The sequence below is a fragment of the Gopherus evgoodei genome, chromosome 21, assembly GCF_007399415.2.
Source record: "Gopherus evgoodei ecotype Sinaloan lineage chromosome 21, rGopEvg1_v1.p, whole genome shotgun sequence".
NCBI classification, from domain to species: Eukaryota; Metazoa; Chordata; order Testudines; family Testudinidae; genus Gopherus; species Gopherus evgoodei.
Genome location: NC_044342.1, coordinates 622,727 through 903,060, shown reverse-complemented (window position 1 = coordinate 903,060; position 280,334 = coordinate 622,727). Strand labels below are relative to the sequence as shown.

At 52.6% G+C, this 280,334-nt stretch overlaps 11 protein-coding genes, 1 long non-coding RNA gene and 1 pseudogene across 22 annotated transcripts in view; 7 read left to right on the top strand and 6 right to left on the bottom strand.

The window, feature by feature from the left end:
- LOC115638290 (duodenase-1-like) overlaps positions 1–6,814 on the top strand; it is a 7,401-nt gene extending 587 nt beyond the window's left edge. The window contains exons 2-5 of the mRNA XM_030539881.1: positions 656–800; positions 2,532–2,667; positions 3,066–3,320; positions 5,581–6,814. Of these exons, the coding sequence (XP_030395741.1) occupies positions 656–800; positions 2,532–2,667; positions 3,066–3,320; positions 5,581–5,727 (683 nt within the window). The 3' untranslated portion in view covers positions 5,728–6,814. The remainder of the gene's footprint in view (positions 1–655; positions 801–2,531; positions 2,668–3,065; positions 3,321–5,580) is intronic.
- Positions 6,815–40,154: 33,340 nt separating this feature from the next.
- Positions 40,155–43,193, bottom strand: LOC115638288 (annotated as a pseudogene).
- A 7,277-nt stretch (positions 43,194–50,470) lies between these two features.
- Positions 50,471–55,184, bottom strand: LOC115638287 (H-2 class II histocompatibility antigen, E-S beta chain-like). Its single transcript, XM_030539879.1, has 6 exons — positions 54,791–55,184; positions 54,370–54,645; positions 53,655–53,924; positions 53,274–53,561; positions 52,729–52,833; positions 50,471–52,154 (listed from the first exon to the last, which is right to left on the bottom strand). Exons 1-6 carry the CDS (start codon positions 54,858–54,860, stop codon positions 52,027–52,029), a joined length of 1,137 nt encoding a protein of 378 aa, XP_030395739.1. The 5' UTR covers positions 54,861–55,184; the 3' UTR covers positions 50,471–52,026.
- A 16,457-nt stretch (positions 55,185–71,641) lies between these two features.
- LOC115638286 (H-2 class II histocompatibility antigen, E-S beta chain-like) lies at positions 71,642–81,365 on the bottom strand. Of its 2 annotated transcripts, none has more exons than XM_030539878.1 (6): positions 81,279–81,365; positions 75,318–75,593; positions 74,719–74,988; positions 74,338–74,625; positions 73,804–73,908; positions 71,642–73,450 (listed from the first exon to the last, which is right to left on the bottom strand). In XM_030539878.1, the coding sequence occupies exons 1-6, from the start codon at positions 81,346–81,348 to the stop codon at positions 73,323–73,325; spliced, it is 1,137 nt and encodes a 378-aa protein (XP_030395738.1). In that variant the 5' UTR covers positions 81,349–81,365; the 3' UTR covers positions 71,642–73,322. The 2 variants fall into 2 exon arrangements, with proteins under 2 accessions (XP_030395738.1, XP_030395737.1); XM_030539877.1 differs by lacking the exon at positions 81,279–81,365 and adding an exon at positions 75,819–76,158.
- A 3,346-nt stretch (positions 81,366–84,711) lies between these two features.
- On the top strand, positions 84,712–164,291 carry LOC115637948. 3 transcript variants are annotated; one of them, XR_003997375.1, is made up of 4 exons: positions 158,733–158,883; positions 159,135–159,197; positions 159,724–160,827; positions 162,588–164,291. XR_003997375.1 is itself a non-coding variant. In XM_030539549.1 (3 exons), the coding sequence occupies exons 1-3, from the start codon at positions 84,801–84,803 to the stop codon at positions 160,771–160,773; spliced, it is 1,077 nt and encodes a 358-aa protein (XP_030395409.1). In that variant the 5' UTR covers positions 84,712–84,800; the 3' UTR covers positions 160,774–161,003. The 3 variants fall into 3 exon arrangements, 2 of the variants coding, with proteins under 2 accessions (XP_030395409.1, XP_030395408.1); XM_030539549.1 differs by lacking the exons at positions 158,733–158,883; positions 159,135–159,197; positions 162,588–164,291 and adding exons at positions 84,712–84,817; positions 118,306–118,315 and having other exon boundaries at positions 159,724–161,003; XM_030539548.1 differs by lacking the exon at positions 162,588–164,291 and having other exon boundaries at positions 158,734–158,883; positions 159,724–161,003.
- On the top strand, positions 127,515–129,257 carry LOC115637949. Its single transcript, XM_030539550.1, has 2 exons — positions 127,515–127,685; positions 128,144–129,257. Exon 2 carries the CDS (start codon positions 128,158–128,160, stop codon positions 129,187–129,189), a length of 1,032 nt encoding a protein of 343 aa, XP_030395410.1. The 5' UTR covers positions 127,515–127,685; positions 128,144–128,157; the 3' UTR covers positions 129,190–129,257.
- A 4,727-nt stretch (positions 164,292–169,018) lies between the features above and the next one.
- Positions 169,019–171,345, top strand: LOC115637951. Its single transcript, XM_030539552.1, has 2 exons — positions 169,019–169,773; positions 170,232–171,345. The coding sequence occupies exons 1-2, from the start codon at positions 169,561–169,563 to the stop codon at positions 170,802–170,804; spliced, it is 786 nt and encodes a 261-aa protein (XP_030395412.1). The 5' UTR covers positions 169,019–169,560; the 3' UTR covers positions 170,805–171,345.
- Positions 171,346–173,971: 2,626 nt separating this feature from the next.
- On the bottom strand, positions 173,972–189,227 carry KHNYN (KH and NYN domain containing). Of its 4 annotated transcripts, none has more exons than XM_030539538.1 (9): positions 189,160–189,227; positions 187,123–187,167; positions 186,152–186,397; positions 179,304–180,889; positions 178,163–178,293; positions 177,793–177,889; positions 177,068–177,175; positions 176,626–176,727; positions 173,972–176,360 (listed from the first exon to the last, which is right to left on the bottom strand). In XM_030539538.1, exons 1-9 carry the CDS (start codon positions 189,160–189,162, stop codon positions 176,036–176,038), a joined length of 2,643 nt encoding a protein of 880 aa, XP_030395398.1. In that variant the 5' UTR covers positions 189,163–189,227; the 3' UTR covers positions 173,972–176,035. The 4 variants fall into 4 exon arrangements, with proteins under 4 accessions (XP_030395398.1, XP_030395397.1, XP_030395400.1 ...); XM_030539537.1 differs by having other exon boundaries at positions 187,123–187,170; positions 189,160–189,223; XM_030539540.1 differs by having other exon boundaries at positions 186,152–186,401; positions 189,160–189,200.
- Positions 189,228–193,338: 4,111 nt separating this feature from the next.
- Positions 193,339–196,316, bottom strand: LOC115637950. Its single transcript, XM_030539551.1, has 2 exons — positions 196,196–196,316; positions 193,339–196,054 (listed from the first exon to the last, which is right to left on the bottom strand). The coding sequence occupies exon 2, from the start codon at positions 196,039–196,041 to the stop codon at positions 195,013–195,015; it is 1,029 nt and encodes a 342-aa protein (XP_030395411.1). The 5' UTR covers positions 196,042–196,054; positions 196,196–196,316; the 3' UTR covers positions 193,339–195,012.
- Positions 196,317–199,474: 3,158 nt separating this feature from the next.
- LOC115637945 (ubiquitin carboxyl-terminal hydrolase CYLD-like) lies at positions 199,475–215,203 on the bottom strand. 4 transcript variants are annotated; one of them, XM_030539542.1, is made up of 17 exons: positions 214,789–215,203; positions 211,675–211,732; positions 210,718–211,120; positions 209,904–210,233; positions 209,689–209,794; positions 208,909–209,228; positions 208,507–208,675; positions 208,172–208,313; positions 207,729–207,851; positions 207,164–207,255; positions 206,897–206,960; positions 206,315–206,456; positions 206,096–206,204; positions 205,313–205,431; positions 204,937–205,153; positions 203,753–203,838; positions 199,475–200,243 (listed from the first exon to the last, which is right to left on the bottom strand). In XM_030539542.1, the coding sequence occupies exons 2-17, from the start codon at positions 211,686–211,688 to the stop codon at positions 200,070–200,072; spliced, it is 2,610 nt and encodes an 869-aa protein (XP_030395402.1). In that variant the 5' UTR covers positions 211,689–211,732; positions 214,789–215,203; the 3' UTR covers positions 199,475–200,069. The 4 variants fall into 4 exon arrangements, with proteins under 4 accessions (XP_030395402.1, XP_030395401.1, XP_030395403.1 ...); XM_030539541.1 differs by having other exon boundaries at positions 210,688–211,120; positions 214,789–215,202; XM_030539543.1 differs by lacking the exon at positions 199,475–200,243 and having other exon boundaries at positions 200,990–203,838; positions 210,688–211,120; positions 214,789–215,200.
- Positions 215,204–215,808: 605 nt separating this feature from the next.
- NFATC4 (nuclear factor of activated T cells 4) lies at positions 215,809–229,977 on the top strand. Its single transcript, XM_030539545.1, has 10 exons — positions 215,809–216,095; positions 220,640–221,570; positions 222,563–222,725; positions 224,300–224,499; positions 225,654–225,826; positions 226,127–226,267; positions 226,545–226,600; positions 227,336–227,462; positions 227,765–228,310; positions 229,077–229,977. The coding sequence occupies exons 1-10, from the start codon at positions 215,999–216,001 to the stop codon at positions 229,142–229,144; spliced, it is 2,502 nt and encodes an 833-aa protein (XP_030395405.1). The 5' UTR covers positions 215,809–215,998; the 3' UTR covers positions 229,145–229,977.
- A 1,847-nt stretch (positions 229,978–231,824) lies between these two features.
- Positions 231,825–243,041, top strand: RIPK3 (receptor interacting serine/threonine kinase 3). 2 transcript variants are annotated; one of them, XM_030539547.1, is made up of 12 exons: positions 231,826–232,079; positions 232,766–233,096; positions 234,094–234,254; positions 234,467–234,516; positions 236,484–236,654; positions 238,209–238,291; positions 238,758–238,923; positions 239,725–239,816; positions 240,347–240,431; positions 241,069–241,160; positions 241,548–241,575; positions 242,659–242,856. In XM_030539547.1, exons 1-12 carry the CDS (start codon positions 231,934–231,936, stop codon positions 242,769–242,771), a joined length of 1,518 nt encoding a protein of 505 aa, XP_030395407.1. In that variant the 5' UTR covers positions 231,826–231,933; the 3' UTR covers positions 242,772–242,856. The 2 variants fall into 2 exon arrangements, with proteins under 2 accessions (XP_030395406.1, XP_030395407.1); XM_030539546.1 differs by lacking the exon at positions 241,069–241,160 and having other exon boundaries at positions 231,825–232,079; positions 242,659–243,041.
- A 23,223-nt stretch (positions 243,042–266,264) lies between these two features.
- On the top strand, positions 266,265–274,621 carry LOC115637952. The gene is made up of 4 exons (XR_003997378.1): positions 266,265–266,443; positions 266,726–266,732; positions 267,291–267,423; positions 274,611–274,621. It is a non-coding gene; the product is annotated as an uncharacterized LOC115637952 (long non-coding RNA).
- Positions 274,622–280,334: the final 5,713 nt, after the last annotated feature.

Here is a 280,334-nt window from a genome sequence, read left to right as displayed (position 1 = left end):
AAATAGAAACTCAAAATGTTTCGTTTCCCATTGATCATAATAAAACTTTTCTACTTTTTCCTGGAAAAAAAAATCATTTCTTTGTAGCCAAAACAATCCACGAAATTCCACCTGAATTCACAGGTACTTTGGATGCCTGAAAATTGCTTTTTTTAAAGCAAATTTGCCAATTCCTTATAATTTTTTTCCTGGCTTTAGTGGTGAGAATGAGGAGATTGGGGCTGTGGGCAGTGAACCCACACCAAGGGCAGGGGGATAGAATTAGCCATGGGCTCAGGCAGGTGTCAGGAGATGAGACAATGAGTTTGAGGGGTGACAGGGAATTCCTGACCTAGTTCTCTGAGAGGGGAGATGGCTAGGGAGTGGCCCCACAGCCAGAACATGGATGGGCATGTATGGGATGAAGAATGGATGGAAGGATGGATGGGTCCACATGGAAATAGGTGGATGTGCAGCGGGTACGTGTATGTATGGGATAGACCAGGCTGGTTGGGGAAAGGGGGTGAATTAGGGGCAGGCTGGGCTGGGTGGGGGGCCTAAGAGGCTGAGATCCAGGCCAGCAGGTGGCTGAGCTAAGGCATGAGGATCTGGGTTGCACTGGGCTTTTAGTCCCACATTCCAGCTCCCTTTTGAACCCCTCCCTGTCTCTCTCTAGCTCGGGTCATTGGGGGCCAGGAAGCCCCACTTGGCTCCAGACCCTACATGGCCTATGTGCAAATCGGGTCAACGGGAAGCTGCGGAGGGTTCCTGATCCGAGAGGACGTGGTGGTGACAGCGGCTCATTGTAACTGCAACCTGGGGTAAGAAATGCGCCATCCCCCACCCCTGAGCCAGCCGGTCACCCACCAAGGGGCTGGATCAGGGCTAGTGCCTCTGGAGGAGAAAGGCCCCGTGTCCAATTTTATACCCCCTGATCCAGCCAGTCTCCGTCTCTGGGATGGGATTGGAGCTGGCAATATGTTGCCCCAAACACTAGAAGCATTGAGGGGATGTGTAAATTACGAATTTAGGTTTTAAAGCCCAAACCTACCAAACTAGACCTGCCCCAGAGGGTGAACAGCCCAGCTGATGATTTTAGTCAGTTCAATAAGGAAAACCCTTGTCACTGAGTGACTTCACTCAGTTGAACCCAGCCTCTTCTCAAGTCTTTTCCCTTGGCCATCGCTTCTCAAACCCAGACCCCTGGCTGTTCTTAGCCAATCAAGAAATCCCCTGATTGCCTTTGGGGATCTGAGCCCTACTGAACAGAGCAACCCTGTAGGCAATTAACATAGATCAGCACTGGGGCTCAGCTGTTGTACCAGAAACTGATCCAATCCCGAGAATTTCCTACGACATTCACTTGTGATCTTCAGCCTTCAATTCTTTTGTGTCTGCAGCATGTTTCTTAGTGTCAAAAGGGGAACATCTAGACAGAGATTAAAGAAAGACAAAGAGATTCAATCTCTGCCATGAAGTCTCACCAGTTTTTCTCATGTCCCGCTAACCCTGGAGGAGGGAAAGTGCTGTCCAGAGGGGCTGGGCCAAGCGTCCTGATTCCCTTCTGGACTTCAACATTTTCTCTGATGGACTCAGCAGCCACTTATGTCCCACATTGTGATTTCTGTCCCCAGGGTCATTTCACGGGCAGATCTGGGCTTCCTGCTACTGCTGTCAATACCCAGTAGATGGCACTAGTGCATAAATAACTCTTTGAGCCTTTTCTTATTTGCATGTTTCATTCATTCCAGCCACCTTATTTCTGTGTCAGCCCAGCCAATCCACCTGGGATTTCCCCGCTTTAAACAATTTATTTTAATATATCAAAGTTGCACCCAGGTTAGGGCCTTACACCTTCCCATGGGTATTTTCCTTCTTCTGCCATATGCACTTCAATGATTCATAGATTTCAAGATCTTTGTGATCATCTCCAACGACCTCCTGTATAACACAGACCAGAGAATATCTCCCAAATAATTCCTTTTGATCTACAGCAGATCTTTTAAAAAATCCAGTTGTGAATAAAAATTGCCAGTGATGGAGAATCCACAATGAACTTTGGTAAGTGGTTCCAACATTAGTTACAGTTCCTGCTAAATCTCAGACCACAAAACAATAATTGAGAAAGAAACCAAACAGAATCCTGTATGGTCCCTCTGAATTTGAAACCAATTGATCTTGAGTTTCTCAGTATAAGATGGGTTTTCCAATCTTTTGATCATTCCTGTGGCTCTTCTCTGACCCCTCTCCAATTTATCAACATCTTTCTTGAACCACGGAGACAAGTACTAGACAATGGGTCACCCTGCATAGGAGAACAGCCCATTGCTCAGTCTTTTGGGTCTCTTTAGCCAATCAGAATGGAGAAGAAGGAAGTCCATCCACATGTAGATGCGTAAGATGGTCTCTGTGTTACTCAATCACACAAATATAGGTAGAAATCTGCACAGACCAGGATCTGGGCTGATGTCCCTTCCAGAGGATCTGTGATGGCCCCACCCCACTATCCAATAGGCACTAATGCCCCCATATTTTCCCCTTGGTTTTTCCAGAAACATCTTTGTCTACCTGGGAGTCCAAGACTTCACGAAGCCGGGACAGAACTGGCAACGGATCCGGGCCCGTCGCTGGATCCAGCACCCTGACTTCAACAATGAGAACTATGACAATGACATCATGCTGCTGAAGGTACTGCCCCCATCCTATCACCTGCCCCCAGTGACCTCACACTGCTACAGGCACCGCCCCCGTCCCATCACCTGCCCCCAGTGACCTCATACTGCTGGAGGTACCACCCCCATTCCATCACCCCACCCCCAGTGACCTCACACTGCTGCAGGTACAGCCCCATCCCATCACCCCACCCCCAGTGACCCCACACTGCTGCAGCTACTGCTCCCATTCCATCTCCCAGCCCCAATGACCTCACAGTGCTGCTGGTACCTCCCCCATCCCATCACCCCGCCCCCAGTGACCCCACACTCACTTCCTGGACTCACATCCATGCTTTGGCCAGGTGGTACTGCTCCTTGCCACTTCCCATACCTGTGCTGATCCAGGTGCATTCTCTCTCCTTCCCATGGCAGCTGTGGCACAGCGCGGAGCTGACCGAGTGGGTGGGGCTTGTCTCATTGCCGGAGGCTGATCAGCACATCGGCCCAGGATCTGAGTGCAGTGTGGCCGGGTGGGGTCGGACCGGAGTGAACACCACCACCGACACGCTGCAGGAGGCAGAGCAGGAGGTGGTGTCAGACAGCCTGTGCAGAGAGCAGTACCAGCATTACAACCCCACCACCATGCTGTGTGCTGGCAGCCCCCTCACCAACCAATCAGCCTTCCAGGTAAATATCTCCCTGCCCAGAGCCACTGGGGGTACAACAAGCTGCTCCAGGGGAAGAAGCCAATGGAAACCACCATGGCTGTGCCCCTCCCATGCTCCATTGCCCCAAGACGGGAGCCCATTGTGCATCATGGGAGATGCAGCCCAGCTGGGGAGCCCAGCACATAGCATGACTGCAGAGAGGTATCTCCAGTGTTACTGCCCTTGTACAAAGTGCTGGTGGAAATGGGCTGAAATTTTACATGGACTCATGCACATAGTGACAAGAAACAATAATTTCTTCTCTTATCCAGGGGCTCATCAGGTGGAAGTGACAGACGGGGAGGGAGAAATGGGTGTGTCAGCCAGAAAAAAGGCCCATGCGGTCCTGGGATGAAACAGCCAAAGTGTCTCCAGTAGAGAGGGAGGGTTTAATGCCAGCAAAGAAGGTTCTGGGCATTACTCAGCTGGAATCCGGTGCAGAGTTCTGGGCAGACCTGTCTCAGAAAGAGGAATTTCAGCTGGAGCAGGTGTTAAGAATGCCTGGTGGGACAATCAGGGGAATGGAAAGCTGGTCTGATGAGAAAGGAATAAAATACGTGGGCTAGCTTGGCATAGAACACAGGCTGAGCGGGATCTGATTGCTCTATAAATACATCAGGAGGGGGCAGGGGGACACCAGAGAGGGAGACGAGCTGTTGAAACTAAAGGACAAATCAAATGGGAATAAAAGGGGCAGGGATCAATGAGACTGGAGATGAGAGGAAGGTTTCTAACCATCAGAGGGAGGAGGTTCTGGAACAACATCCAACAGGAGCATTGTTGGGGGGACAGCCTAACAAGGATACAGACAGAGCTTGATAAGTTTATGGATGGGATAATATGACAGGGTTGCCTGTAATAGCAGAAATTGGACTTTATGACCCAGTAGGGCCCTTCCAGTCCTGTGTTCCCATAAAAGAATGAGACAACTAAAATACAACTCCCATGATTGCTCATAGTTAGGCCTTGAGTTTTTAGCAAAATGTTCCAGGAAAAGTGTTGATGGAAAAAGGGGAACCCTCCCCTCTTCCCTATCACATGTTCTGACCATCTCTACTCTTCACCTTTACTGGAAGGTCTACTGGTGAACTTAACCCTGAGGCTACCCAACAGCCAGGACCCTGGGTGAAATCCTGACCCCATACACATGGATGGGAGCTTTGCTGTTGATGTTCATAGGGCCAGGTTGGCACTGGAGCTGAGGGAGAATCAGTATTCCCATCTAACAGGAAATGGCAACATTTCAATCTTTGTTTTCTAAGAAGAGTTGAGATTTCAATATTTCTGGCAGAATGGAAATTCCAAAAGCAGATTTCACTCAGAAATGTTGAAATGTTTCATTGCAACATTTTCAATCAAAATAAACACGATGAGATATGAACAGATTGAAACATTTCCTTCCATGTGAACAAACTGGAGAGAGTCCAGAGGAGAGAAACAAGAACAAAAAAATATGATCAGAGATTTAGAAAACCTTACGTAGAAGGGAAGGCTAAAAGAATTGGGCATGTTTAGGCACAGAAGATGAGGCTGAAGAGGCTGCAGTTCCTTATCAGGTCTCTATTTTCCCTTATGTAGCCCCTGCCTAGACTACATCTCCCACAATGCACTTTGCCATGTGATTCCCATGATGCCCCAAAGAGCTCAGTCAGAAGCAATTTCAAGTTGCATTATGGGAGATGTACTGCTCCAGGGATCCAAGTCCTTAGGAGAGAATGAAGACCTGAAGGACAACTCCCATAAACCAATGCATGGTTAGGAGAAAGTAGGGTGACCAGATGTCCCAATTTTATAAACACATTCATGCTTTTTGGGTCTTGTTCTTATATAGGGTCCTATTACCCCCACCTCCTGTCCTGATTTTTCACATTTGCTGTCTGGTCACCCTAGGAGAAAGCAGTTTAACATCTTATTGAACTGATTCCAAATTAAATGTTTCAGAAAATTTTTTAAAAAGTAAAATATTCAGATGGAACTGACCCAAAATGAAATAGTTCCTTTCAATTTTCCTAAAGCAAAAATTGAAAATTGATTGTTTTCTGTGGAAAATGTCGTTTGTAGAAACTGCCTTTTCCACAGATTTCTCTCTCTGCTGACCCATTTCCAGGCTGGTTCTGTTTGGCAGGAAGGGCTGGGCCTTCGGCTGCAGAGAAAACCTATCCCACATGCAATCTGAGATCTCCTGAGGACAGGCTGAGCTGGGTAATGTCAGTCACTGATGTTATTCTCCTTATTGGCAGGGCGATTCCGGCGGGCCCCTGGTGTGCAACGGGGTGGTCCAGGGCATCGTCTCCAATGGAAATCCAGATGGGCGACCCCCCAGCATATACACGAGAATCTCCAAATTCATCCCCTGGATCACTGAAACTCTGCAGAAACTGAGTTAAAGGAAACGCTCCCCTGCAAAGAGCCAATGTTGCCATACAGGGATCCATGCCTGTGTGGAACCCCAAGGTGCTTTATATCAGAGTATTTCTTTCTAGTGTTAGAGAAATACTTCGAGTGGCTCAGTCCTGAAATCCTTCTGTGGCTAGAAATACCCCATCGATGTTTGAAATTTCGCTATATTGTCTCCCCAAGTGTCTAGTCAATGTTTGGGATCCTACGCGGGTTCCGGTTGGGAGCAGAGATTGACAATGGAGTCTGGTATTTCCTGTGATGCGATCTAGTTTATTTACAAGAAACATCCAAAGTCCTGGTTCCCTGAGCATGTTGGAATCAAACAGCAGCAGACAGCTCCTCTGTTCACCGTGCAGAGCCTGCATCTCCAGCCAAGACTCTGTGCCCAAAATGGTTCTTCTCTTAGCTTTTTATCAGGGCCACATTCATGTGCTCCCAAGTTGTGTCTGCCTGGCTTTTTACTTTGCCCTGTCCCCGGATCTCTCTGTTTATGTTGTGTCTGCCTGAGCCATATGCCCCATTACCCCCAGAACAATATTCCGTGACAACCTTTCCTCCTGAGTTATTAGAATTCCCACGTGTTCACAAGGTTTTACATCAGCTAAGGGGATTCTGGAGCAAGGGTAGAATTTTCTCTGCTGAATTCTATAGGACTTCTACAAATGCTGATCATTTGTATACCTAATCCATTCCTCACGGGTTTTCCACCATCAAAATTCCTAGCTGCAGCGTGTCTCTGGCTGACTTAAAAACTTTCTTTCCCCCAACCAGAGAGCAGGAACGGGGCCATGTGGCTTTGGTGGCCAACCTATGACCACAGAGCATGGCTAGTCGAATTAAACAGCCCATGACAATAGCACATTGAAATGGTTGTGTGAAAAACATTGAAATTTCAATGATTTTGTTTCACATATTTTGAGCCGGACCCAAATTTGTTTGTTTTCAGTATTTTCTTTTCTTTTTTCCTCTCCCCACCCTACAAGTATTTAATTATTTATTATTTATTATTGTGATACTGACTGGAGGTTGGAAAAACCCAAAGGAAGGGAACCCAGAAAACGTCACTGAGATACATTGGGGCAAAATAAAAAATTGTCTATTTCCAAATATTTGGAAAATATTAAAAATAGACGCTTGTTTGAAAAACAAATGGCACTTGAAGGAACAAAAACCATTTTTCTAAATAAAAAATGTTTTCTCTGAACAATTTGCGCTGCCTTTTCCATCGCTGGCCTGTAGACTGGACGTTGCGTGTGTGGATGATACAGTGTTGGGGGAGAATAATGGGGCGGTGAGCAGGATGTAGGTGCTGGGTTGAGCCATAAACAAAATTGGTGCTAAATAAAAACATCAAGGCCCAGATTCTCAGAGGTGTTTGGGTGCCTAACTCCCATTGAAATCACCGTGAGCCTGAATAACTTTGGGGATCTGGGCTCCTAGCTCTTCTTCCTGGGGGGGGAGGGATAGCTCAGTAGTCCAAGCATTAGCCTGCTAAGCCCAGGGTTGTGAGTTCCATCCTTGAGGGGGCCATTTGGGGAACTGGGGTAAAAAACTGGGGATTGGTCCTGCTTTGAGCAGGGGGTTGGACTAGATGACCTTCTGAGTCCCTTCTAACCCTACTCTTCTATGAGATCTCAAAGCCCTTTACAAAGGGTGGTCAGGATCATTAACCCCGGATGGGTAAACTGAGACACAGAAAGGGGCTGGGACTTAGAGTCCTAAAACATTAGGATTGGAAGGGACCTCAAGAGGTCATCTAGTCCAACCCCCTGCTCAAAGCAGGACCAATCCCCAGTTCCCCAAATGGCCCCCTCAAGGATGGAACTCACAACCCTGGGCTTAGCAGGCAAATGCACAAACCACTGAGCTATCCCTCCCCATCCCCTCACAGAGCAGCACACCCAGGAACAGAACACAAGTGTCCCTGGGTGCAGGTCTTTGCTCTGGCTACTTGGCCACACAGCTTCCCAGCTCCCACAGCCCTTCAACCACACTGCTTGTTAATTTCAATTCCCATCCTGTGTTCTCTGGAGTCAGTACAGATCTGACACAAACTTCTCCAGCACTAAATTCCCACCTCACCCATGTCGCCTGGTGCGACGCTAGGTCCACCACAGCAGGGAAGGTCTCAGGTTACAGAGTGTGAGGATGTAACATCTGCAGGGCTGGAATTATTCCCACCCCCAAATCCAGTGGCTGTGGAGCAAATACAGACAGTATTGATCTGTGTGTCTCCATACTCTCCTCATAGAATCATAGAATATCAGGGTCGGAAAAGACCTCAGGAGGTCATCTAGTCCAACTCTCTGCTCAAAGAAGGATCAACACCAACTAAATCATCCCAGGAGGGCTTTGTCTAGCCAGACCTTAAAAACCTCTAAGGATGGAGATTGGCTGTGTCATGTGGACCATCTCCCCAGATAACCCATTCCAGTGCTTCACCACCCTCCTAGTGAAATAGTGTTTCCTAATATCCAACCTAGACCTACCCCTGCAACTTGAGACCATTGCTTCTTGTCCCTCCATCTGGCTCTTTCTGTCTGGTAATGGGCAGTGCTGGCCAGGGCTCCCCAGGACCGGGTGATGCCGTGGTGCTGATCCCTGTCTGGCTAAAGGCCAGATGTGTCTGAGCCAGAGGCACAAGAGAGATTCCCAGAGCTGCCCTCAGACACCCTGGGTCCCTCCACCCTAACCCGTTGCAATAAGAGAGCCACGTTCCTTCAATAGATTCATCCATTCCAAGGCCAGAAGGGACCACGATGCTTATCCTGTCTGACCCCTGTGTAGCCCCCGCCCTGGGATGGTCCTGAGCTAATCCCAGCTAGAACTAGAGCAGAGCTGTTAGAGAAACCTCTCAGCTTGAGTTACACATCCCCAGGGATGGAGAATCCAGCCCAGCCCTTGGCAGCAGCATCTCTGAGCCTGACACTGGCCCAGCCACTGAAGGGATTTGAATGGCCAATTCCCAGGCAAGGTCATTTCGATCCCCTGGGCTGGGTTCTCCCGCACTATATGGGGATTGGGGAGAGAAGATTGTCTGATGGTCCCCGCTGGCCGTCAACTCTCCATCTCTACCAACAGCTCAGCATTGACATGACAGAAACCTTCCCACCTTCACGGTGTTTCCATTTCTGTATTCAGGGCAATTTGCCCCAGGCCCCAGGTCTTGCAGGGGCCCCCACAAGCAGGAGCATTGCTGGGGGGGATTAAGGTGGGCCGCCACTCCCCCACTCAGCACATTCCCCCAAAGTGGCACCTTAGTCAGAATTTGTAAGAAGGTAGAAAGGTCTGGGATACTTCTCCCCTCCCCTTCCTCCCCTGATTTAGCCGCTCCCATTGGGCCTTCAGCAGCCAGACCCCCCCCCCGTCTCAGCACGCTGTGGGGGAGGGGCTGTGTGCTGGCACGTGTTTAACTTTGGCTCCAGAGGCAACCAGCAGCTGGAGGTGCCTGGTGGTAAGGGGAGTCCCGGGGGGCAATCAGGGAGCAGGAGGAGGGTTGGATGGTTTGGGGGTGGGGACTTTATAGGGGTGTGGAGAGGGGCTGGGGCAGTCAGGGAGCAAGGGGGGGTAGATGGGAGGAAGTCTGGGCCTCTGTCCAACAGCAAAACACAAGCATATAAAAGCAGCCTTCAGTGGGAAGTACTATCAGCTGGCCCGGGCAGCCTGCAGGGCCCCCAGCCTGCTTGCCTGAGCTGTATTATTAATGCATTTTATTTGGAAGATGCAGCCTGAGTGATTTAAAGGCCTCAAACGCTGCTGAAAGAGCTGGGAAAGTTGCAAGCTTTCCCTGCTGGGCTTTTCATCTGGGTCATGTTGGCCAAATAGGGCCCGTTTCCCCCTGGAGCTTACCTAATTACACCAAGGAGGCACGGAGAACAAGAAGACGGGTACCACACCTTTATTTTCGTTCAGCTGAGCGGGTGTTTCTTCCCGACTAATGCCAGAGAAGAACACACCTTACATGGGCGACCTGAGCCCCTTTTATAATCAGCAACAAACAACTTAGTTTACGTCACTTTACTGACCTATAGATAACAGGTTACACAGAATACATGGATTATTTTGGGGAGGGGGATACAGGACACATCTGTTGCGGATACATTTATCATTTTGAAGGGAAGATAAGGTACATGTTTTGACCCCTGGCATCAAATATCTTTTGAGGATACATGAGAAAGCAGCTGCATACACTTTTGTGCCAAGCGGGCCAATTAGTAAATAGCTAACATGGTTAAATGTAAGATTAAATACATGCCCCGTCCTTGATTCCCTGGTCCCGTCCATTATTCAAATCCCTAGGCTCATCCTCTAGCTAGGCCCATCCTTTAGCTATAAGCAGAAAGAGCAAGAGCAAGACACAGGCCTTTTGATTCTTAGCAGGCCTTTTGATTCTTAGCAGGCCTTTTCTATCAAGTTTCCCCCCTTAAAAACATTTCAAGAGTTTATAAGCTTTGCACCTCAGTTCCTTCGGGCTTATACAGTATTATCATTTGCTCATAAGTAATTTGACCAGCCAGTTTGCGGACCGCTGCAATTAAGCACGGGGTGAAGCAAGCAATTGTTAGTAGGATGGTAATAAAGAGTATAAAAAGGAGGAAACCTTTCTGTAACCATCCCCACTGTGGTAGCCAGGAGGTAAACCAATCTGTGTCCCAACCGCCCCAGGTCTGTACTGGGACATGGGCTATTTTCCTCATTTCCTTAGTTAACTGCTTTACTGCTTGGCCATTATCATCTATTTGTAAGCAGCAGTTAGACTCATTTAGTTTTGCACAAAGTCCCCCTTCCTCCGCTAGCAAATAGTCAAGAGCTATGTGGTGCTGGAGAATTGCGTGTTTCATTTGAGTTGATTGATCGGCCAAGAGATCTAGTGCTGCAGCTGTTTGATTAGTTATTATTTCCAAGATGGCCTGCAGCCTAATAATTCGATTGAGATTGTAAATTGGTTCCCGGGCTCCGGTTACAAGCTCACTGGGATTCCAGGTGGCTGGTTCATAATGTTTGATAATTCTTTCAGGGGGCCATTCTTGAGCTCCCCAATTTTGGGAACTTCCAGCGGTTAAAGTGGAGTCTAAAGACCGCTTTTCCCTAACTAAGTCATCATAAACTTTAACTCCCAATTTATTTCCTTGGGCTTGAGGCAATAGAAAGAATAGGGGTCTAATATATCCTACGTAACATACTCCTAATAATGGCCTTTTAGGGCCCAGATTCCATTGGCAAAGGGGCCATCCCAGGTTTCAGGAGAATCGGCGGGGCCTGGCTCTTCATAATATAAAGCATTGCCTGACTCTATGGGTCCCCCCAAGAAGTTGTCGACATTTGGGTTACAGTAGTCACATTTCCATGCTCCAGCCCCTGCCTTCCATACACAGTTACAACCAAATTTTGGATTATTGGTACTAGCCCAAAATTGTCGAAAGTGGGTAACTCGGGTTCCATTAAGATGTTGCCACGCCCACTGATACCACCGTACCACATGGTGTTTGTCGGTGGTATTGTCTCGCTGGCAGCTTAGGAAGAGGGCATCAAAGTACCCATCTAGTCCTACTGCTTTACAGCCATCGCCCCTGTGATTCCAGTAGGAACATTTTACCCAGCTATTGTTAGTTAGCTTTACATGGGTAAGGTTCCACCGTCCTTGGTACTTAAAACAATCATACGGGCGACAGTGGGGATCCCAGCAATCAAAACCCAGAGATAAGGTCCACTCACACTTGCTTTCTCCCATATATTTTCCCTCACGTCTTGTTCGATTAAGGCAAAAGACACCTACTCCAGCAGAATAGAGTCGCCAAGGGCCATTGTTTTCAGTCCACCTTCCCGTTCCCTTATGTACTATGCTTAAGCTACTTAGCCACCACTTAGGCTGTACCGGCTGAGCTACCCAGGGCCATTCATCTAATTCTCCTGGACCGCCACATACCCAGCAATTAGTAAGGTTAAAAGAATTTGCTATTATTTCCCCTAGTTGCAAAAACTTATTTTCCCAACCATATGAATAGCTGAACATACAGACCAGAAATACAATGGAGAGTTTCATTGCTTCTGTCTTTTAAACAGTCCTTTTAGTCCTTCCAATCCTTGGTATTCCCAGGTAGAATCTTCGCCTGTGTCACTCCGGGCTTCCGGAGCCGGAGGGGACAGAGGGCTGTTGTCCTCTTCAGTTAGGCTGTCCTCTGGATCAGAGCTCAGGAACCGCTTTACTCGGGAATGATGCGTCCACTTGTCGCTTCCGAGGATCTTAACAGCGGCCTGGCTGATGAGTGATACAGTATGCGGACCGTCCCACCGCGGTGTGAGTGGATCACGCTTCCACTTTTTAACGAGGACCTGATCACCGATCTGGAAGGAATGCACCGGTTGCTCCAAGGGAAGGGTCTGGAAAGGTGCTGCGTATCGATGTAACTGTAACAAAACAGATTGCAGTGCAGAAACCTGTTTCCATAAAGAGTCATTCCCCACTTCCCAGTTTATATTCTTTTGGTACCCCGGGATGAGTACTTGGGGAGGGAACCCAAAGACCAGCTCGAAGGGTGAAAGTTTCAGACCCTTACGTGGGACCCTCCGAATGCGAGTAAGGGCGAGTGGTAGGGCGTCAGGCCATTTTAATCCGGATTCTATACATAGTTTTGTGAGAGTGTCCTTAAGAGTCCTATTCATTCTTTCCACTTGGCCCGAGCTCTGTGGTCTCCAGGGCGTATGCAATTTCCATTGGATCCCAAGGGCTCGTGACACCTGCTGAACCACCTGGGAGATAAAATGACTTCCCCGGTCCGATTCAATCACCTCCGGGAGGTGAAAGCGGGGAAGTATTTCATGTAGCAAGGCTTTGGTAACAGCTCGTGCCTGACAATGTCGTGTAGGGTAACACTCCACCCATCCAGTAAATTGATCAACAAAGACAAGCAGGTACTTATAACCCCTACAAGGGGGGACTTCAGCAAAGTCCACTTGCCATCTTTGAAAAGGATAGGCAGCCCAAGGCCGACCTCCCATTGGGGCAGGCGGACCGCACCCCTTTTGGTTCGTTCGCTGACAAACGGAACAGTTATTTACAATTCTTTGGGCTTCCATATGTGCACCTAATCCCCGTATAGATCGGGTGATTAAATCGACCATAGCACCTGATCCCAAATGTCCCTCCTTATGTAGGGATCGGAGAATCTCCTGAAGTACTGGTCTAGGCACAAAAATCTCCCCCCCCGGCAACTTCCACCACCCAGTGGGAGTTGGCTGGGCCCCTGCAGCTTGGGCATGGGACGCTTCCTCTGCTGTATAGTGGGGAGCAGGGGTTTTGGCTTCTGTATCTTGGACCCAGAGAAGCCATATAGCTCCTTCTTGTGCGGCTTCTTTTGCGGCTTGATCAGCCAATCGATTATATTTTCGCTGTTCAGTATCGGGGGCCCTCCCATGTGCACGCACGTGTATTACTGCAACCCGGAGGGGAAGCATCAGGGCCTCAAGTAGTGACTTAATAAGGGCCCCATGGGCTATTCTTTGGCCTGAGGCCGTAATGAAACCCCTTTCTTTCCATAGGGTTCCGTGGGCATGCACCACCATGTATGCATAACGACTGTCAGTATACACATTAATAGTTTTTCCAGTTCCCTTTCGGAGAGCCTCAATAAGAGCCACCAGTTCCGCCGCCTGGGCAGATAGGTTGGGGCTCAGATTAAATTTGTACACTTCTCCTTCTTTAACTATGATAGCTGCTCCTGTAAACCGCTTCCCTTCTTCTACATAACTGGATCCATCTACATACATCTTAATATCGGGGTTGGGCCAGGGTAAATCTGAAAGATCAGGGCGGGGTTTAGTTTCTTGTTGTAAAACTTCAACACAGTCATGGGTGGGGCTAGCCCCATAAGGGACTTGGGGATCTGGCAGTAAGGTAGCTGGATTGAGGGAACTAACTGTTTTAAAGGTTAGGTTCGGGGCCAACAAAAGTCCCACCTCATATCTAGTATGCCTGCTGGGGTTTAAATGCTTTTCCCCGGCTCCTGTTCCCAGTACCTGGGGTATCCCATGGGGTACCACAACCTCAGTATCCCCACCCAAGGTCAGTTTCTCAGCTTCTTGTACAAGGAGAGCGGTTGCAGCCACGGCCCGTAAACAGGCCGGCCAGCCTTTGGCGACTGGGTCCAACACTTTAGAGTAATAACCCACAGGTCGCCAGGCTGGTCCCGATCTTTGGCACAGAACCCCGGATGCCACCCCCCTCCTTTCGTGGACGTATAGAGTGAACGGCTTCCGGGGATCCGGGAGAGCCAAGGCGGGAGGCTGAACCAGGGCTTTTTTAAGCTCTTGAAATGCTTTTTTTTTTTCCTTGGTCCATTCCCAGTTTAGCAGACCCTCCTTAGTGAGGGACTCGTATAGTGGTTTAGCCTTTCCTCCGTAGTCGGGGATCCAAAGCCGGCAAAAACCGGTCAGCCCCAAGAAAGCCCTTAGTTCTCTGGGATTTCGGGGTTGAGGGCTTTCGAGTATTGCTTGGATCCTATCTCTGCCTAAGCTACGATGTCCCTGACGAAGATGATATCCGAGAAAAGTAACCTGTTGTTTAACCAATTGGGCTTTTTCCCTGGAAACCTTGTACCCCTGGGCTCCAAGAAAGTTGAGGAGTTCTATCGTGTGTTCCTTACAAGCTGTCTCTGTTTCAGTACTTAGGAGTAAATCATCACAGTACTGAACTATGTTACACGAGGGATGTTCAGCTAGGAACGGGGCCAGGTCTCTTTTTAGCTGGCTGCCGAAAATCTCGGGGGCACAAGTCAGTCCCTGGGGAACAACAGTCCAGAGGTACTGAGCCTTATAATGGGTATCTGGATCTTCCCATTCAAAGGCAAACAGTTTCTGAGATTCTTGATCAAGGGGTATGGAAAAGAAAGCGTCTTTTAAATCAATCACGGAGAACCACCAGTGGCTTTTGGGGACCTGGCTTAAGATAGTATGGGGGTTTGGGACAACTGGATAGGGGGCTTCTATTAACTTATTAACTTGCCTCAGGTCTTGGACTAATCGATATTGCCCATTAGGCTTAGGCACTCCCATTATTGGAGTATTATATGGGGATGTGCCCTCCCTTAACCAACCGCACTGCAAGAACTTTTGAATCAGAGGTTTGAGTCCGATCCGAGTGGTTAATTTAAGGGGGTATTGTCGAATTCGGACTGGACGACTTCCCTCCTTAAGGGAGATGTGCACTGGTACAGCGTTTCGAGCCCGAGCAAAACCTCCCTCCTCAGCCCAGACCTCAAGGTTAACCCCCGACAGCTGGTTTCCCTCACTCTCTGGCTGTGCCGGAGAAGGATTTTTAACACTTAAAAGGGCCATTTGATAGTTAGAAATTTGTTGTTTAGGGAGCCTAACTTCCATGGTCCCATTATTATTGAACGAGATTTCTGCCTGCAGTTTAGTAAGCAGATCTCGTCCTAGCAGTGCAATGGGACAGGAGGGGCTACAAACGAATTGGTGGGATATATGACAGTCTCCTACTTTTACTAGGAGGGGAAGAGATTTTTCCAATTTTATATTTTGTCCTTCTATCCCCTGGACTACAGCACACCCTTGAGCCCTCCCCCGGGGAGCCTCTGCAAGGGGAAGCAAGCTAAGGGTGGCCCCTGTGTCAATCAGGGCTTCAATTGGGCGGCCCCCTACCTCAATTATTACCGTGGGATCCAGGCCAGCTGGCTGTGCCGCCAGGAGGGGCCGCTGGGTCTCTCGGCCTCCCTATACAAACGACTCTTCGTGCGCCTCGTTATAAAAAACGGGCGCAGGTGGGACCCTATTCCTGCTTCCCTCCTTCCTGCTATGTCGCTGGGGGCATTCATTTTTCCAATGCCCCTCTTCCTTACAGATAGCACACTGATTCCGTCCCAAACGGGAGCCTTTTCCCTTTGCCTGTAATCCTGTTCGTCCCTTTGTGTTGTCCCCCCCTTTCCCACTCTCTCCCTTCAGGGCCATTGCCAGTAGGCGGGCCCCTTTCTTCCGTTCCTCATCGTCTCTGCGATCATAAACCTTTAGCGCAATCTCTAAGAGCTCCTCTATATTTTTACCCAATGCCCCGTCTAATTTCTGCAGTTTTTTCCGAATGTCCTCATAGGATTGCCCAATGAAGAGGGGGATGAGCACTCACTTCCCATTAGCATCCTCTGGGTCGAGGTCTGTGTATCTTTTACAGGTATTACACAGGCGCTCGTAGAAAGCGGCTGGGTTCTCATTCTTTTCCTGTCGAATATTATACAGCTTGGCCCAGTTTGGGGTCTTTCTAATACAGCGTTTCATTCCTTGTACTATAGCTAAGGCATATTTGTGATGGAGATCTCGACCCTCTTGAACTGTATGTGACCAATTGGGCGCAGCCTCAGGGAGCAGTGTGGGTATGTTAGCTGCGTCCTCTCCCCCTGCAACTAATCCCTCCTTGGCCTTTAAAAGGACTAGGCGCCTTTCCTCTGCAGTTAGCAAGGTATTGAGAGCGACTTTCATGTCGCCCCAAGTAGGGTTATGGGCCGAGACCAGGGTCTCAAAAACTGCTGTTAGCGGGGCGGGGTCTTCCGAGAATGAGGGGTTCTGGTGCTTCCAATTATATAGGTCACTTGTGGTGAAGGGAACATATATCATAGTGAGCTCACCATTAGGGCCCACAGTTTCCCTTAAGGGCAGTTCACGCGCTGGGGCTGCTTCGGTTACAGTCTTGTGTACCTCGGGGCTCCTGGCAAGAGCAAATTTTGTGTCTCCTGGGGTGCCTACTAATTTCCATCCCTCCCCATCAACCTTAGTCCAACTACTCATACTCCTCAGACGGTTGGCTATCGGGGAGCCCTTGGAATCCGTAGACGGGGTACCGATTTTCTGACCGCTACTGTCCTCCCCACTACTGTCTCCTGTATCGTTTTCTGAGGTCGCTGGAGTGAGGGGGGGCGGACTACTTTCTGGGGCTGTCGATACAGGGGGAGGGGGTTGTGCCGGAAAGGCCGGGAGGCCAGGATACACTGGAGGAGGGGGCATAGGATCAGGGGCAGTAGGAATCACAGCTGGTGGACAGGGCTTTTTCAAGGGGGGACGATCCTGGCGCTGACCGGGGGGGCGAGCCATTAAGGCTCTAATGGCTTGGGCTGTACACTCTCGCAACCAGGGGGGGGGATTAGCTGTAAGATCCTGCCAGATATCTATATAGGGGTACTGGTCCCAGTGTCCATCCCTAGTTACAATGTTATGCACAGCTTGCACAGTTTTTAACTTCAGCGTTCCCCCCGCGGGCCACTCCACCCCGAATGTTGGCCATTCTATGGTACAGAATTTTATCAAATCATCCTTACATAAGGGCATTCCATAATCAGCCTGACGTCTAAACGCCTTCCAATTATTTAACATACATTCCAAGGGTGTTCCAGCGTAAGTGCTTTGTCCGGACCCCATTATGCTTGTGTGTAATTAAACCTGGTCACGGGTTCGACCGACCCCCCTTGCGATTGAGATATCCTGGTCACGGGGTTTCCCCTTGCAGGAGTCTCAGGGCGGCTAGAGTCGGTTTAAGTCCTAGACCTGGTTATCACAGTTGTGGCTTCCAATATAACATTAATATGAAGAAAAGCAATACTCCCCCCAGAAACAGAAACAAGCCCTGGGGCTGTTCTATGTCCCAGTAGTTATCCAATACAGCCCAGGGGCTTGTGAAATTAGTGGTATTATTCATTAACTATTGCCTGGCTTATTTAGCATAACCTTTAAACACCCACAATATCCTTCCACACTAGGATCACCTATGAGGTCCAATCACACTGCGGGGGCGTTACATCCTTTAAACCCAAGAGGTAAAACGCACTTACCACCCGGAGTGGCCGCGTCCGGCTGTTGGACCTTCCCCTTTCTTCTGGCACCGTCTCGCCTCCGTGTCGTCTAGGAGTTCTCTTTAGAGAGGACGCAGCCGTCCCGACCGATTGGGACGACCCGAGGCTCGAGCAAACCAGTGGCTCGAGGTGGCCACTCCTCGGAGTCGCCCTCGGTCGCCGGTCAGCGCCCTCTACAGGGAGAGAAGTCCCGGCGGAGTCGCCAGTTGTTGGCCAAATAGGGCCCGTTTCCCCCTGGAGCTTACCTAATTACACCAAGGAGGCACGGAGAACAAGAAGACGGGTACCACACCTTTATTTTCGTTCAGCTGAGCGGGTGTTTCTTCCCGACTAATGCCAGAGAAGAACACACCTTACATGGGCGACCTGAGCCCCTTTTATAATCAGCAACAAACAACTTAGTTTACGTCACTTTACTGACCTATAGATAACAGGTTACACAGAATACATGGATTATTTTGGGGAGGGGGATACAGGACACATCTGTTGCGGATACATTTATCATTTTGAAGGGAAGATAAGGTACATGTTTTGACCCCTGGCATCAAATATCTTTTGAGGATACATGAGAAAGCAGCTGCATACACTTTTGTGCCAAGCGGGCCAATTAGTAAATAGCTAACATGGTTAAATGTAAGATTAAATACATGCCCCGTCCTTGATTCCCTGGTCCCGTCCATTATTCAAATCCCTAGGCTCATCCTCTAGCTAGGCCCATCCTTTAGCTATAAGCAGAAAGAGCAAGAGCAAGACACAGGCCTTTTGATTCTTAGCAGGCCTTTTGATTCTTAGCAGGCCTTTTGATTCTTAGCAGGCCTTTTCTATCAGTCATACAATGCAAACCTGCTTGAGGCACCGCACAAGAGAGATGTATTGAGGAAGTCCCTGCCTCTCACAGCTTAAGCTCTTCTAAGCTTGCAGCCATGGCACAAAAGAATTTGGGAGCAGTTAACAATTCTGTGTGGTTAAGAGATTTTCATTTCCTGGGCCCTGCTACCCAATGCCACAGGGCCCCACAGGGGAGACTGAGTGAGTAGCCCGGCTTGTCCTCTGCAATCCCTTCCCTGCTTCTTTCCCTTGTGTTTGCAAGGGTCTCATTAACATGCTGCATCCGAATGCTCCTCCCCCAGGCCTTCCCTCCAGAGACGCAGCCTCCTGGCTTCTTCTCCTTCCTCACTTTCTTCTTCTCTCCATCTCTGTGGTTTTTCTCCATGCCCCGTCCCTTGTCTGTACTCCCTCTCCACCCCATGCACTGGATTAAGCACATCTCCGCCTCTCTTCTTTATGGGCTCTGTGCTGGGATGGCAGAGGCAGAGCTATTGTTGGGTTCTCTGCTGGGTCTGTTTGGATCAGACTCTAAAAATCAAGTGCTTCCTTTGATAACAGTATCCCTCTGCCTGCTCGCAAAGGCGTCTGGCTAAATACTAAATCCAGGTGCTAAGGCAGAAGCAGCCGCTCATGTACCCTCAATGGCAGGAGGTGTGCGTGGTCCCCTCGCCCCCCTCCACACACACACACTTTGGATTATGGGGTGTGTCTTGGTGTATACTGGGGGTCCTGCAGGGGGCGGGGAGTGGTTGGATAAGTGTGGGAGTCCTGGCAGTCCTTCTGGGGCCAGGGCTGTGGATAAGAGTCGGGGCAGTCAGGGGACAGGTAGGAGGTAGGGTCCTAGGGGAGCAGTTAGGGACAGGAGTCCCAGGAGGGGGCAGTCAGGTGACAAGGAGCAGAGGGGTGTTGGGGATTCTGAGGGGGGCAGGAAGTGGGAGGGAGTGGATGTAATTAGTAATTTGATATGTTGGGTGGTGCCTTTTTTTATGTATTCACTCCCCCTGATGTTAGAACTTGGCAACGCCACTGCCCACAGGACTACAGTATTCTATAGTATTACAACTTTTTTTTACAGATGGGGCCCTCGAAATTGCTTTGCCCCAGGCCCCCTAAATCCCCTGGGTGGCCCTGCTGTGGGGTTCTCCCACCGCTTGGGAGATCTCTAACCACTGACGGTTACACTGCAGGTTATTGCACTGCCACACCCCACTGACCCCAGCTGGGATCTGGCCCCATTGACCCCAGTGGAACTATGTCCCATTGACCCCAGCTGGGATCTGGCCCCATTGACCCGAGTGGAGCTATATCCCATTGACCCCACCTGGGGATCTGGCCTCATTAACCCCAGTGGAGCTATGTCCCATTGACCCCACCTGGGGATCTGGCCCCATTGACACTAATGGAGTCATGGCTGATTGATAATACATGGGGATCTGCCCTATTGACTCCAGTGTAGCTGCAGCCCATTGACCCCAGCTTGGTGATGGGGCAGGGAATGGGACATACCCTTTCCCCTCTACAGGACACTGGCTCCCATCTGGCCACAGGGAAGAGAACTGGCTGACTCAGCAGGTTGTATTTTCCCAGCCTCAGCACTGTACATGTGAGAGGACCTGCTGTCACCAACACCCTGAAGTGCAACATCTGGTCTCTGTCCTCAGACCCTCCCCCGTCTCTCTCATGGTGCAAGGAGACCTGAAAAGGATCAAAGGGCCAGGTTCCCATCTGCAACTATGATGAGTTCAGGTTAACCACAGTCCCCACTATAATTATAGGTGGGGAGAGACTCTAGTGTCTCTGCTGTTAGCAGTGAACTCACATCCCCCAGCTCAGCACCAGATGTGCATGGAGACAAAGGCTGCAGGGCCCCAGCTGGGCACGGTGGGGCATGGCCCAGCCTCAGCTGTGCCCGGCTCCAGGCACTGAGCATCCCAGAAGATGCCCAGATGTGCAGACTCAGCAGGGCCTGACCCTCCCCACAGCCTATGTGGGGAGGTGTCCAGAGAGCCAGAGAGCAGATAGTTTGACGTTGAGGTTTCCTGTCCCCACCTCCCCCAGCTGTGTCTATAAACCCCCCAGGGCTGCATGTGAAGCACCTTCTCCTTCCCTGCTCTGGTGCAGATGCTGCTGCTGCTACTCCTGCTTCCCATGGCCATTCTCCTGCCCCCCAGGACTTGGGCTGCTGAGTGATGGGGGGCATAGGGAGCAGAGCCTGCACATGGCTCAGTGGAAGGGCCTGAGGCTGCTTCCCCAATACTGCAATCCTGGGGGCTCTGAAAGTAGGCAGCTTCTCCTCACCATCTCCCCTGCCACCGTGTGGGGTGCCCCATGGCCAAGCCATCTGCGGGCCAGTGGGATGTGCCTGGTGCCTTCTCTGGCAACTTCTCTGGTCTTTTTGCTGCTTCTGTCAGACACTCACAACTCCACTGGTCAATGCCCCCAGCCCCTGTGTTTGCTAGGTCGGTCCTCAGGGAAACCGCTTGGGTGAAACGGTTCAGCTTCTACGTCTCTGACGTGCCTGTGACTATGTCCACATGACACAGCCTGTATCAGCCCAGCGCCCTAGAGCTGATGCAGCGTACTCTGACAAGCAGGGTTTTTCTGCTGGTGTAGGAACACCACCTCCCCAAACGATGTTAGCTACATCGACAGAGACCCTCTTCCATCAACAGAGCTACCTCGACACTAGGGGGTTCCCAGCATAGCTTCGCTGGGTAAGGATATGGGGTTTTCCCACTCCTGGCCTACATAGCTAAGTTTTAAGTTTAGCCCAGGCCTGTGTGATTGGTGGTGATTCTAGTGATTCAGCTTCCTTGTTACCTAAACAAGCTTATAATGGCTTCTGTACACTGATCCTGAGAACAGGACAACTGTTAGACCCACCCACTTTTAAGGAAGTTAACGGCCCATGACTGAATCCATTGTATTGGCCTCCCTGCAGCACCTGCATCCCCTTGTATTTCACAGCAACATCACTGTGTGTTGGGGGCCCACAGCGTTCAAATAGATGAACTGGGGAGGCAGGACATTGGGAATCACCCACCCAGAATACAATGATGAGACAGATGAAAATGACATCATGCTGCTGCAGGTACCATCCCCATATGATCCCCCTATCCCCAATGACCTCACATTGCTCCAGGTACTGCCCCATCCCATCACCCCGCCCCCAGTGACCTCACACTGCTTCAGGTACCAGGTCTTTGCATCTTCCTGCTCCCAGGGATGTCAGATCACTACAGGTACAATCTCATCATCTCACCCCCAGTGACCTCACACTGCTGCAGGCACTGCCCCCATCCCATCACCCCACCCCCAGTGACCTCACATTGCTCTAGGTACTGCCCCATCCCATCACCCCGCCTCCAGTGACCTCACACTGCTGCAGGCACCACCCCATCCCATCACCCCACCCCCAGTGATCTCACTCTGCTCCAGGTACTGCCCCCATCCCATCACCCCACCACCAGTGACCTCACACTGCTGCAAGTACCACTCCCATTCCATCACCCCGCCCTCAGTGACCTCACACTGCTGTACATACTGCCCCATTCCATCTCCCCCCCATGTCCCAGTGAGCACATGACATCACAGTGTTGCACACTTGTCATGGGGATGCCCCATCTGTTCCCATCTGGCCCCATCCCCCTAGGACAGGATTCATCCTCCAAGAGAAGATGGATTTCCCTTCTCTCTCTCCTCCATCACAGCTGAGGCACAAGCCCAATCTGACCAAGACTGTGGGCACCATCCCCCTGCCCCAGTGAAGGTGAGGGAGGGGGCTGTGTATAGCGTGGCCAGCTGGGGCCTGATTAGCACAGAGGCAAGTGCCTGGCCTGCCCCAACCCTGCAGGAGGTGGAACTGAAGGTCATGAGCAGGGGCATGGGTCTGTCTCAGCATTATCCACACTATGCCCCGTCCAGAACGTTGTGCATGGGGGACCCCCAGGAGAGGAAGGCATCATTCCAGGTGAGTGTGGGACAGGGGCACGTGGTACCCAGGGCAAGGAGCTGCTAGAACTGGAAACTGATAGGGCTGGGCAGAATGGAGAGAGCCAGGATCGATGCTGAGCCAGGCAGATCCTGTCAACCAGGAACCATAACTGACTAGATCCCAGGACTCAAGGATGGAGGGTAGACATTAGGGACCAAAACTGGCCAGATCCTAGGAATCAGGAATAGAGGCTAGAACTAGCAGTCTTTTAAATGAGGAATGGATCCTAATAATTTGGGACAGGAACTGGCAAGTGACAGAAATCAGCTGGATGTTCAACATGTTCTAGAAATCAGGGACAAAAATCAGCCACATTCTGGAAATCTGGGATAGATCTTAATATTGAGGGACATATTCTAGAAATCAGGGCTGGGAATCAACTGGATCCTAGAAGACAGAGAGGAGAATTCCTGAATCAAGAACCCAGGAGTGGTTCAGAGAAACCAGCAGGAGATCCTAGAAATAAAGAGCAGGAGTCAGCCAGACATTGGAAATCAGGCAAGAATCAGGGACAGGAACTGAGCAGGTTAAAGAATTGGGGATGGATGCTAGAAATCAGACATGGGAACTGGCCAGATCCTAGAAATCAGGGACAGGGGCCAGCTGGATCCCTGGACCATGGAGTGTGAGCCCTGGGAGTGGGGGACATCCTGGGAATAACTTGACTGTGAGTCCCCAGGAAGCGGGGTACAGAGGTGGATTTCAAGACCATGACTAGATAATACAGCCCACCCTTTGCTTGGACATCGGTAACCCCACACCTGGTGTTTGCTTCTCAGGGCGACTCTGGGGGCCCCCTATCTGTGAGGGGAAGGCCCAGGGCATTGTCTCCTATGGCAAACCTAGTGAGTCAGCACCCCACGCGTTCACCAAGGTCTCCAAATGCATCCTGTGGATCAAGAAAACTGTGCAAGCTGCAGCCTTAGAAGGGAGAGTCCATCTCCTCCAGCATGAGTGGAGAGATAGCTGGGTGTCGCAGAGGCATGGTTGGCTTGCTGGTGTTGCGGATGGATGGAGAGATGGATGGATGGATGGATGGATAGCCAATGATTTTAGTTGATTGTTCATTTATTGTGTGATGTTATGGTCAACTAGCATGTGATGTCATATATAATCTCTGTATGGTAAATAGAGTTACGTTGTAGTGTTATAGAAGAATAAGACTGAGCAGTAGTTAGAAGGGATAATTAGGTACTAGGTATCTAAGTAAGGAGGGCTTAAATGCAAGACCTACTGGTTGAGGCCTGTAACATTTTAGCTTAGTCATACTATGCCATAGGCTGAAGACAGGGGTTCTCAAACTGGGGGTCAGGACCCTCAGGGCGTCGCAACATTATTACATGGGGGGGTCACGAGCTGTCAGCCTCCACCCCAAACCTTGCTTTGCCTCCAGCATTTATAATGGTGTTAAATATATAAAAAAGTGTTTTTAATTTATAAGGTGGGTCGCACTCAGAGACTTGCTATGTGAAAGGGGTCACCAGTACAAAAGTTTGAGAACCACTGGCTTAAGAAATGCTTGGCATAAATAAGTGAACAAAGAATGACCCTATGCCACAAGATAATGGGAAAAGATGTACCCATGGGTGACAGATGATGGATAGATACTGCAGAACATTGGACAGGTGGACATGGCAAATGAGAAGACATATGCATGTTGCAGAAGGATGGATGGAGGGATGGATATTGCAAAAGGATGGCTGAATTGATCATGAATAGATGTTGAAGAAGATTGGATGGGTGGATGTGGCAGATAAAAAGACAGACAGCTGGATATTGAGAGGAAAGGTGGACAGAGAGCTACTGATGTTCCAAAGAAATGAACAGACAACCAGTCAAGCCTGCTGTGAGATTTCCCTGCAATGAGAACTTACTCTTATTATTTTCCAAGTCTGCAGTCTCTGCCCTAGCCTAACAGATTCCATTCTATATTTCTTTCCCACTATCTTTTTAAAATCATATAGACATCCTTTGCTGACATCCCAGTGCATCCATATCCCATCAAACTCTGTAAGGATTTGCATGCAGCAGATATGGGGATTCCCTCGCTCATAGCTTTCTGCCATGTTAGATCGCGATTCCTACAGAGGGCAGCTCACCGACTTACCAGATCACCGGTCGGGGTCACCAGTGTTGTCAGCTGTTGGCTGCATGTGTGTTCACAGTGTGTGCTGCACCAGCTCTGGCCAGGTAGCCAGTACAGCAGATTTCTATCGAACTGTCCCAGAAGACCACAGACTGGGTTCAGTGGCGAAGACGCTCAGACAGATTTATTGCCGACAAAGCACGGTATTAGTGCCGTATATATGCTACAGGTACACGCATACATGTGTGCCCGAGACTATGGACTCGACTCCGTGAGGGACTTCCTGCTCCCCACTCAGCCGAACAAGAACACGCCTTCTGTGACCCCTCTTTTATACACTGATTCAAACAAGCTATGTATTGCCCCTGCGATGTGGTTAGTTACCCCCCTTTACCTTGTACTTGCTGGTTTGCTCAAAACATTTCATTCCATCACCCTGTCATCTTGATCTCATTTTTAGGAGGGGTCGGTGTGTCCCTGTATCATCTTCAGGGAGTGTGTTTAACTTATATTGGGGGTGTTTACCTTGTATTAGGATGTTCTGGCACTTTCCTTCTGAAATGTGTTTATGTCCATACACCCCTTCTATCCGTCCTTCCCTCCCTCTCCATCCACACTCTTCTATCAATCCATCCTGCCATCTGTTCCTCACTCTCTCCCTGTGCATTTGCAAGTCTCCATCCCTGCTTCCCTCCCCATCCATCCATTGAACCCCTGGCAGTGATCCCCATTGCTCTAACCATAAAGAGCCTCAGATAAGGGAAGAATGACAGAGAATGTTGATGCATTATTGCCATCTACTGGCTAGTGATGGAAGCAGCAGAGAGAGTAAAACGAGAAATCTTTGAGTCTTGGTAAGCGTCCAACAGAAAATAAGAGGATTGCCATCCTCCAATGAACTCAAAAACAGCATCAGAATGGTGAACTCCAGAGTTTTGCTGAAGCCACCAGTGAAGCTAGAAAACTGAGAAGTTCTACCAGACACGTGGACATGCCACATGTCCTGCTCTCTCCTGTCTGAATCTTACCAGGCTGAGAAGAAGTGATGAAACCTCCTTTCAGAGATTGCATCTCTAGGTGTTTCTTTAATTACAGGGTCTGAAAGTTCCCCTGTTGCATCTGCACTTTCTAACTTGACCGCAAGAAAGCACATCTTGGATTTTAACCAAGCAATGCCATTTGCATGTTTCTGCTTCATCCATCGAATTCAATGGCCTAAGAGAACCTCTTACAAGAACTTTAAGCAACTGCTTTTGATAGTTAAACTGATCCCTTTCATTAACTAGGAGACCATGCAGGCAGAAGCCCAGCAGCAGAGTGGGAGCTATCCAGTTTATTGCGCTGGGTGCAGCATGTATGATTACCTGCCCAGTGGGCGGGTGGCATATGTGTACAGTCGGTGCAAGGAGCTCCTGGTCCTCGGAGACCATGTACGGACATTGGAGGCCAGGGTGGCAGAACTGGAGGAGCTAAGGGAGGCAGAGAGGTATGTTGATGAGGCTTTCCGGGACACTGTAGAATTGTCCCACCTCTGGTCAGACAGTCCCTGTGCTGTTGAGGAGAATGAAAGGCCCAGGGAAGCAGAGCAGACAACGGGAGCAGAGGGAAACCTTCCCATAGTTGGAATCCTCCTTCCAGATGGTGTTGAGGTTGCCTCTCGCACTGAGGTTACCTCTCCAGGGGAGGGAACTCCAGTCACTAGGAAAAGGCAGGTGTTAGTAATGAGAGATTCGATCATTAGAAACATAGATAGCTGGGTTTGTGATGACCTGGAGAACCATATGGTGACTTGCCTGCCTGGTGCAAAGGTTGCGGATCTCGAGGCATCTGGATAGACTTATGTGTAGTGTTGGAGAGGAACCGGTGGTCGTGGTACATGTAGGTACCAATGACATAGGGAAGGGTAGGAGAGATGTCCTGGAGGCCAAATTTAGGCTGCTAGGAAAGAGACTGAAATCCAGTACCTCTATGGTGGCATTCTCAGAAATGTTCCCAGTTCCATGCGCAGGGCCAGGTAGGCAGGCAGAGCTTCAGAGTCTCAATGTGTGGATGAGACGATGGTCTAGAGAGGAGGGGTTTAGATTCATTAGGAATTGGGGAAACATTTGGGATAGGGAGAGCCTATGCAGGAAGGATGGGCTCCACCTAAACCAAAGTGGAACCAGACTGCTGGCTCTTAACATTAAAAAGGTTGCAGAACAGTTTTTAAACTAGACGATGGGGGAAAGCCAATGGCTGCAGAGGAGCACATGGATCGGACAGAGACTTCTCTAAGAGGAGAGTCTATTGATAGAGATTCTCTGAGTTATAGTCAGCAGCAGAGGATGGAAGAGGATAATGTAAGGGCCAGATCAGATGAGAAACATTCACATAAAGAATCAGACACATCAGAAAAGGGCAGACAAATAAACAGTGACAAATTTTTAAAGTGCTTGTACACAAATGCTAGAAGTCTAAAGATGGGTGAACTAGAGTGCTTCGTGATAAAGGAGGATAATGATATTATAGGCATCACAGAAACCTGGTGGACTGAGAGCAATCAATGGGCCACAATCATTCCAGAGTACAAAATATATCAGAAGGACAGAACAGGTCGTGCAGGAGGGGTGGGGGGAGTGGCACTAGATTTGAAAGAAAATGTAGCATCAAATGAAGTAAAAATCTTAAGTGAATCCACGTGTTCCATAGAATCTCTATGGATAGTAATTTCATGCTCTAATAAGAATATAACATTAGGGATCTATTATTGACCACCTGACCAGGACAGTGATAGTGATGATGAAATGCTAAGAGAAATTAGAGAGGCTATCAAAATTAAGAACCCAATAATAGTGAGGGATTTCAATTATCCCCACATTGACTGGAAACATGTCATCTCAAGACGAAATGCAGAGACAAAATTTCTCGATACTTTAAATGACTGCTTCTTGGAGCAGCTGATACAGGAATCCACAAGGTGAGAGGCAACTCTAGATTTAGTCCTGAGTGGAGCGCAGGAGCTAGTCCAAGAGGTAATAATAACAGGACTACTTGGAAATAGTGAACAAAGTATAATAATTTTTAACATCCCTGTGGTGGGAAGAACATCCCAATGGCCCAACACTGTGGCATTTAATTTCAAAAAGGGGAACTACGCAAAAATGAGAGGGTTAGTTAAACAGAAATTAAAAGGTACAGTGACTAAAGTGAAATCCCTGTAAGTTGCATGGGTGCTTTTTAAAGACACTATAATAGAGGCCCAACTTCAATGTATACCCCAAATTAAGAAACATAGTAAAAAAAACTAAAGAAGAGCCACTGTGGCTTAACAACCGTATAAAAGAAGCAGTGAGAGATAAAAAGACTTCCTATAAAAAGTGGAAGTCAAATCCTAGTGAGGTAAATAGAAAGGAGCATAAACACTGCCAAATTAAGTGTAAAAATGTAATAAGAAAAGCCAAAGAGGAGTTTGAAGAACGGCTAGCCAAAAACTCCAAAGGTAAATAACAAAACGTTTTTTAAGTACATCAGAAGCAGGAAGCCTGCTAAACAACCAGCGAGGCCCCTTGATGATCGAGATACAAAAGGAGCGCTTAAAGACGATAAAGTCATTGCGGAGAAACTAAATGGATTTTTTGCTTCAGTCTTCATGGCTGAGGATGTTAGGGAGATTCCCAAACCTGAGCTGGCTTTTGTAGGTGACAAATCTGAGGAACTGTCACAGACTGAAGTGTCACTAGAGGCGGTTTTGGAATTAATTAATAAACTTAACATTAATAAGTCACCGGGACCGGATGGCATTCACCCAAGAGTTCTGACAGAACTCAAATGTGAAGTTGCGGAACAATTAACTAGGGTTCGTAACCTGTCCTTTAAATCAGCCTCTGTACCCAATGCCTGGAAGATAGCTAATGTAACACCAATATTTAGAAAGGACTCTAGAGGTGATCCTGGCAATTACAGACCGGTAAGTCTAATGTCAGTGCCGGGCAAATAAGTTGAAACAATAGTAGAGAATAAAATTGTCAGACACATAGAAGAACATAAATTGTTGGGCAAAAGTCAACATGATTTCTGTAAAGGGAAGTCGTGTCTTACTAATTTCTTAGAGTTCTTTGAAGGAGTCAACAAACGTGGACAAGGGCGATCCGGTGGACATAGTGTACTTAGATTTGCAGAAAGCCTTTGACAAGTTCCCTCGCCAAAGGCTCTTACGTAAATTAAGTTGTCATGGGATAAAAGGGAAAGTCCTTTCATGGACTGAGAACTGGTTAAAAGACAAGGAACAAAAGGTAGGGATTAATGGCAAATTCTCAGAATGGAGAGGGGCAACTAGTGGTGTTCCCCAAGGGTCAATCCTAGGACCAATCCTATTCAACTTATTCATAAATGATCTGCAGAAAAGGGTAAACAGTGAGGTGGCAAAGTTTGCAGATGACACTAAACTGCTAAAGATAGTTAAGACCAAAGCAGACTGTGAAGAACTTTAAAAAGATCTCACAAAACTAAGTGATTGGGCAACAAAATGGCAAATGAAATTTAATATGGATAAATGTAAAGAAATGCACATTGGAAAAAATAACCCCAACTATATATACAATATGATGGGGGCTAATTTAACTACAACTAATCAGGAAAAGTATCTTGGAATCATCATCGATAGTTCCTGAAGATGTCCACACAATGTGCAGTGGCAGTCAAAAAAGCAAACAGGATGTTAGGAATCATTAAAAAGGGGACAGAGAATAAGAAGGAGAATATATTATTGCTCTTATATAAATCAATGGGACACCCATATCTTGAATACTGCATACAGACGTGGTCTCCTCATCTCAAAAAAGATATACTGGCAATAGAAAAGGTTCAGAGAAGGGCAACTAAAATGATTAGGGGTTTGGAACAAATCCCGTATGAGGAGAGATTAAAGAGGCTAGGACTTTTCATCTTGGAAAAGAGGAGACTAAGGGGGAATATGATAGAGGTATATAAAATCATGAGTGATGTGGAGCAAGTGGATAAGGAAAAGTTATTTACTTATTCCCATAATACAAGAACTAGGAGTCACCAAACAAAATTAATGGGCAGCAGGTTTAAAACAAATAAAAGGAAGTTCTTCTTCACACAGTGCACAGTCAACTTGTGGAACTCCTTGCCTGAGGAGGTTGAGAAGGCTAGGACTATAACAGCATTTAAAAGAGAACTGGATTAATTCATGGTGGTTAAGTCCATTAATGACTATTAGCCAGGATGGGTAAGGAATGGTGTCCCTAGCCTCTGTTTGTCAGAGGGTGGAGATGGATGGTAGGAGAGAGATCACTCGATCATTGCCTGTTAGGTTCACTCCCTCTGGGGCACCTGGCATTGGCCACTGTCGGTAGACAGATACTGATCTAGAGTGGACCTTTGGTCTAACCCAGTACGGCCGTTCTTATGTTCTTATGTAAGAGGTTACTAGAGAACTAATTAGGTTCAGCTGGCTCCAACTGCTTGAGACCTTTTTTAACCCTCCTCTGCGTGGAACAAGGGAGAGCGAGAGAATGAAAGAAGCAGGAAGCTGCCAGTAGGTTGGGTGCAGCAAGACACCAAAACCTCCCAGGAAGGAAGGCAACACTCCTTCCTCAGAAGGGAAGGAAATCTAACACAAGAGACTGACTGAGGAAAGGAATAGCTGGACCCGGTGCTACCTGGAAGGATTTGCCATGCCCAAGCCTGTGTCTCCAAGGCTAAAAAGGACTGAGCCTGCTGAGGAGAAGAAGGTAGTTTGCCAAACGTGGTGTCAGGGGTGGGATGTGATGAGGTGAGTGAGTGAAGCTCTGTGGCAAGCCATCTCAGGGCAGGGTAAATCACACACACACACACACACACACACACACACACACACACACACACACACACACACACACACACAAATGGAGGATGTAGCAAACACTGAGGCCCAGCAAGAGGCTACCAGGGTGCAGAGACTGCCCAGCAACAGTCAGTATGCGTCCAACAGGAGACAAACCAATTACTGATGAACCAGGCAGCCCAAGATCAAGCCACCCTGAATGAAGTAATGAACCAGTTGAAAGCCCTGACGCACTGGCCCCAGGGAACCTGGCCACTGCAGGCAAGCAACTATTTACAGAAAATGACAACAGACAACAATATAGTGGCATATCTCCTCACGTTCGAGAGGACGGCACTGCGGGAAGCCTGGCTCCATTTCTGTGTGGGGAGGCCCAGAAGGCCTATTTTGACAGGACCACAGAAACAGCTATGGTTTACCCCCACATGAAGGCAGAAATACTGGTGAGGTCAGGCATGACACCTGCCATAAGGGCCCAGCACTTCCACGAGTGGAAATACCAGGACAAGAACAAAGCACTGAGGTCCCAGCTATTTGACTTAATCCAGCTCGCCCAGAAATGGCTCCACCCCGAGACCCATGAGCCAGAGAAGGTAGTGGAAATCCTAGAGCTGGACAAGTACATGAGGGAATTGCCATTGGACATACGAGGGTGGGTCTGCCAAAATGATCCCTCCTCCTATGATGAACTAGCTGCCCTCATAGAGAGACACTTAGCAGCCCAAGAACTTTCTTGGGCCACCGGGGAAGGAAGGCACCAGAATCAGAGACAAGTCTCTGCGCTGAGGTCCCAGTTTGCTCTAGCCCCAGACCGGACTATGGAGGGGAGGAAAGAGGTGGAAGAGCAGCTGGCGGTCCTGGAGAGACTTGAGGACTGGGGGAGAAAGACTCGGGGGAGAAAGCCCAGCAGCCTGAAAAATAGGGGGCTGCCCGTGAATTGGGGCATATCGCTGCTCAATTCCAAATCTAGAAGAGCCCATGCAATGTGAACTGGGAGATATAGGGGGACCATGTCATCTAATAAGTCTAGTCGGGGTTGCGATGGTTCCTCATAGATACACTAGGCCTGTTAAGATGAACGGTATAGAGACCACAGCGTTAGTAGACTCGGGAACTGCGATCGCTTTGGTCTCGGGGAAGCTGGTCAGGCTGGACTAACTATCCTGGGCCAAGCACTCAGGAATATCCTGTGTGCATGGGGATGTCAACTATTATCCAACCATCCCTGTAAAAACAGACGTTCTCGGAAACCTCACTAAGGTGACTGTGGGAGTAGTTCCGAATCTCCCCTATCCAGTCCTTGTCAGATGAGACTTCCTGGGATTTGATAGCCTACTCCTCAGGGATGAGGTAGAAGAAAATAAAGACCCTGGGACCCAGGGGATGGCCCAGATAGTTAACGCCCTCCTATCCTCCCCCTCCCCCCGGCCTTCTGTAAATTTGGTCAGGATTTGTTCTCCCTGCTGGGGAAGCTTAAGAAGACTCAGAGAGAATGGATGGAGGATAAAAGGAGGAGGACAAGGAGCCTGATCCAGTACCAGAAGTCTACGCTTGTAGGGGAAAGAGGTGGCTCAATGGACAGCAGGACTGGGCCAGCGAACAACAACCCTATTGTTGGACCTGGTTCCCCGGGGACTTTCCCCGAGAGGGAGACGGAGGTAGACACCCCTGAGTTTGGACAAATGGGGACCGCACTTGGGAATTTTGGTCAGGATCAGGCCAATGTTCCAATATACAACAATATTCGTAAAGAAGTAATCAAGGCAATGGGGTCCCCATGGAGGGGAGAGTTAAGGGCCCAGGGCCATATTATGTGATTAAGAAAGATCTGCTATACAGAGTAGTCTGGGTTCAAGAGCAGGTTGTAGAACAACTCTTGGTCCCACAGAAGCATCGGAGGGGCGTGATGGATCTGGCCCACAGCCATCTGTTCGGGGGCCATCTAGGGGTAGAGAAGACCCTTGATCAGATTCTACAGAGGTTTTTTTGGCCTGGCATTTATGCGGTGGTCTGGCGATATTGTACACCCTGTTCAGAATGCCAGATACATGGGCCCTGACTACACTTAAGGGCCCCTTTGGTACCTCTGCCAATTATTGGGATCCCATTTGAGTGAATAGCTATGGACCTAGTAGGGCCATTGGAGAAATCAGCCCAGGGCCATCAGTACATTCTGGTAGTACTAGATTATGCCACCCGATACCCCAAGGCCGTACCCCTATGGAACACCATGTCCAAGACCATAGCCAAAGAATTAGTCCAGATTTTTTCCAGAGTACGGATACCTAAAGAGATCCTGACAGATGAAGGGACCCTCTTTGTGTCTAAGCTGATGAAGGACCTATATACAATGCTCCACATATGGACCCTCAGGACATCGGTCTACCATCCGCGGACTTATGGCTTTGTCGAATGCTTTAATAGGACATTGAAGAACATGTTACGTAAAGTGGTTAGTTGCGATGGAAAAGACTGGGACGCCCTGCTGCCTTACATGCTGTTTGCCATATGGGAGGTTCCTCAGGCTTCCACTGCATTCTCCCTCTTTGAGCTGTTATTTGGTTGCCGCCCCAGGGCATACTGGACCTGGCCAAAGAAGGCTGGGAAGAACAGGCAAACACAGGGAGAAACGTCGTTGAACATGAGTTGCAGATGAAAGACAGGATAGCCTGAGTCACCCCTCTTGTGCGCAAACACATGGAGAAGGCAAAGAGGGTGCAACAGACATACTACAATCACCAAGCAATGACCCGGAAGTTCCAGATGGGAGACCGGGTAATGGTGCTCATACCCATAGAGGAGAGCAAGCTCCTGGCCAGGTGGCAGAGGCCACACGAGATAATGGAAGCTACAGGAGAAGTCGACTATAAGGTATGACAGCCGTGTTGCCGGAAACTGGAGCAGAGCTATCATATAAATCTGCTGAAACCATGGCAGGATAGAGAAGCTCCTGTGGTAGCACTAGGGGCACCATCCCCCATAAGCAACCAGCCCGACCAGGTGGGAATATCCCTGGAGTTAACTCTGGAACAATGATTGGAAGTGATCAGACTGATCAAATGTAACCAGGATGTGTTCTCAGAAAAGCGAGGCAGGACTACTGAGGTTCACCATCACATCCTCACAGAGCCTGGAGTGAAGGTGAATGTCAAGTCATACCGGATCCCGAAGGACAAAAGAGAAGAGATCAGGACAGAGATCAGGAAAATGCTAACCTTAGGAGTCATCAAAGAATCTCATAGCCAATGGTCAAGTCCCATGGTTTTAGTGCCTAAGCCAGACAGCAGTATGAGTGTGCAATGACTTCCGCAAACAGAATGAGGTGTCCCAGTTTGACGCATAACCTATACCCCGGATAGATGAGCTAATTGACAGACTGGGAAAAGCACAGTTTATGTCTGCCCTTCACCTGACCAAGGGCTATTGGGAGATCCCTCTGGCCAAGACCGACAAAGAGAGGACGGCTTTTGCAACTCCAGAAGGTCTGTATCAGTACACCGTCCTCCCCTTTGGATTGCATGGGGCCCCCGCTACATTCCAATGGCTCATGGACAAACTGTTGCAACCACAAGGCAAGTATGCAGCTGCCTATCTCGATGATGTCATTAAACATAGCCCAGACTGGGAGACGTAGTAATACTCGCCTGACTCTGAAGTGGGGGGCAAAGCCAAGAAGGAAGAAAGGACATGATAAAAGGGAGAGACATTTGCCAGGCTCTCTCTCTTCCACTTACATTTACAGACACCACCACCACCAAGCGGCTGAAACGCTGATCAAAGGAGAGTGCCTGTATGAAGAGCAGTCAGCCTGTGGTGAGGAGCATCTAAGTTTGTAAGGACACTGGAAGTGTTAAGATCAGCTTAGAATGCTTTTTGCTTTTATTTCATTTGACCAAATCTGACTTGTTATGCTTTGACTTATAATCACTTAAAATCTACCTTTATAGTTAATAAATCTGTTTGTTTATTCTACCTGAAGCAGTGTGTTTGGTTTGAAGCATGTCAGAGACTCCCCTTGGGATAACAAGCCTGGTACATATCAATTTCTTTGTTAAATAGATGAAATCATATGAGCTTGCAGCGTCCAGTGGGCATAACTGGACACTGCAAGATAGAGGTTCCTAGGGTTGTGTCTGGGACCGGAGATATTCACTAGTGTCATTCAGTTGCACAATCCAAGGAGGAGCTTACATGCCAGAGGCTGTGTGTGAACAGCCCAGGAGTGAGGGTTCTCACAGCAGAGGTAACGCTGGTTCCCAGAGTCAAGGATTGGAGTGACCTAGCAGATCACTGGTCCAGATAACACCAGAGGGGAACGTCACCCCTCTTTCTCTCTCGGTAAAGCCTTCTGGCCCTGACTTGTGTGATCAGTTATCGTTTTCTAAACCTGACTTTTTAAATCAAATTTAAGTTAGATTTAATAGTATAACTGCTTTGTTTGTATGGCTTCCCCTTTACTTGGCAATAAATAACATTCATGGTTAAACTGGTTCTTTCTCCTCCCCTCCTTTCCCCCTCATGGGAGTTTTTGGCTTCCCCATTCGCTCTGCAGCAATGCTCCTCATACCTAAGCTAAAGATCCCTGCAGCACCCCAAAATCCTGTGGGATTTGCTCATCATTTGGGCTATTAGTAGAACGATTGTAACGTGAAAGGGGGGATAGGGATGTGCTGAACCTGGGGCATATGAGGGTGACAGCTTGGAGGTGCTGCTCGACCCAACCTACTGAGTCCAGGGACTTATAACAGCTCAGCTTGGAAGCACTGATTAAGCCAGTCCTCTCAGACATGATGTTAATGTGTTTATGTGTGTGTGTTCATCTGATTCTGGGGCTGGAAGAACCCAGCCCTGGGGGACCTAGGTCTTGCAGGAAAACTCCATTGGGAGGGAACTTGCAGCAGGGAGAAGTCAAGCTCCATATGAGAACACAAGTGACAGCAGCAGAACGTTGATAGAATTACAGAACACCCTCCCCTGCCCCCCAGAAGAGTAACCCTAATAAATGAAACCAAGAATCCTGTAGCACCTTATAGACCTGTATTCACGTATGCGTCTGACAAAGTGGATATTCAACCATGAAAGCTTATGCTCCAATACATCTATTAGTCTATAAGGTGCCACAGGACTCTGTCACTTTTTAAAGATCCAGACTAACACAGCTACCCCTCTGATATCTAATAAATGAGCATACCCCAAAGTAACAGGCAAATCTGGTAACAGAGTCAGAGTTGTTGTGCAGGGTCTTGATACACTTGCAGCCTCTGGACAGGTGCCCTTGGTGAAGGTCAGGCCCCCAGAGAAGAAGTTGAGCACCTCCAGTGGATGGAGTAGAAGGAGATCAGTTTGGGGTATCTCTTATCCTGGTTACAGTGGAATTAAACCCCCTCCTCTCGTCTACCTCGATCGGGGTTAGGAATAGCTGGATCCTGAGTCAGTAGAATCCCTTGCAGCATTCGGGGCAGGGGGGAGTCACAGCTGACTTTGTCTGTTCTCAAAGCCATGATGCAGCAGACTATGTCCCAGTCTTCGAAGAGGATGCTCAGTGTCCCACCACGCTTCACCTTCTGGTCCCCACATGGCACCTGAAAGGCAACTCATAGATCTTGGCTCTCTCATCTGTGCTCAGGCCCTTCATCACCTCTGTAAGAGCAGGAAACCTGGGGCATAGCCACCGAAAGAAGGAACTGTGACACAGGTAGCTGATATTTGACACCCCGGTGAATGACGGACACTGATGTATCATCTTTTATTATATCTTTAATTTTTGTTAATTCTTTTTCTTTCCAAATTATTTTAACTGCGGTGTTGGCCTCGATATTAAGGTATGGATTATCCCATAGTGGTGCAAGGAGAGAATTAGTAAAATATGATGCTGTAATCATCTTAACACACTTCAGGTTGCCCCTTGTAGATGCAAGTTTGGATTTTTTTCCTTAAGGGTGAGGGTAGCATCTTAAGATATATGAAATAAGAGAGGGAACCAAATGGCATAGCTAAGCTTTTTTCACTCTCAAACCAAGTTGGTGTGTACACAGAGCTACTGGAGGAAAGTGAACTTACAGTAGGATCCATTTGGCATGCCAGATAATATAGACACAATTCTGACAGCCCCATACCTCCAGTTTCCCAGGATTTTTTAAATGTCTTCTGTGACAAGCAAGGTTCTTTTTTACCCTATATAAATGGGATGATAAGCCTCTTTATTTGAGCAAAAGCAATGGGGAGACCCTGAAAGGTCTGATGATATAAGACACTCTTGCCCAGATATTCATTATGACTGTTTCTGTACTCTCCAGTAAGGATAGTGGGGGGAGATGGCACCTCTGTACAGCCTTGGAAATTTCTTTGAATATATAGTCTGTACTTATAGAAACAATTTTGGGAAGATTAGGAGAAATTTTAAGGCCTCAGTAACATTTACTTGCATATTTGCAATGGAAAATGCTGAAACTGAGAAGGATAGATCTTTTGGATATATTCATAACATTTACTTTATTCCAGTTAAGGCAAAAATCAGAAATATTTCCAAAAGAGATCATCAGCTATGGTCAATAGTGATCAGATTTATGAAGGAGGCATTCTTCAATAGTACAAAAACGTCATTTAGCATATAAATTGATTTTGTGTTCTTTCCTGTTTATACAAACACCTTCAATGGCTGAGTGCTGATGTATGTAGCTTGTCAGTGAGTTCAAGCGTGAGATTAAAAAGGAGGAGTGAGAGGGGACAGCCTTGTCTTGGTGCTCTTTTTAGCAGAAAAGTGGGAGAAATAATTCCCGTTAGTTGAAGTGAAGCGCGGGAAGAGTTGTATAAGACATTGACCCAGTTCAGGAATAAGGAAAATGCTGAAAGTCTGTATTTTTTAAGGACTGTCATTAGATAAGGCCACTCAACCCTATCAAATGCTTTCTCTGCATCTAGAGATAAGTCTATGGAGGGTACATCTGACATCTGAGTTTGGTGGATCAAGTGAGTGATTTTTCTCATATTATCAGCAGCCCTATCTTCCTTTAATGAAACCAAGCTCATCAGTGTTTATAATTCATGGGATAATGGTGTTCAGTTGTGTCACTAATATTTTGGCAATTATTTGGCAATATGTGTTCAATAGAAATATGGAGTGGAAGGCATCACAGTTGAAATCATCTTTGTTCCTTGTCAAGATTCTTTCCCTACTCTGAACTTTAGGGTACAGATGTGAAGACCTGCATGGACACTTCTAAGCTTAATTACTAGCTTAGATCTGGTATCGCTGCCACCACCCCCAAGGACCCCCTTTTTCCCTGGGTAGTCTTGAGGGACTTCACCAATTCCCTGGTGAACACAGATCCAAACCCCTTGGATCTTAAAATGCGGATAAATTAACCATCTCCCCTCCTTTCCCCCCACCAGTCCCTGGTGAGTCCAGATCCAATCCCTTTGGATCTAAAAAACAAGGAAAAATCAATCAGGTATTAAGAAAAAAGGCTTTTAATTAAAGAAAAGAAAGGTAAAAGAAAACCCTCTGGGAGAGATTAGCATACTAGCTACTCTCACAGACAACAGATTCAAAACACAGAGGATGTTCCCCTGGGCACAAATTTAGTTACACACACAAAAAAAACCTCAAATACCCAATTTGATTCTACCTCAATTTGCATAAGACAGGCTACAAAGAAATGAACATAAACCTATTTATTCCTTTCTAAAACTTCCTACTCTGGTCAGAGACTGGTTCCTTGATCTTTTTCACTCCGGCTGAAAGTGAAACTCTCGAACAAAGGAAAAACTTCCCTCGTTCCTTTTGAAACGTCTTGTTCCCCCATTGGTTCCTCTGGTCAGGTGTTAGCTAGGCTAGGTGAACATTTTAACCCTTTACAGGTAAAAGAAGCATTAACCCTTAACCATCTATTTATGACATTCCTCTTTAATACTCAAGTAATTAATTAAAGCAGTTATCATGTCATGAGACATGGTTCCTTTTTGGAATGTTTCAGTGAAGACCTTTCTACTGGTAAGTAGCAAACTGGCAGACACAAAAATAGAGGAGCCACATGCCGGGGTGTGGGGCCAGGGGGAACACCTGTAATTCAGAGCATAGCCCAGCAATAAGGTAAGGGGGGGACCTGCTGCAACACAGACCCAGGGTCTCGGGCATGCCCCCAAAGCTGCAAACGTAGCTGAAAACAGCTCAGCAGGCTACTTCTCTCCAGCACCCAGACACATAGTTCCCTATGTGATCCAAACCCCATCTAAATCCGTTTTACTCTGTATAAAGCTTCAGTTGTTTGCCCTCTATATCACTGATAGAGAGATACGCACAGCTGTTTGCTCCCCCAGGTATCAATCATTTACTCTGGGTTTATTAATAATCTAAAGTGATTTTATTAAGTATAAAAAGTAGGATTTATGTTTCAAGTAATAACAGAACAAAATGAGTCACCAAGGAAAATAAAGGAAAAATGCACAAGTCTAAGCCCAATACATTACGAAACTGATTGCAGGTAAATCTCACCCTCAGAGATGTTCCAATAAGCTTCTTTCACAGACTAGATGCCTTCCTAGTCTGGGTGCAATCCTTTCCCCTCCTACAGTCCTTGTTAGTTCCAGCAGACATCTCAGGTTGTAAGCAGGGGTTTTCTATTGACTGGTAGCCCCCTTTCTCCTGTTCCACCCTCTTTTATAACTTTGGCACAAGTGGGGAATCTTTTGTCTGTGCTTGGTCCCAGGGCCAGCTTTAGGAAGTGCGGGGCCCAATTCGAACAGTTGAGACTGGGCCCCAGTGGGGATGACTTAAAACACACACACACACACACACACACACACATATGTAAAACACGTGGGGCTTGTACTCACCAGGTGGTACTCCGAGACTTCGGCAGTGGGTCCTTCACTCGCTCCAGGTCTTCAGCGGCACTGAAGGACCCGCCGCTGAACTGCTGCCAAAGACCCAGAGCAAGCGAAGGACCCACTGCCAAAGTGCTGCTGAAGACCCAGAGCGCCGCCAGGTGAGTAAAAATTAAAAAGGTGCCTCTAGCCAGGGAAGGGATTCTCTTAGGGAAGTGCGCGGGGCCCTCTTAGGCGCGGGGCCCGATTCGGGGGAATTGGTGGAATAGGCCTAAAGCCGGCCCTGCTTGGTCCCCACCACCGCCTCATCAATGGAAAAGTACGAAGACTAAGCTGAATTCCAGTATCATGTGACATGGTCATATGTCACTGTAAGACACAGAGGAGAGGGATAGCTCAGTGGCTTGAGCATTGGCCTGCTAAACCCGGCTTTGGGAGTTCAATCCTTGAAGGGGCCATTTAGGGATGTGGGGCAAAAATCTGTCTGGGGATTGGCTTCCCTTTGAGCAGGGGATTGGACTAGATGACCTCCTGAGGTCCCTTCCAACTATGATTCTAAAACTCCATTCTTCCTGGCTTAGCCCACACATACACAAAAGGCTTAAAGATAAATAAACTATTTACAACCAATTGTCTTAGTCAAGGGGACCCATCAAGATCCTAACGCCTCATTGACAGTCCTCACTGGTGTGACTACAACAGTGATACAAGTTTATATCTTATTCTCCTAACTCCACATATAGAAATAATACATGCAAACAAATAAGATGAACACATTTAGTAGATTACAAGCTTCGTAAGGACACAATACAAGGTACCATTTGCATCAAGCATATTCCATTTACATCATATTCACATTCAGAAGCATATTTCCATAAAACATATGGAGTGCAACATCACACTTCCCACTCTGTACTTCAGGGATTTTGGCCTTATTCGATACTCTCCACCTCCTGCACCTCCCCTTTGCCAGGGATAGGCCATGTGGCTCCAGTCTGGCTTGGTACTTGGCTGGGAGACCAAGTGCTGCAGAGTAGGTGTTCAGCAGGGGGCGCCCTCCCCCACCAGTCAGTGCTGACCCCATTATCCCAATGTGGCTCTAGGGAATGCTGTGCTGCAGGGCACAAGCTGTGCTGCAGGGAAGTGGGGGCATCACTCACCTGGCCTCCTCCTCAGGTACCAGCCCAGGGCCCCAATTCCCAGCAGCGCAAGGATGCAGACAGAAACAATCACCAGAATACCAGGTTGGCCTGTGGCCTGGGAATCTGGAAATGTCCCGAGACAAACTGAGCCATGGTGCCCCAAAGCCCTTTTGCCTCTCACTTCCCCTGGGTCCTGCCCCTGCACCTGCCTCATATCTCTGGACTAGTGCCTCCATCCCCTGGTTGAACTGGCCCTCCCAGCCACCCATCCCCATGTGTCTGCCCTGCATCTAGACAGCCCTTTCTGTGCTTCCCCTCCCAGTCTGTGAGCCCCCCTCTCTCATTTCCCGTCCCTTCTGTGACCCACTAGAACCCTTCTCTGCATCACCTCTTTATTTGCCAGCTGCCCAAAACCCCCTGTGCTTTACCCTCACCTCTGAACGCCCCATTGTGCTCCTCTGCCTGCCCCTCCCCTTTCAACCCCCCAAAACACGTCTCTACCTACCCCTAGTACCTCTCTCTGCCTACCCATATCCTGGTACCCCATAAAAGGGTTCCTCTGCACTTCCCAACTCCCTTTTCCACCCGTCCCTTGTTTCCATCTCCTCCCTCAGTAGGAGTGGCCCCATTTCTAGTTTCTCCCTACTGCTCCACTTGTTCTGGCCCCCACCCCCAGTACTCACCCCAGGTCACCCTCAGAGGCGCATCCCCCAGGCTGCTGTGTCTCACCACACACACATGCTCTGCAGGGCTGACCCCCTCCTGTCCCAGCTCGATGGAAACCTGGATCTGGAAAGTGGGGTCCCCATTTGGTCAGATCCCGCTGGTCAGCTGCTCCCCCAGGGCCACCTGGCCCCCCTGCTCCCAGATCACCTCGATGTCACGGGGATAGAACCCAGTCATATGGCAGATGAGGCGCTGCTGCTGGTCTTGGGTCTCTGGAACGAAAGCCACGTGCACTGAGGGTTGGGCTGGGAGGAGGGCGAGGAAGCAATATTAGTCACAAGAAATGGGGTAGCAGGGGACTGCAGGTCAAGACCGAGGGGCACTGGCAGAGCTGTCATCTGTCTTCTGAGTGGTGAATGGCACAGACATCTCCATCCAGAATCTGCATTGCTGCAGTGGAAGGTGGTTCAGCACAGCAGAAGTCTCCCCCTCGCGGTTCCAGCGCTCTGCCGCTTACCAGGCTGCTGGGTGCACTGAGAACCAGCGATTCTGATCAGTCTGATGCTGCAGCATGTCCTCCCCATTGAGGGAATATCTGGTGACAGCTCGGACAGCACCAGTGGCATCGTCCAGCTCACAGGTCTTTAGGACTTGCATGTAGTAGGGCTCTGGGGGAAGAATGGCTTTGTGAGCGACTGAGCATGAAGCTGCCACCAGGGGACAGCATGAGGGTGAAATTTTCCCATGCACAGAACTCAGGATTCCTGACTCCCAGCACTACCCACCCTGCAATCCACCAGGCCCCACTCCTCTCCCAGAGCTGAGAAAACAACTGAGAAGTCCTGGATCCCAGCCTCCCTCCCTGACTCTAACCACTATGTATCAGGAAAGTCGCTCCCCTCTCGTGTCCCCTCCCTCAGCTCCCTCCTACCTCCTTTGAGTTGCCCAACTATTCCCAGTTCTGAGGGATGGGAACTCACCCGCCTTTGGGGAGCTGGTGTTCAGATCCCGCACCAGGCCCTGGTACTCCACCCAGGAGTCCCAGGCCAGGCACCCAGCCGTGTGTGCATTCCAGAACTGCTGGCTTTCCTGGTTCCCTGGGCTGTACCCATTGCGGGGAACTCGCCTGCGTGTGTTGCTGTCATAGACTGAGAGCACCAGGTCATTCACCCTCATCACTTGCAGTCGCTTGGGCAGACCAGAGGCCGCCTGCGGGGAGATGAGCTGGAGATAGGAGATATGGTGAACTCCTATAGGAAAGAGAGAGTCTGGGATGGGAACGGGACCTAGGCATGTAAGACACCAGCCCAAGGGGACCCTGCAGCACCCAGCCCTGGGGGAAAATGACTGGGATAGGAAATGGGACTGAGGTTGGACTTGCAGAATGCTGATGTTTTGTTTAACTTGTTTATGTCAAACAACATGCCAGATGTACCCATGAATCCATTGCTCGAGTTGTGCTGTCTGTCATATTTGATAGTGTTCTTCCTGTTCACAGGAATGAATGATCGGGGGGATAGCTCAGTGGTTTGAGCATTGGCTTGCTAAACCCAGAGCTGTGAGCTCAATCCCTGAAGGGACCACTTAGGGATGTGGGGCAAAAATCTGGGGATTGGTCCTGCTTTGAGCAGGGGGTTGGACTAGATACCTCCTGAGGTCTCTTCCAACCCTAATATTCTATGATTCTATGAACAGGTGTCACTTACCAGCCAGGGTGATGGAGCAGAGAGACATGAGCCAGAAGGAGACCAAGGCAGGTTTGGGCCAAGGAGCCATCACCCTGGAGGAAGTAGGATTCCAGCTGTACAGGGTGGTGTCTGGGGCCAGGATCCAGAGAACGAGAGAGGGCATGGCTGTCCGTCCCTATGCTGAGCTGTCTGCTGTTCTGACAGGAAACACAAGAGAGGAAATCCAGACCCACAGGCAGAGCAAACTTCAAGAGAAACAAATCAACCGTCACTTCTTGCTGCGTCACAGGAAGCCTCACTCTCCAATAAGACCATAAAGCTTGAATAACTCCTCCTGTTTGTTCCTAGTTGTCTCTATTATAACATGTTTACTTTATGGGGAGGTTTTCTGTGAGCACAGCAGCAGAGTGGTCAGGTGAGCTAACCCACAGCAGTTGAAATGGGTAGGGAGTATCCAGAGACAAAAGACTTGTGGGTGGTGTGGCTAAGTGTAGAAGGCTGGAATGTCATGCTATTCAGGCTGCTGGAGCTGTGCCAGCTGCTCAGTTCTTCTATCCCGGAATCTCCAGTGGTATCAACAAGGGAACGTCCCTCATTCAAATAGAAAATTGCCTGTCCCAAACTCAATCAGTAGGGGGTGCTGTTTCTCCTATATTTCAACAGCAGAGGATCAGTACACATGGGTGAATCTTTCCACACTGCTTCAGACCCTGGCCCTTCAGTGCTGGGCAGGGAAAGTAGACTGGATCATGCTCAAGCCCCTGAGTGCAGCCCCATCTGTTTTCCCTATGCAAGTGGATGGAACTGAGTGCCCTGGGGCTGCGTTGAAGGGCCGGGGTCAGGAAGGGGCTCTGTCTGGCCGGGGCATCAGTAGTTCCAGAGTGTAGTCTCCCTGCTCACAGAGTCTCTGCCCATGTCCCCAGCAGAGAAGCATAACTGCTGGTTGGTGGCTGCTGCAGCTGCAGCCTGGAGGAGCGAGACGGATAGGGAGCCTGGTCCTGGCAGCCAAGACCACCATCTGTGCTACAAAAACCAGCAAGAAACACCCCTGGTGGATGCAGGTGAGTCCTTCTTGGTATTATTATTAATAATGATAATGATATCGGGAGGAGGGGTGGTGCAGGGGTACTAAGAAAACCGTCCCTTATGTTTTAAAAACAATGTTGGCAACCCTAATAGCTCATAAAAAAAGACGATAGGCACAGTATGGTGACAAAGGCATGCTGCCAGGTGCATTGCCTTTGAGGCACAGTCCTAGCACCCTGGCTCCATGGTGACAGGTAAACTAACACACGAGCACCCGGTGCCAAGGAGCGGTTCAGTCAGCAGTGGGAGTCTCTGTTGTCCCTTGGCCACACATAGGCAAAGTGCCCCAATATTTATTGACTGAGACAAACAATTTACATACCACCTGATGTGTTTCATGATATCTGCTTGTTACCTTCCCTTGTTCCCGATATCTTTGACAAAATATCCCTATACATTGTTCCATCAAACCATCTTATCTTTTACTAGATTGGAGTGTATCTGTTCTAGCCTTCTGAAATGTATTTACATAAATATCTAGCATATTATTATTTTGCCATTTATATTATATTACTCTGGTTCACAGACTTTGGTTCAGGCCTCAGGCCCTGCACCAGGCCCCATGCTTCAAACTTTTTCTCTCTCTACTATATTTGGATGTGGAGGATGTGGATGAGCGGCACAGGTATAGGGAGAAAGGTTGTGGCTGTGGATGAGGTGTGGGTTGCAAATGAGAACTGGTGGCTGGCAAGCCTTCCATTTGTTGTTTGTGTAAAATCTGTATTTTACTAGCTGATGTCGAGGCAAATGAATGTGGTGCTCTCAAAGACATGCAGCATGGAGTTTTGAAGCTGACCACTGTGGGATAAGAAACCGGTGGATTCTGGCCATTTCCTGGATCACAATGTGACATTGTACTCCATATTTTTATAAAAATATATTTATAAGGGTGAATATAACTGGAATATGCTATATGCAAAAGATTTCTTGTAAGGTATAGTTACAAAGCTTATAATCTACTGAGTGTGATCATCCTATTTGTATGAATGTATCTTTCGTGTATCTGAAACTAGAAATATGACATATAACTCTGAGGTCCCATTGTAATTATGCAAAGTGTGGGCTATTAATGGTGGTTTGGAATCTTGATGGTTCCCATTATCCAGGACAATTGGTTGTAAATGGCTCTGTTTAGCTGTAAGACTTCTTGTATACATGTGTGCCAGCGAGTGGGTAATGAAGTCTCCCAGGACATGTGATCATGTCACCTGAACTGGAATCCAGCTTTAACCTGGTGCTTTTCCATTGAGAAGGAGGAGTGGGAACCCACAGAGAGACAAGGGATTCCTGCCTTCTTCCAAAGCCATTAAAGGGGGTGGAACAGAACAAAGAAGCCATGTGGAATCCCTTACTTTTCATCTAAGGTGCCTGCTTGAACTGACAAGGTCTGTATCATGGGAAAGGATTGGGCCCAAATTAGGAAGGCGTCTAGTATGTGAAAGAAGCTAATTGGAACATCTCTGAGAGTGAGATTTACCTGTATTCAGTTTCTTAATGTATTAGGCTTAGACTTGCACGTTTTGTTTTATTTTGCTTGGTAACTTACTTTGTTCTGTCTGTTATTATTGGAACCACCTAAATCCTACTTTTTATACTTAATAAAATCACTTTTGTTTACTAATTAACCCAGAGTAAGTGATTAATACCTGGGGGAGCAAACAGCTGTGCATATCTCCCTGGAGACAGCAGCACTTCTTAAGCTGTTCTCAGTGAAGTCTGCAGTTTTGGGGGCATGGTTCAGACTCTGGGACTGTGTTGCAGCAGGCTTGCGTTTCCGGCTCAACAAGGCAGGGTTCTGGAGGCCCAAACTAGCAGAGAAAAGGAGCTCAGATGTAGTCTCAGCACATCAGGTAACACTCCCAAGGGGGTCTCTGTGACTGAACCCATCACACACAAGGTACCATAAGCTTGCAGGAGAGGAAGGAGTGGGCCATGAGAAGGGGATTCCTGATGACAGGCTGATCTGCGTGGAGAGAGGTGGCCTGTGCTGGCGTCACATTTCACCCACCCTGTGGCATCTAAGTGATTAGGTTGTGATCTATATATTAAAGAAGAGAGGGAACCAAATGCCATAGCTAAGCTTTTTCAATCTTAAACCTGGCCAGTGTATACACGGTGCTAGTGGAGGGAAGCCATATTACAACTGGGTGTATTAGGAATGCTGGATAATATAGATACAAATCTGGCAATTCCATATTTCCAGTTGCCCAGTGTTTTTTAAAGGTCTTGTGTGACAAGCGAAGCTGCCTTTTCTCTCATGCAATTGCATGAGAAGCCTATTTGTTTGAGCAAAGAATAAGGGAGTGACCTTGAAAGGCAATAGGCATGAGATACATCATTCTTGGACAAATATTCATTCTGACTGTGTTATCTGGGGTTCTTTCAACCCAAAGCTCTTGGTAACTTTTACTCGGTGCAAGGTGGTGTCAGGAAATAAATCAGGGGAGACACGGCCATCCGACCGATAGATGTCTGGCACAAATAGGACAACACAAGAGTGCTTCCACTTAAAGCTAAACTTTGTCTCAAGCACTTACACACGTCCGCAACGGGTTAGTAAAATGCGTCCAACCCTCAATAATTACCGAAGCTGAGTGTGGCTATAGAGTGGCACAGCGGCAGCCCATCTGCCTGTGCAGAACACAGGATGCATCCAGAGGAAGAGACCAGTCCAATCACCTCAAACATTTTCCCCTTATTTATACATTGAATAATATAATGACATGTCACTTAAAGAAACCTTGTTAAGCAAGCAGTTTCAACAGTCAAGCAAGAGGTTCCTTCGGATTATTGATTAACCAGGTGTGGGTTTTTTCAGAGTTTGCAGCCTTAAAGCCCTAAAAGACATTCCTGGGGGCACATCCTGCTCTTCTAAAATGCATGTATCAGCAACTTCAACACAATTCTTATCAGGAAGGAGGCAGGGTCAAGCTGCCCTTTCTGGGGCACCCAAATTCCCCTCCACTCTTGCCTTGGTCAAGCTGAGGCTGCTGCATGGCCACTTTATGGCCTGCTCAGCTGGCCGCTTTTAGCAATAAGCAGTAGTGGTTTTAGGCACTTTACTGGTTTGCCAAAATCTCTCCATACAACTACTTCTATTATTCCCAAAAGGATAAAGGGAGACAATACCACCTCTCTACATCTCTGTAAATTTCTTTTAATATATAGGACAAATTTTAACACATCAGCAAAATATTTCCTTGCATACTTGTAATGGAAAATGCTGAAATTAAGAAGGATCTGGTCTTTGGGATATATCCATAGCTTTTGATTTGTTCTAGTTAATACAAAAATGAGAGATCTTTCCAAAAATATCAACTACATTCAATAATGGTAGAATTGATGAAGATGGATTCTTCAACAGTACAAAAACATTACTGGCATATACACTGATTTTCTATTCTTTCCTATTTATAGTCACACAGCTGAGTGCTGATGTATGTACATTGCCAGTGGTTCAAGAGTGAGATTAAAACAGAGGAGTGAGAGGGGAAAGCCCAGTCATGTCCCTCTTTTTAGGTGAAATGTGGAGAAATAATTGTGTTGATAGTGATGGGCAAAGAGAGTTTTATAATACTGTGACCCAGGTCATGAATATTGGTCCAAATCTGAATTTTTTAGTACAGCCATTCGATAAGGCCACTCAACCCTATCAAATGCTTTCCCCATATCGAGAGATAAGGTTATGAAGGGTACATGGGAGATCTGAATTTGCTGGATCAGGTGAGCAATTTTTCTATATCATCATCAGCCACACTTCTTTTAATAAAACCAACCTGATCTGTTAATAATCGGTGGTATGATGATATTCAGTCATGTCACTAAATATTTTGCAATTATTTCGCTATCTGTATTCAACAGGGATATGGGGCACAGATGCAACCATCTTTGTTCATCTGTAAGATTCAAGTAATTAAAGCAGTCCTCATGTCAAAAGTAAGGAGTAAGAGGAAAGTGGAATTGCACAAACAGAAATGTTAATAGCATGATGCCTTAAGGTATGTCTCTAAGTGATCAGACAATACAATCACTTTGATATGGATATATGGAAAAACTATAAGCCCAAAACCAACAGTTACACTTCATGTGAAAATGAATATGGTTTAACCCTTCTGCCAGTTGGAGTCAGCAGCAACAAGGGCCAGGTTCAATATCTAGGAGTTCATTTTCAATAGTACAACACAAAACCTGCTTGAACCCTCACTGAGTACCAGTTATGCACCCTCCACTGGGTGTCTATAGAGGCAATACTTTACCTGTTGCAAGAACAGAGTCTAATTGTAGAAAATACACTTTTAAATAAAAGGTGGAAGATAACTTGGCATTAACTTGGGGGAATGCTGCAAGCAGGAGTTGTCAGCATAAAATCATGAGCAAAACACACACCCTAGAGTATACTGGAGAGTGTCCTTTTGCCTCAAATTCTTAAGTCCAGCAACCAAAAGTTCCTTTAACATGCCTCTCTCTTCTTCCTCCAGTGCATCTCACCCACAATTGTTGTTCTTGATCAGTGAAGACCCAGACTTCAGAGGTGCATCTGCAGAGCCTTCCTCCTACCCTGGCGGCGGGGGGGCACCTTGCTTCCTCAGCTGTCTCTCCAATATTAGCCATTCTGCTGGCTGCTCACTGCTCTACTCTGCCGGCTCCTCTGCCATCCACTTACCTCTGTGCTCCACCGGCCAGCCCGCTGGTCACTCACCACTGCACTCTGCTCGGCCGGCCACCCTACCAGCCACTCACCATTTCCCCAGCTGCCCTGATGGTCCTTTGTGACCCTGACAGCTGCCCTGATGGCTACTCACCACTCTGCTCTGCACCCTTTGGGATCTGTTGATGTTCCACCATGTAACAGAGCTCTCAGTTGTTTCAGCTGTTAGTGGGGAAGTCTCATGGCTAGTGCAGGCTGGGCAGTCTCTTGCATCAAAGACACTGTCCCAAGGCAGGTTTAATGCTTAGGCCTGGTTATCAGTGATTTCAGCCCTATTGGTCTGCAACAAGGCTCTCCATTGAGTCTCAATCAGCTCTGTTATTACAAAGTGGAAACAGGAAGGGTCAAATGATGTCTAGGACCCTTAGGGAGGGCCCACACCATGAAGTACAAGTATTTGTCCCCATCCTCTTTCAACTCCACTGGGCTTTGGCACCCATGCCCCCTGCCTAGCAAATGTAGTTCAGTTGAGATTTCGTCCTTAGTCAGGGTGTGATGGCGTCCCCTGGGTGCACCCTGCATTGTGGGATTGCTGAGCCCTCCAAATCCAACAACCTGGGCTGTCTCTCACACTGTGATGCTGATGTAAAGGTACAATCCTCTGGTAGCTACTTCACTTACACAGCCACTTACGGGACACACCCAACTAAGGACACACCCAACTAAGTTATATGAACGATCTCCCAGCCACTCATGAAACAATAATAGAGAGCTTTCAGCCAGTTTCTCCCAGCTCACCAGTCTTGCACCGCAGAACTGTCCCGTCTTGCACTGGTCAGACATCTGGTCAGGGTAAGTTCATTACCTAGTTCACCACTTCATCAAAGGAAGTGGACCTGCACCAGTCTTTGTAACCTTCCCCTGCAGCGTGGGGCATGGGTCACTTGCTGGTGGATTCTCTGCAGCTTGAGGTCTTCAAACTACAATTTGAGGACTTCAGTAACTCAGGCATAGGTTAGGGGTTTGTTATAGAAGTGGATGGGTAGGGTTCTGTGGCCTGCTTTGTGCAGGTGGTCGGACTAGATGATCACATTGGTCCCTTCTGACCCTAGAATTTATGAATCTATGAATCTATAAGAACAAAAGTCAAAGACACTGTGTGTTACACCTGCCCACGAGGAGATGGGTGAAAAGAGAGAAGAGATGGAACTAAAGTGTCACAGGGTATGGTGGGAGTGTGATATGTGAGTGTATACTGGAAGGCTGCCTGGCCAAGGTTAAGCAACCAGTTAGGAGGGGCAAGGGGAATGGGAGTCAGGCATAAGAACACTAAAAGCCAAAGCCTGGCCTTGGCCAGAGCACAACCTCACTCCTTACCCCTCCCATGGGATACAAAAGAGATGGGATGAAGACCCTAGACCCTCAAACCTCGAAATGGAACATGACCATAAGTTGTAAGGGGTACCTCTAGGGGCGTGCACTGTGAGTATATTTGGGCCTGCTATGGAGGAGGAGATGGGAATGGGAAATGAGAATGGGGACAGGCGAATGGGGACACAGGCCAGGCTCTGTGGCATCAGAGCTGGGAACAGAACACTGGGAAAACAGACTCTCCTGGCGTGTAGAGCTGTAGATCTGCTTGCTTGGAACTATCTCCAATAAACATCCCATGGCCCACACTTTGGATTTCTGTCATCTGCTTTCTGTCTGCATGACAAGAAGCAGAGGAGGGGGTGAAGGGAAAACCTTCTAACATTATGAAAGGCAACAAATTAAAAATTATTAATAAAGAGTTTTTAACTATATATACCATCCCCTATCCACCCAGTTACCTCCTTTAGTGACAATCCCCTTATAGATTTTGATGTACAAGCCTAGATTATTCCGGATCCCACTTCCAACTCACCAGGGTGTAACTTCATTATTTTCTTCCCATATGAATTTATATGACCATGCCTCCACCCCCCTTGCTCCTTCCTGGCCGGGTCACCAGGGCACCTTGGGAGGAAAATTCTAACCACAGGATAACCCCCATTTACTTGCCAGATAATTGGAGACTCCCCAGAAATAACACAGACACATACAGTATATCCAATATAGTAATTATATTAAACAGGAGATAGAACATAACATAATATAACAGGATAAAACACTAGTTTCAGGACCACCAGTGCCCACACTGATAATACCCTTGAATTTTCCCAGTCATGTGACCTGATACAGCAAATGTAAAATTAGTGTCCCGTTGCTCCGTATACTTTGTAGGGGCCCTTGATGACCTGTGACCGTGGTATCTTCTGTGCCGCAGTTAGCAAATTGGCTGACTAGGTTTAGTAGAGCCCAAAAAACTCACACCTGTATAAGATGATAAGTCCCTCCATTGTTTAATAGGCAGCAGGTAATAAAATCCTCAAACCCTGACCCTCTGGCTTCAGGGCAACAGTTCAGGAAGTAAGGAGTCTCCTAAACAAATTCCCTGACCAGCTAACTAAAACATGGCGCACTCACAATGCTGAAAATGATCCTCAGGTTCAGAGATGATGATGATCCTCAGGGGGCTGATGATCACTACTGGAAGGTGTCCCCTTTGTGCAGGAGTCAGGCTGCTTCTGATCCCAGGATTTCCTCTGGCCTCAAAGGGGTGCAAAGCTCAAGGTGCAGGTTACAAAACTATACTAAAAATCCAAACTTTAGTGTCCTACCTTAGCGCTCAGACAGACTCACAGCTGGTGGGAGCCCTGGACTAGCAGCCAGAGCAGAGCTTGCCATGTGGTGACAGATCTCACCTAGGTAACTGGTGCTAACTCAGTCTGGCTGGGGGAAGTTTTACCAGCAAAGCTCTACTAACTGGGAGTAACTTGAAGAGTGAAAGCACCAAGCTGAGGAATCTCGACCCAGGTCTCCAGAAGCCAGTTCTCAGAGGAAACCCTACATGCAGGCCTTGAACCAGCCCACTCCCCACACACCCAGACTCTCCAAAATGGCTTCCCTGACCCCCTCCCCAAGCTCCCGGGGAAGGCATCTCACTCCCTATTGGTCAGGCTTGTTCTTCTTCCCGCTCTTTCACTTCTCAACCATTTGACTCTGCCCCCTCCTCTGAGAAGGCTGCCTGCTACCCTCCTGCAAGTCAACAGTAGCCCATCATCCTAAACTGTGTCTCTCCTCTCTCCCTCTTAGCTGTCCAGCAGACTCAGTCTTGCCTCAGCTTCCCTTCCTCCCAGGGACAGCGTACTTATCCCTAAGTTACATGCACACAGAGCCTCAGGGACCTAGGTAAGTTCGTTGGAGGTTTATATATATGACATGAATCTAATAAAAAAACTTTCTGAAAGTGAAACTTGTACTGATGAGTCATGTATCTAAATGTGCCACAAATTCACAAACGGAGAATGACTGAGAGGCCGCCTGGCTGAGGACAAAGAATGGAAACTAGGGGTGGTTTTAGGGGGCCTGGCATCTATGGGGCACAGGGATGATTGGGGAGTGGGGAACAGCACAGGACAGAGGTTCAGCAGAGGTACATCCCATCCCACTCTGTAACCTCAGGGATATTGGCCTTATCCGTGACCCCCCAGCAGCTCCTCTTTGCCAGAGATGGTCCATGTGGCTCAGCTGATAGCCCTGGCACAGCCAGCTTCACATCTGGTCACTCGGTGGCATCCAGGAGAGAAAATGTCGTGGAAAAGGCACCTCCTGCTGTCTTAGCGGTGGCTGGAGCAGAGTCGATGGTCCATGGCTGTGTCTGCGCCTGGTGATACGGCCCCTTATTGCCCCCTGCAGGGGAAGCCCAACCAGGAATTTACTCATCTGGAGACCTTGCCACCTGAGGCTCGCTCCTGCCCCCTAGAGTGAGGGTGCATGTGGATAGGGGTATGATCTGGTATACAACCCCCATGCTGGGATGGAAGGGGTTAAAAGACTATACTGGGCCCAGCTAGCCCCACCCCTCCAACCCTGCAAGCATGTTCCAATTGGAGACGGCGTTGAAAAGGGAGCAGCCCAGCTCAGAAGGGGAAGGTTGCGAGGAGCAGACCTACCCTGCAGCCTCCTGCAAAGGAGTCAGAAATGCCTCCCAGGAGGTGTGGATGCTATTCACTAGACCACCCAGCCCAACCATGGACAGGGGGCAATGGGGATTACATTGGTGGGGGGCTTCCCACAGCCATGACCCTTATCTCCAGCCAGGCCTCAGCACAGAGCCCTGGGATCACAAGGAAAGCAGGGCCAGGCTGGCTTGGTACTTGACTGGGAGACCAAGTGCTGCAGGGTAAGAGCTCAGTCCTAGGGGGCGCTCTGCTGCAGAGGGTGGGGAGGGGGGCTCAGGAGCGGTACTGGGGGCATCACTCACCTTTCCTCCTGCTCAGGTACCAGCCCAGGGCCCCGGCGCCCAGCACAGTGAGGGTGCAGCCAGCAATGATCAATGGGACATGAGCTTGGCCCATGGTCTGGGAATCTGGAAATGCCCCAAGACACACTGAGCCATGGGCCCCCAAAATCTCTTCCACCTTTCCCCTCCCCTAGGGCCTGCCCACCCACTCCATGCCCAAGAATCCTAAGCTAGCAATGTTCCTTCCCCAGCCAGTCTGCCCAGCTCAGCCACCCATCCCCCATATGGCTGTCCTGCAGCTAGAAATCCCATTCACTGCCTCCCCTGCCTCTCTGTGAGCGCCCCCCCTTACTCCCTCTCTGGTTTTCCCTCCCCTCTGAGTCCCTCAAAACATGTCTCCAACTCCCATAAGACCTCTCTCTGTCTAACCATCCCCTGGCGCCCCACAAAACTCCAGCTCTGCATTACCTACCTCCCTCATCACCCACACTCCTCCACCATGCCCTCCTCTCAATAGAAGGCACCCCATTCCAAGCCTCTTCCCACTCTTCCCCCCCAGTACTCACCCCAGGTCATCCTCAGGGGATCACCCCCCAGGCTGATGTGTCTCACCACACACACATGCTCAGTAGGGCCGACCCCTTTCTGCCCCAGCTCAATGGACACCTGGATCTGGAAGGTGGGGTCTCCATTTGGCTGGATCCCACTGGTCAGCTGCTCCCCCTGGACCAACTGGCCTCCCCGCTCCCAGGCCACCTCGATGTCACGGGGATAGAACCCTGTCACATGGCAGATGAGGCGGCACGGCTGGTCCTGAGTTCCTGGGACAAGGGCCACATGCACTATGGGCTGGGCTGAGGGCAGGAGAAAAAAGTGTTATTAATCACAAGGAATAGGATTGCAGGGGCTGCAGGTCAGGAATTCAGGATCATCGGCAGAGATGTCACCTGTTTTCTGAGCAGTGAATGGCACAGAGCTTTCAATCCAGAGCCTGCATCGCTGGGGTGTGAACAGTTTCATCACACCAAAAGTCTCCCCTTCGCTGTTCCAGCGCTCTGCCACTCGCCAGGCCGCTGGATGCATCGAGAACCAGCGATTCTGGTCGGCTTGGTACAGCAGCACGTCGTCCCCATTGAGGGAATATCTGGTGACAGCTCGGACAGCACCAGTGGCATCATCCAGCTCACAGGTCTTCAGGACCTGCATGTAGTAGGGCTCTGGGGGCAGAATTGTAGTAGTAGGATTTTATTAATATAATTTAGAATAAAGGATAAAGAATAATAATGTAGCATGTATTAAATGTAGTGGTGTATGATTTGAACATATCCTGCCAGGCACCCTTTTTGAATAACAGAAAGGAATGACCTAATGGGCCGTTGGTAGAGATACATCAGCCAGAATCTGTGTCTGAACTGACCACCAGAGCACTCCCCTCCCAGGACTGGAACAGAATCCAGAAGTCCCGGCTCCCAGCTTGCCCTGCTCTAATTACTCCTCTGGGAGAGCTGGGTTAGAACCCCAGAGTCCTAGTACCCCTTCAACCACTATGTATCAGGGAATCACTCCCCTCTGGTGTCCTCTCCCAGCTCCCTTCCAACTCCTTTGAGCCGCCCAACCATCCCCTTCCTGGGTCAAGTGGAATGCTGAGACTCAAGGACTCACCTGTTTTTGGGGAGCTGGCGTTCACTTCACGCACCAGGGCCTGGTACTCGGTCTCCACCCAGGAGTCCCAGACTGGGCACCGAGCACTGCGCACGGTCCAGAGCTGGTGACTGTTCTTGTCCCCTGGGGTGTAGCCGTTGCGGGGAGCCATCCTACCAGTGTTGCTGTCATAGGCTGAGAGCACCAGGCCATTCATTCTCTCCACACTCAGCCGCCTGGGCAGCCCAGGGGCCCCCTCTGGGGAGATGAGCTGGAGATAGGAGAGGCGGTGAACCCCTGTAGTAAGGAGAGCAACTGCAATGGGAATGGGATCCAGATATGTGGGACACAATCCCAAGGGACCCCTGCAGCGCCCAGCCCTGGGGAAGAGAGACTGAGATGGGGAATGGATCCCAGGTGTAGGCAGAAGAGGGTCACTTACCAGCCAACGCAATGGAGCAGAGACACATGAGCCAGAAGGGCACTATGATAGGTTTGGCCTGAGGTGCCATCACCCTGATGGGGACAGAACGGAGCTCTGCAGGTTAAGCCTGGGGCCAGGACCCAGAGAACTGCAGAGGGCACAGACGCTTCTTCCTGTGCTGAGCTCTCTGCTGCTCTGACAGGAAACACAAGAGGGGAAACTCAGACCCACAAGCTGAGCAAAATTCAGCAGAGACAAATCAGCCATTTCTTCCCCGCATTGTTCGCTGTGTCACAGGAAGCCTCGCTCCCCAGCAGGACTGTGAAGATTACACAACTCCTGTCGCTTGTTCCGTTTGTCTCAATTATAACGTCTGTTTACTTTATGGGGAAGTTTTCTGTGAGCACAGCAGAAGAGTCGTCAGGTGACCCAACCCACAGCTGTTGAAATCAGTAGGGACTATCCAGAGACAAGACTTGTGGGTGGTGCTGTTAAGTGTAGAAGGCAGGAATGTCACGCTGTTCAGGCTGCTGGAGCTGTGCCAGCTGCTCAGTTCTTCTATCCTGGAAGCTCCAGTGGTATTAACAGTGCCAACAGTCCCGTATTACAAGGGACGTCCCTTATTCAAATAGAAAATTGTCTGTCCCATACTCTATCAGTACAGGATGCCTTTTATCCTATATTTCAATGGCAGAGAGCCACTACATATGGGTGCATCTTTCCGCTCCCCTCCGGACCCTGGCCCTTCAGTGCTGTGCCAGAAAAGCAGATGGGGCCATGCTCAAGCCCGAGTGCAGCCCCATCTGCTTTCTGTGCACAAGTTCTGTATGGCAGGGTGAGTGGACGGGGCTGTGCATCCTGGAGCTGCACTGAAGGGCCAGGGTCAGGAAAGGGATCTGTCTGACAGGGGGGTCAGTCTTCCCAGGGTGCAGCTTCCCCACTCCCAGAGTCTGTGCCCTAGGGGCCATCCCAGGGACCGCAGGGACGTGCCCACCACTTCTAGGAGCGGTGGGGAGCCAGGACAGGTAATCCTGTTCCCCAGCATGCTGGAGGCATGCCTGGGAGGAAAAGGGGTGAGTTTCCCCAGCAGTGGAATGTAATTTCTGGTTGATGGCTGCTGCAGCTTCAGCCTGGGGGAACAAGATGGGCAGGGAGCCTGGTCCTGGCAGCCAAGACCACCTTCAGTCCTGCAAAAACCAGCAAGAAACACTCCTGGCAAATGTAAATGAGTACGGCTTAGTATTAACAATGATAATGATATTGGGAGGAGGGGTGGGATGGGGGTGCTAACAGAACAGTTCCTTATTTTTGAAATACAATGCTGTCACTCCTATCACAAGCAGATAAGGCAGCCTGCTAATTCAGCAGACCTCAATGTTGCTCGTAAAGAAAGACCACAGGCATGGTTCGGTGACAAAGACACTCGGCCTTCAAGGCACAGTCCGGGTGCCCTGGCTCTGTGGTGACAGGTACGTTAACACATGGGTGCCCAGTGGCAAGGAGGGGCTCAGTCAGTGGCAGGAGTCTCTGCTGTCCCCTAGGCCACACAAAGAGGTAAGTTGAGGTACCCCAACATTTACAGCATGAGACAAGCAACTTACGTACCATCTTACGTGTTACATGACATCTGCTTGTTACCTCCCCATATTCTTGATATCTTTGACAAAACATCGCTATTCCTTGTTCCATCAAACTATCTTATCTTGTACTAGGTTGTGGTGTATTTGTATGAGCCTTTTAAAGTGTATTTACATAAATAGCTAGTAAATCAGTGGTTCTCAGACTTTAGCAACCCAAGAACCCCTATTTTGATTTTAAAAAATCTGGGGACTCCCAACCCCCCCTGCTCAGCCCTTGCCCCACCCACTTCCCTGAGGCCATGCCCCTGCCCTTGCCCCACCCCTTCTATGAGGTCCTACCCCCCACTCACTCCATCCCCCCTCAATCCATTGCTCATTCTCCCCCACCCTCACTCACTTTCACCAGGCTGGGGCTAGGGGTTGGGGTGCAGGAGGGGGTGCAGGATTCAGGCTCTGGGAGGGAGTTTGGGTGCAGGAGGGGGTGAGGGTTGCGGGCTCTGAGAGGCAGTTTGGGTGCAGGAGGGGGTGAGGGGTGCAGGCTCTGGGCTGGGGCAGTGGGCTGGGGTGCAGGAGGAGGTGCAGGGTGTGGGCTCTGGGCTGGGATTTGGGGTGCAGGAGGGAGTGAGGGGGATGGCATGTACATCAGGCAGCCCCCGAAAGCAACCAGCACATCCCTCTGGCAGCAACTCCTAAGCAGGGAGGCCGGAGATCTCTGCTCGCTGCCCGTCCCTGCCCGCAGGCACCGCCCCTACAGCTCCCTTTGGCCACAGTGGATAAGCTGTGGAATCAGCACTTAGGGTGGGGGCTGCGCACTGAGACCCCCTGGCCTTCCCGTCCCAGTGGCTGCAGGGTCATGATAGTCACTTCTCGGAATGGTGGGGAGCCAGGGCAGGTAAGCCTTTTCCCCAACATGCTGGAGGCATGCCTTAGAGGGAGGGGGATGAGTTTCTCAGCTGGACCTCTAGACCCCTTGGAGTCCCCATGGGGTCACCCAGGGGTCCACAGACCCCAGTTTGAGAAACACTGTAGTATATTATTTTGCCAAGGCCAGGCCTACTCTGGTTCACAGCCTTTGGTTCAGGCTTCAGGTCCTGCACCAGGCCCCATGCTCCAGGCTCTTTCTCTCTTCTACAGTTAGGTGTGGAGGGTGGGAAGGGGGGGGCACAGGTATAGGGAGAGGAGTTGTGGCTGTGGAAGAGGTGTGGGTGGAATATGAGGACAGGTGGTTGGCAAGCCTTGCTTTGGTCGTTTGTAAAAAATCTGTATTTTACTAGCTGATGTAGAGGCAGAGGAATGTGGTGCTTTCAAAGACATGCAGCATGGAGATTTGATGCTGACAGGAAAGGAAGGAGTGAGCCATGAGAAGGGGATCCTGATGACAGGCTGATCTGCGTGGAGAGAGGTGGCCTGCACCATCTAGCGGTTAGGTTACGATCTATATATGTAAGCAGAGTCAGGCTGAGCTCTACCCTGACATCTGGTGGTGAATTATGGGAAGTGTGGAAAGAATGTCAGGAAGTCAGATATTTGCATGGGCACACCAGCAAGGCAGCCTGGGATGGTTATTTTGACAGATCTGGGATCCCCAATTTCTTTGTATTGGGGCAGGATAAATAAAGTGTTGCCACCTGATTATGTGAATGAGGAACTACGAGACTGCTTTATGACAGAGATGTCTCAATATAACTTAAATGACACTTGCTAGACAAGGGACATGGGTTCCAAACCCCAGTGAATTGAGAGAGAGAGGTTGGGGACTGGCTTGTCTGCCTGGGCTGCCTTTGAGGGCTTGGAACACCAATTGCACAGTCTTCTCTCTCCACTGTTAAAGAGTAGAGCTAATTTTGATTCTGTTAGGAGTCCACCTAGAGATTGCTGAGCTGAATTCATGTTGGGCCAATGGTGCACCAGGGTTCCCCTACTAAGAGCTGAGCTGAGATAACTGAGTGCTGTGTTAACTAGTGGGGGAGCCTGAAGACCTATTGTTAAGCAACTGGCAGAGCGGAGCAGTTTGCAGTGTGTTGGAGCAGCCCATGGAACAGTGAGCGGAGTGAAGCTGTTTGCAGGGCACAGCTGGTGTGGTGGAGCTGGTCGTGGTGAAGGCTGCAGCAGAACTCCACGGAGAGGTGGAGCATTTGGCCCTGGCCCACGTAAGGTGCCCCTTAACACCCTGTGTGCACTCCCCCACACCCATTTCCACCCAGGCTGGGCAGGGTAAAACTCTGCAGATAAACTCTTGAATTCTGGGGTGGCAATGACCAGAGACTTTTGGGTTGTTGGACTTTGGGGTGATTGGACTTAAGACCCTAAGGGGGAAAGGACATTGCCAAACGTACTTGGAGGTGGGGTTTTGTTTATGGTTTGTGTTATAATCCTGTTTGTGTGTTTCTCCAGTGGGATGCCGCATTGTTTCCTTCCTTTATTAAAGGATTTTGCTACACTCAGACTCCGTGCTTGCGAGAGAAGTATTTGCCTCCTAGAGGTGCCCAGGGGGGTGTGGCATGTAAGTGTCCCAGGTCACTGGGTGGGGGATCGAGTTGGTTATGCATTGTGTTATTGAAACGGAACCCCTGGATACTGAACCCGGCCCTTGTTGCTGCCAACACAGAGGGGCAGAAGAGTTACATATATAAAAGAAGAGAGGGAAACAAATGCCATAGCCAAGCTTTTTTCAACCTCAAACCTGGCCAGTGTGTCTATGGAGGGGAATCATATTACAATAAGGTTGTCAGGGTTCCCCCCCCCCACTTTGAACTCTAGGGTACAGATGTGGGGACCCACATGAAAGATATCTTAAACTTATTTCTACCAGCTTAGGTTAAAAACTCCCCAAGGCACAAATTCTCCCTCGTACCTTGGATTAGGTAATGCTGCCACCACCAAGTGATTAGACAAAACTCAGGGAAAGGACCACTTGGAGTTCCTACTCCTCCCTAATATCACCCCAAGCCCTACACTCCCTTTTCTGGGGAGGCCTGAGAATAAACAAGATGACCACAGACCAAACTTGGGGTTTTTTTAAGACACTAAAAAAACCAATCAGATTCTTCAAGAAGCAGAACTTTATTAGAAAAAAAAAAGGTAAAAGAAGCACCTCTGTAAGATTAGAATGGAAGATAATCTCACAAGGCAATCAGATTCAAAACCCAGAGGATTTACCTCTGGGCAAAACTTTAAAGGTACAAAAAGAAAACCAGGAATACACCTCCCGCTCAGCACAGAGAAAATCACAAGCCAAAATAAAAGTAAGCTAACACATTCCTTTGCTTGTACTTACTAATTCTACTGGAGTTGGATTGCTTGCTTTCTTGATCTGTATCCAGCAAGCGCACCGAACAGACAGACAACCCCCACCCTCTGATTTGAAAGTATCTTGTCCCCTTATTGGTCCTTTGGGTCAGGTGCCAGTCAGGTACTTGAGCTTCTTAACCCTTTATAGGTAAGAGGATTTTGTGCCTCTGACCAGGAGGGACTTTATAGTACTGTATACAGAAAGGTTGTTACCCTTCCCTTTATAATTATGACAATGATGCACTAGGAATGCTAGATAATAGACACAAATCTGGCCACCCCATACCTCCAGTTGCCCAGTAATTTTAAACAGTCTTCTTTGATAAGAGAGGCTGTCTTATATCAATTCCATCAGAAGCCCATTTTTTTGTGCAAAGGACAGACCTTCAAGGCAATAGGCTGAGATAAATTATTCTTGGACAGATATTCATGTTGACTGTTTCTATTATCCCAGGTAAGTAGAAAAGGAGGAGATACCACCTCTCTATATCTTTGGAAATGTCTTTTAATATATAGGACAACTTTTAACACATCAGCAAGTTATTTCCTTGAATACTTGCAATAGAAAATGCTGAAACTAAGAAGGATCTGGTCTTTTGGATATATCCATAGCTTTTGATTTGTTCTAGTTAATACAAAAATGAGAGATCTTTCCAAAAATATCAACTACATTCAATACTGATAGGATTGATGAGGATGGATTCTTCAATAGTACAAAAATGTTATTGGCATATACACTGATTTTGTATTCTTTCCTCTTTATAGTCATACCTTCAGTGGCTGAGAGCTGATGTATATACAATGCCAGTGGTTCAAGAGTGAGATTAAAATGGAGGAGTGAGAGGGGACAGCCTTGTCTTGTCCCTCTTTCTAGTTGACATGTGGGAGAAATAATTGTGTTGATAGTGATGTGCAGGGAGAGTTGTATAATACTGTAACCCAATTCAGGAATATTAGTCCTAATCTGAATTTTTTAGGACAGCCATTCAATAAGGCCACTCAACCCTATCAAATGCTTTTGCCATATCTAGAGATAAGGTTATGAAGGGTACATGTGACATCTGAGTTTGCTGGATCAAGTGAGCAATTTTTCTAGTCTCATCAGCTGCCAATTTTTTTTTAATGAAACCAGCCTGATCTTAGTCGTGTCACTAAAAGTTTTGCAATTATTTTGCTATCTGTATTCAATAGAGATATGGGGCGGAGGTTGCCACAGTTGCAACCATCTTTGTTCATCTGTAAGATTAAAGTAATTAAAGCAGTCCTCATGTCACAAGACATGGTTCATTTTTGGAAAGTTTCAGTGAAGACCTTCCTTTTAGTAAGGAGTATGAGCAAAGTGGGATTGCACAAATAGAAATGTTAATAACATGAAGCCTTAAGGTGTGTCTCTAAGTGATCAGGAAATCAGTTTGACAGAGGTTTATGGAAAAACTATAAGCACAAAACAGTTACACTTCATGTGAAAATGAATATGGTGTAACCCTTCTGCTAGTTGGAGTCAGCAGAGACAGGGCCAGGTTCAATGCCAAAGGTTTCCTTTTCAACAATACAACACAAAACCAGCTTGAACGCCCACCAAGTAACCTGGGACTATTACACACCAGCCATTCAGTGCCTATAGAGGTAATACTTCCCCTCCTGCAAGAACAGAGTCTGTTTGTAGAAAATAAACTTTTAAATAAAAGGTGGAAGATAACTTGGCATTAACTTGGGGGAATGCCGCAAGCAGGAGTTGTAAGCGTAAAACCATGAGCAAAACACCCACTCTAGAGTACGTTGGGCAGTGTCCTTTTGCCTCAGGTTCTTAAGTGCAGCAACCAAATGTTCTTTTAATGTGCCTCTCCCTTATTCCTCCAGTGCACCCCACTCACAGTTGTTGTCCTTGGTTAGTGAAGTCCCAAAGTTCACAGGTGCCTCTGTAGAGTTCACCTCCTACCCTGGTGGGGGGGCACCTTGATTGCTCCGCTGTCCAGGAAATCACTCCAGTATTAGCCATCCTGCCAGATGCTCACTGCTTAGCCCCACCGGTTGCCCTACCGGTCACTTGCCACTGCACTCCACTCTGTCAACCACCCTGCCAGCCACTCACCACTCCACCAGCTGCCGTGCTGGTCCCTTGCCACCCTGACAGCTACTCACCGCTTTGTTCTGCTTTGCACCCTCTGGATGTATTGATGTCCCACCATGTAACAGAGCTCTCCGTGATTTCAGGTGTTAGTGGGGGAGTCTCATGGCTAGAGCAGGCTGGGCAGTCTCTTGCATCAGAGACACTGCCCCAAAGCCAGTCTAATGCTTAGGCCTGGTTATCAGTGATTTCAGCTCTATTGGTCTGCAACAAGACTCTCCATTGAGTCTCAATCAGCTCTGTCAAGGGTCAAATGATGTCTAGGACCCTTAGGGACGGCCCACACCACCAGATACAAATACTGGCAGGCCCTGCACTTACACAGCCATCCACGGGCAGGGACACATCCACCTGAGTTACATGAATGCTCTCCCAGCCACTCATGAACCATTGTACAAGGGTTTGCTGGAGCTCAACCCCCTCCATGGCGGTGGGGAACCACACCAGCTCCCTACACACAGTTGATGTTTGAGGGAATTAGTCTTCGTCAGCAGCCCTTGCGGCACTGGAATAAACACCATCAGCCCAGGCCTTGGGTCAGGACGGGGCAACAATGAGTCAGGGCTCAGACCCTCAGGCAGGGCTGGGCAGTGACAGTACAATTCGTAGGAAGCCCAAGCCCTAGGTCAGGACAGGGTAGTACAGAGTCAGGGGCTCAGGCCTTCAGCCAGGGCTGAGCAACAACAGTAGGCCCAAGCCAACAAGGATATGGAGTGTCCCTGTTTTAGTCCTCAGGCAGGCAAGAGTCCCTCCATGTTTGAACTCTAATCGACCTAAAAGGCCAGTAGATAAGAAGGGCCAGGTGTAGCATCCGTTATCAGTTGCAGAACTAATGAGGCCTGCATGCTTCTGGCTAAGGGAGTAAGATAACGGTTCACAAGAAGAAAGGATAAGATCGTAATTCAAAGGAATGGGCCTAAAGAGCTAGACTTGTAGTTGCCAACTCTAATTAACTGTTTAGTGTAACTGCTTGATGTACTGCTTGATGTAACTACAAAGGGGGGGGGAGGAAAGGGAGGGAAGGAAGAAGGAAAGAACTTAGCTGGAATAAGGTATAAAAAAGGTAAACTGCTTGTATTAGGAGTGCTGGATCTGAAACGAGCCAAGTCTCCCAGCACCGCTTTGAGATCTCAAATAAACTTTGCTTGCTTCTCCACCCTGGTGTGTTTATTGGCACTAAGCACTCAGGGCATGTACCACTGTTGCTTGCCTCGGGCAGCCTCTGTGCCTGCAACAGGGGGGACGCAGGCCCTCCCACTCCACTGCGTCCCAGCCCGGGGCCCTAGCAGCGGTAGAGGACCCGCTGCTGAGTCAGTGGGGATCCTGGCCGCAACACACTGACCTGGGCTCTGGCAGTGCTGCAGCCAGACTAAAGACAGCTGCCCCTGAGCTACTTCCAGACTCCCCCTCGGGTAACACCCGGGTCGGGGTGGTGTTCTCTGGTGGGTCCAACACCATGGGTTCTTCGGGGCAGTGGGCGAGCAGCGGGCCCAGCAACTCCTCCGGGGGCAGTCCTGGCCTGCAGCTTGGGCCGTGGGGGTTTCCCAGTCGTGGGCTAGACTGGAGGCATCTGGTCTCTCCGGCAGCTGGGGCCTTACTGAGCTCTGATGTCCAGCCTTTATACTTCCAGGTCACCACCTGACCCTCTGAGGGGCTCAGAGCTCCCCAGCTCCGCCACTCCTGCCTCCAGATGAGCCCTACCCCCTCCATGGCGGCGGGGAGCCACACCGCCTCACTACAACCATTAATAGAGAGGATTCAGCCAGTTTCCCCCAGCTCACCGGTCTCACACCCCAGAACTGTACCCTCAGACACAAGCCTGACATAAGCCTGGCCAGGCTAAGCTCATTACTTAGTTCACCACTTCATCCTGGGAAGTGGACATGCACCAGCCTTTGTAACCTGAGCTGAGATTTTCCCCAAGCACTTCAACCAAAACACACTGTTTTAGGTAAAATATAAAACAGATTAATTAACCACAGAAAGACAGACTTTAACCATTATAAGTCACAAGCATAGCGACCACAGTTGGTTACCTAAGAAACAAAATTTAAAGTGCAACCTAATGCCAATTTAAAGAGACTAAGCAAGATTTGACCCAAGCACTCTAACAGATGGTACAAGCAGGTTACATTCCCTCAATACACAGGCTAGGACAACCTTCCAGCCTGGGACCAAGCTTCCCCAGTTCAAAGTCTTTGTCTTCCAGAGGTGCTTCCAGGTGCTAAGATGGGGGTGGCGGGAGAGAGAGGCCAAATGATGATGGCAAATGTCTTTTCTGTGGCTTGGGTTAGTCCATCCCCATGGCATGCATGTATCATAAACAGAAAGTTGTAGTCATAATTTGGGCAAAGCAGCTCTGTCGTGCTGAACACCTAGGCGGGGTAGGTGTGTTCATGCAAACAAGGTTGGCTCCTGAAATCCTCTTCCACAGCTCGCCACTAGATGGCAGGGGATAGCTTATCCAGACCCTTCATCGGCTAACATGATTTTATGGCACACAAAGGATAAAGGTTGCTGTATGGAAGGAAGATGCATTGACATGAAACATGGAGTGTTTATTGCAATGGACAAAACAAGTGTCAATAAGACATGCTATTTAATTAAAACCCAAAGAGGCTCCAACAAGGAGCCACAATAGCTTGTTTTTTCTTTTTCACATGGCTGTGTGCTTTGGATGCAAAAACCAACCCGGCTTCAAGACAGATCAGTGAATATAAGAAATGGAGCTTCACCATTAACACTCTTATCTAAAAGTTCTGTTTAACTATGGTGACAAGTGAATGTCATTAGCAAGTAAAAACCTATATGGCAGTGATATGAAAATGGAAAAAGAATAATTGTAGCAAAACTAAGTAATTGTATAAAAGATTGAAATGCCCTAGATTAAAAACAAATTCAACAAGTAGCTCAGGGTTACATTGTGATAGATTTATGTTACCAATGTGCCTAAGGCGTCAGGTCATTAGGCAGAGGCCACAGGATCATTAGGGGAGGGGATGAAGAAGGACACCAAGTGACTACATTTTAAAGCTTTATTAAGCAAATAACAGCGGTGAGCGCTGGGTTCTTCCCACGTTGCTCAAAGGAAGGAGATTGTTAGTGCCCAAGCCCGTGAGTGGTGGATTCTCCTCACATTACTCAAAGGAGGGAAGAAAGCGTTAGCGCCCAAACCCTTACCTGTTTTCATACTCACACACACACAACCCGGGGCTGGCCAAGCCCGGGTGTAATGTAAGAAGAAGAGGGGGAAGGTGTACAAGAGTTCTGTCCTGTGCACAGGCCATCCAGGGTCCGCTGTTGATCTCTGACTTGCTTCAGCTCTCAGGAGGGTTTTTAAGTCTTGGATTCTTTTGGGATCATTCTGTTTAGGGACCTCTGTTCCCCGTGCTCTTTTCCCAGTCCAAACTGGCTTTCTGCAGCTTCCTCAGCTTTCCCAAAACACACCAGCTTCAGGGACATGAGACTTTGATTTTCCCCTCGCTGGCCTTTGCCATCTCACTAGTTTTTGCAATTTTTGCAGTCCTGCTCAGCTTAGTTCTTCTTTCTTATGGCTGATCGGCATTGGAATCTAGGCTCCTGTCTTTCTTGGCTGGTAGCCGAGAGTCAGTTGTGTGCAGTGGCCTTGGGCTGGAATCAGCCTTTTATTTTTGGACTGAGCTGAAGCGTCAAATTAACCTGTTCTTTTCTCTCTACCTCCCTCTTTGGCCTCTCGCAACCTGCAAAGGAACCTTTCATTCCCCACTTACACCTTTAACCCTTCTCAAAATACCTTGCAATGCCTGCAACAGCGTTAGCAACATATAATGCTGATTTGCCTTCCCAGGGGGCCTGAAGGAAGTGGCCATTTAGTTGTGACATTCCTCCCCTTGACCCTGAATCAACATCCTGTTGTGAAGGGTCACCACTTAGGTTTTTACCCTCCCTCTGACACGGTGGCTAGTATCACTGTTGGCCTCCTACACAAACAGCAATATAGCACAAACAAAATTGTTAGGGCAGCAACAATTGCATACACCAGCCAGTAGTGGCTTCTGGCTTTATTAGTAACATAGCATAACACAGGTTATCTCAAACAGGAGTCACCGCTTGTGTAGGGAAAGCCCCTGGCAGGCCGGGCTGGTTTGCTCACCTGCCCCATCCGCGGGTCCATCCGATCGCGGCTCCCACTGGCTGCGGATCACTGCTCCGGGCCAATGCGAGCTGCTGGAAGTGGCAGCCAGTAAGTCCCTCGGCCCGCTCTGCTTCCAACAGCTCCTGTTGGCCTGGAGCAGCGAACCATGGCCAGTGGGAGCAGCGATCGGCCGGACCCGTGTACAGGGCAGATAAACAAACCGGCCTGGCCCGCCAGGGGCTTTCCGTACACAAGCGGCGACCCTTGTTTGAGAAACCCTGGCATAACACATCCCCTTATTGGCATAGATGCCCCACCCGGATGGCTGCGGCAAAGGCAGCTTTCTCCAGATTAAACGTGTGCTGCAAGACTGTAAAGGAGGGGGCACCTGTCTGGAACATGGCCAGTTGTTCCCCGGTGTGCGTCAATGGAAGGAAAACATTGGGCGTGATCCATGAAAAATTAAACACTATATAGTTAGAAACGTTAACACTCCTTTGGATAACAATGGGCCAATACACCGAAAAATTTTGCACTTGAGATTACAAACGCAAATGTAGGGGCACCCTGGGGTAGGTGGTTCTCCACAGACACGCAGAGGTATTGGTGAACAAATGTGCCTTGCTGGGGGCATATCCCGATGCCTTCCCATCCCAGTAGATGTGTTGACTCACCTTGTAAAAGCGGCCTGGCATTGCTCTTTTTCCACACATCATTTGAGGGGATTCCATAGGCCATAGTTGCCAGGTGTTGCCCTTTGCAATCCATATGTGCTGATATTCAGGGTCTGCAGTCAGCACATACCGCTTAGCCATGTCTCTGGGGAGAGCCACCTCCCACCCATTCCCAGAGGCAGCCTTCCCAATATAAGCAGAGTCAGGATGAGCTCCACCCTGACATCTGGTGGTGAATTATGGGGAGTGTGGAAAAGAGCCCACTCAACACCCACTCCGCCTAGTATTGCCCACGGCAGCCTAAAATGGTCACTTTCACAGCTGTGGGATCCCCAATTTCTTTGTTATTGGGGCAGGAGGAATAAAGTGTTGTCACCCTGATTAAGTAAATGAGGAACTATGAAACTGTTTTATGATAAAGGGTTTCACTATCAACTAAATAGCACTTGCTAGACAAGGGACATGGGTTCCAAAACCCAGTGAATTGAGAGATGCTGGGGATAGATATTTGTGTCTGGTGGTGTAGGTGCCTTGTGTGAGCCAGAAGCACCAGTTCCACCTACTTCTCTCTCTATTGTGGAATATCAGAGTTGGTTATTGATTCCCTTAGGAATCTAGATACAGGTTACTGAGCTGAACTCACTATGGGCTAATGGTGCACTAGAACTGGGGCTCCCCTACTGTGAGCTGAAATCACTAAAGAGCTGGAATTGCTGAGCTGTGAGTACTGTGCTAACTAGTGGGGGAGCCTGAAGCTATACTGTGGAGCAGAGCAGCTGGCAGAGTGGTGGAGCAGAGCAGCTGGCGGAGTGGAGTGGAGCCGAGCAGTTTGTGGGGACAGCTGGAGTGGATCATGGGACAGCTGGTGGAGCAGAGCAGCTGGCAGAGTGGAGCAGCTGTGGGATGGGTGGAGCGGCCCATGGAGTGAGCGGAGCCGAGCAGTTTGCGGGGACGGCTGGAGCAAATCACGAGATGGCTGGTGGAGCAGAGCAGCTGGTGGAGCAGAGCGGAGCAGTTTGTGAGGACGGCTGGAGGAGCAGAGTGGAGTGGCTGTAGAGCGGAGCAGTTCGTGGAGAAGGCGGAAGCAGAACCCCACAGAAAAGGAGGGCAGTTGGCCCCAGACCATGTAAGGTGCCCCTTTCTACTCAGGCTGGGTGGGGGGAAAACCCCTGCAGATAGACGCTCGAACTCTGGGGCTGCACTGACCAGGGACAGAGACTTTTGGATTGTGGGACTTTTGGGACTGTGGGTGATCTTTGGGTTGCTGGACTCTAGGGACATTTGGGGTATTGGACTTTGGAGTCTTGGGGTGATTTGGGGGTTGCTGGCCTCAAGAGCCCAGGGAAAAGGCCACAGTCCAATTTCCTAGGGAGGGTCTTTGCTCGCGGTTTGGTCTATGAACTCTAGTTGAGGTGTTTTCCCAATTTAGTGCTTGTTGTTTATCTCATGTTATTAAACCTTTTCTGCTACACCGAGACTCTGTGCTTGCGAGAGGGGAAGTATTGCCTCTTCGAGGTGCCCAGGGATCTGTGTAAGATTTTCCCAGGTCACTGGGTGGGGGCTCGAGCTGGTTTTGCATTACGTTTTAGGGAAGGGACCCCTATGTATTGAACCTGGCCCTTGCTGCTATCAATTCGGCCTGGCAGAAGGGTTACACCAAAAGCCTGGTTGGATTTTTATAGCGAGGACCTACACTTTTTTCATGGGGGCAAAGGCCATGAAGGAGCAGGCTATGCCTGTGCACTTCCAATTAGTGAGCCTCCAGGAGTAGCAAAAAGGCCATTGTTCCCAGGAAATTCCTGAGTGGGAATGGATTTCCCCGGGCCAGGCTTTATGGAGCACATCCTTCTGGATGCTGCGAATTTGCTGAGTTAAATATTGTTGGATTTAGGAACACACACAGAATCCCAAGCTAGTTGGTGTCTGGCCTCAATTATGGTTTTAATTAATTCCTGCAAGGTGTCCCATATGTGGAGGGCCAGTTCAGCAGTATGTTTGAGGGCGGAGGTGGCCACTGTCGGATGGGTGAGATCCACACTTGTGACCAGCCCTATGGCCTTTTCCAATTCTTCCAACTGCTTGTCTTTTATGGCCCCTTGCTGAATATTCCAAATACTGACTGCTGAATTGGCCCCATCCCACAAGGAGCTTATTAAGGTCTGCCTTTTATGGGGGGACATCTGGGTAAGGAGGGCGAGATGGAGTGTGGCCCCCCTGGTACAATTGGGAAGGAAGGCTGGGGCTTGGAAGTGCTTCAGAGGCAAATAAATGTCTAAAGCTCCCAAGGTGGCATTGAGGAGGAGCCAGTGTTGAGTGGCTGGTGGAATTTGCCACCACCACTGGTGTGGCAATGGGCCATAACATTGTCCCGTGTGGTGCTGCCTGGCGGGGTATGGAGCTCTTCTGGATTAATCCCATTTGGGATCCAATTGGGGAGGGATACGCAGGGCCAGGGGATCTGGGGCTCTTGGCCGGAGGCCACCCTTGGAAAATACGCAGAAAACCATTGTATTACAATGAAGGGTTCTGCAGGCCAGAAGCAGCAAGAGCGGTCCCACCACCACTGTTCGGGGTATCCCTGGGCTCTCGCTATTGCTGCCTGTCCTGTTAACAAAGCAAAAGGGGGGGAAAAAAGAACAATGTAAATGCACCTATTGGGGAAATTGAGGCACATACAAAAACCATTTAAATTATTAGTCGTTCCTTTACAGCCCTTCCTGGCTTCCACTGTGGATGTTGTTTGCCTGGTTGAGGAGGTCACAACAACAATATTGCATCCAGGACTCAGGGACTGCTATCGCTTGCCAAAGGGTTTCCCAGGCCACCACATGAGGAACAGGGTTTGTCCCTCTGGGATCCAAGGGAGGTCTGGGGTAGCCAGAAGGATCCCATGTGAAATATGGGGAGTGGGCTAGCTTTTCATATTTGTACTTCCAGAGCCTGTTGGTGTGCAATTTTAACAACAATTTCCCCAATTAAAAGGTTTGGCCTTACTATGCTAGAAACATAGTGCATTCATTTATACTGATAAGTATTAAACAGTGATCTTTTTCTTTGCTTTAGCAAGTGTATTAAAACATTAGTATTTTTTTATATTATTTAAAACATTTTGTGTTCCAAGCAGGGTGACCAGACAGAAAATGTGAAAAATCAGGATGGGGCTGGGGGGGGGGGGGGGTAATAGGAGCCTATGTAAGAAAAAGATCCAAAAAACGGGACTGTCCCTACAAAACCTGGACATATGGTCACCCTAGTTCCAAGGTGGACAAAGCAAGTATCTGCCTTTCAGTCAAGGCTGGCGCTTCCATTTAGGCGGCCTAGGCAATTGCCTAGGGTGCCAGGATTATTGGTGGGCTGCATTTTGCCGGAGGGGGCGGCAGGCGGCTCCGGTGGAGCTGCCGCAGTCGTGCCTGTGGACGGTCGGCTGCTCCCGCGGCTCCGGTGGACCTCCTGCAGGCACCACTGCAGCAGCTCCACCGGAGCCACGGACCAGCACGCGGGGTGGCAAAATTGCTGTGCACCAAGGGCGCTAAAACCCCTAGAGCCGGTCCAGCTTTCAGTACATTCCATGTGCCATAGCTGTATGGTTTTTTATTTTGATTTGGTTTTGTATTAGGCTGTCCTGCAGGTGGGACAGAGAGCTTGATTTATTTTTAATTACCTCCAGGTCTACACTATTTGTAATTCCTGCTTTAAAATCACTTTTTTCTAATATGGTGTCTGCTGCCTGAGGATGTTTCCTTGCAGCATTTAATACACAACACTGCTAGCAACAAGACAAACACCACAAAACAAAACAATGTCTATTGTGACACTAGATTCATGGTATTCTGGGTTACTTTTCAGCTGATATCGGCTTTTTCTGTTTTTTTGAAAGACAAAAACATGTTTTTACCGCTTTGGGGATGGCAGATTACTTTTTAAAATATATATACATTTTATAAATATCCTTTCTGATTGCAGGCAAAACAGAGGAATTACCCCCATATTTTCCTGTGTTTGTTCCATAGGCAGGCCAAGTTTCAATGGCTTTTACCTTTAACAATTAGGTAATTTGCATTAACACAGACACTTTTTGGCTTGCTTTAAAGTCATTAGCAACTCAGAGACTCTGTCTTAAAAGAGACACAATCAACTTTCACCAGAGTTTTGATTACTTTTAACTTTTAATTTTTGCTTTAAAACACACACACATCTGAAAAAGAAATCACAACCTATTGTGGCTTCCTTTGGAGCCCTAATACGATTCTAATTAAATAGTATGGTATATTTTTCTTTTTCTTTTTTTTACAATATACACTGCACATGTTCTGGGTAAAATGCACATTTTTTATATTTTAATTTGTATAACAATAGCTATATTAATTTTTATATAAGGTGTAACTGGTTTGTTTTTTTTTGTACTTACAGAATTTGTATGTACCCTTAGCAAAGTGACAGTTTGATTACACAGAGCCACCTTAAGCCTAAGTGTGGGGCACAGTCCTTTTTTCTTTTACTACAGTTTTTATTTGCTATTTTATTACCAAAAAACAAATTTAGAATTTTTTCCCATTCTTTTGGTTTTGACTGCCCTGCAGCAGCCATGACTTTGGTCTTTTTAAACATTTTAAATTTTGTAAAGCACCGAGTTACCCCTTAAGGGTTAAATGCCAAATACCAAAGCCAAACAGCACTTTAGTTACCCGTGTTCAGCAAAAAACATTTTTTGGTTTGGAACTTTGAATGAAAGATTTAAATGGATTTTAGTGGCATTATTTAAAAACAAAACCATTTTTTTTAATCACCCCTTGCATTGCTTTAATTTTTACACAGATGTATATAGATACATTTATATTTATTTGGGAGCTGTTAAGTTTTAATAGACACTCTTTTTTTTTTAGCAAATTTGACTAAATTTCTTATAGTCAAATGATTTAAATCAGATTGTTTTTTTGCCTGGCTTATTTACACACTTTTTTTGGGAAAAGGTCCATTTTTTTTTTAGAATGGGTGCAAAGAAACCAAGAATTTTCTTAAAATATTTGTATAATGTTTAATTGCTTAGGGATTTTTTTTGCATTTGTAGAGTAAACTTTTTACTTTTTTTTTAATTACTTGATTATTTTTTAACATTACACCTTTATTAACTCAGATTTCACCTTTCCAAGTATTGTTCCAGGGATTTGAATTTCCCATGCCTGTACTTATTGCTTTCCCTTACTCCTGTCACTATGCCCTCAGGGCTTTCAACCTGTTTTTTTATTTTATTTTATTTTTTTATGGGCACAGGCTTCGTTCCATTACCAATTTAGCAAGGAGGACGGGCTTCGTAACTACCCCCCACCCTCCTGGTTCCTTTCCTTAAACAATATTACTTATAAAAATACTACACTGCCCAAATTCCTCTTTCTGTCCTGACAACGTTTGATACCACATGGCCACTGCAGTCCATATTAATCCAAAGGCTGCCCCTAGGTTTTTAGCCTTCTGCTTTTCATACTTGGCAGACAGGTCTAACAAATCCAGCCAAGTCTGCACCCTTTTCTGGAGCTCCGCCACTGAACCCCAGGGATTGTATTCCACCTTGATGAGAGCCCTCTCCTGCCGGGAGAGGTCCTCACCCCCCTTTGAAAGAGGCAGCAGGGTCTCGTCCCTTTTTGCTGCCTCCCCCGTGGCGCGGGCATCCAGTCCGCCAACCTAAAGTGACCCCAGCGGGCCGGGCAGCCGGATTCCCATGTCTGTGCTCCCTAATGCCCGTCCAGCCTTGAACCCATCGTTGATGCCATTGCCCAAGACTGTGACACTCCTGAGTCCACAGCTGTACCCTTCTGTTTCCTGAACATGTTGTTACAATCCCTTAGTACAACTCTTCAGGTCTTTCCAGTCACTTGAAATATCACTCTACCCACGCCGGAACCGGGGCTTACAATGTTCACCCCCCGGCTTCAGGGATGCAAGACTTTGTTTTCCCCCTTGCTGGCCTTCGCAGTCTCATTAGTTTTTGCAATTTTTTAGTCCTGCTCAGCTTAGTTCTTCTTCTTACGGCTGATCAGCATTGGAATCTAGGCTCCCGTCTTTCTTGGCTGGTAGCCGAGAGTCAGCTGTGTGCAGTGACCTTGGGCTGGAATCAGCCTTTTATTTTTGGACTGAGCTGAAGCGTTGAGTTAACCCATTCTCTTCTGTCTCCCGCCCTCTTCGGCCTCTCACAACCTGCAAAGGAACCTTTCATTCCACACTCACACCTTTAACCCTTCTCGAAATACCTTGCAGTACCTGCAACAGCATTAGCAACATACAATGCTGGTTTGTCTCCCCAGGGGACCTGAGGGAGGGGGCCATTGGGTTGTGACAACATCTATTGAAAATATTGTTTCACAATATTTAGTTGGTTAACATGCCAAGCGTAAAATTTCATTAGTCTGCAGTCACTGGGGTTTGGTCAAAAACGGTTACAAATTACTTGAAGGTTTTATGGTGGAAGAAGAAGGAAACTTTTAAAATGCATGAGCCTGCCAAGGTGGAGCAACAGTGAAACCGAAGACAGCTTGGTGGAATCAGCAGGGGAGCCAAGATGTCTGGGACTGGTGTGTCGCTCAGAAAGCAAACTGACAGAGAGATGCTGTGGGAACATGACTAAGCATTTGAACAGAAGTGAGCAGTAGAAGTACTTGATCCATGAAATGAACAATATTTGATCCCCCAGCACACACTCTTCTCCAGGGATGTGCCATGTAGCTCCAGCCAAATCCGATGGCCCTTGCACAGCCGGCTCTGAGTCTGGTCACTCGGTGGCATCTGGGCAAGAAGATGCTGTGGATGAGGAGTTTCCTGCTGGCTTAGCTGTGGCTGGAGCAGAGTCGAAAGTCCCTAGTTGTGTCTGCGCCGGGTGATATGGCTCCCTTTGGGCCCCTGCAGGGGAAGCCAAAGCAGGAATTGACTCATCTTGAGATTCTGCCACCCAAGGCTTGGCCTGACCCACTGCAGCGAAGGTGTGTGAGAGGGACAATAGGCATCACAGCTGGGGCAGCTCCCACAGCCACTTCCCCTGTATCCAGCGAAGCCTCAGCACGGAGCCCCTGTGATCTCCTGCTAAGCACGGCCAGGCTCATAGTGCAGGACGGGGACTCAGCAGGAGGCACCATCCCCTCCTGGTTCATGCTGGCCCCAGGGCAGTGCTAGGGGGATCCTTGCTGCAGGGAGAGGGGCAGGAGCTTAGAGGGGAGAGCTGTGCTGCAGGGAGCACTATGGGGGGCATCACTCACCTTGCCTCCTCCTCAGGTACCAGCCCAAGGCCCCAACTACCAAGGCAGCGAGGACGCAGCCAGCAACGATTGCCGGCAAACCAGCCTGGCCTGTGACCTGGGAATCTGGAAATGCACTGAGACAGACTGAGCCATGGGCCTTCCGAAGCCCCTGCCCCCTACTCGCTCCCTGCCCAATAACCCTGGGCTAACATCACCTTTCCTGCAGCCAGTTTGCCCCACCAGTCACCATCCTCCTTTGTGTCTGCCCTGCAACTAGACATCCTTCTTTCTGCCTCCCCCTCCCAGTCTGTGAGCCCCTCCAGTGCCCCTTCTCTTCTTCCCCTCCCCTCTGAGCCCCACCTCCCCTTAGTACCTCCCTCTGTCTACCCATCCCCTGGTGCCCCCCCAAAACTCCCTCCTTGCATTTCCCACCCACATCTCTCCCCTACCCTTTGTGTCCACCTCCTCCATTCCCCTTCCCTCAGTTAGAGGTGCCCCATTTCCAGCTTCTCCCCACTGCTCCCCATACTTCCCCCTCCCCCCAGTACTCACCCCAAGTCACCCTCAGCGGGTCGTGCCCCAGGCTGCTGTGTCTCACCACACATGCATGCTCTGCAGGGCCAACCCCCTCCTGCCCCAGTTCGATGGACACTTGGATCTGGAAAGTCAGGTCCCCATTGGGCAGGATACCACTGGTCAGCTGCTCCCCCTGGGCCACCTGGCCTCCCCGCTCCCAGGTCACCTCGATGTCACGGGGATAGAACCCCGTCACGTGGCAGACGAGGCGGTGCAGCTGGTCCTGGGTCCCTGGGACGAGGGCCAGATGCACTGTGGGCTGGGCTGGGGGCAGAGTGAGAAAGGGTTATTGGTCACAGGGAATGGGATAGCAGGGGGCTGCGGATTGAGAGTGAGGAGCACCGGCAAAGCTGTCACCTGTCTTCTGAGCGATGAAAGGCAGAGTGAGTTCAATCAAGAACCGGCAATGCTGGGGCAGGAAGAGGTTCCACATAGTGAAAGTATCTCCTTCGCGGTTCCAGCGCTCTGCCACTCGCCAGGCTGCCGGGTGCTCCGAGAACCAGCGGTTCTGGTCAGACTGGTACCGCAGCACGTCCTCCCCATTGAGGGAATATCTGGTGACAGCTCGGACAGCACCAGTGGCATCGTCCAGCTCACAGGTCTGCAGGATCTGCATGTAGTAGGGCTCTGGGGACAGAATGGCTGAGGGAGCAGCTGAGCACAGAGCTGCCAGCTGGGGCCAGAGTGCGTGAGACGTTCTCATCCATAGAACCCAGGAGTCCTGACTCCCTGCATGCCCTCCTCTAACCCACTAGACTCTGCTGCCTCCTACACCCAGGGAAAGAAGCCACCAGTCCAGAATCCAAGCCCCACCCCCCCCCCCCACTCTCAATACTAGGTATCAGAGAAGTCCCGCCCCTCTGGTGTACCCTTCCCCCAGTTCCCTCCTACCTCCTTCGAGCCACCTACACATCCCTTTCCAAAGCTGAGCCAAGTGCTGGGGCTCAGGGACTCACCTCTCTGTGGGGAGCTGGTGTTCACCTCCTGCACCAGGGCCTGGTACTTGCTCTCTACCCAGGAGTCCCAGGCCACGCATTCAGTATGGGCTGTACTCCAGTACTGAGGGGTCTCCTGGTCACCCAGGCTGAACCCACGGTAGGGAACCACCCTGCCGGTGTTGCTGTCATAGGTTGAGTGTACCAGGTCATTCACCTTCAACACATTCAGCCGCTTGGGCAGACCAGGAGCCGCCCAGGGAGAGATGAGCTGGAATCTGGAGACATGGTGAACCACTGCAGGAAGGAGAAAGACTGCAGTGGGAATGGGACCCAGATATCTGGGACAGCAACTCAAGGGGGCCCTGCAGCCCACAGCCCTCGGGGAGAGAGACTGGGATGGGAATGGGACCCAGACATCTGGGAGAGTGACCCAAGGGGGCCCTGCAGCCCACAGCCCGCGGGGAGAGAGACTGGGATGGGAATGGGACCCAGGCCTCCGGGAGAGCAGCGGTCACTTACCAGCCAAGGCGACAGAGCAGAGAGACAAGAGCCATAAGGATGCCAAAACAGGTTTGGCCCAAGAAGCCATCGCCCTGGGGACAGTACGGCAGCTCTGCGAGGTGGGGTCTGGGGCCAGGACCCAGAGAGCTGCAGAGGGCACAGCCGCCCCTCCCTGCACTGACCTCTGCTCCGACAGGAAACACAAAAGGGGAAACCCAGACCCGCCAGCGCAGCAACCTTGAAAGAGAAACCAATTGTCCCCCCCCCGCCAGCTGCTCGCTGCGTCACGGGACAGCGAGTTACACGGACACGCGCTGCCCGGGCTCCAGCCACGCTCGGGCCGGGTCTCTCCCCCGCCCCCGCCCCCGCCCCCGCCTCGCCCTGCAGCCTCTGACCCGCTGCTGCTGCGGCTGCAAGGGGGCGGTGCTGGGGCAGGCTGCGGCGGCTGCTGCGCCTGCGGGGGGAGAAGGGGAGGAGGCGCCTGGCACCCCCAACCCCCTGGCAGGCGACTCCGGCTGGACCTCCCTGAGCAGCAGTCTGGCGGCGCTTGGGTGGGGGGTCGGGGTGAAGCCCCCCTCCCCCAGAGCTCGCTGCTTCCACCCCAAATGCCTCATCACTGGCCCAGCCTCCCTGCCCCGCACCACCCCCTATACCCCAACCCTGTGCCCCAGCCCAGAGCCTGCAGCCCGCATCTCTCCCACACCCAAACTCCCTCCCAGAGCCTGCTCTCCAAACCCCCTCTTGCATCCAAACTCCCTCCCAGAGCCTGGGGGGGGGGGCAGGACTTGGACCCATTCGGGACATCACCAGATTATACAAATTGTACAAACCTGCTGCCCCTGAGCAGAGCCCAGGGCTGGTGCTTCCATTTAGGCGGCCTAGGCAATCACCTAGGGCACCAGGATTATTGGGGGGGTGGCATTTTGCCGGGAGCGGGCAGCAGGCGGCTTTGGTGGAGCTGCCACAGTCGTGCCTGGGGACGGTCGGCTGCTCCCACAGCTCCAGTGGACCTCCTGCAGGCACGACTGCGGCAGCTCCACCGGAGCCGCTGGACCAGGGCGCGGGGCGGCAAAATTGCCGTGCGCATAGGGTGCTAAAACCTCTAGCGCCGGTCCTGGCAGAGCCCCAGGCGCGTGGTTGGCAGTGGGGATTCCCAGGCATGGGGCTGGCAGCTGGGATCCCTGAGCCCGGGGCCAGCAGTCAGGATCCCAGGCACACCAGAATGCCGGGTGGTAGTAGGACCTCAGGCACAGGCTGGCAGCCTGGACCCCATGCAAGCAGGGATGCTGGACGGCAGCAGAGCACCAGGTGCAGTGGCAGCCGGAACCGCTGGTGTGTCAGGGTGTCTGCCAACAGCAGAGCCTCAGCCACAGGGCTGGCAGTGGGGATCCCCAGACACAGGGCCAACAACAGGGACCCTGGACATGGGGGCACGCTCCTGCACCCCTACTTCCCTGAGTAAATGTTTAACCATGTAACCAATAGAATTTTGATCTTTTACACGGTTACTGTTTTTACACAGTTTTTACATCCCTAGTTCAAAGTCTTTGTCTTCCACACCTGCTTCCAGGTGTTGAGATGGGGGCGGGGAGGGAGGGGGAGAAGAGGCCAAGTGATTATGTCACTCTCCCTCTTTTAGACTTTCTTCCAGCTACTAAAAAGATCCTTGCTGTGAGGTGTGTGTTAGCCCCCAGGGCACATATCCCTTCTCTGAGAAGTCTCTCGCATAGTGGGTTGGGTGTTGATTAGCCATTTAATGCCCGTTTGGCTATTGATGGCTACTCATCTGTTGCAACTGAAAGACTGGTAGTGGTGTTTCAAACCGCACAACATATTTCAGTAATACGTATAGCAAGGCTTCATAACTTCATATACAAGAATAGCGCATCTAATGCAAGAGGATAATAATGTTCAAGAGATCAAGACTTCTAAAATGATACCTCACAAGACATATTTTTACAATACATCATAATTATATGACAGTGGTGAATATGAGGGTTTCAAGGTGCTATTTTGAGGTACAGAGTGTCACCCAGGGTACAAGTACAGTTCTGCTGCCCTTGATTAGCACAACAAGGACAACAACCCTTTAGTACCCCTGCCTTAGATTAGAAAGTGACTTGTGATCCAACGCCAGCCGAAAGTCGTCATATCCAGGGTCGACTCTACAGTTGTCGCCACCCCAAGCAGCGCGCCAAATTGCCACAGTGGCAGTGGGGCAATCCGTGTGGGGGAAGTCCTAGAGCGGCAGGCGTGTTTCCGCTGCGGCGGCAATTCGTCGGCAGCTTTTATGTTTAGCTGAAGCCGCCGCGGGCAGCTAAACATAGAAGCTGCCGCCGAATTGCTGCCACCGCGGAAATGCGCCTGCCGCCCTAAAGGCGCACGGACTGCCCCCGCTGTCCGAGGCGGCAATTCAGTGCGCTGCTTAGGGCAGCGAAAACACAGGGACTGCCGCCCCTTTCAGATTGCCGCCCCAAGCACCAGCTTGGAATGCTGGTGCTGGGAGCCAGCCCTGGTCATATCCCCATCATGCTGAGCACCTCGGCAGGGTGGGTGTGCCCATGCAAACAAGGTTGGCTACTGAAGGCCTCTTCCCCAGCTCACCACTAGATGTCAGGCGGGAGCTCATCCAGACCCTACATCCAACAAGGAGCCACAATAGCTTGTGTTGTCTTTTTCACATGGCTGTGTGCTTTGGACGCAAAAACCAACCCTGCACCAAGACAGATCAGTGAATATATAAATGGAGTATCACCATTAACACTCTCATCCAAAGTTCTGTTTAGCCATGGTGTCAAGCAAATGTTGTTAGCAAGAAAAAACCTATATGATAGTGATTTGAAAATGGAAAAAGAATAATTCTATTAAAACTAAGCAATTGTATAAAAGATTGAAATGCCCTTGATTAAAAACAAATCCAAGAAGTAGCTTAGAGTTACATCTACTGAAAAAATTGTTTCACAATGTTTAGTTTATTAACATGACCCAGTCAGTAGGATTTGGACAAAAATGGTTCCAAGCTATTGAGAGACGTTATGGACAAATAAGGAAACTTTTAAATTGTGTGAACCTGCCAGGGTGGAGCAGCAACTAAATCAAAGGTCGTTTGGAGGAATCGGCTTGGTGGCTGAGATTTTTGGACGGGTGTGTCGTTCTGAAAGCAAGCTGACAGAGAGATGCTGTGGGAACATGACCAAGCATTTCAACAGAAGAAAACAGCGGAAGTATTCGATCCATTACATGAGCAAGGCTTTCAGCCAGAATTAGCATCTTAAGTATCATATTTTGTAAAGCAGCAGCTCAGAATACTATTAATAAAGAGCTTTTCACTTTTGTATGTAGTGCCCCCACCCTCCACCCAGTTATCTCCTTTAGCACCAGTCTCCTTACATGTTTTGATGGACAGGCCTGGGTTGTTCTGGATCCTGATTCCCACTCAGTAGGATGTAACTTTTTTATTTTCTTCCCCTTTGAATTTATGCAGCGGTGTCTTCACCTCCCTCACTACTTCCTGGCAGCATCACCAGGGCAGCATGGGAGAAAAATTCTAAGCTCAGGATAACTCCCACTTACTTGCCAGATAGTTGGACCCTCCCCAGAAATAACACAAACACACAATATATATTCAACACAGTAATTCTATTAAACAAGAGATAAATATAACATTACAAAACTGTATTCTCAGGGTCACCAGTGCCCACACTGATAATACCCATGATTTCCCATCACATGACCTGATAGAGCAAATGTAAAATTAGTGTCCCGCTGTTATGCATACTTTGTAGGGGCCCTTGATGACCTGTTGTCACGGAGTGTGGGGAGTCCGGCCCTGCACCCCTCTTCCTGGGACCCACAGTGACTCTCAGCCAGCCAGTAAAACAGAAGGTTTATTGGACAACAGGAACACCGGTTACAGCAGAGCTTGCAGGCACAGTCAGGACCCCGATCACAATATCTTAAGTGCACCAGCTGATGGGGTTCAGTAAAGTCCAAAAGACTCACAAGTAGGATAGTCACAAGGTGATAAGTCCCTCCACAGATTTAATAAGCAGCAGTAATAAAATCCCCAAACCCCTGGGCCCTGAGTTGAAGACACAATTCTCAGACTAGGGGATCCCCAAACAATTTCCCTGAAGATGAAAAATGTAATTATAGGTCAGGCATCATAAAGTGACACAAATTCCCAAATGCAGAATGATTGAGATGCCGCCCGGTGGAGTGGGAGGAAAGAGAATGGAAACTAGGGGAGGTCGTAGAGGGGGCTGGGAGCTCTGAGGGACAGGGGTGATTGGAGGGTGGGGAACAGCACAGGGTGGAAGTTCAACAGAGGTACACTCCACCCTGTGAACTCAGTTATTGTGCCCTTATCCATGACCCATCCCCACCCCCAGCACCTTCTCTTCACCAGGGATGCCCCATGTGGCCTCAGTGCAAACTGATGGCCCTGGCACAGCCAGCTCTGCGTCTGGTCACTCAGCATCTGGGACTGGGAGAGAAAGTGCCACAAAGGTCGAAGCGCCTCCTGCCGGCTTAGCCGTGGCTGGAGCAGAGTCGAGGGTCCATGGCTATGTCTGCACCGGGTGATACAGTCCCTTACGGCCCCCTGCAGGGGAAGTCCAAGCAGGAATTGTTCCATCTGGAGACCTGGCTCACTCCTGGCCCCTGCAGTGAGGGTGTGTGTGCATATGGGGTGGGGTGGAGGATCTCATATACAAACCCCACACTGGGATGGAAGGGGTTAAAAGACTATATTGGGCCCAGCTAGGCCCGCCCCCAACCCAGCAGAGCTGGCTGCAGCTGGAGACAGGGCTGAAAAGGGAACAGCTCTGCTCAGAAGGGGGAGGTTGGGAGGAGCAGACCTACCCTGCAGGCTCCTGCAAAAGGAGTCAGAGAGCCTGTCTGAGACACCAAGGAGTGTGTGCTGCGTCCGGTTGGGACTGAGGTTTGGTTTCCTTTTATATTGTCTCTCTCAGTATCTGGGGCTGGAAGCAGAGAGAGACGTGGTGTGAAGTGATGCAGGGAGGGTAATACAGAGGGTCCACAACCCCCCCTTCCCCCGCCTAAAGGGTCAATGCTGCTGACCCTCCAAAGGCTTTGGGTTGGAGCCTGGAGGACTGAGTGGATCAGGGCTCGACTAGCACTACTCTCCCCCAGGTGAGTGGATGGTAACCATTGGACCACCCAGCCCACCAAGGACCCTACTACAGGGGGCAATGGGGATCACATCTGTGGGTGGCTTCCCACTGCCACAACCCCACCAGGTCTCAGCACGGAGCCCCTGGGATCTCATGCTAAGCAGGGCCAGGCTGGCTTGGTATTGGCTGGGAGACCAAGAGCTGCAGGGGGAGGTTACCAGGGGGCGTTCTCCCCTGCCCCTTAATGCTGCCCCCAGGGACCCAGTGCAGTGCTAGAGGGCTCTGTGCTGCAGGGAGGGGGCAGGGGCTCAGGCAGGGACGCTGTGCTGCAGGGGGCACTTACCAGCCAAGGTGACAGGGCAGAGAGACAGGAGCCAGAAGGAGACCAAGGCAGGTTTGGCCCAAAGAGCCATTTCCCTGGAAGGGACAGGATGGCTGCTCTACGGAGTAGGGTCTGGGGCCAGGACCTAGAGAGCCGAAAAGGGCCAAGCCGCCCCTTCCCACACTGAGCTCTTTGCTACTCTGACAGGTGACCCCTGAGAGGAAACCCAGCCAGACCCACAAGCTGAGCAAAGTTCAATAAAGACAAATCAGCCGTCCCTGTCCAGTCCTGTTCGCTGCTTCACAGGAAGCCTCCCTCCCTCCCCACCAGCACAATAAAGATCGAATAACTCCTGTAGCTTGTTCCAATTCTCTCTGTTACAACATGTGATTATTTTATGGGGAAGTTTTCTGTGAGCACAGAAAACTAGTCCTCAGCCGTTCCCCACAACAGCTATTATATCTGTGACTTTGGAGGTGGTGGAGGAGGGTGGGGATGGAGGGCACAGATATAGGGAGAACGGTTGTGGCTGTGGATGGGGTTCACAAATGAGGACAGGGGGTTGGGAAGCCTTGGATCGGTTATGTGTGAAAAATCTGTATTTTACTAGCGAGGCAGAAGAAGCTACGTCCTGATCTCAAGGCACGTTAATGCAGTGCTTCTAAGGCCACCCAGTGTGGAGGTTTGGAGCTGAGAATGCAGGCACCTTGACCACTGTGGGGAAAGAAATGCATGTGCTGATCAGGGTAGCCAACATGTGTATTGTGGCCAATTCCTGGGTCACAAGGTAGCAGAAACTTGCAGGAGAGGGAGGATTGGCCCATGAGTGGGGGATTCCTGACAACAGGCTGATCTGCATGGGCCAAGCTGGCCTGCGTTGGCATTACATTTTGCTTGCCCTGCAGCATCTTAAGCTGTGTGTTAAGAGGTTGTGATCTATCACACACTGTGTTGTTGTCCAGGAGTGCTGGAAGCTTCCTAAAACTGGGGAATCCACCAGTGCCTGAACCGTGGGAGAAGCATTGCCTGCATGCGCTGATGGGTGGGGAGCTAGGTACACTAGTAGCAGGTGGGCCGGGTTGGAGGGGGGGATACAGTGAAAAGACCGGGGACATGGCTGGGGAGGTGTACAGAAACAGGCCTGGAGCCCAGCTGATGCGTGTGGGGCTGGGTAGCTCAATATGCAAATTGCAGGACACGATATGTACCATAGTTTAGTTGATTGATAACTCCTACGAACAAGATCTCTTCTACTGTTCAAAACAACTAGGATGTTCAATGGCAAAACAAAACAAAAATCTTAATGCCGAGTGAAGGTTTGTCACCCCAAACAGGCCTCGGTTCCCTGACAATGACACCTGGGACAGGAATTGGGTGGCCCCGTTTGTCACCCCATTACCCCCTGCCTCTGGAGAGAGGAGGTCTTGCCTATATCAAGTGGTTGTTGGCTCCCTACCACTGCCAACCCCGATGGGATTCCCACAAAAATCCGAGTCTTTGGGCAGCCCAGAGGATCAGTGTATTCCCATTTCACCTGTTTTACCTGAGCCCCCACCCCGTATCATGCATCCTACTTGGGTTCAATTATAAAACGCAAGCAACTTTGTTCAAGAAAGAGATTCAAATGAAAAACAGCGAGAGAGACAGGGAAAAAAGGTGCACATAAAGTAGACATCATCACATGCTTTCTAGAGACCAAATGTAACTCACAAGTTCTCCTCCACGCTAGAGAAACTTCTCTTCCCCAGAGTCGTCTTCTTCAACCAAGCCCATTTGAGATCCCTTTTTGGGATACAAATTCACTGTCTGTTTACTTCCCAGATGAAGGATTCCAGGATGTCTTTCTGCCCTCCTAAATATACCAAGCAGACTGAAGGGTTAAAATCCATGTGCAGTTTATGTAACAACCTGGTATATGGATTTTGTACAGGCCCAAAGTCTGAAGTTTAGTCGAGAAACCAGAGACCTAGAAAATAGTGATTAGCTAAGAGAAAGCAAAATAAATGGAAGATAACCTTGTTTTGCTAAAATAAGCCTAGTCAGCAAAAATGCCAAATGTTGAAGCAATAACTGAATAATTGTTTACATCAGAAATATTGCAGGGCTTGTTTTGCTGTTCTTTAAGATCCCGTTGGTTCAGCCCAGGAGCTTGGTCCCATCCCCAAGAGTTGCTGTCATCAGCTGAGAGCATCTACCAGGTGGGATCTTGGGAGTGTTGGTTGGAGCTCTGCACAGGGCCGGCGCTTCCATTAGGTGACCCTAGGCGGTTGCCTAGGGCGCCAGGATTCGGGGGCGGCATTTTGTGCGCTCTCCACAGGGCGCACAGGAGCTTCCGGTTCTGCTCCCGTCGCGCTGCCGAAGAAGGACCTCCTGCCGATGTGCCGCGGAAAACAGCAGCAGGCAATTGAGCAGCTCAATGACTGCCGCTGTCGCCTGCGGCATTTTGGCGGAGGGTCCTTCTTTGGCGGCACAATGGGAATGGAACCGGAAGCTCCTGCGCGCTCCATGGGGATCGCACAAAATGCTACCCCCCGAATTCTGCCTAGGGCGCCAGAAACTCTGGAGCCACTCCTGGCTTTGTGGGGGAGTCGGGGGGGAACCCCAGGGCTGGGCTAGCAGGGGACTGCGGGTTGGGATTGAGGGGTACTGGCAGAGCTGGTGGCGAGGACTGAGCCCAGAGCTGGGCTAGCAAGGGACTGTTGATTGGGACTGAGGGAACTTTGGCACCTTGGTTTTCTGTGAGCTCTATTCATGGACTTGTAGCTGGGCTGTGACGAACTGGGAAAGTTCTTAATGTTTTCTCTGAATACTGTGTTGGTGCCTCAGTGTCCCCATGGCAGTTCTTAAGTATCTGGCAGAGCAAAGGGCCAGTGCACCTAAATGCCTGACACTCTGTCTCCTAGCAACTGATGGCCTGGGCCCCCCCTCTGCAAAGGTGCCAGCTGAAGGTGTTGGAGACAAAGGGATCAGGTGACCTCCTGGCCCGGGAAAGGGACTGAGGAGAGAGGAGGGGCTGGGAGGCATTGTTAGTCTGGAGCTGGCTGGGGTCAAGGGTGGAGGGCAGACCTGGGGGTCTGGCTCACTGCCCCCCAGAATGGACCCAGCCGAGGGGTCCGGTTCTCTGTACCTACAAGCTCTGTTTTAGACCCTGTTCCTGTCATCGAATAAACCTCTGTTTTACTGGCTGGCTGAGAGTTACGTCTGACTGCAAAGTGCGGGTGCAGAACCCGGTGGCTTCCCCAGGACCCCGCTGGGGTGGACTCACTGTGGGAAGCACACGGAGGGGCAGAGGATGCCGAATGCTCCAAGGAGAGACCCAGGAGGTGAAGCTGTGTGAGCTTCTTGCCCTGAACAAGTCTGCTCCAAGGGAGAGGAGGCTCCCCAAAATCCTGACTGGCTTGGTGGGGAGCAGTTCCAGAGCATCGCCCGGTGACTCCGTGACATGGGCACATAGTTATATGTCAGGATAACGTTGGTATTTCCTCACCTCTTTATCCCCATGCAGGGCAGCCCTTCCTACTTACAGGGTCAGACGGAGGAGACATGGCCCAGTCAGAGAGATCATCAGCTGTAAGTGGGATCCCATGTGAGGTGGGATCCTGCCAGAGAAAACGCTGGGCTTTCCCTTCCCTTCCTCCCTAAGGACAGTGACACCCCCTGGAGACAGAGCTGCAGGGCACATCTAGGAGAATTCACTGTAGGCACCTCCCAGGGCTGCTCCAATTCCTGTCCCGGGTGCCTGGTTGATATTGAAATTGTGAGTTTTTGAAGCATCAAAGATTCACAAAAGATCAGGTATGCTAAAGTCATCCCTTCCCTGTTCCCCTCTTCTATCCCTACCTCAGGACTGGACTCCTGTCAATGGATCACTGGTGCCTCACAAAGACGCCCCAGGTACCGACGTCTTCCTTAATCAAGGGGGAGTCTTCATCGTCCGCTCCAACTTGGGCTGCTACCTGCGGACAGAAGATCTAAAGATGGGGACTGGCATTGGGATCCGGAGACTTCACCCCGCGTGCCAGGGCGGGGATCACTACCTGAGTGACATGAAGGACCCCCCCCCCAACATCTACATCATCAAAGGCGACTCCTACCGAGTGGTGAAGCACTTGAGCACAGATGCCGGGGCCACAGTCCATGAGCTGCATCCCAACTGCCGTGGTGGGGACCACTACGTGACCTATGGTTCCAATTTCTCCATCATCTTCCTAGAGCAGGGTGTTATGCGCTGTGTCCTTGACATGAGCACTGATGAACAAGGGCATGACGCTCCCCTGAAGCCTGATCGCTGCAAGGGGCTCTACTACTTTGGGTTCATTTACTTCCAAGGCCAGATCGAGGTGGATGAGAAATGGGGAGCTCAGTGCTACTTGTTCCTTGACATCGTCTCCATAAAAGATGTCTTCTCCATCCACCCCGATGTGCTGAACTTCTTCCCCGGAGGGCTGGCCCTCACCCAGGGTGCCTCAACCAGCAGCTGGGAGTGCATCAAGACCCTGCACAATGACTCTGATTCCTCCATCACCTGGTCCTACAAGGTAACCTGCAAAGTGGGCTATGCCAAGCAAAAGATTTCCAGCATTGAGCACAACTGGAATATCTCCTCTGAGATGTCCCTCGAAGCCAGAGAGCTCACCAAGCTCATCACCCCGTTCCAGTTCTCCCTCAATATCCAGTACAATGGAAGAAGCATCTGCACGGAGCAGGAGGACTGGAACGAAGCCCGTGAAGAAGAGGAGTCAATCCAGGTGACCCTGGAGCCCAAAACGAAACTGTACATCTGGCAGTACCAGCTCGGCATAGGCCAGAAGCCCGTCTTGTTCTGCAGGGACGTCCACTTCACCAAAGAAAACAAACCACCCGACCGCATCCCGCTACCTCCAGTCCCCAAAGTGTCCATGAGGATGGAGAATGCCTGCACCATGAAGCTATTGTTGATGTGTATGTGAGTGTTGGCTTCCTGGAAATCGATGGGATCAAACCAGTCCCTTCAAATCCACGCTTAGCGCTTCCCAATGCCCTCCTCCCAGCTTGCAAACCCGGCTCATCTGCTTCCCATTCCCCTTCTTCTCTCCAAATCTTGTTACCAAGGTAGATGATTTCATGACATGTTCTCTTGGTCCTCTCTCATTATAATCTGCAGCCTGAATTGAGCGTTGAGATCATTCTGGGGTAGAATCTGCTGCCGAAAAACAAAGAATGTATCAAGCTTGACTAAAGATTTGATTTTTTTTTCAGAATTCACCAAGCTGTTCGGGTTGAATTTCCTTGATTTTCTACTTGGTGGGGTCTATAGAAGGGGAAAAAATAGAGGCAAAAGAAGGAAATCAGGAGAGAGCTAGGATGATAATAATTATCTTTGTACAGGGCTGCAAGTGCTGGGCGCATGTTGAGCTGCAGTGAGTTAGTTTCTTAATGCCCCATCCCCATTTATCTAGAGGGGAGTGGCCCAATGTCCCATTGCCACGTCCCTGAGCTACCAATCCCCACACCCTGGGGCTGGATCGAAGCCAGTGCCCCCTAGAGGGGAAAGGCCCCATGACACAGTCACTGACACTGACAAAAGGAGAATCTTCCGCCACAGTTGGTTACATCCTGCTCCACCTGAACTGGCCCCTGGCAGGCGCTGCTGGCCCTTTTTATCCTGCCCACTGAGCCCTGATTGGCTTCTGCCCTCTCCTAGCCCTTCTAGCCACTGTGGGACCAATTCTTATTGGTTCTGCCAGGATTGATCCTGGGGAGCGGGTCACTCTATGGGGTCTGAACTCGCTGCTCTTTCCCACCAGACAGGAGAGAACATAAGAACGGCCGTGCTTGGTCAGACCAAAGGTCCATCTAGCCCAGTATCCTGTCTACTGACAGTGGCCAATACCATGTGCCCCAGAGGGAGTGAACCTAACAGGCAGTGATCAAGTGATCTCTCTCCTGCCATCCATCTTCACCCTCTGACAAACAGAGGCTAGAGACACCATTCCTTACCTATCCTGGCTAATAGACATTAAAGGACTTAACCTCCATGAATTTATCCAGTTCTCTTTTAAATGCTGTTATAGTCCCAGCCTTCACAACCTGCTCAGGTAAGGAGTTCTACAGGTTGACTGTGCACTGTGTAAAGAAGAACTTCCTTTTATTTGGTCTGACCTAGTATGGCCGTTCTTATGAGTCCTGCCCCCCAGCTATTAGACACCCCTCCATCTCAGAGCAGGGGATAGAACCCAGGAGTCCTAGCCACCAGCCTCCCCTGTTCTAACCACTAGACCAGGAGTCAGCAACCTATGGCACGTATGCCAAAGGCAGCACACGAGCCAATTTTTAATGGAACATTGCTGCCTGCCAGGATCCCGGCCGACAGCCCCGCTCAGCCCACTGCCAAACACAGGCTGGCAGCGGGCTGGGCAGGGCTGGCGGCTGAGACCCCAGCAGGCAGCAGTGTGCCATTAAAAATCCTGCCCGGCCCAGCCTGCTCTTCTCCACCCCCTGCCCACCGTTCCCTCCTGCGGGGGCAGGGGGCAGAAACGTGGTCCTGCTGGCAGCCTCCACCAGCTGCCAAGCTCCCCCCTCCGCTGCCTCCTCCCCCCGTGTGCTGGGTTCCTGCCCCTCCTCCTCTCCCTCCCTGCGGCAGAACAGCTGATGGCCCTGGAGAGGGAGGGGGAGAAGCGGGGCCAGAGCTGGAAGCACAGCCGCAGCCATGCTCACTGCTCCGGAGAAGAGGCAGGGCCGGGGCCTTGGGAAAGGAGGGTGGATCAGGGCATAGCCCCTCCAGCCCCCTGCTGTGAGCTGCTCAGGGCAGTGGACTGGGAGCAACCCCACAGCACCAGCCCACAGCCCCAACCCCCTGCCCTGAGCCCTGCATCCTACACACACACATCCCCCAGGCCCCTGCCCTGACTCCTGACCCCCCCACACACACCCCCAACCCCCTGCCCTGACCCCTGCACCCCTCCATGAACTCAGCCCTGACTCCGGCACCCCCCACACATACCCAGCTCCCCCACACTCCTTGCCTTGACTCCTGCACCCCCCTCACACATACCCAGCCATCTGCCCTGACTCCTGTACCCTCCTCATACCTCCACAGCCCCTGCCCTGACTCCTGACCCCCAACACACACGCCCAGCCCTCTGCCCTGAGCCCTGCACCCCCCCACACACACATCCCCCTGCCCTGACCCCCGCACCCCCCCACACACACATCCCCCTGCCCTGACCCCCGCACCCCCCCCACATCCCCCAGGCCCCTGCCCTGACCCTCACAACCCCCATGAACCCAGCCCTGACTCCAGCACCCCCCACACATACCCAGCTCCCCACACTCCTTGCCCTGACTCCTGCACCCCCCTCACACATACCCAGCCATCTGCCCTGACTCCTGTACACTCCTCACACCCCCACAGCCCCTGCCCTGATTCCTGCACCCCCCACATATACCCAGCCCCCCCATGCCCCATGTCTTGACTCTTGCACTCCCCACCCCCACCCTGAGCGCCAAACGGAAGCTCCTGCACACACACACCCCACATTCCCACCTGCACCCTCACACCACATGGAGCTGCCCAGGTAAGTGCTCCACTCCCAAACCTCCTGCCCCAACCCTGAGCCCCCTCCCTCATTCTAGCTCCTGGCCAGACCCTGCACCCCAACCCCCAGCCCTGTGCTCAGCGCACTCCCACCCTCAGCTCAATGCAGAGATAGGAAGAGAATGGGCCAGAACCAGGGAGCAGGTACATACCCACTGTTTGTGGGCAGGGCTGGGACCCCAGACCGGCAGCGGGCTGAGTCGGGCAGGCAGCCGGGACCTTGGCCGGCAGGAGCTGGCGGATGGAACCCAGCCACTCAGCCCACTGCCGGTCTGGGATCCCGGCCACCAGTCCCGCTTAGCCCGCTGCCGGTCTGGGGTTCTGGCTGCCGGCCCCTTGCCAGCTGGGGTCCTGGCCGCAGGCCCCGCTCAGCCGGCTGCTGGTCTAGGTGAATGGAACCCCAAGCCAGCAGCAGGCTGAGCAGCCTGGCGGTGTAAGATCAGCATTTTCATTTAATTTTAAATGACGCTTCTTAAACATTTTGAAACCTTGTTTACTTTACATACAACAATAGTTATATAATATATGGACTTATAGAAAGAGATCTTCTAAAAAACATTAAAATGTATTACTGGCATGTGAAACCTTAAATTAAAGTGAATAAATGAAGACTCGACACACCACTTCGGAAAGGTTGCCAACCCCTGCACTAGACCATCCACTCTCCCAGCCTGGGCGTGAACCCAAGCATCCTGCCCCTCCCCAAAGTAAACCCGTCCCCGCCCTTTAATGGTTGTGCATTTGGGAGGAGGAGCCAGCCGGCTGCTTCCCCTCCCCGTTAGCTACGACTTCCCGTTGGAGGGTGGAAAGAGCGGATCTCCAGCCTGGCCAAGGTTACCCCCCACCGGCTGGAGGCGCAGCACCTTGGAGAGGAGCACATGGCCACGGCTCCACTCCCAGTGCTGGTGAGATCCGGGGACCATCCCTGTCCCCTTCTGGGCTGCCCCATCGCCTGAGCAGGAACCATCCCTCTACTGACAATCCATTGGCCAGGCAGCCATCACACCTTAAGAATATCCTTAAGGATGTGAATATATCTATATCTGAGGCTTGTGCTTAGGTCTTTATAGGATTTCTGTATGCTTGGGTAATCATAATTTTAACTGCAACTTTAATAAAACATTTAAAACAGACTGAATCTTGTCACAACCCTTGGTTCTTATGTGTTCCTAGAGACTCTAAATCTGAAGCAAGTAGCTTTCTGCCATGTTAGTTCATGATTCCTGCAGAAGACAATTCCCCTACTTACCAGTTTAACTGTCGGGCTCACCAGTGTTGTCAGCTGACGGCTGCGTGTGTGTTTTCTGTGTGTGCTGCACTGGCCCTGGCCAGGTATCCCGTACAGCAAACTGCGCTCGAACTACCCAAGAAGATCAAGGACTGGGTTCAATGGCATAGGTGCTCCACCAGGTTTATTGCCCACAAAGAACAGTATTAGGGCATCTCTACACTTGCTTCTGGAGCGATCGATCCAGCGGGGGTTGATTTATCTCATCTAGTGAACACGCGATTAATCGACCTGCCAAGCACTCTCCCATCGACTCCAATACTCCACTGGAGCAAGAAGTGTAGGCAGAGTCAATGGGAGAGCATCAGCCGTCCATCTACGGCAGTGAAGACACCGGGGTGAGTGGATCTAAGTACTTCGACTTCAGCTACGTTATTCACACAGCTGATGTTGCGTAACTTAGATATAGCCCCCACCCACTGTAGACCAGGCTTCAGTGCCCTATACGTACTTGAACACATGTGAGCCTGTGACAATGGGCTCGGCGCAGTGGGGGGGGGGGACTTTCCACTCCCTCCCTCAGCCAAACACAGACACCCTGTCTGTGACCCCGCCCTTTTATACTCTGATGTTAGTGCCTCGGGGTGGGGAGCAGACTGAGATTTCTCTATTAGAGCAAACTGCAAAGAATGGGGCAGACGATCCCCAAAACTGGTGGTTATTCTAATAGATTCACCAAGCCAGCAACAAAACAGCTCCTATGATGCCTTAATGGTTACCCAGAAGCCAAAACACCATTCCCTTAAAGTACCCCCAGCCCTGGGCTCCCACCCAGACAACCAAGTTAAACATGATGAAGATTACTGAAAATCTTGTTAAGATATTGTGACAGACCCAGGCCAGTGGGGTACAGGAGTCTGGTAGAGGGCAAATATACTGGTCACTGGGTGAGTAGTTTTCTGTTTCCTGAGTGACCAGAGCAGGGGCTGCACTAGAGTAACCAGGAACCTGCTAGAACCAATTAAGGCAGACAGGCTGATTAGAACACCTGCAGCCAATCAAGGCAGGCTAATCAGGGCACCTGGGTTTAAAAAGGAGCTCTCTCCAGTCAGATGGGGAGGAGCCAGAGGAGAGGAAGTGCATGTGAGGAGCGGTGAGGGTGAGGGTGAGGGTGTGCTGCTGGAGGACTAAGGAGTACAAGTGTTATCAGACACCAGGAGGAAGGTCCTGTGGTGAGGAGAAAGAAGGTGTTTGGAGGAGGCCATGGGGAAGTACCCCAGGGAGTTGTAGCTGTTATGCAGCTGTTACAGGAGGCACTCTAGACAGCTGCAATCCACAGGGCCCTGGGCTGGAACCCAGAGTAGAAGGCGGTCCCGGGTTCCCCCCAAACTCCTGATCAGACACAGGAGGAGTTGACCCAGAATGTGAGGAAGATCACTGAGGTGGGCAAATCTGCCAATAAGTGCAGGACCCACCTAGGTAGAGGAGGGTCACTCTACCTTGTCACAATATATATATGTTTACCAATCCCAAAGGACTGGACACATCACCCACCACATCAATGAATATTTCAGATCTTACCCCTATACACACTTACATCCAGTTCATATTAACTACACTAAGATTTATTTTAAAAAAAGAGAGAGAGCATTGGTTAAAAGATCGTTACACTTACAGGTATGAATAGAGCCCTTAGGTCAATATCATAGTAGAGATGTTGAGCTTTAGAGTCGCAAAAAGTTCTTTCAGAATTAATTCCATAGGTTATAGTCCACGTAGTTAGTTCATGTCCAATATCAGGATGATCCAGGCGGGAGCTGGAGACCTCAGTCTTGCCACTCAAACTTCCCCTGACAAAGCATGAGCAGGTCTGAGACACAGGATCAGGTCCTAGAGTTCTTTTTATAGATCTCTGGAAGGCTCCTGGCAGCCTCTTGACAGCAGGGATTCCTTGGGTGATAGTAGGTGATCATTGTGGCTTTGAAGTAAAACCTCTTATTTCCTATGTGTACACAGGCAATTAGTCGCATACTTCAGCATAAGGTAATTCTCTATTAAGCAGTTCATAGACAGTTTACTACAAACTTCAAACAGAAATATAGACAATGATATTCTTACACCCAAGTTTCATCTAAATGTTAATATTCCCTTTTGATCTCTGACTCAATAGAACATAGTAATGGACAGGAACCTTCTGGTAATATCGTTAACCTCTAACAAGATATAGGTAAACACACAAACACAATTAATATTTACCGCTAATTCTCTAACACTACAGGTTTGCATTTCAAAGATCTACTCTATCTAATATGGCTTTGTCAGCTATTTATAATCATCGTTTGGTGTACTTTCCTATATGTCTTTATGCCCCTGCTCTCGATCTGGATGTCTGTGGGAAGTGGTGCTGTCACAGATGTGGGGGGGGGAAAGGGGGAGAAATCTGGTCACCTGGATCCTCGTCCCTTTCCCCAGGTCAGGGGAGGGGAGCAGTTGAGAAGGATCAAGGGGCCGAGGTCTGAGCTGAGCCTTAGTCAAACCATGGCTCCCACCACAGTAGCACCAAGCTAGGCATCACCTCCACCCTCAGGAACCTAAATACCTTTTAAAATCTGGCCCCGTGTCCACTAGTTTAGAGGAACTATACAAGCTTGTGTTTGTTTTCTTTCAAACTGATTGTTGCCCCCTTGGAAGTGATAGGAATTGTCTGGCCCAAGAAGAAAAATGAATATTGAAAGACAGAGGCACCAAACTTGTGTGTAACTTTGAAATATTAACAGAAATTGTTTGAAAAGGGTGTGGGGGGACCCAATGAACAGGCTGGTTTCATACAGAAATGCAGTGTTAGAAATGACTAAACCATAAAGAGCCTCAGATGAGGGAAGAATGACAGAGAATGATGATGCACCATCGCCATCTACTGGCTAGTGACGGACGCAGCAGAGAAAGTAAGACCAGAAATCTGTGTGTCTTAGTAAGTGTCCAATAGAAAATAAGAGGGTTGCCATCCTCCAATGAACCCCAAAACAACATCAGCATGGTGAACTTCAGAGTTTTGCTGAAGCCACCAGTGAAGCTAGGGAACTGAGAAGTTCTACCAGACACGTGGACAAGCCACGTGTCCCGCTCTCTCCTGTCTCAGGCTTACCAGGCTGAGAAGAAGCGGTGAAACTTCCTGTCAGAGATTTCATCTCTAGGTGTTTCTTTAATGCAGTGTCTGAAAGTTCCCCTTTTGCATCTGCACTTTCTAGCATGTCCCCAAGGAACCACCTCTTGGATTTTAACTTGGATGTTTCTGCTTCGACCATTCAAGTCAATGGCCTAAGAAAACGTCCTACAAGAATTTTAAGCAACTGCTTTTGATGGTAAAACTAGTCCTTTTGAAACCAAACACTAGATACAGTTAGGACCACATTACTAGCGTGCCTTCAGACAAAGTGCAGTAGAGACTTACTTGAAGGCTGGGAAATTTATCCAAGATACGGAAGTACTAATGACTATAAAATAAATGAAGTAAGAAATCTGACTGGTTGGTTGGTCCGTGGCATAAGTGTTGGTCCCTAACGCTGGCCTCTCTATGGCCATTGAATGCAAGACTGTGAGTAGTTCGAGTTTGGTACATCCCTATGATAATTGGTGTATCTAATCTTTGATCTGTAAAGCTGATGATTGTATACCTTGTTGATTGTAGAAGTATTATCCAGGGTAGAATTAGACCAGAGAAGAGTTTAGCCTTAAAATGAGAAAACTAAGATTCCCTGGATTCAATAATACAGGGTTCTCATTATTAAATGTCATTCAGACATGGACTGCAAATCCAGTTTGCTAGATTTCAGCTTTCGAATCTACTCTGGCACCTTGGCAAATCCATAGTATTGACTCCTGGTCTCACTTACAACACTTCAGGGATTCCTCTGGTTTCTACCAAACTCTTGACTGTGAGGGAGCCCAAAGCAAACTTTAGGCTGTGACTAACAGTAACAATTGGAGAGGGAACATGTCATTCAAACACAGACGTTACAGGTGAGATTTGGAGGGAGGTTTGGGAAAGGCTGCGAAGGAAGTGGATGAAGGAGAATTGAAAAAAGCAGAAGTGGTGGAGGGAGAAGTTGGGCCGGCCATGTGTCCTCATCATTAAACCTGGCTGAGATATTGATTTCAAGGGAAAACTGGATTGTTTTGCAAAAGGAAAATATTCATAGCAAGTGTCGGCTTCCCTCAAAAACTTGGCTACAAATAAAACATTTTTCAGGTTTCAGCAAATATATTTTTGTTTTGGCACCATTTTGTCAAACATTTTTCAGTTTTTGGCATATTTTTGCCCAATTATTCAGTTTTCAGCACTTTTCTGCTCAATTTTCTGGGATTTCAGCAACTTTAGTCAATTTTTTTTTGGTTTTTCAACAGAGTCTCCAAATTTTGCTGTGCACACTGTATCAAAAGGCTTACTAAAATCAAGATGTATCCCCTACTTCCCCCTATCTACTGGGTCTGTAACCCTGTTCAATCACGAAATCAGGTTGGCTGGGCCTGGTCTCTTCTTGACAAATGGATGATGGCTATTCCTTATAATCCTAGTATCCATGAGGCGCTTACAAGCTAGTTGGTTAATAATTTGTTCCAGTATATTTCCAGGTATTGAAGTTAAATCGATTTGTCTATAATTTCCTTGGTCATCTTTCTTTCCCTTTTTACAGATAGGTACCATGTTTGTTCTTCTCTGGTCAACTGGGACCTCACCTGTCCTATGGAAGTTCTCAAAAATAACTGCTAACCATTTCAAGACCGCTTCCACTAGTTCCTTACATACCCTAGTGTAAATTTAATCAGTTCCTGCTGACTTCAATACATCTATCTTACTTAAATGTTCTTTAGTCTGTTCTTTCCCTAGTTTGGCCCGTGTTCCTTCCCCCTGGTTGTTAATATTAACTGTGTTCAGCAGTTGGTCACCATTTGCCATTTTAGTGAAGACTGAAGCAAAATAATCACTAAACGTCTCAACTTTCTTGATGTGACTAGTTATTAGCTCTTCTTCCTTGCTAAGCAGAGAACCTACACTTTCCTTCCTCTTTCTCTTTCTCCTAATATATGTCAAGAATCTTTCCTGATTGCCTTTTCTGTTCCATGCTAGATGTGTTGTTTTCTGCAATAACCTTTCCGATTTTGTTCTCACATATTTCTGCTTCTTTTCTACTCCTGCTTGGCAATTTGGCCCCATTTATAACTTTTGCAGGATTCCTTTTTAACTTTCAGGTCATTAAAGAGCTCCAGATGGAGCCACATTGGCCTTTTCCTTCATAATGGATTACTTTGCAGTTATGCAAAACTACTTCACTATGAGAATGGTGAAGCACTGGAATGGGTTACCTAGGGAGGTGGTGGAACCTCCATCCTTAGAAGTTTTTAAGGCCCAGCTTGACAAAGCCCTGGCTGGGATGATGTAGTTGGGGTTGGTCCTGCTTTGAGCAGGGGGTTGGACTAGATGACCTCCTGAGGTCCCTTCCAACCCCCATCTTCTATGATTTTATGCCTTTAATACTGTCTCCTTGACAATCTTCCAGCTCTCCTGCACTACATTTTCCTGTATGTTTTCTTCCCATCAGACTGCACCTACCAGTTCTCTGAGTTTGTTTGTCCCTGCTATGTGAAAGTCCACTTTCCTTATTCTGTTGCTTTCACTCCTTCCATTCATAGAATATCAGGGCTGGAAGGGACCTCAGGAGGTCATCTGTCCAACCCTCTGCTCAAAGCAGGACCAATTCCCAACTAATTTTTTTTTGCCCCAAAGCCCTAAATGACCCCCTCAAGGGTTGAGCTCACAACTATGGGTTTAGCAGGCCAATGCTCAAACCACTGAACTATCCCTCCCCCGATTTCCTTACACTCACAAAGCCTTATCATTTCATGATCACTTTCACCCAACTTGTTTTCTACTTTCAGATTTGCAACCAATTCCTCCCTGTAGGTCAGAATCAAGTCTAAAATGGCTGTCCCCTGAGTACTTCCTCCCCTTTCTCAAACCAAAAATTACCTCAGTACATTCCAAGAACATATTGAATGGTGTGGAAACAGCCACTCAATGTGCAGCGGCAGCCAAAAAAGGGAACAGAATGTTGGGAATCATTAGGAAAGGGACAGATGGTAAGACAGAAAATATCCTATTGCCTCTATATAAATCCATGGTACGGCCACATCTTGAATCCTGCGTGCATATGTGGTCGCCCCATCTCAGAAAAGATATGTTGGAATTGAAAGGTTCAGAAAAGGGCAACAAAAATGATGAGGGGTATGGAACAGCTTCCGTATGAGGAGAGAGTAACTAGATTGGGACTTTTCAGCTTGGAAAAGAGGAGACTAAGGGGGAATATGATAGAGGTCTATAAAATCATGACTGGTGTAGAGAAAGTAAATAAGGAAGTGTTATGTACTCCTTCTCCTAACACAAGAACTAGGGATTAATAGGCAGATGATTTAAAACAAACAGAAGGAAGTATTTCTTCACACAATGCACAGTCAACCTGTGGAACTCTTTGCCAGAGGATGTTGTGAAGGCCAAGACTATAACAGGGTTCAAAAAAGAACTAGATATATTCATGGAGGATATGTCCATCAATGGCTATTAGCCAGCATGGGCAGGGATGTTGTCCCTAGTCTCTGTTTGCTAGAAGCTGGGAATGGGCAACAGGGGATGGATCACTTGATGATTTACCTGTTCTGTTCATTCCCTGTGTGGCACCTGGCACTGGCCACTGTCAGGAGACAGGATGCTTGGCTAGACAGACCTTTGGTCTGTCCGAATATGGCTGTTCTTGTTGTTGCTTTTTTTGGCCATATGACTTTTCCAACAGATGTCTGGGTAGATACAATCCTCCATTACTACCAGCTCTTGCATTTTGCAGCTTGCTGTTCTTTGTTTCAGAAATGCTTCCTCCACTTTCTCTCCTTCATTTGGTGATCTGTTGTAGACCCCCTACCATGACATCGCCCCTCTTTGTGTCCCTTTTATCTTTACCCAGAGACTTTCACCTGATTTGCCTCTCCCCTCCTTTTGCACTACAGAAGAAGTGTGTATATTTTCTGGATTCACCCCTGAGCTTTGCCCTTTCCACCTAAACAATACAACTTGCTGAGCTTTCATGGACATGCTTTTTATTTGTGCTCCTGTCAGAGTCATGAACCTTGCTGGTGTTACCCCACACGCAGAACAGAATCCTGATATGCCTGGCCAGCGGGTGGCTGGAGGGGTAGGAGCACAGGATTAGCTTTCCAGTGTGCTGGGCTGAGCTGTGTTTAAAGTCTAGCAGTCCCCATGGAAATAAAGGGCTAAACAGTGAGTGGCTGTATGTGAACCAGGAGGTCATTTCTGGCTCATGGGAGGTGAGTGGGAAGATGGGAGAGAGAAGGTCTGGGGGATGCAAGCCCAGAGGATTGTGGGATAGCATTGGTGGACTACTCAAATATGAGCCTGGCAAGAAAGCTTCAGCCACATCCTCTGTCAGGTGTATGGGTTGCATCACGTGCTGCAGCAGGATGTGGGCTCAGACCCACCCTTTGGGTGAGGCAGCTGCCCCGTGTCCAGAAGGGGGTTAAAATGATACTGCCCTTGTCGCTATAGGGCCTGATGTGCATCCCATGGAAAGAGGCCAGTTGATTTCAGGGGGGTGGGAAGCAGCATGGGCTAAAGCAAAGGGAACTGAGCTGGGATCCTGCCTTCACTGCTGCACCCACAAGGAAATACTCCTTTCCAGGGAACCCACTGCTGTAAGCTGATTGCGTGGCCCACGGGAGGAGAAATATGGCCTCTGAGCCCTGCCCTGAATGTTGCCTCTTGTGCCATGGTTCATCATGGGTTGTGAAGCCTGAGACCTGATGTTGAGCATGGGTGGCCCCATGGATCCCAGCAGGTCCTAGAGGATGCTGAGACTGGAGGACTCAGAGGTCTCTCAGCACTGGAAGACCTGTGAGGAGCAAAAGGCCCATGGGACCCAGGAGGCCTGTGAAGACTAAGAGGCCTATGAAGCCTCTTTCATTTGTTCCTCTCCCAGAGGTCATGTCTCATTTTTTTACAGTATCAACTTTTCCCCTAATTTTCATGGTTCTTTTCTAGTTTCCCATCATCAACTCCACAGAGACTCCAACTCCTAGGCACATCCCACCTCCTTCCTGCTTTCCTTCTTTTGGCTCCATTTTCTACCCACCTATAGATCCCAAACCAAGGAGAAAACCAAGGAAATTCAATGCAAACAACTTGGTGAATGCTGCAAAATCAATTCTTTATTCAGGCTTGACAAATATTTTGCATTTCGGCAGCAGATTTGATCCCCAAATGATCCCAAAGCAGAATTCAGGCTGCAGGTTGTAATGAGAGAAGACAGGGAGATGTAATGAAATCATCTGCCTTGGTAATGAGGTTTGGAGACAAGCTGGCTATTAGGAAATGGATGAGCTGGGTGTGCAGAGTTATGTCTCACAGGAACAATGGACACTGGCTTAGGCAGCAACAAAAGAATCTGTCAGACCGGTAAAAGCAGCAAAGAATCCTGTGGCACCTTATAGACTAACAGACGTTTTGGAGCATGAGCTTTCGTGGGTGAATACCCACTTCGTCAGATGCATGTAGTGGAAATTTCCAGGGGCAGGTATATATATGCAGGCAAGCTAGAGATAATGAAGTAGTTCAATCAGGGAGGATGAGGCCCTGTCCTAGCAGTTGAGGTGTGAAAACTAAGGGAGGAGAAACTGGTTTTGTAACTGGCAAGCCATTCACAGTCTTTGTTTAATCCTGAGCTGATGGTGTCAAATTTGCAGATGAACTGAAGCTCAGCAGTTTCTCTTTGAAGTCTGGTCCTGAAGTTTTCTGCAGGATGGCCACGTTAAGGTCTGCTATAGTGTGGCCAGGGAGGCTGAAGTGTTCTCCTACAGGTTTTTGTATATTGCCATTCCTAATATATGATTTGTGTCCGCTTATCCTTTTCCGTAGCGACTGTCCAGTTTGGCCGATGTACATAGCAGAGGGGCATTGCTGGCATATGATGGCGTATATTACATTGGTGGACGGGTGAATGAACCGGTGATGGTGTGGCTGATCTGGTTAGGTCCTGTGATGGTGTCGCTGGTGTAGATATGTGGGCAGAGTTGGCATCGAGGTTTGTTGCATGGATTGGTTCCTGAGCTAGACTTCCTATGGTGCGGTGTGCAGTTACTGGTGAGAATATGTTTCAGGTTGGCAGGTTGCCTGTGGGGGAGGACTGGCCTTCCACCCAAGGCCTGTGAAAGTGTGGGATCATTGTCCAGGATGGGTTGTAGATCCCTGATGATGCATTGGAAAGGTTTTAGCTGGGGACTGTATGTGATTGTAGCTTTGAGAATGCTTGGTGGAGATTTTGTAGGTGTTAGTCTCTGTCTGAGGGGTTAGAGCAGATGCGGTTGTACCTCAGTGCTTGGCTGTAGACAATGGATCGTGTGATGTGCCCAGGATGGAAGCTGGAGGCATGAAGGTAGGCATAGCGGTCGGTAGGTACACTGCTCTAACCCCTCAGACAGAGACCAACACCTACAAAATCTCCACCAAGCATTCTCAAAGCTACAATACCCGTACGAGGAAATAAGGAAACAGATCAACAGAGCCAGACGTGTACCCAGAAGCCTCCTACTGCAAGACAAACCCAAGAAAGAAACCAACAGGACTCCACTGGCCATCACATACAGTCCCCTGCTAAAACCTCTCCAACGCATCATCAGGGATGCATGCATTCACCCATGAAAGCTCATGCTCCAAAACGTCTGTTAGTCTATAAGGTGCCACAGGATTCTTCACTGCTTAGGTAGATTTTAAGTGATTATAAGACAAAGCACAAGAAGTCAGATTTGGTCAAATGAAATAAAAGGAAGATGCATTCTAAGCTGATTTTAACACTTCCAATGCCCTTACAAACTTAGATGCTTCTTACCACAGGCTGGCTGCTCTTCAGCTAGGCTCTCCCCTTCAGTCGCTTGGTTATAAGGCTATAAGCTTGGCTATAAGGTGCCACAGGATTCTTTGCTACTTTTACAGATCCAGACTAACACGGCTACCCCTCTGATACTTAAAATCTACCTGTATAGTTAATAAATCTGTTTATTCTACCTGAAGCAGTGTGTTCGGTTTGAAATGTGTCAGAGACTCCCCTTGGGATAACAAGCATGATACATATCAATTTCTTTGTTAAATAGACGAACTCATATAGGCTTGCAGTATCCAGCGGGCATAACTGGACACTGCAAGACGGAGGTTCCCAGGGTTGTGTCTGGAACCGGAGACCGGAGATATTGGCTAGTGTCATTCGCTTGCACGTAGCTGGGAGCAGCTTGCATGCCAGAGGCTGTGCGTGAACAGCCCAGGAGTGGGGTTTCTCACAGCAGAGCAGGGTAAGTCTGGCTCCCAGAGTCAAGGATTAGAGTCACCTAGCAGATCACCGATCCAGGTAACACCAGAGGAGAACATGACAGTGGCACAAAGAGCAGGGTGTACATACGGCTTGTTACTCCAAGTGAAGTTCACACTTTAAGCACTAATAATTGTGATTTTAAGTGAGTCTCAAGTGCAGTGGCTAAGAACACTCAGGAGGAGGTCACGGTTTTGTTGTTTTCTGTTTGCTTATTTCGGAAAAGGGAAGTAGGAACAGGAAAGCAGGGAAATGAGAGAAAGCAGGGAAGTGGTTGCAAAGTTGGAGCTTTTTAGGGCTTCAGTTTGCAGAAAAGGAGAGGGAGCACCAGAGATTACTACAACTAATAGAACTGGAGATAAAAAGAAAAGAAAAAGAGCCAGGAAGGAAGCTGCACACAGAGGGGCCATGGAAGAAAAAGAGAGAAAGCGGGAAGAAAGCGAGAGTGGGAAGAAGAGAGAGAGAGAAAACACCAACTGGACCTGCTAGAGAAGCAGACCCAGACCCAACCCCAACAACTCCCATCACTCCAAAAATCCACAAACAGGAACACTTACGTCCTGCATACAGTGAGGACGATGATATTGCCGACTTTCTGACTACCTTCGAAAGGCTGTGTGGAATACATGAAATCCCTGATGATAAGAGGATTCCTGCCCTGATTGCAAAACTAACTGGGAAAGCTCAAAATGTGTTCAATGGAATGCCTATTGAAGGTGCCTTAGACTATTGTAAATCTAAAGATACTGTTTTGCAAAGTTTTCAGATTACCCCTGAAATGTATAGAGTTAAATTTAGGAATCTTAAGAGGGATATTGGTGTGAGTAATGGGGGATATGTAAACAAAATGAAAGATTTGTTGGGAAAATGGGTGAAGGGTAAGGAGGTGGCAAGTTGTGAGGGAATGCTGGATCTTGTTGCTCAAGGCCATTTCCTAGGCATGCGTAAGGCTGATGTAAAGCAGTGTCTATGGGACAAAGATGTTAAGTCTGTGGATGAGGTGGCTCTTTTAGCTGATGCCTTTGAACAGAATCAGGCGTCTATTGAGGGCAGGCTACAGAAAGGGGTTAGAACTGGTGGGAAGGGAGGATCCCATTTTGCCCCGGGAAGAAAGAATGGGGCTGGGAGCCTAAACATTCTCATACCCAAAAATGTTCCTCTAATCCTCATCCCAAATCTCCTGTAAAAGCAGAAGAGCCCTGTAGTGAGGCGGTGTGGCTCCCCTCCGCCCCGGAGAAGGAAGAGCCCAGCCAGAGGCCAGAGTGGGCGGAGTTAGGGAGCTCTGAGCCCGCCCCTCAGAGGGTCAGGCGGTGACCCGGAACTATAAAGGCCGGTCCTCAGAGCTCAGTAGGAGCCCAGTCGCCGGAGAGAGCAGATGTCCCTAGGGGAACCCAAGACTGGGAAGCTCCTGCAGCCCAAGGCGGCCGCCCAGACTGGCCAGAGCTACCCCACACCCGCTACCCGGAGGAGCTGCCGGAGCTACCGACCAACCCCTGGCCTGACACGAACCCATGCTCCTGGACCCCCCCTAAGGCCAATGCCGGGTAGGGCCCGAGGGGGAGTACAGAAGTAGCCCGGGGCAGCCGAACCCAGTCTGGCTGCCGCACTACCAGAGCCCATGTCGGTGTGTTGCGGCCAGGATCCCCACTGACTAAGTAGCAGATCATCAGCCACTGCTAGGGCCCCAGGCTGGGATGCAGTATAGTGGGAGGGTCTGCATCCCCCCTGCCACCCCACTCCTGGGTGGCAGACTCCCCCTCTCCCTGGCCTGAGGAGGCCGAAGCCTGTTATCATTGCTCAGCCCTGCTTGAGGGCCTGAGCACCCCTGACTCAGTGGTTGTTGCCCTGCCCTGACCTAGGGCCAGGGCTCATAACTGTACACGACTCAGCCCTGCCTGAGGGCCTGAGCCTCCTGACTCAGTGGTTGTTGTCCCGCTGAAGCCAGGGCCAGATGTAACCACACTGCGGCTGACTACCGCAAGGGCCACCAACGGAGAACCCCGGCCGGACTATTCCCCCGTACCCCTCGGTGTGTAGTGAGCCGGCGTGGCTCCCCTCCGCCCCAGAGAGGGTCGAGCCCCAGTGAACTCTTGTACACGTGGTACTAGAATTGGGGTGATCTGATCCCTTGACCCCTGTGAGAAGGGGCCGGAGGGGGAGATCCACCCCCAGAGAACCATGGAGATGGAGTGTTTGTTTAAGCTGCTGACGGAGAGTCATGAGCAGCAGCAGGCCGCCCAGCTACAGCAGCAGCAGCAGCAGGCATCAACAACAGGGGGAAGCTGCCCAACTCCAGCCGCAGCAGCAGCTTATTCAGCAGCTCGGAGCCCAGCTGCAACAGCTGGTGACAGTGTTACCGCACCTTGTAGAACCGCAGCCAGGGGATGGGGATGGGTCACCACGCCCTACCGCCCCAGTGCAACTAACCAAGATGGGCCCCAACGGTGACCCCGAGGAGTTCCTAGTAACGTTTGAATGGGTGGCACTAGTCGCTGGGTGGCCTCAGGGCCAATGGGACACCTTTTTGGCCCCACACTTAACAGGGACTGCCCAGATAGCATACCGGGGGCTAGCGACGGAAGAGGCAAGGGATTATAGCCAAGTAAAGGCCACCATCTTGGATGCCTTAGATGTCAGCCCCGAGACTTTTCGGCAGCGGTTCCAGAGCTAGAAGTATCCCTCGGGCACCCGACCTCAGCTGGCGGCCCAAGCCCTGAAGGAGGCATGTAGGCGATGGCTACAGCCGGAGACGAGGATGGCAGAGGAGATCACAGAACAAGTCATCCTGGAACAGTTTGTGCACACCCTACCAGCCCGAGGACAGGCCTGGATGCTCCGCCATCGGCCGGCAACGTTAGCCATGGCCGTCTCACTGATGGAGGACTTTCTTGCGGCCGAAACGCCCATGGGGCCTGCCTTCCTACCTCAAAACCGCGGGCCTGAACGCTTTAACGCTGACAGAAAAGGGGACACCCCAATGGGGCCGCGCAGCCTTGGCCGCAGGCAGGAGGCCCACCCAGGGTCTCGGTTCAGACGTCCGGATCCTGCCCCTCGGCCCGGATCGACGCCCCCCCATGCCAGGTGACACAAGGGTCCACTGGAGTTGCCCTAAGAGACCGAGGAGAGCCCCCTCCAGGGGCGGTCGCCCTGAACTCGGACCCTGTTTCCATTGTGGGAAGTCTGGACACTTGCAGCAGGACTGCGCAGAAATGGATTGCAGCTTCAGGCAGGTCTGTGCAGGGGACACCAGGGCTCGGCTACCACAGGCTATCAAGATCACGGTCCCAGTAATTGTCGGGGACCAGGCCACCCAGACTTTGATCAACTCTGGCTGCAGTCAGACACTCATTCGCTAGGCTCTGGGATCCCAGGCAGACCCCCGCATGGGAACAATTCACCTGCAATGCATCCATGGGGATGTCCGGCCTTACCCTAGTGCTTGGGTTCCATTGACAGTAGCTGGCATCACCCGACGAATCGTTGTCGGCTTAGCCCCTCAACTCGCATACCCGCCTTTGAGGAGGTCCTCTGGTCAACCCTGGCACTGTAGGGAGAGCACCAAGAGGCCCTACCGGAAGAGAGGTGCGGGACCCCGGGAACTGAAGCAGGGACCAAAGAAACTGATAATCCCCTGCTGGAGCCTGCGGTCGAACCCCTCCTCCATACTGATTTTTGCCATGACCAGAGAGATGACCCTACCTTTAGCCGGGCCTGTGAACAGCTCACGGCAGTCGATGGGACCATCATCGACCCCCAGGCTGCAACCCAGTGGCGCCACTTCGAACTATGCCGGGACCATCTTTACTGGATCGACCGTGATGCCCGCACGAAGGAACCCCAACAGCTGCTGGTACCGCAGTGTCACCGCCGAGCTGTGATGAAGCTGGCACATGACATCCTGGCTGCCGGGCATCTGGGCCATGAGAGACCCTTGCCTGGATCTTGACGCGGTTCTTCTGGCCCGGTATTCACCAGGAGGTGAGGAACTATTGTAGCTCCTGCCTAGAGTGCCAGTTAGCTGCTCCCCAGCGAGTGCCCAAGGCACCCCTGGTCCCCATGCCTATAATAGAGACGCCTTTTGAACGAGGGGCCATGGACCTGGTGGGCCCGCTCCCAAAAAGTGCTTCCAGATTCCAGTATGTCCTGATCATCGTTGACTACGCCACCCTTTTCCCCAAGGCCATTCCATTGCGGAGCACCACTGCCTGGAACATTGCCAGGGAACTGGTGAAGGTCTTTGCTCGAGTGGGCCTGCCCTGAGAGATCTTAACAGATCAAGGCACCAATTTCACCTCCAGGTTGTTACAGCAGGTCTGCGAGCTCCTGGGGGTTAAACAATTATGCACCTCCGGCTACCACCCGCAGACAGACGGGCTGGTGGAACGGTTCAATTGGATCCTCAAGGAGATGCTGCTGAAGTTTCCCCCAGAGGAGCTACTCTGCTGGGACCAGTTGCTTCCTCCCCTGCTGCTAGCCATCCGTGAGGTACCCCAGTCATCAACCAAGTTTTCCCCATTTGAACTATTATATGGGCATCGTCCGCAGGGCCTGTTGGATTTAATGTGGGAAACTTGGGAGCAGTCCCCCTCTCCAACCCAGGGACTCCTGAAGTATGTCCTCCAAGTGCAGGAGTACTTTGCTCAGACTGGGGCCCTGGCTCGTGGAAACTTAAAGACCGCACAGGACAGACAGGAACGGACTTATAACCAGGAGGCGCAGGTGCGTGACTTTGAACCCGGGGATCAGGTCGTGCTTCTCCTGCCCTTGAGCGAGTCGAAGCTACTGGCCCATTGGTAGCTTGGAAGGCTGGGCCCGTCACGTACGAGATCCACCAAGCTGACCGACGCAAAAAGACTCAGCGATACCACGTGAATCTGTTGAAGCCCTGGCGAGACCAGAAGGGCCTGCTGATTAACCCTTAGCCGCCTGAGCCTGAACTGGGTCCCCGCGTGCCCCAGATAGAGGATCTCACTGCTCCCCTGCTCAGCGACACCCTTATGAAAGAGCAGCGCAAGCAGGCCAACTGTCTCCTGCAGGCTTTCCAGGGAATCTTCATGGCCCTACTTGGATACACGACCCTGGTCTATCATTCTATCCTTCCCGAGCTAGGGAAGGTAATCCTGGAAACGACCAGGCCACTGCCATACTGGATGCGACAAGAGGTGGAGGAAGAGGTACAGGCCATGCTGGCCTTAGGAGTCATCAAGCCATCTCAGAGTGAGTGGCGTAGCCCAGTGGTCTTGGTACCCAAGCCTGATGGCACCTGCCGGTTTTGTATAGATTTCCGGAGGGTGAATGCCATCTCCCAGTTTGACGCCTACCCTATGCCCCCTGTAGACGAGCTGCTGGGCCACCTAGGAGAGGCCCGGTTCATCACCAACCTCGACCTCAGTAAAGGATACTGGCAGATCCCACTCAATGACACCTCTAAGGAGAAGACGGCGTTCGCCACTCCGATGGGACTTTACCAGTTTACGCGGATGCCTTTCGGCCTCTATGGGGCCCCACTGACATTCCAGCAGCTAATGGATCGCCTATTACGGCCCCATCGAGACTATGTGGCAGCTTATCTGGACGATGTCGTGGTCTATAGCCGCTACTGGGAAGACCACCTGGAGCGGGTAGTAGCGGTCTTGAGGTCCCTGCAACAGGCGGGACTGATGGCCAACCCAAAAAAATGCTGCATCGCATGGCAGGAGATCACGTATCTAGGGTATACTATTGGGGGAGGACGAGTGAAGCCCCTTGTTGGGAAAGTGCAAGCCCTGACAGCCTGCCCGATGCCTACCACAAAATGCCACATCCGACAGTTCCTGGGGCTTGTCAGGTACTATCAACGGTTCATCCCCCAGTTTGCTTCCATCGCAGTGCCCTTAACAGGACTGTTGACAAAGAACAGCCCTCAGCAGGTACGGTGGTCCCCAGAATGTGAAGATGCCTTCCGGACACTCCAGATGTGTCTCTGCCAAAAGCCAGTCCTATACAGCCCGGACTTCCACTGGAGGTTCATCCTCCAGACGGACACCTCAGAGGTGGGACTGGGGGCCATCCTGTCCCAAGAAGTGGATGGAGAGGACCACCTATACCTCAGCCGAAAGTTATATCCTTGGGAGAAGAATTACGTCGTGGTTGAAAAAGAAGCACTGGCCATAAAGTGGGCCTGTGACGCCCTACGCTTCTACCTCCTTGGGGCTCCGTTCACACTAGTCACGGACTATGCCCCGCTCCAATGGTTGATGAAAATGAAAAACAATAACGACGGACTATTGCGATGGTTTCTGGCCTTACAACCCTACGCATTCACGATCCAGCATAGGGCTGGTATGGAACATATGAACACAGACTTCATATCCCGCCTTGGAGGGATGGAAGAGCCTGGCCCCGACGAGTGGGAGACAGACTTGAGGCAGGAGGTGTGTAGCGAGGCGGTGTGGCTCCCCTCCGCCCCGGAGGAGAAAAAGCCCAGCCAGAGGCCAGAGTGGGTGGAGCTAGGGAGCTCTGAGCCCGCCCCTCAGAGGGTCAGGCAGCAACTCGGAACTATAAAGGCCGGTCCTCAGAGCTCAGTAGGAGCCCAGTCGCCGGAGAGAGCAGATGTCCCTAGCGAAGCCTGCTGCAGCCCAAGGTGGCCGCCCAGACTGGCCAGAGCTACCCCACGCCCGGTACCCGGAGGAGCTGCCAGAGCTACCGACCAAGCCCTGGACCGACGAACCCATGCTCCTGGACCCCCTCAAGGCCAATGCCAGGACCTGAGTAGGGCCCGAGGGGGAGTACAGAAGTAGCCCGGGGGCAGCCGAATCCAGTCTGGCTGCAGCACTACCAGAGCCCATGTCGGTGTGTTGCGGCCAGGATCCCCACTGACTAAGTAGCAGATCATCAGCCACTGCTAGGGCCCCGGGCTGGGATGCAGTAAAGTGGGAGGGCCTGCATCCCCCCTGCCACCCCACTCCTGGATGGCAGACTCCACCTCTTCCTGGCCTGAGGAGGCCGAAGCCTGTTATCATTGCTCAGTCCTGCCTGAGGGCCTGAGCACCCCTGACTCAGTGGTTGTTGCCCCACCCGGACCTAGGGCTGGGCTCATAACTGTACATGGCTCAGCCCTGCTTGAGGGCCTGAGCTCCTGACTCAGTGGTTGTTGCCCCGCCGGAGCCAGGGCCAGATGTAACCACATTGTGGCCAATTACCGCAAGGGCCACAAAGGGAGAACCCCGGGCCGGACTATTCCCCCGTACCTCTCGGTGTGTAGTGAGCTGGCGTGGCTCCCCTCCACCCCAGAGAGGGTCGAGCCCCAGTGAACTCTTGTACAAGCCCAAAAGGTGCTAGCAGTGTAATTTCACTGATCACCTGAGGAATAAATGCCCTGTGCTAGACAAAGAATAGCTCATGTTAGTTCTGCTGTCCTCAACACAGAAAACCCCAAGCAATCGAAACCTATTGCACTGGTTCTGGGAGGTTAGCCTCTGCAGAACCAGATATGGAGCATGTGAAGGCTGTCCAAATTGATGGCAGGGAATGCTTGGGGCAGAGGGATACAGGGGCCCAGATCTCTCTGGTTAAGCAGAGTGTGGTCCCAAAGGCCAGTATGTTACCTGGCCAAATGACAGAGATTGTGAGGGTGGGCGAAAGCAGATTCCTCGTATCACTAGCTGAAATCCATGTGGTTTGGGAAGGTTTGGAATGTGTTTTCACTGCGGGGGTAATGGAACACCTCCTATTTGACCTGCTCCTTGGCCATGATTGTTTTCTGTGTAGCTCAGGTTAAAGTATTTGCCTGTAGCAGGAGGGAGTGTCATGCTGGGACCCTCGAGGGAAAGGGTAAGGTCTCAGGAACTGCTCAGAGAATGGGAGAGAGTCTCCTTGATTCTTCTGCAGCTGGGAGAAGCCACATGCTTCCAGGTGGGAGGGTGGTTGAGACCAACTCCTGCACTGCAGCTCGAGGCAAGACCACATCAAGAAGGGATGGGGGTGAAATGCCTGCCAGAGAGAGAACTGTTCACATGGTTAGCTGCCAGCAGGCTGCAGCTGAACCAAACGCAAAACCAGCTCTAGGGAGCATAGAGCAATGTGTCCCAGAGGAGAGCCCAGACAAGGGGCAGGGGATCTCAGAAACCACTGGGGTGGGTGAGGATTCCTGTGACTCCATAGCACAGGGAAGCAGGGTGCTTCCAAGTGTGGGAGGGGCTGAGACTAGCTCCTTTCCAGCAGAAGGCAACATGCCCTCAGGCGCTGGCTCAGGAGAGGTGTTTTCAGTGATTAAGGAAACTGTCCCAGTTGCTAGCTGGCAGTTCTGCAGCTGAAGGAGGGGGCCCAGAGGAGGAAGCTGGGGAAGGAATAGTGGGGATACAGGAATGTCTCCTCAACCAGTCACTTGGGGCAGGATGCCCAAGACACTAGGAGGATGGCTGGGTCTGCATCTGTGCACCCAGGCACTCAGCCTGTGACCCAGGTTTTGAGAAGGAACTGGGTAACTGACCTCCTGGAGGGCAACTGTCACACAGCTGAGGAACAGAGAAAGGGGTGGCAGAGGATACCCCAATCCAGGTCCCAATTTTTCAGGATTCTATTCCTGATGAGTTTTTGGAAAGTAACTGTGTCTCTTTACAGCAGAGGAGTTGATCTACAACCTATCCTGGAAAACGATCCCCCACTCTCACAAGCCTTGGGAGGCAGGCCAGTCCTCCCTTACAGACAGCCCCCAACCTGAAGCAAATACTCACCAGCAACTATACACCACACCACAGAAACACTAACCCAGGAACCAATCCCTGTAGCAAACTCCATTGACTTCTCTGTCCCCATATCTACTCTAGCGACACCATCATAGGACCCAACCAAACCAGCCAAACCATCAGGGACTCATTCACCTGCACATATACTAATGTGATATAAACCATCATGTGCCAGCAATGCCCCTCTGCCATGTACATTGTCAAACGGGACAGTCTCTACGTAAAAGAATAAAAGGACACAAATCGGACATCAGGAATGGTAACACACAAAAGCCAGCAGGAGAACACTTCAGTCTTCCTGGACATTCTATAACATACTTGAACAAAAAAACTTCAGAAACAGACTTCAAAGAGAAACTGCAGAATTAAAATTCATTTGCAAATTTAACACCATTAATTTGGGCTTGAATAGGGACTGGGAGTGGCTGGCTCACTACAAAAGCAACTTTGCCTCTCCTGGAATTGACACCTCCTCATCAATCACTGGAAGTGGACCACATCCATCCTGATGGAATTGGCCCTGTCAGTACTGGTTCTCCACTTGTGAGGTAACTCCTTATTCTTCATGTGTCAGTATATAATGCCTGCATCTGTAATTTTCACTCCATACATCTGAAGAAGTGGTTTTTTTACCCACAAAAGCTTATGCCCAAATAAATCTGTTAGTCTTTAAGGTGCCACCGGACTCCATGTTAGTAATGTTATAGTGAGGTTATAGATTATAATTTCATGTATATAGTTATGAGGCTGCAAATGTATCCTCATGGCTTTAAGCAAGCCCAGGCAAAAACTCTCCAAGAGCAGAGAGGCAGTTCACACCTCATCAGGCCATGGATGGGACAAACCCAGCCCAGCTTCACAGGGACAAAGGACACTGACTTAGGCTGCAACAAAAGAATCTGTTAGACCCTCAAGAGAGTCATCCCCTTTCCTTTGGGCATTTTGGGACTGCAATGTGGTAATGCTAACCTGACTCTGAAAGGGGGCGGGGGGCAAGAGGAAAGAAAGGACAAGGTAAAAGGGAGAGACATTTTGCCAGGCTCTCTCTCTCTTCCACCTCCATCTACAGACACCACCACCACCAAGCGACTGAAAGGGAGAGCCTGGCTGAAGAACAGCCAGCCTGTGGTGAGAAACATCTAAGTCTGTAAGGACATTGAAAGTGTTAAGATCAGCTTAGAATGCGTTTTGCTTTTATTTCATTTGATCAAATCTGACTTATTGTGCTTTGACTTATAATCACTTAAATCTACCTTTATAGTTAATAAATCTGTTTGTTTATTCTACCTGAAGCAGTGTGTTTGGTTTGCAGTGTGTCAGAGTCTCCCTTTGGGATAACAAGCCTGGTACATATCAATTTATTTGTTAAACTGACAAACTTATATAAGTTTGCAGCGTCCAGTTGGCGTAACTGGACACTGCAAGACAGAGGTTCCTAGGGTTGTGTCTGGGACCGGAGATATTGGCTAGTGTCATTCGGTCGCACAATCCAAGGAGCAGCTTACATGCCAGAGGCTGTGCATGAGCAGCCCAGGGGTGGGGGTTCTCACAGCAGAGGGTAAGGCTGGCTCCCAGAGTCAAGGATTGGAGAGACCTACAGAGCACCAGTCCAGATAACACCAGAGGGGAACATCACAGGGGGGAAAGGCTGTGGGGAATGGGAGAATTGGGGGAAGGGAATGGGAGAGTGGGGGAGAGGTGATCTTCCTCCAGTGAAGAGCCTCAGGCCCACCAAGAGTCTCAGGACTGTGATGCCTCTTTCTTTTTTTCCTCTCCCCAAACTCATTTCTCAATTTTTCACAGTATCAAAATTTCCCCCAACGTCCATGTTTATTTTAAGTTTCCCCCCATCATCTCCACAGAGACCGCAAACTCCCAGGCCTTCCTGGCTTCCTCCTGAGTTGCTTCTTTCACCTCCATTTTTACCCTTCTATAAATCCCAAACAAAGGAGAAAACAAAGGAAATTCAACCCCAACAAGTTGGTGAATGTTGAAAAATTGATTCTTTATTTAGGCTTCACAATTTCTTTGCATTTTGGCAGTAGATTTAACCCCCAGACAATCCCAAATCATAATTCAGGCTGTGTGTAATAATGAGAGAAGACAGAGAGAAGATGTAATGAAATCATCTGTATTGCTAACTAGATTTAGGGAGAAACTGGGAAATAGGAAGCAGATGAGCCAGGTTTGCAAGCTGGGAGGGGGACATTGGGAAGCTGTAAGCATGGATTTAAAGGGTCTGATCTGATCCCATCGATTTCCAGGAAGTCAGTACAAGACTCAACCCATGAAGCTCTCGCTCCAACGGGCACGCATAACATGCCTACCACTGTACTCCTTCAAGCACCTAAAAGCTGACCCCATGTCCACCACATTAAGAAGAATGCTACAAACTTGTGTCTCGTTTTCAAGCTTATTACAGTTTTCTGAAATTGACAGGAATTGTCTGACACAAGAAGGAAAATAAATATTGAAAGGAAGAAGCACCACACACATTTGACTTTGAAACATTAAAGTAATTGCTTTAAAGAGGGGGGCAATTTAATTGGCTGTTTTCATACAGGAAAGCAGTGTTAAAAATGAAGAAAACAAAGAGCCTCAGCTAAGCAAAGAATGACAGCAAATGCGGATGCATAATCTACTGAATAATGATTGACGCAGCAGAGAAAGTAACAAATAACAGACTAGACATCAGAGCTGCAGCAAGTGTCCAACAGAAAATAAGAAGATTGCCATCCTCCAGGGAACTCCAACACAGGGTATATAAACTGGGGTCATCATGATGCTCCTCAGAGTTTTGCTGAAGCCACCAATGAAGATGACAAACCCAGAAATGCTGCCAGAAACTTGGACAAACCACATGTCCCACGTTTTCCTGTGGCAGGCTTACCAGGCTGAGAAGTGGCAAGACTTCCTTTTGGAGGTTGTATTACTTGTTCTTTCTTTAATCTCAGTATCTGAAAGTTCCCCTGTTGTGTGTGCTCTCTTTGTAGCACATAACTGAGGAACCGTATCTTGGATTTTAACTAAGCAATGCCATTAGCATATTTCTCCACCCTCATCCCAAATCAATGGCTTCAATTAACCTCCAACAATAACTTTAAGCAACTGCTTTTGATAGTTTAAACTAGTGCCTTTCAAACCCCCGCACTAGAACAAGCAAGGACCAAGTTAGTAGGATGCCTTCAAACAAAATGCTTCAGAGAATTACTTAAGATGTGACAAATGTATTCGAAAGACTGAAGAACTGATGATTATAAATAAGGCTTGGTCTACACTATACACTTACTTTCTTGTAACTATGTCATTAGAGGTTTTGAAAAATCCTTAACTCCCTGTGTAGACAGCACTATGTCAAAGGGAGAATTTCTCCTGCCGACATAGCTACCTGCTGTCACAGAGGTGGAGTTATTAAGCCAACTAAATGTTGGGTCTATGATGTAAGTCCTGGGCCCCAACACTGGTCTATCTGTGTCCATTGAGTGCCAGACCGCATGTGAATGTTGAGTTCTGCACTGCTAATAAACTCTGAATTATTTTTCCCATATTTAGCTTTAATATCAGTTTTAAGGTCCAATTCTTCAGAGACCACGGAAACAGCGTTTGCACACAGGGCACCAGCTCCAGGCTCTGGGTGGCTTGCCTGTGAGTTTATAACAACAGGATTAGCGTTTGCCGTGGCATTTGGGGTTGGTGGTTTTGGGCTGCCCTTCAGGGTCAGGCTAGCTGGTCTCCTGTGGCCAAGCACACCACAGTGATAGCATGTAACCTGTTTAGTTTTGAGGTAAGGGTTCCTACCCTCTGGGGCCCATGAGCTTCTCTAGAAGAGTCAGGGTCAGCTTTATTTTTAAATCCTTTCCTCCTCTTGAACTGGGGAGAATGGTGATTAATTTTCCCCTGGGGTTTATACCCTTCCCGAGTTTTGGGTTTGGGCATCAGGGTCGTCCTTAGGCATATGCAGCATACGCAGCTGCAAAGGGCACCATAAAATTTGGGACACTAAATTGCCTCAAATTTCATGGTGCCCTAGGCAGCTGCGTGCTGCATATGCGGCAACACCAGCCCCGGCAACCAGCCCTATTCCTCGGCTGTCCCCCCCACGGGCTGTGCCCACTGCAAGGGACAGAGCTGTCCCTGGGGGGTAGGGCCCAGGACCAATCCTTCTGCCCTATCTCTTACACTTCCCCCCTTCTCTGCCCCCGGCCCACCCCCATTCCACCTCTTCCCCCAGCGACCCACACTCACCAGCAGCAGCGGGAAGCAGAGCAACCTGGCCGCAGCCTGCTCCACTCCACCAGCTCCCAGTCACATCGCTCCACTTCCCGCCCCCAGTGAACATCTAAGAACTGTTCCAAAGTTATTAAATCCAGCAGTTTTTCAAAGTTCTCATGCTCCTTTGCTCCCACAACCCACTGCTGTTGGACTAGCAGTGGGCTGCGTGTTGGGACTGAGGGGCACTGGCAGAGCTGGGCAGAGGGCTGATCCCAGGGCTGGGATAGCTGGGGCGTTGTGGTTCGGGGCTGAGGGAACTTTGGTGTATTCTTTTCCTGTGAGCTCTATTCATGGACTCCTGCCTAGGCACAGAGTTAGTCCTCAGGATACTGTTGATTTTTCCTCACCTCTTTATCTCCATGGAGGACATCCCTATGTAGTTACGGGGTGAGATGGAGGAGACATGGTCCAGTTAGATAGATAAATGGTGGTAAGTGGGAACCTGTGTGAGGTGGGATCCTTCCAGGGCAGAATGCTGGGCTTTCCCCTTCCTCCCTCCCTCAGGACAACGCCACCCCCTGGAGACAGGGCTGCAGGGCACATCTAGCAGACTTCACTGCAGACATGCCCACAGCTGCCCATCTCCTGTCCCAGGTGCTTGGTTGCTCTTGGAACCGGGAGGTCTTCAAGCACCAAAGAGTCACGAAAGATGAGATGAGCTAATATGCTGCCCTCCTTTCCCCTTGTCTCACAATTTGACTCCTGCCAATGGACCATTGGTCCCTCACAAGGATGCCCCAGGCACTGACATCTTCGGTATTCAAAATGGTTTCTTCAACGTCCGCTCCGACCTGGGCTTCTACCTACAGACAGATTATCTAAAGAGCGGGACTGGCATTGAAATCCGGAGACTTCACCCTGCGTGCCATGGTGGGGATCATTACCTGAGTGACAGTGAGAACCCCCCCAACATCTACGTCATCAAGGGCGACTCCTACTGGGTGCTAAAGAATTTGAGCCGAGGCCAAGGCCTATAAGCTGCATCCCAACTGCTGTGGGGGGAATCAGTATGTGAGCTGTGATCCAAGCTCCTGTATCATCTTCCAAGAGCAGTGTGTTATGCGCCATGTACTTGACATGTGTGAGCACTACTACTTCGACTTCTTTTCCTCCCCATTTCTCATCAAGGGGGATGAGAAATGGGGGGCTTAGTATTACCTGTACAGTTACATGATCTTCACCACAGTACGCTTCTTTTCCATCCATCTTGATGTGCTGAACCTTTTCCCGGAGGGGTTGACCCTCACCCAGGGCACCTCAACTGGCAGCTGGGAGTGTATCAAGACCCTGCACGATGACTTCAACTCCTCCATCAGCTAGTCCGACAAGGTCACCTGCAAGGTGGGCTATGCCAAGTACCAGATGTCCAGCACTGAGCACAGCTGGAGCATCTCCACTGAAATGTCCCTCAGGGCTGGAGAGCTCATCAAGCTCATCACCCAGTTCCAGTTCTTCCTCAAGGCCCAGTATGGCAGGACAGGGCAAGAGGACTGGAATGAAGCATGAGAAGAGGAGTCAATCCAGGTGACCCCGGAGCCCAAAAAGAACCTCTACATCAGCAGTACCTCCTAGGCATAGGCCACAAGCTTGTCTTGTTCTGCAGTGACATCCAGTTCACCAAAGAAAACAACCCACCTGAGTGCATCCTGCTGCCTCCAGTCCCCTAACGACTCATGAGGATGGAGAACATCATGATGCTATTGTTCACATGTGTGTGCTTCTCTGATACATTTGTTACCCAGGGTTCCCCTTGAACCTAAAGGTTTTGGTAACCTTTGTTACCTGAGGTTCCACTGAACCCCAAGCTTGCAGTAACTTTACTCTGTGCAAGTCAGTATCAGGACAAACCAAGGGAAACATAGCACCTCCATCTGCTATATCAGAGGCACAAAAAAATCAAAACCACGTGCTTTCACTTAAAGCCAGTACTTTATTAGTCTCCAGTATTCCCACGAGAATACCTTCACTTGAAGTTACTACTTCGTTTAGTGTCAAGCACACACAAACACAACAGGTTAGAGAGCAACCCAAACTGCAAAATACCCCTCAGGAGTATGGAGCGGTCCTCAGGTGATTTCAGCCATAGAGATCCAGTGGCTAGCTGTCCGTCTGCAGCTGGAGATCTTCTTTATATGTCCACTCAGACTCCCAATACTCCTACTATTCACCTGAACGCATCCCGCTGCCTCCAGTCCCCTAACCATCCTTGAGGATGGAAAGTGCCAGCACCGTTATGTCATTGTTGACGTCTGTGTGTGAGCTTCTCTGGTCCAGTTTGGCCATTTTAGATCTTTCCCTGGACTGCCCAAAATCTCTCCCACCTCATCCCAGCCATTTCTCCTGCTTTTCTGCTTCCTGTTCCCAGAAGCTGGGAATGGGTGACAAGGGATGGATCACTTGATGATCACCTGGTCTGTTCATTCCCTCTGGGGCACCTGGCATTGGCCGCTGTCAGTAGACAGGATACTGGGCTATATGGACCTTTGGTCTGACCCAGTCTGGCCTTTCTTATGTTCTTTAACCAAACCTCATTTGCAATGTAGATAATTTAATTAACAGTTCTGTCTTTCCTATTATTATTAATTATTATTATTATTACAGTTGGTCAGAAAATGGTGTTTGATTTTCCCATGGAAAATTTACACTTTCTATTGAAAAACCAAAAAAAAAAAAGGGCTACAAGTAGCCAAAACCTCCCAAAATTGGGCTAAAAACTGCTGCAAACTGAAAAACCTTGGCAAAAAGCCACCCAAAGCAAACCAAACGATATTTGCTGACAAGTGAATGAGGTTTATTTTTAGTCAAAAGTTTTCAGGTTTTCTGATGAAACAGCAACAGTTTTTAAGAGAAACCCACACTTTCTGTGAATATTTTCCTTTTGGCAAAAAGAAATCCCTTTGCCTGTGACCCTGCACTCCAATAAAAGTAATTTTGAGACATAAATATATTACAATAGTAGAATACTGACCAACTCCACTATATGTCACCCTCTGCATACAAGCCTTTTGCTTGGTTCACCTGACAGGCTACCAACAATGATGACGACGGATTGTGTTGGTACTGTCCCTTCTGGCCACACTATGGTGTGTCTACTTCAGACATATTGTATCTGCCAATGGACTGATTGCCCTTGTCAGACCAACAGGTCATCGGTGGAATTTTCCCGCTTGGGTGATAAACTGCCAGAGGAGCTACATTGCTGCGTTTATTGTAGATGCTGTTTTCAAAGCAACCTACCGAGTGGATAACTGCCAAGTGACTGAACACATTCTCACCTGGCTTGAACACAGGCAAAGAGGCTGTGAACAGGACACACAACTTTTTTCCATGATAATCTTTGTTAAATAAGAGTCTTAAATAGGGTGGCATTGCTTCCAAAGGCACTTTTGACAAGTGGCTTTTCCTGTTTTATGTTTTAAAAACAGCAATTAACAACACAATTTAGCTGTTGCTAATCCTTGATGAAAGGTGGGACCTTTTCCAATTCAAAAGTTATAGGATGGTTGTGACGTTCCCCCCTGGTGTTATCTGGACTGCTAATCTGCTAGGTCACTCCAATCCTTGACTCTGGGAGCCAGCCTCACCCTGCTTTGCTGTGAGAACCCCACTCCTGGGCTGTTCACGCACAGCCTCTGGCATGTAAGCTGCTCCTTGGATTGTGTAACTGACTGACGCAAGCCAATATCTCCAGTCCCAGATGTTTCCGGAGGCCAATCACAGTGCAGTAATGCAACACCCCGTCCATACTGATACCCGGGCCTTTCAGCTGGGGTGCAGCAAGCTTTATGCTTCTCATGGAGGTGGATTACCAGGAGTGCTCCAGCTGCAGAGTCCAGGCGCTCTAAGCGCCTTGCCAGTGTGGACACCTCAGGAGTTAGGGTGACCGGGGCTGCTTTAATGTGCTTTCACTTGCAAGTCTAGCCAAGCCCTTAGGCAGCAACGAAATAATCTATTAGACCCCTGAGGAAGTCACCCCCCTTCCTTTGGTCAGTTTGGGACCATGATGAGCTTATGCTCACCTGACTCGGAAGTGGGGGGGCAAAGCCAAGAGGAAAGAAAGGACATGATAAAAGGGAGAGACATTTTGCCAGGCTCTCTCTCTTCCGCCTACATCTACAGACACCACCACCACCAAGCGACTGAACCACTGACCAAACGAGAGAGCCTGGCTGAAGATCCAGCCTGTGGTGAGAAGCATCTAAGTTTGTAAGGACATTGACAGTGTTAAGATCAGCTTAGAACATTTTTTGCTTTTATTTCATTTGTCCAAATCTGACTTGTTGTGCTTTGACTTATAGTCACTTAAAATCTACATTTATATTAATAAATCTGTTTGTTTATTCTACCTGAAGCAGTGTGTTTGGTTTGAAGCGTGTCAGAGACTCCCCTTGGGAGAACAAGCCTGGTACATGTCAATTTCTTTGTTAAACTGATGAACTTATATAAGCTTACGGCGTCACAGTGGTGTTCTATGTGTACACTCTCCCCATTGCTACACCACTGGTATAGATGTAGCAACACTGAACATATTGATTTGAATATAGACCCTTTTCTAGGTTACTAAAGGTGACATGGTTCCATGCACTAGCTCATAGCTGAAGGTTGCACTTTTACTTGGGCTGCTCTTTGCAATATACCCATTTTAGATACATATTTTTTAGTACATATATATATAGATTGTGACAAAGCTCCGACCTTGTCTCAGTGGGTCCCGCACTTTCTGGCGGACTTCACTAGCCTCAGAGGCTCACTGTGACCCTCCACATAGCCCTTCTCTCTCTAGAGACAAGGGTCACAGCCTGCTGAGGCATTTTCATCATAAGTCAGCAAGGGAGGTGAGGAGAAGCAACCCTCCCTCGCACATCTCTGTTGTCTCCCAGTCTCAGTGATTAATTGGGAGGGGCGGGTGGGGGGAAGGGGAGAGGAGGGGAGCCCGGGCCCACCCTCTACTCCGAGCTCCAGCCCAGGGACTCTAATAGTAACAGCTATTGGTAGCTGACTTTTTGAAACAGGACGAGTACAATTCTCTGGGCTGCAAGGATGGTGCTGGGAGTGGGGGCAGCACGCGGAGCCATCTCCCCTGGCATGAGGGGCTGCAGAGACATGCCAGCAGCCAGCCACTTCCAAGGGCAGCGTGGGGCATGGCATGCAGGCAGCCTGCCTGAGCCCTGCCGCGCCACTGGATTTTTAGCAGTCTGGACATTGCGATCAACTGGCAGACACTCCAGGATTGACCAGTTGATCGCGATTGACGTGTTGGTGACCACTGAATTGCATGTAATTATGGATTTATTTTTGAGGGGGCCCCCTTAGCCCGAGGCCCTGGGCTGCAGCCCCTATGTTAACCCAGCCCTGGGGGTTGTGATACTGCTACCCTTACTTCTGCACTGCTGCTGGCGGCAGCGCTGCCTTCGGAGCTGGGCAGCTGGAGAGCGGTGGCTGCTGGCCAGAAGCCCAGCTCTGAAGGTAGAGCTGCCACCAGCAGCAGCGCAGAAGTAAGGATGGCATGATATGGTATTGGCACCCTTACTAATGCACTGCTGCCTGCAGATCTGGGCTCCCAGTCAACAGCCGCCACTCTTCGGCTGCCCAATTCTGAAGGCATCAGATCAGAAGTAACAGAAGCATTGTATAGTATTGCCACCCGTACTTCTGCACTGCTGCTGGCGGCAGCGCTGCCTTCAGAGCTGGGCTCCCAGCCTACAGCCGCCGCTCTCCAGCTGCCCAGCTCTGAAGGCAGCTCAGAAGGAAGGGTGGCAATATCATGATCCCCATAAAACCACCTTGCAATCCCCCTGCAACTCCCTTTTGGGTCAGGACCCCCAATTTGAGAAATTCGAGTTTCCCCCATGAAACCTGTATAGTATAGGGTAAAAGCACACAAAAGACCAGATTTCACAGGGGCAGACCAGATTTCAGGTCTGTGACACATTTTCCATGGCCACAAATTTCCCAATGAACTTCTGATTTTTTAACTTGACTTTTAACTTGGCTTCTGCCAAACACCTGGCCACATTGCCTGACAAATTTCAAATAAAAATTTTACATATATGCATATTATATACACACACACACACACACACACACACACACACACACACACACACACACACACACACACATATTAGTTGCAATTAAATTGTTCATTGACAAACACACATATTTATGACTGACTTTTGCAAAGACAGAAGCATCACTGATGTATTACAAGGACACACCCATGGGGGTTAACTATAATTATAAAGTGTGTGCTACCACAAAGAAAAAATGTTGTACTATTAATATTTTTATTACTGTGTGCAAAAATGTTGTTGTTGCAACAAAAACTCCCCAAAACCATAATCTAGTCACGTGACACAAAACATAGAACTCACAAACAAGTAATTTCAACATACCAACAAACCGTGACACCAATGGATTAAACGTTGTTGTTCAGAGCAGGTCCAGGAAACCTAAGGGTTGAAATAATTAATTGTTCCGGGTTTATAGCTTGGTTTTCCCAGAAAAGAGGTCTAATGATTTAGTTAGGAGCCACATATGTTTTCTTGCATCTTTAGGCCCTAAATTAAAACACAAGCACGTAAGAGAGAAAAATATAAACATATATTAAAATATTGCTAAATATATGTAAAGGGATATCTGCAAGAGGTAAGTCAGATTTTTTTTTTTTGGTGAATTAAGACTTGTAACAATAACTGACTTAGGTTGTGGGTTGCAAAGGCTGCTGCATTTTGCTTCAATGCTTCCTGTGTTAAAGCAGAAAGATTATTCGTTGCTGGCTTCCTTTACCTTGCTGGGTATGTCTGAAATCACAACTAACTTGATACCTCCTTTTGGAATAATGATGCACAGCAACAGATTTAAATCCCCGAGTTTTGTGACTGCAGTTTGGCTAATACAAATATGTAAGTAATAAAACAATATTCATACTTCAATTTCACCTAGGGAGTGTTACCCTTGCTTCTTTTCCTACTGCCTCCCTCTTACAGGTCTGGGAGTTAGTAAGCAAGAGTTTGCTTTACCTTGTACATCGACATTATACACAGCCCAATGAATCAAAAGGCTGCGGAATTAAGATGTCCTGTGGGGTTTTAATTTTAATATTATTCTGTCAGAAGCAATTCACTTTGTCCACGACCTTTTTCCTCCAAAACGCTCAGAAGCATTTCCCCTACAGAAACCTGCTAGCTTCTTGTCAAAGATTCAGTGACATTTTGCTTCCTGTTGGCTTAGAAATTGTGAATTAAAAACACAGCAACTGTCAGCCTGACAGAGTACAAGATACAAGTTACCCTCTCTAGGATCAGTGAGGCGAGCTGAGTTCTTGGTACTTCCTGGTCAGTAAAAGGGTTTTTTTTGTTTTCTTTTGAAACATTTTAATTAACCATTCCCGTGCAATTTAGTTTCCTGGATTGTTAACACCCCGCTTTGGTGGACGTGTGGCTCAATTGTACTTAGACAGTTTCCACTTCTTCGCATTACCCTCGATAAGCCTTAGCTGTCTGTGATGCTTGTAAGCACAGGTTTCTGTACTGTCTGTTCCCAGCTTTACCCAGATCTCATTTGCAATGTCGATGATTTAATTAACTGTCCTGTCCTGTCCTTCCTATTACAGCTAGTTGGAAAATGCCGTTTGATTTTTCCACAGAAAATTTAGACATTGCATTGAAAATGTAAACTGAAAAATGCTGGTGAAAAAGATGTCAAAAACTGGAAAATCTTGGCAAAAAGCAGTCCAAAACAAACCAAGGCATATTTGCTGAAAAGTGAATGGGTTATTTTTAGCCAAAAGTTTTCAGGTTTTCTGACGAAACAGTGACATTTTTTGAGGGAAGCCAACACTTTCTGTGGATATTTTCCTTTTGCCAAAAAAATCCAATTTTCCCTCAGACAGTCCCCCAGAATTCATTCTCACTGCTTCTTCTCACCTAACCCTGGGACAGGGGAGAGCGGGACACATGGCTTGTCTGCATGTCTGGTCGCACTTCTGGGTTATCCAGCTTCATAGGTGGCTTTGGTTAACAGAAGTCCACCCTGGTGGCCCCGGTTTCTATACCCTGTTCTGGGGTTCTCTGGAGGAGGGCAATCCTCTTCTTCCCCGTTGGAACCTTGCCACCTGTTCTGAGATTTCCCTTCTCTGCTGCTCCCCTCACTACCCAGTAGATGGCACTGGTGTATCAACATTTCCTTTCATTCTTTGCTTATAGGAGGCTCTTTATGTGTTAGTCATCAAACACTGATCTTCTGTATTAACTCAGCCTATTAATTGTGTGTCTCTCTTTTTTTAAGCAATATATTTTAAAGTTTCGAAGTCACACAGACGGAGGGTGCTTCTGCCTTTCAATAATTCAGTTTCCTTCCCGTGCCAGACAATTCATATCACTTCCAGCAGACAACAATCAGTTTGAAAGATAATTAACACAATCTTGTATAGTTCCTCAACATGTGGTGGACACTGGGCCAGATTTTAAAAAATATTTAAGTGCCTGAAGGCACAGATCGGGCTTTTTATTAACACTGTGGGTGTCTGCAGGAGCGAGAGCTTCTTGGGTTGAAACTCACATTGGCCTCCCCCTGGAAATCAATGGGATTAAATCAGTCCCTTCAAATAGTGGTTACAGCTTTGCAGTGCCCTACTCCAAGCTTGCAAACCCAGCCCATCCCTCCAGTTCTCTGCCAGAGGCCAGAACGGCTTAGCCCCCTGCACAGTCAAAGACTTTGGTCTCACTAAAGTCTTTTGAATTCACAGAGCGGGGCATCTGGGTGACTACAAGGGTCAGAGTGGGTGCTCGAATGGTTCCTTCTGGCCTTAGAAATCATGAAAGACGAAAGTTGTTGTGATACCCAGATATTGCTGTGACCCCAGGACCCTTGGATGCACAGAATTAAAGAGAGGTGCTGAGATCCAAAGGAGCCTTTCTTGGGGGGTGGGGGGAGTGTAAGTCACTTATCTCCAGGGGAGACCATGTCATACCATCAGAGTCTGTTAGGCCACGTCCAGACTAGGTATTAAAATCGATTTTAGATACGCAACTTCAGCTACGGGAATAACGTAGCTGAAGTCGAATTTCTAAAATCAAGGTACTCACCAGTCTGGACGGCGCTGCATCGATGTCCGCGGGTCTCCGTGTCGATTCCGGAACTCCGTTCGGGTTGATGGAGTTCCGGAATCGATGTAAGCGCGCTCGGGGATCGATACATCGCGTCCAGACTAGACGCGATATATCGATCCCCGAGCAATCGATTTTAACCCGCCGATGCCGCGGGTTAGTCTGGACATGCGCTTATAGAGACAGACACAAGGATCTCAACCTCGGTCCCTCTTGGTCCCTCTCGGGGGGAAGGACCTGCCGCCGGAATTGCTGCCAAAGAAGAAAGCAGTGTGGTGGAGCTGCCATCGATCGCGATTGTGGTGGTGGTGCGGGGGTTTGTTGTTTGGGATGGCAAAAACCCTGGAGCCGGTCCTGCTGATTTGATCCCATTGATTTCCAGGAGGCCAATGGAAGACTCAACTCAAGAAGCTCTCGCTCCTGCAGACACACACGTTGTCCATAAAAAAAAAAACAATCTGCACCTTCAGGCACTTAAATACCTTTTAATGTCTGGCCCCATGTCCGCTACATCTAGAGGAACTATACACAATTGTGTCTGTTTTCTTTTCAACCTATTGTGACCCTCAGAAGTAGGAATTGTCTTGGACAGGAAGAAAACTGAATTATTGACAGGCAGAAGCACCCTCGTATGTGTGACTTAGAAACTTTAAAAGAAATTGCTTTAAAAAAGGAAGGAACCAGGCCAGGTAAATACAGAAATACAATGTTTGAATGACCAATGAATAAAGCGCCTCCTATAAGCAAAGAACGAAAGAAAATGTTGACACACGAATGCCATCTACTGGATAGTGATTGATGCAGCAGAGAAAGTAATAGATGGGAAATCTCAGAGCTTGTTGAAAGATTCTGACAGAAAATAAGATGATTTGGGTCCTCCAATGAACCACAAAACAGGATATATGAACTGGAGCCAACATGGTGGACTTCACAGTTAACCAAAGCCACCTATGAAGCTGGAGAACCCAGGAGTGCAACCAGATGCACAGACAAGCCATGTGTCCTGGTCTCCCCTTTCACAGGGTTAGGTGAGAAGAAGTGGTGAGAGTGCATTTTGGGAGACTGCTCTGAGGGAATATTGGATATTTTTTTTTTTGGCAAAAGGAAAATATTCACAGAAAGTGTTGGCTTCCCTCAACAACGGTCACTGTTTTCTCACAAAATTAGAAAATTTTGGCTAAAAATAAAACATTACTCATTTTTCAGCTAATATATTTTTGTTTGTTTTGGGTGGCTTTTTACCAAGATTTTTCAGTTTCTGACATGTTTTAGGTCAACATTTTTCAGTTTGCAACAGTTTTTAGCCCAATTTTGGGATATTTTGGCTATTTGTAGCCAGTTGTTTTGGTTTTTCAGTAGAAAGCAAATTTTCCATGAAAAACTAAAACACCATTTTCCGATCAGCTGTAATAATAGCAAGCACAAGCCAGCTAATTAAATCATCTACGTTGCCAACAAGGTTTGGGTAAACCTGGGAACAGGAAACAGAAGAGCAGGGGAAGCAGCTGGGATGAGGTGCGATTTGGGGCCAAACCAGACCAGAGAAGCTCACACACATTAACAATGGCATCATGGTGCAGGCGACCTCCATCCTCACAGGTGCTTAGGGGACTGGAGGCAGCAGGATGTGCTCTGGTGGGTAATTTTTCTTTGGTGAACTGGATGTCCCTGAAGAACAAGATGGGCTTGGAGTGACTTCTCTTCTTACTGGGCTTCCTTCCAGTCCTGCTCCATGCGGACACTTCTCCCACTATACTTGGCCTTGAGGAAGAACTGGAACTGGGTGATGAGCTTGGTGAGCTCTCTGGCCCCGGTGGACATCTCAGTGGAGATGCTCCAGTTGTGCTCGATGCTGGACATCTGCTGCTTGGCATAGCCCACCTTGTGGGCGACCTTTTCAGACCAGGTGATGTGGAAGTTGGAGTCATTGTGCAGGGTCTTGATGCACTCCCAGCTGCTCTTGATAAGGGAAGAAGGTCAGCACATTGGAGTGGATGGAGAAGGAGCGAGGATGGTGAGAGAAAAGCTCATTCTACAGATAGCACTGAGCCCCACATTTCTCATCCAGCTTGATCGGGGTTGGAAAGTGTAGTAAGAGGAGGCCCTGAGATATAAACCTTGGTATCAGAGGCCTACTATGAGGCCTAAGGCCTGAACTAAAGTAATGGTCAAGCCTTTGCTAACATAAAGCAAAGTGAAGCTGTGAGCCAGAGGCAGGCCCTGCTCACAGAAGCTGGCAAGGAAAGGGCTGATGCTGCAAGAAGATACGTACCTAAAAGGTACTGAACACCAGAGATCAGAACATTCACATACTTGCACATTCCACACAGATAACAAGGAACAGGCTGAGCCATCCCAATGACAGGGCCAGAAGGGTAATATGATGGATAGAATTGTTTTGTTCAAACCAACATGTACAAGGTGACAGGCAGCACCTTACTACATAGAGGGGTTCTAGCTTACTACGTAGAGGGGTTGCACGTCATACGTCAGGAGTGATGTGTAACTTGTTTGTACCTGTGTATAAGAATGCATCCCTGGGGCAGTGTCTTTGTCCAGCCGACAGAGCAGTGGAAAGTCCCGCCACTGATTGAGCCGAGTCCATTGCCAAGAGACACTTTCTCATAGTTTGCCCTGAGTTAGACTAAGAAATCTACAGGGAACTATCATTGTGTCCATACGGCAATAAACCTGGCCGACGTGCCTTCTTCCTTACTAGACTCTGTGGTCATTGGGGGTTCTCTTTGGGTCTGCTGTGTCAGCTATCTGCAGAGTTGGGGCAGCACACAGAGGGAACACATGCATGCAGCCGAGTGATATCAACACTGAACAGAGCAGAGCACCACACAGTAGTATCTGACAACAGAAAGTTGTTGATGGTGAAGTAACAGAGCTTCTTGGAGCATTCAGGCTGCCAAGGAGTGCGGCCCCCATTGTTAGGTGTGCACAGGTCACACACATAGCTCAGATCACCCTTCTCTAGAGAGATGATGTGGAACCAGGAACCCAGCTCAGGTGCTGGTCCCCACCATGGCAGTAGGGATACACCTCACAGACCTCGGCCTCGGCATCTGTGATCAAGTCCTTTACCACCTGTTAGGAGTCACCCTTGATGATGAGATGTTGGGAGGGTTCTTGTTGTCACTCAGGTACTGATCCCTGCCCCTGGCATCCAGGGTGCAGTCTCCGGATCTTGATACCATCCCCCTCTTTAGATCTTCTGTCTGCAGGTAGCAGCCCAGGTCGGAGTGGATGATGAAAAATTCCCTATGATTATGGAAGAGGTCAGTACTTGGGGCATCCTTGTGAGGGATCAAAGGTCCATCGGCAGGAGTCCAGTCGTGGGGTGGGGACACAAGAGGGGAGAAGGGAGCGGAGGAGCTGGCTAAGACAGCTGGGGGAAGCATTGATTTCATTCCTTAACTACCGAGCTCCCTGTTCATCTAGAAGGGAAAGGCCCCATGTCCCATTCCCTCCTCCCTGAGCCACCAATTCTTCTGCCCTGAGGTTGGATGGGAGGCAGCACCTTTAGGTTGGGAAAGGCCCCCTGACACATTCACCGACCCTCCCACAAACTGAAGCATCTTCAGCAGCAGGCGGTTACATCCTGCTCCATCTGAACTGGCCCTTGGCAGGTGTGACTGGCCCTTTTTATCCCACATGTGGGGCCCTGATTGGCTCCTGTCCACTCCAGGCCCTTCTAGCCAATGCAGGATCAATTCTTGTTCTGCCAGGTTGGATCCCAATGGAGGCCACTATAGGGGGTCTGTACTCGCTGCTCTTTCCCTCCAGACAAGGGAGCTTCTCGGGGCCTGGTGTCTCCACATGGCAGAGGCCCCAGCAAATGCCAGGTAAACCCTATAGTGGTTGGTGGGGAAGGGGACACACAAACCACAGGTAAGGGGGAGGGGCACAGGCAGGGAACCCACTTAGTCCCCGGTGAACTTCCCATCCCCCTCTCCCCATGTCTGCCCTGACCTCTCCCTCCTGAGCATCCAGCATGTAGCTATATGGGTGTCACCCCTGGACAGAGCTGGGGGGGGCACAGAAATGGGACCCTGAGAGCCATGGGGAGAGTAACAGCCTGTGGAACTCACCACCACATGAATTTAACAGAGGCTCAAGAGCCAATCAGAGGTCCTTGGGAATCACTCCCAGCAAGGCAGAGGAGCCACATGCCGGGGGGGGGGGAGGAGGAGGAAAGCCTGCAATTGAGAACATGGCCCAGCAATAAGGGGGCAGGAGGGAGTGGCTCCCCTGGGCAGGTTATTGCACAATTGTCCACAAAGGGGCACCACTCTCAGAAGCCAGGCTAGATGGGCTCCCTGGGCTGATGCATACTAGGGATCCTTCAGCAACAGTGCAGATGTAGGGCAAGAATGGCAGAATCTGGGCCAGTTACCTCCCAGCTCTGGATGACTCACCAAAGGGGAGGGATCCATATAGAGACAGGGAGAGCTAGGAATGAAACCCCCAAAGCCTTAACTCCCACCCCCCTGCTCTCACCACTAGACCCCACTCCCCTCCCAGAGCTGTGGAGAACCCAGGAGTCCTGGCTCCCAGCCCCTGTTCTAACCACTAGACACTTCCCCCCCCCGGGCCCAACTCCGATCAAGTGAAAGATTCCAGGATTCCTAGTCCCAAAGGCCCCCAATTGACCCACACATACTACAACCACAAGACCCCACCCCCGTCCCAGAGCTGGGGAGAGAGAACCCAGGTGTCCTGCCCCCCCCCGTTTAACTACTAAACCCTCCCGTCTCCGAGCAGTGAAAAGAACCCAAGAATCCTTCCCACCCCCTCCCTCCCCCACCGTCTGCGAGCAAGAGATAGAACCCAGGCGTCCTGCCCCGCCCCGAAGGAAGCCCGGCCCCGCCCTTTAATGGCAGTACAGTTGGGAGGAGCCGGGCGGCCGCTTCCCCTCCCCTTTAGCTACGACATCCCGTTTGCGGGCGGGCCGAGCGGATCTCCGGCCCGGGCAAGGCTCCGGGCTCCCTGCTGGGTGGAGGCGCAGCGCCTTGGAGAGGGGCGCGGGGCCCCGGGAGCGCAGCGCCTTGGAGAGGGGCGCACGGCCGCGTCTCCACTCCCAGCGCCGGTGAGATCCGGGGACCATCCCCGCCCCCTTGCGGGCTGCCCCGTCGCCCCTTGCCGGGGGGCTCTGCAAGTGGGGCCTCTCCGGGGGGGACCCCCTTCTGGGGTGGGGGGAGCAGAGGCCGCGCTGGGTTGCTGGGTGCCCGGTGCAGAGCCAGCTTCCACACCCCCACCCGGGGCCCAGGCCTCCCTCCACCGCACACACACCCAGGGCCTGTCCCCCGCCCTTGGTGTGACTCCTCCACACGCATTTCCCCCCCTAACCCCCCCACCTTCTGTGGCCTGGCCGGTCTTGGTATCAGCCCACCCGATTCTCCCCCCACCCTGTTCCCTGGCCAATGGTGCCCTTCCCCATTCCCTCCCCATTCCCTCCCCCCCCTCCACACAGGATCTGGCTGGTCTTGCCTGGCAGGGCTTCCCCAGGATCCCTCCTTCTCACTCTCCACCTCTGCTGTCCCCCAGGCTCTCAGCCCCCCATGGCCGGGATCGTCCCACGGGCACATTCCCCTGGCACTGATGTCTTCGCCACCCCTCACGGCTTCTTCGTCGTCCGCTCCGACGTGGGCTGCTTCCTCCAGGCACCCGAATGCCACTCCCCTGAGGCCGTGGAGATCCGGGGCCTGCACCCTGCCTGCCGGGGCGGGGAACACTATGTGGGCGACGCTGCCGGGTCCTCCGTCTGCATTCTCCAGGGGAACGCGTTCCACCGAACTATGGACCTGAGCACCGCCCCCAGCCCCGGTGCCCTCCCCCTGCACCCCACGTGCCGTGGCGGAGACCACTATGCCTCGTGGGGCGGCCGCTTCTCCGTCATCTTCCTGGCCCGCAGCGTGGTTCTGTCTGTGGCTGACCTGACCACGGGGGTCGAAGCAGAGGAGATGCCCCTGGAGCCTGCGTCCTGCCATGGACTCTACTACTACGCATGTGATGCTACCCACCTGGCTTTCCTGGGTGTGGATGAGCAGCGGGGGCTATACAGCCAGGTCTTCTCTAGCTCGGGCCACCAGGACGTCCTCCCCATCCACGCAGACGTGGCCAGCTTCCTCCCCGGCGGCCTGTCCCTGGTCCACAGGGGCACCTTCGGGGCATGGGAATGCATCAAGCTGATCCAGAATGAGACGGACGGGCCACTCCCCGGCAGCCACGAGATAACCCGGAAGGTGGGACACGTGGAAGAGAAATTGGCAAACTGGACCTTCTCCACGGCCGGTTCCCCGGAACCTGCAGACCTTTCAGTGGCCTTGCTCCAGGCCCAGTTCTCCCTGCCCCCCGCCTATGGCGGGCTGGGGCTCAGGACGGAGCAGGAGGAGTGGGAGGCCGTGGCTGAAGAGGGAGAGGAGCTGCGGATCATTCTTCAGCCCCGGCAGAAGCTCTACTGGTGGCAGTATCACCTGGGCTTGGGAAACCGGCCTATACTCTTCTGCCGCTGCCTCAAGGTGACTCGTAGCCCCGCGTCACCTGACCACCTCCCGTTGCCCTGGTCGGACTCAGGGGACGCTGGCGTCTGACTGGGGAAGGGAGGCTGGCAGTAGGGGAAAGGTTAATATTGTTGCTGAATAAATGATGTTCTGTTATACTGGCGGCGGCTGTCTGGGGATGACTCTGGGACCCCACCCGCTCCCTCCCAGGATGGGGAAATTGATGCATAGAATGTGTCAGGAGAGGACACAGAGTTGTGGCTGCCAGCCCTTTGATCTAACCACTAGACCCCACTCCCATCCCAGATCTGGGGATAGAATCCCAGAGGCCTGACTCCCAGCCCCACCCACATAACCACTAGACTCGACTCCCCATCCAGAGCCAGGGAGAGAACGCAGGAGTCTTGAAGGCAGCAACACGTTTTTCTTTGAGCTTCCCTAGTGTCCCAGGCAGGTATTGCACCTACAGGCAGGTTCTAGCACTGCGCTATCCGGGTCACGGGGGGTCTGGGAGTACAGGGGAGAAATGGGGTTTGGCCCAACTGGGACCCCCAGGTGTCAACTGAGCAGCAGGACCCCATGGAAGCGGTGTGTGTGGGCGGGGATGGCAGCCTGGAGGAGACCAGGGGTCAGTTTGGGGGAGGTCGGGGCTGTGGGAGCTCAGTGGGCGAGGGACTGACGGGATCTGGGGAAGGCCAGGGAAGGCTCTCTGAGGGAAGTAGTGCTGCAGTTCCTGTGACCTTGTTCAGCACCAGAGCCAGTCGCAAACCTTCAACACAATTTGGAATGTTCTCTGCAACTCGGTTTCCTTGGATATAAAATGGGATAAGGATCCCACCTATTGTTTGGTGAGACTAAGATCATTGGGGCAGGGACTGTTTCTCGCAAAGGGTCTGTGCAGCACCTGGCACAATGGCAGCCCCGATCTCTGTCAGGGTCTGTGCAGCACCTGGCACAATGGGGGCCCCGATCTCGGTCGGGGTCTGTGCAGCACCTTGCATGGGCCCTGATCTTCGTTGGGGTCTGTGCAGTGCCCAGCACGACAGGGGCCCTGATCTCACTCCGGGTATTCTAGGAGTACCCTAACACAAATAATTTGCCTCTCTCTCCCTTCATCTCCATTCTTACCCCTCCATCCATCCCATCACCTGGCCATTTAGCATCCTTACACCCCACCCTTGTTCCGGCATCTCCATCTCATCTAAGCAGGGTCCATCCGGAGGGTGTGGGGTGAGTGTGACACTCTGTATCTCGGGGGAACACCCTACACATCCATGTTCATATTTATAAAATGATTGGGTCTCTGGAATGACCCTTTCCCCTCCAACCGGCCTTCCCAGGTTTGCTCTGCTGGCCTCCTGGCCCTTTCTTCCTCTGCTCGGCTGGGTCTCTTCTAAGGTCCCCAAAGCAGGAAGTTATCTCTGGGCAAACCCAGAGGCAGAACTTCAGAGCGTGGTAAAGTCAAGGTGCGTTTATGCAAATCCTGCAGAGCAATCAGTTTACACCAAGGGTTTCTCTGTCCCCCTGCCCCAGCTCACCTCTGCCTCCGCCTTCTCCCTGGGCGTGCCACCGTGTCCTCACTCTTCCCCCTTCCTCCCAGTGTTTGCGCTGCAAAACAGTGGTTTTGTGCGGCAAGCCTGGAAGGGATGGAGGAGGAGGAGGAATGTGGCACACTTGGGGAAGAGGCAGGGCCAGGGCAGGGATTTGGGGAAGGGGTTGGAATGGGGGCAGGGTGGGGTGGGGAAAGGGTGGAGTCAGGGCGGGGCCGGGGTGGGGGGGCATGAGCACCCACAGGCACTGAGGAAAATTGGCATCTGTGTCTTGGAGTCATGGATAGTTCTCTGAAAACATACACTCAATGTGCAGTGGCTGTCAAAAAAGTGAACAGAATGTTGGGAATCATTAAGAAAGAGATAGATAATAAGACAGAAAATATCATATTGCCTCTATATAAATCCATGGTACACCCACACCTTGAATACTGCGTGCAGATGTGGTCGCCCCATCTCAAAAAAGATCTATTGGAATTGGAAAAGGTTGAGAAAAGTGCAACAAAAGTGATTAGGCGTATGGAACGGCTTCTGTTCTGTTTGAGAGATTAATAAGACTGGGACTTTTCAGCTTGGAAAAGAGATGACTAAGGGGGGATAGGATAGAAGTCTATAAAATCATGACTGGTGTGGAGAAAGTAAATAAGGACGTGTTATTTACTCCTTCTCCTAACAGAAGAGCTAGGGACCATAATATAAAATGAATAGGCAGCAGGTTTAAAACAATTAAAAGGAAGTATTTCTTCAGACAACACACAGTCGATCTGGGGAACTCTTTGCCAGAGGATGTTGAGAAGGCCAAGACCATAACAGGGTTGAAAAAAGAACTAGATAAGTTCATGGAGGATAGAGCCATCAATGGTTATTAGCCAGGATGGGCAGGAATAGTGCCCCTAGCCTCTGTTTGCCAGAAGCTGGGAATGAGTGACAGGGAATGAATCATTTGATGATTACCTGTTCTGTTCATAGATTTATAGATTCTAGGACCGGAAGGGACCTCGAGAGGTCATCGAGTCCAGTCCCCTGCCCTCGGCAGGACGAAATACTGTCTAGACCATCCCAGATAGACATTTTTCTAACCTACTCCAGAGATGGAGATTCCACAACCTCCCTAGGCAATTTATGATAGTGTTTAACCATCCTGACAGTTAGGAACTTTTTCCTAATGTCCAACCTAAACCTCCCTTGCTGCAGTTTAAGCCCATTGCTTCTTGTTCTATCCTTAGAGGCTAAGATGAACAAGTTTTCTCTCTCCTCCTTATGACACCCTTTTAGGTACCTGAAAACTGCTATCATGTCCCTTCTCAGTCTTCTCTTTTCCAAACTAAACAAACCCAGTTCTTTCAGATTTCATTCCCTCTGGGGCACCTGGCACTGGCCACTGTCAGAAGACAGGATACTGAGCTAGACGGACCTTTGTTCTGACCCAGAATGGCTGTTCTTGCATTCTTACAACATCTCACACTTTTTGTTAATAAGCTGCAATCCTATCCACAAGGAATACAGAGAAAAAAAAAGCCACTTTCGTATGCTGACAGTTGCTGAATTCACCGAGATACCAATGAGACAAATTTAACACCACAGGAATATGCATAAACCTAACTTGATTAAACAATTTCCTTAGTATGGGCATTGTGGTGAGACCACTAGCAGGTGCTGGGTCCATCATTGGACAAGTTACATCATCGGGTATTGGATTGTCATAGTCATAGTCAATGATTGGATCATGAACCTTAAATTCAAAGGCCACATTTATATGTACATTCTATTTCCTAATTTAGTCGGAAAGGTACATATAACGCACACTCCATATCATCCTTCATCCCTATATTCAAGTTCATAATAAGATCAAACTCCCCCAAGTCATCAAGTTATCACAGATGGCTTTGTTTTTCCAAGTCCCATAAGGTATTCTGTTCATAAGAGATGTTGAATTTGTTGGTGAGGAGATATAGTTCTTACAACTCCCCCCTTTGAGTCATCATCTTGTGGCCAAATCTTTTTCCAGCCACTGGATGACAGTGAAATGACTCCATCGAATTTATAGTCAAAGGTGACATCTTCCCCTCTAATTCCCTCAACCTGACTAATAGGACTGTGCATAAGATCTGGACTGAGTATAATTTGTGCATTCTGCTTCAGATGGTCAAACAATTGAGTGTGTACATGTCATCAGGTTTCATGAGTCTGTGTGTTTTGTAACAGTTTAGTCCAGAATTTTTGGTTTTGGCTCAGTCTTACCCTTAGAGCAACAATAAGGGTGTAGTAACTCAGAAATACCAGTGTCCATTTCATGGCAACGATCTGCTGGAATCCAGCTGTTGTGATTCCACTGGGGGTTGTTCATCTAGGTCCTGAGGAGGAAGTTGCTCCTATGACTTGGATGATCGATACAGCTTTAACTGATTAGCATGGTAGATTCTACCTCTATTATGCTTGCCTCCTGTTATCATAATTTTATACACTGCTGAATTAAGTTTGTCAATGATTCGGAAGGGTCCAATCCATCGATTACACAGCCCATGCTCTGGGTCTTTGTAAGGTAACAGTATTACTTGGTCTCCAACCTCTCAAGTATTCTCTCTCTGGTTTTTGTCAAAGGAGGCCTTTGCCTTGCGTCTAGATTTCTCCAATTTAGCAGCTACCTGCAAGTAGACATGTTTTAAATGTTCTTGCAGATTCTGCAAGTAGGTATCATTTTTATTCCCTCTAATTCAGTGCCACTGGTGTTCCAGATTAAATGTTCTGGTAGTTGCATGGTTCGGCCTGTCATTATCTCAAAGGACGTTTTATCAGTAGACACAGCTGGTGTTGCTCTCAATGCCATTAGAATCAGAAGCATGAGAGTATCCCAGTTACACTCATTTGCATTACCAATTTCCTCAACATCACTTTTATAGTCCAATTGGTTCGTTCCTGTCACGGAGTGTGGGGGAGTCCGGCCCTGCACCCCTCTTCCTGGGCCCCACAGTGACTCTCAGCCAGCCAGTAAAACAGAAGGTTTATTGGACAACAGGAACACAGGTTACAGCAGAGCTTGCAGGCACAGTCAGGACCCCTCCACCGAGTCCTTCTGGGCTTTCAGGGTGCTTGGATCCTAGCTAGGATACCCTGAATTCTGCCCACACAGCCCCAAGCCCAAACTGAAACTGCTTCCCTCCTGCCACTCCCTTCCTTTGTCCCCTTCCCGGGCCAAGGTGTTCACCTTTCCCCTCCCTTACCTAGCTCAGGTTACAGGCCCTGGCATCGTCCATCCCCTAAAGTCCTCCCCTGCTCTCCCACTCCCCACACAGACAGTACCTACTGCATCACATCTCTCCCCCCTTCGAGACTGAACTGAGCGGGGTCACTCTGCCCAGTGACCTGGGGAAGTTCAGGGCCCCCTCTCCGGGACAACGCGTCCGCTGTCAGGTTGGCACTTCCCTTCACATGGACCACGTTCATGTCATAGTCCTGCAGGAGCAGGCTCCACCTCAGGAGCTTGGCGTTGGCTCCTTTCATCTGGTGCAGCCAGGTCAGGGGAGAGTGGTCGGTGTACACGGTGAAGTGTCGCCCAAAGAGATATGGCTCTAGCTTCTTAAGGGCCCATACCATGGCCAGGCATTCCTTCTCGATGGCTGCGTAGCTTTGTTCCCGGGGTAGCAGCTTCTTACTCAGGTACACGATGGGGTGTCTCTCCCCCTTTTCATCCTCTTGCATTAACACCGCCCCCAGTCCCGTGTCTGAGGCATCGGTGAACACCATAAAGGGTTTGTCAAAATCTGGGTTTGCCAGAACTGAGCCACTAACCAGAGCCTCCTTCAGCGCCCGGAAAGCCTCCTGGCACTGCTCAGTCCAGATCACCTTGTCTGGCTTCCCCTTTTTGCACAGTCCAGTGATGGGGCCGGCTATGGCACTAAAGTGGGGCACGAACCTTCGATAGTACCCCGCCATCCCAATAAAGGCCTGGACCTGCTTTTTGGTTTGGGGGGCAGGCCAGTCTCTGATTACCTCCACCTTGGCTGGTTCCGGCTTCAGGCAGCCGCTCCCCACCCGATGGCCCAGGTAAGATACTTCAGCCATCCCCACCTTGCACTTCTCAGCCTTTACTGTTAACCCAGCCTTTCGGAGTCGGTCCAGGACTTGTTTAACCTGGGACATGTGGTCCTCCCAGGTCTGGCTGAAGACGCAGATGTCATCAATATACGCCACGGCAAAACTCTCCATCCCCCTCAGTAGCTGATCCACCAGGCGCTGGAAGGTGGCCGGTGCTCCCTTGAGGCCGAAGGGCAGGGTCAGAAACTCATAGAGCCCCAGAGGGGTGATAAAGGCCGATTTCAGCCTGGCATCTGCGTCCAGCGGCACTTGCCAGTAGCCTTTGGTAAGATCCATGGTGGTGAGGTACCGAGCACCTCCCAGCTTGTCTAGGAGCTCGTCAGGCCTGGGCATAGGGTAGGCATCAGATACGGTGATGGCATTGAGCTTTCGATAGTCCACACAGAACCGGATTGACCCATCCTTCTTGGGAACCAGCACCACTGGCGAGGCCCAAGGGCTGGAAGACGGCTGGATCACCCCCAAAGCCAGCATGTCCCTGACCTCTCTTTCAAGATCCTGGGCAGTTTTACCAGTGACCCGAAAAGGGGAGCATCTTATAGGGGGATGTGACCCGGTCTCCACCCGGTGGACAGTCAAATTAGTGCGTCCAGGCTGGTTGGAAAACAGCTGTCGGTATAGATGCAGCACCCCTCTGATCTCAGCGTGCTGGCCCGGGGTCAGCTGATCAGAGAGGGGAATCGCCTCCAGGGGGGAACCCGCTTTGGTCCCAGGGAATAGATCTACTAAGGGGTCATCTCCCTGCCCCTCCCAATGTCCACACACGGCCAACACCACATTCCCCCTGTCATAGTATGGTTTCATCATGTTCACATGGTACACCCGACGGTGATGTGCCCGGTTTGACAGCTCCACCACATAGTTTACCTCATTCAGTTGCTTGATAACCTTGAAGGGCCCTTCCCAGGCAGCCTGGAGTTTGTTTCTCCTCACGGGGATGAGAACCATCACCTGATCCCCGGTGGCGAAGGCACGGGCCCGTGCCGTGCGGTCATACCAGACCTTCTGCCTCCTCTGGGCTCGGGCCAGATTCTCCCTGGCCAGGCCCATGAGCTCAGCCAGTCTTTCCCGGAAGGTCAGGACATACTCCACCACTGACTCTCCCTCGGGAGAGGCCTTCCCCTCCCATTCGTCCCTCATCAGGTCTAGGGGCCCCCTTACTCGCCTTCCATACAACAGTTCGAAAGGTGAAAACCCGGTAGATTCCTGGGGCACCTCCCTGTACGCGAACAGCAGGTGAGGTAAGTACTTGTCCCAATCCTGCGGGTGCTGGTTCATAAATGTTTTTAGCATCATCTTCAGCGTCCCGTTGAACCTTTCTACCAGCCCGTTGGACTGGGGGTGATACGCTGAGGCCCAGTTGTGCTGGACCCCACATTTCTGCCATAAGGACCGGAGCAGGGCCGACATGAAGTTGGACCCCTGGTCCGTTAAGACCTCCTTGGGGAACCCCACCCGGCTGAAAATTGTCAGCAGCGCATCTGCCACTGTGTCGGCTTCGACAGAGGACAAGGCCACCGCCTCGGGGTAACGAGTGGCAAAATCCACCACCACCAGGATGTATTTCTTCCCTGACCGGGTCATCTTGCTGAGGGGTCCCACTATGTCCATGGCCACCTTCTGGAAAGGTTCTTCTATGATGGGTAAAGGCCTCAAAGCCGCTTTCCCCTTGTCCCGGGCCTTCCCCACCCTCTGGCAGGGGTCACAGGATTGACAGTACTGTCGGACATGGGTAAAGACCCCAGGCCAGTAAAAGTTCTGTAGCAGCCTCTGCCTGGTGCGCCGGATTCCCTGGTGCCCTGCGAGAGGGATGTCATGGGCCAGGTACAGCAGCTTGTGACGAAACTTCTGGGGAACCACCAGCTGCCTCCTGATCCCCCATGACTCTACTTCCCCTGGGGGAGCCCATTCTCGGTACAGGAACCCTTTCTCCCACAGGAACCTCTCCTTGCAACCTCTCCTCATGGTCTGTACCGCACTAAGGTCAGCCCGGTCCCGGTGCTTCCGCAAGGAGGGATCTTTCTGCAACTCGGCCTGGAACTCAGCAGCTGGGACAGGGATGGGGACCGGCTCTTTCTTGCTGGCTGGGTCTGAGGCCGCAGCCTCTCTGCACTGTGCCCCTGGGCGTTCCCCGCTCCCTGGGTTAGGGTCCTGCACCTCGGGTGGAGTACCTTCCCCGTTGTCGGGGTGCAGTGCCCTTTGCCGACTCTGACTACGAGTCACAACCAGGGCACTCTGGGTGTTACTAGGCCAGTCCTCGAGGTCCCCTCCCATTAACACGTCAGTGGGCAAATATTGGTGTACCCCCACATCCTTGGGGCCCTCCTTGGCCCCCCATTTCAGGTGTACCCTTGCCACAGGCACCTTGAATGGGGTCCCGCCCACGCCCATCAGGGTCAGGTAGGTGTCAGGCACCATCCGATCTGAGGCCACTACCTCGGGTCGGGCCAGCGTCACTTCTGCGCCCGTGTCCCAGTACCCAGTGACCTTCCTCCCATCTACCTCCAGGGAAACAATACACTCTTTCCGGAGGGGCAGCCCCGCGCCCACCCGGTAAACCAAAAACCCGGAGCCTGGAGCATCCACAGGTGGTATGTTGCCAGCCCCCCTTTCCTGGGAATGTAGCCCCTCCTCCGATTGGGTTTTTACCCAGTCCACCCTCTGCGGGTTGGGTCTGCTTGGTCTGTCCCTGAGCCTGGGGCACTGGGCCCATATGTGACCTCGTTGGCCACAGCGATAGCAGCCCATGTCTCGTGGGTCCCCTTGAGTGGGTCGGAGGGACCTGCCGCTGGATGTTCCCCTTTTGGGGGGGTTCTCCATAGGACCCCGCTGGGAGGTCCCATGATGACTCTCTCTCTGCGTTGAGGCAGGCTTGCTCCTTCGAGACTCCTCCCTGCCATCCCCTGCCCGACTGTCCACAAATTGGTCGGCCAGCTGGCCTGCGTGCTGTGGGTTCTCCGGCTTCTGGTCCATCAACCACAGCCTCAAGTCGGACGGGCACTGCTCGTACAGGTGCTCCAGTATCAATAGGTCAAGCAGGTCCTCTTTAGTTTGGGCCCCAGCTGTCCACTTGCGGGCATACCCCTGCGCCCGGTTGACCAGTTGTAGGTATGTGACCTCATGGGTTTTACGCTGGCTCCGGAACTTTTTCCGGTACATCTCAGGAGTCAGCCCAAACTCGCGGAGCAGGGCCTGTTTGAACAGTTCGTAGTCCCCTGCCTCCGCCCCTTTCAGTCGGCTGTACACCTCCACGGCTGTGGAGTCCAGTAAGGGGGTGAGAACTGCAATCCTGTCTGCAGGGTCGACCCGGTGCAGCTCGCAGGCATTCTCAAAGGCCGTCAGGAAGGTATCTATGTCCTCCCCCTCCTTACGCCGGGGCAGCAAGTGCTTATCAAAGCTCTTTGTAGGCTTGGGTCCCCCCTCACTCACCGAAGCCAGGGCCCCACTGCTCGCCAGCCGGGCCAGCTCCAGCTCATGTTTACGCTGGTTCTCCTTCTCCTCCCACTCACGCTGGCGCTGGTTCTCCTCATGTTTACGCTGTTTCTCCTTCTCCTCCCGCTCATGTTCACGCTGTTTCGCCTTCTCCTCCAGCTCTTTCCTCTTTAACTCGAGCTCCTCCCGTCTCAGCTCCCTTTCATATTCCAGCCGCGTCCGCTCCACGGATGCCGAGCGTTGCCGGGAGGATCCCCTGCTGGGGGGTGAGCTTCGCTGGGCAGATCCCCTGCTGGCCGGGGGTGTCACAGTGCCCTCGGTATACACTGGGCTCCTCCCAGCCCTTCCCCTAGGCCTAGGAAGGGGGGGTCTCGGGAAGCCCTCGTCCGCTGGCTGACCACTCCCAGCGGGGACAGACACTGGTGCCTGCGCTGCATCTGCCCGGCTGCTTCCCTCAGAGACAGGGCTCCGTTCATTCATGCGGTCTCCCTGCTCCAGCTGGGCAATCAGCTGGTCCTTCCTGAGCCTCCCTGGGTGCAGCCCCCTCTGCTTGCACAGCTCCACCAGGTCACACTTGCGCCGCTTGGCATACATCTTCCTGCTGGCCACTCACAGGCCGGGGTGCTCGCCGCTCCCCACGGTTTCCAGGGGGGCCCCTAGTGCACCAGCCCTTTGTGAGGTCACCACCTCTCTGCCAGGGTCGAGCTGCAGACTCCTCCGCCCCTGGGACCGCTCGCTGCAATCCCCCGTGGGACCCTGTTACTGCAAAGTCCTTCTCACTGGGCACACACTCCCAGGGGTTAATCACCCCTTCGTTTTACTGCTCCCCAGTCACTTACTGCAGGAAGCGCCGTCCACGGGGTGCAGTATGTCCCGCCGCTGCCACCAGTTGTCACGGAGTGTGGGGAGTCCAGTCCTGCACCCCTCTTCCTGGGCCCCACAGTGACTCTCAGCCAGCCAGTAAAACAGAAGGTTTATTGGACAACAGGAACACAGGTTACAGCAGGGCTTGCAGGCACAGTCAGGACCCCTCCACCGAGTCCTTCTGGGCTTTCAGGGTGCTTGGATCCTAGCTAGGATACCCTGAATTCTGCCCACACAGCCCCAAGCCCAAACTCAAACTGCTTCCCTCCTGCCACCCCCTTCCTTTGTCCCCCTCCCCGGGCCAAGGTGTTGACCTTTCCCCTCCCTTACCTAGCTCAGGTTACAGCCTCTGGCATCGTCCATCCCCTAAAGTCCTCCCCTGCTCTCCCACTCCCCACACAGACAGTACCTACTGCATCACAGTTCCACCATCCCAGATGACTATGGTCAGTATGGGATGTGTAGTCTGTGCTGGACTCCCAATAATTTAAGGCAGTCCATAAAGAACTGTCTGGTAAAATGTGATCCCTGGTCCAAATCCACCTTTGCAGAGATCCCCCATCAAGAGAAGACTTGCTCTAATAGGACCCTGGGTATGGCCTCTGCAGTATTGGCCTTTAGAGAAAATGCCTCTACCCACATTGAAAAGGGATTGACAACCACCACTAAGTATTGATTACCATTTTGAGACCTTGGCAAAGGACCTATGAAGTCAATCTGCAAAGCCATCCATGGACCTTCATACACCTGATATTTTAACGGCTCATTTCTTTTGGTTAGAGTTGGGTTGGCTTGAGCACATGTCACACAGTTGTTACACTATTGTTGCACATCCATCCGAACAAGTAGTCACCATCGCACAGATGCAGGAGTCTTGATAATTTTGTCCACTCCCTGGTGTCCTGTAGGAATGTCATGAACCATGTACATCATTTCCCTCTGCAGGTGAGTTGGAATTCCCCACACAGGAAAAGGACCTCCTGTATACTTGAGAACTCCGTCCACCACCTGCAAATGCTGTTCTGTACAGGAGATCTAATGTTTGTGACCATTTTCCTTCTATCCTGGAAAGCTCTTGGATTACCATCATAGACTCATAGACTCATAGACTCTAGGACTGGAAGGGACCTCTGGAGATCATCGAGTCCAGTCCCCTGCCCTCATGGCAGGACCAAATACTGTCTAGACCACCCTAATAGACATTTATCTAACCTGCTCTTAAATATCTCCAGAGATGGAGATTCCACAACTTCCCTAGGCAATCTATTCCAGTGTTTAACTACCCTGACAGTTAGGAACTTTTTCCTAATGTCCAACCTAAATCTCCCTTGCTGCAGTTTAAGCCCATTGCTTCTTGTTCTATCATTGGAGGCTAAGGTGAACAAGTTTTCTCCCTCATCCTGATGATACCCTTTTAGATACCTGAAAACTGCTATCATGTCCCCTCTCAGTCTTCTCTTTTCCAAACTAAACAAACCCAATTCCTTCAGCCTTCCTTCACAGGTCATGTTCTCCTGACCTTTAATCATTCTTGTTGCTCTTCTCTGGACCCTCTCCAATTTCTCCACATCTTTCTTGAAATGCGGTGCCCAGAACTGGACACAATACTCCAGCTGAGGCCTAACCAGTGCAGAGTAAAGCGGAAGAATGACTTCTCGTGTCTTGTTTACAACACACCTGTTAATGCATCCCAGAATCATGTTTGCTTTTTTTGCAACAGTATCACACTGTTGACTCATATTAAGCTTGTGGTCCACTATGACCCCTAGATCTCTTTCTGCCATACTCCTTCCTAGACAGTCTCTTCCCATTCTGTATGTGTGAAACTGATTGTTCCTTCCTAAGTGGAGCACTTTGCATTTATCTTTATTGAACTTCATCCTGTTTACCTCAGACCATTTCTCCAATTTGTCCAGATCATTTTGAATTTTGACCCTGTCCTCCAAAGCAGTTGCAATCCCTCCCAGTTTGTTATCTACCGCAGACTTAATAAGTGTACTTTCTATGCCAACATCTAAATCGTTGATGAAGATATTGAACAGAGCCGGTCCCAAAACAGACCCCTGCGGAACCCCACTAGCTATATCTTTCCAGCAGGATTGGGAGCCATTAATAACTACTCTCTGAGTACGGTTATCCAGCCAGTTATGCACCCACCTTATAGTAGCCCCATCTAAATTGTACTTTCCTATAAGAATATCATGCGAGACTGTATCAAATGCCTTACTAATCACTATGTCCTTATCCAATTTCTGCATCTCTTTTAAGTCAGACCTATCAGTCTGTACAATCTTAGTTGCAGAAATTGAGCACCAGGGATTAATGGTAGTAATGGAATATACCTGGTCCCTTTCTTTCCAGGATTCCCCTGATCAGGCTCCTTCTTGGGTCAATTTATCAGCCTTCTCATTTTCTGTAGCATAGCGATCTAACTTGCAATGGGCCTTTATTTTTTTTCATTTTGATCAGCCACCCTGGAACAGTGATTTTTACTGCTAACCAATGGATGTATTTCACCAGTGACGCATACTTAATAGGTGAACCATCAGAAGACGTGAACCCATTTGTTTCCCAACATGGTAGAAACTCTGTGAAAGAATTGCACACCCATGTTGAGTCTGAAAATAGACAGACGCTTTAGTTTATTGTGGTTATGGAGACCTGCACACAAGTGCTCCAACACACAAGCTACACCTGCAAATTCAGCATATTGGGCCAAATGTGGCATGCACGAAGATGCCTTCTCCCAAGGCTCTCCTTTCCCCTCAGGAGGAGCTGCATAGATTCCAAACCTACTGTATGTGGTTTTCCTTGATGGTAAAAACTAGAACCGTCAAAAAAGAAATGGTATCTCTGAAAGGAATCTGTTTCCCGGATCAATGATCGTAAAAGCTTCTTTTTTACCTCCTCCCTTAGATCCAATTGATCAGGATCAGGACACACATGACATCATCTTTGTTGCCAGCTGCCTTCCTGTACCAACAGGTTTTACTGCAATATCTTTTCCTTTCAGTAGCAATGCCCAGTGAGCTAGGCAAGCATTTGAGACTTGCCCATCTTTTACCCTATTGGCAGTAAGAACTGAAGGGAGGTGTGCAATGAGTGTAACATGATTGGGCTGAGGCCAATTAGAAAAGAAACGTGCTGTAAGGTCCAACTAGTGGCCAGTAAATACTTTTCACAATTGTCTTATTTGAGCTCAATTGATGACATTAAACGGGAGGTATAGGCCACAGGTCTAATTTTCCCATGTCGCTCTTGAGAAGCCACAGCTGCTAATGCATTAACACTCACTGGTTCCTCCAGATGATAGAGTATCTCAGGATTTGGGGTGATCAGCATTAGAGCCTTGACAATGCCTGGTTTCAGCTGGGATACAGCTTCCATCCATTCCTATTGGACACTCTTCTTTAATGCTTGGTACAAGGGATCTGCAATGGAAGCAGAATTGGGAATGAAATCCCTGTGGTCCACAGTCAAACCCAAAAAGGATCTTAAAGCTGTTGGGTCCTGTGGTAGAGGCAACGTTTGGATTGCATCTCCAACTACCTTCTGTTGCGCTGGGGTTCTACCCCATTTTGTCAAGGTGAGACCTAAGAAAGAGACATGGTTGGCCATTAGCTGTGCCTTGGCCAGGTTACATTTCAAGCCTGCTTCCTTTAGGGTCTGCAGGAGCTTGTCAAACCTTTCCAAATTCTTCTTCTTGGTCTGGGTTGCTAGACAAAGGTCATTTATGTATTGGAACAAAACAGTTGGGTTAGAAAATTGCAACAGTACCTGCCTCATTTGCACATGGAATAAGGCTGGAGAATTTTTATACCCCTGGGGTAAATTAGTCCAGGATTATTGGACTCCCTGGAATCTAAACACAAAATGGTATTGGGAAATGCCAGCCAATGGTAACGTCTACAAGCTGTTACTGATGTCGAGGACAGTAAACCACGCAGCCTCTGGATCAAAGGACATGATGAGATCTGGCATCTTGGCCACAATATGGGCACAAGTGGGTGTAACCTGATTTAGGTGCCTGTTATTAATTGTGAGACACCAGGAACCATCTGGTTCCTTCACAGGCTAAATAGGGGAATTGGCGGTGGAAGTACATCTGCATAGTACTTCCTGTGTCAGTGACTTGATAGTCTTTTCTATGTATAGTTTGGCTTGGTCTGGGTAAGAATATTGTCTTTGGGCTGGTACAACTCCTCCTTCCTCAACAGAAGTGACTGCTATACAACCACAATCCTGTTTGTGTTTAGCAAAGGCATCCACATGCTTGCAAAGTAAAGCCTGTAACTCAGGTTGGTCTGCGTGATTAGCTACAATTCTTTTCAAGTTACACCCTGTGATGGGTTGGATCACAGAAATCCCCTTGGGGCTTCCAACTGATGGGCCAAGACTACTTCTGCCCCTGCTTTCCTGCCCTGGCAGCTTGGGACTTCAGTGCCCTGCCTGGTTTGAGCCAGACCCGCTAGCCTGCTGCAAACCCAGACCCAGGTCTGAACCACATCCCCTAACAGCTGCAGGCTTAATTGAAAGCAACTTAAGAAGTGTCCCTGCCTTTACCACCCAGAAGCCCAACTCCCAATGGGGTCCAAACCCCAAATAAATCAGTTTTATCCTGTATAAAGCTTATAAAGGGTAAACCCATCAATTGTTCACCCTCTGTAACACTGATAGAGAGAGATTCACAGCTGTTTGCAGCCCCCAAGTATTAACACACATTCTGGATTAATTAATAAGTAAAAAGTGATTTTATTAAATACAGAAGGTAGGATTTAAGTGGTTCCAAGTAGTAGCAGACAGAACAAAGTGAATTACCGAGCAAAATCAATAAAACATGCAAGTCTAAGCTTAGTACAATAATAAAACTGAATACAAATAAAATCTCACCCTCAGAGATCTTTAAATAAGCTTCTATCACAGACTGAACGCCTTTCTAGTCTGGGCACAATCCTTGCCCCTGGTACAGCCCTTGTTCCAGCTCAGGTGGTAGCTAGGTGATTTCTCATGATGGCTCGCTTCCTTTGTTCTGTTCCACCCATTTATAGATCTTTTGCGCAAGGCAGGAATCCTTTGTCCATCTGGGTCCCCACCCCTCCTTCTCAATGGAAAAGCACCAGGATAAAGCTGGATTCCAGTTCAGGTGACATGATGACATGTCACTGTAAGACTTCATTGCCCACTTGCCAGCACACACATATACATGGAAACTTTCAGGTAAAACAGAGCCATCTGCAGACAATGGTCCTGGTTGATGGGAGCCATCAAGATTCCAAACCACCGTTAATGGCCCACACGTTGCATAATTACAATAGGCCCTCAGAGTTATAGTTCATATTTCTAGTTTCAGATACAAGAGTGATACGTTTACGGAAATAGGATGCTCACACTCAATGGATTATAAGCCTTGTAATGATACCTTAGAAGAGACCTGTTGCATAAAGCATATTCCAGTTACATCATATTCACATTCATTAGCATATTTTTATAAAACCATATGGCGTGCACTGTCACGTACCCCTCCCCGGTTCAGCTTCCTCCACTGGAGACACCATGCCACACTCAGGTACAATCACTGGTGGGTCATCCCTTGCCTGCTCTATAGTAAAACCCAACAACTGATTAACCAAGCCATGAGCACATCCCTACTTGTACAGGAAATCGGGTGCCAGTAGGTTATTTCTTGGGTATTCCAATTTCATCAGTGCGAAAGTATGAACCTTTCTCAGGTGACCTACCTGTACTTCAGTGGGCTTAGACCAGAGGAGGGCAAACTACAGCCCGTGGGCCAAATCCAGCCCACGGGACCATCCTGCCCGGCCCCTGAGCTCCTGGCCCCGGAGGCTAGCCCCCGGCCCCTCCTCCACTGTCCCTCCTCCCCCACAGCCTCAGCTTGCTCCTCCACCAGTGCAGTGCTCTGGGCGGTGGGGTTGTGAGCTCCTGGAGCAGTGCAGCTGCAGAGCTTGGCCTGACCCGGTGTCTGTGCTGCGCGGTGGCAGGTGTGAAGCCCGGCTGTAGCACCGCCAGCTATCAGTGCTCCAGGCAGCACGGTAAGGGCGTAGGGAGCAGGGGGGTTGGATAGAAGGCACGGGGTAGCCACTCGGGCCAGGAGCTTGGGGGCCAGGCAGGACAGTCCCACAGGCCGGATATGGCCCACGGGCTGTAGTTTGCCCACCTCTGTCATAGACAGAGCTACTTGTGTCACCTATGACACCACAACTTCTAGTCCTTGAATGATCAGAATCTCTAAAGGCATTTCCTCTTTGCTGTAAGGGGCAGTCACCAAGAGAGGAGAGGATTTCTCCTCCCCCTTTGCTCCGCTTGTCTCATCCTTTGTGTCACCAGTCACCTCCTCTAATGACATTTGACTCCACCAGCAGCTGTACCAGACTGGGAAGTCCCTTTTCTGCACACCGTTAATTGCTCACTTCCTCTTCTGACTCTCCCCTGGCTCCTGAGACTCAATCTCCGGCTCTGCTCCTGAAGGTACCGTGCCAGCCTGAGCTAACGCTCTCGCCCTCTTTCTAGTAACTGGCCCCTCAGGTTGCTCCACCTCCGTCGGTTCCACCATCCTAATGGGGATGGGGACCGTTACTTCATCCTCTTCTAACTCATCTCTTCTCTCTCACACAATCTGTGCCTCCACATGCACCTCTGTGCTCACTCTTTATCTCTAGCAGCTTTCAATAGTGGGCACTCAGTGCTGCTACACGTCTCATCTCTCTCTAACCAGAGGTGGGCAAACTATGGCCCACGGGCCACATCCAGGCTGTGGGCCCGTCCTGCCCGGCACTTGAGCTCCCTGCCAGGGAGGCTCGCCCCCCGCCCCTCCCCTGCTGTTCCCCCTCCCCTGCAGCCATGCCGCTGCACAAGCAGCGCTCTGGGTGGCGGGGCTGCGCTCTCATGCAGGGCAGCGCGTCTGGCTCGAGCCGGGTGGCGTGGCTTCAGACATGCTGCTCTGAGCAGCATGCTAAGGAGGGCCGGGGCTGGGGAGTTGGATATAGGGCAGGGGATTCCAGGGGGCAGTCAGGGGACAGGGAGCAAGGGGCAGTTGGATAGGGCAGAGGTTTGGGGGGGCGGGAGGAGAACAAGGGGGATTGGATGGGGAGTGGGGTCCCGGGGGGCAGTTAGGGGCAGGGAGTCCTGGAAGGGGGTGGTCAGAGGACAAGGAGTCCTTGGGTCAGGGGTTCTGAGGGGCGCAGTCTGGGCGGGAAGTGGGAAGGGTCAGATGGGGGTGGGGGCCAAGCTGTTTGGGGAGCCACAGCCTTCCCTACCCGGCCCTCCATACAGTTTTGCACACCAATGTGGCCCTCGGGCCAAAAAGTTTGCCCACCCCTACTCGAAGGTGGCATGCGAGCTGATTTTCAGTGGCACTCACACTGCCCAGATCCTGGCCACTGGTCCAGGGGGCTCTGCATTTTAATTTTAAATGAAGCATCTTAAACATTTTAAAAACCTTATTTACTTTACATACAATAAGAGTTTAGTTATATATTATAGACTTATAGAAAGAAACCTTCTAAAAACGTTAAAATGTATGACTGGCACGCGAAGCCTTAAATCAGAGTGAATAAATGGAGACGGCACAGCGCTTCTGAAAGATTACCGACCCCTGACCTAGCCTATATAATAAACTGTATGATGAACACTCTGCTGCTCTTAACTCTGAAACTGACCCATCCTTTCAGAGAGACAAATAGGAAATAACACCCCAATCGGGTTTTCACGCTTATTTCAACAAATCCCAGGAAAATGATAGGGAGTGGGGGCAAGTTCCCCTCCCTTCCCTTGATGGCTAAAGTGCTCCTAGCTGATTGAGAGGTCCCTTTCCTCTGTCAGGACCTATCAAACAGCTGGGAGAAACTGAGGCAGATGGCTGGGGGTGCAGCCTGGGAGAACTGAGGGGACTAAATAATTGCAGCACGCAGCACTTTAAATAATGCTATTACTCTTTATTACTTTTTATCTTGCTTGATTAGACTGCAAAACCTCTGGTTAGGAAAGAATGGGAAAAAAAACTCTAAGTCATACGACAGTACAAAACAGGAAATACTGGGACCACTCCTACGAAGCAGTCTCAGAAAATCAGGTTTCCTGTGCTCTAAGACAGTCAATTAGTTTACTAAGTTAGACTCTAGCTCTCTATATTTAACTCTTCGCTTTTGCCTCAGGTGAGATTCCCAAGGGTCTAAAGGTGTCTGGAATTCCTAAAAATTCCTGTCACATGCTCCTCGAGTCTCCTGGCTGGCTCACAAATTCTGTTATCTGATTTCGGAGGTTAATACTATTAATTTGGATATGATGGGTTATAGGCTCACCAATGAATCTATTCAGAAGGCAATAAGGTTCTTGTCCCAGAATCAGGCTACTGTGATGGGGCAAGGCCAGATGACTATAGAAAAGTAGTCCTGTTGGGATCCAGAATATATGAGCCCCAGGCTAAACAAATCCCTGGTACCAGGATATGTAAATGGCAGTTGCTCCAGGTCAATTAAGGCATTTGGGGCCAATTAAGATCTTTCCAGAAGGCAGAGAAGATAGCTAGGTTGATTGGACACCTGAAGCCAATTAGGGGCTGGCTGAAACTGGTTAAAAGCCTCCCAGTTAGATAGTGTGTGTGTGTCAGTCAGTCAGTCAGTCAGTCAGGAAGGAAGGAGCTGTAGGAGGAAGTTGTGCTGTTGGAGGAACTGAGCAGGTCCGTTTCAGGTGCAAGGAAGGAGGCCCTGCGGTAATGGTGAAGGAGATATTGAGGAAGTGGGGACTGCTATGGAAAAGTGGCCCAGAGAATTGTACACGTCCTATTTCCAAAAAGTCAGCTACCAGAGTTGCTAATTTTAGGGTCCCTGGGCTGGAGCCCAGAGTAGAGGGTGGTCCTAGGCTCCTCCCTGTTTAATCACTGAGACTGGGAGACAACAGAGACTGTGTGAAGGAGGGTTGCTTCTCCTCACCTCCGTTACTGGCTTATGATGAAAATGCCTCAGCAGGCTGTGACCCTTGTATCTAGAGAGAGAAGGGCTATGTGGAGGGTCACAGTGAGCCTCTGAGGCTAGCAAAATCCGCCAGGAAGCACAGGGCCCACAGAGACAAGGACAGGGCTTTGTCACACTACACAGAGGATGCCAAAGACCCTCAGAGGGTATGACACGATGCTCACACTGAAACAAATATAATCTTAAAGACTTTTATTATGATAAATGGAATAATAATCAAAGTGTAATCAACTGGGAAAATAATCAAAATTAAAAATGCAGTGCTATTATTTTAAAGATACATAAGATGTTATATACTATGAAGCTTTTGATTAATATACTCATACCCTTCCTTGATAACCTGGTAGTAAGAGACAAAGGATCAGTGTCTGGAATTCCAAGAGAGTTCTGCTCCAGGTTCCCCAGTTCTAGAGTGGGAGGTGCAGAGCTTAGGAGAAGCTAAAGCAAAGAGCTATTGAAACTAACTTAGTTTTACTTACCTAGCTGACTTAAAACTTACAATTAAAACTAACAGACTCTTATGCCTGGTCTACACTACGCGTTTAAACTGAATTTAGCAGCGTTAAGCCAATTTAACCCTGCACCCGTCCACACAACGAGGCCCTTTATATCGATATAAAAGGCTCTTTAAACCGATTTCTGTACTCCTCCCCGATGCTGAAGTAGCGCTGAAATCGGTATTGCCATGTTGGATTAGGGTTAGTGTTGCCGCAAATCAACAGTATTGGTGGCCTCCAGGTGGTAACCCACAGTGCACCATTGTGACTGCTCTGGAAAGCAATCTGAACTTGGATGTACTGGCCAGGTAGACAGGAAAAGCCCTGAAAACTTTTGATTTTCATTTCCTGTTTGTCCAGCATGGAGCTCTGATCAGCATGGGTGGCCATGCAGTCCCAAATCCAAAAAGAGCTCCAGCATGGACCGTACAGGAGATACTGGATCTGATCACTGTATGGGGAGAGAAATCTGTTCTATCAGAGCTCCGTTACAGAAGACAAAATGATAAAGCATTTGAAAAGATCTCCAGGCTATGATAGACAGAATCCACAGCACAGTGCTGTGTGACAAGCGTGACGGAAAGCCAAAGAATCAAATGGACGCTCATGGAGGGAAGGAGGGGGTACTGAGGACTCCAGCTATCCCACAGTCCCCGCAGTCTCCGAAAATCATTTGCATTCTTGGCTGAGCTCCCAATGCCTGAAGGGTCAAAAACATTTTCCCGGGTGTTTCAGGGTATATGTCATCAATTTACACCCTTCCCCCCCCACCAAAAAGAAAAGGGAAAAAAAATGTTTCTCGCCTTTTTTCAATGTCACCCTATGTCTACTGCATGTTGCTGGTAGACAGGGTGCTGCAGCTCTGAACACCAGCATCCCCTTTCTGGTGGCAGACGGTAGAATATGACTGCTATCCAGCAGCAGCAGCAGAAGCAGCAGCAGCCGCCTGTGAGTGCTCCTGGCTGGCCTCGGTGAGGTTGGCCGGGGGCGCCTGGGTAAAAATGGGAATGACTCCCAGTCATGCCCGGCAGATGATACAGAATGGTTGGTAACTGTCTTCATCATAGCAACTGGAGGCTGAGCTCTATCAGCACCCGCCCTCTCTCCTTCATGTCTAAAGAAAAGATTCTGTACTGCCTGGACTATCATAGCAGCTGGAGGCTTCCTCCCCGTCTTTTTATCTCACTAAAAAGTCAGTGTTTCCTATTCCTGCATTCTCTATTACTTCATCACACAAATCGGGGGACACTGCCACGGTAGCCCAGGAGGGTTGGGGGAGGAGGGAAGCAACAGGTGGGGTTGTTGCAGGGGCACCCCCTAGAATGGCATGCAGCTCATCATTTCTACGGGATCTCTGGGGCTCTGACACAGAGCAGCTGTGCTCTCTGGTTCTCTAGTACACTTGCCCCATATTCTAGGCAGGACTGACTCTATTTTTAGACAAAACATAAAGAAGGGAATGACCCGGGGAGTCATTCCCATTTTTGTCCATGAGCCCCCAGCCAACCTCAGCGAGGCCAGCCAGGAGCACCCATGACAGCAGCAGACGGTACAGAACGACTGATAACAGTCATCTCATCGCCAATTTACAATGGCATCGCAGACGGTGCAATAGGGATGGTAACCATCTCTGCTACCTTGCAAAGGCAAATGAATGCTGCTGTGTAGCACTGCAGTACCGCGTCTGTCAGCAGCATCCAGTACACATAAAGTGACAGTGACAAGGCAAAACGGGCTCCATGGTGGCCATGCTATGGCATCTGCCAGGGCAATCCAGGGAAAAAGGGCGCGAAATGATTGTCTGCCGTTACTTTCACGGAGGAAGGATTGAGTGACATTTACCCAGAATCACCCGCGACACTGTTTTTGCATTGGGATCTCATCCCAGAATTCCAATGGGCAGGGGAGACTGCGGGAACTATGGGATAGCTATGGGATAGCTACCCACAGTGCAACGCTCTGGAAATTGACGCTAGCCTTGGTACATGGATGCACACCGCCGAATTAATGTGCTTAGTGTGGCCGCATGCACTCGACTTTATACAATCTGTTTTACAAAACCGGTTTATGTAAAATCGGAATAATCCCGTAGTGTAGACATACCCTTAGACTAATGAACTAAGAATAAAGCTTGGACATTTAGAAACTAGCTCAGAAAACAAAATCAAGCTCTGAAAACAAACTCCTTTGGCAAGGTGGCTCACCCCTTCTTATAGGGCATGGATGCTTGGGCCCTCCTTCTATGTTCAAACTTATCTTCCTCACCCACAAGAATTGAAGGGTGCACTTACTCCATAGGCCGTATGTTTATATGTATTGCTGACATATACATACATATTAATGATATTAGATCATCCTCACATCCATTATTTTTGTCCTCGTGGTTATTTCAGTTTTTTCCTTGTGGTGTACATGTTAAGTTTGAGGGTATGAACTTGGAAGCCCCCTCTGCCAGTCTGCTTCAACGCATCCTTTATCTATCCAAGGGTTCCAGACATATATGGTGTGATGGGTTGGGCCACAGAAACCCCTTTAGGAACTGCCACCTGGATGTGCTGGGACTACCTCTGAGCCCCATTCCCTGCCGGCTGGGGACTTCAGTACCCTGCCTTGTTGAGGCAGACACGCTAGCCAGCTACAAACACAGACCCAGGTCTGAACCAGCTCCCCTCAAAGCTGCAGGTTTAACTGAAAACAGCTTAAGAAGTGCTCCTGTCTCTAGCACCCAGGTCCCAGTGGGATCCAAACCCCAAATAAATCCGTTTTACTCTGTATAAAGCTTACACAGGATTAACTCATAAATTGTTCGCTCTCTATAACACTCCCAGAGAGAGATGCACAGCTGTTTGCTCCCCCAGGTATTAATACATGCTCTGGGTTAATTAATAAGCAAAAACAGATTTTATTAAATAGAAAAAGTAGGATTTAAGTGGTTCCAAGTCGTAACAGACAGAACAAAGTACATTACCAAACAAAATAAAACAAAAACACACAAGTCGAAGCCTAATACAGTAAGAAACTAAATGCAGGTAACTCTCACCCTCAGAGATGTTCCAATAAGCTGCTTTGACAGACTAGACTCCTTCCTAGTCTGGGTCCAGCAATCACTTACACCCCTGTAGTTACTGTCCTTTATTCAAGTTTCTTTCAGGCATTTCTTTGGGGTGAAGATGGCTTGGCTCTCTTTTGAGCCAGCTGAAGACAAAATGGAGGGGTTTCCAGGGCTTTTTATATTCTCTCTCTTGTGCAACATCACAGCAACAGGATGGAGTCTCTAGCCACCTGGGCAAGTCACGTGTCTATGGATGATTCAGCTTTTTGCAGGCCGACGCCATTGTTTACATGTGAGTTTGAACATTCCCAGGAAAGCTCAGATGTGGATTGGCGTCTCCCAAAGTCCATTGTTAGTTAAATACTCCCAATTACTTGAATAACCTCTTCACGCTATGCTGACCAAATCTGTCTTATGTGCTTCCTACAGCAAACACTTTAAATACAAACGTAGAGCCAAGGCTCATAACTTCGGATATAAAAATGATACATGCATACAGATAGGATGAACATAGTCAGTAGATCACAACCTTTGCGAAGATACGTAACACATCATACCTAGCATAAAACCTATTCCAGTTATGTCATATTTACACTCATAATCATATTTCAATAAAGCATTACGGGATGCAACATCACATATGGACCTTATGCTTCAGCTCATCAAGGTCCCAGACATCTGTATGCTGACTTTGCCTTAGCTCAAAATACAGGATGCGGCCTGTGTGGGCCTTGCATTACACCCAAACTACTTAATATAAACCTGTAAACCTACCATAACATGTCATGGAGTCATCAGGGAGAGGCTCTGGAACTGCTCCATCTGAAGCCAGCCAGGATATCACTGTCACCAGGACAAGAAGCTTACAAAGTTACGTGGCTTTGACCTTCCTGGGTCTGACCTCAGAGCATTCAGCATCCCCTTCCACACCGTGTGCTTCCTGCAGCGAGTCTGCCCGGGCAGGGGTCCCAGGGAAGCCAGGGGGTCCTGCACCCCAACTCCGTAGTCAGATGTGACTCTCAACCAGTGTTGTAAAACAGAAGGTTTATTAGTTGACAGGAGCACAGCGTAGAACAGAGATTATTACCACAGAAATCAAGGACTTTCAATCAAGGCACTCCAGGCCCTGCACCCAGGACTCCCCCCTCTCCAAGTCCCAAAATGCAGGCTGTCTGGGACCCCGATGTCTGGCCTGCCAGGTGCTCCTCCTCTGGCCTTTGTCCTGCTTTTGGGCAAAACGTGTCACCTGTTTGCATCCCCTCCTGGGGCTCAGGTTACATAGGGCATCGGCCATCCTCTCTGTGCAGACAGCTGGGCAGCCTCACCTGCCCCGAGGGCCTCAGTAAAAGTCCGGCAGTACCCAGCCGTCCTGATAAAAGCCTGGACCTGTTTCTTAGTATGGGGAGCCGAGCTAACCAATCTCTGATCGCCTCCACCTTAGCCTGCTCTGGCTTTAGGCAGCCGCTCCCCACCTTGGGGCCCAGGAATGAGATCTCTGCCATCCCCACGTGGCAATTCCCAGCTTTAATAGTCAGTCCTGCATCCCGGAGCCTGTCCGGTACTTGTTTAACCTGGGACACATGCTCCTCCCAGATCTGGCTAAAGACACAGATATAATCCATGTATGCCAGGGCAATGTCCCCCATCCCCCTGAGTAATTGGGCCACCAGGCGCTGGAAGGTTGCAGGTCCCCCCTTGAGGCCAAAAGGAACTCATATAGCCCCAGAGGGGTGATAAAAGCAGATTTCAGCCTGGCATCTGGATCCAATCGCATTTGCCAGGAGTCCTTGGTGAGATCCATACTAGTGAGGTAATGAGCCTCCCCCACCTCCACCCCAGCTTGTCTAGGAGCACGTCAGGTCTAGGCATGGGGTAGGCATCGGACATGGTGATGGCATTTAGCTTCCAGAAGTCCTCACAGAACTGGATAGACCTATCTTTTGGGGGGACCAGCACCACGGGAGATGCCCAAGGGCTGGAGGATGGCTGGATCACCCCTGGAGACAACATGTCCTTGGCCTCTTTCTCCAGGTCTTGGGCAGTTTTCCCCATGACTATGAAGAGGAAGCATCTTACAGGAGAGTGAGCTCCTGTCTCCACTCCTCCATAGCCAGGTTAGTGAGCCCAGGCAGGTTGGAAAACAGCTGCAGATAGGAATGCAGCACCTCTCTGATCGCTGCCTGCTCAGTAGAGGTTAGCTGGTCAGAGAGAGGAACTGATTCCAGCGATGGCCCAGCTCCTGTCTCAGGGAAGAGATCCACCAAGGGATCGTCTGCCTGCTCCACCCACTGCCCACACATGGCTAGTACCAAATTCTCCCTGTCAAAATACGGCTTCATCATGTTGACATGGTTCACCCTGTGGCTGTGAGTCTGGTTAGACACTTCCACCAGAGCTCACTTCTTTCAGCTGCTTCATGACCTTAATAGGCCCAGCCCAGGCAGCTTGTAGTTTGTTCTTTCTCACGAGAATGAGAACCATCACCTGGTTGCCAGTGGCACAGGTGCGGACATGCGCTGAGCAGTCATACCAGATCTTCTGCTTCCTTTGGGCCCTGGCTAGATTCTCCCTCACCAAGCCTATGAGCTCAGTCAGTTTTTCCCAGAAAGTCAATACATTCTCCACCACTGACTCCCCATCGGGAAAGGCCTTCCCCTCCCATTCATCCCCCATTAAGTCCAGGGGGGCCTCACTCACCTCCCATACAGCAACTCAAAAGGAGAGAACCCTGTAGCTTCCTGGGGCACTTCCCTGAACATGGGGTAAATACTTGTCCCAGTCCTGTGGGTGCTGGTTCATAAAGGTCTTCAGCATCATCTCTAGAGTCCCACTGAATCTCTCCACAAGACCGTTGGACAGAAGATGATACACTGAGGCCCAAGTGTGCCAGACCCCACGCTTCTCCCACAAGCACCAGAGCAGGGCTGACATGAAGTTGGACCCCTGATCTGTAAGGACATCCCTGGGGAACCCCCCCAATTCTGAAAATGGTCAGCAGTGAGTCTGCCACAGCGTCTGCCTCAACAGAGGAAAAGGCCACTGCCTCTAGTACCAGATGGCAAAATCTACCACCACCGGAATGTATTTCTTCCCTGACCGGGTTGCCTTGCAGAGGGGTCCCACTATGTCCACAGCCACTTTCTGAAAAGGCTCCTTTCTGATGGGCAGAGGCCTTAAGGCAGCTTTTCCCTTATCCTGGGCCTTCCCCACGCTCTGGCAGGGCTCACAGGACCTGCAGTACTGCTGGATGTCATCAAAGACTCTGGGCCGGTAAAAGTTTTGTAGGAACCTCGCCTGGCGCACTGGATCCCTTGGTGTCCCGAGAGAGGAATATCATGGGCCAGGTACTGCGGTGGTACTTCTGGAGGACCACCAGCTGCCTCCAGATCCCTCACAACTCCAGTGCTCCTTGGGGAACCCACTCACAGTACAGATATCCCTTCTCCCATAGGAATCCCTTCTCCCACAGGAATCCCTTCTCCCACAGGGATCTCTCCCAGGGGCAGTGCTGTGGCCAGCAAGGTCCATCAGCTTCTCCAAGGAGGGATCCTTCCGTACCTTGGCTTGGAATTCACCAGCTGGGGAAGAGATGGCAACCTGCTCCCTCTCGCTGCCTGGGTCTGGGCTCACAGCGCCACTAAGCCCTGTCCCTGGTGGCTCCCTTCCCACTGGGGTAGGGCCCCACACTCCTTGCTGGCTACAGGTCATGACTTGGGCACTCCGGGGCCCACCTGGCCAATCCTTGGTTGGGAGCTGATGGGGCAGCCCATGTCTTTGGGGCCCTCCTTGGCCCCCCATATCAGACACACCCTAGCTACGGCTACCTTAATTGGGGGCCTGCACATGCCCGTCAGGGTCAGGTAGGTGTTGGGCACCCCCAGTCTGGGGCCATCATCTCAGGCCAGGCCATCCGTGGCCCCTCTGCCCACAGGAATTACACCTCATGTCCCATTGGTCCCCTGGGGCTGATCAGTCAGCCCTGGTATTGGCTGCACCCCTTGGAAGGGGTTTATCCAAGTCTCCCTTTTGGAGAGTCCCTGAGTGACTCCCCTCCACACCAACGTGGGTCTGTCCCCTTGGGATTCCTTCCAGAGCCCTACCTGCTGTCTGCAAACTCATCAGCCAGCTGCCCTGTGCTGCACTGGACAGTCCTTCAGCTTCTTGTCCATTAGCCACATTCTCAGGTCAGGGAGGCAGCTCTCATTCATCTTCTCCAGCCCCACCAGTTTGATCATGTCCTCCTTGGTCTGGACCCCAGCCCCATTCTCCCACTGGCGGGTGTATCCCCTCATCCAGATGGCCAGTTCCAGACAGGTCACCCCCCGGGGTGTTCTGCAAACTGCAGAACCTTTTCCTGTAGAGCTCAGGGGTCAGCCCACACTTGTACAGCAGGGCTTAGATGAACAGTTCATAGTCCCCTGCTTCCACCCCATCTATCTGCCTGAACAACCCAATGGCTTTGGGACCCAGTAAGGGGCAGGTCAATCTGGTGCAAACTGCAAGCCTTCTCAACGGCAGTACGGGAGGCGTCCATATCCTCCCCATCCGTAAACTGGGGCAACAATTTTATATCGAAGTTCCCTGCAGGCTTGGCCCCTCCTGGGCCCATCCCCACTCACCATGGTAGGGGTCTCTCTGCTTCTCAGCTCCACCAATGCCACCTCTGCTTTTCCTCATGTTTTCTCTGTCTCTCATGACCCTCCCATTCTTTCACATGGTCCTGCCGTTCCTTCTCACAGTTCTCCAGCTCTTTCAGTTTCAGCTCCATTTCCAGTTCCAGCCATCTCAGCTCCACTGATGGGGAACTTAGCCATGAAGATCCCCTGCCGGTCGGGTAGGTCACAGTAGGTCCAGTGATCTCCTGAATGCTTTCAGCTCCTCCTGCAGCCTCAGTTGGGTCAGGGCCCAGGGCGGCCCCTGGAGCTGCCTGGCTGCTCCCAGTCTCTCTCGCGGCCTTAGAGTGATCATTCTCTTCCAACTGAGCAATCAGCTGCACTTTGGTGTACTTTCCAATGCACAGCCCTCTCTCTCTGCACAGCTGTACAATGTCCTTCTTAAGGAGATGGTTATGGGCCATCTCTTCACTGTTCCCAAGTTGTCCGGACTCACAGGCCTGTGCTCTCTCACATCCCCGTGTCCCTAGGAAGAACCCTGTCAGTGACAGTCCTTCTCAGGGGTCACAATCTCTCTCCTCCTCCTCCTGGAACCGCACCTCTCTGAGCCTTCAGCCTGCCTGGCTCTCACTAGTCTCCCTTTGTTTTCCTGCTCCCCAGTCACTTACTGCAGGATGTTCTGTCTACGGGGAGCAGTTGACCCCACCAGTTGTCATAGAGTTGTTGTGGTAATTCTCTGGAGCTGCTCTGTATGAAGCCAGTCAGGACTCGCGTAGCGTGACTTCTCTCTCTGAGCACACTGTCTCCAGGGCAAGAAGCTTACACAGCTTTGACCTTCCTGGTTCTGACCTCGGAGCATTCAGCAGCCCCTTCCACACCATGTGCTTCCGCAGCAAGTCTGCCCGGGCGGGGCTCCTGGCCTGCACCCCAACTCTGCAGTCAGCAGTGATTCCCAGCCAGCATCGGAGAGCAGAAGTATTTATTAGTCAACAGGAACACAGCCTAGAACAGAGCTTCTTAGCACAGAAATCAGTGACTTTCAAGCAAGTTCATCTTGGGGAGACTCCAGGCCCAACACTCATCTCTGAGTCCCAAAACTCAGACTGACCTGGGACCCCACTGCCTGGCCTCCAACATTCCCACTGCTCCTCCTCCAGCCTTTGTCCTGCCACCTCGTGCGTCTCGCCCCTGGGGCTTAGGTTAGGAAGGGCATCGGCCATCCTCTACATGGAGACAACTGGGCAGCCTCACCTGCCCCAAGGGCCTCAGTAAAAGTCACCCCCCCAATTCCCATCACCATGTAGGCATTGGTGCAGCACCCAGGGAAACTGAGGTACACACAGCGTTAGTACAGAACAGTAAGACTCACATGCAACATAACGGTGAATAAAACCCCACTTCATCACATAACATTATAATAAAACAAATAGTCAAAACCATAAAGAAATAAGAAATCCATAAGAAAAAAATATAGGCAAGCAAGCAGGTTAGCCTTGTAGGCTACAGTGACTAAGCTCTTGTGGCCACCAGCAGAGAAAAGGAGGAACCCTGGGGCACCAAGGCCCGAGCCCTCTGCAATGGCAAGGTACTGAGTCAGTGGCAGATGACCCCAGCGGGTGACACCTGCCCCACACTGAAGAGAAAGATGACCCTCTATCTTAGATCGCTGCCAATCTGACATGAGGGGGATGGGGGTGATTCATTCTCCATGTCAGTTCTGATGATCAGTTGGATCATGAGCATGCCTGCCCGACCCATCACCCAGGCACCTCAGAGCATCGTCCCACCCCATCCTGTCTCCAGCTGGGGATGATCCCTGATGCTTCTGAGGAAAGTGAAAAAACATTCCAGAATACAGGGAGCCAATGGGGCATCGGGGTCACTCTTCCTGCCTGACCACTGCAGGGACGTCCTGAAACATGAGACTGGATTATAATAATTGTCTTCATACAGGGCTGCAAGAGTTATGAGCATGCTGAGCTGCTTTGGTTTAGTTCCTTATCTTCCATCCCCCAGTTCATCTAGAGAGGGAAAAGCCCGGTGTCCCATTCCCAACTCCCTGAGCCAAGAATCCCCCGCTCTGGGGCTGCATCACAGCCAGCATTCCCTAGAGGAAAAGGCCCCGTGATACATGTACTAACCTGCTCACAAAGTGGCAAATCTTCAGCCCCAGTCGGTTACGTCCTGCTCCCCACACTGGAAATGCACAAACTGCTGCAGACATGGGATGGGCCGAAAGGAGATGGCTGCAGTACAGACCTATGCAGATAAAAGTCTGGCAGGGATCCCCACCCTCTGGTGAAGCAGCTGTGACCGTGGCAGAGAGCAGGGCAAGGGGGTGGACTGAATTGGAGAGTGTTTATCTAGGAGAAGGGGCTCAGTTGGGCCACAGAGGCAGGGTTACAGAGCAGAAGGCAGAGTGGGAGAGGGGAGGTGGGATGGGGAGGGGACATTTTGGAAGAATAGGGGGGGATTGTATGGGGGAGGAAGGAGGAGCCTAAAGGAGAAGGCGGAGTCAGTGGAAGGGGGAAGGAGCCACTGCAGAGAAGAAAAACAGTCCTCTGCCGTGTTTACACACAGAATATTTCAGGGCTGGTTTTGCTTTTCTCTAAGGTCCTGTCCATTTCAGTCCGGCCCAGGAGCTCACTCCTGTCCCCAAGCGGGACTGCCATCAGCTGAGAGCATCTACAGGTAGGAATGTGAGCTGGAGCTTTGTGGGGTGAGCCCAGGGCTGGGATAGCTGGGGGCTATGGGTTGGGACTGGTGGGGGGGGGGGGAGGGCTAAGCCCAGGGCTGGGATACCAGGGGGCTGCAGCTGGTCAGGACTGAGGGACCTTTGGTTTGTTGTTTTCCTGGGAGCTTGATTCACGGACTCCTGGCTGGGCACATGGTTACAGGTCAGGACACTGTTAACATTTCCTCCCCTCTTTATCTCAACACAGGGCAGCCCTTCGTACGTACAGGGGGAGCCGGGAGATATGGCCCAGTCACACAGATCAACAGTGGTAAGTGGGAGCCCATGTGAGATGGGATCCTCCCCGCCCTCCCTCAGGACCATGCCACCTTCTGGGGATAGGGTGCAGGGCACATCTAGGAGACTTCATTGCAGGCACCTCCCAACGCTGCCCAATTCCTGTTCCAGATGCCTGGTAGCTGTTGGAATCAGGGGATCTTCAAACATCAAAGAATCATATAAGATCAGATGAGCTAGTGTCAAACGGCCATAGGTCCATTGGTGTCATTGGGCCAGCCCCCATCTGGCATGAATGGGCCACAGCTCCACTGGTGTCAATGGTCCAGATTCCAGCTGGTGTATATCGGCCGTAGCTCCACTGGGGTGAGTGACAAGGAGTCATTGTTGCCCTGAGGGAATCACTCCTGGTGTCATTGAAATTTTTTTCCATTGATAGAAACAGAGAAGTCCCCTGCTGTGTCCCATGCCAACCCCACGTGCACATGATCTTCTCCAACTGCCTTGGTCCTTCTGTCAACTGCTCCCCTCTCTCTCCCTCCCCTTTGTCTCCATCCCAGGGCTCCAGTCTAGTTCCTAGATCATTGGTCCCTCGGAAGGACTCCCTGGGCACAGACGTCTTTCGCGATGACAATGGGGACTGCATTGTCCGCTCCGACCTGGGCTGCTACCTGCAGACAAAAGATTTCCTTGAGAGGGGGCATGACATCAAGATCCGGAAACTGCACCCTGCATGCCAGGGCGGGGATCACTATGTGGGCAACAGGCAGGAATCCAATATCTACATCATCAAGGGCAGTTCCTACCGGGTGGTGAAGGACCTGAGCACAGATAAGGGAGCTCAGGTCTTTGAGCTACATCCCAGGTGCTGCGGTGGGGACCACTATGGGAGGGCTGGTTGGACCTTCTTCATCATTTTCCAAAACCAGGGAGAAATCCGCTGGGTGACTAATTTGAGGACAGCTGGAGGTGAAAAAACCTTTGCCCTGCACCCTGAATGCTGCAATGGGCTCTACTACTTTGGCATCGATCAATACCTAGCCCTGATCAAGATGGATGAGAAATGGGGAGCTCATTTCTACCTGTACCCAGATGCAAGCAAAGACAAGCTGGACTCCTTCTTCTCCATCCACCCAGACGTGTTGAACTTCTTCCCTGGGGGCTTGACCCTCACCAAGGGCATCTCAACCAGCGGCTGGGAGTGCATCAAGACCTTGCACAACAACTCCGATTCCCCCATCACCTGGTCCGACAAGGTCACCCGCAAAGTGGGCTACACCAAACAGAAGATGTCCACCATTGAGAACAACTGGAGCATCTCCGCTGAGATGTCCCTCGGGGCTGGAGAGCTCACCAAGCTCATCTCCCAGCTCCAGTTCTCCCTCAAGGCCGAATACGGCGGGAGAAGCATCCGCACGGAGCAGGAGGACTGGAACGAAGCTCGAGAAGAAGAGGAGTCAATCCAGGTGATCCTGGAACCCCAAAAGAACCTATACATCTGGCAGTACCAGCTTGGCATAGGCCAGGAGTCCGTCTTGTTCTGCAGAGACATTCAGTTCACCAAAGAAAACAAGCCACCCGACCGCATCCCGCTGCCTCCAGTCCCCTAAGCGCCCATGAGGATGGAGAATGCAGCACCATGATGCTATTCTGGATGTGTGCTTGTGAGCTGCTTTGCCCTAGTATTACCCCTTCCGATCTTTCCCTGAGCTGGCCAGATTTCACCCACCTCATCCTAGCTGTTCTCCTCCTGGTTTTCCTCCTGTTCCCAGCTTTACCCAAATCTTTTCTGCAACAAAGATGGTTTAATTAAACTTTCTTCCGTTCCTATTTTAGCTCACTTTTATTGTTCATTTATTGTGTGATCTTATGATTAACTAACATGTCGTGGCATATATAATCATTGTAAGATGAAGGGAGTTAAATTGTAGGATTACAGAAGGATAAGATTGATGAGTATCGGGGATCATCCATAGCTGGAGATGGGACAGAGCTCTGAGATGCCTGGCTGGTGGATTGGGCTGCTTCAGAGGAGGGTGAAAAAAAATCCCAATGAACCAATAGGGCACCAGGGTAACTCTTCCTGCCTGACCCCTGATACCCTGAAGCATGAGACTGGATTATAGTAATTGTCTTCATACAGAGCTGCAAGTGTGATGAGCAAGTTGAGCTGCACTGGTTTAGTTCCTTAATTTCCATCCCCCCAGTTCATTTAGAGGGGAAAGGCCCCATGTCCTATTCCCACCTCCATGAGCCACCAACTCCCCTTAACATGGAGAAGGGGCTTGATGGGGCAGAGTCAGGGGGTGGAAGTGGGAGTGGGACAGGGGAGGTGGAAAGGGAGGGGACACTTGGGGGCAGAAGGGGGGTATTGGATGGGGGAGAAGGAGGAGCCTGTGGGAGAAGATGGAGTCAATGGAAAGGGGGAGGAGCCACTGGAGCACAGTACCAGCAGAGGTGAACGTAAGCCGGTCCGGCCCGGTACGGAGTACCGGTAAAAAAAGGTGCAGCAGCACACAGGCAGATAAGTGGAGCATTCAGTAGTGGCTTACTTCCACCTCTTTCGGCTGCATAAAAAACAGTTCAAACTCAAAGCTAATGAAAGCTTGGAAAGGGAAAACTCACTGTCACATTAGCTTCTCTCCTCCTCCAGCCAGGCTGCCCACAGCTAGGGTCCACGTTCCCCCGACCACCGCACTCAGCAGGGGCTGCAGCGGCCCCCCTCTAGCTTGCAGCAGGGAACAGGGGGGCTGGCTGAGGGAGGAGGCTCCCCAGGACGCCTGCTGCCTCCGTAGGAACCGTCTAAATGTAGCTGTTCACTCGGCCATTTAGACCAGATTTATGGGCCATTTCTGGCATCCTTGCTAATTTCACTCACAGTTTTTTGTTGTTTTTGTTTTTTTGGGGAGTGGGGGGTGAGCCCAAGGCAGGGGCAGAATAGAGTAGGCATTTGGATGCACAGCTGAAATCCAGAGCTAATAAAAGCCAGTGGAAGTGGAAACTCACTGTCACACTGGTTTCTCTTCTTCCTCCTCCAGCCCCAACAACTGTGCGTGAAATGAACAAGGATGCCAGAAATGACCCCTAAACCTGCGGGTTGAACCAGGGAGTGAATGTTTAAACGGTTCCTACGCAGGCGTCCTGGGGAGGCTTTTGATTTGGAGACTTGGTCCTGATCCTAGTCTCTGTGCCTCCCTGCCTGGGGGAAGGACTAGCAAGACTAGTCCGGAGTGAGGGGCACCAGCAGAGCTGGGGGGGTGGGAGAGCTGAGCCTGGGCTGGGATAGCTTGGGGGCTGCAGGTTGGGACAGAGGGAACTTTGGTCCGTTGTTTTCCTGGGAGCTCTATTCACGGACTTCTGGCTGGGCACAGAGTTACAGGTCAGGACACTATTGATATTTCCTCCCCTCTTTATCGCCACACAGGGCAGCCCTTCGTACTATGGGGTGAGACGGAGGAGACAAGGCCCAGTCACATAGATCAACGGTGCTGAGTGGGAGCCAGTGTGCAGTAGGAACCTCCCGGAGCAGGACCCTGGGCTTTTCCCTCCCACCCGCCTACCTTCCCTCAGGACAACGCCACTCCCTGGAGACAGGCCTGCGGGGCACATCGAGGAGACTTCACTGCAGGCATCTTCCAGATCTGCCCAACTCCTGTCCCAGGTGCCTGGTCGCTGTTGGAACCAGCGGGTCTTCAAGCATCAAAGATTCACAAACCATGAGATGAGCTAATGTCCTACCCCTCCCTTCTCCTCCCTCAAGATTTGACTCCTGTCGATGGACCATTGTTTCCCTCACAAGGACACCCCAGGCACAGACATCTTCCCTGGCCAAGGCAGATTCTTCATCGTCCGTGCCAAACCGGACTGCTACTTGCAGACAGAGGATCCAAAAAGCAGGACTGGTATCACGATCTGGAGACTGACCCCCGCATGCCAGGGTGGGGGTCACTACCTGGGTGCCCATGAAAAATCCAACATCTACATCATCAAAGGCGACTCTGACCGGGTGGTGAAGGACTTGAGCACAGACGCTGAGGCCGAGGTCCATGAGCTGCATCCCAACTGCCATGGTGGGCACCACTACACGCACGCTGGTTCCTTTTTTTTTCATCATCTCCTTAGAGCGGGGGTTGTGCACCAGGTCCTTGACCTGAGCCCAGCTAAAAAAGAGATGATACTCCCCTGCAGCTGGAATGCCACAAGGGGCTCTGTTATTTTAGCATCTTTGTCACCCCACTCCTGATCCAGGTGGATGAGAAATGGGGGGCTCAGTGCTACCTGGACATGACATGTGCAACTCAGCCCCCTTCCAGTCTACTTCTCCATCCATCCCAACATGCTCAATTTCTTCCCGGGGGATTGGGCCCTCACCAAGGGCGCCTCAACCGGTGGCTGGGAGTGCATCAAGACCCTGCAAAATGACGCCGATTCCTCCATCATCTGGGCTGACAAGGTCACCCACAAGGTGGGCTACGCCAAGCCCCAGATGTCCAGGATCGAGCACAAATGGAGCATCTCCGCTGAGATGTCCCTTGGGACCGGAGCCCTCACTAAGCTCATCATCCAGTTCCAGTTCTCCTTCAGGGCCGAATAGGGTGGGAGAAATCCACGTGGAGAAGGACTGGAACGAAGCCTGAGAAGAAGGGGAGTCAATTCAGGTGAACCTGGAGTGCAAGCAGAACCTCTACATCTGGCAGTACTGCCTCGGTATAGGCCACAAGCCCATCTTGTTCTGCAGGGACATCCACTTCACCAGAGAAAACAACCCACCCGACCGCATCCCACTGCCTCCGGTCCCCTAAGCATCCATGAGGATGGAGAACACCAGCACCAAGATGCTGTTGTTAACCTGTGCGTGCGAGCACTGGCCTCCTGGAAATCAATGGGATCAAACCAGCCCCTTCAAATCCATACTTAGCACTTCCTGGCGCACTCCTCCCAGCTTGCAAACTGGGCTCATCCGCTTCCCCTCCCCCAACTGCCCTGCAAATCACGTCACCCGGGACAGGTGATTTCCTGGCATGTTCTCTCTGTCTTCTCTCGCTATAACCCGCAGCCTGAATTCTGCTTTGGGATCATTCTGGGGTCAGATTTGCTGGTGAAGCATAAAGAATTTGTTGAGCCTGTATAGATTATTGATTTTTTTTCAGCATTCCCCTGGTTGCTAGGGTGGAATTTCCTTGAGTTTCTCCTTGGTTCAGGGTCTGTAGAAAGATTAAAAGCGGGAGGGAGCCGGGATGATCATAATTGACTTTGTACAGGGCTGCAAGTGCTAGCAGCAGGTTGAGCATCATTGATTTAATTCTTTAGCTTCTGTCCCCCCAGGTTCACCTAGAGGGGAAAGGCCCCGTGTCCCTTTCCCACCTCCCTGAGCCACCAATCCCCCAGCCCTGGGGCTAGATGGGAGCCAGCACCCTCTAGAGGGGAAAGGCCCCATGACATAACCTGGAGAATGTTTAGCCCCAGTCAGTTACGTTCTGCTGCACCTGAACTGGCTGCTTGGCCCTGATTGGCTTCTGCCCACTGCTAGCCATGGTAGCCATTGCAGGACCAAGTCTGAACTCACTGCTCTTCCCCCCAAGTCAGGAGAGCTGCTTGGGGCATGGTGCCCCCACATGGCAGAGCTGCCAGCAGAGGCCAGCCAATGCCTGGCACACCCTATAATGGCACTTGGGGCAGAGGACACACAAGGCGCAGGTAAGGTGGAGGTCCCCAGGCAGTAAACCCATCTCATCCCCAGTGAGCCTTCCCCCTCCCAGTGTCTGCCCTGCCCTCTCCCTCCTGAGCCCCCAGCATGGAGTTATTAGGATATCACCACTGGACAGAGCTGGGGCGGGGGGAGCAGGCAGCAGGAATGGGACCCTGAGAGCCATGAGGACAGGAATGACCTGTGGAACTCACTGCCACACGAATTTAATAGGCTCAAGGGCCAGTCAGAAGTTCATGGGGATCACTGCCAGCAAGGCAAAGGAGCCGTGTGCCGGGGTGGGGGAGCCAGGGGGAAGGCTGCAGCTCAGGGCATGGCCCAGCAATAAGGGAAGAGGGCAGGAGGAAGTGGCTCCCCTTGGGAGTCAAGTATCAGAGGAGTAGCCGTGTTAGTCTGGATCTGTAAAAGCAGCAAAGAATCCTGTGGCACCTTATAGACTAACAGACGTTTTGGAGCATGAGCTTTCGTGGGTGAATACTCACTTCCTCAGATGCATGTAGTGGAAATTTCCAGGGGCAGGTATTTATATGCAGGCAAGCTAGAGATAATGAGGTTGTTCAATCAGGGAGGATGAGGCCCTGTTCTAGCAGTTGAGGTGTGAAAACCAAGGGAGGAGAAACTGGTTTTGTAATTGGCAAGCCATTCACAGTCTTTGTTTAATCCTGAGCTGATGGTGTCAAATTTGCAGATGAACTGAAACTCAGCAGTTTCTCTTTGAAGTCTGGTCCTGAAGTTTTTTTGCTGCAGGATGGCCACCTTAAGGTCTGCTATAGTGTGGCCAGGGAGGTTGAAGTGTTCTCCTACAGGTTTTTGTATATTGCCATTCCTAATATCTGATTTGTGTCCGTTTATCCTTTTCCATAGCAACTGTCCAGTTTGGCCGATGTACATAGCAGAGGGGCACTGCTGGCATATGATGGCGTATATCACATTGGTGGACGTGCAGGTGAATGAACCGGTGATGGTGTGGCTGATCTGGTTAGGTCCTGTGATGGTGTTGCTGGTGTAGATGTGTGGGCAGAGTTGGCATCGAGGTGTTATTGGCAGAGTGCTGTGCTAATAAAATAGAGTGGTCTGACAAACTGTGAGTCCTGAGTCTAACTTTGACAATTTGGAGGTCCCACGGAGATGGCAACCGTCTTCACTGGGGCTGTGTGATTCCTGACCGTTTTCTAGGATGACTGTGGCAGCCGGCACCTGGGCATTTGGCCCGAGCGGTCCTCCACTAGAATGGAAAGACCCACAACCACAGTGAAGTCTATGCCATCGAACCTTTTGATTCCCACTCTGTTCTGGTAGGGATCCCGGGATCTGACATCAGGACTCTGATCAGATCCAGACTAACACGGCTACCCGTCTGATACTTGATACCATGTAAGGCACTGCATTTAGCCGTATGGAGTGAAAATCCATCAACCTCATGAAGAAACTTGCACAAATACAGACAGATATCATCTTCCTTTCCAAATGCAAATGGACGGACATCATACCAAAGGGACTAAAGGTAAAAAATCCACTGCTATCTACATACTACACAGACCACAGTGAGAGATTATGCCACACTCTATCTAAGAAACTGAGGAACCACCTGATCAGCATCCTATACAGCAAACAGGAAAACATCAAAAAAGAGCTCTCCAAACTGGAGACTCATTAATAACCAAACCTCCATACAAACAGACTTCACTAAAATAAGACAGGAGATCTACATTACTCACTTCACCTCTCTACAAAGGAAAAAGGACTGTAAGCTGTCTAAACTCCTACCTGCCTCATGGGGCCACAACCGTAGTACCCCCCAACCCACCCAGCAATATCGTCAATCTATCCAACTACACACTCAGTCCAGAAGAAAAGTCTGTCCTATCTCGGGGACTCTCTTTCTGCCCTGCCACCCCCACCAACATGATACAGTTCTGCGGCGATCTGGAAGCTTACTTTCGCCGTCTCCAACTCAAAGAATACTTTCAGGACAACACTGAACAGCGCACTGATACACAGGTACCCTCCCACCAACAGCACAAGAAGAAGAACTCCACATGGACTTCTCCTGAAGGTCAAAATGACAGTCTGGACAGTCTACATTGAATGCTTCCGCCGATGTGCACAGGCAGAAATTGTGGAAAAACAACAACATCGCTTGCCTCATAACCTACGTCATGCAGAACGCAATGCCATCCACAGCCTCAGAAATCACCCAGACATTATCATCAAAGAGGCTGATAAAGGAGGTGCTGTTGTCATCATGAACAGGTCTGACTACCAAAAGGAGGCTGCCAGACAACTCTCCAATACCAAATTCTACAGGCCACTTCCCTCAGATTCCACTGAGGAATACACTAAGAAACTACAACATCTATTTAGGACACTCCCTACACTAACACCGGAATAAATCAACATACCCTTAGATCCCCGACAAGGGTTATTCTACCTACTACCCAAGATCCACAAACCCAGAAATCCTAGACGCCCCATCATCTCGGGCATTGGCACTCTCACTGAAGGACTGTCTGGATATGTGGACTCTCTACTCAGACCCTATGCCACCAGCACTCCCAGCTATCTCCGTGACACCACTGATTTCCTGAGGAAACTACAATGCATTGGTGACCTTCCAGAAAACACCACCCTAGCCATCATGGATGTAGAGGCTCTCTACACGAACATCCCACACACAGATGGAATACAAGCTGTCAGGAACAGTATCCCTGATGATGCCACAGCACAACAGGCTGCTGAGCTCTGTGCCTTTATCCTCACACACAACTATTTCAAATTTAATGACAATATATATCTCCAGATCAGTGACACCGCTATGGGCACCCGCATGGCCCCACAATATGCCAATATTTTTATGGCCGACCTGGAACAACGCTTCCTCAGTTCTCGTCCACTCACACCCCTTCTCTATCTACGCTACACTGATGACATCTTCATCATCTGGACCCATGGGAAGGAGTCTCTGGAAAAATTCCACCACAACTTCAACAGCTTCCACCCCACCATCAACCTCAGCCTGGACCAATCTACACGGGAGGTCCACTTCCTAGACACCACAGTGCAAATAAGTGATGGTCAAATTACCACCCCCTATACCGAAAACCTCCCGACCGCTATGCCTACCTTCATGCCTCCAGCTGCCATCCCGGGCACATCACACGATCCATTGTCTACAGCCAAGCACTGAGGTACAACCGCATCTGCTCTAACCCCTCAGACAAAGACCAACACCTACAAAATCTCCACCAAGCATTCTCAAAACTACAACATCCGCAAGAGGAAATAAGGAAACAGATCAACAGAGCCAGACGTGTATCCAGAAGCCTCCTACTGCAAGACAAACCCAAGAAAGAAACCAACAGGACTCCACTGGCCGTCACATACAGTCCCCAGCTAAAACCTCTCCAACGCATCATCAGGGATCTACAACCCATCCTGGACAATGATCCCACACTTTCACAGGCCTTGGGTGGCAGGCCAGTCCTCGCCCACAGGCAACCTGCCAACCTGAAACATATTCTCACCAGTAACTGCACACCGCACCATAGGAAGTCTAGCTCAGGAACCAGTCCATGCAACAAACCTCGATGCCAACTCTGCCCACATACCTACACCAGCGACACCATCACAGGACCTAACCAGATCAGCCACACCATCACCGGTTCATTCACCTGCACGTCCACCAATGTGATATACGCCATCATATGCCAGCAGTGCCCCTCTGCTATGTACATCGGACAAACTGGACAGTTGCTACGGAAAAGGATAAACGGACACAAAGCAGATATTAGGAATGGCAATATACAAACACCTGTAGGAGAACACTTCAACCTCCCTGGCCACACTATAGCAGACCTTAAGCTGGCCATCCTGCAGCAAAAAAACTTCAGGACCAGACTTCAAAGAGAAACTGCTGAGCTTCAGTTCATCTGCAAATTTGACACCATCAGCTCAGGATTAAACAAAGACTGTGAATGGCTTGCCAATTACAAAACCAGTTTCTCCTCCCTTGGTTTTCACACCTCAACTGCTAGAACAGGGCTTCATCCTCCCCGATTGAACTACCTCATTATCTCTAGCTTGTCTGCATATATATACCTGCCCCTAGAAATTTCCACTACATGCATCTGACGAAGTGGGTATTCACCCACGAAAGCTCATGCTCCAAAACTTCTGTTAGTCTATAAGGTGCCACAGGATTCTTTGCTGCTTTCCCCTTGGGAGGTTATTCCACAGCTGTCCACCAGGGGGTGACACTCTCCAAGGCCAGGCTCCGTGGGCCCGCAGATGCAGGGCAAATATGGCAGAATCTGGACCAGTTGCCTCCGAGCTCCGCATGACTCACTTCCAGAGCCAGGGAGAGACCCCAGGCAGCCCCTCATCACCACCACTAAACCCTCCCCCCCGAGCTCATAGCAGGTGGAAAAAGCCCAGGAGTCCTGGTCCCAAAGCCCCCCCAAACACAAGACCCCACTCCTGTCCCGGAGCAAGGAAAAGAACCCAGGTCCCCAGCCTCCCCTATTCTGAGCACTAGAGCACCCCCTGCCCCAGCCAGGAAGAGAGAGAACCCAGGCGTCCTGGTCCCCAAACTCCCCTGCGCTAATCACTAGAACAGCCCCTGCCCCAGCCAGGAAGCAAGAGAACCCCGACATCCTGCCCCGCCCCGAAGGAAGCCCGGCCCTGCCCTTTAATGGCAGTACAGTTGGGAGGAGCCGGGCGGCCGCTTCCCCTCCCTTTTAGCTACGACATCCCGTTTGCGGGCGGGCCGAGCGGATCTCCGGCCCGGGCAAGGCTCCGGGCTCCCTGCTGGGTGGAGGCGCAGCGCCTTGGAGAGGGGCGCGGGGCCCCGGGAGCGCAGCGCCTTGGAGAGGGGCGCACGGCCGCGTCTCCACTCCCAGCGCCGGTGAGATCCGGGGACCATCCCCGCCCCCTTGCGGGCTGCCCCGTCGCCCCTTGCCGGGGGGCTCTGCAAGTGGGGCTTCTCTGGGGGGGACCCCCTTCTGGGGTAGGGGGAGCAGAGGCCGCGCTGGGTTGCTGGGTGCCCGGTGCAGAGCCAGCTTCCACACCCCCACCCGGGGCCCAGGCCTCCCTCCACCGCACACACACCCAGGGCCTGTCCCCCGCCCCCCCTTGGTGTGACTCCCCCACACGCATCTTCCCTCCTAACCCCCCCACCTTCTGGGGCCTGGCCGGTCTTGGTATCAGCCCACCCGATTCTCTCCCCACCCTGTGCCCTGGCCAATGCTGCCCTTCCCCATTCCCCCCCCCCCCCCACACACACACACAGGATCTGGCTGGTCTTGCCTGGCAGGGCTTCCCCAGGATCCCTCCTTCTCACTCTCCACCTCTGCTGTCCCTCAGGCTCTCAACCCCCCCATTGCCGGAATCGTCCCACGGGCACATTCCCCTGGCACCGATGTCTTCGCCACCCCTCAAGGCTTCTTCATCGTCCGCTCCGACGTGGGCTGCTTCCTCCAGGCGCCCGAGTGCCACTCCCCTGAGGCCGTGGAGATCTGGAGCCTGCACCCTGCCTGCCGGGGTGGGGAACACTATGTGGGCGACGCTGCCGGGTCCTCCGTCTGCATTCTCCAGGGGAACCCGTTCCACCAAACTATGGACCTGAGTGCCGCCCCCAGCCCCGATGCCCTCCCCCTGCACCCTATGTGCTGTGGTGGAGACCACTATGCCTCGTGGAGCAGCCGCTTCTCCGTCATCTTCCTGGCCCGCAGCGTGGTTCTGTCTGTAGCTGACCTGACCATGGGGGTCGAAGCAGAGGAGATGCCCCTGAAGCTTGCGTCCTGCCATGGACTCTACTACTACGCATGTGATGCTACCCACCTGGCTTTCCTGGGTGTGGATGCGCAGCGGGGGCTATACAGCCAGGTCTTCTCTAGCTCGGGCCACCAGGACGTCCTCCCATCCACGCAGACGTGACCAGCTTCCTCCCTGGCGGCCTGTCCCTGGTCCACAGGGGCACCTTCGGGGCATGGGAATGCATCAAGCTGATCCAGAATGAGATGGACGGGCCGCTCCCTGGCAGCCACCAGATAACCCGGAAGGCGGGATGCATGGAAGAGAAATTGGCCAACTGGACTTTCTCCACGGCCAGTTCCCCGGAGCCTGCAGACCTTTCAGTGGCCTTGCTCCAGGCCCAGTTCTCCCTGCCCCCCGCCTATGGGGGGCTGGGGCTCAGGACGGAGCAGGAGGAGTGGGAGGCCATGGCTGAAGAGGGAGAGGAGCTGCGGATCATTCTTCAGCCCCGGCAGAAGCTTTACTGGTGGCAGTATCACCTGGGCTTGGGGAACCGGCCTATACTCTTCTGCCGCTGCCTCAAGGTGACTCGTAGCCCCGCGTCACCTGACCACCTCCCGCTGCCCTGGTCGGACTCAGGGGACGCTGGCGTCTGACTGGGGAAGGGAGGCTGGCAGTAGGGGAAAGGTTAATGTTGTTGCTGAATAAATGATGTTCTATTGTACTGGTGGCGGCTGTCTGGGGATGGCTCTGGGACCCCACCCCGCTCCCTCCCAGGGTGGGGAAACTGAGGCATAGAATGTGTCAGGAGAGGACACAGAGTTGTGGCTGCCAGCCCTTTGATCTAACCACTAGACCCCACTCCCATCCCAGATCTGGGGATAGAATCCCAGAGTCCTGACTCCCAACCCCAACCCCATAACCACTAGACTCGACTCCCCATCCAGAGCCAGGGAGAGAACGCAGGAGCCCTGAAGGCAGCAACACGTTTTTCTTTCTTTGAGCTTCCCTAGTGTCCCAGGCAGGTATTGCACCTACAGGCAGATTCTACCACTGCGCTATCCAGGTCACAGGGGGTCTGGGAGTACAGGGGAGAAATGGAGTTTGTCCCAACTGGGACTCCCAAGTGACAACTGAGCAGCAGGACCCCATGGAAGCAGTGTGTGTGGGCGGGGATGGCAGCCTGGAGGAGACCAGTGATCAGTTTGGGGGAGGTCATGGCAGTGGGAGCTCAGGGAACTCGGGATGTATGGGATCTGGGGAAGGCCAGGGAAGAGTCTCTAAGGGAAGTAGTGCTGCAGTTCCCGTGATCTTGTTCAGCACCAGAGCCAATCGCAAACCTTCAACACAATTTGGAATGTTCTCCATGACTCAGTTTCCCTGGCTGTAAAATGGAGTGAGGATCCCACATATTGTCTAGGGAAACTAAGATCATTGGGGCAGGGACTGAATCTCACAAAAGGTCTGTGCAGTGCCTGGCACAATAGGGACCCTGATCTCAGTTGGGGTCTGTGCAGTGCCCGGCACGGACCCTGATCTCAGTCCGGGTATTCTAGAATCATAGATTATCAGGGTTGGACGGGACCTCAGGAGGACATCTAATCCAACCCCCTGCTCAAAGGAGGACCAATTCCCAACTAAGTCATCCCAGCCAGGGCTTTGTCAAGCCTGACCTTAAAAGCCTCTAAGGAAGCAGATTCCACCACGTCCCTAGGTAACCCATTCCAGTGCTTTACCACCCTCCTAGGGAAAAAGTTTTTCCTAATATCCAACCTAAACCTCCCCCACTGCAACTTGAGACCATTGCTTCTTATTCTGTCATTTGCTACCACTGAGAACAATCTAGATCCATCCTCCTTGGAACCCCCTCATTCTTCTCTTCTGCAGATTAAACAATCCCAGTTCCCGCAGCCTCTCATAAGTCATGTGCTCCAGCCCCCAAATCATTTTTGTTGCCCTCTGCTGGACTCTCCAATTTGTTCACATCCTTCTTGTAATGTGGGGCCCAAAACTGGACACAGTACTCCAGATGAGGCCTCACCAATGGCTAATAGAGTGGAATGATCACGTCCCTCGCTCTGCTGGCAATGCTCCTACTTATACAGCCCAAAATGCCGTTAGCCTTCTTGGCAACAAGGGCACACTGCTGACTCATATCCAGCTTCTCATCCATTGTAACCCCTAGGTCCTTTTCTGCAGAACTGCTGCCTAGCCACTCAGTCCCTAGTCTGTAGCAGTGCATGGGATTTTTCTGTCCTAAGTGCAGGACTCTGCACTTGTCCGTGTTGAACCTCATCAGGTTTCTTTTGGACCAATCCTCTAATTTGTCTAGGTCCCTCTGTATCCTATCCCTACCCTCCAGTGTATCTACCACTCCTCCCAGTTTAGTGTCATCTACAAACTTGCTGAGGGTGCAATCCACGCCATCCTCCAGATCATTAATGAAGATGTTGAACAAAACCGTCCCCAGGACCGACTCTTCGGGCATTCCGCTTGATACCAGCTGCCAACTAGCCATGGAGCCATTGATCACTACCCGTTAAGCCCAACGATCTAGCCAGCTTTCTATCTACCTTATAGTCCATTCATCCAGCCCATACTTCTTTAACTTGCTGGCAAGAATACTGTGGGAGTCCACATCAAAAGCTTTGCTAAAGTCAAGGAATAACACGTCCACTGCTTTCCCCTCACTGAGCTACCCCAACACAAATAATTTGCCTCTCTCCCCCTCAATCTCCATTCTCACCCCTCCATCCATCCCATCACCCGGCCATTTAGCTCCCTTACCCTCCACCCTGTGTTCAGGCATCTCCATCCCATCTAAACAGGGCCCATCAGGAGGGTGTGGGGTGGGAACCATGTGCCAAGGGGGGCATGGGGAGCCCTTGCTCTCTGGCTCTCTCCGGGGACACAGAGAATATCCTGTCTGCGACTAGGGTACTAGGTTTGTCCTGGGAGCTGGTGCCCTCTCATGTCTCCTGAGGAGGGGAGGGGCTCAAACAGACCCCCTAGGTTCCCCATCTTGGTGTGGTTTCAGCTCCCCCTGGGTCAATCCAGAAGCACTCCTGACTGCATTGGGATCAGGGCTAGATTCAGATCTCAGCTCCCCCTCTCCACCCTCCCCCCGGCATCCACCTGGAATCACCCATTGACTGCAGTGGTGTTGCTCCAGGTTTACACTGAAACAGAAGTATCCAGGACATGTGGGTGGTCTGACATTTGCGGTGCTGGATTAGGAGTCAGGACTCCTGGGTACTATCCCCAGCTCTGGGAGGGGAGCGATGAGCAGTGGTTACCCTGAATTGTATCCCATGACCTCTTGGAGTCCTTGAATTTTGGGGTGACGAAAATGCAGTTTTATCACACGGGGCCCTGCCATTTATTTATCATCATTATTATCAAAAAAACATATTTGTATAAATAGCTGCTGAATGTATAAAGGTCGATACGGCTGGGTAATGACTCGCCGAGCCCTCAGCATTGGTGAGATAGAGACAAGATAAGAAAGATGGAGAACACAAGGCTTAGAGGATGGGAATGCAGGAGACATGGCTAGAACGCCAAAGGATTGCAGAAAGACGAAAGATGTGCTAAGTGGGTCAGATCATCTCCAAGCATGGAGCTGAGATGGGGTGAGGCTTAGGGAGAGTGTGGCTGGCGGGGGATGAGATCTTGGAGGACTTTGTAGGGAGAACATAGATAGGATGTTGAAGGAGCTGGGACTCCAGGAAAGATGGGTAGAGCAAAGAAGGAGACTCTCTCCTGAGTGGGATTTTTGGCCTGGCTGAGGGCAAGAGGTAGGAGACAGAGAGAAGAAGACTCGAGCTGACCAAGGTCAGAAGGAGACAGGCTAGCAAGGAGAAGGCATGGTGGCCAAAGCTTGGAGAGAAGCTCTAGCGAGGAGATGTTGAGCCCCCTACAGCCAGGACGTCTTTGAGCTCAGGCCGTAGTGACACATGCTTTAAGGTCCACAATGCACCCGTCACTCGCTTGGAGGCACTTGGAACAGATTCTGCTTCCTTGACACTGGAGCCAGGCAGAGGTAGATCTAGGGCGTAGGGCATGGACTTGGAGAAGCATCCATGTATCGTGGGCTTACAGCACAGACCAGAGGGGAAGCCCGGAGTTATGGACTTCCTACGCGTCCCTGGAACAGGAAATCTACATGCAGCAGCAGGAGGACATGATTGCCAGCATCCTACGATGGCTGCAAGGAGCCTTGTAGATCTCCTTGGGCTGGCACAGTGGAACGGATTCTGGGTGGGGATGTGACAGGCTCACTGGGTCTGAGGGGGCAGAGGCCAAGATGAGAGGAGGAGAAGTATGAACTCAACCTTGGGCTCCTCCAATCTTTCTTTCCTCGTCAACTCCCTCTTCCCCCTCGTCCATCAATTGCAACAAAGGATGAAGAAGACCGTACCCACTTGCATTCTGTCTGCCAAGCTCTGAGTCTCCAGCATGGCTGGGTCTGAAGGACATCGCCAGGTTGTCTCGTGAACCTCAAGCTGCCACTGCCACCACAAATGGTTGGCTTGGAGAAGGATCAGCCAACGCTTCTCCCATGGGTGGCTTCGGTCGTAGCTTCCAGGTATAGTGGTCAGTTTTCCAAAATAAATACGCCATGATCTGTCCCTTCTCCATCATAGGTGATGAGGCAAGTTCGGGTGGGTTCTCCCACGGCTGCAGCAATCTCTCTCCCCAGGCCAGAGAAGGGCTGCTGGATGTCTCTCCGGGAAGGCACCCTAGATGAGCTATAAATGGTCCTTCAGCGTTTGGCGAAGTCCTAACTGTGGGGTACCTGGATCAGATGCCAGGCGCAACCTCAGAGGGATGAGTGGAGAGAGACGTGGCAAGTAACCCTCCTGCAACATGTGTGGTCCACAGAACAGGATAAGTATCTACTACTGCTACCAGACAATGACAGTTACACCTTCAGCTCTGTCTGTAATGTTGGCACTTAACGATGTGGCTTCAATCCCAGCTGGTGACCCAGCTGCTATATAACACTCTGGTTCACACAGGATAACAATCTGCTACTTTTACCAGCTAATGGGCTTACTCCTGCAGCTCAGTTGGCTGTGGTCAATGATTATTAGCACTGACAGCTGTGGGTTCAAGCCCTCCTGGTGACTTGGTGGGGGGCTTGTCCACATGAGAGGATAATAGCTTCCTGCTGCTACCAGCCAATGGAGTTATGTGGGGCAAAGTCCATGATTTTGGTCCTGAAGGTCATTGGTTCAGACCTTGTTCATGATGCTCCATGGAAGGTTGTCTCGTAAAGAGCTGGTCCAGGTGGGAGGTTAATAGCTTACTCCTGGTAATGAAGTTCAGCTAGGATTTTGGTGGGTGCGATCCCTGCTGGTGGGAGAATGAGGGTAGACCCCAGGGGGTCAACAGTGGCTGACGTGGGCATCTCAGAAGTTGAGGCTCAGAAGGTTTTCAGAGAGCTTGTTCAGGTCCCTGCTACAGGGCTCTCTGTGCAGGACAAAGTCCACCTTCTGGTCCTGACCCATGAAGATTGTCAGGAGCTCCTGCCTCAGCCGCTCAGTCTCCCACGGCTTCCGTACCACCTCCTCCTCCTCTCCCTTTTCCTGCTGTGGCTGTCTCCTCCGCTGCCGCTCCCCGGGGGGCTTTCTGTCCCGCAGCTGCAGCACCTCCGTCTGGGAGGCTGGCCGGCTGGGGGTGGGAAAGGGACCGCCACGCCCCGCAAAGGAGTGACAAGTGGGAGGCTTTGGCCTGCTGTGAGGAGCATTGAGGCAAAGTTAGCATCAGCTCCCAGCCACCCCCTGATCCCCAGATGGTTGGCAGTGGGACAGGCATTTCAGTTCCCAAGTCTGACCAGCAGGGGCAGGCAGGCATTTGGCAGTCAAAAATGCCAGCCTTCAAGGGGAAGAATCAGCATCTCCTTAAAGGGATTTTGGCACTTGGGGCATTTCTGCCGATCAGACTCCCCCAGCTGAAGGAGGTTTGGCCGGGAGAGGTGGCTCCCCACATGACTAGGTACCTGACGGCTTTCTGCAGGAATTCATCCAAGGTGGGACCCTCTCGGCCCAGCGGGTCGTCTGGAACCATGAAGATGTTCCCCACAAAGGTGAACTGCAGCAACCTAAGCGTGAGGAAGACGTTCAGAATCCCATTCAGGATCAGACCTGGCACCCCCATGTTCCCTTCTCTGTCCCCCTGAGTCAGCTGGTTTCCTGCCCTGGGGCCAGGTTGAAGCTGGTGCCTCCCCCTATAGGGGAAAGGCCCAAGATCCCATTCCCACCCTGCTGAGCCTGCCCGTTCCCCCACCCTGGGCCTGGATCAGACCCGATGCCCCCTAGAAGGGAAAGGACCCTGTGTCCCATTCCCCACCCCATGAGCCAGCCAGTCCCCGCCAGGGGCTGGGTGGAACCAGCCCCCCTTAGAGGGGAAAGCCTCCAAGTCCCATTCCCTGGCCCCCTCACCTCTCTTTGATGATTCTGATCCATTTCTTGGACTCCTGCATGAGGTCCCGGAGCTGGTCATTGGTGACGATGACCCCGTTGGTCTCCTCTGCCAGCCTGAGCATGAACCTAACCCAAAGGGGGCAGAGTGAGACCCCAGCACCCCAGGCCCTGCTCTGGACTCCAGGACAAGGCTAAGAGCAGGATCCCAGATGCTAGCTGTACCTGACACTGACCACAAGGTGGCAGCAGCACAACATGAGTGGAACCCTAGTCCCCTATAGGGAAGCAGTGTGGGCATAAGGGGGTGCCTGTCTGCCTGCTCTAAGTGGGCGGCAGGTCTCAAGTGAGAGGCACCACAGACCTAGGGGGCAGAGGCCAGAGCTGGGATAGCAGGGGTCTGTGGGTAAGGATTGAGGGGCACCACAGCACTGTGGGGGAGGTTGTTTCTTTTTCTATTTCATCCCCACCTCTGGAGCTCAGCTTTCAATTAACCCCCAGCTGCAGCCACAGGGACTTTCTGCTTCACAGCCACCCCTTCATTCCTCATGTGACCAGATGGGTGTAGTAGCGACTCGCAGCTTGGAAAGCCCAGTGGGGGTGGGCCTCCGAGCCTGGCCCCTCATCTCTCTGCCAGCTGCACTCGGACACCACCACATCAGTGGCCCCTCCTGCAGCGGCAGCGTAGAGTGGGGGGGGGGGCTCCCCTGATTGGGAGGGGTGCAGGGAGGGAGCCCCAGGTTTACCTGTCATCATAGGATGTGATGCGCTTCCCGGCCACTTGACGTGAGGGCGTCAGAGACAGCAGGCTCAGGTCCTGCAGCTGGGTCAGGAAATGTCTCTCTGGGAGAGGAGGGGAAATGGGGTGAGGCTGGGGGGCAGGGCGAGGCTTTAGGAGGTGGGTCTGTGTGGGTGAGCATCAAGCCCTAGGGAGCAGGGTGGTGTGGGGTAACAAGGGGTCCGGGGCCGGGGGGGGGGGGGGGGGGGGCTCATGGCAGGGTAGCAAGGGACCCTAGGGGACCAGCCTGGTGGGTTAGTGAAGGGCCCTGGGGGGCAGGCCCAGGCAATGTCACACAGGGCCATAAAGGTCCATCATCACCCCACCTCCTTTCTTACCTTCCACCCTGGCAACCTTCTCCATCCGCCACTGTGGCACGAAGACCGTCACCTCCCGGTGCCCACGGTCCCAGAAATACTGCACAGCCAGAGCAATGCCACGGCAGGAGAAGAACTGGTGTAAGCCGTGCCTACAGGAGGGACAGAAAGTGATGCTGAGGCACAGAGGCGCCGGCACTGGGTTCCCTGGCACAGGGTTGGGCACATAGAGGAAGACAGGCCAATGCAATAGGGCAGCCCTAGAGTTCTGAGCTGTCCGCCAGGTGCGGGAGAGGAATTGGGGCTGGTTTGGTCATGAAGTCAACTGATGCCTGTGGACTAGTCAAGCATAGGGCCTTAGGAGACCTCAAATCCAGATGAAGCCCTAAGATCAAAGGCCTGACGTTCCCATAGGCTCCAAGATTAGACCAGGTTCCAGAACCTGAGACTGGATTGTGCATAGGGCTCAAGACTAAACTATCCCACAGGACTCTAAGCTCGACATTCCTGTGGTGACCTCAAGAGCAAACTAGGCCCTGAGGCCTACAGACAAGTTAAGCCTATGGTCTTGGGGCCTAGATTGGTCTTAAAGGCAGGAAAATCTAACAGAAACCTGCAGCCTAGGCTGATTTTGAGGTCTATGGTCAAGTCAAGCCTAGAGTCTTGTGGCCTACAGGAATGCCAAGTCTAGGGACTTAGACTGTTCTTGGGACCTATGGCGCAGATCAAACATGGAGATTTAGGGCCTGATCTGATCTTGAGGCCTGTAGGAAAGTGAAGCCTAGAGTCTTGGGACCTGTCTGCATCTTGAGGCCTACAGGAAAGTCAAGCCTACAGTCTTAAGGGCTTAGCTGTTCTTAAGGCATATTGAGCCCTAAAGGCACATCAAGCCTAGATTCTCCAGGCCTACTCTGGTCCTGAGGTCTATGGACAAGTCAACCATAAAATGCTGGGGCCCAGTCTGGTCTTGAGGCCTACAAAAAGAAAAGTTACTATCTTGAGGTCTAGTTGAGGTGTACTGAGACCTGCAGGCAAGTTGCAAGACCTAAATCAATGAGATTAACAGGTATTCAGCTGACCAAGCATCTTGATTTCTTAGCTGAGCTCACCACCCACCATGCCCTAGGTCTCAGAGCAAGACGCAACAACACAGGCTACTTACACCATGGCTACATTGCTGCCATCGATAATGACCCTCCTTAGGTTCTTTTTCCCTGGCGTGTTGGCCAAGATGAGCTTGAAGGGTGTCTGGATGGCTTCCTTGAACCGCTGGGCTCCGGTCACCGTCAGCACTGGGCCCACTGGCACTGGGTACACGTCCTCAGCTGGCTGGCTCTCCTCGGAAGCCCATGCAGGGGAAGCTACGGGGGTCACTTCCATGGGGAAATCAGAACCTTCTGGGAGGGGAGGTGGGCCACGGACTCCCCTGTGGATAGGAGACCCGCCTTTCCTCCCTGGTTCGCAGTGATGTTGACCCTGGGGAGACTTCTTGCCATTCGAGAGGGCCAGCTCTCCATCTCTGCGGCTGCCTCTGTGCTCCAGCCTAGTTTCAACCCTGTTCTCCTCTTGGTGGCTGGCTTTCTCATTGAGCCTTCTCAGCAGACCGGCCAAGGGGACCCCTGTCCAGATCTCAGCGGGGATCTCGCTGGGCGAGTGGCCACAGTTGGCTGCTGCTGACTTGATGACCTCCAGCAGGTATTCGTGTTCATCTTGAGTCGTCTCTGGTGGCGGAGGAGAAGGAGGAGAAGACATCCCCCTTGCCCCAGACTCCTGGAAGGGTGCAGGGCCATGCTCCTGCTGGGAGAAGGAGGCCTGCTCCATCTGGACCCTGTCCAAGATTTTTGAGGGGGCTTCCTGCACCCCACATTCCAGCAGCACCTTCTTCACCACCTGCTCCTCATAGCCCATAGTCTTGAAGAAGTTCAGCCTCATCTTGAACTCCTTCTCTGTCCACGATGATGAGAGGGCCCCAGCCGACAGTTCCTCCTCCTCCTCCTGGCTGCTCTCCTCCGGCCCCCTTTCCTCCTCTTCTCTCACCCTGTCCTGGGTGGCAGGGAACATCAAGTCTTGAGCCTGCTGGCTGGCATCCAAACCTGGGATGGGCTTCGACGACCGTTTGTAAAGCACTGGCCTCTTGAAGGCCTCCTCCTCCAGCTTTGCCTGATCCTGAGAAACGCCTGGGTTGCCAGACCTGGAGTCCTGATGCCTGGTCTGATCTGGAGGTCTACTAAGGTCAAAGAAGTCCTGGGGCCATCCCTGAGACCTAGCCCCACCTGTCGCTTTGGCTTCCCACCAGGGTGACTGGTCTTGACTGATGACCGGTGGCACCCACAGTAAATTCCTCGGTGCCCATTCCCCAACTTCTTGCTGGATGTCCCGCACTAGGCTGAGCAGCTCCTCCTTGAGCGAGGTGGGCAGGATAAGAAGGTCTATGGCATGCTTGTCGTCGTGGGACTCCACCAGCTCCCGGAAGGCCTTCTTCACCAGGGCCTCCTGCTCCTCCGGTAGCCGGGGCGTCTTCTGGTACTTCTCCACGAACTCCTGGATGCGGCTCTGGGCCATCACGAAGGCCTCGGCTAGGCCTGAGACCAGCAGGGAGCCCGGGCTGAGCAGGACCAGGTTGGCAGAGGTCCCCTTAGTGAGACAGTCCAGGAAGAGACCTTGAGCTCCCACAAAGACGCACTGCATGTCCTTAGGGTAGCAGACTTTCTGGCTCAACTCCGGGCTGCAGAGCCCCTTGATGTACTCCTGGAGGACACAACACAGGGACAGGGTTAGGACACCGGCTGCCAAGAATGTGCCCTCTGCTGGCTGGAATCAGAATTTCTCACTGTGTGTCATGAGCCCTGTACTGCTCAGCGCTGGTCTGGAGCTGTCTTTGAGGCAAAGACTGTCTGTGCAACACCTTGCACAACAGGGCCCTGATCTCAGTCAGGGTCTGTGCAGCACCTGGCACAAAAAGGCCCTGATCTTGGTTGGGGTCTGTGCAGCGTCCAGAACAATGGGGCCCTGATACATAATTATATGTTTATATACAAACAAAATGTGCATTTAAATGAATTTTTTTTAAGATGCAAACCCAGCACTCAAAAGCTAGGAAATGCCAGAATTGCAGATGTCTGGGTAATCTTAACTCTGCCTCCTCCCACACATACATCACCCACAGGTTTTAATTATATGATCACATGTATCTACCTATCCTCATACAAACCCCCACTTGCTCTCTATCACTGTATCCGTATAAATCTCTACCATCTATCCATGCTTGCGCCATGCTAGGGTGACCAGACAGCAAATGTGAAAAATCAGGATGGGGTGGGGGGTAATAGGAGCCTATATAAGAAAAAGACCCAAAAATCAGGACTGTCCCTATAAAATCGGGACATCTGGTCACCCTAATCCATGCACTCCCTATCTATCTATCTATCTATCTATCCCCAACCGCCCCCTCTATCTATCTATCTATCTATCCCCACCTACCCCCTCTATCTATCTATTCCCATCCACCCCATCTATCTATCTATCTATCTATCTATCTCCACACATCCCACTAGTTGCCCTTATCAGAATTAATAATGGCTACAAAGGGTGTGTGATGATGCCCCTCACTCCCAACCCACAGCCCCCTGCTGTCCCAGCCCCCACCCCCAGCTCTGCAGGTGCCCCCACTCCTGACTCGCAGCCCCCTGCTAGCCCAGCCCTGGGCTTCCGCAGCTGCATGTACTTCCTAAACCACCGTGTGCAAAGCTGATCAGCGCGTGGGCGTGACTGGGCGGGGGGGAGAGGAGATGGTTATTTTGCTTGCAATTTCCCCCGTCGGTTTCACGCCCACAGCAGAAGAAAAATTCCCTGCCGCTTGGGGTGAAATCGAAAGCAAAATCAGCCAGGGGCGTGTCCTGAAATCCAGTCACTTCCTAGGGTGCTGGAGCATTATGGCAGGTCAGCTCCCTGCAGGGCCTCTCGCCTTCCAGAATAAACCAGAGGGAGTGATACTGGCAGACCAGGTGCCAGGTCGTGCCAAGCGACCCAGGCCTCAACTGAACACTGACAAATAGGGGGTGGGCACTCATCTGGCTCCCCTGTGCGTTAGTGTTGGTGATAAGTTTGCCAGCCCTCCGGGATTGTCCTGGAGTTTCCAGGAATTAAAGATTAGTCTTTGATGAAATATTATGTTATGTGATGAAACCTCCAGGAATACATCCAACCCAAATTGGCAACCCTACCTGGTGAAATCATTAAACCTGCGTTAATCTCGCCGGTATCCCTGCTCGGGAGGTCATATCTGCCCTGTGAATCACCAGGACAGGGACATGAACAGGTGTCAAACACAGGAGGGCAGGGGCAAGACATGAACTAGGGCAAAATGCTGGGCACCAATAGCAACCTCCTGTCCCAGCAATGCCAGACAATCGCGGGACATTAGAGAGGCCGCGAGACTTTGTCCTTTGCTCCCCTCCCCTACCCCCATGGAGCAAGCCGGTGCCTCCTGCTGGCTGAGTTTCTAGCTCAGAGCAAAAGAGGGGAAAGGAAGGAAAAAGCCCTAACGAGGACAAGCTGTGTCTTTATGCGCTTAGACATGGCAGGGTGAGGACTAAGCACAAGCAAAAGATCTCCAGTGCTTGGCCTGGGCTAGCCCTGGAGGACATATACAGCTGATGTATTATAGAAATGTCTATTCCTTTTTTCCTCAGCTTGGAACTCATTGGTGTGTATGTGTTACCCACTTTACCCTTGTTTCCTTTTCCTGTGTAATAGAACTGGATATAGCCTATTACAGGACTGACTACAAGGGCTGTCTTCGGCATTAGGTCTAAGGTGTGACTGAGCTAGGTAAGCGACCGGTTCTTTGTGGCAGGGAGGAAGCTGAATATTGCTGCGATTCTTGGGATGAGGGACCATCTGGTACAACGGTAGGCTCCCCTGGTGTTGAGACAGATTGGGGTACCCAAGAGGGACTGTCTGGGACTCCATGCTAAGGCTGTGATAGTGGCTGAGGAGTTCACACTTGAGAATCAATTAGTGACATCTCAGCACAGAACTCCTAGCCAGTTTGGGCTCTGTGTCTGGTTCCTAAGTTTGCTCTGAGGTTGGTACCATGCTCATGAACCGTTGAAGGACACAGGCATATAAACACAGGGCCAAATCCTCAACGGGCTGTGAATCAGTGTCACTGGACTGGCGAGCTGTTCTCATCAACTTCAAAGGAGCGACAGCTGATTGATCACCAGCTGGTATCTGCCCCCATTGACTCCAGTGGAGCTACAGCCCATTGACCACCCCTAGGATATGACTCATTCAGTCCAATGGAGCTACAGGCCATTGACCCCAGTTGGGATCTGGCCCCATTGACTCCAGTGGAACTACTGCCCATTGACCCCAGCTGGGATCTGGCCCCACTGACCCTAGCTGGGATCTGGCCCATTGACTCCAGTGGAACTACTGCCCATTGACCCCAGCTGGGATCTGGCCCCATTGACTCCAGTGGAGCTATGGCCCATTGACCCCAGCTGGGGTATGACTCATTCAGTCCAATGGAGCTACAGCCCATTGACACTAGCTGGGATCTGGCCCCATTGACCCCAGCTGGGATCTGGCCCCACTGACTTCAATAGAGTTTTGGCCCTTTGACCCCCGCTGGGATCTGGCCCCATTGACTCCAGTGGAGCTATGGCCCATTGACCCCAGCTCCGATCTGGCCCCATTGACTCCTGTGGAGCTACGGCCCATTGACACCAGCTGGGATCTGGCCCATTGACCCCAGCTGGGATCTGGCCCCATTGACTCCAGCTGGGATCTGGCCCCACTGACTTCAATAGAGCTACGGCCCTTTGACCCCCGCTGGGATCTGGCCCCACTGACTCTAGTGGAGCTACGGCCCATTGACACCAGCTGGGATCTGGCCCATTGACCCCAGCTGGGATCTGGCCCCACTGACTCTAGTGGAGCTACGGCCCATTGACACCAGCTGGGATCTGGCCCCATTGACTCCAGTGGAGCTACGGCCCATTGACCCCAGCTGGGATCTGGCCCCATTGACTCCGGTGGAGCTACGGCCCATTGACCCCAGCTGGGATCTGGCCCCAGTGACTGTGGTGGGGTCCAGGCTGCATAAATACTGGTTAAAAATTCATCAATCGATTTCAGAGGAAAGGAATGGTGTGAAGACGCAGAGACTCAATGTTAGAACAACTGGTGCAGAACCCGGGGAGTGAGCGACAATCTAGAGGTCACAGGGTATATTGAAATTCACCCAGGGCGGAGACAGGTGTGGGGAGGTTTAGGTGATATGAGTTAACTACCAAATGTAAACACAGAGAGAAGCAGTCATGAGGTTGAACTGCATACAGGGTGTTGGCGGAGCTACTCCCGGAAGTGTCACACACAAGATGATGTGAAACCTACTCACAAGGTGTTGGGACACACACACACACACTGGGGAGGGGGGTGTTAAATTCCTTAGGGACTGCATCCCTTTGGAATTGTGACACACCCGCATGCAGGGTTGTGATAGATAAACATACAAGGGAGGTGGGGGCTGTGTGTGTATTAGACCCCTTTAGTGTTATCTCACACTCACGGTTGTGATACACCCCCCCCCCCACACACACACACACATCGTGCTGTGCTCTGCACCTCCGCTGGTTTGTGATCAGTATGGAAGGCCATGGTTGTCAGTATCCACACTTGATATATTTACACAGGTGGGGCTGGGACACATGCACACGCAGGGCAAGTGTGTTATGGTTATACGCACACTCACCATTGCTGCTGTACAGTCTGAGGGTGGATTTATGTTTCTGCACAAAAGCTGGAAAAGGTTGCCCATTTTACAAAGAGCTTAGAAATGGTGGAGAGGAGTTTTGGCTGGACAGAGAGATGGATGGATGGACTGGGTGTGTGGGAGGGTGGGTGGATGGATGGATGGATAGGGTGGGTGAATGGATGGGTAGAGGGCGATGGATGGATGGACAGGGTGAAGGGCCGTGGATGGATGGATGGGTAGAGGACTGTGGATAACTGGATAGATAGATGGGTGGAGGGGGGTGGATGGAAGGGTGGAGGGATGGATAGATGGATGAAGGGGTGGATGGATGGAAGAGGGTGTATGGGGATCGAAGTATACATGTCTAGCTAGAGGTGTGTGTATGGTGACACATAAAGGGGGGATGAAGGGCATGAGTTAATGGGGGTGTGGGAGGATGGGTGTGTGGGGGGCATGGGGAAGTGTCTGAGGATAGGGGTGTGTTTATGGGGATGGGGGTGTATGTCTGGGGTTGGGGGAATGAATGGGGGTGTCAGGGAACGTCGGGGTGAGGGGGGTGTTGGGGAGATGGATGGAGGTCTGCGGAGGTAGGAAAGTGTCAGGGGATGGGGGTGTGAGGGAATGGGGAGGTGTTAGGTGAAGGGGTGTGTGTCAGAGGTTGGGATGGGAGCTCAGGGGTGTGTGAGGTGATAGGAGGTGTGAGGGGGTGGATTGGGGGTGGGGGACAGGGTGTGTATCAGGGGATGGGAGATGGGATTGTGGGGTTGGCAGACATGGGAAGAGATGGGGGGATTGGGGATGGGAGTGTGGGGGATGGTGGGCATGGAGGGAGATGGGGGGTTGGGGGACGGGAGTATGGGGATGGCAGGCGTGGGGGGAGATACAGATGTGTATGGGGATGGGGAAGTGTCGGGGATGGGGGTTTGAGGGGATGGGGGCTGTCAGGGGTTGAGGGGATGGATGGGGTGTTGGGGGAGGGGGTAAAGGAGTGTGGCGGGGGAGATGGGGATATGTATGGGGATGGGTGTGTTTGCTGGGGGATGAGGTGTTAGGGGATGGAAGACAGGAGTGTAGGGGTGGCGGGCGTGGGGGGAGATGGGTGTGTCAGGGGTTGGGGGGATGGAAGGGGTGTCGGGGGATGGGAGTGTGGGAGTGGCAGGCCTGGGGGGAGATGGAGGTATGTCGGGGGACGGGGACATGGGGAGAGATGGGGGTGTTCGGGGAGAACCCAGCAGCCCCCCCATTACCTTTGCTCTCTGCAGGTCCTGCTGAGGGCCCTGCAGCTGCAGCCAGATCTGCCCGGCACTCATTGGGGCGCGGGAAGGGCCCTGCCCGGCACCCAGCACCCCCAGCACGTTGAGCCCCACGCCGAAGAGCCGCTCGATGCGGGGCCGCTGCTCCATGACGGCTGCCTGGGCCTCCTCGGGGACTGCAAACTCATCCAGCGCCCCCGTCTCCATGGCACCACCTGGCGCCACGGTGCCCACCTCCGCCTGTCTGGACCGCCACGGGGGGAGGGGTTAATTATTGGTCATCGTTAATTCACGGGGGTGAGGGTGGTGGGCAATGCGGGCGCTGGGCGGGCAGGCGATGGGGGAGAGGCAGGTGAGGTGACCTGGCTGGCGGGTGGGATGGGGGGCTTAGATTTTGCATTGGCAATGCAGGCTACCCCCTAGTCTTGCAGTGCCTTCCCATAATTCCCCAAGAGGGCTCCCACAATGCACTGGAAGCAGCTTGGTGCAGCACAAAGGATCATGGGAAATGCCCCCAGAAGTCCCAGGGACACAGACTCTGGCTCCCACAATGCGCTGGGCTGAGGCAAGTGCCAACCCCCGGGCTATCTCCGCCACGAAGATGTGCCCCCGCTGATCTGCCGCCTGCGTAGTCTGCATGCCCGACCCAAGCAGCAAACCAACTAATCCCAGACAGGAAGGGGAATAAACTTTGGTGGAAGCACATTTCTACTGGTATAAGCGCATCCACACTAGAGATTGCACTGGGATATTGGTAAATATCCCCCGCCCCCCAGTGGATTACATCTGGACACAAGATACATCGGGATCAAGCTTTAATCCAGCCCAGCGACTCCAGTGTAAATGCTCTGATCTTTGTTTAATGCTCCAGATGGTTCCCAGCTGACCCAAATCAGCCATTCTGGGAGCCAACTAAAGGTGTGGGTTTAACCTGGGTCAGAATCACCGCGCAGCCATCTTCCTACCTGAGTTTCAAACGTTTCTGTAGTGCTGGCTTGGGTCTTTGAGCGCTGCTAACAAAGAATGGATAATAATTAATAGATGAGATATTACAAGTTAATAATACTGCAAGATAATACTGAATTATGTATTCCAAATTATATATAATTGATCATAAATATACAATAATAATTAACATACAATATGTAACGATGACTTATAGTATATAATAACTAATCGTAACTAGTGAACTGTAAATAATCTACAATCAACCAAAATCAATCAATGATCATCACAATAATTAATCTACAGTACATAATACCAATGAATTACAAATGTCTAATCAATCTAAAATAAATAATCATATTAATATACAAATTATAACAATGTACTATATATAGTAATTAATGAACTATAAAATATATGCTCATTCATAATCAATAATAATTAATATACATACACAATAACAATGAATAGTAATTAATGACATGAATAATTGCTCATCATAAACACCTTATAATAGTCACAATAAATATACAGTTCATAATAACGGTCAATTATAAATAGTAACTAATGAATTATTAAAAAATATATAACCAATCTGACTAAATAAATGGAATCATCATAATGTTTGATTTAATATATAATGCAGAATAACAATTATAAATAGTAACTAGTGAATTATAAATAATACATAATGGCTCATAATAAATGATACCAGAGCGCACCCATGGGATACAAGTTTGGTGTGTGACCGGTAAGCCTTGGCCCTTATAGGGGGAGAGATAGTTCAGTGGTTTGAGCATTGGCCTGCTAAACCCCGGGTTGTGAGTTCAACCCTTGAGGGGGCAATTTGGGGATGGGTCCTGCCTTGAGCAGGGGGGTTAGACTAGATGATCTCCAGAGGTTCCTTCATCCCCCAGCTGATTACATCTGGACACAAGCTACATCAGATGGATAATTCTATTCTACAGCACCTCAGGAAAAGGGTCAGGATCAGCTTCCCCATTGTACAGATGGGAAAACTGAGCCACCCACAGGGGAAGAGATTTGCCCAAGGTGAGCCAGCAGAACCAGGGATAGGAGTCCTGGCTCCCAGCACTCTATCCCCTAGACCAGTGGTTCTTAACCTGGGGTGCATGCACCCCTTGGAGGTACAAGAGGCCCTTTCTTGGGGTGCAGGACATGCCAAAATTTTTTTAGAAGGTAAATCATGGAAAACACAAATTAAGCACAGGCCTGTAAGTACGACTACTTTGTTTCATCAAACCTATGTAGTTATTAACATTACACATTTTTAAGGATTATTGTAATATACAAACAAAACTATACCTAGATTGAAGGGACGTGAGAACATAGTTTGAGAACCAAAGAGGTGCAGGGGGCAGTAAAGGTTAAAAACCAGCCCCCTAGCCCCCACTGCCCTCCTGAGGCTGGGGATAGAACCCAGGAGTCCTGACTGCCAGCCCCCCCTCACCCCACTCCCCTCCCAGACCCGCGCGCAGACCCCCGAGTCCTGACCCCCAGCCCCCTACCCCCCTCCCAGAGCAGCGCACAGACCCCCGAGTCCTGGCTCCCAGCCCCCCAGAGCAGCGCACAGACCCCCGAGTCCTGGCTCCCAGCTCCCCCCAGAGCAGCACACAGACGCCCGAGTCCTGGCTCCCAGCCCCCCACCCCCCTCCCAGAGCCGCGCACAGACCCCCGAGTCCTGGCTCCCAGCCCCCTACCCCCCTCCCAGAGCCGCGCACAGACCCCCGAGTCCTGGCTCCCAGCTCCCCCCCACCCCAGAGCAGCACACAGACCCCCGAGTCCTGGCTCCCAGCCCCCCACCCCCCTCCCAGAGCCGCGCACAGACCCCCGAGTCCTGGCTCCCAGCCCCCTACCCCCCTCCCAGAGCCGCGCACAGACCCCCGAGTCCTGGCTCCCAGCCCCCCACCCCCCTCCCAGAGCAGCACACAGACCCCCGAGTCCTGGCTCCCAGCCCCCCAGCCCCCTCCCAGAGCAGCGCACAGACCCCCGAGTCCTGGCTCCCAGCCCCCCGCTCCCGACCAGGCTCCACTCACCATAGCCCGGGGTCCGGGCTGCCCCTGCCAGGCTGCGGGCGACGCAGCGAGGCGGAAGCGCTGGCGGCGGCGGCGGCTCCGGCTCCTCCCCGCGGGGCCCCGAGCAGCCCGGGGAGGCTCCGGTTGCTGCGCAGTTTCACTTCCCTTGGCCCTTGTGTCTGCTGGCCCCCGCCCCCGCCCGGTGCCTCCCCGCCCGGTGCCAGGCGAGCCCCCCCGCCGGCCTCCGCCCCCGCCCAGTGCCAGGCGCCCCCCATGCCAGGCCCCCCCCGCGCCGGCCTCTGCCCCCCCCTGGCGCCAGGCGCCCCCCGCTAACCAGGCGACCCCCCCCGCCGATCTCTGCCCTCGCCCAGTGCCAGGCGAGCCCCACCACCGGCCTGTGCCCCCGCCCGGTGCCAGGCGCCCCCCGTGCCAGGCGAGCCCCCCGCTGGCCTGTGCCCCCGCCCGGTGCCAGGCGCCCCCGCGTGCCAGGCGAGCCCCCCCGCCGGCCTCTGCCCCTGCCCGCCGGCCTCTGCCCCAGCCCGGTGCCAGGCACCTCCCGTGCCAGGCGAGCCCCCCCTACTCCCTCCACCCCCGCCCGCTGCCAGGCGCCCCCCATGCCGCGCCCCCCCGCCCCAGCCTCTGCCCCCCCCGGCGCCAGGCACCCCCCGCTAACCAGGCGACCCCCCCGCCAGCCTCTGCCCCCGCCCAGTGCCAGGCGAGCCCCACCACCGGCCTGTGCCCCCATCCGGTGCCAGACGCCTCTCACGTGCCAGCGAGACCCCTGCTGCCCTCCGCCTGTGCCAGGCGCCCCCCCACCGACAGCCTCTGTCCCCACCCGGTTCCTGGCACCCCCCTGTGCCAGGCGAGCCCCCGCCAGCCTCCGCCCCCACCCGGTGTCAGGCGCCCTTCCAGTGCCAGCTGCTCCCCTGTCGGCCTCCACTCCCACTCGATGCCAGGCGCCCCCCCTGTGCCAGGCGAGCCCCCCCCGCCGGCCTCCACCCCCACTCGGTGCCAGGCGCCCCCCCTGTGCCAGGCGCCCCCCCCGGCCTCCATCTCCCACTAGGGGCCAGGTGCTGCTGACGCCGGCCTCTGCCCCTGCCCAGTGTCAGGCACCCCCCTGCCGGCCTCTGCCCCCCAGAGGCCACCGGGGGGGGGTCAAGTGGGGCAATATGTCTCAGGCCCCCACGAGAATATAGTATTCTATAGTACTGCAACATTTTTTTATGGAAGGGCCCCTGAAATTCCTTTGCCCCAGACCCGCTGAATCCTCTGGGTGGCTTCTGCCCTCGCCCGGTGCCAGGCGCTCTCCCTGCCAGCCTCTTTCTGGCTTGGTGCCAGCCCCCGCCCCCCCCAGTGCCAAGAGCCCCCCCCTGCTGGCCTCTGCCCCTGCCTGGTGCCAAGCACCCCCCCCCGGCCTTTCCCCCACCCAGTGCCAGGCGCCCCCTCTGCCAGCCTCTGCCCTGTGGCCCTTCCACTGGCATCTGCACACTGGCCGCCTGTGCCTCTGCCTGCCTGTTCATCCATCCCCAAACCTTTCTGTCTGTCCGTCCATCCCCCTATCTACCCATCCGTATGCTCCTTTATCCTTCCATCCATCCTTTATGTCAGTGGTCCCCGACCTTTTCGTCTGGCGCCCGCCAGATGAAGGACCGTGGCGGCGATCGAGCATCTGCCGAAATGCCACCGAACTCGATGATGTCGCTTGTCAGCAGCAAGTGGCATCATCCAGAGGTGTCGCCGCCGAAATGCCGCCGAATTTCGGCAGATGATCGACCGCCGGTCAGGACGTTGGGGACCCCTGCTTTTTGTATCTATCCATCTCCCCATCTATCCATCCATCCACCTCTCTGTCTATCCATCCCCAAGCCCTCTATCTCTCTATCCAGCCATCCATTCTGTCTATCCGGCCCCATACACCCTCTCCCCACCCCCCTAGAGGGCCCCTTCCACCACTGCCCAGCCCAGCTGGGAAATTCCAGGTTGTGACACAGGGCGAGGCAGGGGCGGGGACGCCCTGGCCGGGGAAGTTGGTTTGTGCAGCTGGCTCTTTGTATGAATGGGAGGAAAGTCTGAGGCCTCCAGCCTCCCCCCGCCAGGTGTGGCTGACTCATATTTTGTGAGCCCCTCTGCAGAGATCAAGGCCCCATTGTGCCAGGTGCTGCACAGACACAGTCGTTGCCCCCGAAGAGCTCACTGTCTGAACAGACACAGGGTGAGGGGGAAACTGAGGCAGAGAGGCAAAGGGACTTACCCAAGGTCTCATAGCAACTCAGTGGCAGAGCTGTGTCCTGAGTCCCAATCACCTATCCTATGCACCTGATCCAGCCAGTGGCTTCCAGCTTCCTGGGGGCAGGGACATCTATAAACCTCCATTCATCCCTCCCCCAGCCCTGCCCTGCCCTCTCTTAATCCTTTGTGAACTGCCCCAAAGGGGCCTCAGTGAGATGGACACGTTTCTACTGCCAAGCTTTGTAGACTATCTGCAGGAAAGTGTTCACCCACCCACTGAAATGCAGCCAGCTCTGGTGTGGGGCAGCTGGGGAACAACTCACTAGATCTCACTCCCTTCCCAGAGCTGGAATGGAACCCAGGAGTCCTGGCTCCTAACCCTGCTGCTCTAACGACTAGACTCCACTCCTCTCCCAGAGTTTGGGATAGAACCAGGAGTCGGGACCCTCACTCCAGTCCTCTACACCTCACTGCCAGTCCCTTTTGTTTCCTCTTTCATTCCCAGTTCTTACCTTTAAAAAAAAATCCACACAAAAAACATAAACAAGGGGGTGGGGGCAAAACCAAACAACACTTTGTTAATGTGCAAAGTTCCTTTATGTTTATTTTAATTCACAGCTGACACATAGCTGACATTTCTCCCGTGAATTTGGACGTTAAAGGCCCATATGCAGGTTTCAGGTAGCGGGAAATAGTCCATAGAGGTGCTCATATTCAGGGATTTAAAGGGACCATTAAATCAGCTAGTGCAGACCTCAGCTAAGCCAGTTATCCAGTACTGAGCCAGTCACTTGTATGAACCACATTAGCATCTGAAGGTCTCACAGTTTGGGTTACCATCCTGCTAGAAATATGTCTAGAATATGTGACTAATAATAATTAGTTCTTCTCGGTCCTCAAAGGGCAGAAAAGCTATTCCCCTCTGATCCCCGCAAAATAGGCTAGTTCTGAACTCCAGCTGGATACTGGCGACCATAAGAAAACTACCATTAACCTTGTGACACCTCGGCTCAGCTAAGGTTGGAAGACTGTCCTAGAAGAGCAGGATGGCTGAATCTAGGGAAAATATCCCATGGATAATCTGTTTTGCTCCTCCGTTATCTCTCACCCCCTAATTAGGAGCTGTGCACTGGTCTGCATCAGATCATCCACCTCCACCTGAATGTTGCCGGTTTAAGGGCACAAAAGCAAAGATATTAGAACTAGCCAAAAGCCCACTACGTTTCAGGGAACTATAATGGATTGTGTTTGCTTTCAGGACTGTTGCACCCTAGATGTTAGAGGGTTCGTTGGGCACGAGAAGGAAAGAAAATTGAAATCAACGAAGCGTCAGACAAGTATCAGAGGGGTAGCCGTGTTAGTCTGAATCTGTAAAAGCAGCAAAGAGTCCTGTGGCACCTTATAGACTAATAGACATTTTTGGAGCATGAGCTTTCGTGGGTGAATACCCACTTCATCAGATGCATGAAGTGGGTATTCACCCACGAAAGCTCATGCTCCAAAAATGTCTGAAGCGTCAGACAGTGCTTAAAAGCCTTGGGCGGATCCCAGCTCATAGCTGGGGCAGCGGGATCCCAACTCATAGCTGCAGTGAATAAAGAGAAATACAGTCCCTGAAATCAATACAGCTTAAAAACCCTCCGAGGAAAGAATCAAAGCTATCTGTTGGACACCATCACCATCTACTGGACGTAGATGGACGCAGCAGTGGAAACCAGCTAAAGGCTGAGAGAGGGAGAGACACGGTGGGGGGAGTTGATACCTTTTTTTGGACCAGCTTCTGTCCATGAGAGAGAGAAGCTTTCGAGCTCCACAGGGCTGGGGCAGAACTTGATCCTTTCATCAAAAGACGCTGGTCCAATAAAAGTTGTTACCTGACCCACCTTGTCTTTCTCATGTCCTGGGACCAAACATTCCCTGTTCTGTTCATTCCCTCTGAAGCACCTGGCATTGGCCACTGTTGGAAGACAGGATACTGGGCTAGATAGACCTTTGCTCTGACCCAGCATAGCCGTTCTTATGTTCTCATCTACACTGCAAACAAGCAAAGTCTGATGGTCATGAAGAAAGTGTCCAGTAGAAATCAGAAGCCGAGTGGTTTCCAATGGCCCTTAAATCAGGATGTATAAAACCGAGGATGCCCTGTGGGATCCCAGAGATAGCTCACCCCCAATTGTCCTACTAGCCCTTCCTTGAAGGTGATAGGGCTTCAGCAGAAGAATCCACAAAGGGAGCTACAGAAGTGCTACCAACACAGACCAGCTGTGTGGAACGACGCCCTCTACTGGAGAGTTCCCAGGGCTGAGAAGGCACAAAGAGATTTCATTTAAGAGACTGGGTCTGTTGTGGCCTTTAAAATCTGGGACCTGCAAATTCCCTGATGAGCCCAGCCTCTTCCTGGTGACAGATGCAAGAATTGGTAGTTTAGATTTTTACCGGTATGTGGATAAACCTTTATAAAGCCAAGTTAATTGGCCAGAGGGAAACTTAATATCAGGCAATTGCTTTTGATCACTTAAATCAGTCCCTTTCCTGCCAAGGCTTTCCCAAAGCAGGGTTTCCAAGCCAGATGGTACAATGGTGATCACATGGCCTCAAAGTCCCTTAAGACAAGAGTCGCTGGACTCCTGGGAGGGTGATAAACGTAGCAGAAATACTACAAAACTGGTGACTGATGATTAGAAGTAAATGTTGAAAGAAATTTTATGGATCAGTCTATAACAGCTGGGCCCAATGCTAGTCTGTTTCATTTGACTGCACGTGTATTTTGAGTTCAGTCCATACTGGGTATCTGACCGTGATTTCTAAATCTAGTGATTTACCATGGTCTGTGTGGCCCTTGGTGAATTAATAAACGTCTTGATTGGTTAAGGATAAGCAAGTGCCCTGATTTGAGAAATAGCAGAACCTAGCATTTGAATAAGTAAGCCGCATGGACTCAACAAACCAGGCTTTATCCTCATTCAATTCCAGTTCACTATGGAATATATTTATCCAACTGGCAAATCTACTTTGCTAGATTTAAACTCTAACAGGCACCTCGGCAAATGCATAAAATGGACACCCAATCGTGCCTACAATTCTCACTGCGCCCTGTGCAGTATAGAAATGCTACTGTCCCCATTGTCCAGATGGGCAAAGTGAGGGTCAAATTTTTCAAAGTGATTCAGGGGCCAAACCCCATTTTTAGCAGTGACTTGGTCACATGGAAGCTTTTAGTAGGACTGAGGTGCCTAAATCACTTTCACCCTTCAATCGCTTGATACATCAGTTTCCCTAATTTGACCCACCCAAAGACTCATGGAAGACAGTTGCTTCCAGCCAGGGACTGAATCCAGGACTCGTCAGCCCCACAACAGCCTTCCTATTACTAGCTAATACCATTGGACTCTCCAGCCACATCCCTGATTTCCAGATATTAACACAAGAGCAAGTCAAAGAAGCTCAAGCCGTGTAACCACTGTACCCCTCGGTGAGTTACCAGCATCAGGGATTGAAGCTTGTGATCTTAGTGCATGAGCTAAAAGACCCACCTTGGGTAGCTGCGCCTAGCTGTGACCCAACAACCGCTAGAGTAGGAGGATGTGCCACGTGGATGCACAAGAATGTCCAGGCCAACGCTGGTTGGTCCACTTCAAGATAGTCTTAAAACTGGGGCAGCGGGATGGTGGCAGGCGGAGTGGGGTCTTTGGTGAACTTGATGTCCCGACAGAACAAGATGGGCTCCTGGCCCAGGCCGAGGCGGTACTGCCACACGTAGAGGCTCTGTTTGGGTTCCAGGGTAGCCTGGAAGGTCTCCTCTTCCTCCCGGGCTTCAGTCCAGTCCTCCTTCTCCGTCTTGACACTGCTCCCGCCGTACTGGGCCGAGAGGGAGAACTGGGCCTTGACGACAGCCGCCGTCAACTCCCCGGCCCCAAGTGAGGCGGACGCCCCCATGTTCCAGTTGCGCCCGACGCTGGCCACCTTCTCCTTGGCAAAACCCACCTTCCGGGCCACGACATGAGTCCAGGTGATGGGGGTGTCCGAGTCATTGGAGAGAGTTTTGATGCACTCCCACCCGCTGAAGGAGGGGCCTCTGGTCAGGGCCAGCCCCCCAGGAAGGAAACTCACCAGGTCAGGGTGGATGGAGTAGACTGCAGCCAGGTTGGCGTTGATAAAACTCTTATAGAGGTGGAACTGAGCTCCCCATCTTTGGTCCACCGTGACCAATGCCCAGTAGCTCCCAATGCCAAAGTAGTATAGCCCCAGGCAGCACTGGGGATGGAGGGGGATGTCTTCACCCCTGGAGTCTGTGCTTAAATCGCACACACCACGCACAACCCCCTGGCCAAAGAAGAGGATGAAGAAGAAATCGGCGCGTTTCATGTAGTGGTCCCCGCCACGGCAATTGGGATGCAGCTCGTAGACTCGAGCTCCTTCATCTGTGCTCAGGTCCTGTACCACCCGGTAGGAGTCGCCCTTGATGATGTAGATGTCCGGGTCCCTTTCAGAGCCCAGGTAGTGATCCCCGCCCTGGCATGAGGGGTGCAGGCCCCGGATCTCGATGCAGCGTCCAGTCTCCAGATGGTCTGTCCGCAAATAGCAGCCCAGGTCAGAGCGGATCACGAAGTCTCCGTGTCTCTTCCGGAAGATGCCGGTGCCAGGAGCGTCTTTCCGTGGGACGATCCTGGCCATCGAGCCTCAGACCCTGAGGGAGACAGCAAGGAGAGGAAAGGAGTCGGGGGGGAAGGATTATAGGACAATGGCCAGGCACTGCCCCAACTGGCTGGTCCCTGCGTGAGACAGCTTAGCACTGGCGAGATGCTTCTTTCCTGCTCTCTTGCCGTACATCAGGGAGAATTTACAACCAGAAACTCATGGATCTGCCAGGAAACATCAGGGCTTGCGGAGAGAGAAAGACCCAAAAGCCCACCGGGTTTCAGAGACACGGACGCTGCTCCAGCAGGCGTCTCTAGCGTCACCCTTCCTGCACTGGGAAGTGGTGTAGGTTACGCAACAGATGTTGCAAGACCGGCAGGGAAGAAGAAAGAAATTGTGTAAACACAGTGTCCTGGGGCCGGGCTTGGAGATTGGAGTGGAAGGGGTGTGAGAAAGGCAGAGTTTGTAAGATACGGGCCCCACGTAGGACTGACGAGAGGGGGACAAAGGGAAAGCAATTGTACCAGTGCCCCAAGCTCAGAGGGTCCCCAAAAGATCTGTAACTGGGGCAAAATGGGGGAGGGTGGGGTCCCAGCAAACATAATGAACCATGGCCCCCAATTTCTCTAAAGGGGCCTGCAGTGTTGTCTAGTGAATAGAGCTCTGGGCTGGCAATCAGGACACCAGACTTCTAGACCTGGCTCTGCTGCCAGGCAAGACCTTGGGCAAGTCACTTCCCCTGTGTGTGTAACTCAGTTTCCCCGCTGGCTGGTCTACGTAGACTGTAAGCTCTTCAGTACAGGGCTTTTCTCTCACAATGTGTATGTACAGCACCTAGCGCAGCAGGGCAGTGATCTTGCCTGGGGACTCCTGCAGTGGACATAATTAACCGCTACCACTTTATTCTCTCCAGGCCGTTGAGACGAGGCCAAGATAGCTCCATCGCCAGAGACCCTGACCCTTCTCTCCTGCATGGTTGGGCAACCCAGCTCATGATACCTCCCAACTCTTGGGCCAGAAAGCCCATGGACATGCCCTCGGCTCTTTGCCCTGTCTCTTCCCTCCCCATCCCCACTGGGGCTACTCCCTCCAAAACCGACATTTTCCCCTGAAAACATTATGAACTGAGGGGTCTACGGGACTATCAATGGCCTTGAGGCAGAGGTGAAAGTAAGCTGGTGCGCCCTGTACCAGCAAGAGCCGGTGCTCCGTACAGGGGTGGATCGGCTTCCCCGGCGGCAATTTAAAGGGCCTGGGGCTTCCAGCTGCTGCTACCACAGCCCCACCAGAACTCCGCCAGAGGCCAGGGCCCGGGGTAGCGGCAGCAGCCAGGATCCCCCTTCCCTGGTGATTTAAAGGCCACTCCTCTTCTGGTTGAGGCCCCACCTCCCCGCCCCCCGATCACACACGGCAGCTCTTCGGGATGCTGAGATTTCAGGGGTCTCTGAGACCCATGACCACCCTCGGATGCCCTAGTTCATTTCTCAGGGTTACTTGGTCTTGTTTTGTGCCTTAGTTCCATGGCGGGAGCTTCACTATTTGACCAGCTCTGCCCCACTACCCCTATTTCCCCCTCTAGGGAGAACCCTGATGCACTGTGGGTCACTTCTGCTTTCCTTTTGGCAGCTGCTGGGGTTGAGGAGCTCAGAGCAACTCTCGATCTGGCCTTTGTCCACAGCCCAGGGGGAGTCATTCTGGATTCCCCTCTGGGGCCACTGAGGCATCCCTCCAGCCCTAGGCCAGGGGGCCCACCCCCATCTCCATGGGGCCATGAGTTTCCTCCTCCTCAGAGCGGCTCCATCCCCTTGCTGGCTCTGCCTCCCCTCACCTCTGTGTCTTCCTGAGGCCCAGCACCCCAAGGCCAGGCTGGTCCCTAAAGACCACCTAAGCTGCTACCTCACCACCAACTGCCTCAGTGAAGGGCAGTAGATCCCACTTCACAGCCTGGACCCCTTGTACTGGCTCAGCAAGCACTACCTGGGCTATCAGACGGACCCCAAGGTCTACATCATCTGGGGCAAGTTCTTCCGGGTGGTGGAGGACCTGAGCACAGACCAGAGCGGCTCTGTTGGGACGCTTCTCTGCTAGGCAAACCACTTCATAAACTACCACGCCACACCTTCTATGTCTACTGCCTGGAGCAGGGCGTCATCCTGTCCACCAAGGACCTGAGCCAGCCCCACCAGCTCGCCCCCAACCCCATTCACCCTAAGCGCTGCCAGGGCCTTTGCTACCTCTGCACTGACTCCCACAAGACACTGGTCATAGTGGAGAAGAAGTGGAGAGCCAATGTGAGGACCCACCCAAGCCTTACAAGGGGAATTTTCTCCACAGGGGTGGCTCCAGCCCCCAGCACGCCAAGCACGTGCTTGGGATGGCATGCCGCTGGGGGTGCTCTGCTGATTGCCGGGAGGGCGTCAGGCAGGCAGCCTTCGGGGGCTTGCCTGCAGAGTGTCCGCTGGTCCCGCGGCTCCGGTGGACCTCCCGCAGGCGTGCCTGCGGACCACCCGCCACCGAAGCCGCGGGACCAGCGGACCCTCCGCAGGCACGCCTGCGGGAGGTCCACCGGAGCCACGGGACCGGCGACCGGCTGAGCGCCCCCCGCGGCATGCCGCTGTGCTTGGGGCAGCAAAATGTCTAGAGCTGCCCCTGCTTCTCCACCCACCCCAACCTGCTCAGCTTCCTGCCCACGGGGCTCCTGACCCTCACCAGGGGCATCTCCATCCACAGCTGCGACTGCATCAAGGCAACACGTCTGACGTATCCATCACCCAGACTGAGAAGGTGGCTTCCACCAAGCAGGAGATGTCCAGCATCAGGTGCAGCTGGGATGTAGCCACCACCAGCTCTTTCGAAACCATCACCACCACTGGCCGCATCGCCCAGGCCCAGTTCTCCCTGGCGGCCCAGCCCAGACAAAGCAGGAGGAGGACTGGACTGAAGCCCTGGAGAATGAGGCAATGCTGCAGGTGACTGTGAGACCCAAGCAGAACTTCTCTGTATGGCAGTATCTCCTCAGCCTGGGCCAGGAGCCTGTCCTCTTGTGCTACAACCCTACCCGACCCTCCTCTCTCCCTTTGCCTTCATCCTCCTGAGGCTCTTGGAGACAAAGCCCGCAGATGATGCTGTGACCATCCCATGGGTGTCTGCCTAGCCAGATCCTCTTGGATTGAGTGTCACGTTGGCCTCCTAGAAATTTGTGGGATGAAATCAGTTCCTCGAAATCCGTGCTCACAGTTTCCCTCTGTCTTCCTCCCCACCTGCCCACCTGGCTCATTTGCCTCTCCTGAGCGGCTCTCCCAATGCAGATGATTTAATTAATTCTCCTCTTATGGTTATGGCTAGGTGCGGCAGAATTCGATTTTTACACTTTTTTCAAATTTTGACAGATACGATCGATGTTTGTTTTTAAGCATTTTCTTCCATTTTGATAAATTTCAATTTTCACAGTTATGCAAAATTATGGCCTTTAACCTTTTTTTATTTAAAAAAAATATCTATTTACATTTTCACAGTTGTGGGAAATTGACTGGGATCAGACAATGGAGGAGGACAGACAATAATTATTTAACGACAGTGGACACTGAGATTCAAAAAGTTAAAGCTTTATGGCCAGTAAAACACAAATTGTCAACAGCACATGGCCAATATACGGTGTAAATGGCCTTAAATCAAAGTCTAGTAATTACGCAAACAGCATTTTCCTTACCTTGCCTAGCTGTTGATTTTGATTATTATTGTGAAATCAACGTTTACTGACATTTAAAGATAAAAATCTAATCTTCCTGCAGCTTGAATTCTGCTTTGGGATCATTTTGGGGTGGAACCTGTGGCGGAATGCATTTGTCAATCCTGAATAAAGCATTGATTTTTGTCAGCATTCACCAAGTTCTTGGCATTGAATTTCCTTGCTTTTCTCCTTTCTTTCACTTTGGGGGCTTTAGAAGGGGGGGAAATGGAGGAGAAAGAAGGAAAGCGGCAGGGACCTATGAAAGGCCCTTGAGTTGGGATCTCTGTGAGACGGCCGGGGAGCAGAGCGGGTTGAAACCAAATATGTGGGAAATTTAGTGTGCCAGGCCTAAGAACCCACACGGAGCCATAGAGGCCTCCAAGACTCTTCGGCACTGGCAATCCCCATCTCTCCATGGCTCCTGGCAGTGGACCAACTGATCCAGGCAGGTATTTCTGGTGACCACATGCAGGCTCTTCCCAGCCCATGGCATTGGCAAGCGCTTGGGCTAGGAAAAAGAGACAGAGGTTGAGACATGGTCCATCCCTGGTTGAGTCTGTTCAATGAGCCAAACCAGTGGCCATGGACTTCCCCGCTAGGTCCGTCTCTTTGTCTCTTCACCCTTAGACCCAGCTCAGACCCTCCCACTCCAGCAGCCCGGCGCCTTTTCCCCTTTGGTCCCCAGCTCAGTCCCCACATCCCGCCTTCTGGGGTTTCCCACTACCAGTTGTCAATCGTTCGGTCCTTGGGGAATCTTGCTCCCTCTCTGGAAGCTGGGTTGGTTCCAAGCTGTTCTTTGCCGACCCCCGGACAGCGAGGGGACATACCCACTTCCTGTGCCAGGAGCAGCATTAACTGGTGTAAACCCACCGGCCAGCAAGGCAATGTGCAGAGAGAAACTGAGGCACACACCAGCTTCATACAAATTGTACAGAAAATGGCCACTTCGTCCCACCCCTACCACTGCCCTGAGTCTATATATACCTGCTCCCCACACCACCCTCCAGCCCAAGTCCTACTTACCTCCCCACTCCAGGGCTGCCGGGGGGGGGGGCAAGTGAAGCAATTTGCACCAGGCCCCGGGCCCCACAAGGGCCCCCATGAGAATATAGTAATCTATAGTGTTGCAACTTTTTTTATGGAAGGGGCCCCCGAAATTGCTTTGCCCCAGGACCCCTGAATCATCTGGGCGGCCCTGCCCCCTTCTGGGCTCTCCTGATCCCTCCCCAGCAGCAGCAATCCTTTGCTCTCCACAACCCCACCACCCCCAGCTCCTGCCCTCCCCAATCCCATCTGCTCCCCATTGCTCCTGCAAGTCTTCTCGGGGCGGGCAGGACAGATGGTTACACAGTCCCCTCCCCTCTGCAGCCTTCTGGGGGTGATCGGCTGGCCTGCGCTCCATCTTTTCCCTGGCTGGGGCCACTGCTCCCCTCCAATCCGATTAGGTGCCACTAGCATCAGGGGAGGAGACCTTCCTCACATATCGGGCTGGCACAGCCAGGTCCCACCCTTGCCAGGCAGAGGGGATCTCCAGAAGGATTTCCTAGGGGCTCGGCTCTAGGAGAGAAGCAGGCTCAGGGGTGAGGTTCTGCAGGGGTGGCTGACACCACCAAGCCACGGGCACCCTCCCCTGGAAGATCACCACCACAGGAAGTACTGCCTTGGAAGGCCGGACCAAGTCACAGCTTCCTCCTGGTCCCTGATTGGCCCAGATGCTCTATTTGAACCCAGGAGGGGTTCCAGAAAGTGGCTGTGCAAGGAAGCCAGCTAGAGATGGACCCATCTCTCGGTTCAGTCTGCTGACCCCACCCCAGGCCTGAAAGGGCAACTCCAGTCCCGACCCCTAGCATCGGTACTTGGGCTTTGCCACCAACTTTTGCCCCTGATCCTGGTCCCCAGCTCAGAATATTGCTCTTATACCCCAAACTAAGGTCTGGGATCTCTCTGGCATCAGCCCTGACCACCTAAACCCTGGGCATGACACAGAGGCAGTAGCAGGCCCACACAAAGTGAGGGTCTTTTGCGGGGTGCAGGAGCAATCTGGTGGGGGGTAGTGAAACTTCCTGCCGCTCCTTGCGACCTTCCTCATCACTAAGGGCCAGGGAAGCTAGTAGCTCTGGGGGGTGAATCGCAATCCACTTTGGGAACAGAATCGGCACAAAGTCAGGTCACTCCTCGGGCTTGTCTACCCAGAGCCGGAGTTTAATCCCCCATTTCTCCAATTAGTGCCCAATGCCCATGCCCACCTCAGGGAATCCAGCTAATCTTGGCAAGTGACCCACACCCACATGATGCAGAGGGAGGCAGGCCTCCCCCAGGTCTCTGCCAAGCTCCGCTAAGGGAAAATTGCTTCCCTGCCCCATGTATGGCAACCAGCGAGACTCCAGGCCTATGAGCAAAAACCAGCCAGATGAGCAGCTGAGAGAGAGGATACTCGTAGCCACCTCAGACCTTAGCCCTCCCTGTCCAATGGCCCTCTCAAGCCATCCCTGGGGCTTCCGAGGAAGGTGATTCAAAAATAACTTCCCAGCATACAGTGGGTGGGAAATCCCTTCCTGACCCCTACCAGTGGCTGGCTGGAACCCTGAAGCATGACCATTAGGAACAGAGGACAATTGGCTCCAAGGTTCCTTCCCCGTCACACAATCGCGCTCATGCATTTGCCTAGCTCAGCCTTAAATCTTCTTGATTATTTGCCCCCACACCTCCTATTGGAAGCCATTCCAGCACCTCACCCCTCTGGTGGTGAGAACCCTCCTCCTACTTTCCAGCTGGAGTTGGTTAATGGCCCGTTTGCAGCCATTTGTTCTCATGCCAACATTGTCCTTTAGCTTCAATAGCGCTTCACTCTCCCTGGTATTTAGACCGCCCCCGGCCTGATGTATTTATAGACGGCAGACAGATCCCCTCTCGCCGGTTATTTGCTAGACTAAACAAGCCCAGCTCTTTCACTCCCCTCCTGTCAGCCCGACTCTGTTCCCCTGGTCGTCCCTTCTCGACACCTGCTCCAGTTTAAATCCCTCCTTCTAGAACGGCTGGGGCCCAGAAAAGTTCTGGCCTTGTCCAGGGATGTCCACATAGCCCCCCATCTCTCCTGGAAGCCGTCCAGGATGTCTCCAGTGGCTGCTCAGTGTGGCAAGCCTCTACAGCAAAGTGGCACTGGAGCCCAGCTGCTGAGATAAAGACCGGGGAGGTCCAGTTCTCCTTGGCGCCGTGATACCATAAGTCACCAGGTTACTCAGGCAGGTTTGCAAAGGATGAGTCTTAAATCTGGTTTGGTTGAGGCCCGTGGCAGTGGGATTTTTCAGTCCTGTCCGCTTTTAATGGCAGTGTCACAATGGGGCCATCACCACCTACTGGCCATGGGGGATGGGGGGCAGGGGGAATGGGCGGGGGGAAGCAGCAGAAGTGGGGCCCAGGGACAGCCCCAAAGACCCGTGAGTTCAGGCCGTCTTATGATGCCCCCAGCAGGGTGCAGAATAGCTCAGAGCTCATGTGCTTGCTCTCTACCACCTGCATGTAGGTGGGTGACTAGGTCACAAGTCCTTTCTCATCTTCTGGCGCCAGCTCCCCCCTGACCCCAGGATGGGGGACCGGCTGGCACAGGGGGTGGGGAATGGGACATGGGGCCTTTCCCCTCTAGGGGGCGCCAACTCCCATCTGGCCCCAGGATGTGGAACCAGTTGGGTCAAAGGGAGGGGAATGGGATACAGGACCTTTCCCCTCCAGGGGGCACCAGCTCTGATCCAGCCCTTTTAGGGGGCATAAGGATATCAAGTTTGAGCTATAGGTCCAAGTAGTTTCCAGCTGCTTCTTAAAGGCACAGGTGCATTCATGGTGCAAATAAAGTCCCCTCATTGGGCAGCAGCCCCGTTGCCCTCTCCTCAATTGCCATATCCCTGCACCCCAGGGGAGAGACTATTTGTAGAGCCCAAGGGTGGGGCTGTGGTAGAGGCACATGTAGGCATCGCAGAGCAGGCGTCGGGCACAGGGGGGCAGGCACTTGGGGTCCAGCACCTGGAGCTCCTCCGGGCTCATCTCCAGGTAGTCAGCCACCTCCGGGCAAGGTGTGACCTGCGGGATATTGAAGCCATTCTGGCCACCTGGAAAGGAAGGAGGGGGAAGGACGGGGTTAAAAAGGAGAGAGGGAAAGAGAGAAGGAGGAAAAGGAGAGAAAAAGAATAAATAAAATAGCGGATGGAGGGAGGGAAGGTATGGAAAGGGGGAGAAGATGGGAACGAGAAAATAGAGAGAGGAAGAAAGGAATGAGAAAATGGAGCAAAAAAAGGAATGAGAAAATTAACAGAGAAAGAAGGGAGAGGAGGAATGGATAAAGAAAACGGGAATGGAAAATGGGAAGAGGAGAATGGAGAAATGGAGAGAGGAGATGAGAAAAAAGAGAGAGAGGAAAAACGAATGGAAACAAAAGAGGGAGAAATAAGGAGTGACAAAACCTAGAAAGAGAGGGAAGGAAAAAGTGAAGAGAAGGATGGCTATAAAGGAGAAGAAATTGGGAAAAAAGGAAAGGAGAGGGAGAAGGGGAAAGACAAGTGTAAAACAGAAAAAGGAGAAAATGGAGAGAAGACAGAAAAGGAAAGAGCGGGAAGGAGAAAATGGAGAGAAGAATATAAAGGGGAGAGAGGGGAAATGGGAAGAGAAAGAGAGAGACGAGAAAATGAAGAGGGACTCATAAGGGGGAAGGGGGAAGAAATGAGACAGAAGAGAAAATGAAAAGGAGAAAATGGAGAGAGGAGGAAAGAGAAGTGAGAGAAAGAAAAAAGAAGAGGAAGGAGAAGTTGAAAAGAGAAGGAGCAAATGGAGAGAAAGAGGGAAGGAAAAGAGAGCAAAGAGGAGGTGGGGGAAAGCAGAAGGAGAAAGGGAGAGAAGGACAAACAGATGGAAAGAGGGAAGGAAAAGGGGAGACTGGTGAGAATGGAAGAAAAGGAAGGAAGGCGAAAATGAGAGAAGGAAAAGAGGGAAGAGCTGGAGAAAAAGGGGAGGAAAATGGAAACAGGGATGGAAAGAAGAGAAAAGAAAGAAAAGAGGGAAGGAGAAAATTGAGAGAGAGAAAATAGCCGGAAAGAGGGAAGGAAAACAGGAGTCTCCCTGCTGCAATTTCTGGGGTGCCCACCAGGGGCAGCTCCCAGCCATGTCCCCTGCAGATACCCCCCGCCCCCTTAAAGGGACGGTGCGCAGCTCACCCTGGCGGTCGGCCATGCTGTCAAAGAAGAGCCATTGGCCGCGGCGTGGGCCGTGGCGGGCGAAGGCCACGTAGTGGCTGGTCTGAATGCAGAGGGCGGCGTAGAGCTGCATAGTCTGGCGGGGCGGGGGGCCTGATGGGAGCGGCAGGTGCTCCAGCTCTGGGGGTAGGCGCAGAGCGCGGGGGCGGTGGGAGCGCCGGGCGCGGTGACGGTGAACCTGAGTGGGGGGGAGGGGGTGATTATGGGGAACAGCATGTCCCAGAACCCACCCCAGACACCAAACTCTGCCTCCCCCCCCGATACTCCCTGCATCCTCCATCCCCCTCTCCCTCCACCCCCATTTCCATGTCTCCCCCTGGTTGCCAGCGGGCGGTACCTGCTGGCTGCAGAGAGCGCAGTATTGACGGGTGCTCCCTGCCCCCATGCTGGGGTCCCCGAAGCACTGGGGGCATTCGCTCAGCGCCAGAGCCTGGCAGATGCAGCACTCCCGGGGGGCTGCCAAAGCGGGGGGGGCGGTGTCAGTCACAGCGCCGGCACCGCAGGGCCAACCCCCTCCACACTGCTTCTCCTCCCCCACTACATCCCTGCCACCTCCCGCTACCCTCTCCCCAACACCCCCATCTGCCGCCTGCCCCTCCTCCACCACTGCCTTATGCCCCTTCCCCTCCTCCAACCTCTTTCTGCCTCTCCTCGCCCTCCACCTCCCTGCCACTGTCCCTCCACCCATCTTTCTGTGCCCCTCCCTCATTACCTCCTTCTGCCCCCACCCTCTGCCTACCTCCCCCACCACCTCTTCCTGCCCCTCCCCGCACCTCTCCATGCTCCTCCCCCACCCCTCCCTGCTGTCCCCTTCCCCACTCCCTCTTTCTGCTCCTGCCCCTCCTCCACCTCCCCATGCCCCTCCCCCACCCCTTCCTTCTGACCTCCCAGCGCCCCCCACCACCTCCTTCTGCCCCCAACCCTCTTGTGCCCCCGCCCCCTCCTCCTTGCTGACCTCTCCCCTTCCCCGCAACCTCCCCCCTCCTCACTGGCCCCCACTTCCTTCTGTCCACCACTCACCGCCACCTTCCTCACTTCTCCTGCCCCCGCCCACCTCCTGGCTGTCCCCTCCCACTCTTGCTACCCATCCCCCCCAGCCCTCCCCCTGACCCCCCCTTACTGTCCTCCAGCAGGTCAGTAAGGTCCAGCTCCAGGCTAGGCAGGATGGTGGCAAAGGCCTTGTAGTCTTTGCCATTGCGGGGCATCTGCAGGATGAGGCAGGAGGGGGCCTGGTGGGGTGTGGGGCAAGAGGGGGTTAGTGAGGGGGGCAGGGAGGGGGGATCAGGACTCCAGCCTCCACCCAGCACCCAGCTCCTCTCCCCAGTTCCCTGCCTCTCACCTCAGTGAACTTGAGGTCACCAGCAGCCAGTGACCGTTCCAGCAGCTGCTGCACTGTGGGGACCCCCCGCCCCGCACCCCCTGCACTCCCCTCCATGAAGATCTGGTAGAAGATGCAGCCCTGGGGGTCCTTGTCCGCCGACCTGGGCGGGGGGAGAGAGAGTTGGGGTTAGTGGGGGGGGTGAGAGATGGGGTTAGTGCGGGGGGGGGGTGAGAGATGGGGTTAGTGCGGGGGGGGTGAGAGATGGGGAGCTGGGGGGTGTCAGGAGGGGGCAGAGGAGGAGCAGAAGGGGAATGTGTAGCAGGGAGATGGAGATGGTGTGGGGAAGGGGGTTGGGAGGGGGACTTTGGGGGGAACTGTAGGAGAAGGATAAGTTGGGGAGTAGGGGGGCAGGCAAGTGGGGAAAGGGGGGTAGTGGGTGGAGGGTGTCTGGCGGACAGTGGTGGAGGAGGTGGAAGCTTGGCAGAAGCGGGGGGCAGCAGAAGGGGGAGGCGTGGAGGGAGGGGAGACCCTTCCAGTCAGGCAGATGGGGAGCTGGGGGAGCTGGCCAGACAAAGGAATGGGGGTGCTGGGGGGTCTTACCGGATCTTAAAGAGGGGCTCCACCTTCAGCACCCGGAACAGCAGGGTGAGGAACTCCTCGGGGTCTGGAGGTGGGAGGGGGGAACGCATGGGTGAGAGTGGGGACCCCTGCCCCCCAGCCCCTCCATCCCTTCCTGCTGCACGCAGCCCCTTCCCCACATCCCCTCCCTCTGCACCCCAACCTCTTGTCCCATCTCCCCTGCCCCTCCCCTTGTCACCCCCCACCCCCTTCCCTGCACCCCTGCTCCGCCTCCCCCATCCCCCCCACCTTTCTCCTCGCTGGTGAAGCCCGGGGAGTGTCCAGCCGCCTCCAGCACCCGCCGCAGGGACATCACCTTGGTGGCGCAGACGTAGCCATGTCTGGGGAGAGGGGGGTGGGGGGTTACCCCGCTGGCAATCTGCTCACATACCCCCCCCTCAGTGCACTCTCCCTGGACAGAATCTGTCAAACCCCCAGCCTCTCCCAGAGACACCCCCTCCCTTCCTCCCACCCCCAAACACCTCCTCACCCACAGAGACCCCCTTACCCCCTGGAGAAACCCTCCACATCCCCCAGAGACCCCCCTCACCCCTTCATAGACCCCCACCCCCAGAGAGTCACTGCCCCCAGAGTGACCCCCCCTTCATCCCTAGAGACCCCCCTCACCCCTCCATAGATCCCTGACCCCCAGAGACCCCCCTGCACCCCTCTATAGACCCATCATCCCCAGAGACCCCCCTGCCACCTGGAGAGTTCCCCTTTCATCCCCAAAGTCCCCCCTCATGCCTCCATAGACCCCCCCACCCACAGAGACCCCCCTCCCCCTGCAGAGACTCCCCCCTCGTGCCCGCACTTGCGAAGAGGGTTAACGATCTCGGTTCTCAGCAGGTCCCGGATCTCCTCGTAAGATGCCCCGTCGTTCTTGTCCGCGGGGCGCAGCAGCAGCGAGTCCAGCACAGAGCTGAAGGCAAACATGCTGTGGGGGCAGGGAAGGTCAGAACTCCTGGGTTCTATCCCTGGCTCTGGGAGGGGAGTGGGGGCTAGTGGTTAGAGCAGGGGGGCTGGGAGCCAGAACTCCTGGGTTCTCTCCACAGCGTGAGGAGGAGAGTGGTGCCTAGTGGTTAGAGCAGGGGGTACTGCGAGCCAGGACTCCTGGGTTCTCTCCCCAGTTGTGGGAGGGGAGGGGGGCTAGTGGTTAGAGCAGCCAGCCGGTCAGTTGGCTGGTGGGGGCTGGGAACCAGGACTCCAGGGTTCTTCTCCCTGGCTCTGGGAAGGGAATGGGGGGGAGTCACTCACCAGAAGAGGGTGGCGTCAAGGTAGCAGGAGTTGCAATGGCCCTGTATCCCCTTCTTCCAGCCTATCAGACGCTGACCCACCTCTTCACCCAGCTCCGGGGGGGTGTCCTCTGGCACCCGCTCGCTGGCATAGACCCTGAAAGCTGTGGGAGGGGAGGAAGACCTGGAGTGGGATCTCTATCCCTATCCCGCCCTCCCCTCCCATCCCTACAGGAAGACACACACCCCCAGCTCTGTCCCAATCCCCCTGGAGCATTGTCCCTCATCCCCCTCAAATGCCCCCCATCCTTCCCCCTCGGCTACCGTCTCTCCCCTCACAGGCCCCAAGGGTCCTACCCAATGAGTTGCAGCGCAGCACGGGGTTCTCGGGGGGCTGGGGCACCCCGAAGCGGGCATCGGGCCGACAGTGGCGTAGCTTGATGAAGAGAGCCTTGCCAGGTGGGCACTGAAAGTATCGCATCCCTCGGTAGATCCCATCCGTGCAGCCCGAGAGCAGCGCCTCCTCCTGGAGAGAGGGGCAGGGACTGTGTCAAGAGAGCTAGGGTCCCATTGCCCCCCAAGGGATGACCCCAGGAGGGAGGCAGCTGGGGGGCCCTATAGCCCTCCCATGGATTGACCCCACTAAAGATGGGCTGGGAGTCCCATACCCTGCCCCATGGGAGTGACCCCACTCAGGACAGGGTTGGGGTCCCATAAACCCCCACGTCTGTCCCCTCCAGATGTCTGCCATTGTCTCACCAGCTCCAGCCCTGCAATGGTCTCCCTCACATCTGGCAGCTTCCCAGTCCAGCGGATCACCCCGTAGACTGGGGGGTCGTGCACCTCCACCATAGAGTTGATTTCCAGCGGGGGCGAAGCCAGCTCCTCCTCCCCTCCTTCCTCCTCCTCCCCTTCCCCCCGCTCCTTGGTGCCCCCCGTCAGCAGGGAGGAGGGGGAGCCATGAGGGAACTCCCATTCCCGTCTGGGGGGGTATCGAATGGAGGAGGGGGACGGGAGGTCATTGAGGAGCCCTAGGGAGGAGTCAGCACTCAAGGCCTTGGGGCCTTCATCAGCCTTTTCTGTAGGGAAAGGAACCAAAACAACATGGCAAACATTAAGCAGATGGGGCCTGTTTGGTGGCCATCTTGGCCATCAGGTATTGACCACCACTGGGTTGGCCATCTTGGCTGTCAGGCACTGACCACCACTGGGGAGGCCAACTTGGCCAATGAGCACTGACTGGCACTGCAGTGACCATCTTGGACAACAGGCATTGCCACTACTAGGGGTGGCCATTTTGGCTGGCAGAAAGTGACCGCCATTGGGGTGGCCATCTTAGACAGTTAGTCGGAGGGTCTGGAAGGGATGTCATTATGTCCCATTGCATCGCTGGGAGAAAGGCCATGAGGGTAGCCATCTTGTTGGCTGAGAAAGGCTGTTGTATCTCAGTGACCGCATGGCATGGGCAGGGCCAATGCCCTGTGCAATGAAGCTGAGCTCAGAGGGCCTCCTGCCCCTGCTATTTACTGTAGGCCCTACCTTTATGTACTTTGGCGATTGGCAGGAGGATCCCATACTCTGGAGAGGGGAGGTGGCAGAGCGATTGGTCTTTGAATTTGCCATCCCATGAGCCAACGGGCTGATCCTGGAAAATAAAAGGGTTCAGGAAAGGGGCCCCCAATTATGATACTCTCAATAAGGTTCCTGCTATCTGGCCCCCACCCTGGAAGCTTGGGGGGTCAATGCCCTCTCACCAGGAAGATCCCCACAAAGACCCCAGTCATCTCCTTCTTCGGCAGATAGTCGCAGAAAACCACAGTGCCTGTGGGGGCACTGTCACCCATCCTGAAGAAGACCCGATCGCCGAGCTCAAGGGGTGGAGATTTGAGGGGGTCCCCTGCAGCCAGCTGGAGCCTGGTGCATGCCTGGCGACTGCCCCGGGGAGCCATCAGGGGGCTGCACTCAGACCCCTCCTCTGGCTCAATCCGGCTCACAGGCACAAAAACCCCGCAGTTCTCCCGGCACGAGAAGAACTTCTGGCCTCTGAAGGAGCCGTCGGTGAAACCCTTCCCAGCCGCTGATCCCTGGAGAGGAACAGAATAGAGGGGTTGACATGGATGCCTGATACAGTCGCCCTCCATGAGGCCAGACCAGATTTGGTGCCCCCTAGAAGGGAAAGTCCCCATGTCCTAACCCCTGCCCCCTTTAGCCCACCAGGCCCGGATTGGAGCTGGCATCCCCTAGAGGGGTAAGACCTCATGTTCCATCCCCCCCATCTAGCCAGTCCTTGACTGGAGCTGGCGCCCCCTAGAGGGGTAAGGCCTCATGTTCCATTCCCCCCAGGTCTAGCCAGTCCTTGACTGGAGCTGGCGCCCCCTAGAGGGGTAAGGCCTCATGTTCCATTCCCCCCAGGTCTAGCCAGCCCTTGACTGGAGCTGGTGCCCCCTAGAGGGGTAAGACCTCATGTTCCATTCCCCCTCGTCTAGCCAGTCCTTGTCTGGAGCTGGTGCCCCCCCTCGAGGCTCCCCCCTCACTCACCACCAGTTCTACCCCGAAGATGACTCCAACCTGCTCCTTGCTGTCTCCCATGGGTCCTCGGTAGCGCAGGACACCCCGGACCTTCTCCCCAGAGGCCGAGGTGATCTGAACCCGGACCCGGTCCCCCGGGCGCAGGGCCCCCTGCCTGCCCAGCAGCCCCTCCTGTCTGAAGAGCTCCAGTCGCTCATCTCCGTTGGTCACGGCCTGCAGCATCCCGGCTTGCTCTTTGCTCAGCTCCCGCACAGCCCGGGCCGGCACCTGTACCATGGCCTCCGTGTCCAGCAGCTTGGCCCAGAAGGGGCAGTCCGGGGAGGGGGGCTCGCCTGCCTGGCTCAGGAGGCTGCCCCGGGGCACCTGCCCCCCACCTCCCCCAGAGAAATCCTGCACCAAGATGAAGAACCGGCACGGCCGCATGGTGATGGGGCAGTGAGACCTGGAGGGGGGAGACAGCAGATCAGAGAGGGGCTGACTGGGGGATGAGGGGGGGGAACACTGGGCTGGGGGGCACATCCAGGAGGGAGGAATAGCAGGCTGGGGGGTCATTAGGAGGGGAGGGGGGAGACCAAGCTGGGAGGCTGATTGGGGGAGACCAGTATCCTGGAGGGGAGAGGGGAGACCAAGTGGGCAGGGGGTATCAGTGGGGAAGACCACGTTTAGGAGATAACTGGGGGCAGCCAGGGTTGAGGGGTCAATCCCATCTGGGAGGCAGGGAGAACAGGCTGTGGGGGGAGGGAGGGACTGGGCTGAGCAGCCTGTCAGTGGGAACAGGAGTGGGGGAACCAGGCAGGGATGGGGACTGATCTAGGGGATGGGGAGTGGGAGAGACCAGGCAGGCTGGGGGGAACATTGGGATGCTGGGAACTCAGGACCCCAACACCAAGGGACTCTGTGATCCTACTAGGGGGACGGGCTGTGGGGGTCCATCCTGCCCTGGGAGGACAAGTTGTCCCTGGGTACCCGACGGAGAAGACCATCTCCAAAACTCGCCTGTCGCCCGTCATCCCCGTTCAGATGTCAGCTGTTGTGGTGGGGTTCCCCCGACGAGCTGGAGCACAAGGGATGGAGGAAGAGAGAAAGAGAGAGAGGGAGAAAAAGAAAGTTCAGAAAGAAAGGGAAGGAGACAGAGCCAGCCGAGTGGGAAGAACCTCAAGCCGGCAACTGCCCTCCCCGTCCCTCGTCCTCCAGGAAGTCTCCTTCCTTCCCCCACTCCCTGCCTTGCCAGGCCAGGAAGTCTCCTTCCTTCCCCCACTCCCTGCCTTGCCAGGCCAGGGACCGTGGGGCCAGGGAGAGTGGGCGAGGAGAGTCCCAGCTCTCCCTCACCCCCTGGGGGACTGGCCTGGGAACCCTGAAAACAACAAATGAGGAAGTGGCAGAGGCTGGGGGTGGGGCTGGAGAACAACGGGGTGTGAATCAAGGGGGTGTGATGAAGGGGAGAGGAGCCAATGAGGGTGAAGGGGGTGGAGAAAGAAAGAAAGAACAGGCTGGATTTATGGGAGTGAGGACCAGAGTTTGAGACTACGAACAGGGGGTTTCTGTCTGTCTGTCTGTTCACTCACATCCAGGGGGCAGCAGCCCTGCTCTGTGTATGACAGAAGGCAGGGGGTGGGTCTGGCTCAAGTGGGTGGACCGTGCACAGTCTCTGACCCACACACCTGTGCCCCACCGACATGCAGCCACCCTGGGGGACTTGGGGGGGACGGGACACACGGATTCCCATGGTGGCCACAACTCCCATTCCCAACCCCAGTATCACCCTCGCCCCTGTCGCACAGCCACAGGGCTGCACTGTGCCCTGCCGGGCACTGTTCTCCCGGGAGTGACCCCTTCACTGGGCCGGGGCCCCTGCAGGCCCCACGTGGCCCTGCAGAGGCAGCCCCATGCCTCTCCCCCAACTCTGAGACAGGGCCTTTAGTACCAGCCACCCCTGTCCTTTGCAGGGCTTCGTGCAGCTGATCCAGCCAAGATGAACCCCAGCTGGGCTCCTTGTGGGCCCGGGACACCCAGGTGGTATCGGCAGTGACGGCAGACGTACTCCCTGCAGCGTGCGGTACGCCTTGTCGGCTGGACCTTGGGTCCCCCACAGAGGCCAGGGTTGAGATAAAGGCTCCAGGGAATCACGCAGACCCTGATGCCATCTTGGCTGGGCCTAGCTCTGTCCCTCTCCCCTTAGTGCCAGTGGTCCAAGTCTCCAAATGCCCCGGTCTTCAGCCTCCACACAACCTTTTGGTTTCCAGCTGGGAGCTTTGCCCTGGAGAAGCAGAGGGTGGGGGCAGGGAAGGGGCGGCTGTACTGTATAATGGGCACTAGGGGGCAGCAGAGGGTGGGGGTGGGAAAGGCAGCAGAAGGTGGGGGCAGGGAAGGGGCAGCTGTACTGTATAATGGCCACTAGGGGGCAGCAGAGGGTGGGGGCGCGGAAGGGGCGGCTATACTGTATAATAAGCACTAGGGGGCAGCAGAGGGTGGGGCTGAGAAGGGGCGGTTGTACTGTATAATGGGCACTAGGGGGCAGCAGAAGGTGGAGGCGGCTATACTGTATAATGGGCACTAGGAGGCAGCAGAGGGTGGGGGTGGGGAAGGGGCAGCTGTACTGTTTAATGGGCACTAGGGGGCAGCAGAGGGTGGGGGCGGCTGTACTGTATAATAATCACTAGGGGGCAGCAGAGGGTGGGGCGGGGAAGGGGTGGCTGTACTATATAATGGGCACTAGGAGGCAGCAGAGGGTGGGGGCGGCTGTACCATATAATAGGCACTAGGGGGCAGCAGAGGGTGGGGCGGCTGTACTATATAATAGGCACTAGGGGGCAGCAGAGGGTGTGGGTGGGGAAGGGGCGGCTGTACTGTATAATAGGCACTAGGGGGCAGCAGAGGGTGGGGCGGGGAGGGGCGGCTGTACTGTATAATGGGCACTCGGGGGCAGAAGAGGGTGGGGGCGGGGAAGGGGCGGCTGTACTGTATAATGGGCACTAGGGGGCAGCAGAGGGTGGGGGTGGGGAAGGGGCGGCTGTACTATATAATGGGCACTAGGGGGCAGAAGAGGGTGGGGAAGGGGCGCCTCTGCTGTATAATGGACACTAGGGGGCAGCAGAGGGTGAGGGCGGCTATACGGTATAATAGACACTGTGGAGGGGCAGGTGCTGGTAACTCCAGACCGGGCGGGGGGGGGGGTTGCCACTCTGCCCCCTGCTGACCACGGGGACCTACGTTGGGAGGTGACATTCTGAGGCTGAAATTTGGCCTTTCGGTTCCCTTCCCATTTTCCTTCTTTCTCTAACCTACCCTGGGGAGGCGGACGGGCCGGTGCGGGTCTCCGCAGTCTCGGGTCAGAGTCCAGCTCTCAGGGGCGTGTTTTGAATTGGAGAGCGGAGCCAGACCCACGTCAATGGGACACAGACATGGGGGAAGGGCTGGGGGATTGCGATCGGCTGGGGCGGGGGGCGGAAAAGGAACTGGGGGAGGGGAGGTGTCGGGGGGCTGCAGGGAAGTGGGGGGGCTTGAGGCAACTGGATTAGAGAGGGTTAGTTAAGGGAGAGAGGCTGGGGGCGGGAGGGGAAGTGAGGGACCTGGTGTGGGGCTGGAGAGTAGGGAGTTGCGGGGAGGGGTCTGAAAGGAAATGGGGGGTCGAGGGGCCTGGACTAGAAGGAGTTGGTGAGATGGGGAGAGAGGCTCAGGCGGGGGCTATGGGGAGGGAGGCTGGGGGATAGAACTGGTTGGGAAAGTGGGCGTGGGTGGGGGCAGAGGCGGGAGAAGGGGAAAGAGGCTCAGGTCGGGTTCCGGAAGGAAATTGGGGGGCTGGAGGGCGAGACGGGGGGGGCGGCTGCAGAGTTGGGAGCAGAGAGGGCAGGGGACGGGGGTGGGGATCTCTGGCCCAGCCCAGGGGGGTAGGTGGGGTTCAACGGCGGCACTGCCCCCCCCCCAGCCGGGGCGAGGCCTTTGAGACCCCCAGTGGCCGCGGCCGGCCCAGCCACTGGGATAGCGATTCCGGCTGGATCCAGGCTCCGACGTTTGGCCCGATCCCCGCCCCCCGCTTGGCCTGGTTTCCATTAGTTTAATGAGAACAAGGGAGACCAGGGCTGCTCTGGATTTTCTAACCGCGTCACTTACTCGCTGGGCATGAAATAGGGAACCTGGAAACATTAACCCCTCCAGGGGCTGCGAGTCAGGCGTGCAGGGCACTGGCAGGGCTGGGCTAGCAGGGGGCTGCAGGTCAGGAGTGAGGGGCACCAGTAGAGCTGGGTGGGGAGGGGACGCTCCTAGAGCAGAGGTCCTTCCATAGCGCCGGCTGTTTCCAGGTGCAAAGCGGGGGGGAGGGCTGCAGCGAGCCCAGTCCAGTTGCAATAGGGAAGCCACTCCCAGTTTTCCAAGCAGCCCGCCCCGAGGGCTGCACAGGCTACGGGTGCCTTGGCCACCACCCCTCTTTGAACTGCTTCACCCAGCCACAAGTCAGAGCAGAAAGCAGGACCGGATTCCTGTACTGAACAGGAATGGATTGCAGAGACGGGCCATAAATCAGCCAGTTGCTGACCCTGGGGCTGGATCGCAGATGGCGCCCCTAGGGGGGAAAGGACCCATTCTCCGCTCCCTGAGCCAGCCAGTCACCAGCGCCCCCTAGAGGGGAAATGCCCCATTCCCCACCCCCTTGAACCAGCCAGTCCCGGCCCTGGGGCGGGCTCAGAGCTGGCGCCCCCTCCAGGTGAAGGACAATTCCTCACCCCCCCGAGCCAGCCAGTCCCTGCCCTGGGGTTGGACGGAGACGGAGCCCCCTAGAGGGGAAATGTTTCCGTCGTATTTGGCTTCTCCTTCCCTTTTCAAAATCAGACTCTGTCTCTTTAAATCTCCATCCGGGGAGACCCGACCCAATGCATTCTACCGGGAGAGGGCGGGGCTCTGCCGGCAGCCATCCAATCGGCACGGGGCGGGTTGTTCCATCCGGAGGGAGACGGGGAGGTGGGATGAAGGGACGACAGGAACGGGTCTATTATTTTTCCAGCTTTAATAGGTTTGTGGGCGTGGCCCTAAACATGACAGGCTGAGGGGGCGGGGCTGGGACCAATCACAGAAGGGCGGGAGTGGGGGCGGGGCTTGGAGGGGGAATGTGGGCGGAGCTTGGGGAAAAGTTTGGAACAACTTTTTTTTGTGGACGTTATAATAAAGGTCGAAAAATTGAGGCGAGGGAAGGAGGGAGAAGAAGGAAGATCTTGCCCCCACCGGTGGAATAAGGGGGTGAAGGTTTCTTGGGGTGCCCCCTAGGACCCTTCATATATCCCACCCAATTGGGGGACGCCCTCACCCCGCAGTCCATCCAGCCTCTCCCATGGGGGCGGCCAGCTGCGAAGACGAAGATCTGGAATTCAAGCTGATATTTGGAGAAGAGGAGAAGGACCTCCCGGGAATGGGGGTGTCGCTGGAAGGTGAGGGATGGTGGGGGTTGAGGGGGCTGCTCTTAAAGGGCCAGCGTGGGTTGGGAGGGAGCATTAAAGGGCCAGCGGGATTTCTGCTCTTCCCTGGCTGGAGGAGGATGGAAAGTTTTGCCCTATTAAGGATGAGGGGGAAGGGAGGGGGGATCAGTTTCCACACACACACCCTTCTGGTTTCTCACGTTATGGGAAGAGCAGCTCCCTGGTATGGATGCTGAGGGCCTGACAAGTGGCATGAGGTGGCCTCTGTGCCGGTCCCAGCACCGGGGCCATTCTGCCAGGGCACTGCTATAGGGAAGCTCACAGCTCCAGAGTACCCCCCCCGTCCCCTCCAGCTGGGACACTGCTCTTGGGAAGCTAGCAGCCCCAGAGTACCCCCCATGACCCCTTCTGCTGAGGCACTGCTCTGGGGAAGCTCCCAGCCCCAGAGTACCCCCCACAACCCCTCCAGATGGGGCACTGCTCTGGGGACGCTCACAGCCTGAAACAGCCCAGCCATGGGGGGTGGGAAGAGAATTCCCTCCGGGTGTCTGTCCATCAGGTTCCCATGCTCTCCAGCCCCCTCCTCCCACATACACACACAGAGATCCCCCCTGGCTGTGGGGAACATGGTGGTCTGTCCCCCACCCCCTCCGTCTGTCTGTCCGGCACACAGTTTTAACTAGCGCCTTCAGACTCGTACTCTTCCCCCCCCCCCATTCCTGGCACTGTGCCCCATGTTCCCATGGCGACCCAGGCCCTGCCAGCAGAGGCGAGTGCGCCTTTAATTGGGTTCATGTGTCTGCCCCTTCCCATCCCAGGCCAGGCTGCCCCACTCCACAGGGTGGGGGCGAGGCACAGAGCTGGTGCCCAGTTTATGAGGTTTCCAGACCCTGATCATTGGGGGAGAGGGGGAATTGCAGCCCCCTGACCCCAGCCCCTCCCAGCATGGGGCGCTGTGGGGAGTGGAGCAGGAGGGCTGGCTTTGGGGGGAGCTCCTAGCTACTCCAGTCCCAACAGGGGGCGTTGTGGGGAGTGGAGCAGGAGGGCTGGCTTTGGGGGGAGCTCCTAGCTACTCCAGTCCCAGCAGGGGGCGCTGTGGGGAGAGGAGCAGGAGGGCCGGCTTTGGGGGGAGCTCCTAGCTACTCCAGTCCCAGCAGGGGGCGTTGTGGGGAGTGGAGCAGGAGGGCCGGCTTTGGGGGGAGCTCCTAGCTACTCCAGTCCCAACAGGGGGCGCTGTGGGGAGTGGAGCAGGAGGGCCGGCTTTGGGGGTAGCTCCTAGCTACTCCAGTCCCAGCAGGTGGCGCTGTGGGGAGTGGAGCAGGAGGGCCGGCTTTGGGGGGAGCTCCTAGCTACTCCAGTCCCAGCAGGGGGCGTTGTGGGGAGTGGAGCAGGAGGGTTGGCTTTGGGGGGAGCTCCTAGCTACTCCAGTCCCAGCAGGGGGCGCTGTGGGGAGAGGAGCAGGAGGGCCGGCTTTGGGGGTAGCTCCTAGCTACTCCAGTCCCAGCAGGGGGCGTTGTGGGGAGTGGAGCAGGAGGACCAGCTTTGGGAGGAGCTCCTAGCTACTCCAGTCCCAGCAGGGGGCGCTGTGGGGAGAGGAGCAGGAGGGCTGGCTTTGGGGGTAGCTCCTAGCTACTCCAGTCCCAGCAGGGGGCGCTGTGGGGAGTGGAGCAGGAGGAACGGCTTTGAGGGGAGCTCCTAGCTACTCCAGTCCCAACAGGGGGCGCTGTGGGGAGTGGAGCAGGAGGGCCGGGTTTGGGGGTAGCTCCTAGCTACTCCAGTCCCAGCAGGGGGCGCTGTGGGGAGTGGAGCAGGAGGACCGGCTTTGGGGGGAGCTCCTAGCTACTCCAGTCCCAGCAGGGGGCGTTGTGGGAAGTGGAGCAGGAGGGCCGGCTTTGGGGGGAGCTCCTAGCTACTCCAGTCCCAGCAGGGGGCGTTGTGGGGAGTGGAGCAGGAGGGCCGGCTTTGGGGGGAGCTCCTAGCTACTCCAGTCCCAGCAGGGGGCGTTGTGGGGAGTGGAGCAGGAGGACCAGCTTTGGGAGGAGCTCCTAGCTACTCCAGTCCCAGCAGGGGGCGCTGTGGGGAGTGGAGCAGGAGAACCGGCTTTGGGGGGAGCTCCTAGCTACTCCAGTCCCAGCAGGGGGCGTTGTGGGGAGTGGAGCAGGAGGACCAGCTTTGGGAGGAGCTCCTAGCTACTCCAGTCCCAGCAGGGGGCGCTGTGGGGAGTGGAGCAGGAGGGCCGGCTTTGGGGGGAGCTCCTAGCTACTCCAGTCCCAGCAGGGGGCGCTGTGGGGAGTGGAGCAGGAGGACCGGCTTTGTGGGGAGCTCCTAGCTACTCCAGTCCCAGCAGGAGGCGTTGTGGGAAGTGGAGCAGGAGGGTTGGCTTTGGGGGGAGCTCCTAGCTACTCCAGTCCCAGCAGGGGGCGTTGTGGGAAGTGGAGCAGGAGGACCGGCTTTGGGGGGAGCTCCTAGCTACTCCAGTCCCAGCAGGGGGCGTTGTGGGAAGTGGAGCAGGAGGACCGGCTTTGGGGGGAGCTCCTAGCTACTCCAGTCTGAGCAGGGGGCGCTGTGGGGAGTGGGATGGGGATAGGGTGACCTGACAGCAAGTGTCTGGTCAAAATCAGGACAGGGGGTGGGGGGTAATAGGAGCCTATATAAGAAAAAGATCCAAAAATTGGGACTGTCCCTAAAAAATCGAGACATCTGGTCACCCTAGATGGGGTGAGCTCCTGGCTGCTCCAGCCCTAGCAGGGAGCACTGTGGGGTGTGGGATGCAGGGAGCTCCAGCGGCTCCAGCCCCATCAAGGGGTGCTGTGGGGTGTGGGATGCGGGAAGCTCCAGCGGCTCCAGCCGCAGCAGGGGGCACTGTGGGATGTGGGGAGCTCCAGCCCCAGCAGGGGGCACTGTGGGATGCTGGGAGCTCCAGTGGCTCCAGCCCCAGCAGGAGGCGCTGTGGGGAGTGGGATGTGGGGAGCTCCAGTGGTTCCAGCCCCAGCAGGGGGCGCTGTGGGGAGTGGGATGTGGGGAGTTCCAGTGGCTCCAGCCCCAGCAGGAGGCGCTGTGGGGAGTGGGATGTGGGGAGCTCCAGTGGCTCCAGCCCCAGCAGGGGGTGCTGTGGCTAGTGGGATGCGGGGAGCTCCAGCGGCTCCAGCCCCAGCAGGGGGCACTGTGGGGAGTGGGATGTGGGGAGCTCCAGTGGTTCCAGCCCCAGCAGGAGGCACTGTGGGGAGTGGGATGTGGGGAGCTCCAGTGGCTCCAGCCCCAGCAGGAGGCGCTGTGGGGAGTGGGATGTGGGGAGTTCCAGTGGCTCCAGCCCCAGCAGGGGGTGCTGTGGGGTGTGGGATGTGGGGAGTTCCAGCAGCTCCAGCCCCAGCAGGAGGCGCTGTGGGATGTGGGGAGTTCCAGCGGCTCCAGCCCCAGCAGGGGGCGCTGTGGGGAGTGGGATGTGGGGAGTTCCAGCAACTCCAGCCCCAGCAGGGGGCACTGTGGGGAGTGGGATGTGGGGAGCTCCAGTGGCTCCAGCCCCAGCAGGGAGTGCTGTGGCTAGTGGGATGCGGGGAGCTCCAGCGGCTCCAGCCCCAGCAGGGGTTGCTGTGGGGAGTGGGATGCGGGGAGCACCAGCCCCAACCGGAGTCGCTGTGGGGTGCAGGGGGAGCTCCCGGGCAGCCCAGCCTCACAACTGTTGGGCTTCTGGCTGGGGCGAAGGGGTCTGACATCACAGCACCGGAACCCCTCCTCCCGGCCAAGGGCCCACCCGACGGGGCCTTAAATAAGAAGCAGGTGTGTTTCGGAGCTGGAAGTTGGGTTGAGATCACGTTGCTTTGTCTCTCTCCAAATATTTGTGTTTTCGTGGGAAGGCAGCTTTCCTGCCGGTGGTTTTCAGCATAGACGTTTCTACCCGCAAGATTCCTGGCCATCTTATCCAGGCCCCATGGAAATGCCACAGCCCCAGGCAGGACGGGAACCTAGCGTCCTCTGGGATTCAGCCTCCTGCCCTTTGTGCTATAGCAAAAGCAGGGAACAGGGGTCACTGTGGCTGGGATAATGCTTTGTGTGGAGATAAACTGTGTTGCTGCTGCCCCCTACTGGAGAGAGAGACAGACAGACCCAGGGCCACCCAGAGGATTGAGGGGGCCTGCAGGAAAGCAGGGGAGCTACGGTGCTTGTACTCACCCGGCGGCGATCCGGGTCTTCGGCGGTGGGGGCCCTTCAGTCACTCCACGTCTTCGGCAGCACTGAAGGGACCCTACTGCCAAAATGCCGCCGAAGACCCGGACCACTGTCGGGCCAGGGCTCGCGGGGCCCCAGCGGGGACCAGGGTCTGGGGCAAATAGTGCCATTTGGCTCCCTACTCCGGGGTGGCCCTGGACAGACCACAACATACTACTGCTGTTTTGCGAGGGTGTGTAGAGAGATAACAATCTACTACTGCTGTGTGGGTGTCCCTGCTGCCCCCTAGTGGAGAGGATGAGTCCTGCTGTGTGTCTGCTTCCCCCTTGTGGATAGGAGGAGCCCTTCCACCATCCCATGTCCATCTCTCCTCCTCTCTCCCCCCACAGACCTCGACGCCGAAGACCTCCCTTCGTGTTGCATCCTGGCCCTGGATGACCCACCAGCCTATGCCTCCCCCCTAGGCATCCCCTGCCCGCCCCGCCTGGGCGGGAGCCCCCGGGCTGGCATGCACTCCCCCCCACCCCGCCCAGCACGGGATGACACCTTCGAGAGCCAGCCGGCGCGGTGGGTGCGCCTGGGGGCCAATGCCCGCGTCCTGGAGTGCCCCAGCATCCAGATCACCACCATCTCGCCTGGCACCGACTGGGATTGCTCCCCACGTGACTACCTGCCCCTGGAAGCCTACGGAGGCTACCGGGAGGCCCCTCCGGCCTCTGGCTTCTTCACCCCGAGCCCCGCCAGCAGTGGCAGTGCCTCCCCCTGGAGCTTCTTCTCGGACGATGACGGGGCGGGCGGTGATGATGTGGAGCAGGAGCTGAATGAAGCTGCCGCCCGCTTCGCCCTCAGCTCCCCCTGTGGCTCACCCAAGCCCTGGGCTGGGCTGGAGGAGCCCTGGGGGCTGTACCCTGCTGGGCGGGGGGCCGAGGATGGCTGGGTGGCCCTGGCACCCCGTCCGGCCTCACCTTGCGGCAAACGGCGCTACTCCAGCTCGGAGACCCACTCCTCAGCCTCGCCCTGCCTCTCCCGCCGCGGTAGCCTGGGCGAGGAGGGGGGCGGGGAGGGGATGGAGGGGGTGGGCGGGGAGGGGCCGCCCTACGAGGCTGCCGGGCAACGCCCCCCAGCTGAGAGCATCCCGCAGAAGGCCCGCAAGACCTCCACCGAGCAGACAGTGGCGCTGACGCGGAAGGAGGAGGGGTGCTGCAATGGTGACGACGGGGGGGTTGGGGTGGCCCGCAAGGACGGGATGGACTATCTGGCTGTGCCCTCCCCGCTGGGCTGGTCCAAGGCCAGGATCGGGGGCCACAGCCCCATCTTCAGGTACCAGCTACTAATGGACCCCTGCCCCCAGTAGTGGGGCCAGCGCCCCCTAGAGGGGAAAGGCCCCATTTCCCATCACCCCCCCCATGCCAGCCAGTCCCTGCCCTGGAGCTGGATCAGAACTGGCACCCCCTAGAGGGGAAAGGCCCCCTCCCCCACTCCCCACCCTGGGCCAGGATGACAGCCAGCGCCCCCTAGAGGGGAAAGGCCCCGTGCCCCATTCCCCAGCTCCCTGCGCCAGCCAGGCCCATATTGCCAGCTGCTTCCCGGGCTGCAGCTGTGGCTGGCAGCGGTTCCAGTGTATAATAACAAGCTGTCAAGCTGGCCCTGCGGCGGACGGGCCAGTGTCTCCTGTTACAGATCCCAGGCCCCTGCTCAGCACGCACAGGGGCAGCTGCCGTAAACACGGCTCCTGGCGGCACCGCACCTTCCCTCTTAAGGTAAACCCCAGGATGCTGCAGCCTGGGCTGCGTAGAGAGTGCCCCCTAGGGAGGCCCTGTGGCACAGCGCCTCCTAGCACTGGGGGTGGGGAGAGTGCCCACTACTGAGCCCCCAGCCCCATTCCCTGCAGCAGAGTGCCCCCTGCTGCGCCACCCTAGACCTACCCCCTGCCCCTACAACACAGCCTGCCCCCAGCACTGCAGCGGGGCCAGCCCTGACAGTGAGGGGAAAGCCCCCCCTTACTGAGCCCCTGCAGCACTGGGGCCAGCACTTACGGGGGACGGGGAGCCCCAAACCCTATTCCCTGCAGCACAGCGCCCCCTAGTGCTGCACTGGGGCATTGGGGCCACCGCTAACTGCAGGGGAAGAGTGCTTGCTAGAGCCCTGGATCTATTCCCTACGATGTGGCGCCCCCTAGTGCTGTGTGGGGGTGACCACTGATTGTGGGAAGAGAGCGACCCTTATTGAGCCCCTAGACCTATTCCCTGCAGCACAGCGCCTCCTAGAGGCCAAGGTGCCACACGGGACACCTGTTTTCTTCTCTGCCCTAGGTCGTCCGCTCTGCCTCCCTTAGACTGGCCCTTGCCCAGCCAGTATGAACAATACGAGCTGAAGATCGAAGTCCAGCCCCGGACCCACCACCGGGCCCATTACGAGACCGAGGGCAGCCGGGGGGCCGTGAAGGCCGCCCCGGGGGGTCACCCTGTGGTGAAGGTACCTGAGCTGCCTTGGAGGCATCCCTGGATTTTCCCCCGGTTAGCCCCATCTCCAGGCGTCCCCAGTGCCCCCCACGCTTGGGGGAAATGGGTTGGATCCCCCAACCCATGACCACAAGTTTCTCATGAATATGAATGGGGGCATGGGTGGTTACGGAGCATCGGGTGACACAGCAGGTGGGTCCCAGAGATGGGGGGAGGAGGATGGGGGCAAAAGAGACAGGAGGGGTGGGGACAGCTGCTTCCTCGGCCTTCCTTTACTATCCCCCTTCTCCGCTCACTCTGCCGCCTTCGCCTTTTCGTTTGCTTCTGCTCCGCTCCTGGCACTGCTCCGGCTGGGTCCCACCGGGCCAGCCTGCTTGGGGCTCTGTGTGACAGTGGCTCTGCGGGGGGACGGCTGGTAAGGGTCACATCCCCCTCTCATTGCACACACCCCCTCCCCTGTGCCGGCTGGAGCTGCGAGGGGTGGGAGTGCACATGCTAGGGTGCCCTTTCCCACGCTCCAGACCAGGGACAGGCCGCGCATGCGTGTGTGTGTGTGCACAGCCAAACACTTACACGCAGCAGGACTTAGCCCTTCCAGCAGGGGGCAGCAGGAAAACACACACACACACACACACACACACACACACGATATTTGTGAAGGGCAGAATATGCAAAAGAGAAACAGAGTGGGGGAGGATGGAGGGGATGGGTGGGGGGGCTCTGGGTGGAAGGAAGGGGTTGTTAGAGGAAGAGCTCTGGGGACTGAAGGAGTTGGAGGAGAGTGGTTTGGGGGGCTTCAAGGGTGGAGGGTTGGAGAAGGAAGGGTTTTAGGGGGAGTGGAGGGAGTTTTGGGGGGCTGGAGGGGGAGGGAGACTCCTCATTATCCTGGAACCCACCCCAGTCAGCACCTCTAATCTCAGACTCAGGGGGCAGATAGCCCCATGATCCCTCCCCCAGAACATTCCATTTCACCCAGGTCTGCGGGGGGGGGGAAGGATTGTTTCCCCTTGTTTCTGTTCCAACCCAAATCGAGTCCAGCTGTACATCCCGCCTGCTGATTGGAAACAGCTGGGCCCGCCCTGGGGGAGACCACCAAACCGCTGGCGTCGCCCCACCCTGGCTGGGCTGGCGTCCAGACTCCGAGGGCTGCAGGGGAGACAAGGCACGCGATGGGGCTCTGAGAGAACCCAAGCTCCCTTAGGGGTGGGAAACTGAGTCATGGGGTGTGGGGGGGGGCCTTTACCTGGGATCTAGTCCAGGCATGGTCCTAGCCAGAAAAGCCAAATCCATTTCTGGACAGCAAAAGGAATCTGGTCCAGGTTCCCCTAGCCCCCTTCTCTATTCCCTATGGAGGGGCACCTGGGTGTGTGTTCCCCAGCCCTCTTTCCCCATTCCCTGGGGGTTAATCCAGTCCAGGTTTCCCCAGCCCCCTTCCCTATTCCGCATGGGGAATTCAGCCAGGATTTTCATGTCACCCTCCCATTCTTCTCCTTGGAAAATCCTGGTGGGTGGATCACGGGCTGAGCAGATCAGGGCCCTGATTCCTGACTGTCCTCCCCTTTCTTCCCCTACCCCCCCGCCCACAAGCTCCTAGGCTACGACGAGAAGCCGCTAACCCTGCAGATGTTCATCGGCACGGCCGACGAGCGCAACCTGCGGCCTCATGCCTTCTACCAGGTGCACCGCATCACCGGCAAGATGGTGGCCACTGCCAGCTACGAGACCATCATTAGCAGCACCAAGGTGCTGGAGATGTCCCTGCTGCCCGAGAACAACATGGCGGCCAAGTGAGTTCCCTGGGGGGCCGCTTCAAGGTTTTCTCCCCATCCCAGAGTAGCGCCACCTAGAGTCCAATCCAGCAGGGATCCATTTACAGGTTTTCTCCCCATCCCAGTGCAGCGCCACCCAGAGTCCAATCCAGCAGGAGCAGGGATCCACTGCCAGGTTTTCTCCCCATTCCACCCAGAGTCCAATCCAGCAGGAGCAGGGATCCACTGCCAGGTTTTCTCCCCATTCCACCCAGAGTCCAATCCAGCAGGAGCAGGGATCCACTGCCAGGTTTTCTCCTCATCCCAGGGCAGTGCCGCCCAGAGTCCAATCCAGCAGGAGCAGGGATCCACTGCCAGGTTTTCTCCCCATTCCACCCAGAGTCCAATCCAGCAGGAGCAGGGATCCACTGCCATGTTTTCTCCCCATCCCAGGGCAGCGCCGCCCGTAGTCCAATCCAGCGGGAGCAGGGATCTGCTTCTGAATTTTTCCCCCATCCCAGGGCAGCGCCACCCAGAGTCCAATCCAGCGGGATGCAGGGAGCCGCTTCTAGACACGATCCAGAATCCATGCCAATGGCAAAGGAATTCAATTCTGGTCTCCCTCATCCCATCCCAGGGAGACTGGACCAAGAGTCCATTGCAGGGACACAGGGGATCTGGTTCTGGGTCTTTGCCCCATTCCCAGGGGAGGCGGCATCCCGAAGTCTAATTCAGGGGACACAGAGATCCAGGCCCAGGTCTTCTTGTCCTCCAGGGAGTGGGAGGTGCCTCTGGAGATCCATTCCAGGGGACAAAGGAATCCTACTCCAGATCTTCCTATCTCCACAGGGGCTGCACAGCCGAACCCATTCCAGTGGGCACAGAGATCCACTTCCAGGCCTTTCCCTTCCCCCAAGGCTGTAGCCCAGAATCCAGTCCTGGGAGGGAAGGGGTGGGCTGGGGGAGCCCAGAAGTTGCACCCCAGAGTACAATCCAGGGAGCTCTGGGACCCAGCTCTGGGGTCTCTCCCCTTCCTCGTGGACCTGCACCCCACAGTCCAATCCAAACAACACAGGGACCCGGCTCTGGGCTTTCCAGGCCCAGGGGCAGGGGATGAGGTGGTACCAAGGGCCCCATTCCAGGCTATGTCCTGCCCCCCCCAGGGGCCCCCTAACCCTGCACCCCTTCCCCAGCATTGACTGCGCAGGGATCCTGAAGCTACGGAACTCGGACATCGAGCTGCGGAAGGGCGAGACCGACATCGGGCGCAAGAACACCCGGGTCCGGCTGGTGTTCAGGGTCCACGTCCCCCAGGGCAATGGGAAAGTCGTCTCCATCCAAGCCGCCTCTGTGCCCATCGAGTGCTGTGAGTGCCCAGTCACCAGAGGGTGCTGTGGGCTAGCCCAGGGCTATGGGGTGGGTGTCACCTACAAGCCCCACTGGGAGCTGTGGTGGGTCAGCCCAGGGCTATGGGGTGGATGCTATCTACAGGCATGGGTCAGCCCAGGGCTATGGGGTTGATGTGACCTATGGGCCCCACTGGGGGGCACAGCGGGTCTAGCTAGGACTATGTGCTCCACGCCCACTACAGGCCCCACTAGAGGTCACAGGGGGCGGGAGGCGTCTGTCCGTGAGTCTGGGTGCTCACTGCTCTCTCCTGCCCCAGCCCAGCGCTCGGCGCAGGAGCTCCCCCAGGTGGAGAAGTGCAGCCTCAGCGCAGGGTTGGGGCACGGGGGCGAGGAGATGGTGCTGTCGGGCGCCAACTTCCTGCCTGACTCCAAGGTTGTCTTCATTGAGAGGGGTCCCGGTAAGTGCGAGCCCCACCCCCACCATCTCCTCCCTGCCCCCTACACTTGGGGAGCCCCCTGGGATCCACAATCCCTCCCCACACCCCACTGAGACCCTCCCATTCCCATCTTCTCCACCCTCCCTTCTGTGCCCCCTTGTGCCTGGGAGACTCCGGGCCCTACAATGCTCCCGCTCCCTGTCCTTGGAGAGATCCCTCCAGGACCCTCCCTGCCCTCTCCCTTCCCCCTTGCTCCACCCCTCCATGGCCTCTCAGCCAATAACCTCTCTCCTTTCAGATGGGAAGCTCCAATGGGAGGAGGAGGCCCGTATTAACCGGCTCAAGAGCAACGAGGTGAGAAAAACCCGGAGTGGATCAACCCTGGGGGAGCGGGGTGGGGGAAGTCCTGGAGTGGATCAACCCTGGGGGAGCGGGGTGGGGGACAGGGGAAGTCCCAGAGTGGATCAACCCTGGGGGAGCAGGGTGGGGGATGTCCTGGAGTGGATCAACCCTGGGGGAGCGAGGTGGGGGACAGGGGAAGTCCCGGAGTGGATCAACCCTGGGGGAGCGGGGTGGGGGACAGGGGAAGTCCCGGAGTGGATCAACCCTGGGGAAGCGGGGTGGGGGACAGGGGAAGTCCCGGAGTGGATCAACCCTGGGGGAGGAGGGTGGGGGATGGGGGAAGTCCTGGAGTGGATAAACCCTGGGGGAGTGGGGTGGGGGACAGGGGAAGTCCCAGAGTGGATCAAGCCTGGGGGAGCGGGGTGGGGGATGGGGAAAGTCCTGGAGTGGATCAACCCTGGGGGAGCTGGGTGGGGGACAAGGGGAGTCCCAGAGTGGATCAACTCTGGGGGAGCAGGGTGGGGGACGAAGGGAGTCCCGGAGTGGATCAACCCTGGGGGAGCGGGGTGGGGGATGGGGGAAGTCCTGGAGTGGATCAGCCCGGGGGAATGGGGTGGGGTTGTTGTAAATCCTGGAGTAGATCCACCCTGGATCTGGATTCTGGGAACAGATTCCAAATTCCAGCCCCACCCAGGAGGGGGGAATTTTGCTGCCCCCTCTCACCCGAATTCCCTCCCCCCCCTCCAGACCACACTGACCCTCACAGTCCCAGAATACAGCAACCCGCAGATGGCCCGGCCTGTCCAGGTCTATTTCTACGTCTCCAATGGGCGGCGGAAACGGAGCCCAACGCAGGCCTTTAAATACCTGCCCAGTGAGTGGGGGGCGGGGAAGGGGAGGAGTTGTACAAGTGGGGAGAGCGGAACGAGCTGGGAGGAGGAGGAAGGAAAAGCGGTTGGGGGGGCACCAAATAGGGGGGTGATTCTCACGTGAGCTGATAGTTAGTTGGGGGGAGGGGACAAAGGTGGGAAATAGAGAGGAGTGGGAGGGAGGGAGCGTGAGAAGAGGGAGGGAGGACAAACAGTGCTGTCTCCCGGGGGCACTGTTGGATGGGAAGGATTTGGGGCAGTTCCTTTCTCCTCCCCACCCCTGACTCTCTCTCCCTCCTCCCAACAGTGATCTTCAAGGAGGAGCCACCCTCCTCCTCCCCACTCCGTGGCTTCCCCCCCGGCCTCTCCTCCCCAGTGCCCCCTTGTGGTCCCCCTTACCCTCCCGAGGGCCCCAGGGACATGGACATTTCCCCCAGTCGCCCCCACTTCCCCTGCTACCCTGATGACTCCCCCTACAGGGCTGGCTACTCCCCCTCCCCCACGGCCTTTGGGAGCCCCTCTCCATACCCTGATGGGCCCCCACTGCTCCCTTTGACACCCCCTTATCACCGCTGCCTGGCCACCGAGCCCTCCCACCGCTACCCCCACGCGGAGCAGTACGGGGGGACTGGGCTGACAGTGCCCCCCCACTTCCATCCGCTGGGCTACCAGTCCCCCCACTTCCAGGCCCCTGCCCAGCTCACCCCACCACCACTGTCAGAGGGAGCGGGGTCCCACAACTGGGGGGATCCGGAGTCGGGGGAGACTGAGGAGGTGGAGAAACCCAGAGGCAGTGGATACCGGGTGGCTTTCCATGACAGCCTGCCTGTCCAGGGGATCACGCTGGAGGAAGGTAATGGGACTTTTCCCCTCTAGGGGGCGCCAGCTCCCAGCCGGCTCTAGGGCAGGGGACTGGCTTGATCACAGGGTGTAGAATGGGATGCAGGGTCTTTCCCCTGTAGGGGGCACTGGCCCTGATCCCACCCCAGGGCGGGGGACAGCCTGGCTCATGGGGTAGGGAATGGGACATGGGGTCTTTCCCCTGTAGGGGGCACTGGCCCTGATCCCACCCCAGGGCGGGGGACAGCCTGGCTCATGGAGTAGGGAATGGGACATGGGGTCTTTCCCCTGTAGGGGGCACTGGCCCTGATCCCACCCCAGGGCGGGGGACAGCCTGGCTCATGGGATAGGGAATGGGACATGAGGTCTTTCCCCTGCAGGGGGCACTGGCCCTGATCCAGCCCCAGGGCGGGGGACAGCCTGGCTCGGGGGTAGGGAATGGGACATGGGGCCTTTCCCCTCTAGGGGGCACTGGCCCTGATCCCACCCCAGGGCGGGGGACAGCCTGGCTAACGGGGTAGGGAATGGGACATGGGGCCTTTCCCCTCTAGGGGTGCTGGCTCTGATCCAGCCCAAGGGCAGGGGACAGCCTGGCTCAGGGGGTAGGGAATGGGACATGGGGCCTTTCCCCTCTAGGGGCGCTGGCTCTGATCCCACCCCAGGACGGGGGACAGCCTGGCTCAAGGGGGTAGAGAGTGGGGTGATCGAGCCCCAGGGCAGGGGTCTGTCTAGCTCAGGAGGTTCCCCTCACTCTGTTTTCCCCTCTCTTTTTCTCCTAGTGACCGAGATCATCGGCCGGGACCTGAGTGACTTCCCAGAGCCGCTCTGTGAAGGCAGAGGGAGCTGAGACCCTGGCCACTCCTGGGTTCTTCCTGGCCTACCCAAGCTCTGTCCATCTCATTTCTGTTCATCCGTCTGTCCAAGCTCTCAGTCTGTCGATCACAGCTCCATCTGTCCGTCCGTCCGTCCTAGCTCTGTCTGTCTGTCCGTCCAAGCTCTCTGTCCATCGACCACACCTCCAATCATCCATCCGTCCTAGTTCTCTGTCCATTTGTCCTAGCTCTCTGTCCGCCCCTCCTAGTTCTCCATCCATCTGTCCATCTCTCTCTTTCTATATCAGGGAAGGATGACTCTGAAGTCTCCATCCCCACCCCCTTGTCTCCTCCCCCAAGCACCCCTACCATCTGGGCTTCACAGCATATGCCAGCTGCGGGATGAGGGGAGGCCCCCAGACTATATCACCCCTGTTCTCCACCTCCCTCCTGGAGCCATTTTCCTATGGGGCAAAAATATCCAACCAGGGGGAGGGGGATATTCCTATCCCCTCTGCGTGAGCCCACCCCCATCAACTCAGCAATGGGGGAAGGGGGCAGATGTGGCTAATGGTGGGGAAGAGGAGGGAGTTCGAGCCATCAGATTTTGCAGGGTATAGGAAACATCTCCCCCCAAGGGTAAAATAATTCTCCACTAGAGTGAGGGAGGAGGTGCCTTCTGTGATCTCCCCCTCCCCCCCCCCGCCATGGGGACAAGAAGGAGTTACTGACTACAATGGTATTTCTGTGGGGCCCGGCTAGCAGGGTCGCCTTGATTATATCCACTTTTATATTGTTTATTTTTCCCCGGACTTCTTTTTTTCTTTGAATCCTGGTTTGTTTTGTAATGAAATGAATTGATTAAAAAAACAGCTAAATACAACAAAAGCGTGTCTGATTCGGGGGGAGGGGGAGCAAAGGTGCAGGGTGGGGATGAGGGGGGAGGTAAAGAGTGGGGAGGGGAAAGGGAAGTCAGAGGGGTGGGAAGGGGAAGAGGAGGGGACAGTACTGCCCTAGTGGCCATTATACGGAATAACTGCCCCTCCACCCTCTGCTGCCCCCTAGTGCCCATTATACAGTACAGCCGCCCCTTCCCCACCCCCACCCTCTGCTGCCCCCTAGTGCCCATTATACAGTACAGCCACCCCTTCCCCACCCCACCCTCTGCTGCCCCCTAGTGCCCATTATACAGTACAGCCGCCCCTTCCCCACCCCCACCCTCTGCTGCCCCCTAGTGCCCATTATACAGTACAGCCACCCCTTCCCCGCCCCACCCTCTGCTGCCCCCTAGTGCCCATTATAGAGTACGGCCGCCCCGCCCCCGCTCTCTGCTGTCCCCTAGTGCCCATTGTACAGTACAGCCACCCCTTCCCCGCCCCCACCCTCTGCTGCCCCCAGTGGTCAGTATATGGAATAGCAGTCGGGGTAATTCCTGCCGGCCGGTTTGGGGTGAGCTGCTGTGGGTTGACAGGGCCTCGCTCTTGCTCTGGGGGCGGAGTGGTGCGACACAGGAGCAGCGAGACCCTCCCGGCGCCCGATGAGAGAAGTAATTTACACCGACACACAACGCGTGTGGACGGGTGAGGGGGACTCGGGGTCTGAGCAGGGCTAGTGGCTGATCTCTCTGGGTGGGTGACTAATGTGTGATACTAAGATGGGAACAGACTGGGGAGGGGAGATGGACTGGGGGGGAGTTAGAAAGGAGAAAGGGGGGAGGAGAGAATATCCACCGATTGATCAGATTTGTCTCTCTGCGTCCATGCGCTGCACATCTGCCCGCCTCCTTCCCTGTCCCCTCCTGCGCTTTCCTCTCCCTCCCTGCTCCGCCAGCCCAGCCGGGCGGGGATGGTCTGCGGGAAGTCCCGGGGGGGGGGGTGAGTCGGCCAAGGGCCGCCCTGGGACGCCAAGGGGGGAAGTGACGAGCTCGCAGGAGAAGAGAAACGAGCCGCGGCTGCAGGGGAGGCGGAAGTCGGAGCGGTGCTGGGGGTGCAGGTCTGAGATCAGGTGCGCGAGTCCCCCCGTCCTGGCACCCAGATAGAACGGGATGGGAGCCGTCCAGTGCCTGGGGGCCGGGGGCTGCGGGTCGGGAGTGAGGGGCACCGGCAGGGCTGGCTGGGCTAGCAGGGGCTGCGGGTCGGGAGTGAGGGGCACCAGCAGGGCTGGCTGGGCTAGCAGGGGCTGCGGGTCGGGAGTGAGGGGCACCAGCAGGGCTCGGAGGGACCCCGGGGCTGCCGGTCGGGAGTGAGGGGCACCAGCAGGGCTGGGTGAGGGGCACCGGCAGGGCTGGGCTAGCAGGGGCTGCGGGTCGGGAGTGAGGGGCACAGGCAGGGCTGGCTGGGCTAGCAGGGGCTGCGGGTCGGGAGTGAGGGGCACCGGCAGGGCTGGCTGGGCTAGCAGGGGCTGCGGGTCGGGAGTGAGGGGCACCAGCAGGGCTGGGTGAGGGGCACCGGCAGGGCTCGGAGGGACCCCGGGGCTGCGGATCGGGAGTGAGGGGCACCGGCAAGGCTGGCTGGGCTAGCAGGGGCTGCGGGTCGGGAGTGAGGGGCACCGGCAGGGCTCGGAGGGACCCCGGGGCTGCGGGTCGGGAGTGAGGGGCACCGGCAGGGCTCGGAGGGACCCCGGGGCTGCGGGTCGGGAGTGAGGGGCACCGGCAGGGCTCGGAGGGACCCCGGGGCTGCAGGTCGGGAGTGAGGGGCACCGGCAGGGCTGGCTGGGCTAGCAGGGGCTGCCGGTCGGGAGTGAGGGGCACCGGCAGGGCTCGGAGGGACCCCGGGGCTGCCGGTCGGGAGTGAGGGGCACCCTCTCGCTCTGTCCCAGTGCAGGGATGGCCGAGAGGGTGGAGTTCCGGGAGCGGATCCCCCGGGAGTGCCTGGAGCAGATGCAGGTCATCGCCTCCGGTGGGTTCGGCACCATCTATCGGGCTCTGCACCGCGACTGGCGCATCCCCATCGCCGTGAAGAAACTGAGCCGGTAAGAGCGCTGGGTGGGTGGGTGTCTCTCGCTGTCTCTCTCTCCAGCCTTGTTTTCTTCACTCTTCCTTCCTCCGCTTCTGTTCACTTTTCCCACCCCCCTCTCCCCTTCATTCCCCTTCTCTCCTGTTCCTTTGGCCAGCTCTCCTTCCCCCTCCTCCTTCTGTCCATTCCTCTCTTCTGTCCTTCCATCCCTCCGTTTCCTCTTCCCTTTCCTTTCTCCTTCCTTCCATTCCTTCTTTCTGTCCTTCCATCCCTCCGTTTCCTCCCTTTCCTTTCTCCTTCCTTCCATTCCTCTCTTCTGTCCTTCCATCCCTCCGTTTCCTCTTCCCTTTCCTTTCTCCTTCCTTCCATTCCTCTCTTCTGTCCTTCCATCCCTCCGTTTCCTCCCTTTCCTTTCTCCTTCCTTCCATTCCTTCTTTCTGTCCTTCCATCCCTCCGTTTCCTCTTCCCTGCATGGCCCCACTTTCTCTTCCTAGCCTTCATCTCTATTCCTCCTTCTCCCCACTCTCTCTCCTTCCATCTCTCCATTTCCTCCTGCCCGCTGTAGTCTCTGTCCCTCCACCCTCCCATTCCCTCCTCCCATCTCACCATTCTCCTGCCTTCTCTTTCTCCTTCCTTCTTCCTTTTCACCTCCCCCCTCAACTTTCCCCATCCTTTGGTCACCTCTCCACCCCCTGCCTGCAGTGATACCTGTAGCCGTGAAGAGCTCCTGGCGGAGGCCCGGGCCATGGACAAAGCTCGTTTTGTCTACATCCTGCGGCTCTTCGGCCTCTATGAGGAGGAAGAGGAGGGCTGGAACTCTGGCCCCCGGTTGGGCATCGTCATGGAGTACATGGAGAATGGCAGCCTGGCCACCTTGCTGGAGAGAGTCAAGCCAGTCCCCTGGCCCCTGCGCTTCCGCCTTCTGCACCAGGTGGCGCTGGGCATGAATTACCTGCATGGGCTTCACCCACCGTTACTGCACCTGGACCTCAAACCCAGCAACGTCCTGCTGAATTTGGAGCTGCATGTCCGGGTGAGAAAACCCCTCCCCTCCTAGTCAGCCAAGCCTGGGTCAGAGCCGGCACCCCATGCAGGGGAAAGGCCCCGCGTCCCACTGATCCAACCACTCCTCTGCCCTAGGGCTGCATTGCAGCCAATGCCCCCTAGAGGAGAAAGGTCCCATTCCCCACCCCACTGATCCAGCCAGTCCTCTGCCCTAGGGCTGCATTGCAGCCAACGCCCCCTAGAGGAGAAAGGTCCCATTCCCCACCCCACTGATCCAGCCACTCCTCTGCCCTAGGGCTGCATTGCAGCCAACGCCCCCTAGAGGAGAAAGGTCCCATTCCCCACCCCACTGATCCAGCCACTCCTCTGCCCTAGGGCTGCATTGCAGCCAATGCCCCCTAGAGGAGAAAGGTCCCATTCCCCACCCCACTGATCCAGCCACTCCTCTGCCCTAGGGCTGCATTGCAGCCAATGCCCCCTAGAGGAGAAAGGTCCCATTCCCCACCCCACTGATCCAGCCACTCCTCTGCCCTAGGGCTGCATTGCAGCCAACGCCCCCTAGAGGAGAAAGGTCCCATTCCCCACCCCACTGATCCAGCCACTCCTCTGCCCTAGGGCTGCATTGCAGCCAATGCCCCCTAGAGGAGAAAGGTCCCATTCCCCACCCCACTGATCCAGCCACTCCTCTGCCCTAGGGCTGCATTGCAGCCAATGCCCCCTAGAGGAGAAAGGTCCCATTCCCCACCCCACTGATCCAGCCACTCCTCTGCCCTAGGGCTGCATTGCAGCCAACGCCCCCTAGAGGAGAAAGGTCCCATTCCCCACCCCACTGATCCAGCCGCTCCTCTGCCCTAGGGCTGCATTGCAGCCAACGCCCCCTAGAGGAGAAAGGTCCCATTCCCCACCCCACTGATCCAGCCACTCCTCTGCCCTAGGGCTGCATTGCAGCCAACGCCCCCTAGAGGAGAAAGGCCACGTGTCCCATTCCCTGCCCCTCAGCTATGCTTTTCTCTCTTCCCCACCAGCTGGCAGACTTTGGGCTATCGAAATTCAAGCGAGTGACCACCAAGCAGGGAACAGAAAGATCTGGGGATGAGGATGACTATGGGGGTACCCTGGAGTACATGCCCCCCGAATCCCTCATAGACATCAACTACAAGCCAACGCCAGCCACAGACGTATACAGGTAAAGGAACCCCAATGTCCCAGTGAGGCACTAGGGGGCGCTGTGCTGCCGGGAGCAGGGCAGGAGGTCCAGTAGGGGGCACTCTCCCCTTTCAGTCAGTCCTGACCACAATGACCCATAGCGACATTAGGGGGCGCTGTGCTGCAGGGAGCTGAGTAGGGGGTGTTCTACCATCCCATGATCCCAACCTGCCTCCTCTTTTGCCTCTGCAGTTATGCCATCCTCACCTGGTCAGTGTTAACCGGTGAACAGCCTTACTCAAGTGAGTCCTATTCCTGTCTTTTAACTATGCCTCTCGTTTGAACCAAGCTTGTCCTGCAATTCAGGGGCTACTCAGGGTTTCCTGGGAATAGAAACAAAACAAACACCACCTCTGAGCTGAAGGGAATCCCTTCAATCCCAGCAGTATAGGATTTATGGCTCATACAGGTGCAGTTTTCAATCTGTCCACTAGAGGTCAGTAAGCTGTGATAGCCATAAACCCTGTGTCAGTATAAGCCATAAGCCAGGGCTAGGCAACCTATGGCATGCGTACCGAAGGCAGCACGCGAGCTGATTTTCAGTGATACTCACATGCCCGGGTCCAGGCCACCGGGTCCAGGGGGCTCTGCATTTTAATTTAATTTTAAATGGAGCTTCTTAAACATTTAAAAACCTTATTTACTTTACATACAACAATAGTTTAGTTCTATATTATAGACTTCTAGAAAGAGACCTTTAAACACATTAAAATGTCTGACTAGCACGTGGAACCTTAAATCAGAGTAAATAAATGAAGACTCGGCACAGCACTTCTGAAAGGTTGCCGACCCCTGCCATAAACCCTGTATTGCTGGGATAAAAAAGAGGAGGTGTGTGAAAAAGGATGGGCAGCTGGCTGGAGACAGCTGGCTGGAAGGATAGTTTATTAGAGAGGAAGGGATGGTGGGGAGAGTATGGGGTGGACTGAAGTTGGATGGGTAGGTGGATAATAGAGTTAGTGGGAAAATGATATTTTCCATCGGAGAATTTCAAAAGAAATTCACATGAAAGTGGGGGGCACTCCCCGTGCAGGCCCTGCTGACCACACATCCCCTATGTGCCACGTGGGGAATCCGTGCTATAGAGAGTGGGGCAGGAAGCTCAGGAGTGGGCGCTGTTCCCTCACAGTCAAGTGTTTAATGGTTTTCTATCCTGAGTTCTGGGAGGGCAGTGCAGTCCAGTGGGGGGCTGGGAGCCAGGACTCCTGGATTCTATCCCCAGCTCTGAGAGAGGAGTGGAGCCTAGTGGAGCAAGGGGGGATGGGACCCAGGACTCCTGGGGTCTAGCCACAGCTAAGCTATGCAGCCCGGGGCAAATTACTTCAGCTGTCTGTTGCCTCAGTTTCCCCAGCCATGAAACAGGATTTCATGGGTCTCTCTTGACTGTAAAGTCTTTGGGGCAGGGACAGCCTCTTACAGGCTCCTTATAAAAAGTGGGGGAAGAGGCCCAGTTATGCCCATTTGAAAATCTCTGCCCACCTCTGGGAGTTCAAATTCCAGCAGCTCTGAGGGGGCGTGGCTAGGGGCCTCAGCAGCGAGATGCTTTACGAAACATGGCTGGGAGCTCAATGGCATTTCGGCACCTGAAATCAAATGCAATTCATGGTAATTCCCTTAAGCTCTTGGTAAAGTCCAGACGACCTCCCCCACTCCTGACCCCTGCAGTAAATAATCATTAGGGCTAAGTTTTTGTCAGCGATATTTATAGTAAAAATCAGGGACACGTCGCGGGAGATAAACAGAAATTCATGGCAGCCCATGACCCGTGCCTGATTTTCACTAAAAATTTCCCTGACAAAAAGGGCAGGTGGGTTCAGCACCCACAGCTGCTGGGACTCCCGGGTCCCCCACCGATGTGCCCGGGAGTGTCGGTGTCCCTGCTCCTGGGGGGTCCCCTCTCCCTGGGCAGCTGGTAGCTGCAGTTCCACCAGCCCCTCACCGCTGCTGGGCAGCTGTGGGGTCTCCCCACCAGGTTGGGGCCTGGGAGCTGCAAGAGCGGGGCTGGCTGGGAGCTCCCGCCCCAGAGCAGAAAATGTGACGGAAGTCAAGGGAAGTCTCAGTGTCTGTGAGGTTATTTTAGCCTTTATAATCATATCTCTGACTCACCACAGGGGGGCAGTGTCTGTGCAAAGCTGTTATGTCTCTGATTCACCACAGGGGGGCAATGTTTATGTAGGACCCTTATGTTCCCCATGTCTTCCTGGTCCAGATCTCCTCCCAAAATGCATGAGCTCCCTGCTCCGAATGCACCTCCCCAGGGGTCAGAGACCCAACATGGAGGAGCTGAAGGAGATCACAGGAGTGGAGGGACTGGAGGACATGAAAGAGTTAATGAAGAGATGCTGGCACAATGACAGCTGGGAAAGACCCACTTTTAAAGGTAAAGTCCATTCCCGTGCAGTCAGTGCTGACGGGGGCACTGTGCTGCAGGGAGTAGGTCAGGGGCTTAGTAGGGGGTACCAGGCTCTACAGAGTGGGTCAGCGGCTCTATAGGGGGCGCTCTCCCCTGGCAGTCTGTGCTGGCCCCAATGCCCCAGCACTAGCTGGCGTCGTACTGCAGAGGGGTAGCCGTGTTAGTCTGGATCTGTAAAAGCATCAAAGAGTCTTGTGGCACCTTATAGACTAACAGACGTTTTGGAGCATGACCTTTCGTGGGTGAATACCCACTTCGTCAGATGCATGTAGTGGAAATTTCCAGGGGCAGGTATATATAAGCAAGCAAGAAGCAGGCTAGAGATAACGAGGTTAGTTCAATCAGGGAGGATGAGGCCCTGTTCTAGCAGCTGAGGTGTGAAAACCAAGAGAGGAGAAACTGGTTTTGTAGTTGGCAAGCCATTCACAGTCTTTGTTTAATCCTGAGCTGATGGTGTCAAATTTGCAGATGAACTGAAGCTCAGCAGTTTCTCTTTGAAGTCTGGTCGTGAAGTTTTTTTGCTGCAGGATGGCCACCTTAAGGTCTGCTATAGTGTGGCCAGGGAGGTTGAAGTGTTCTCCTACAGGTTTTTGTATATTGCCATTCCTAATATCCGATTTGTGTCTGTTTATCCTTTTCCGTAGCAACTGTCCAGTTTGGCCGATGTACATAGCAGAGGGGCATTGCTGGCATATGATGGCATATATTACATTGGTGGACATGCAGGTGAATGAACCGGTGATGGTGTGGCTGATCTGGTTAGGTCCTGTGATGGTGTCGCTGGTGTAGATATGTGGGCAGAGATTGACATCGAAGTTTGTTGCATGGATTGGTTCCTGAGCTAGAGTTACTATTGTGCAGTGTTAAGTTACTGATGAGAATATGCTTCAGGTTGGCAGGTTGCCTGTGGGCGAGGACAGGCCTGCCACCCAAGCCTGTGAAAGTGAGGGATCATTGACCAGGATGGGCTGTAGAGCCCCGATGATGCATTGGAGGGGTTTTAGCTGGGGACTGTATGTGATGGCCAGTGGAGTCCTGTTGGTTTCTTTCTTGGGTTTGTCTTGCAGTAGGAGGCTTCTGGGTACACGTCTGGCTCTGTTGATCTGTTTCCTTGTTTCCTCGTGCGGATATTGTAGTTCTGAGAATGCTTGGTGGAGATTTTGTGAGATTTTTTGGTGGAAATCTCCACCAAGCATTCGCAAATTTGACATCATCAGCTCAGGATTAAACAAAGACTGTGAATGGCTTGCCAATTACAAAACCAGTTTCTCCTCCCTTGGTTTTCATACCTCGGCTGCTAGAAGAGAGCTTCATCCTCCCTGATTGAACAACCTCGTTATCTCTAGCCTGCTTCTTTCTTGCTTATATATACCTGCCCCTGGAAATTTCCACTACATGCATCTGACGAAGTGGGTATTCACCCACGAAAGGTCATGCTCCAAAATGTCTGTTAGTCTATAAGGTGCCACAAGACTCTGTACTGAAGTGGAATCTCTCACCCCTCCTGTCTTTCTCCTGCAGACTGCAGCAACGAGACAGAGAAGATTTTTTCTTGCCACAAGTCCAAAATCTTGCCGGCTGTGCGTCAGGTGCAGGATGTGCTGGTAAGGCACAGCAGGCTGTGGTTCTGATTTCATCCTCTGCATTGCCACAGCTGGCCACTAGTTGGAAGCACCACCCTAGCTGAAATAGCCCCAATTCCAAGCCAGACCCAGGGGCTAAGGATAAACCTCTCATCTCCTAACACAGGATTTAAGCAATTCAGTCCCTGCTATTCTCACCAGCTGCCATAAGGAGATGGTGCTGCACCATAAGAGAAACCAGACTATCTCACTATCTCCATACACATCTGTCTGTCTGTCTAATCTAGCTATCCCCTATACACCCCATCCATCCATCTAAATAGATAGATAGATGGGTGTGTATAGGGATAGATGGATAAATAGATGGGTGTGTATGGGGATGGATAGATATCCCCATACACACCCATCTATCTATCCATCCCCATACACACCCATCTATCTCTGTCTGTCTGTCTATCCAGACCTGACCCCCAAATTGTCACCCCAGATGATGATGGCCAGTTCTCCCAGCGATGAGTCCAGACCATCAGTCAGTGTCCCTACACCTGCTGCGGCTGAGAGCTCCCATCTCCACACCTTTCCTCCATCTTCCCTCGGGGTCTCAGAGCAGTGCCAGACACTTCGCTATGAGGATCGTCCATGCAGAGAAGACGGTGAGTTGGGTTCCCGTCCCTCTGCCAAGCCATGTGCATCAGGCACCAGCTGATGAAATTCTGAATATCGAGGGAGTCTACTCTGGTGTCATGACAGGAAATCCCAACTCCAAGATAAAAGGGCAGGAATTCCTGCATCCAGCAGGTCCATAAATGGACTTCCATGTCGGCTGTGACTGTGAGAATTCCCATCTCTGATGTAACAGAGCAGGAAGTCCCACCTCAAAAGTGGCAACCCCAGAAGTCCTGTCCCTGATGTGGCACGAGGCGACATAGGAAGTCCCACACGAAAAGGTGGCTAGGGGGGAAGATTTGCCTCCAGTGTGGCAAGGCAGGAAGTGCTGCTTCCAGTGTCATAGGACAGGAAGATCCACCCAAAATGGTGGCATTAGGGGAAGTCCTGCCTCCCGACTTACTGGGCAGGAAGTTGTGCTTCCAGTGTAGCAGGATAGACTAAATGGTGACTATGGAGGAAATCCCACCTCCAGAGTGACATGACAGAAAATCCTGCCTCCAGTGTCGCAGGACAGGAAATGTCAACACAAGGAGTCCTGCTTCTACAGTGTCAACATGGGAAGTCCCACCCAAAACAGGTGGCAGTAGAGGAAATTCCATTCCCAGCATGCCAATACAGGAAGTCCTGCCTCCAGAGTGGTGGGACTTCCTGAGCTGGCTGTTGTGGCTAATTTCCCTGCCTGAGGTGTTCTGGGATGTTCAGAGAAAGGGAGTAGAAGAGAAGGGGGCACACAGGCTCCCTGTAAGCTGGCAGTGACCTGGTGGAGGTGTCTTTATGTCCCTCAGAAGCTGTGCTCCAGAGAAACGTGAGGCAGACAGAGCATCAGCAAGAACCTGGTACCCCTCAGCCCTGCAGTGTGAGCATGGGTCCCAGGCAGGTAAATGTCTGCCATCGCTCCCTCCCTGGGGTGGGCTAAGCATTTGCCTGCTGAGCGAGGTCACATCTGGATTGGGGATTGGATGGGAGACCCAGGGGTCAGCAAGGGGAGCACGTGTTCTTTCACGGTCAACGCTGGCACCAGCGCTGGCATCAGGGGGTGCAGTGCCACAGGGAGCTGGGTGGGGGCACCACCCCTTGCAGTCAGTGCTAGCTCTAATGCCCAGGGCTAGCTACACAGCAACACTGAGTGAGCAATCCCCAGGCAGTACTGCTTTGTGGCTGTTACGCAGCTTGTGTGCTCCACCCCAGAGGGGCTGCATCTCAGTGCCGCGTGAGGGGTTTCCATAGTACCCGCCCCTGTACCCCTTGCCACAGGGGCCCCGTCTCTGCACTGAGAGAGGGGTTCCCATATGAACAGCTCCCATGCCCCACCCCAGTACTGGGCAAAGGGTCCCTGTAAATTATATCTGTAGGGATCTAGTGATACGGGGCATCCAGGATCCATGTGATTCTCTCCTCTCTTTCAAGGGAGGACCCAATAAAGAAGGAGAAGGACCCAATAAAGGAGAATTTGGCTCCCCCAAGACAACTTCATCACAGTTGAGACCCCCAGGTACCATGGGGCAGATCCAGGGGGAGGGGAGGCAGATTGGAGGACTGAGGGGGCAATCTAGGAGGAGGGGGTCAGACCCTAGACGGGATGTTATCCCCCCCTTGTGGTACCTGTTTACCACAAGGTGGCAGTTTTTCACTACCATTAATACAGGATGAAGGACAGAGACCAACGCTAAGAAACTCCCCTTTAAGAGCCACTTGAAGGAAAAGTGTGGATGACATTTGGCATCAGGGAGTGAGAAACTTCACCCTTAAAGGGGAAGGTCCATGGTGCAGAATAGGTCCCTGTGTTTGACATTGAGAAACTCCCCTTTAAGAGAAAGTGAAAGGAAAGGAAAAGTGTTCATGAGGACCAAAGTCTGGCAGTGAAGAACTTGGCTCTTAAAGGGGAAGTTTCCATGAGTGATAGTCCGGCAGTGAGACGCTGCTCTTAAAGGGGAAGTTTCCATGAGGAATCAACTCCAGCAGAGAGGAACTCCGCCCTTAAAGAGAAAGCAGCGTTCACAAGGGCAGTGAACAGGCAGTGCATCAGGGATGGCAAAGAGGATGCAGCTTGGTGGGAATAGAGTCTGGCAGTGAAAAATCCCAGCCTCAGAGGAGAAGTGTTCATGAACCCCACTTTTCTTTCCCACCAGCCAATCAGCTGAGGTCTTTCTTCCCCACCCAGTCCCAACCACACTTCCCCATCCCGAGGCCGGATCAACGCATGCACCCATTCTGGCAACAGGTGGGGTGTGCCCCCACCCTGGGAAGGGGGAGGGGTGGGTATGCAGGGAAATAGGGGGATGGGGATATAGGGGCTCATGGGATCAGGATGGAGGGCTGTGCTGGACGGGGTGGAGCTGGAGGGGGTGCTGGAAGGGAATGAGGGAGGGGTTGGGAGGGGGATCTACAGGTGGGGAAAGCAGGGGAGGGGGATGTAAGAGGATGGTGTTGGGGGGAGGGAGCTATGGGCTGATGAAAGGGAGGAGGAGGGCTATAGGGGATGGGAACTGTGGAATGGAGAGGATGGATCATGGGGATAAAGGCACAGAGGGAAGGGGTCTCTAAAGAGCAGGGTCTCCATTCCCGTCCCAGCTGATTAACCCATTCTCTTCCCCCATCTGTCTTTCAGCCTCAGCAACCTCCCTATGGGTTCTCAGGTGAGACCTCTCCCCACACACGAGACAGCTGCAGTGTGCCTGGCTAGCCTCTAGGTGGCGCCTGCTCACTCATAAATGAGCACTATGATTCCGGGAGCCCCAGATATTTGGGATTGGGGGGGGGGGCCTTCTGTTTGTTGCCCCCAGAACAGTTCTGTGGTTTTAAACATCTGAGAGAGAAAAAGAGAAAATACATCCATCCATCCATGCTTCCCCATACACACACATTGATCTATCTCATCTGTCTATCCATCCATCCTTCCTTCCTTCCCCATACGCACCCACCCATCCATCCACCCACCCAACCGTTCCCATACACACCCATCCATCTCATCTCATTTCATCTCATCTATCCACCCATCCGTCCCCATACACACCCATCTATCCATCCGTCTGTCCCCATAGACACCCATCCATTTCATCTCATCTATCCATCCATCCTTCTCCATACACATCCATCCATCCACCCATCCGTCAGTCCGTCCCCATACACAAGCATCCATCCATCTCATCTCATCTCATCTATCCATCCATCCTTCTCCATACACACCCATCTCATCTGTCCATCCATCCATCCTCATACACACCCATCCATCTCATCTCATTTCATCTCATTTATCCATCCATCCTTCTCCATACACACCCATCTCATCTGTCTGTCCATCCATCCATCTGTCCCCATACACACCCATCCATCTCATCTCATCTATCCATCCATCCTTTTCCATACACACCCATCCATCTCATCTATCTATCCATCCTTCTCCATACACACGCATCCATTTCATCTATCCATCCATCCTTCTCCATACACACCCATCCATTTCATCTATCCATCCATCCTTTTCCATATGCACCCATCCATCCATCTCATCTGTCTGTCCATCGAGCCATCCTTCTCCATACGCACCCATCCATCCACCCATCCTTCCCCATACACACCCATCCATCTCATGTGCATCTTTTGTCTCTACATATCCATCCCCATACACCCACCTCTTCTCTCTCCACACAAGTGCTCTTTCCTTCTTTCTTTCTTTCGTTCTTTCCCTTTGCTTTATTGTGCCTCCCTGTCACCTGCAGGTGGCAGCATAAATATCGTTGGGCCTTGCTCGGCAATACAGATTGGCCACAACAACAGCATGAAAGTGACCAAGGTGCGAGTAGAGGAGAAGAAGAAGAAGAAGAAGAAATAATGGCTCCTTCACCTCTGATCTCTAGATGGTTGTGTGGAGCATCCCAGCCCTCCCTGCCCCCAGCAGAGAACCCCCCGCCTTATCTGGTACACACCACTTCCCTCTGCGGGGGGCACGATGAACCTCAGCCCCCCACCGTCCTGTCCCAATTCCCAGCTCCCCACTCTCCCCCTGCGGTGGGGATTCCTGCCCCGGGAGCTGGCATCTCTGGCCACGGAGGACTTTTGTAGCTGCAGCATTAAAGCAACAGTGAGACTAACTCAAGCCTGGCTTTGGGACGAGTAGTCTGGTTTTGCAGAGTCATGAGTGGAGGAAAGAAAGCAAGAAAGCAGCTGGCTGCTGGATGGTGCCGGCCCAGCAGCCTCTGCAGGAGTTCAGAATCAAGGCAGCCCCAAAAGCAACCCCTGCTGAGGTCCCTGCCTGCCCTGGGGCACCCACTCTAGGTGCTAGCTTGGGGTCCTATTTCTCAGGTGCTGCTGCTAGCCAGGGGGCCGGCAATGGCCGGATGGAGAGGGTCCCTCCAGGTCAGAGGCACATTGGGAGGGGTCTGTATGGGAGGGCAGGAGACTCTTGCCAAGGGCTGTGTGTGTGGTAGGGGGCCATGGGAGCTCTGCTTAGCCCTGCCAGGGTCACCCATACTGGATTCACTGGCAGGCTTGGTGTCTGTCCCCTATGGACAATGAGCCATGGGACTGGCTGGGAGCTGCAACAGGAGGGGAAAATGGCCCTGACCAGCAGGGAACAGCACCCCCTATTGACTCCCTGCAGCACAGCACCCCCTAGCACCAGGGCCAGCACTGACTCTGAGGGGAGAATGCCCCCTAGGGAGCCCCCCTGGCCCCGCAGCACAGTGCCCCCTAGCTCCAGCACTCGCTCTGAGGGGAGAGTGCCCCCTAGGGAGCCCCCCTGCAGCACAGCCCCCCTAGCGCCAGCACTATGAGGGGAGAGTGTCCCCTAGAGAGCCCCTTGGCCCCAAAGCACAGCACCCCCTAGCTCCAGCACTGACTGTGAGGGGAGAGTGCCCCCTAGGGAGCCCCCCTACCCTGCTCTCTGCAGCACAGCGCCCCCTAGCGCCAGCACTATGAGGGGAGAGTGCCCCATAGGGAGCTCCCCTCACCCCGCAGCACAGCACCCCCTAGCTCCAGCACTGAGTCTGAGGGGAGAGTGCCCCCTAGGGAGCCCCCCTGGCCCCACAGCACAGCGCCCCCTAGCGCCAGCACTATGAGAGGAGAGTGCCCCCTAGGGACCACCCCTTGCCCCGCAGCACAGCGCCCCCTAACTCCAGCACTGACTGTGAGGGTAGAGTGCCCCCTAGGGAGCCCCCCTGCCCCACAGCACAGTGCCCCCTAGCGCCAGCACTATGAGAGGAGAGTGCCCCCTTGGGAGCCCCCCTGGCCCCACAGCACAGCGCCCCCTAGCTCCAGCACTGACTGTGAGGAGAGTGTGCCCCCCAGGGAGCCCCCCCTGCCCTGCTCCCTGCAGCACAGCGCCCCCTAGCACCAGCACTATGAGGGGAGAGTGTCCCCTAGGGAGCCCCATGGCCCCGCAGCACAGCACCCCTAGCTCCAGCACTGACTCTAAGGGGAGAGTGCCCCCTAGGGAGCCCCCCTGACCCCACAGCACAGCGCCCCCTAGCTCCAGCACTGACTGTGAGGGGAGAGTGCCCCGTAGGGAGCCCCCCTGGCCTGCTCCCTGCAGCACAGCGCCCCCTAGCTCCAGCACTATGAGGGGAGAGTGCCCCCTAGGGAGCCCCTCTCGCCCCGCAGCACAGCACCCCTAGCTCCAGCACTGACTGTGAGGGGAGAGTGACCCCTAGGGAGCCCCCCTGGCCCCACAGCACAGCGCCCCCTAGCTCCAGCACTGACTGTGAGGGGAGAGTGACCCCTAGGGAGCCCCCCTACCCTGCTCCCTGCAGCACAGCGCCCCCTAGCTCCAGAACTGACTGTGAGGGGAGAGTGCCCCCTAGGGAGCCCCCCTGGACCCACAGCTCAGCACCCCCTAGCTCCAGCACTGACTGTGAGGGGAAAGTGCCCTCTAGGGAGCCCCCCTGGCCCCACAGCACAGCGCCCCCTAGCTCCAGCACTGACTGTGAGGGGAGAGTGCCCCGTAGGGAGCCCCCCTGGCCCCACAGCACAGCCCCCCCTAGCTCCAGCACTGACTGTGAGGGTAGAGTTCCCCCTAGGGAGCCCCCCTGGCCCCACAGCACAGCGCCCCCTAGCTCCAGCACTGACTGTGAGGGGAGAGTGACCCCTAGGGAGCCCCCCTACCCTGCTCCCTGCAGCACAGCGCCCCCTAGCTCCAGAACTGACTGTGAGGGGAGAGTGCCCCCTAGGGAGCCCCCCTGGACCCACAGCACAGCACCCCCTAGCTCCAGCACTGACTGTGAGGGGAAAGTGCCCTCTAGGGAGCCCCCCTGGCCCCACAGCACAGCGCCCCCTAGCTCCAGCACTGACTGTGAGGGGAGAGTGCCCCGTAGGGAGCCCCCCTGGCCCCACAGCACAGCCCCCCCTAGCTCCAGCACTGACTGTGAGGGTAGAGTTCCCCCTAGGGAGCCCCCCTGGCCCCACAGCACAGCGCCCCCTAGCTCCAGCACTGACTGTGAGGAGAGAGTGCCCCGTAGGGAGCCACTCCTGCCCCTCTTCCCGCAGCACAGCGCCCCCTAGCTCCAGCACTGACTGTGAGGGGAGAGTGTCCCCTAGGGAGCCCCCCTGCCTTCTCCCTGCAGCACAGCCCCCCTAGCTCCAGCACTATGAGGGGAGAGTGCCGTCTAGAGAGCCCCCCTGGCCCCACAGCACAGCCCCCCCTAGCTCCAGCACTGACTGTGAGGGTAGAGTTCCCCCTAGGGAGCCCCCCTGGCCCCACAGCACAGCGCCCCCTAGCTCCAGCACTGACTGTGAGGGGAGAGTGCCCCGTAGGGAGCCACTCCTGCCCCTCTTCCCGCAGCACAGCGCCCCCTAGCTCCAGCACTGACTGTGAGGGGAGAGTGCCCCCTAGGGAGCCCCCCCTGACCCCACAGCACAGCCCCCCCTAGCTCCAGCACTGACTGTGAGGGTAGAGTTCCCCCTAGGGAGCCCCCCTGGCCCCACAGCACAGCCCCCCCTAGCTCCAGCACTGACTGTGAGGGTAGAGTTCCCCCTAGGGAGCCCCCCTGGCCCCACAGCACAGCGCCCCCTAGCTCCAGAACTGACTGTGAGGGGAGAGTGCCCCCTAGGGAGCCCCCCTGGCCCCACAGCACAGCGCCCCCTAGCTCCAGCACTGACTGTGAGGGGAGAGTGTCCCCTAGGGAGCCCCCCTGCCTGCTCCCTGCAGCACAGCGCCCCCTAGCTCCAGCACTATGAGGGGAGAGTGCCCCCTAGGGAGCCCCCCGGCCCCACAGCACAGTGCCCCCTAGCTCCAGCACTGACTGTGAGGGGAGAGTGCCCCCTAGGAAGCCCCCCTGCCCTGCTCCCTGCAGCACAGCCCCCCTAGCGCCAGCACTATGAGGGGAGAGTGTCCCCTAGGGAGCCCCCTGACTCCACAGCACAGCGCCCCCTAGCACCAGCACTGACTGTGAGGGGAGAGTGCCTCCTAGGGAGCCCCCCTGCCCTGCTCCCTGCAGCACAGCGCCCCCTAGCACCAGCACTATGAGGGGAGAGTGCCCCCTAGGGAGCCCCTCTCGCCCCACAGCACAGCGCCCCCTAGCACCAGCACTATGAGGGGAGAGTGCCCCCTAGGGAGCCCCCCTGGCCCCACAGCACAGCGCCCCTTAGCTCCAGCACTGACTGTGAGGAGAGAGTGCCCCCCAGGGAGCCCCCCTGCCCTGCTCCCTGCAGCACAGCGCCCCCTAGCTCCAGAACTGACTGTGAAGGGATAGTGCCCCCTAGGGAGCCCCCCTGCCCCACAGCACAGTGCCCCCTAGCGCCAGCACTATGAGAGGAGAGTGCCCCCTAGGGAGCCCCCCTTGCCCCGCAGCACAGCGCCCCCTAGCTCCAGCCATGACTGTGAGGGGAGAGTGCCCCCTAGGGAGCCCCCCTGGCCCCACAGCACAGCGCCCCCTCGCTCCAGCAGTGACTGTGAGGGGAGAGTGCCCCCTAGGGAGCCCCCCTGGCCCCACAGCACAGCGCCCCCTAGCTCCAGCACTGACTGTGAGGGGAGAGTGCCCCCTAGGGAGCCCCCCTGGCCCCACAGCACAGTGCCCCCTAGCTCCAGCACTGACTGTGAGGGGAGAGTGCCCCCTAGGGAGCCCCCCTGGCCCCGCAGCACAGTGCCCCCTAGTTCTGTGGTTCAGGGGAAGGGCAGGGTTATACTGAGACGCTATTGCTAGCCTTTTGCTTAAGGAAAGTTGGGAAAATAATTCATCCAGAGCATCTGCCGTGTGAAATATCGCCTGAGGCAGAGCCCAGCTCTCTCTCCTAATGCTGCAATTCCTCCAGCGTCGCCTCTGTCCCAGGCAAGAAGCTGGAAATTCTGGTGAATGTGCGAGGGGGCTGCGCTTTGCCGTTTCCATAGGCGACAATGCCCTGGGCCTTCCCCTTGTAAACAGGGGGCTCCAGAATCGCCCTGCAAAATCAGAGTGGAGGAGGGATAATGGAGGGTTTCAGACACTTGTAATCCATCCAGCGGGGTGCTGAAAGGGCTACATAAGTGCCGGGGCCAGGTGCCAGGTCCCCATGCCACGCGCTCAGATTTGGCCCACCCACCCTCCTGTCAGGACAGCGAGGCAGCCAGGCCACATTTGAATGGGTGGGTGGGTGGTGTTGCTACATGGTACACGGGGTGGCCGTGCCGTTCAAGTTTGGCCCATGTGTTTCTGTCCCTGCTAGCACAGCGCCCCCTACCACCGGCACTGACTAGCAGGGACAGGGCACCAGTGTTACAACACCCAGCACCAGTCGAGGATAAGGCGAGGGGGCTCGTTGAGCCCCTGCCAAGTTCACGGTCTCAAAGAGGGGAGACAATGTCCCTCTTGCCCCCATCTCTGGCACCTATGCTATCTATCCATCCATCCAGGGCCGGCTCCAGGCCCCAGTGCGCCAAGCGTGTGCTTGGGGCGGCATGCCGCGGGGGGCGCTCTGCTGGTTGCCAGGAGGGTGGCAGGCGACTCCGGTGGACCTCCCGCAGGCGTGCCTGCGGCAGGTCCCCCTGAGCCGCGGGACCAGCTGACTGTCCACAGAAACGCCTGCAGCAGGTCCACTGGAGCCACGGGACCAGCTGACCGTCCGCAGAAACGCCTGCAGCAGGTCCACTGGAGCCGCGGGACCAGCTGACCGTCCGCAGAAACGCCTGCAGCAGGTCCACTGGAGCCACGGGACCAGCTGACCGTCCGCAGAAACGCCTGCAGCAGGTCCACTGGAGCCGCGGGACCAGCTGACCGTCCGCAGAAACGCCTGCAGCAGGTCCACTGGAGCCACGGGACCAGCTGACCGTCCGCAGAAACGCCTGCAGCAGGTCCACTGGAGCCGCGGGACCAGCTGACCGTCCGCAGAAACACATCCTTGGGGCGGTGAAATGGCTAGAGCCGGCCTTGCATCCATTCACCCCATACTCACTGTTCTATCCATCTCCCATTCCTCCATCCTTACACACACCCCTCCGTCCATCCTTCCATCCTTCTACACACCCCTTCATCTATCCATCCATCCCCATATACCCCCTCCATCACTGTACATATCCTTCCATCTTCATTTACACACTCCTCCATCCATCCATGTATGCATCAATCCATCTACCCATCCCTCGCCCTACACACCCATCCAGCTCCATACGCACTCCATCCATCCTCCCATCCCTATACCCACCTCTCCATTCATTCAGCCATCTCTCTCCACAGAGAAACCAGGGGCCCGCCAGAATTGCCCTGCCAATAAGGAGAATAACATCAGTGACTGACATTACCCAGCCCAGCCTGTCCTCTGGAGATCTTAGACTGCATGTGGGACAGGTGTTCTCTGCAGCTAAAGGCCCAGCTCTTTCCACCAAACAGAACCAGCCTGAAAATGGGCCAGCAGAGAGTGAAATCTAGAGCTGGGAAAATGTACCTGTGGAAAGGGCAGTTTATACAAAATTGAAATTTTCCACAGAAAAAAAATTGATTTTTCCATGAATTTTTAATTTTCCATCTGGAAAATTGAAATGAAATATTTAATCGTGGGTCCATTTCACCCACATCAGAATATTTCATTTTTTTAAATGATCTGAAACATTTAGTTTGGAATCAGTTCAACAATATGTTAAACTGATTTTTGCTACCTGTGCATTGGCTTACGGGAGTTGTACTTCAGGTCTCAATTCTCTCATAAGGACTTGGGTCCCTGGAGGGCTACATCTCCCATAATGCAACTCAGATTTGCTTCTGATTGAGCTGTTTGGAGCATCATGGGAATCATGAAGCTCAGAGTATTGTGGGAGATGTAATCCAGGCAGGGACTACATAAGGGAAAATAGAGATTTGAACTACAGCTCCCAGAAGGCAGGGCTATGCACAAGGGGGGTAGCAGAGGCACACACATAATCGTGGGAGGCACAGAGCTCTTTCAGGCCCAGGCTGCAGTGGTGGGGAGAGCAAGATCCTCCTAGCCTTGGGGCTGCAGGGAGGACAGCGAGCTCCTGCTGGAGCCGGGGGAGCGGATACAGAACATGCCCCAGCAAAAGGGATCAAAGTTAAGTTTCTGTGCGTGCCCCTGCCTGAAGGCAATGCACTGATAAGGAACTGCAGCTTAATGTTGAACTCGCTCGAAATGAAGCATTTGGGGTAAGCTCAACAAACCAAAATCTTAGAACCATAGAAAAGCTGGGCTGGATGGTATCTTGAGAGGTCATCTAGTCTAACCCTGTGCACTGAGGCTGGACCAAATAAACCTAGACTGTCCCTGACAGGTGTATGTCCAATCTGGACTTGAACACTTCCAATGACGGATTCCACAGCCTCCCTAGTTAACCTGTTCCAGAGCTTAACTAGCCTTAGAGTTGGACAGTTTTTCATAATATACAATCTTAATCTTCCTTGCTGCAGATTACGCCCATTACTTCTTGTTCTGTCTTCAATAGACATGGAGAACATTTGATCACTGTCCTCTTTATAACAGCCCTTAATATATTTGAAGACAGTTATCATGTCCCCTCTTCAGCTTCGTCTTTTCTAGCCCAAACATGCCCAGTTCTTTCAGCCTTTCCTCCCAAGGTCAGCTGTTCTAAACCTCTGATCATTTTTTTTGTTGTTTCTCTCCCCTGGACTCTCTCCAATTTGTTCACATGGAAGGAAATGTTTCAATCTGTTCACATCCTGGCATGTTTCATTTTGATTGAAAATGTTGCAATGAAACATTTTGACATTTCTGAGTCAAACCTGGCTTTGGAATTTGCATTCTATGAAAAATGTTGACATCTCAACTTTTCTTTGAAAACAAAGATTGAAATGTTGCCATTTCCTGCGGGACGGGAACACTGACTCTCCCCCAGCTCCAGTGAGCCCCTGCCCCTATGGACGTCAACAGCAAAGCTCCCATCCACATCTGTGGGTCTAGGATTTCACCCAGGGTCCTGTTTGTTGGGTAGCCTTGGGGTTGAGTTCACTTGAAGACCCTCCAGGGAAGGCGAACAATACATACAGATGCTCATAAAATGTGGGTGTGGGGCATTTCTCCATTTTCAACATTTTTCCTGAAACATGTTAAAAATCAAAGCCTAAACATTTCTGGTCATGGTGCATCATGCGAGTGGTAGTTGGGTGCCTCATGCCCCTATTCTTTCTGGTGGGAATACAGGACTGGACGGCTCCTACTGGGTCATGGGATCCAGTTCCTCCTGTCTCAGGCAGCCCTGTCATATCATCCCATCCATAAACATATCAAGCTCTGTGTGCATCCTTGTTAGGTTGTTCCCCCCTCTCCCCCGAACTGCTCCCATTGGAGGTTGTTCCAGAACCTTCCCCCTCTGATGGTTAGAAACCTTCTCCTCATCTCCAGCCTCCATTGATCCCTGCCATATTTATTCCCATTTGATTTGTCCTTTAGTTTCAACAGCTCGTCTCTCTCCCTGGTGTTCCCCCTGCTCCTGCTGTATTTATAAAGCAATCAGATCCTGTTCAGTCTGTGTTTCAGGCTAACCTACCCAAGTGTTTTATTCCCCTCTCACGAGACCGACTCTCCATTTCCCCAATTATCCCACCAGCCCTGCTCGGCACCTGCTCCAGCAGGAATCCTTCTTTCTGGGACAGGGCTGCCCAGAACTCTGCACCAGATTCCAGCTGAGCTTTGCCTAGTGCCTTCTACGCTGGCATTCAAATGTCCCTTTACTGGAAATACCTGGGCTTCTCCATCCCAGGACCATATTGACCTTTCTCCCGGACTCATCCTGTTTGTGGCCCATGGTCATCCTGCAATCCACTGACACACCCAAGTCTCCCTCCTGCTCTGTCGCTTCCAGCTGATGAGCCTCCAGCTCAGAGCAGGAATTTTCTTCTTACTTGTCCCTATTTGCATGAGCCCATGTTAAATTTCATCCCGTTTCCACTAGCGCCTTGCAGAAGGGCACTAACACTGGAGAGACCTCTCCGGAGATGTCCTAGATGTTGGGCTCCCTAGCTAGGCAGCATCTCCCATGATGCACCAGGGGCCATGGTGGTTTCCATCAGCTCCTTGCCCTGGACCAGGTTGCTGCAGGCTGGCCGCTCTGGGTGGGGGGAGATTTACCTGGAACACTGATTTCTTGGCATGGGGGTTGCCGGCCCACAGAATGGTGGTGGGGTTGTAATTAGGGTTGCCAGCCCTCCAGGATTGTCCTGGAGTCTCCAGGAATTAAAGATTAATATTGAATTAAAGATTATGTCAGAAGATGAAACCTCCAGAAATATGTCCAACCAAAATTAGCAGCCCTAGTTGTAATGCCAGCACTGTTCTCTGCATGTGCCATTCCTCACCACCTCCTGCAGCCTGTCCGTAGTGGTGTTCGCTCCGGTCCGACCCCACCCAGCCTCGCTGCTCTCGGGGCCTGGGCTGATGTGATGGTCAGCCCCCAGCAGGCGGGTGCAGGGTCAGCCACAGCTGCCATGGGTGAGAGAGAGAGAATGGGCCTGGATCAGCGCAGGGGTCAGAGCTGGTGTGAGGCAGCACCACCTGGCCAGAGCATGGACGTGAGTCCATTAAGGATAACTAGGTAGATAAAGGCCTACACAGGTCACATCCAATATGTCTAAGCCCCCCAGTCCTTGCCCTCTTGTTCAGGAAACTCACTAACCCATTGCATGTTCTCTCTATCCACTCTCCCATGGTGGACACATCCCCATGCATCTTCCAAGACCTCCCTCTGGCCCCATTTTAAGGCACAGAGCAGCTCCTTTGGAAGGAGTCCCTGCAAAGCCTGGTGAGAGGCCTTGGTTTCTGTTGTCTCTTGGAGACTTAGACTGGATAGAGCTGGAGGAATGAGGTGCCGCAAGGGGACTGGGGAAAGCTGGCACTAGGGGAAGAGGGAAGGAATCCCAGGGTCCAGGGTCAGGGAAAGAAGTGGATGGCAGTAGGTAACCCGTTACTATTGTTAAAGCTGAGTGGATTGTCCGAGACGGTTTCCTTTGGGATTTTCTACTGTTCAGACTTTCAGCCTCCCCAGCAGAAATCTGCAGTAAAAACCATTCTTGTCTGACCTCCAACAAGTGCATGTGCAAATACAACAGGTTGTTGGGACTGTCCCTGGCAATGATGAATTGGCCTTTCACTGAAGCCGCGTAATTTTTTGTACCTCTGGCCCAATGACTAATGGTTGAGAGCCACTCCAGTCCCTTTCTAGGTGTGTTTCTGTACCAGGTCATCCCATAATCACCAACACTGAATCCAGAGGTTTTGCAGGAGATCCAGAGAGAGTCCACTTTAACTTCTCCACCAGATGCCACAAATTCTAATTGTGTCTGGATCCGTGGATAGTAAAAAAAGAGACACGGAGACTTCTCTAATAATACTTGGGCATCTCTCATGTCTGCAGGAATTAAATTATATGTGAGACCCACTAGATGGGATGCAGTATTGAGCCATAATAGCATCCCTCTGATTCTGAGGAGAGCTCTCATGGGAATTTGCTGTAAATTGCACAGACACAGAGGGATGCAGATTGTCTCAATTTTCTCTTCAAGAGCTGCAGCATCAAGAGAATCTCCGGCTTTAAACAGGAAATTCAGTTATGCATTTTGCATACATCCTATTTTAGAAGAGTCAAGTGAACTCCAGCCCAGAATAAGCTGCATGTTAAATATCATGGTGTTGATATGAGGGCAAATAATAATAACGTGAATGGAGTTAATAACAGGTGGGCTCATCTTCACATGGGGTCACTACTTTGCCTTAGGTTGAATCCTGCTACCATTCCCTTTTTTTTTGGTCTGTTTAACATGTAAGCTGCTTGGGACAAGGACTATCTCTTACTATGAGTCACACGGTGATCCTTTTACATTTGGTAGCGTTTTATCCCAAAAGTTTATCAGAAGAAATGATGAAGGGTATGGAACGTGCCATCTGAGGAGAGATTAATAAGACTGGGACATTTCAGCTTGGAAAAGACACGACTACAGGGGGGATATGATAGCGGTCTATAAAATCATGACTGGTGTGGAGAAAGTAAAGAAGGAAGTGTTATTTACTCCTCTTCATAACACAAGAACTAGGTGTAACTGGGCCTTAGTGGATCACAACTGAGGATGCCAAATTCAGGAAGAACTGCTGAGAAATAGGGCAAACACAACCGAAACGTAATGGTTCTTCTTTTATAAGATAGACCAAACCAGCCACAAAAGTTAACTCCTGGTTCACCACACTGGCTAACAAGAAAACATAAAAGCAGTTTCCTCAGTTCTTATATCACCACCAAAAACACTGGATTCAGAGACGAGTGGTTCTGTACAACCAGTCTAATCAAATAATAGCTTCTTCTGATCCCAAAGGACTAGCCACATACCCAAGGTCAATATATAACTTACATCTTACCCAAAAATCACGCTGGTGCCAATCCTTTAGTATCTAAAATCTAAAGGTTTATTCATAGAAAGAAAGAAAGAAAGAAAGAAAGAGAAAGAAAGAACGGAAGGAAGCTGAGAGTTACAATTGGTTAAATGGAATCAATCACATACAGTAATGGCAAAGTTCTTGGTTCAGGTTTGTAGCAGTGATGGAATAAACTGCAGGCTTAAATCAAGTCTCTGGAACATCCCCAGCTGGGATGGATCATTCAGTCCTTTGTTCAGAGCTTCAATTTGTAGCAAGATCCCTCCAGAGGTAAGAAGTAGGACTGAGGACAAATTGGAGGTGTTTCCAAGGCCTTTTATAACTTTTGCCATGTGGAGGGCATCCCATTGTTCTTACTGTGGAAAATTACAGCAACAAGATGGAGTTTGGAGTCATATGGGCAAGTCACATGTTCATGCCCAATTTCCCTCACTCATTGCAGGAAGCCATTTACCTAGACTCCAGACAGCACGTTTACATGACAGCCCACTCAGTGTAGATGGGCATCTCCCATAGTCCATTGTCAACCAAGTGTTTCTTGATGAACCACTTAGCTTGAATAGTTCCTCCAAGATGTGCTGGGCACTACCCCAAGAGCCAACATTTGAAATCCAGGTATAGAGCCAATACTTATGTAAACAGAGTCAGGATGAGCTCTACCCTGACACTCGCTAGACAAGGGACATGGGTTCCAAAACACAGTGTATAGAAAAAGGTTGGGGATTAGTATGTGTATCTGATGCTATGGGTCCTCTTTTGAGGACCTGGAACACCCTTTGTACCTTCTCTCTCCACTGTTAAATAGCAGAGTTAATTTTGATTCCATTAAGAGTCTAGCTAGAGACTACTGAGCTGAGCTGAATTCACTTTGGGCCAATGGGGCTCCCCTACTACAAGCTGAAATCACTAAAAGAGCTAAACTTACTGAGCTGAGATCACCGAGTGCTGCGTTAACTAGTGGGGGAGCCTGAAGATCTATTGCTAAGCGGCTGGCAGAGTGGAACAGTTAGCAAGAACTTTGCCATTACTGTATGTGATTGATTCCATTTAACCAATTGTAACTCTCAGCTTCCTTTCTTTCTATGAATAAACCTTTAGATTTTAGGAGCGGAATAGGATGGTTGCTGCAGCCCACGGAACGTAGAGCAGAGCCGTTTGTGGGATGGCTGGAGTGGCCCACGGAACAGCGAGCAAGCGGCGTGGAGCGGTTTGCAGGTTGTCTTGAGCGGTGGGGCTGGTGGAGTTGAGCCGGTTGTGGTGAAGGCTGCAACAGAACTCCATGGAGAGGCGGGGCAGTCAGCCTTGGACCACGTAAGGTGCCCCTTAACACCCTGTGTGTCCCCGCCCCATTTCCACCCACGCTGGGGGGGTAAAACTCTGCAGATAAACTTTTGAACTCTGGGGCGGCACTGACCAGGGACAGAGACTTTTGGGTTGTTGGACTTTGGGGTGATTGGACTTAAGACCCTGAGGGGAAAAGGACACTGCCAAAACTTACTTGGTGGGTTTTTGCTCATGGTTTGTGTTATGAATCCTGTTTGAGGTGTTTCCCAGCATAATGCTGCATTGTTTCTCTCCTTTATTAAAAGGATTTTGCTACACTTGGACTCCATGCTTGCGAGAGGGGAAGTATTGCCTCCTAGAGGTGCCTGAGGGGTGGTATGTAATTGTCCCAGGTCACTGGGTGGGGGCTCGAGCCGGTTTTGCATTGTGTTATTGAAACAGAACCCCGGACGCTGAACCTGGTCCTTGTTGCTGCCAACTCAGAGGGGCAGAAGGGTTACACTTATAACTTCAAATACAAAAATGATACATGTATCCAGATAGCATAATCATAACCAGCAAATCATAACCTTTTCAAAGACATCTCACTTGACAACCTTTGTACAAGATTTGGAGCAAATGTAGAACGGTGGTTGCAACAATGATCTATAGTCATATTTTAATCAGATAGTGTCACTAGGGGTCACCAGATGAAATTAATAGGCAGTGTAGTAACATAAGGTCCTGAGACATAAGTCCTTGTATCTTGAGAAAGGAGCGATATCTAATTCTGGCAAAACCAGAAAATAAATGGGTTCTGGAAATCCCTCAGCAGAAGCAGTATCTCCTTTTAGGATGGATACATGGTTCAACTGTGATCATCCAAAACAGGAAGAGGCATTAGAAAAACTAAAAAAACGGGGATGGTGGCCTGGAGCGAAAGAGGATTTAAACCTGCATATTCACAGCTGTTTAACGCGTGCTTGGGGCAGCAAGCCGCGGGGGGGGGGGACGGCTTGCCTGCAGAGAGTCCGCTGGTCCCACTGCCTGCCTGCCGTGCTTGGGTGGCAAAACGCCTAGAGCTGCCCCTGCGTGTGCTAAGCAAGACCCTCCCATCCTGTGGCCCTTTCAGCTCCTTGTCAAGCCGGCCTGGGCCCTGCCGTGAGCCATGCAAACCCCTGAGCTCTGTTCCTTTGACCTTAGCATAGCCAATCTGCATCATCCCAGCTCTTCACGTCCAGCTTTGCCTGACTTTCCTTAGTGTTAGGATATAAATATTCAGGCCTGCCTGGGAAGGCCTGTACTTTAAGAACTTAAGTGTATTTTTATCACTTAGGTAGTTACAGGGGTATAAAACAAAGAATCAAAATCACAGTCCGCCTGTGTCTGGGCCTTTGATCACTAGGGTAGGCTGAGGCCTGGTTCTTTGGCTAAGCAGCAGAGGCAGCCATAAGCTGGGAAAGGAATGGTCACATCCTCCCGTCCCAAACCAACCACACTGAAATAGGGTGGGACTGGGCTGTTAGGAAGACGATCCTGTCCTGATAGTGCCCATCACCACCAGATAAAGAGACAAATCTTAAGATGGTTAAAGAGAACTTAGTTTGACAGCATCTGGTCTGGCAAGAAATCACTTATCAGTGGCTGTGAAACCCTCATTTCTGTCTGTTTTATCTTTATGGCCCCCACTGTTCTATTGTTAAGCTGTCTGGGTCTCTAATTGCTTCTGTCTGCTGTAGAATTAATTTTGCTGGGTGTAAGTTAATTAGGGTAGGGGGATATAATGGGTTAGAGAATTATCTTACAATGAGTTAGGATTGGTTGGTTACATTTCAGTACAGTGATTGGTTAAGGTATAGCTGAGAATATTACTGTATAAACTGGGGTCAAACAGGAAGTGGAAGGGAAATTGGAATCATGTTTGTTAAGGGTGGAGAACAGGGACACAGGCAACGCTGTACAGCCTCACTGGGAAAGGGGACATGGGGTAAATGCTCTGCGGTGTCCGAGCTGGATAGAGGGACGTGGGGTAAATGCTCTGCGGCGTCGTAGCCGGGAAGGGAACACTGGGGAACAGACTCTATCAGTGTATAGAGATAAGTCTGGCTGGTGGGAAGGGCTTCAGAATATGCTTGCTTGGAAACTAACCCCAATAAACATTGCAGTCTCTTTGATTGGGACTTCCGGTCTTTTGCTGCTTGCTGTCTGCGTGACAAGAACCAGGGAAGTGGGAGGGTGAAGGGAAAGCCCTCTAACACTTAGCAGTTCAGTATTGCCTACCCCAAAGGTTCAAAAATCGTGAGATTTTGTGAAAATAATAGATCTGGGATTCTTTTTCTTTGCCGTCTGCTTTTTGAGCCTTTAGGGTGCACATTCTGAAGCTTTCTCCACAGCCACAAGGGCTAGAAACTTACTTTTCCTTTAAGAATGATGGCTGAAATCATCACAGATCCACTTGACTCCAGGAGCTGGGACTTTAAGGAAAACACTAATTATCATGAGACTTATGACAAGATCATGAGAGTTGGCAATGCTGCTTGGATGAGCCAGGCTGAGCTGGGACTCTTGTTCCCCAGGCCAATGTAGACCAGTGGTTCCCCACCTGTGGTCTGCAGAGGCCTGGGGCCCCACAAACTATGTTGACAGGGGTCCACAGAAGACTTAGACTGAAAATTGACTGAACAGAATTCCACTATGTATACAGACAAAGGGTCCACAAATGAAAAAAGGTTGAGAACCACTGATATAGCCCAATGGTTCTCAGTCACGGGTAAGTGTACCCCTAGGGGTATGCAGGGGTCTTCCGGGGGTACATCAACTCATCTAGATATTTGCCTAGTTTTCAGGCTACATAAAAAGCACTAGCGAAGTCAGTACAAACTAAAATTTCATTTAGACAATGACTTGTTTCTACTGCTCTACATATGGACTGTACAACAGGCTGTACGTAAAAGGCACTCTGGTAAAAATGAGAAAGGAAGCCCGTTTTCAGGAGTCATGGGCTGCCACACTTTTGTATGTTGATGTCTGATTTTGTAAGCAAGTAGCTTTTGAGTGAGGGGTAACTTGGGGGGACGTAAATCAAAGTCCTGAAAGGGGGACAGTCGGGGAAGGTCGAGAGCCACTGAGGCAGAGCACAAGCCTCAGGACAATCCGGGTACAGGTGGTCCAGCCACGGAGAGGCCACCTGGTTCTGGGCTCCCTGTAGGCTGCAGGGAAGGGGGAATTGCATTCCGGGAGCCAGGGAAGAACAGGGCATGTTGGTGACGCCCAGAGAGGCAGATCGGGGCGGGGGAAGGTGGAGGGAATGCCCAACTCTGCCTGTTATACCCTGGTTCCTTTGTGAGCAACTCATGGGGTGGGGGATCCTCAACAGAAATGCCCAGCTCCATCCACCCCAGCGGGAGACACCCAGACAGGGCCAGTGACTGCAAACACAACTCCTAACAGTATCTTCCTCATGACCAGCCAGCCTAGGGCTGGGCTAGCAGGGGATGGCAGGTGAGGACTGAGGAGCACTGGCAGAGCTGGGGTGGGGGGTGGGCTTGGCTAGCAGGGGGCTGTGGGTCGGGACTGAGGGGCAGAGCTGGAGGGGCAGGCTTGGCTAGCAGGGGTCTGCGGATCAGGACTGAGGGGCAGAGCTGGGGGGGCAGGCTTGGCTAGCAGGGGGCTTTGGGTCGAGACTGAAGGGCAGAGCTGGAGGGGCGGGCTTGGCTAGCAGGGAGCTGCAGGTCAGGACTGAGGGGCAGAGCTGGAGGGGCAGGCTTGCCTAGCAGGGGGCTGCGGGTCGGGACTGAGGGGCAGAGCTGGGGGGGAAGGCTTGGCTAGCAGGGGGCTGCGGGTCGGGACTGAGGGGCACTGGCAGAGCTGGAGGGGCGGGCTTGGCTAGCAGGGGGCTGTGGGTCGGGACTGAGGGGCACCAGCAGAGCTGGGGGGGCGGGCTTGGCTAGCAGGGGGCTGTGGGTCGGGACTGAGGGGCACCAGCAGAGCTGGGGGGCATGCGGGCTTGGCTAATAGGGGGCTGCGGGTCGGGACTGAAGGGCAGAGCTGAGGGGGCAGGCTTGGCTAGCAGGGGGCTGTGGGTCGGGACTGAGGGGCACCAGCAGAGCTGGGGGGCAGGCGGGCTTGGCTAATAGGGGGCTGCGGGTCGGGACTGAAGGGCAGAGCTGAGGGGGCAGGCTTGGCTAGCAGGGGGCTGTGGGTCGGGACTGAGGGGCACCAGCAGAGCTGGGGGGCAGGCGGGCTTGGCTAATAGGGGGCTGCGGGTCGGGACTGAAGGGCAGAGCTGAGGGGGCAGGCTTGGCTAGCAGGGGGCTGCGGGTTGGGACTGAGGGGCACCAGCAGAGCTGTTGGGGAACCCAGGGCTGGGCTAGCGGGGGGCTGCAGGTCTGGAATGAGGGGCACCGTCAGGGGAGGTTGGGAGGGGTGAGCCCAGGTCAGACTGAGGGAACTTAGGTGCCCTGTTTTCTTTTCAATTTCATTTGCGGCCCCCTTGCTGGGCCCCGAGTCATTCACCAGGATCACCACTGGTATTTCCTCACCGCCCTCTCTCCAGGCAGGGCAGCCCTGCCCTGCCCTTCGTCCTCACGCGGGGGGAGGCGGGCGTGCTGAGCTCACACAGACCAAGGATGGTCACTGGGATCCTGGGGGAGGCGGGATCCTCCCGGGGCAGGACCCCGGGCTCTCCCCTTCCCCTGCCCCTCCCCCCGGACAATGCCCCCCCGTGCAGATCTCCCTGCAGCCACTTCCCAGCGCTGCCCCGTTCCTGTCCCGGGCAGCAGCGGAGCCGCGGGGGGGAGCAGGGCCGGAGCCGGCTCCCGGCCAGCAGGAGGGGGCTCCCGCCCCGCGGGGGTGGGCTCTGCCGGGCTGGGGGGCTGAGGAGCAGCAGGCTCGTGGAGGCAGCTCAGCGCCGCTGCAGGGTCCCCCCCCGCCTGCCGGGGGCTGCACACGCCGCCCCAGCTCTTGCTTTTCCCCCCAGCTTGTAGCTTGGCTTCCTGAGCCCTCGCGGTCCGATCTTCACACAGCTGAGCGGCCGATGTGAGTCAGCCCCAGCTCTTAGCCCAGAAGCAAACAGAGCATCCGGGAGCCGCTTTCCCCCCTGGGCAGGGCCTGCTTTGGGCTTTGCCTGCTGCAGGGTAGTTCAAATGAAACACTTCCAGCGTGATTCACAGGTTGAACCATGTCTGCCTTGCCAAAGCAGAGTCTTTTTGTTAGTCATTGTCCCGGTTGTCTTTGTCCCAGACTTTTCAGGTTCCTTGTCTGACCGCAAGAGAGACAGGCAACCCAGCAAAGTCCAAAGCCAAGTTCTTGACTGATGATGCACACAAGCCACAGAGAACCAGAACCAGCCCCTCGCTTTCCTCAATACAGCACAAATGTATAGAAGCAAGTTTTCATCACAGTTAAAGCATTTAATTGCCTGCGGTTAATTAAGGGCACCTGGTGATGCATTTGATCACAAAATTCATGGCCTTGAGCAGTTCCTGGCACACAAGCAGCTTCCTTACCAATACTGAGAACTTTTTTATCCGCACTTCCCAACCTTGAGTGCAAGGGGGGGGTTTATCCACCCAGCTCCTGCTTGCTGACTTCATTCACCCACCTTCTGAGCCCCCCTGTTCATGCATCAAGCATGTGATCACCTGCTCAGCCTATCTTGTGGGCCTTCAGGCCCACTCTGAAGCATCCTAGCTATCATTAATGTATTATTATTATTCTTGTGAATCACTTCAGAACAGGAGAAAATACAAACAGGGGAAAGCGTTCAGCATGGCACAGAACAAATAGATTTAGCACTCTCCAGACAGTAACAGGGGACTTGTAGGTTTAAGGCCTAGAGATGCCGGTTTTGGTTGCATATATTCCTGCAGGCTTTATCGCATGACATAATCTTTAATTAAAGATTAACATTTAATTCCTGGAGATTGGCAACCCTAAAGCTACTTGGCGTATATCTGGCTTGTTTTTCAAAGGCTTTTAGGTGACTGATTACCTTCCAGTGTCAGAGACATGATTGATTCACTTCTGGTCCCAGGTTTTTTAATTCTCCTTGTTAATTATACCTGGTGGGAGAAGGGAACTGATGCCAATTTTTTGCCCCTAACTCACATCCGCACATGACCAATCCTGGACGTGGAAAACAACTCCACTATACAGACTGTCTGAATTAATGCTGGTCAATAAGGTCCTATCTTGTGACTCCTTGATTGTCCTGCTGATACAAAATCAGTGACATGCAGGGCCATAACTGCTAAGTGCCACAGCACAAAAGATAAGCTACCACATGCACCTAGGGCATTCATTTATCAGCAGTCAAGTGGTAAAATTATACTATGGTTGCCTAAAAAGAGACGTCCTTTAAATTGCACTCCCAAGCAGGCGGTGAGAGACCGTTTGCAGGGACTGAAAGTGCAGGGATTCTGTACTCGGCCAAGTGAGACTCACAAAGAACCAAAGAGCCCCTCACTGTTATCTCTGCTCAAGGCAAATTGTTTAGTGGAATTTCTAGGGTGGGCAAACAGTGTGGGGCAAAAATTGGAAGACAAGCTTTTCAAATGGGAAGTGGCCTGCCTACAACAATACTACCTTTGGCTGGCATCCTGTCAGCTCTCACAACCTTAGCATGGTTTGGCCAGGTTCAGGACTTAAAGGTGAGACCTCCAACAAATGCCTAGCTTACAGGAGGTGTTGCTGAATATGGTGGTGGTTATTCCGTAGGTAAGTACTCTTCCATCTGAATAGGTGTTGACCCAATGTCCCGCGCAGCAGTCTCCTTCCTGCCCCCGCCCGAGCACGTTCCCCCGGCCTGTCTCCACTGGAAATAGCTCTCGCAACGCTCAGTTCTGATCCAAGCTGGGCTGACGGGGCCGTACAAAGGGTCAACGGGGAGGGGAGCTGGGCTGACTCCGTCCCCAGAACACCTGGTCTGTATTAAGGGGCACCTTTTGGGGCCTAAAGTCCTGCACCAAGGTGGTATGTTAGGACCCTGCTGCCCATCAAGCATTGCTTGGGGGGAGCCTGTCTCTGTCCATGCTGATCAATGAGGGGTTTGTCCTTGACTTCAATAGGGGAAGGGGCAGGATTTCATCTTTCCTGGTTTCCGAGCAGTGCCTGTGACTTACCACGCAACGTCTTATGGTGCCAGGTCTCCCAACAATAACCTTTGTCCTTGATTTTTCATAAGGATATATCCTGGATGGCCTTGAAAAGCAGGTGATTCCCTTACTAGTGCTCACACCAAGTACTCAAACAATCATGAGGCAAGCCCCCAAATATCTCAAGATTGGCTTTAAAATCATGAGATTTTAAAATATAATACAATTGGGGTTCTTTTTATTTGCCTTCTGGTTTTTGAGCTTTTAGGGTTCCTGTTTTCCAGCTTTGCCCCTCTCCTACAAGGGCTGGTATCTTGTATTTGTTGTTGTTAATATAGCTGAGATTCTCATATACTTACAGTCCTCTACGAGGCGAGGCTCTAAAAAGAATAATAAATGTCCCTAGATCAGTGCTTAATTCGTAATGAAAGGTGCCAGGGCTCAAGCAATTTTTTAATTTTCATAGCTGACACAGCAAGCCCAAAGGTACCAGGGCTATGAATTGCCAAGCCTACAGGTGCTGGGACTCAGCCTTGGCAAACCCTTGCACAAATTAAGCAGTGTGTGTACAGCTTAAATTGGGTAAAACCCCCTAACATTCAGGACTCAGTGTTCCAAAAATGTTAGACTGCCAACCTGTCGTAGAGATAACTTCTGTTTTAAAAAAAACAAACATGAATAAAGCTACTTTAAGGGAAATTACTGCTTTGTCCAACCCCGAAGAGCTATGAGATCTTTGCTCACCAATTCTCATAAAACTTGTATTTGTCATGCCTTTTTGGTGGCTTTAGTACCACGATCTATTATACATGAAGTGCATTTCATTGATTGATTTTAAAATGAAATTAGTAACTGGAAAAAATGGCCCGTATTTTTTAAAAACCTGTGACAATTATAAACTACTGTAATCTGTCATTTACTTTCTAGAATCTAAAGCAGGGGTCGGCAACCTACGGCACGCTTGCCAAAGACGGCATGCAAGTTGATTTTTAATGGCACGCTGCTGCCTGATGGAGCAGTGTGCCATTAAAAATCCAGCCCGGCCCGGCCTGCTCTTCTCCACTCCCGCTCCCCCTGCAGGGGCAGGGGGCAGAAGCATAGCTGTGTAATGGCAAATGGCTCCACCTTTCTGGCGTGGCAAGCCATGGGGTCTGTGCTTCCGGGCCGGAGGGCCCGGCAGAGCACAGCAAGCCACCGGCCCCTCCCCTGCCTTCCCCCCTCCCCTGGAGCTCTGGGGGCCAAGGCTGCGTGCTCCCATGGGGCAGCGTGTCTGGCTCTGTGTGGAGCAGAACATGCTCCTGCATATCCCCCAGGCCCCTTCCCTGAGCCCTGTACCACCCTCATAGTCACCCAGCCCTCTGCTTGACTCCTTCACTCCCCCCAGGACCCCAGCCCTGGCTCTGGCACCCCCACACATACACAGCCCCCTCCTGCCCTGACACCTGCACCCCTCCTCACATGCCCTCAGCCCTCTGCCCTGACCCTTGCACCCCCCCACATACCCAGCCCCCCCACATCCCATGCACCCCCCCCATCCTGACTCTTGCACCGCCCACATCCCCACCGCCACCCTGGGATCCCAGGTGCTGGCCCCGCACAGCCCACTGCCGGTCTGGGTTCAGGCTGCTGGACCCTTGCCAGCCAGGGTCCCAGGCGCAGGCCCCACTCAGTCCGCTCCAGCCTAGGTGAACTGAACCCCAGACCAGCAGCGGGCTGAGCAGGCCAGAAGCGTAAGATCAACATTTTTATTTAATTTTAAATAAAGCTTCTTAAACATTTTGAAAACCTTGTTTATTTTACAATACAACGCTAGTTATGTTATATATAGACTTATAGCGAAAGACCTTTTAAAAACATTAAAATGTATGACTGGCACACAAAACCTTAAATTAGAGTGAATAAATGAAACCTTAAATTAGAGTGAACCTTCTGAAAGGTTGCCGACCCCTGATCTAAAGTATATCTAAGTATAATCTAAAGTTCTCCTGCGAAATGCCGGCTGTGCAAACCCTTCCGTGGCTGGATCATTCTTGTGTTTTTATTTTAAGTATAAAATAAATATGTATAACGAATTTAAAAGTATGTAATTAGTAATTTGATATGTCGAGTGTCGCCTTTTTTTATGTGTTCGCTCCCCCTGATGTTAGAACCTTGCTACGTCACTGGCTCCAGGTGCCTGGTGACTGTTGGAACCAGGGGGTCTTTAAGCATGAAAGATTCACAAAAGATCAGATGAGCTAATATCAAACATCCCTAGCTCCATTGGTGTCATTGGACCAGTCTCCTCCAGCTGCTGTATATCGTGCGTAGCTCCACTGGGGTGAGTGAAGAGAAGTTGTTGTTGCCCTGAGGGATTCACTCCTGGTGTCACTGAAAAGTTTTTCCCTTAATAGAAACAGAGAAGTTCCCTGATATCTCCTAGTCCAACCCCACGTGCATATGATTGTCTCAAACTGCCTTGATCCTTCTGCCAAGTGCTTCCTTCCCTTCCCTCCACTTTATCCCCACCCTAGGGCTCCAGGCCAGTCACTGGATCATTGGTTCCTCGGAAGGACTCCCTGGACACGGACATCTTCCGTAATGACAATGGAGACTGCATCGTCTGCTCCGACCTGGGCTGCTACCTGCAGACAGAGCTCCTTGAGAACGGGCGCAACATCAAGATCCAGAGACTGCACCCTGCGTGCCAGGGTGGGGATCACTATGTGGGCAGCGGGAGGGAGCCCAATATCTACATCCTCAAAGGCAGCTCCTACCAGGTGGTGAAGGACCTGAGCATGGATGAAAAGCCCCAGGTCTTTGACTTGCATCCCAGGTGCTGCAGCAGGGACCACTATGGGCAGACTGGTTTTGGATTCTTCATCATTTTCCAAAACCAGGGTGAAATGCGGTGGGTGACTGATTTGAGAACAGCTGAAGGTGAAAGAAACGTCATCCTGCACCCCGAAGGCACAAAAGAGCTCTACTACTTTGGGATTGGTTACCTCCTAACCCTGATCCAGGTGGACGAGAAGTGGGGGGCTCAGTTCTACTTGTACAATGAGATGAGATCTGCCAGCCTGAATTCCTTCTACTCCATCCGCTCTGACGTGCTGAATTTCTTCCCCAGGGGAGGCGGGGTGTGACCCTCACCAAGAGCATCTCCTCTGCCGGCTGGGAATGCACAAAGATCCTGCACAACGACTCCGACTCCCCCATCATCTGGTCTGACAAGATCATCCACAAGGTGGGCTATGCCAAGCAGTACATGTTCAGCGTCGAGTGCAACTGGAGCATATCTGCTGAGTTGTCCTACAGAGCTGGAGAGCTCACCAAGCTCATCGCCCAGCTCCAGTTCTCCCTTGAGTTCGAGCATGGTGGGAGAAATGTCCACACGTGGCAGGATGACTGGACCGAAGCCCGAGAAGAAAAGGAGTCAATTCAGAGGACCCTGGAGCCCAAAAAGAACCTGCATATCTGGCAGTACCGCCTCGGCATAGGCCAGGAGCCTGTCTTGTTCTGCAGGGACATCCAGTTCACCAAAGAAAATAACCCACCCGACCACATCCCTCTGTCTCTGGTCTGAGCATCTGTGAGGATGGAGGATGCCAGCACCATGATGATAGCCTGAATGTGTGCATGTGAGCTTCTTTGGCCTAGTACTGTCCCTTCAGATCTTTCCCCGAGCTGCCCAGAATTTCTCCCAGAATCCCCAACATTCCTCCTCCTGTTTTTCCTCCTGTTCCTAGCTTTACCCAAATCTTGTTTGCAATGTAGAGGGTTTAATTAAATGTCCTTTCCTTCCTATTATTATTATTACAGTTGGTCTGAAAGTGGGATTTGAGTTTCCAGTGTAAAATTTGGATTCTCTATTGAAAAAACAAAACAACAACAAAAAAATTGACTAAAAGCTGCTGAAACCTCAGAAAATTGGACAGAAAAGAGCTGAAACCTGAAAAAATTGGCAAAAACATGCCCCAAACTGAAAAATTCTTGGCAAAACACTGCCAAAGGAAACAAAAATATATTTGCTGAAAACTGGACAATGTTTTATTTGTAGCCAAGCATTTTAAGGTCTTCTGACCAAAAAAATGACCCTGTTTTTGAGGGAAGGTGACACTTGCTGGGAATATTTTCCTTTTGCAAAACAATCCAATTTTCCCTCAAAACCAATATCTCAACGAGCTTTAATGATGAGGACACACGGCCGGCCCAAACTTCTCCCCTTGCCACTTCTCCATTCTCATCCATCCACCTCCTTCACAGCCTTCCCCAAACCTCCTGCCAAATAATGTCCGTGATTGAACGGCATATTCCCTATCCAATTGGTACTGTTAGTCACAGCCGAGAATTTGCTTTGGGCTCCTTCAGAGTCGAGTGCCAGTGGAAACCAGAGAAATCCCTGCAGTGTTGTAAGTGAGAACAAGGGTCAATACCATGGATTTGCCAAGGTGCCAGAGTAGATATGAAATCTGAAATCTAGCAAACTGCATTTGCTGTCCATGTCTGAACGAAATGTAATTAGGGTTACCCTGTATTATTGAGTCCAGGGAGCATTAGTGTTCTCAATTTAATGCTTAACTTTTCTCAGGTCTATTTTCACCCTGGAAAGTACTTCTAAAGTCAACAAAGTTTATAATCATCAGCTCTACAGATCAAAGGTTAGATACACCAGATATCCTAGTGTCAAAGTTAGAATCAGGACTCACAATTTGTCAGACCACTCTGTTTATTAGCGCAGCGCTCTGCCAATAACATTCAGAATATGTGAGTGGCCATGCAAGGCCCAAACAGTCTTATTTATAGAGATAAAAGAGCGGGAATTAGACAAAGGGACAAAGAAAGCAAAACAGTAAAATTCACCTGGGGCACAGCATGCATATCCTATTTCCTTACCAACTGTTATCGATCTAAGGCTAATGCTTCACCAATTGCCCTTAAACGGTGCAATTGTTCTATGTTAATGTCTGTATTCCTGACACCTGGTTGCAACATTCCAACAATTTTGCTTAAAAGTACAGACAGCATTTCTTTAATCCTTTCTATTCTTACTATATAATTCATTCTACTTTCACACTAGGGATGTACTGAACCCAAAATACACATGTGTTCTGACACTCAATGGTCATAGATAGACCAGTGTTGAGGCCCAGGACTTATACTCTAGACCAACCACTTAGCTGGCTTAATGACATAGTTACACTAAAGTAAATATGTAGTGTTGACCAAGCCTTTTTTTATAATCATCAGTTCTTCAGTCTCTCCAATACATTTGTCACACTTTAAGTAATTCTCTGAAGCACTTTGTCTGAAGGCATCCTACTAACCTGGTCCCTGCGTTTTCTAGTGTGTGTGTGTGTGTGTGTGTGTGTGTAGGGGGGGGATTTGGAAAGGCACTAGTATAAACTAGAAAAAGCAGTTGCTTACTTTATTTTTGGTGGTTCTCTGAGGCCATTGACTTGGGCTGAGGATGGAGAAACATGGTAATGGCATTGCTTAGTTAAAATGCAAGAGACGGTTCCTCTAGGATGTGCTCCGAAGAGAGCAGACACAGCAGGGGAACTTTCAGATACTGAGATTAAAGAAACACCAAGTGATCCAACCTCCAAAAGGAAGTCTCCCACTTCTTCTCAGCCTGGTAAGCCTGGCACAAGAGGACGCGGGACAACATGGTCTGTCCAAGTATCTGGCAGCACTTCTAGGTTCACCAGCTTCACTGGTGGGCTCAGCAAAACTCTGAGGTCCACCATGATGACCCCACTTTATACACCCTGTTTTGGGGTTCATTGGAGGATGACAATCTCCTTATTTTCTACTGGACACTTGCTGCAGCTCTTAGATTTCTGGTCTGTTACTTTCTCTGCTGCTTCCATCATATTCAGTAGAAGCTCATCCACATTTTCTGTCATTCTTTGCTTACCTGAGGCTCTTTGCTTTATTCATTTTTAACACTGCTTTCCTGTATGAAAACAGCCTATTGATTGGGTTTCCCCCCTTTTTAAAACTATTTATTTTAATGTTTCAAAGTCACACATACATCGGACGCTTCTGCCTTTCAATATTCATTTTCCTTCCTGTGCCAGACAATCCCTAACAATTCCATGAGGCAACAATCAGTCTGAAAGAAAACAGACAAAATCTTGTATAGTTCTTCTGAACATAGCAGACAAAGGGCCAGCTTTGAAAAGTCATTTAGGTGCTGAAGGAGTAGGGTGGTGCCTAGTGTGGGTTGTATGGGTGTCTACAGGAGCGAGAGCTTCTTGGGGTGCGTCTTGCATTGACCTCCTGGAAATCGATAGGATCAAATCTGTCCCTTCAGATCCATGCTTAACACTTCTCAGTGCCCTCCTCCCAGCTTGCAGACACAGCTCATCCGTGTCCTGTTCCCCAGCTTCTCTCCAAATCTAACTAGCAATGCAGCTGATTTCATTGCATCTTCTTCATCTGTCTTTTCTCATTATAATCCATTGCCTGAATTCTGCTTTGGGTTCACTGAGGGGTTGAATCTGCTGCCGAAACGCAACGCATTTGTCAAGCTTAAATAAGGAACTGATTTTTCAGCATTCACCAAGTTGTTGGCTTTGAATTTCTTTTGTTTTCTCCTTGATCTGGGGTCTATAGAAAGGTAAAAAATGGAGGCAAAAGAAGAAAAGCAGGAGGGAGCGAGGAGGAGCCTGTCAGTTGGGGTCTCTGTGGAGACAATGGTGGGTTGTTTCCCTTTGGGGACAATGTTTTCATTGGAAATGTTCAACCGGCTCCAGTGGGGAGAGATTTAGCTCCTGGGTCAAGGCTGGAACCCCAGGCGGGGGGGATTCGCTGGCCTGTGTTATGCAGGGCTCAGACTGGTCATAATGGTTCCTTCTGGCCTCATCAGGCACAGATGTTAAGATGTGATGGTTCTCGGGGTGCTCAGGCCTGTGTGTCACCTGGTTACCCCGTCTCTGGAGAGAGGGAGCCTTGCCTGTACCAGCTGGCTATTGGCTCCCTACCCCCACCAACCCCTGATGACAGGATCCCCATGGAAATGCCAGTCTTTGGGCACCCAAAGGAATGATGTATCCCCAGTTCACCTGTTTCACCTGAGCCCCCATCCCTGTGTCACGCACACCAGTAGAGTTCAATTACAAAACAGAAAGAAATGTGTTCAAGAAAGACTAGAGTGTCAAATAAGAAGCAGCTCAAGAGATGGGGACAAATAGCTACATGTAACACAAACATCATCACATGCCTTTTAGAGACCACATTTCACTCACAACTTCTCCTCCTGGGTAGAGACACTTATCGCACCCGACATCATCTCCAGCGTTTTCAACCAGGTCCATTTGAAATCCCTTCTTCATGACGTGAATTTGCTGTTTACTTCCCAGGTGACAGATGCCAGAGTGTCTCTCTGCCCCCCTAATATACCAGACAGACCTTTGAGTTTCACCATAAGGTAGCCCCACCGGTGCTGTTAACCTCTTCTGCTAGTTTCCTTCTCAAGTCTCCACCTGGTCTTCATTAGCAATGTGAATTCACCAGTTCCAAGGGACCATTATGATCTTCTCGTGTTGACTATAACTCAGGTCAGAGAACATCCCTAGAATAATTCCTTGAGCAGATCTTTAAAAAAAACACTTCCAAACCTGATCTGGAAATTGTCAGTGATGGAGAATCCACCACGACCCTAAGTAAATTGTTCCATTAATTAATTAGTTTCAAATGCTAAACATATCCACCTTATCTCCAGTCTCCATTTGTCTAGCTTTACCTTCCAGCTATCTGCTCATGTTAGACCTTCCGCTGCTAGATGAAGAGCCCGTTATCAGATATTTATTCCCCACTTAGGTACTTATAGTCTGTGATCAAGTCTCCCCTTAATCTTCTCTCCGTTAATTTAAATAGGTTGAGCTCCTTGAATCTGTCCCTATAAGGCAGGTGAGGTTTTCTATATCTAACAGACTCCGACTGTATGACATGGCCTCCCCTGGAGACAAGTGTCTCCAATCCCATCTGGAGGAGTTTGTCTCAAGAAAGGCTCCCTTTGACTGACCTGTTTTTAGCTACAGACCAACAGGACATAGTTCTCTGCATATCTGCATAACTCTTCCCCTATTTTCTATACCTACATCTCAGAATAGTTATGATTATGAGTGTGACAGGCTTTTCATGATGTTTTGGGGAGATCTCTGTACTCCTGGGCCCTCTGCCAGTTGGCATCCAGAGGTCCTTGCCTCACAATAACGCCTTTGTATCAGCCCTTTTATATATAGCTTTAGTTAGTTAGTTATCTGAGCTCTTGTGGTCACCAGCTAAGAACAGGAGGAAATGGGGGGCGCCAATGCCTGAGCCCTCTGCAATGGCAGCGGACTGATTTCATGAGAGATGATCCCAGTAGGTGACCCGCTCCCCATGCTTCAGAGGAACATGACCCACGCAGGTCCTCTGACAATCTGACCTGGGGGGGAAATTCCTCCCCCATGTGGAACATTATGATCCATTGGACCCTGAGCGTGCCAGCCTGACCTACTGGCCCAGCACCTGGACAGAGGTTTCGCGGTCCCACCTCAGAGCCCTGGTCCACTCCATTCCATTTCCAGCTTTGAACAATCCCTGATGCTTCAAAGGAAGGTGAGAAAATCCCAGAATACAGGGAGCCAATGGGGCACCAGCGTAACTCTTCCTGCCTTACCCCTGCAGGGGATGCCCTGAAGCATGAGATTGGATTATAATAATTGTCCTCATACAGAGTTGCAAGTGTTAGGACTATTTTGAGTTGCAGTGGTTTAGATCCTTATATTCCCTTCCCCCAGCTTATCTAGCAGGGAAAGGCACCATGTCCCATTCCCACCACCCTACACCACTGTTACCAAAATGTCGGGTCCGCCTAGCTGAGTGCCAATGACAGCCAGACAGGGATAAGGAAAGGTTGCTTTATTCTGCAGAAGAAAGGAGAGTTCTGTACCTTGGTACAAAAAACTCTACTCCATACAAAACCCAAGAATCTTTTATATACACTCACACACAGTCTTCGGTCGTGTTAGCATTTGATTGGTGGTTAGCAAACCCTGCACTTCTGCAATCTGCTCAGCAAAAATCAGCTTAGGACCAGCTTCAACTGCCTCAAGACTGATAAGGAAAGACAGTTCAAAAGTTCAGGCTACTGTGTCCGTGAAGTGTCCAATTTCTCCTAATGGTTGCCAGCTATTATAAGGCTACTAGCTGTTAGGGGGTCGCTGCTGACTGTCACACCACCAACCCCTATACCCTGGAGGTGGACCGGAACCAGCACCTCCTAGAGGGGAAAGGCCTTGTGACATATTCACCAACCCTCTCACAAACTGGAGAGTCTTCAGCCCCAGGCGGTTACATCCTGCTCTGCCCATGGGAAATGCACAAACTGCTGTAGACATTGCAGTGCTGTTTTTGCTCTTCTCTAAGGTCCCATCCATCTCGGTCTGGCTCAGGGACTCTCTCCCTTCCCCAAGGGGGGCTGACATCAGCCAAGGGCATCTACCAGGTGGGAATGTCAGTTGGAGCTGTGGGGGTGGGGTAACTCAGGGCTGGGATAGCAGGGTCTGCAAGTCGAGATTGAGGGGCACCGGCAGAGCTGTGAGGGGTTGGAGCCTAGGCTGGAATAGCAGGGGCCTGTGGGTCAGGATTTTCAGTCTCTGAAAATAATCCAGTTTGGGATTTTCAACTTCAAATTGACATCTCCCCTGGTCAAATAAGAAACCGCATCCCACTCACTCTCCCCAGTGCTCCTACCCAGGTTGGTCACTGTGGTAAAACCACGCTGGACAATCAGCCAGATGACAAGATTTAACTTAAACCCCTTCAAACCCCCATTTTTGATATAAAGCTGGCCCTGTGGAGTTAGCCAGCCCTCATGCTATAAACCAGGTTTCAATTCACATCAGGGTGTCCACACACACAGTTGTACCAGCTTAAGTAAATACGGGGTTTTAAATCAGTGTCACTAAATCAGTGCAGCTCAGCCCTGGTCTACACTAGGAGTTAGATCTAGCAGTGCTTGTGGCTGGCGGCCACACAGTAATTCAAATGGAAGGTGGTCGAGGACGTGGAACCTCCGAAACAGCTAGCCACAGGGCTGGGAATAAGCTGATGCCACTGGCAGAGTTCCCCTGCAGGGCACGTCCATAGCGTGTCTTTGAGGGTTCAGTTGTACCATTCTACCAGGCTGGGGGTGGTAAATAGACGTCTGTAACTTCTTGATCCGTACGAGATCACAGACCTGTTGGAGCAGCCTTGAGGTAAAATTCGCACCACAATCCATTAGTATTTCCCTGGGGAGGCCCACCCCAGCAAAGACTTTAATTTGTTTCCCAGCAATGGTTCGGGCTGTGATATTTCAGAGGGATAGCTTCCAGAACCAGGTGGCATAATCGAGGCTGATGATGACATATTTGCACCCCGTGGCACTCTTTGTGAGGGACCCCATGAGATCCATAGCGACCCTCTTGAATGGGATCCTGATCACCGGCAATGAGATGAGAGGGGCTTTTGGCGCGCCCTGCAGTGCCATGAATTAACACTTGGGGCACGGGTTGCTGTAGTCGTTTATGTCCTGGTGTATCCCCAGCCAGGAGAACTGGGTTAGGGTCTGGACCAAGGTCTTTTTGTGCTCTAAATGTCCCACCACAGGGATATCACAGGCAAATTTTAGGACTGTGCATCACTGGCACCGCAATATGACCAGCTGGGTCTGGGTGTCTCGGGTCCAGGGTGTCATGGTTGATGCGATAGAAGTGGTCACCTGTCAATTAAAAAGGGGGTACTGGGTCCCTCTCTGGGGTTCCTTCACTTCCTTGTTGACACAGGCCAACTGCTCGTATGCCCAGCTAAGTGTGGCATCTTCCTGCTAAGCCTGGCTGAACTCAGTTCCCACAGCTGGGGCCTCTTCGCAAGCTGGTGACGTGGAGGTTGGCAGGTCGTTCAGGTCAGAGCCTTTGGGCAGCTTGTCCACTCTGTGGAGGGAATCTCCCTTGAAGAGGGTCCCCATGCTTGCAGCACTCAGGACTTGTGCGAACTCCCCTCAGTCCCATCCTAGGATGATGAGGTATGCCAGCCTTGGTGCCAAGCCCAGCAGCACGGCCTGGGCCACCCCATTCATTGTCACAGTGGCCTGGGTGCTAGAATAGGGCTTCACTTCCCCGTAAATGCACTGGAGCCGAATAACCCCAAGTGCCAGGTCAGATGTGACGAGTCCTTGCTGGATGAGAGTCTGCCCACAGCCAGAGTTGACAAGGGCGGCATCCTGTATTCCGCCTACGTCCACAGGGATTGTCATCTTACTGGTGGGCTGTTTTGGGGGCATGAGATTCCCCAGTCCAGACCTCTTCAAAGCTGCAGTCCATCATGGGACAGTCATGATTCAGGTGTCTGAAATGGCCGCAGGTGAAGCAGGGACCAAGTTCCAAGCATCCAGGACAATTTTCAGAGTTTGACAAGTGCATTGGCTGGCCCATATTTGGGGGCCTCTCCGTCAGGTCAAGGCCTCCTAGTGCTCCTGGAAAGGCTGGTGCTGCATAACAAGGGTTGATAATATCTTGCCCTTTGGGGTGTCTCAGGCCAGGAGATGTTCTTTTGACTGGTTTCAGAGCAGCAGTCATGTTAGTCTGTGTCTTCAAAAAGAACAGGAGTACTGTTAATTTGTTATTCTCTAAATTTGTTAGTCTCTCAGGTGCCACAAGTACTCCTGTTCTTTTGACTGTCAGTCCTCTCTTCCTGTGGCAGGGTCATCCCCAGTGCTTCAGCTCTGGGCCTGATGGGGTCTCTGTGGCCAAAACATCCTTCATAAGGGAAACTGCCACACTCATCATTGCCAGCCAGTGGCAGAGGATCCAGGCCCTGCCCGAGGGGGGAGAATGTGGTAAATTGTTCGAGTGCCACGTGCTCTGCAAGTTCGCCGGCAGAGCACGACTCAGGCTGCAGCCGCCTCCCTGGTTGGGTGCCAGGAGCATAGGTGCTTACCCGGAATCACTGTTGAAGGGTTTGGGGCATGATGTTGAGTGCGTCAAGAATCACCCCTTTCACCTGCTCGTAGTGTTGGACCTGAGCTGGCAGCCCTCTCTTTACTCTTTCTGTTCTATCCTTTTGCTTCCAGAGCAGGGCTTGAGGGGAGCTTGGCTCCACCCACCAAGGGACGTGTAATGGTCCCTCTCCCTCAGGCTTGGAGAGAAGCCACTGCCTCACTACAGCCTACTAAAATCTCAGGAGATCGATCTCCTTGGAGCTCTCCCACCAGGCAGGATCTCCAGATCTCAGCTCGTTCTTGTAGCTCTTTCCAATTTGCCAACATCCTGTTGGAGATGTGGACATCAGAGCTGGACACAGTCTCCAATCATAGTTCAACCAAGACAATATTCCAAGATGACCCCACCTCCCTGTTCCCACTTGGTATCCCCTGGCTTATACACCCAAGGATCGTGTCTGCCCACCTAGCTTCAGCATGGTGCAGGGAGCGCTTGTATTAATGGAGATGGACTATATGGGCCAAGGGTTTTAACATAACCCAGCCACTGTCCAACATTAAACAGTGTTTGAAAGGTCCAGAGTTTGGTGTACAGAGACCTCAGCCTGCTTAGGATCACAGCAAACACACCATTAAACGTCCTTTTAACCTTTTATTAAAGATAAAGAAACAAGAAAACACACATAAAGCCTTTGAAATGTAAAGTATTAAGTGAGATTCTCATAACAACATCCCTTGTTCCCTGTCCCTGTAGCTGGAGAGAGTTTCCAGAAGGAAAAACCCCTTTGTCTGACAGACTCTTAGAGAACATCAGAGATGGTAGTAACTGTCCTTTGGGGGAAAGAGAAGTTAGCTGAGACTGGCTGGAGCTGTTGTTGTTAAAGTCTGATCCCGTTTGATCCCAGGTGGAGTTTGGGATTCAGATGGAGCTGGGAGGGGTGATGATATGATCTGGGTACCTCTCTCTGGCCAGTCTGGTCTCAGGATGTCTCTCAAGATAATGAAGATCCAGGGTCCCAGGAGATGGAGGGTGGGGTGGCAGCCACAATGGTGAAGCTCACTCCAGTAACCTCCATCTGCTCTTTCCTTCTGTTCTTTTTTTTGTTCTTTCCTTTCCTGATTTCTCCCTCACCCAAAATCTGTTTTTTTAAGGACCCAAAAAGGGCATTGATGGGTGGAATTATTTTGCCAGTTAGGTCTAAATTCCAACACTCCAATTTTGGGTCATTAACTTCTGGCTCCATGTCATCTGGTTTTAACAAGCATGATTTCAGCACGGTCCTGGGGTTATATCAAAGTGGCCTTTCTGGTTTAGACTGATCCAGCTTCTCCGTCTCATTTCCTTGCGCCTTCCCCATCAACATTTGCTATTATTGGTTATTGCAACGTAGGGTGACTAGACAGCAAATATGAAAAACTAGGACAGGGGTTGGGGGGTTATAGGACCCTATATAAGAAAAGATCCAAAAATCAGGACATCTGGTCACGCTATTCCAACGTCTTATGAGCTTCACTCAGGCCTCCCAATTCAGCTCCCAATTCAGGTAACTTTCTAGGCCCAGTTAGCACAATACAACCCCTCTCTTTTATGAAGCAGTTCCACCTAGGATCGGACACTTTTTCATAAAACCACAATTACAAAAGCCAAAATCTGATTGCAGTTTAAGTATTTAGAGGAAGGGGAGAAAAATACTTGATTATATTTTAAGGGTGGCAAATTCCTTATCCTAAAATTGGAATTTACACATCTTAACTTGATCCAACATTACAAAAATGACTGTTAGACCTTTCAGATATTAGCAAAGCTTTCAAACTTACAACTCACTTCCTTTGTAGCTAAAATGAAACAGAAAACTGCTGCTGTTATATGGCTGTAAGATATTTAAGAACAAACCAGCTGTTTTCCCTGCCGTGGCTGCATGCCCAGGACGGGCAAAGGTGGAAAAACTTCTCCCCTCTTTACCATGTACAAAATTAATGCAGGGCATTTCCACAAAGGATGAAAACTCAGCGCACTAGTGGGTAAGCTTGCTGACATGGAGAAAAACGTCAGCCCCGGGCGCATTCTTCCTCAAGTGTGTTGCCGCTTTTAGAAAGAAGCAACAAAATGATGGTCTTTTGGAACCACTTTTGCTTTCATGAACCAGTTGCAACACCCAAAGATGGTAAAAAAAATCCCAGGCATTTTTAGTCTATGGTAGACCTCTTTTACCACCACCATTTATGAAGACAACTTGGCCCATCATGGGATCTCACCTGTGTCCTTAGCACTGTTAGGGTTGCCAACTTTCTAATTGCACAAAACTGAACACCGTTGCCCCGCCCCTTCCCTGAGGCCCTGCCCCTGCCTTGCCCCTTTTATGGGGCTCCCCCCCACACACACTCCGGCCCCCCCATCTTTCTGTCACTCACTCTCCCCCACTCTCACTTACTTTCACTGGGCTGGGGTAGAGGGTTGGGATGTGGGAGTGGGGGGTGAGGACTCCAGATGGGGGTCCAGGCTCTAGGGTGAAGCAAAAAATGAGGGGTTCAGGGAGCAGCAAAGGACTCTGGGCTGGGGGAGGGGGTCAGGATGTGGGAGGGGGTGACGGTGCAGGCTCCAGGAGGGAGTTTGGACATGGAAGGGGGCTCAGGAATGGGGCAGCAGGTTTGGGTGCAGGATGCGATCTCCAGGAAAGAGTTTGGCTGAGGGAGGGGGTTGCAACCCTGGGCACGGGGTTGGGGGGCAGGCTCTGGGAGGGAGTTAGGGCGCAGGAGGTGGTGCTGACCTGGGACAGGGGGGGTGCAGGCTCTGGGAGGGAGTTAGGGTGCAATAAGGGGTACCGACCTGGGGCAGGGGGTCGGGGTGCAGGCTCTGGGAGGGAGTTAGGGAGCAGGAGGGGGTACTGACCTGGGGCAGGGGGTTGGGGTGCAGGCTCTGGGAGGGAGTTAGGGGGCAGAAGGGGATACCGTCCTGAGGCAGGGGGTTGGGGTGCAGGCTCTGGGGAGGAGTTAGGGTGCAGGAGGGGGTAGCGACTTGGGGCAGGGGGTTGGGGTGCAGGCTCTGGGAGGGAGTTAGGGTGCAGGAGGGGGTACCGACCTGGGGCAGGGGGTTGGAGTGCAGGCTCTGGGAGGGAGTTAGGGCGCAGGAGGGGGTACCGACCTGGGGCAGGGGTTGGAGTGCAGGCTCTGAGAGGGAGTTAGGGTGCAGGAAGGGGTACCGACCTGGGGCAGGAGGTTAGGGCGCAGGCTCTGGGAGCGAGTTAGGGTGCAGGAGGGGGTACCGACCTGGTGTAGGTGGTTGGGGTGCAGGCTCTGGGAGGGAGTTAGGGCGCAGGAGGGGGTACCGACCTGGGGAAGGGGGTTGGAGTGCAGGCTCTGGGAGGGAGTTAGGGAGCAGGAGGGGGTACCGACCTGGGGAAGGGGGCTGGGGTGCAGGCTCTGGGAGGGAGTTAGGGTGCAGGAGGGGGTACCGACCTGGGGCAGGGGGTTGGAGTGCAGGCTCTGGGAGGGAGTTAGGGTGCAGGAGGGGGTTCCGACCTGGGACAGGGGGTTGTGGTGCAGGCTTTGGGAGGGAGTTAGGGCACAGGAGGGGGTTCTGACCTGGGGCTGGGGATTGGGGTTCAGGCTCGCACAGGAAGGGGTACCGACCTGGGGCAGGGGGTTGGGGTGCAGGCTTTGGAAGGGGGTTAGGGCGCAGGAGGGGGTACCGACCTGGGGCAGGGGGTTGGGGTGCAGGCTCTGGAGGGGAGTTAGGGTGCAGGAGGGGGTAGCGACTTGGGGCAGGGGGTTTGGGGTGCAAGCTCTGGGAGGGAGTTATGGCACAGGAGGGGGTAATGACCTGGGGCGGGGGTTGGGGTGCAGGCTCTGGGAGGGAGTTAGGGTGCAGGAGGGGGTAGCGACTTGGGGTAGGGGGTTGGGGTGCAAGCTCTGGGAGGGAGTTATGGCGCAGGAGGGGGTACTGACCTGAGGCAGGGGATTGGGGTGCAGGCTCTGGGAGGGAGTTTGGGCGCAGGAGGGTGTACCGACCTGGGGCAGGGGTTTGGGGTGCAAGCTCTGGGAGGGAGATAGGGTGCACGAGGGGGTACCGACCTGGGGCAGGAGATTGGGGTGCAGGCTCTGGGAGGGAGTTAGGGTGCAGGAGGGGGTAACGACCTGGAGCAAGGGGTTGGGGTGCAGGCTCTGGGAGGGAGTTAGGGCGCAGGAGGGGTACCGACCTGGGGCAGGGAGTTGGAGTGCAGGCTCTGGGAGTGAGTTAGGGTGCAGGAGGGGTACAGACCTGGGGCAGGGGGTTGGGGTGCAGGCTCTGGGAGCGAGTAAGGGTGCAGGAGGGGTACTGACCTGGGGCAGGGGGTTGGGGTGCAGTCTCTGGGAGGGAGTTAGGGTGCAGGAGGGGTACCGACCTGGGGCAGGGGGTTGGGGTGCAGTCTCTGGGAGGGAGTTAGGGTGCAGGAGGGGTACCGACCTGGGGCAGGGGGTTGGGGTGCAGGCTCTGGGAGGGAGTTAGGGTGCAGGAGGGGGTTCTGACCTGGGGCTGGGGATTGGGGTGCAGGCTCTGGGGGGGTGTAGGGTGCAGGAGGGGGTAGCGACTTGGGGCAGGGGGTTGGGGTGCAGGCTCTGGGAGGGAGTTAGGGCGCAGGAGGGGTTTCTGACCTGGGGCAGGGGGTTGGGGTGCAAGCTCTGGGAGGGAGTTAGGGTGCAGGAGGGGGTACCGACCTGGGGCAGGGGGTTGGAGTGCAGGCTCTGGGAGGGAGTTAGGGCGCAGGAGGGGGTACCGACCTGGGGCAGGGGGTTGGAGTGCAGGCTCTGAGAGGGAGTTAGGGCGCAGGAGGGGGTACCGACCTGGGGAAGGGGCCTGGGATGCAGGCTCTCGGAGGGAGTTAGGGTGCAGGAGGGGGTTCCGACCTGGGACAGGGGGTTGTGGTGCAGGCTTTGGGAGGGAGTTAGGGCACAGGAGGGGGTTCTGACCTGGGGCTGGGGATTGGGGTGCAGGCTCGCACAGGAAGGGGTACCGACCTGGGGCAGGGGGTTGGGGTGCAGGCTTTGGAAGGGGGTTAGGGCGCAGGAGGGGGTACCGACCTGGGGCAGGGGGTTGGGGTGCAGGCTCTGGGGGGGAGTTAGGGTGCAGGAGGGGGTAATGACCTGGGGCGGGGGTTGGGGTGCAGGCTCTGGGAGGGAGTTAGGGTGCAGGAGGGGGTAGCGACTTGGGGTAGGGGGTTGGGGTGCAAGCTCTGGGAGGGAGTTATGGCACAGGAGGGGGTACTGACCTGAGGCAGGGGATTGGGGTGCAGGCTCTGGGAGGGAGTTTGGGCGCAGGAGGGTGTACCGACCTGGGGCAGGGGTTTGGGGTGCAAGCTCTGGGAGGGAGATAGGGTGCACGAGAGGGTACCGACCTGGGGCAGGAGATTGGGGTGCAGGTCTGGGAGGGAGTTAGGGCGCAGGAGGGGGTAACGACCTGGAGCAAGGGGTTGGGGTGCAGGCTCTGGGAGGGAGTTAGGGCGCAGGAGGGGTACCGACCTGGGGCAGGGAGTTGGAGTGCAGGCTCTGGGAGTGAGTTAGGGTGCAGGAGGGGTACAGACCTGGGGCAGGGGGTTGGGGTGCAGGCTCTGGGAGCGAGTAAGGGTGCAGGAGGGGTACTGACCTGGGGCAGGGGGTTGGGGTGCAGTCTCTGGGAGGGAGTTAGGGTGCAGGAGGGGTACCGACCTGGGGCAGGGGGTTGGGGTGCAGGCTCTGGGAGGGAGTTAGGGTGCAGGAGGGGGTTCTGACCTGGGGCTGGGGATTGGGGTGCAGGCTCTGGGGGGGTGTAGGGTGCAGGAGGGGGTAGCGACTTGGGGCAGGGGGTTGGGGTGCAAGCTCTGGGAGGGAGTTATGGCGCAGGAGGAGGTACCTACCTGGGGCAGGGGTTGGGGTGCAGGCTCTGGGAGGGAGTTAGGGTGCAGGAGGGGGTAACAACCTGGGGCAGGGGGTTGGGGTGCAGGGTCTGGGAGGGAGTTAGGGCACAGGAGGGGGTACCGACCTGGGGCAGGGGGTTAGGGTGCAGGCTCTGAGAGGGAGTTAGGGTGCAGGAGGGGGATCTGACCTGGGGCAGGGGGTTGGGGTTCAGGCTCTGAGAGGGAGTTAGGGTGCAGGAGGGGGATCTGACCTGGGGCAGGGGGTTGGGGTGCAGGCTCTGGGAGGGAGTTAGGGAGCAGGAGGGGGTTCTGACCTGGGGCAGAGGGTTGGGGTGCAGGCTCTGGGAGGGAGTTAGGGCACAGGAGGGGGTACCGACCTGGGGCAGAGGGTTGGAGTGCAGGCTCTGGGAGGGAGTTAG

What these genes read in the sequence shown, in the direction of transcription:
- LOC115638287 (XM_030539879.1), bottom strand. Translation starts at nt 54,860, where the DNA reads ATGGCACCTCAGGCCAAACCTATCATAGTGCCCTTCTGGCTCATGTGT. An exon ending in TCCCCTGAGGATGACCTGGG is followed by an intron (nt 52,834 to 53,273) that starts GTGAGTACTGGG and finishes GGGCATTTCCAG; the next exon opens with ATTCCCAGACCATGGGCCAA. An exon ending in GTACCTGAGCAGGAGGAAAG is followed by an intron (nt 52,155 to 52,728) that starts GTGAGTGATGCC and finishes CTTCCCCTGCAG; the next exon opens with GGGGCAATAAGGGGCCGTAT.
- LOC115638286 (XM_030539878.1), bottom strand. Translation starts at nt 81,348, where the DNA reads ATGGCTCTTTGGGCCAAACCTGCCTTGGTCTCCTTCTGGCTCCTGTCT. An exon ending in CACCAGCTCCCCACAGAGAG is followed by an intron (nt 74,989 to 75,317) that starts GTGAGTCCCTGA and finishes TTCTGTCCCCAG; the next exon opens with AGCCCTACTACATGCAGATC. An exon ending in GTACCTGAGGAGGAGGCAAG is followed by an intron (nt 73,451 to 73,803) that starts GTGAGTGATGCC and finishes CTTCCCCTGCAG; the next exon opens with GGGCCCAAAGGGAGCCATAT.
- LOC115637949 (XM_030539550.1), top strand. Translation starts at nt 128,158, where the DNA reads ATGGCCGGGATCGTCCCACGGGCACATTCCCCTGGCACTGATGTCTTC.
- LOC115637951 (XM_030539552.1), top strand. Translation starts at nt 169,561, where the DNA reads ATGGCAGTACAGTTGGGAGGAGCCGGGCGGCCGCTTCCCCTCCCTTTT. An exon ending in CGTCTCCACTCCCAGCGCCG is followed by an intron (nt 169,774 to 170,231) that starts GTGAGATCCGGG and finishes GCTGTCCCTCAG; the next exon opens with GCTCTCAACCCCCCCATTGC.
- KHNYN (XM_030539537.1), bottom strand. An exon ending in GGCAGCAATGTAGCCATGGT is followed by an intron (nt 178,294 to 179,303) that starts GTAAGTAGCCTG and finishes TCCCTCCTGTAG; the next exon opens with GCACGGCTTACACCAGTTCT. An exon ending in GAAGGTTGCCAGGGTGGAAG is followed by an intron (nt 177,890 to 178,162) that starts GTAAGAAAGGAG and finishes CTCCTCTCCCAG; the next exon opens with AGAGACATTTCCTGACCCAG.
- LOC115637950 (XM_030539551.1), bottom strand. Translation starts at nt 196,041, where the DNA reads ATGGCCAGGATCGTCCCACGGAAAGACGCTCCTGGCACCGGCATCTTC.
- LOC115637945 (XM_030539541.1), bottom strand. An exon ending in TCTTTGTGGGGATCTTCCTG is followed by an intron (nt 209,795 to 209,903) that starts GTGAGAGGGCAT and finishes TTTATTTTCCAG; the next exon opens with GATCAGCCCGTTGGCTCATG. An exon ending in CTTCACCAGCGAGGAGAAAG is followed by an intron (nt 206,961 to 207,163) that starts GTGGGGGGGATG and finishes TCCCACCTCCAG; the next exon opens with ACCCCGAGGAGTTCCTCACC.
- NFATC4 (XM_030539545.1), top strand. Translation starts at nt 215,999, where the DNA reads ATGGGGGCGGCCAGCTGCGAAGACGAAGATCTGGAATTCAAGCTGATA. An exon ending in GAGAACAACATGGCGGCCAA is followed by an intron (nt 224,500 to 225,653) that starts GTGAGTTCCCTG and finishes CCCCTTCCCCAG; the next exon opens with CATTGACTGCGCAGGGATCC. An exon ending in ACCGGCTCAAGAGCAACGAG is followed by an intron (nt 226,601 to 227,335) that starts GTGAGAAAAACC and finishes CCCCCCCTCCAG; the next exon opens with ACCACACTGACCCTCACAGT.
- RIPK3 (XM_030539546.1), top strand. Translation starts at nt 231,934, where the DNA reads ATGGCCGAGAGGGTGGAGTTCCGGGAGCGGATCCCCCGGGAGTGCCTG. An exon ending in CGGTGAACAGCCTTACTCAA is followed by an intron (nt 234,517 to 236,483) that starts GTGAGTCCTATT and finishes TTCCTGGTCCAG; the next exon opens with ATCTCCTCCCAAAATGCATG. An exon ending in TGAGCATGGGTCCCAGGCAG is followed by an intron (nt 239,817 to 240,346) that starts GTAAATGTCTGC and finishes CTCTCTTTCAAG; the next exon opens with GGAGGACCCAATAAAGAAGG.